Source organism: Cyprinus carpio, chromosome B11, assembly GCF_018340385.1.
Source record: "Cyprinus carpio isolate SPL01 chromosome B11, ASM1834038v1, whole genome shotgun sequence".
Taxonomy (NCBI): domain Eukaryota; kingdom Metazoa; phylum Chordata; class Actinopteri; order Cypriniformes; family Cyprinidae; genus Cyprinus; species Cyprinus carpio.
Window position 1 is genome coordinate 1,447,581 of NC_056607.1, and position 288,358 is coordinate 1,735,938.

General features: G+C 39.3%; 4 protein-coding genes and 1 long non-coding RNA gene across 6 annotated transcripts in view; 4 read left to right on the forward strand and 1 right to left on the reverse strand.

Annotated features, from left to right (window-relative positions):
• The window catches only part of iars1 (isoleucyl-tRNA synthetase 1), a 54,486-nt gene extending 54,020 nt beyond the window's left edge, over window positions 1-466 (forward strand). The window contains exon 34 of the mRNA XM_042733522.1: window positions 174-466. Within this exon, the coding sequence (XP_042589456.1) occupies window positions 174-253 (80 nt within the window). The 3' untranslated portion in view covers window positions 254-466. The remainder of the gene's footprint in view (window positions 1-173) is intronic.
• Window positions 467-12,511: 12,045 nt separating this feature from the next.
• On the forward strand, window positions 12,512-171,218 carry LOC109050208 (plasma membrane calcium-transporting ATPase 2-like). Of its 2 annotated transcripts, XM_042733524.1 has the most exons (24): window positions 12,512-12,683; window positions 97,531-98,087; window positions 114,955-115,143; window positions 122,343-122,600; window positions 125,291-125,416; window positions 126,738-126,863; window positions 130,525-130,557; window positions 131,182-131,274; window positions 132,677-132,718; window positions 134,566-134,730; window positions 134,813-135,027; window positions 137,775-138,017; window positions 143,614-143,855; window positions 144,096-144,330; window positions 148,023-148,202; window positions 150,768-150,855; window positions 151,855-151,961; window positions 152,740-152,931; window positions 153,767-153,980; window positions 154,148-154,359; window positions 154,675-154,782; window positions 155,563-155,745; window positions 157,425-157,511; window positions 167,120-171,218. In XM_042733524.1, exons 2-24 carry the CDS (start codon window positions 97,889-97,891, stop codon window positions 167,426-167,428), a joined length of 3,846 nt encoding a protein of 1,281 aa, XP_042589458.1. In that variant the 5' UTR covers window positions 12,512-12,683; window positions 97,531-97,888; the 3' UTR covers window positions 167,429-171,218. The 2 variants fall into 2 exon arrangements, with proteins under 2 accessions (XP_042589458.1, XP_042589459.1); XM_042733525.1 differs by lacking the exons at window positions 12,512-12,683; window positions 130,525-130,557; window positions 131,182-131,274; window positions 132,677-132,718; window positions 157,425-157,511 and having other exon boundaries at window positions 97,861-98,087.
• A 28,382-nt stretch (window positions 171,219-199,600) lies between these two features.
• Window positions 199,601-204,269, reverse strand: LOC122138848. The gene is made up of 2 exons (XR_006155826.1): window positions 203,503-204,269; window positions 199,601-201,285 (listed from the first exon to the last, which is right to left on the reverse strand). It is a non-coding gene; the product is annotated as an uncharacterized LOC122138848 (long non-coding RNA).
• A 163-nt stretch (window positions 204,270-204,432) lies between these two features.
• LOC109058788 (sodium- and chloride-dependent GABA transporter 3-like) lies at window positions 204,433-232,058 on the forward strand. Its single transcript, XM_042733526.1, has 15 exons — window positions 204,433-204,651; window positions 205,328-205,563; window positions 206,409-206,543; window positions 206,707-206,847; window positions 206,959-207,040; window positions 209,362-209,494; window positions 212,687-212,821; window positions 223,075-223,178; window positions 224,113-224,237; window positions 225,766-225,878; window positions 226,719-226,856; window positions 227,655-227,757; window positions 228,255-228,355; window positions 228,445-228,615; window positions 230,289-232,058. Exons 2-15 carry the CDS (start codon window positions 205,341-205,343, stop codon window positions 230,436-230,438), a joined length of 1,854 nt encoding a protein of 617 aa, XP_042589460.1. The 5' UTR covers window positions 204,433-204,651; window positions 205,328-205,340; the 3' UTR covers window positions 230,439-232,058.
• Window positions 232,059-265,799: 33,741 nt separating this feature from the next.
• Window positions 265,800-274,366, forward strand: slc6a1b (solute carrier family 6 member 1b). Its single transcript, XM_042733527.1, has 15 exons — window positions 265,800-266,154; window positions 267,018-267,376; window positions 267,636-267,767; window positions 267,925-268,025; window positions 268,146-268,255; window positions 268,543-268,675; window positions 268,941-269,075; window positions 269,169-269,272; window positions 269,492-269,616; window positions 270,016-270,128; window positions 270,335-270,466; window positions 271,322-271,424; window positions 271,959-272,059; window positions 272,144-272,311; window positions 272,897-274,366. Exons 2-15 carry the CDS (start codon window positions 267,142-267,144, stop codon window positions 273,002-273,004), a joined length of 1,800 nt encoding a protein of 599 aa, XP_042589461.1. The 5' UTR covers window positions 265,800-266,154; window positions 267,018-267,141; the 3' UTR covers window positions 273,005-274,366.
• The last annotated feature ends 13,992 nt before the right edge of the window (window positions 274,367-288,358 follow it).

Consider the following 288,358-nt stretch of genomic DNA (forward strand, 5'->3'; position numbering starts at 1 on the left):
TGCGCTCAGGTCCTCCTGCTCAGAGACGACACGAGTCCATCTAGCGTTTCATTCAGAGCAGAGACGCTGGACTCTTTTCATATGAGATGAGAAGAAGACACCAACTGCAGATGAGTAACTGGCTGTAATGTTGAGTTGTTGGCCGTGTGTGACTGATTATGGTTGTGTTTCAGAGCTGAAGGCGTCCTCTCTGGATACTCTGAACACCAAGACCCTCTACGTCAAAGTCCTTCCTACAACTGCAGAAGCCTAACCAGATCACACCTGCGTCTTACAAAGATCCTCAGCGTCCTCTTCCTCCTCACATCTGTTTGAGATAATGGGTTTGGTGTTTGTAATGGAAAACTCTTGGAAATTCATGTGTTGATTGATTAATTAAATTGGAGTAAGTGAAGATTATGACTGGAGCTGTACTCTGTGGGTTTCTGTGGGGAAGCTTTGAATAAACCTTGAGATGCAAATAAAACCTTTGAAGTATTCATTTATCGTTATCATCTTCAGAATAGGCAAAGCAGCATGTGTATCCAGTGCCGTGTGTGTTTGCTTACACAGAGAACAGATGAGATAGAAATGTTTCTTAAAAGAATACTTTCATAATCACGATCGGTGCTGCTGATAATCTTGTTCCAAACCCAAAAGACTCTCATTCATCTTCAAATGACAAATGAAGATATTTTAATGAAACCTGAAAGATTTCTGTCCCTCAGTTGAAAGAATGTAGAATCATAACATTGATGTTTAAAAATGTTTATTAAGACATGCTAAATGAATCCAGAACTTCATTGGTCAAGCAGGTGCATTTGAACCCTCGTTGACCATATTTGATGTACTGAAACGTATATTTTCACGAAGGAGAAGATCTTGCGATGCGTTTTAAAGCAAAGTTGGGTTTGATATCTACTTCACATTAAAACTTAAGTAGAATAGACTAATTAAATTTGTCTTTATATTTTAGTTTGGCCAATCAGAAGAGCTTTCTCAGAATGAACCTGCAAGCACAAGAAGAAAAAAAAAATTCAAACAAGTGTTTACAGAATTTGCCTCAACTGCCAGACTTTGTGCTGTGAGCACTTTGAGATTAATAAAAACACTATATACCTTTATATAGCATCCACAATTAATATAAAAAAATAATAAAAAAACCAATCAAAAAACAATAAAACCCCATTCCTTATAATGCATTCTTGCAAACAGTGGAGCCAAGTCAAGTCACCATTATTTATATAGCGCTTTTTACAATGCAGATTGTGTCAAAGATGCTATCCATGATTAAACAGGAAAATAGTGTGTCGTTCTCCTCTGGCCAGACGAAACCAGCAGTTCAATTCCAGGCTGCAGCAAAGTCAGATTCTGCAGAAGAATCATCTGTTTCCTGTGGTCTTGTCCCGGTGGTCGTCTGAGACAAGGTCTTTACAGGGGATCTGTATCCTGGGGCTCTAGTCCTGGTCTCCGCTGTCTCTCAGGGCTGTAGAGGTCCTTTCTAGGTGCTAATCCACCATCTGGGCTGGATATACGGATCTGGATACGGTTACCCTCTGGTGAGAAACAGTGACCCTCTGTAGATGCTTCTTCGATACAGACATCGGGTGTTATGGGAAGTGTTCCCGGTGGTTTACCTAATTAATGCAGCCTAAAAATCCTTTAACGGATTTGAATATTAGAAAAGTATTAGTGTGTTATGTGTAAGCCAGGTTAAAGAGATGGGTCTTTAATCTAGATTTAAACTGCAAGAGTGTGTCTGCCTCCCGAACAATGTTAGGTAGGTTATTCCAGAGTTTGGACACTAACCTCCCGCAGTTGACTTTGATATTCTAGGTATTATCAAATTGCCAGAGTTTTGAGAACGCAGTGGACATGGAGGACTATAATGTAACAAGAGCTCGTTCAAATACTGAGGTGCTAAACCATTCAGGGCTTTATAAGTAATAAGCAAGATTTTAAAATCTATACGATGTTTGATAGGGAGCCAGTGCAGTGTTGACAGGACCGGGCTAATATGATCATACTTCCTGGTTCTAGTAAGAACTCTAGCTGCTGCATTTTGGACTAACTGGAGTTTGTTTACTAAGCGTACAGAACAACCACCCAATAGAGCATTACAATAATCTAACCTTGAGGTCATAAATGCATGGATTAACATTTCTGCATTTGACATTGAGAGCTTATTGTTAAATTGCTGAAATAATGGGGTTGATTCCCAGGGAATCACAAGAAAAGGCTCCAACTGGAATGTATTGCAGATGACATGATCCAGACCACAAACTAGAAAATAAAAAACAAAAGAAGTACTTGAAAATACTGTTTAGGTAACTTAACTCAATAAAATGTGTACCTATGCAGCACATGTTGCTTTGGATTAAAGCAGGGGTTTTCAAAGTGTTAGACAGTGGGCCTCCCTTTTGACACAACTTACCCAATGCCCCCCCACCCCCCCCAACACACACACACACACACACACACACACACACAAAGATAAACACAGAGAACAATGTCAGACTGTTAACTCACTTTCATCATTATTTGTGTTGACATGAAAAGTGCAATTATTTTCAGAGTAACAACAAGCAGGTTAAAATAACGTTTTCAAAACTAATAATAATGAAACAAAAATATGGTTCGATATGAAAAAAAAACAAACAATTATTTTAGCAATTTAAAATTGTAAGAACTGTCCATCCCAGTCAAAACAGTCAGATGATCTGTAAAAGAGAGTGGGGAAAGAACTTTAAACAATGCCAAAATTGAAATATCTTTATTAATTTGCTTACATAATTGGTATGCATTTGTTTCCTCTGCATTTGTTTTCTCGTATGCAAGACTTGGTTAGTGACTCAGAAACTGCAAAGTTCACAAAAACAATTAAAAAAATACAGAAAGAAACCATCACAGCAGAAAATCCTGATTCGCACAAATACATTGAAACGAATGGTGAAAGTTTCCTCAGTGCTCTTTGTGTGAGTTCAGGAAATTCATTTTGAACAGACAGAAATGTCCAATGGGAGAGTGTGTAATCATTTGCTCCAGTTCATAATTACTAGTCAGATCAATCAAAGCCTCTTCGTCTTGTATGGACAGTGCACCACTTTTTGCTGGCTTGAACTTGAATGGATTGCGAATCCACTCATCCTGGATTGTCTTGTTGAAAAAATAGTGTGTGAATCGCTGACACAGACACCTTAGGTGTTCAGCGACCAAAGGCTGAATAGGAACCACTGTCGGCCCTGCCTCTTGCATGAAGACAGCCAGCGTAGGAGACATGTCCAAGCATCCTTTCTCCACACGACTGGCCCATAGATCCAGCTTTCGCTGGAACGAGGACACTTGCTCAAATGCCGAAAACACATTGCAGTCCCTGTCCTGCACTGACGTAAACATGTTGAGGCGTTCAGATATGTCCGACATATAAGCCAACCTTGTGACCCAGCTAGAATCACTCATGTGCTGCGCCAGTGGGGATGAACATTTGACAGAAAAAATAGTACTTCCTCACGCAAATCAAAAAGTCATGATAGAACTCTGTCCCAAGACAGCCAGCGGACTTCGGTGTGCAGATTCAGCTGTTTGCATCGCACAATGCATTGCGGAAAATGTGGAAAAGACGAGCATTTAGAGGTCGTGCTTTTATCAGGTTGACAATTTTACAGCTTTGTCGAGGACACTCCGAAGATCGTTTGGCATCTTCTTGGCAGCTAAGGCTTGTCTATGGATTGTGCAGTGGGTCCACATGGCTCTTGGAGCTACTTTTTTTAACCCTCGATATGAGACCACTGTGGCGGCCCGTCATTGATTTTGCCCCATCACTGCTTATGCCATAGCAGCGTTCCCAGTCTATATCATTCTTTCTCACAAATTCGTTCAATTTGTTGAAAATGTGTTTACCTGTTGTGTGGGTGGGCACATGTCTACTAAATAGAAACTCTTCTTGAATGTCCATGTTTTTCACGTACCGCACATATGTTAACAGCTGTTGACACATAAAGGTTGTGGTTCATCAGCTGGTCCTGTCCACATAAATCCTAAACTCAAATACTGATCATTATATCCTCGTCTTTTGGCTTTAAGCCCTGAAGTTGAAGGCTTTGAATTGGAGGGTCTCAGAAACTGCTTCATTGTGTTAACTGGCATACAGTAGTCAACATTTGAAGTGGATCAAAACATTTCATCAAAGCTGTCCTAAAACCTAAACCAAAATGCGTTCTTGTCTTAGGACAGCTTTGATGAACTTTTTTGATCCACTTCAAACGTTGACTACTGTATGCCTGTATTGGTGGGCTTGCCAAACAGCAGCGAATACACAGCTACGTCCTTCTGGGTGAAAATGTTTCTCATATTTTTGACTTGTTATTTTTTTGTATAATTTAAATAAAATTTAAATATAATAAATAATACATATAATAATTAAACTCATTAATTATATTTATGATTTATTATAATTTTTCCCCATGCGCCCCACGCTTTGAAAACCCATGGATCAAAGCATCTGCCAAATGCATGAATGTAAATATAAAATAAAATCAAATGTATTTTGGATTACCTAATTTCAATAAAATTGACAGCTGGCCATATTCTGCCCCTCATAGTCAGCATCCATGTTTTTGCTTGGAGAAATCTCCTGTAACAGACAGAGTCACTACAGCTTGTTACTTTATGGTCAGAAAAAAAAAAGTACCGTACAATAACAGAACTTAAAATAAAAAACATCCATTTGTTAGCTTCCTATATATTGCTAGTTTGTTCCTTCACAACCTGTTTTGTGGGTTAGTGGAGAGCAGGGGCCTCATTTATAACCGTTGCGTACGCACAAAACCTGCCCTGAATGAGGTGTACGCCACTTCCTACGCAAAAGGTGAGATTTATAAAAAACAAACTTGATGCGCACCTTCACGCAAACTCTGACCCATGCGTACAGACTTTTTACCCTGAATGGAGGAAAGTAATGAAGTAAACAATGATTTTAAACTTAAACTGTTTTCATGTCGACATACACATTAACATTAAATATTGCACTCTCATTAATGGAGATGAGCACTGAAGTTACATAAAGACTTTACACAGAAGTTAAACCAAAATTATTTTCATTTAGACTCTTTGTAATGGATGCACTTGATCACTTTTCCCGTGGTATGTTATGTTTTAATGACGGCGAGGAGTGCTATAGGTGCAAAATGATTTATCTTTAAAGTAAACTGCTGATCTCATGCTATGAGAAAATATTTTTAGATAGAACAGTGATGCGCACTTACTTTGATATTGTGGCGGACACTGATGGATTGGTGGAATGGTCTATTGTCCAGATTGAATAAGTCCAATGATAATATCTTACTGTACAGCCACAGCTGCACAGAGGTGTTGATGTCGTCTGAAGGCATGAAAAATACCACTGTATTTGAAGGATACAACTTAAAGAAAACAGTAAGATTAGCATGTTTCCTTTTTAAAATACAGTGACGCGCAGAATCAGATAATTGTATTTACATGGCAATAAATATAGGCCTATCTGTTTCCACTAAAATAGCTAAAACATGTTCACCCTATCAGCAAAAAAAACCAAATATATATAATAAAACTCATAAATTTAATTGCACCAGATGCTGGACCCTAGAGGGTTAATGGTAATCCATGTGAAAGTTGATTCCAGCTCTGTTCACACTGTCTTAAAACTAGGGGTGTGCAATATTGACAAAAATAATTTTAGGTATTATTATTGATTTTATCAATAACGATAATTAGACAATATTTTGCTATGTGTGTTATTGTGCTGATATCTTAAGGACTACCGTGGACAGCTGACTCCTAAAACTTTTGATATTCTTCATATTTTGTGTGGTGGTCAGTTCATACTGATAGAAATTAATCTTTTTCTATACATTTAAATTTATTTTTTACCTTTTATGGGCATTTTTACCTTTACAACGCCATTTTTTTTCTAAAAGTGCATGATCTTTTGAATCATATTCTTACATTTACACTGTTTAATGCAGAAGATGAATGCATTTAACCTGCAGTTACAAATGCATAAATAATGTTTTGATATATTAAACATAAAACATTGAATACTGATATTTGAAATTATCTCAATAAAAAAAATACATTGATCTGAATCTATGAATATGAAACTGAAACCGCCAGTAGGTGGCAGCAAGTCACTGTTAATTGAATCATTGCTATTGAACCGAATCATTTAAACGGTCAATTCATTCAGGAACAAAACACCGTCATGTTGCTCAAAGATGCAAAACGCTGTGAAAAGTCGCTGTGGCTTTGTTTGGAGTTATTTTTGTTGTCGAAATAGCGCAATTAAGTCGTTAAGCGTTAAGTCTCTTAATTAACTTTTTGTTTATTGAACTGTTGTAAAATCACATTGGTAATCATGGTAATGTTTGAAGAAAAAAACAATTAACTATATGAAGTGGTATAAATATTTACATTTTCTGCCCCCATGTCTTGAATTTGTGATCATTGTAAATGTATTTTTATAGATTGAATCATACAGTGAAAGAACACACTCTAAATGCGCACTAGTCTAGACTTCATGTAATGTGTGAACTATTGTAAAATAATCAATAATGTCAAATCGCACATCATTAAAACAACAATTACGATAGTCTCGCAGACGATATATATCGCACACCCCTACTTAAAACTGCAGCACTCATGGCGTAAGGTGCTTAAAAAGCCTTTCGATGGCATGAAATGGTCAGATCAGGTTTGTCTGACTGCAGGTGTGCAGCAGCGCTTCACCTGTGACACATCTGGAGCTGTAGAAGGATGCGTCTTTTAGCTTTCTCATTGATTCGCCGGACTAAAACACACAGGAATCCTTGGATTCTCTGCAGAAACATCATCTGTCCCATCTGCCATCACCCCGTCCGTCAGTCGAGCGGCTCATCCCTGAATCCCAGCGACTTGGTCTTTTGCTGCCACTGTGGCGGAGTGAATATTAAACAAACCTTCACCATCTGTCTGCTCACCACTCGCTCTCTCTGAAGTCACTGGAGGAGCACAGAGCGGCCAGTCCGCCATCTGCTACACACTCGCTCTACTCAGCCATCACTAATAATTAAACTATTGAGAGACTCCCACATGGACCCAAATCTGCCACTGTACCACGCTCCTCAGCCTTCATTTGCAGTGTTTCTGATCCAGCTCTTGAGCATCTTCAAGCGTCCTCTAAAACCTTTGCTTTCAATTGTGTTTACAGTGACGGACTTACTGTGGAAGTCTGGAGCTGGTACACTGAGACAAGGGTCAAAATACAGTTTTATGGAAGAATTAATATAAATATTTAACCAAAATATGAGCTGTACATTTCTGCTGTTAACTAACTTCTCTTGAAAGACTTCCACTGTAAGCGCAGTGCTGTTTTTAAATAATTAAATAATGGCACAAATATCAGCAAACTGATTCTCATTTAAATACTGCTCCCATAAATGTTGTGTCTGAAAAAGAAACTCCTACAATTGCATATGCAATAAGCTCAGCTGAAGAAATAACTGCCCATGCCTTTTTATCCCAAATGTGTCCCTGGGAGCAGTAGCCAAAAATACATTGTAGGGGTCAAAATTATCAATTTTTCTGTTATGCCAAAAATCATTAGGATGTTAAGTAAAGATCATGTTTCATGAAGATATTTTGTACATTTCCTACCGTAAATATATCAAAACTTAATTTTTGATTAGTAATATGCATTCCTAAGAACTTCGTTTGAACAACTTTAAAGATGATTTTCTCAATATTTAGATTTTTTTGCTCCCTCAGATTCCAGATTTTCAAATAGTTGTATCTCAGACAAATATTGTCCTCCTAACAAACCCCACATCACTGGAGAGATGATTTATTCAGCTTTCAGATGATACATAATCTCAGTTTCAGTATTTCCAGTAGTTTCTAACACCAAAAGAGTGAAAACTGTTAGTAAATTTAGCCAATAGTTGCCAAATCATGATTCTCTTGACTCAACATGACACAAATGGAAAATGATTTAATGGGAATGAAGCACATTTCTTAAAGCAGTTGCTCTAAAAATAAATAGGAATAATAACTTAATCAATCTGGAAATAAAAGCACATGTTTTAGTTTGGTGTATCAGTGAGATTGGTGGCAGCTACAGCAGCTCCAGAGCTTAATGTTTTTCAGCATCTTACACCGTGAGCACTACAGTTTTAAGCAGGGAGACCAAAACTTCGGCCGCTGAAAATTATTGGCTGTAAATGGCCAGCAGTTCAGCGTGCAGGGTTCACTTTCTGCTCTGCTCAATAATGTGTATAATGTGTATAACACGCCAACAGGAAGTTTGTATGAAGTATACTTGTTTTTGTTTGCATAGCGCTACTGTGCTGTAACATGGCAACACTGATAAAATAACCCTCTCGTTCACTGATCTGCTCTGAGTTGGATAATTAGTCAAAAAAGGTAATGTTTGATTCTGTTGCATAGAACTGAATTAACTAATGTAGTGATATTTAATATTAATATATTTTCTTTCCAGTTTTTACATTTACATTTAGTCATTTAACAGACACTTTTATCCAAAGCGATGTACAAGTGAGGACAATGGAAGCAATCAAAAACAACAAAAATTCATGTCTCAGTTAGCTTAACACAGTTCACATAGCAAGTGTTAAGCTAGTGTTAGAGGTCTTTTTTTGCTTTTGTTAATTGTATAATAAATAGAAAGAAAACAGATAGATTACAAAAAGAAAATGGCTAGTGTTAGAAAACAAGCAGTTAGTAAATGAATAGAGTGCAAGGGGCAAGTTTTTTAAGAATAGGATTAGAATAGAGAGTGCTAGAGTTAGAGGGTCAAACAAATAAAGAAAGAAAACAAATACGACGTTCACTTTCAGAACACAAGCTTCTAGAGGCACATAAGTCTGAAGTAATGAATTTATTGAATTAAATTGCTTTAATTGTATTTATATGCATACCACTTTCATTGTACCCACCAACAAAATTTCACATGCCAACTCCACACGAAATCCAATTAAAAATAAAGTAACAATCTAATGTATAATCAGACATAACTGACTAAATAAGTAATACTATAAAACAATGTCCCCCTAAACTTGAGTCACTATTACACCTCTAAAATAGTTTGTTAGCTTGATTCAGAGCATTAATGGCTCTGGAAATAAAACTGCAGTTCCTCAAACGTGAAGTACGGGCATAGAATGTCTTACAGTGAGGTTCAAACATGTGGTGGCATGGATGTGTAGATCCTTCGCTAAACAGAGTAACCTATAGATATCTTCTAATGCTGGTCAACTTTGATTATCCTCTGTGCTCGCAAGACAACCCTCTGGAGTGCTTTCTTATCATTTACTGTACAACTGGAAAACCATTCAGAAATGCAACCTGTTAGAATGCTCTCTATAGACTTGTTATATTTTCCCTCTTTTGTTCTTATTTTTCTCCTAGACTTATGTTTGTTATTTGGGGTAATTATTATATTTGGTTAATCAACAATAAAATAAATAGTTTTGATTGAACAATGGTGTTTGACCCATATTTTATGTAGCGGTTTGAAACGAGCTGACCGTAACAGATGGGGCTCACAGCGTTACTGGAATGAGAAACATAGATTAACACCTGCTTCACCTCCTGAAACAACTTTAATTCCTCCACACTCAGTTCAGTGAGCGCATTCCATGACGGATTGAGAGCCTTCTGATGCTCATTAACTCCTCCATTACATGCTGCATTCTACTGCTATTATTCTATTATTTTTCTTGTGCTGATTGTTTAGTATGCCTGATGTTTTGTCCACTTACATTTTAGGTTTTAGTGGGTCGTTAATCTCATTCAGTACTTTTTGAATGACACAAGGACATGAAAATGAACAGTATGTTGATAAAGAGCCAAAGTTAATTATTGTTTACTGGGAGATTCAGTCTCAAATCCATTTTCATATTTTATGATTTTTTTAAATGTTGATATTATCAAACTAATTTGTTGCATTTGATCAAACAGGATGCAGGTTTTGAAGTGAAACACACCAACTACACCAGCAAAACATCCCAGAGTTCTTCAGATCCATTGATAATACTGATCCCTGCTTAAAACAAACAAAAAACAATAGAAACCATCACAGAATTTCTGATAGTTTCCATTACAAATACCATTACAAACCATCAGCTATTATTAACCATTAAAACCATTAAAAAATGGTTTGCTGTAGTGTGTTTTGGGACATACTCCATTAGGATTTACTGGTTTTAACAACCACCAATAGAAGACGACAAAACTACCAGTAGAGACCAACAGGGTTCATTACAGTTTCCATTAAAACCAACACAATTCCCATTATAATCAGTAAAACCATTACAAATCCCATTGATGGTCTCTGTTTACATGGTTCTCTATCCCTCCAATACATGATGCCACTTCCTGGAGAATATCACTCATTTTGTTTGTTTGTTTTGTTTTGTTTGTTTGTAGTTAAAAGAATTTTGCAAAAGACTAAACAGGATGAAAAATGATATTCAGATGAAAATGATATAAGAAACAAGTGTCACGTGAATGATCAGTCATCAAATGCAACAAACAAAAAATATAAGAACATTCTGACACCTTTAAAGCAACTATGTGGATGTGTGTATGTTTGTGAATTTGGAGCCCCCTACAGTTAAGTGAGTGAAAATCACTGTATACCACTGTCGCAATTATTACAGCATTTGTTTCTGCCATAAAGCAATCTGCTCTTTTCACGGGATTTGTACCCACTCAGCAAACACACTCCCAGAACAGACATTTGTGAAAGAAACAGAAGACATTCATCTTATTAGAAGTGTGTCATCAGAATGTTTCTGGAACTGATAATAAATAAATAATTACTCTCACTTTAAGAGCCTCCACAAGTAATCAGTCACTGGTAAAACATAAATTATATACTTAATTAAATACTTCCAAAAGAAATAGCTGCCTTTGAATAGCCATCACTGGAGAGATGTTTTTGTCATTTTAATGGTGTAATTACAGCATCTACCAGCAGGGGCTAAGGGGCCTGTTCAGAGGAACGCGACTTTTGTAAGCTATAGAAACAATCTAAATTTAGCAGAAACTATACATGTTTATCTAATTCTATACATGGAAATTATTGTGTAACTTTAAGCCCATTTCCTCCACTGGATTAAAAAAAAGGTAAATGCAATTTTTATCTCAAAATTCAGAATTTTTTTCCTCGCAATTGACTTTTTTTTTTTCTCAGAATTGCGAGATATAAACCTGCAATTGTAGGAAAAGAGTCTTTTTCCCCATCAGAATCAGAGCTAACTCGCAATTCTGAGGAAAGAATTTAGAATTGCAAGAAAAAAAGTCAGAATTGTGAGATATAAAATTGTGAGAAAAAATCGTGAAATAAATTGTTATATAAAAAAGATGCGGTTGCACTTTATTTTACAGTATGTGTACTTACATGTACTTATAGTGTACTTACAGTGTATTTATCTAAGAAAGTTATGGTAATACAAGGTAACTACATGGGGGTAGGGTTAGGTTTAGGGGTAGGTTCAGGGTTAGTACCTAGTTATTACATAGTTATTGTAATTACTAAAATAAGTACATAGTATGTACATGAGGAACAGGACTGTAAAATAAAGTGCTACCAAAGATGCAGTTGTTTTTTTTTTTTTTGTGATGGAAAGGCCTGCATATGATATTGATATGTTAAAGGGTTAGTTCACCCAAAAATGAAAATTAGGCTGTGTTTTACTCACCCCCGAGGCATCCAAGGTGTACATGACTTTCTTCTTTCAGATGAATCCAATCTGAGTTATATAAAAAAAAATTGTCTTTGATCTTTTAAATTGTCTAAGATCTTTGATCTTATTATATAATATTAATATATATAATATATATATATATTATTATATTCATAATAATAATAATAATAAAGTGATTATTATGTTTTGAATATGGATATTTTTCTTACAAAAACACATTGATTCGCTACAGGAGGCCTTTATTCACCCCCCGGAGCCGTGTGAGACACTTCTTTTTATGGATGGGCGCTTTTTATTTCACTTCTTTTGGACTGAAGCACTACAACACCCGCTGACTGCAATGACAGAGCTTGAAAGATCAAAGACAATTTTTAATATAACTCCGACTGGATTCATCTGAAAGAAGAAAGTCATACACCTAGGACGCCTCGGGGGTGAGTAAAACACAGCCTAATTTTAATTTTTTGGGTGAACTAACCCTTTAATCTTCACGCTTTAAAGTGCTTTTTTTAATGTCCTTGTGCAAAGGTTTTTTTTTTTTTTTTTTTTTTCAGTGGCGGAAAGGCCTGCATATGTTTTTGATGTTAATCTTCACGCGTTTAGCGCGAGAAAAAAAGTTAAATGAAATTTTAAACAAAAAAGTTGGAATTGTTTTATTATTTATTTATTTAAATTAAGTAGAAACGCCCTGCATATATTACTGATATCTTCACGCATTTAGCGTGAACTTTTTAGGACAGCAGTAGTTGTTATCTTTAGGTGTTTCAGGAGGGAAGGGCATGTGTCTCAGTGAATGAATGTAAACTTCACCATGTGCAGTGAGAGCTGCTTGCTTTCCCCCTCGGGGTAACATATAAGAGACGTAATGGAAAAATCTCAGTCACTTCAATCTACTCTCAACCCCCGGATCTCCAGCAAACTCACTGCGCTGGAGCTCCAAACACACGCCGAACACCGAACGAGGTGAGTTTACACGGCTTTACCGCGACCGACGCCGCGATCACACGATCACTGACAGCATCACTGAAGATACACACACAAACCCTCACGAGCAAAAGAGAGAGAGAACGAACACAAACCCTCACGAGTACATCAGAAAATAACTGGTCGAGGCTAAATATAGATGATGTCTGAAATTAAATGAATAAAGTCAGCAATATCCGCCGACGAGCCGCATTATGACTTTACTTATGTTTTTATGCGTTTTCATTATTGCGCTATTAGTTGTGTTTTCATTGTGAGAACGAGAGCAGCGCTGCGGAATCACATATTTATCGCAAATCCTGCTGTCTCTAAGATGTGATATTTATTGATATGTTGGTGATCTGATGGAAGACTTTGACTCTTTCTCAGAGCTGTGTTTCTGACTGCAGTTAATTGCTGGTTTCATTTCATTGCTTACCTGTGTTAACTTTCCATCTGTTTGATATAATTGTTCCATATTTTGAGTCGAAATAAAGCATGCAGTCAAATGAAGGCATTACTGCTCTTTTACTGTACTAAGTGCTACAAGAGCGAGATATTCTAGTATCTAGAGGTGAAGTTTTATTTAAGCTGGGTGATATTACTGCACACGAGACTCTGGGCTGTTGAAGTTCTGTGGTAGCTGTTGTGTCAGATGCACACTGTATGGTGAGCTGTAGGGATTGTTGCAAAGTCCAGTAACACAAGTTCTTGTTTTCTCTCTGTGGTTTTGCATGTTCTTAAATCTTAAAATCAAGAGAGAGAGAGAGAGCTAGTTTCAGTTGTGGTGTTCTCTAGATAGATTGTAATTTGATGCAATTGATTACATTCACATTTTTTTTCTTTTTTTCTCATTTGGCAGACATTTTTGTTCAAATTTACTTGCATTGCATTTCATGGTATACATGTCATCAGTTCATACATTTCCTGGGAACTGAACCCAGGGGATCTTGGTGTTTGACAGCAACATTGATCTGCTGTTTAGGTTACAGGAACACCGCTGTAGTGTACAGATATAATGTTTCTGCTACTTAAAGAAACATCAAAACTTTGTTTTGCCATTAGAACAATATTGTTAACTTTTCCTCATTTTTGCTGTGTCATGAATTATTGCATTTTTGTTGAAAAGTCTGTAATAGTTTGTTGCCATTGACTGTATAGTGTGACAGCATGAACCTGTTGGATCGAGATGTGATTACAGAAATTATGCTGACCTGTGAGATATTCAGTGTGTAAGGTGCTCTGGTTTGCTCTGAACTATTACCTTTTGCATGCCATTAAAAAGTACTTTTACATGTCCGAACAACAGTGGCATTTCTAATATTTAGTGATTCTTTTCTATTAAATATTTAGGTCTGAATATATATATATAAAAAAAAAAAAACCTTGTTGCTTGTTGTGATAATGCAGAATGATTTCATAATGCACCATGTCTTAATCTGAAATGATGAGCACGTCCTTTAAATGCACTGCTCCATCTTTATTGGCAGAACAGTACGGTGTTCTGCTAGGTTATATTTAATATTACCAAGAGAGTCGTTCAGCTGTTCCTCTGTACCACGAAGCCAAATGTAATCAAAGCAGAAATCTTTTAAACGCCAAATGATTAGTATGCAGCACACTAAGCACACTTGTTTTAGTATGTAAATACCATTTGAGAGGTCATTCACACTTTACTGTATTTTGTTTATTTGTTGGCAGTGTTCTTTTAAGGTGTACTTTGATATATAAGCATTCCATTTATATTTAGCATGAAAGCCCTTTTAAAGATTAATGATAGTTGTTTAGGCATAACATTATAAAGCAAGAGTAAAAATCAGTTAATCTCATGGCAACATAATTCTAGCAAAAGCACACTGGACAATTTTGACTTAGAAGTAGAAGTGGAAAGAGTATTTTGTTGGGAATCACTCGAGGTCTGAAGTAGATAAGCACACTTGTATTTAAAGCTTTGGTCCCACTTTTTACAAACTAAAGAGGCTCACTGGCACAATTCTGCCAAAGTCCAAAAATGTACCAGTCCCTCTTCATATTAACTGGCCTTACTAGGCTGTGTTCTTACATTTAAATAAATTATTTGGTACAATTCAGTTATTGTGTACATACATGTTCTTACATTGTACTTACATTTTAAAAACACCTGCATGTAATTACATCTGTAATTAATTTCAGTAATTACATATATAATCACACCTTAACCCACCCTTAAACCTACCCATACCACCAAACCTGTCCCTAAACTTACCCGTATCCCACCTCAAAAACAGCAAAAGAGTTTTGAAATACAATATGAACACAATAAGTTAATTGTACTTATTTTTATATGTAAGTAGTAGTTAAGGCCACCTAATATAAAGTGGGTCAGTGTACCTATAGACCTACATGCAGTACAATACACTGCAGTTTCTATCTGAAAAGAACACAGTAAAACACTTTTATTAAAAAAAAAACAAAAAAAAAAAACTTTTATTCATTTTCACACAAATCATGTTTACAGATACATATTATCAATTAATAAAGACCTAATTTGATGTGGTTCCTTACACAATACTATATTATAAGCTCAAAACACTTTTCTCATAATGTATGATTTATAAACTAATACATTTTGACATCAGCATCATGTAATCAGCTCCATATGTGTGGCTTTTCTGTTGCAGTAAACTTGCTGGATGGCACACCCGGTGCAGCATTACACATCACTGTTATGAATCTCCTGAAACACAAGTCATGATAAAACAGCTCAAAGACTTGTAGAAGCAAGATAAACTGACACGGTTGCTTCAGTAAATTAGCTTTTATCCCACATTTGCTTTTTTATCCATCATTTATCCCACATTTTACAGTATATTCTGTGTACAGTGTACTTGCTTGATTCACATCTACTGCAGTTGAGGCTGAGATATGTGTTGGGCTACAGTCAACAATGTAATTTCATTCAATGAACTTTAAGTAGAATGTAAAATGTATGTACACAACACAAATATTGTATCAGTTTTTATACAAGTGACAAAGTGGTTCCAGGGAGATGTCTTGAGGATGGCGTGGGTGTACAAACAGAGCAGGAAAGAGCCATACTATGAAAAATAAGCAGAGATTTTCCAGAGCTCTTGAGTGGATGTATGAAATCCCAAAGACAAATAGCAATGATCAGCCTTTTCCCACAATGTTTGCTTGTGATCTCTATGACCCAGCATCCACACACAGCTGAGAGCTGGTCATACGCTGCACTCCTGCACTGCATGTCAGGAACACAATGCTTGTGCATCAGGCCTGGCTGGTTCATCATCAAAGAAAAAGTGTCAAATTAAGTGTTGTTGACAGCTTTTGTTAAAACCACTAAATCCTAATGAAACGTCCCAAAACACACTACAGGAAACCATTATTTAAAATGGTTTTAATGGTTAAAAGTTGATGGTTTGTAATGTTTGTAATGGTATTTGTAGTGGAAACTATTAGGCCTAGAATTTCCGTGATGTTTTTTTTTTCCAGCAGGGTCACCATGGATTTTGTGATGATATCTGCCATAAATGCGATACATTGATTGCTGTAATATTGTGAGATAGTGGCACCTGTTTGGAGTTGTGGAGGGCATATTTGGGAGAAAATCCAGGGATGTTTTTTTTTTTTACTCCCAATCCATCCCTGCTCAGAACAATACAGATATCTGTGTATGTCTTCAACCACAGACAGCTGCTGGAGCATATTATCTTGGAGCTTTATTATCATCACTTTATTATCATCATGAAAGATTATGAAACACACAGCTCTATTCTTGCATAACCTGTGTACTAATATTGTATTTAACCATATTTATGTACTTAATCTTGACCTGTGTGGTACCAAAAAAGCAACCTTATGTCTTCATATGGGCTTGAGAGTGTTTATGTGTGTGATCTCACATTGAATTACCAGATTCCAGACCAAACAACATGAGAGGTCTGAGCTCAGAATCATGAATCCTATGCCTCTGATTCTGTAAATGACTGTGAGAGCCTCCTCAGCCCTGATTACTCACTGAGCGATCACTTCCTGTCCACACATGATGACCTCACCATCCTCTTCCTGCCTGGCCACAGCTGCATTCACACCATCACTGCTTCTTGAGAACTGAACAAAAACTCCTTCACGTATGAAGGAAATATTCTGCTTGAATGTGTTCAACATTTTCAGAGCTCCTTTCTCTTTACCAACACCTTCATGTACAGTAGAAAAAATAATGTTTACAATATTATTCGTACTATTAAATGCTTGCACAAATGTGACGCTGGAGCACAAAAGCAGTCATAAGTAGCTCAGGTATATTTGTAGCAATAGCCAAAAAGTATTGGTCAAAATTATTGATTTTTCTTTTATGCCAAAAATAAATAGGATATTAAGTAAAGATAATGCTACATGAAGATTCTGTAAATTTCCTTAATTTTTGATTAGTAATATGCATTGCTAAGAACTTCGTTTGGACAACTTTAAAGGCGATTTTCTCAATATTTAGATTTTTTTCTGCACCCTCAGATTCCAGATTTTCAAATAGTTGTATCTCGGCCAAATATTGTCCGATCGTAACAACCCCTATGGGTAGCTTATTTTTTCAGCTTTCAGATGATGTATAAATCTCAATTTAAAAAAACTGACCCTTATGACTGCTTTTGGGGTCCAGGGTCACAAATGAAGTGTTTAACAGTAGTATAGTTAATAATAGACAATTCACTCTAAAGAATGAATGAACTGAGAGGCCAAGATGGTTTCAAACCAGATCAAAAGAGATTAAAATATCCAGTATTAATGTCAGATATTTATGATTACTTATACGTATAATTGTGGGAGGGACTTTAGCTTATTTTAGCTTTGGTTCTTCATTTAACAAAAAAAAAATTATTTCCAATAAATTCAAATTTGGTGGGACCTTGATGAAGATGAAGCAGGTTGCACTGCAGAAGGATCATCATATCTGAACATCTGGTTACGGTCTGCTGATAATAGACAAATCAAGAAATCACTCATATTTTAGCAGTTTTAATCATTCACACAAATCTTGACACTTTTTGTTGGTTCATTCTAACCACATGCGTACAGGTCTGTGGATGTCATCTGCTCTACAAAGATAAATGTGAAGCAGCAAGTCCCATTGTAAAATGTTTAGGAGATGTCAGTTAGTCATTGTACTGTAAGTCAGTGGTTTCCAATGGAAATGACCTCTTGAGCTCTGGAAAATGAGCACGTTTGGCACAGACATACAAAGATGCGACACAATGAGTCTGACGTGTCAGCCAACAGAGCAAGATAGCGGCTGATAGACAATAGCTGAAACTCTATCATGTGTAGTCACACTGATCCTGTTCTGTTGCTGGCTGCGTCTTCATTGTGAATTTTCTAATGCAGCGGTCCTCTTACCTCTCGGGCCAATATCACTGATCACATCCTAATTTGCTAATCAATTCAAAAGCTATTCAATTCAAACTCAAAAATACCAAATATTAAAACGTCTCCAGCATCTATCTGCCTAGTTGCTTTGGGGACTCTAACTTACTCTTGAAAAGTCTACATAGTTATTTAGCTTTTTTTAAATAACCAAGCTAATATGACAGAGTTCAATATGGCAGTAATCTCAGTGTTGTCAATGCTAATGGCTTTAAGCTTACTTTATTCTTGAAATGGCTTGGTTGTTTGGTGAGAAATATATGACCTCTAATTAAAAACTCCCAAACAGTATCAGCAAGGGAGATATTGCAATTATATGTATTGATTTGTTTCTCAGAATGATTTCCCTTCAGTCTGTTCACTGGCTCCATCAGGAGCTGAACGAGCGGCGCTTGCTTTCAAAAGGCCATCAGCTTCCTCGCATTGATTCAGGTATTCAGACCCAACTATTTCTGCATGCTTTGGTGGGAACTCATGGATTTTCTATAGGCAGAGCCTGACATGTTTGCACTGTGGCCTATTAGTATTCATGGAGATTATGGACATGGTAGAGATGTCAACAGTGATCTTTAGTGGAGGTTGAGATATTGTACACGGTCATGCACACACAACCAAAATGATTATCATTATTATAAACACATTGTTATTTATTGGTGTCTTTTATAGTATTGCTAAGCCACTTGAGCCTGTGCATTGCAGTGATTTTACCACAGTAAAGCTAATTGAGTTATTGTGTTATTTAATTCTTCCATTGTGCAACTAACAAAGACATTCAACAGAATGAAATTAAACGTCATCAATCAGCGTTTCTCTGAAAGCGCCTTTCTGTCTTTTAATTGAATTCACTTTGACTGTCACAGTATAAAACTCCTTTCAGAGCGTGCAAGATAACATATGCAGTTATCCAATTAAAGTCCTCTGCACACGTGACTGAAGTCATACTTACTTTCCTAAATGAAAGAGTCTGTTCTTAGCCTGTCAAAATACAGTGAATGACAATCCCCTCACACAGCTGCTTCTCAACAATGAGAACAAATAGAAAGGTTTCTTTCAGGCACAGCAGAGGAGTGAATTTATAGAGATTATGCCAGTCAGACAAAGGGCACATCGCTGTGCCTCACCTGTCTTTCTTTCTTCAGAATCACACATAGTTGCTGTAGAGATGGAGAATATTTCATCCAGCAGTTATTTTAGTCAAGAATGCTAAACTACAGTCACTCCCGTGCTGCTGTATTACACTGCAGGACTGCAAATTAGCACCAGACTCTAACAAGCATCCTACCTAGACAGCATTTTGGCTGTGTTCAACTAAACAATTTAGGGAGCTGCCTGGTGTGTCCAAACATTTGAATCTCAAAACATAGACTATACATTTACATGCACACGAATAATGTGATTATTTCCAATAATCAGAGTAAGGACTTAATCGCATTAGGATGTTTACATGTCAAGAGCAAAGCTCTTCACTTCCGTTTACATGCAATTTACATATTCGCTAAGAATTGTGGTTAATTTTTTACTGCCATTATTCACATACCCCACTGCACACCACAAATGATGGACGCAGAAAGAGCAGGTGTGTTACTGGCCACTGTTTTTATTTATTTACGTCTAATGCAAACATTTTGTATGGTTGTATTCCTTGCTTTTTTAGCGTCACAGAAATGTGATGGCAATTCGTTTGCCTACGCTGACGTCATGTTCAACTCGCAGTGTCTGGATGAGGGTAAGGAGCTGAGACTGGTGGCAGCGAGTTGTGTTTTCCCCAGAAATGTGATGCTTTCTTCCTTGCCATCTTTTCTAATCGGCGTATTATTACAGGTGCATGTCACGTCATTCATGTACATCACGAACACATGTACACTTTGGGCAGAATGGCAACGCTGCGATTAATACTAGGGCTGGTCCGAATACCATTTTTTGAGCTTTGACGCTTCGGTAATAATCAACACTGAATATTCGAAGCTTCCGAGGGAGGGGGCTGAACATATTCTTCTCTCAACACATTGTCTACACCGGATTCTGCGCTGCGACAAAATACAATAGAACCTATTATGCTGTCTCATAGACTGTAAAAGAGATGGATGACATACCTTCATTCACTTCCATTGAAGAAAAGTAGGGCGCGGCTATATTGCGCTGATTTGGGACCAGAGTCTGCGTAGGAGAGATCAAAGTAGAGCCACGTCCCGCCCACACTCCCGCAGAGTCAATCGCAAACACATGCCCCTGACCCAGTTTTTGTCTGCTGATTTTTTCGTATAAGAGGCTTGTGTTAAAATAAGGTAAATACAACTCCAATCTCTTCCTGAAGATCCCGAAAAAGTCCGTTGGCGCCTCAGTTCACTCAGAGAAGCTGTCAGTCTCAGCTGTCAATCATGACATCACACTCCCGTTTTTATAGCATCACATAACTAACTAAAATCAAACTTATTTAAAAAAAACGAACACCATAACTTACATCAGCGTGATAAAATCTACATCAATTGACATAAACCATGTTTGAAAACAAAATATTTAAAGTGAATTTAATTATTTAGTTTGTCCCACGTCCCTTTAGATTACATGGAGAGAGCAGGGTTTATGATCTATACTGGGACCAGCCTCCTGGGGCGATCTAAACGCGATGCCTTCACTTTTGAGGACTAGTGCGGTACACTTGTGCTGTCTACACTGGATGTGGCACAGCGTGGCAGGATAAATTCCTGACAGTAAACTGCTGCTAAACACAAATTTCAAATGATTTTCAACGGTCACATTGTCGCGTCCAGTGCAGACACGGTGTAATAAAGGAAGGAATCTCTGTGTGTCTGTCTGTCTTTTTGCATTTGTATTATGTCGAGAACTGTTCATCCAATCGACTTTGCGTGGTGGATGTGTTGCTGCAGACCCAAGGGAGTGCAGTGTCTCGTTTTGGTGCAATATGGACATGCGACATGTTCCGAATTAATACACTTTTAATAAACTACAGAATAGCGCGAGCCGAAAGTGACGCGCCTCACATGGGCAGAGCTTATATGCTCCCAGAACAGACCCCGCACTAGTGATACAATACACACAGGTCTGTTAAGAACAATACTTTTAATATAGACAAATTATTATTAGGCTGGGTTACTTTACATTTTTTATGACTGCTGTATTCGCAAGTATTTTCCAAGCAAATTAACTTCACGTTTGTTAATAATAAAACGTGTAAAATTACTGATTAACATGGTGGATAAAAGCAGCCAACACCAACACTATACTATAGGCATACTACTTACAGAAATTAGGTGATTTTTCAAACTTGATGTACTGCTGTGGTAGGCTAGTTTCAAATCACACTTTTGGCACACAATTTGGCACACTGCCTTTCTTGTCCTCACCTCAGCTCCAACACAGCTGAATTCTTCGGCGTGTTTGTCTTCTCTTCCAGATGAAATGAATCATGACGTTCATGACGTTCACTCATGGGCGATTCATATTCAAGCGAATGAGAACCGTTTCGAGGGGGATGCCAGGGGTTCGGAAAAAAATTAAAAAATAATAATAATCGAATCTCAAAATTGAAAATTGAATGCCAACCCACTGAACGAATGTTCGAATAATCAAATACTCTGGTCCAGCCCTAATTAATAAATGCATTATATTTCAATTAAAATCTGTGTATGCCACCTATGTTGACACGATTAGGATTGCTGCAATTATGAACTTAATCGCATAAGCTTTCTTAGTAGTCAGCACTTTAAGCCTCATGAGCGCGATTTGGACGTTCAAGTGTCAAAACCTACTGAGCTGCCAACTTAGTCAACATTTAATCGATCGAATGATGTGCTGTCATGAGGAGCATTTGATTGGTCATAGGCAGAGTCATCGGTATTTCTTTATATTTGTCAAAAAATGAATTGTGTCAGTGTTTAGCACCACACTGCAGTCCAGCAGACTTCGGTGAGGTGGCTCTTTCTGGCCGCCGGACACCGTCTCCTGTGATGTACAGAAGTGTTTTTGGAGCGCCGCGCCACAGTCAGGAGCCTCTCTCATGGCGAGCGTTTGATTCCGGCTAATTAAATGAGCATCTGAGGGCCAATATTGATGTAGCAGGTGGCTGGACTCTGTTATAATGACTCGTTCCTGAGACAGCTGCAGCGCTCCTGCACCTGATGAATAGTCAGAGTTAGACAGGAGTTTGTTTGAACAGAAATGTCCAGATGTCATCGAGCAGCAAACCAAAGCAGCTGCCAGTACTCTCTGTCCAGAGCATCCACGTCCTGAGCTATTGGAGAAGACTCTTCTGACCTCGTATGTTCTCATTTGTCTTGTTCTTCACCAAGCAGCCCAATGCTAATGCCTTCAGAGGCCTGCTGAGACTTAATATCAAGAGCCGACAGGAGTCCGTTAAAGGTGTAGCCCCGGAGTGTGGGCTTATGGGTCAGCTGCTGGGTCGAAGATCTGTCCTGAGAGGGTCACACTCAACAGGGAAAAAAAACAATACTAAACACTTAAATTAACCGTATCATAATTCAGATAAAGTGACTTAAAAGGGAAACAGATGCCAAAATGGGTCTCTGAGGATCCTCACATCTTAAATTTATATTTAAAAAAAAAAGAACTTGCAAATAATATTAATGAAGAAAAGGCCACTTAGGGGTACTTAAAGAGAGATACTTTCATGAATTTAAAACACTTAAGTACACTTTCGAAAAGTGCACTAATAATGTCAAAATTATGTTGAACTTTTTAAAGCGTTATGTTTTAATTCATGCTTTGATATGTTGACTGACATACTAAAGCACACGCGGAGTACTTGATTGTCATTTCAACTGCAGTTTGTTATTCAATGTTACATTTAAAGTTCATATATTTTAAATGTTCTAAATTGCAACTTAATCATTACAGATAATTAAAAATGATTAAAATACGTGACATACAATTTTCAATAGAAATTACATTAAAGTACGTTTTAGTTCATCATAAATGCTTATCGGTGCATTCAATGCTACACTTAAATTATAGTATATTTCAAAGACAATAGAAGGAGTTATGATATTACATATCATATAAAGATGTGATTAAGTCCTACTTCAGTGGCTCAAAAAGGACTATAACCTTCGGCTAATTGCTTTTAATTTAAATGCACACTACATTTATTCTAACTGCAAATAAGAAGTATTTTAAGTGTGGTGTTTTTTATGTGGTCAACGTGGGTATGACAGTGCCATATGCAAACACTGCTGCCGATTGCGATTCATTTGTATTCGTACGATTTGTATGATGAACAATTTTCGTGTTGGATTGTAACATTGAGTTGTAACATTCAAACATTCAAAAATATAACATAAAATGCTTTGGAATTACAATCACAGTGCCCCCATTTTCAGGGGCTCAAATGTAATTAGACAAATAAATATAATCATAAATAAAATGTTCATTTTTAATATTTTGTAAAGAAAACTTTGTAGGCAATGACTGCCTTAAGTCTGGACTCATGGACATACTCAAGCACAATTCACCTTCTTTTTGACTTTTTATCACTAATTGTTTGTCTGTGGCTCGTTCTGCCTTTAGTTTTGTCTTCAGCGAGTGAAATGCTGCTCAGTCAAGTTTGATTGACTTAGCCATTGCAAAATATTCCACTTTTTAACCTTCAAAAACTCCTCACAAAACATCACTAAACACCAGTAACCCAGTGCCACTGAAGCCATGCACGCTCATGCATCACACTGCTCCATGTTTCACAGATGATGTTGTGTTCTTTGGATCATGAGCTGTTCTCCATACTTTTTTCTTCCTGTCATTCTGGCACAGGTTGATCATAATTTCATCCGTTCAAAGAATGCTTTTCCAGAAGTGATCTGGCTTTTTTTTAGATGTTGTTTGCCAATGGTCCTATGGTCCCTTGGAGGTACATATTAAAGAGCTGTTATTCCTTAACCTTTCCTGCAATTTTGTTGAGAATACCCTCAATTTAAAGCTCTGAGTGTTTAAGCCCATGTTCATTATATAACTATAACTTAAATATGTTTTGGTAAACGGCTAAAATAACAAAAATTGTGCCTTTGTCCAAATATATATGGACATGTCTGTACATAACAGTATAGAGCCTATATAAATGCACCAAGTTGTCAACAACTGTAAACAGCATGGTTATAATGAGCTAGCAGTGTTAAATTACTTGGTGGAGGAATTCTTTATACTACGTATTATTTTATTATTGAGGTCTTTGTTGAGCATTAGTGTGCTGTGTGTAACGGGACACCTGTATCTGTGGGAAGCATCAGTTTATTACTAGATTTCTTTAGTCAGAAACATTGTAATAATGACTGTTAGTCTGTTCTTGTGACTCCGGGCTGACGGTATAATAATGCACATACTGTATGCTTTCACAATGAGTTCATTTAAGATTTGCATGAGTGATTATGCATGGTGATTTAATCAGCAAACACAATGGAACAGAGCTTTCTACAAAGCAGATTTGCCATCATCAGCTGCATCCCTGTTTGCATTTTGTCCATCCTAAATATGTGAGATTTAGGATTAGTGTGTCCTGATCATACTTAACTAAAATATACAATCTCCCATCACCAGAAAACTTCTCTTACTTCACAATCAAAAGTATATAATTTCCCATCACCAGAGGACTGCTTGTATGGGAACTGGGATGCAGCCATGCCCATAAAGACACTGACTGAAACACACTTAACTTCCAGTGTTTATGAAATGCGTGTGATTGTAGGAAACGGTGTGTGGCTTTGCTTTTACTATAAAAGTAGTCAGCGAGTGAGGAATTTGGGCTTATAAAGGCAGAAGTTTGGCCATGGGGAGGTTTCCTCTGGACAGCACATTTAGCTAACTAATAATATCTGTGGTGGGAGGGCATGCTATTTAAAGCTGGCCTGGCCTGTGGGAGATGTCCAGCTCCAGCCCAAAGGGCATGGGAAGCCCAGTCCTACAGCTGCCTTCACATGTCTCCTCCATCAAGACCTCAGGACCTCACCATAGGATGCTTTGTTTGATGCCTCCAGACCCAAGAAGAGCAGGTCGTGATGTTTAATAACTCACTTCAGGAAGCCTTATATGAAACGGTTCTTGAGGATCTTGTACTGGGGAATATCACAAAGAAATGTTTCACTAAAAACCAAATCCAAAAAAAAAAAAAAAACATTAAAATAAACTTTGCATAAAAAACAAAACCTGTTATTATTATTACTACTACTACTACTACTACTACTAAACCTAATGCTCATATCATGGCCCATCCAGTTTCCAGTGAGATTCACTCTGCCATGTTATTTTGCGAAGAAGGTTAAAATGTGACAGAAACAGAGCTCAGCCAGTCCTTCAGTGAGAGCGTGCAGTTACACAGAAAGAATGTGCCGTTTGTTATGCTGATAAACATTGAAACAGCTGAAAGTTTTTTTATGCCAGTTACCCCCTCGACTCAAGAAAGCTTCCGTGAATCCCTGGAATCCCTTCTAAACACTCTGGACCTTTCCATATGATAGAGGACAACCTTCAGCGAGCGGGAGAGCGGGATTAGTTCTGAATAACCTTTTGTTCAATAGTTATGGCTTAATGACTTTTGAGGCACAGATTATGCAGGATTTGTGGGGATAATGTGAGAGCTGTGTTTGCCAATGCGGACACAGACGCTGTGATACACACTCTCCTGAGAGAAAACACCATCACCTGCCCACAGACGGATGGATCTGCACACAGCCATTGCTCCTGCTTGACCTCACCTGATCTGAGCCCAGTTCACGGCCCGGCGTTTGCTTGGGGCTTCCCAATGTGCCGCTCTCATGATAAATCCATTGGGTGCATGGAAAAGTCCAAACTGGCCCGGCCGCTCTATTTTTAGTGCTGCAGCCACAGGATGTTCATGTAAATGGCACTATGGCTCTCAGATGCTCCAGAGTAAGTGCTTTTCTCACTTTCATTCTCTTTGAAAACGACTAGGCTTTTTCTTCTTTGCAAGTTTAGGTTGATGAGAAGTTCATCGTGATCTTTCCTTAGTATCAGTGAATGTGAGTGTTTGAGGATCAGTGTGTTAGGTAGTCAAAGATACATCAGCAAGCTCTGATCGCATCACTGTCTCGTTAGAAAGCTCAGCAATGAGATACTGTGAGTCTGAAATACTGTGTTTGATGCTGTTTTGTAGCTTCATGCTTAACACAGAGTTTTGTTAACCCTGAGAAAAGAAGCTGTGCTTTTAACCCTCAGTCATGTTTCTTTTTAACTTCGTCTCAAATGAAACACGTGTTGTTCATGTACAGTAAGACTATAGAGCTGTTAAATTAACAATCTCTGATCATTAGATCTTGGAAGAATTTGATGAGAATTTTGTTTTAGAGAAAACCATCTCGACAGAGTATTTTGGCAAACCTGAGCACAGCTGAGAAAATACTGAGATCTCTTTGAAAATTTGTCTCAGGACAAGCATCTGAGAAGCAGTGGCTCTATTCAATCACAGTTGCTGTCTTACATAATATTAAAAATATTAAAAAATGAATGGTCTTAAGCAGCAGATCATATATCTGCATTTACTGCTGTGCCTTTATTTACCTCCGTGCTCATTGATCCAAATATACAGGAGCAGCTGATTTAAGCAGCTCTATTTCTTGTTGGCTCATGAAGAATCTTTGTAGAAATGTTTAGGATTGCATAAGACAAGCAGATTCACCAGTTCAGTTTCATAATGCCATTAAAATGAAAGCTTTGTGAGGTATGTGCTGTTTGCAGCTTTGTGGTTTGTGTGCCTGTCTCTGTGAAACGACCCACTTTGTGACGATAGTTAGACGTGTAATCCACCACTAATACACTGTATGTGTGTGTCTGTAAATATTAGTCTGGACATCCTCTGGTGGAACTAGTGCACCTTCTGAACCTAAACCCTAAATCTGACATTATTTTATGTTGCTCTGGTGAATCAAGAGTAGTTTAATGCATTTTCTCTTTGCCAACGAAAAACTGAAAGGAAAGTATAACTCCTGAAAACATGAAGCTGAGAACATCTAACTGCTCCCAAACAATGAGGGTGCTGAGGGATCTCAATTATTTTTATAACCAAGAACCATTGAAAAGACTGCAAGTCTACCCTTCATAGCCTCATATTCATCTATGTATAATTTAATATGACATCTAGCCTGACCCAGATCTGCTATATAGTGTATAGATGGTGTATTTATTGTGATAAGGCCGGTAACCCATTGCTTTGAACAGCCATTTTCACACAGCACTGTAGTTACATTATTACACTATTCTACTGAATACAGTACATATTTTTGAGCATTTAAACCAGGAATAGGGATGAGCGAGATACTTGCTGTTTCTCATTTCCACATCTACTCCCTCCAAAGATCAAATTTTGTCAGTGATCATTATTATAAGCTAAGTAACCATTACAAAATTGGCTGTTTTTCCTTGTGAGGCATAAATTATTGTAATTTCTTTTTTACTTTGGAATGCAATGGTTACTTTTCTGAAATGAGGGAGCCTCAATGACTTATACAGCCAACAAATGAGACCTCCAAAGGGCGCAGTCTTCAAAATGAGATGCAGCAAGCAGTGGAAATTTGACAACTGGTAGAGATGTTATATTTTAGAGTTGTCACAGGCATTTATCATTTGCATGCGTTTTCCACTTTAAACATTCAAGCGATTTTCCTTGCTTGCTGTCTGAGGACACCAGAAACATTTCTGAGCACACACAGGCATACAGTAGCACACATACAGAAAGCCACCTGTCACACAGCATGTGAGTGGTGAGTCCGGTCACTACTCAGTACAAATACACACAAAGTTATGTCAAAATGCCCATCTTGGCAAGTATATTCATAAACACAGTCGGTTATTTTATCAGCAAATAGATGCACATGGATTGTACTGTCAGCAGTATAAAGTGTCAGTATAAATGATGGAGTGATTGGCTAGAGGTCTACCAGTTGATCGGTTAGTCAATTGATGGAACTATCGGTTTTCTGCAAAAATCCATAACGATAGTTTTTTCCGGGCTGCATCTTTTGCTGGAGTGGCTGAGAAGGTCATTATACAGTACGAGAGCGGCCTCTAGAGGCGGAATCACTGACGACTCATGCTGTTTGTTTTGACACGAGACTTCAGATTCTTCAGATGCCGATTTAAAACAGACAACAAAACTGTGTATACAGTATACTACAGTACATGTTTCCATATCATTCTAAAGTAATTAATCTGTTGACTAGATGCTGCATTAATAGAGAAAGAACAACATTATGTTTGCCGTTAAGGCTGAGAGGATTCTAACATTGGTTTTATGGCGTTAAAACTGTGAAAAAAATATGTTGGTCCCTTGCATTCATTAGCCAACAAAATTGCATATTTGAAGCTAGTGACGTGAGAAATCAAACTGGTATGTTTATGCATGTAATGCAGTAGTGGAATTGAACAACATGTTATGCAACATGCATTGTGGAATTGAAAAACGTGTTATGTTTTTTGACCTATTGAAGTTGGACCTAAATACGTCTTTATATCTTAATATCTTTTTAAGATCTTTTAATATCTTAATATCTTTTAATATCACATATCGTCTGCACTGATCACTTACGACAAAGGAACACTTTTGGACATTGGACACAGCTTCACTAACCTGTTTGAGGACACTTTATCCTCCAACCCCTCATGGCCATCTGAGATTCTCCAGAAGCAAGAGATGATTGTGGACTTTAGGAGAAACCCCCCTGCACTCCCCCCACTCACCATCATGAACAGCACTGTGGCTGCAGTGGAGTCATTGGCAGGATTATTGGTGCTCCCCTGCCCACCAAGTTACCCCCTTTTTGAACTTTTGCCATCAAAACAGCTCAGAAAATCACTCTGGATCCCTCTCATCCAAGTTACCCCCTTTTTGAACTTTTGCCATCTGGCCGGCGCTTCAGAGCTGCCATTACCAGGACAGTCAGGCACAAGAACAGTTTCTTCCCCAAGGCAATCTACCTCATGAACAGTTAATGTTCCCCACTTATGCAATAAAAATGTGCAATATTCTTGTATTTATTTGTTACCCCTCCATCCAAATACATCACTGTCACGACACGCACACAAACAGGTAGATCCAATTGCAGTATGTTTTATTAGGATAATCCAAATCTCATGGTCAGCCAGGCAAAGCTCACAATCCAGGTAAGCAGTCCAGAAACAAGAAACATACACAACCATCCGAGAACCACGACAAACCAGGGTGACATTCAACAAGGACTCTGTGACAATGACAGAACCACCGGGGTATTTATACACAAGGAAATGACAATGCTAACGGGGAATTGGCTGAGTGCAATGATTGATAACCACGGACAGCTGAGTGCAATGAGCAGTGATGAAACAGACAAGACTATGGGAAATGCAGTTCTAAAGTGGAGTGACGATAAGGGGAAGTGAGACCTCTAGTGGCCACCCAGGGAGACACAGAACAGACACCGTGACACTACCCCCCCTCTAAGGAGCAGCTTCCAGATGATCCTCAGAACCAAAATAACCAAAAAACAAAGAGACCAGGAGGGAGGTGGACTGGTGGAGGCAGAACAGGGGGAGGGATGGCGGGCCAGGCCCGTGTAGGGGAACTGGGACCGGCAGTGATGGCTCCCCTGGTAGCCCAGGTGGCTCGGTCAGATCAGGGGGCCATGGTGGACCCGAAAGTTCAGGGGACCACGAGGGACCAGGCAGTTCAGGTGGCCACGGTGGACCCGAAAGTTCAGGGGACCACGAGGGGCCAGGCAGTTCAGGTGGCCACGGTGGATCAGTCCATTCTCGTTGTGCAGACGGCCAGGGAGGAATTCGCCATTTGAGTGGCCCGAACGGAACCTGCCAATCGGGGAGCCAGTAAGGAGCAGGCTGTGGCGATGGCCAGGTCACGGCATTGGGAACGGCATCAGACAAGGGCACCGCCTCGGGAACGGCCTTGGACACGGGTATCGCCTCCGGAACCATCTCGGGCCCCGCATCGGCCTCCGGAACAGCATCGGGCACCGCCTCGGGAATGGCCTCGGGAACGACCTCGGCACCGGGCACCGCCTCGGGAATGGCCTCAGGAACGGCATCGGACAAGGACACCCCCCTCGGGAACGACCTCGGCATCGGGCACCGCCTCGGGAATGGTCTCAGGAACGGCCTCAGGAATGGCCTCAGGAACGGCATTGGACAAGGACCCCACCTCGGGAACGGCCTCGGCATCGGGCACCACCTCGGGAACGGTCTCAGGAACGGCCTCAGGAACGGCATTGGACAAGGACACCGCCTCGGGAACGGCCTCGGGCACGACCTCGGGCTCCGCCTCGGGAACAGCCTCGGGCTCGACATCGGACAAGGACACCGCCTCGGGAACGACCTCGGCATCGGGCACCGCCTCGGGAACGGTCTCAGGAACGGCCTCAGGAATGGCCTCAGGAACCGCGTTTGGACAAGGACCCCGCCTCGGGAACGACCTCGGCATCGGGCACCGCCTCGGGAATGGCATCGGACAAGGACACCGCCTCGGGAACGACCTCGGCACCGGGCACCGCCTCGGGAATGGCCTCGGGAACGGCATCGGACAAGGACACCGCCTCGGGAACGACCTCGGCATCGGGCACCGCCTCGGGAATGGCCTCGGGAACGGCATTGGACAAGGACCCCGCCTCGGGAACGACCTCGGCATCGGGCACCGCCTCGGCCTCCAGAACAGCATCGGGCACCGCTTCGGCATCGGGCACAGCCTCGGGCACCGCCTCGACCTGCGGAACAGCATCGGTCACCGCCTCGGCAACGGGCACCGCCTCGGCATCGGGCACAGCCTCGGTATCGGGCACAACATCGGGCACCGCCTCGGCATCGGGAACAACATCGGGCACCGCCTCGACCTCCGCCTCGGTCTCGGGCATTACATCGGGAACCGTCTCTGGCACCGTCTCTGGCACCGCATCGGGCACCGCCTCGGCATCGGGCACCGCCTCGGCATCGGACCTTGCATCGGGAACCGCCTCGGCCACCGCATCGGGCACCACCTCGGCATCGGGCACCGCCTCTGCATCGGACATAGCATCGGGGACCGCCTCGGGCACCGCCTCGGCATCGGGCACCGCCTCGGCATCGGGGACCGCCTCGGGCACCGCCTCGGCATCGGGCACCGCCTCGGGAACCGCCTCGGCATCGGGCACCGCATCGGGCACCGCCTCGGCATCGGGCACCGCCTCGGCATCGGACATTGCATCGAGAACCGCCTCGGCATCGGGGACCGCCTCGGCATCGGACATTGCATCGGGAACCGCCTCGGCATCGGGCACCGCCTCGGGCACCGCCTCGGCATCGGGCACCGCCTCGGCATCGGACATAGCATCGGGGACCGCCTCGGCATCGGGCACCGCCTCGGCATCGGGCACCGCATCGGGAACCGCCTCGGCATCGGGCACCGCCTCGGCCACCGCATCGGGCACCGCCTCGGCATCGGGCACCGCCCCGGCATCGGACACCGCATCGGGAACCGCCTCGGCATCGGGCACCGCCTCTGCCACCGCATCGGCATCGGGCACCGCCTCTGGCACCGCCTCGGCATCGGGCACCGCCTCGGCCACCGCATCGGGCACCGCCTCGGCATCGGGCACCGCATCGGGCACCGCCTCGGCATCGGGCACCGCCTCGGCATCGGGCACCGCCTCGGCATCGGACATTGCATCGGGAACCGCCTCGGGCACCGCCTCGGCATCGGGAACCGCCTCGGGCACCGCCTCGGCATCGGGGACCGCCTCGGGCACCGCCTCGGCATCGGGCACCGCCTCGGGCACCGCCTCGGCCTCTGCATCGGGGACCGCCTCGGCATCGGGCACCGCCTCGGCAACGGGCACCGCCTCGGCAACGGGCACCGCCTCGGCATCGGACATTGCATCGGGAACCGCCTCGGGCACCGCCTCGGCATCGGGCACCGCCTCGGCATTGGGCACCGCCTCGGTATCGGGAACAACATCGGGCACCGCCTCGGCATCGGGAACAACATCGGGCACCGCCTCGGCATCGGGCACAGCCTCGGGCACCGCCCTGGCATCGGGGACCGCCTCGGGCACCGCCCTGGCATCGGGCACCGCCTCGGCATCGGGCATAGCATCGGGAACCGCTTCTGTCTCGGCCACCTTCTCGGCCTCGGGCATTGCATCGGGAACCGCCTCGGGCTCGGCATCGGGCACCGCCTCGGGCTCGGCCTGCTCGGGACGGGCACCGCCACCTGGACGACCGCGGCCTGCTCGGGAACGTCCTCCTGGACGGCAGCGGCCTGCTCGGGAACGTCCTCCTGGACGGCAGCGGCCTGCTCGGGAACGTCCTCCTGGACGGCAGCGGCCTGCTCGGGAACGTCCTCCTGGACGGCAGCGGCCTGCTCGGGAACGTCCTCCGGGCTTTGAGGAACGGCTGACGCCTGTCTCCTCCTCCTGCGGCCTCTATGATGACGTGCCGGTGGCTCCTTGACGGAAGACTCAGGCGTTGAGTCAACCATATTGTCTGCCAACACTGGTGTAGATTCGACCCTCCTGTGCAGTGGTGCTGGGCTGGTGGTCATCTCGTGCTGTGGTGCTGGGCTGGCGGCCATCTTGTGCTGTGGCGCTGGGCTGGCGGCCATCTTGTGCTGTGGTGCTGAACTGGCGGCCATCTTGTGCTGTGGCGCCGGGCTGGCGGCCATCTTGTGCTGTGGCGCTGGGTTGGCGGCCATCTTGTGCTGTGGCGCTGGGCTGGCGGCCCTCTTCTCTGGAGACACAGGTGTGGTCGAAGTATCCCATTGAGCACGATGGCACAGGTAATGGGTAAACCCCCAAAAGTCTAGGATCTCCAGCCCCTTCATCTCCCATTGAGGTAAAGGGTCATCCAGACAGTTGTTAAAAAAGTCCTTCAGTGCTGCATCGTTATAACCCATCCCGACCGCCATGGTCCAAAACAATTGCGCCAGGCCACCCACCTCACTCCCCCTTTGACGAAGGGTGGTTAAGTTCCGGAATCTCCCCCTCCGTTCCTCCATGGTGGCTGGGGAACCGATTCGAAATCCCACACCGCTGGATCTAGGCATGACGGAGTCCTTCTGTCACGACACGCACACAAACAGGTAGATCCAATTGCAGTATGTTTTATTAGGATAATCCAAATCTCATGGTCAGCCAGGCAAAGGTCACAATCCAGGTAAGCAGTCCAGAAACAAGAAACATACACAACATCCGAGAACCACGACAAACCAGGGTGACATTCAACAAGGACTCCGTGACAATGACAGAACCACCGGGGTATTTATACACAAGGAAATGACAATGCTAACGGGGAATTGGCTGAGTGCAATGATTGATAACCACGGACAGCTGAGTGCAATGAGCAGTGATGAAACAGACAAGACTATGGGAAATGCAGTTCTAAAGTGGAGTGACGATAAGGGGAAGTGAGACCTCTAGTGGCCACCCAGGGAGACACAGAACAGACACCGTGACAATCACTGCATCTTACTCTATTCTATTCCATTATCATCTATAGCACAACTGTTCATACAATTTATTTATTTGCAATTTTTTTTTTGTGTGTGTGTGTGTTGTTGTCTCTGTGTACTGGAAGCTTATGTCACTAAACAAATTCCTTGTATGTGTAAGCATAGTTGGCAATAAAGTTCTTTTCTTTTTGAACAATGGCCACTTGAATAACCCAGATCAAGACGGATCAAGAAACACCGTAGGAAACGCGCTGGGATTCGCAACAGAAAAGAGCACACAGCCCTCCTCTGCCGAGCATTCTGCTTGCCAATGTCCAGTCTATGGTGAATAAGATGGACGATCTTAGAGCCAGGATAAGTTTCCAACGGGACATTAGGGACTGTAACATCCTTTCTTTGTCTGAAACATGGCTAACGACCTCGGGCTCGGACACTGCTGTAACGCCGTCTGATAACTTCTCTGTTTTACGGATGGACAGGACAGTAGAGGCCGGTAAATTCAAAGGTGGTGGAGTGTGTTTCATGATCAACAAGAAATGGTGTAACCCTGGAATATCTCCACTCTGTTGCGCTCCTGCTCGCCTCATCTGGAACATCTATCCATTATTTGCCGCCCATTCTATCTACCCCGGGAGTTTTCATCGATCATCGTTACTGCTGTCTACATTCTACCACAGGCAGACACAAGCTTGGCTTTGTCTAAGCTTCACGATGTGCTCAGTGGTTACATTAACAAACATCCTGATGCTGCTTCTGTCATCGCTGGGGACTTTAACAAAGCCAACCTCAGGCAGGTCATGCCAAACTTTTATCAACATGTATCTTGTCCAACTAGAGGACCGAATACACTGGATCATTGCTACTCTCAGTTTAAGAATGCCTACAAAGCTCGCTCACTACCAGCTTTTGGCAAATCGGACCATGCCGTCATTTTCCTCACACCGGAATATAAACAAAGGCTTGTTCAAGAACCCCCTGTGCAGAGAGTAGTGACGCGCTGGTCCTCCCACTCTGAAGTTATGCTACAGTCGGCTCTTGATGACGTAGACTGGGACGTGTTTTGGGCAAGTTCATCTGACGTCAGCTAGTTCACGGATGTAGCATTAAGCTTTGTAAACACGCTAACTGAACAAGCAATGGATACAATAACTATAAGGACCTTCTTAAATCAGAAACCGTGAGTGGATAGAACAATCCGTGCTGCAGTAAACAAACGCACTGCCGCATAAAATGAACATACAGGGAACATGAGAGAGTACTAAGACATTGTGCTATGATCTCCGACGGGCGGTAAGAGCCGCCAAACACCGACACAGGGAACACTGGGAACGAATAGAGTCCCATTTCCAGCTCAATGACTCCCGATGCATGTGGCAAGGACTAAGAACCATCTGTGCCTTTGGAAACAAATCCTCTGCAGCTGTGAGCGCAGACCCGTCGCTGCAGACAGAGCAGCTGATCATGTAATCACCATATCGGAGGACGAGGTTCGGAGGGCCCAAAAGCGAGGGAACGTCAGGAAAGCAGCAGGTCCTGATGGGATTTCTGGCCGTGTTCCAAGGTCCTGTGCTGATCAGCTCACTGGTTTGTTTACCTCGCTACCCTTGCTACCTCGGTGGTTCCCACCTCCCTGTGCCTAAGAACAATAACCCCTCTTGCCTGAATGACTATCGTCCAGTTGCCCTCACATCAACAGTCATGAAGGTTTTTGAGAAACTTATAAAGAACAACATTTGCTCCTCCATCCCTGATACTTTGAACTCTCTTCAGTTTGCCTATCGCCCCAACAGATCTACTGAAGATCCCATCTCTCACAACCTGCACTCTTCCCTCAAGCACATTGACAGCAGCAATGGGAACTATGTAAGGCTGCTATTCATTGACTATAGTTCAGCTTTCAATACTATAGTCCCCATCAAGCTAGCTTCTAAGTTCATGGACCTCGGCCTGAATTATTCATTCTGCAACTGGATTCTTGATTTCCTCACTGGTAGACCTCAAGTGGTGAAAGTAGGCCAGTTCACCTCCAACTCCATCACCCTGAATGTAGGAGCCCCACAGGGCTGTGTCCTGAGTCCCCTGCTCTACTCTCTCTACACACATGACTGCGTCTTCCCAATATGAAGTAAACATGAGTAAATATATCTATATATCTCCATGTATATGCATCTTTGGACTATAAGCCCTTATTAACCCTGTTCAGTGAATCTATGTGAACACAAATAAACCGCTGCTGACGTGACTGAATAAGAAATGCGTGGTGAATTTCTATTCTAAAATAGACACATACAGATTTATTATTTTGCACTCCTGACATAAATTACTAAATTACTGTCACTGCAACAGTTTTATCAAAACAGTGGTCAAATATCGAAGCTAGAATCTTTTTTTTTTTTACTGATGCACAAGTTTGTCCAGTGTGTGATGTTTAACATGCTGTGAAAGTGAAACAACAATAATCTAGGGCAGCTGATGATCTTTGACTGCAAAGGGGTTAATAAAGCCAGGCAAAGACTACGATCTGCAACAGCTGAGAAAATTCAGGGTTTCTCCAGCAATCCTGAAAACTTTCTATTCAGGGGCCATAGAAAGTGTATTGACTCAGTGTATCTCAGTGTGGTATGTGAACAGCTCCAGTCAAGACTGCAAAGCCCTGCAGAGAGTTGTGCGCTTAGCTGAGCGCATCTCAGGGTCTGCTCTCCCCTCTCTGCAGGACATCTACCTCAAACACTGCAAAAGCAGAGCTGTTAAAATCATTAAGGACTCTAACTAGGGCTGGGCGATAAATCAGTAACGATAATTATTGCGCAATATAAATTTCCTCGATAAACGATAACGAGCTCGATAAATGTTCCAAAGTGCGCTAGTCATTTGAAGCGTGGCACTCAGACCGTTTATCCGTTTCAAAGAGTGGTGCGTTGTGAGCTAGAGTAGACGCATGAAGCACTTTCACACAGGACGCGGAATGCGCTGTGCTATGAAACCCATTCATTTCAATGCCTTGTGCCACGTGAGGACGGTTTGTTGCTGCGTCGACCAAAGCACACATGCAGCGGAGCTGACGAGTCTTGCTCACACGACACAAAAAGGGCTGTGAGATACAAATTTTCTTGATTTAGAACACAGATAACTTGGTTTACAGCCAGATGATAAAGCGCTGACAAACAGGAGAAACACTGTGCGCAACGATACAGTCGGAAGACTTTTTAATCTACAATCGCCACTATTTACCATAGATTTACTGTATTAACACTAACTGCACCATCCCAGATAGCATGTAGTAATCGGCCCGAGCTCGGCTGCCCTGCGGTACCTCCGGCTCAGACTCGGCATCGACGAGTGTTATCTGGGCTGAGTGTGGCCCGCAGCTCACTCTCGTGCAAGTATTTGCCCGAGAGAAAAAAATAAAAAATAAATAAATAAATAAAATAAAGTGCTTTATAGCAGGGGTCTCGAACCCTGTTCCTGGAGAGCTACTGTCCTGCAGATTTCAGCTCCAACCCCAATCAAACACACCTGAACCAGCTAATCAAGGTGTTCAAGGCTACTTGATAATTACAGAAAGGTGTGTTGGAGCAGGGTTGGAACTGAAGTCTGCAGGAAGGTAGCTCTCCAGGAGCAGGGTTGGAGATTCCTGCTTTATAGGACAGAACATTCTCTAATATTTATAACAATAGCAAATCTATATTTATGTAACGCAACAGGTCATTCATATATACGCTTGCTTGTGTGTATTTTGAATGCGCTTCATTCCGCTCTCAGGTGATTCATTCACCTTCACTCGCGCAGCGTGAGCGGAGTCTCGTACCTGTGCTCGTGAGTGCTGTCCGCCATGTTTGTGCGGGTTGAATGCAAACAAAACAATGGGTTATTTACCAAGAGATATGGATGTATGGACTCATTTCGATAAAACACTTCTGGTAAGCATCGGTGAGCATTTCTTTATTTCAATATTTCATTAGCGCAGGCGCACAAAAGCACACAAACAAAATCTCAAAAATCAACTCACAAAAGATAACCCAACAAACGACACCTCAGCAAACTTTGTGCGAAACGTAAGTTAAAAATAAATATAACGTCTTGTAAATGATGTCACATAACGTCACATTTACCTCAGAAATTGACCATAAACATATTAGTCAGATAGAAAAATAAACTGTAGAGAGGGGCATTTTGCTAAATATATTCACCAAATAACATATTCATAATACATTTTACTGATCTTCAATGTTTAATTTATGTTTGATTTAATCTATCAAGTTTTAATGACAGACACCATTATGTTTATATTAAAAAAAATGAATTGAAGTAGAATATGAAGTAACTGTAACTTTATTATTTTTAAAGGGTCCTATTATGCTCTTTTACAAGGTCTTTATTTTGTTTTGGGAGTGTAGTAGAACAGGCTCTCATACTAGGTTGTTGAAAAACATATTTTTTTTATGTATTTTACATTATTACAACACCTCTCTCCCCAGTCTGGCATGAACGGCTGGAATAGTTCCTGCATCAAATGAAGGCCCGCCTTCTGAAATCCGAAATGCGCTGTGATTGGTTAGCTGTGACAGTCTGTGTTGTGATTGGTTAGCTGGGCCAATGTGTGTTGTGATTGACAGCACTCGGCGCCTGGTCAGGAAATGTCATGCCCTATATCATATCCGCCTGCTGTGAGCTCTAGTGTAAATATTGCATTAAAATCAAATCATTTTGAGCGCGATTTAAACCCGGATGATTGTAACCACTAAGTTTGTCTGCCTTTGGAAGGTTAGCGTGCCTCCAACATAGTGATAATAACACTTGTTGCCTTTCTCTAGTGCAGTTCAACCAGGTCTCGTCCCATTCGTCGATCTTTGTGATATCACAAATCACGGAAAATATGCATTGTAGTCCAAACAAGTCGTTCGTTGTAGTTTTTGAAAAGTGATTTCTGTTAAATAAAATATCTCCTTTTGAATTGGACTTTCAGCTTTGTAACTTTGCAGATATTTTTTATGCTCAAACAGCAACATTACAGACTAACTAGAGTTGAAAAAGTGAAAAAGCATAATAGCACCCCTTTAAAACTTCATTAAGTGTAATTTTAACAAATCATTCAATTTTAACCTTCAACATAATAGTAATGTAGTACCAGGGGCGGAGTGGGACCAAAAAAATCTACTGGGAAATTTCGTAGACCACCGGGCTTCGTGGTCAAAACAAAAACAAACAAAAAAAATGCTTCAAAAAAAAAAAAAAATACTACTAACGTCATAGAACCCTTGCAAAATTATTTAATATATATTATGAAAGCCACTGCTACTGGTCACATCTATGGTTAGATTGATTTGTTTAGATCCAGTGAAATTGCTACCTTTTAGGTTGTGTTCTATGCGTTGTTCTATTTACCACCGCTACTTTCAAATTTCACAAGCTTTTGGCTGGCTGGCTGGTAGCTGGTGCTAATTCCCATTTGTGCCTAGCTTTGAAGACATGTGCTTCAGTTTATTTCACCTGTAGTATCTTTGCTCGTTGATGCCCAGAACATGTCTGTTATTTTGGAGCATTTCACTGCCTCCTCCATATTTTTTTTCCTTTTGAGTCTGACCTTCTCAGCGCCACCTTTCAGTTTTCCTTTTCACACGGACATTAGACTTCCAGAACGTGATGAGGAAAAAGAGGTGTTCGGTGGCTTTTACATCAAAGGCCAAAAGACTATGCTATTTGGGGAGGGGCCGCTCACTGATCCCCCTATATTTTTGAAAATCCTAGACATGGTTGGACCTGCCGAATGGGTTGAGCACTTTTATATACTGTGTTGAGCAGAGAGGCTGCACAGTTTGACCAGCGGAAAGCGGCCGCACATCAGGCCACCAGATGGTGTTGCTAATATAACTCGCAATGTATAACTATTAGAAGACCGGCCCTCAAGGCCTCAAAACACTACTGACCCACAAGGAAAAGTCCTGACTCTCCCGATTGCCACTCCGCTACTGTGTAGTACCAACAGACTTTTTTTTCCTTGAGAAAATTTGGCATGTACTGTACCTTATATATATTCAAAAGAATCAATATTGAATCGAATCGCAAGCTTGTGAATGAGAATCGAATTGTGAAATTTGTGTCAAAAACCAGCCCTATTAAATTATTAAATTATAGTGGTATTTTGTCCTGGATTGGCCAGGCTCTAACGTCACTCTAAGCAGCCACACCTGCATTTTATCAGGAATCCCCCATTAAGACTGCTACTTAAGCTCACACCTCATTTCACCTCTTTGCCCGGTCTCATTTGTGCTAAGTGGACTACTTACCTTTTCTCCTGATCTCCAGCTACATGGCATTAGTAAAACCCAATGTCCAGTATGGTTACTTGCTCATGCCATATAGACTTGTCAGGGCCCCCTCTGTATTCCAGGATCTCATGCATGAAGTGCACTGGGAGTTCCTCCACTGGTTTGTACTAGTCTACACTGATGATATCATCATTTACTCAAAGAGCATGGCTAAACATCGCCAGTATGTCAGTAAGGTCCTGAAATGCATCCACAAGAGAATTCTATCTGTTCCTTAACCTGTAAACCTGCACCCCCCATTTTGGGACTCACAGCTGAAAATGACATACCTAACTTAAAATTGTAACTGTTCCTGACTTCAGTGTACTACACACAATTTTGGTGTCTTGGGAAAGAAGACCCTTTGGGCTTAACTATCCATCATCCAGAGTTGATAATGCTCAAAAAGATAAAAAGTTATAGACACTGAAGTGTCTTGAAAGAAATTGTACCACACTGATTATTATTTTATTTTTATTTTTTTCATATAAAGTCCTGGAGCAATCCAGAAAAGTAATGGTTTGAAAGTCACATGTCTCATGAGTTTATATTTCAAATCTGAAGAAGAGACCATGAAAAATTAGATTCCTGTAACCATTTTTGTAACCATATGTCTAGTCCCCCCCAGAGGAAAATATTTACCAAATGTATTGAAGGGTTCTACAAAGTATTTTAGTTATTAAACATATCACTGCATAGTTTTTCAATTAGAAAACAATACACAGAATCACAGAAAACAAACAAACAATCAATAATAACACTAGAACAATACAATAAAAATAATTTTTGAGTAACAAAAAGAAATTATAAAAAAAAAAATAACTACAGTATGTATGCCAAGTACATACTGTGATTGCTATACATACAGCATTCACACTGATAGCTGCTCATACAGTCAGTAATCACATGCTGATGGCCATTCATACAGATGGTAAGCATACAGATGACCGGCCATATAGTCAATAATCACACTCTAATAGCCATTCGTATAGACACATTCACACTGATAGCTATCATACAGTCAGTAATCACATGCTGATGGCCGGTCATACAGATGGCAGTCAAACAGATGGCCGGCCACATAGTCAATAATCACACTCAGTCATGGCCATTTATATTGACTGCATTCACACTGATAGCTGTCATACACACAGTAATCACACGCTGATGTGCGGTCATACAGATGGTAATCATGCAGATACAATCACATTTCCCACAAAACACACACTAGGGCTGTCACAATATTAGATTTTTCATATCACGGTTATTGTGGCCATAAGAATTCACGATGTCGATATATCGTGATATCTATAGAAACCTTGGGGGGAAAGATATCAGTCAAATTATTTTTTACTTTGTTTATTGAGTTTTCCTTTTTCACCCAACGAACATAAACAATACTGATAAACGCAGGGAACAATACTCTGGCTTTCTCCTTCTTCTTTGAAGCTCCTATGAAATAACAAGAGAGAAAATACTGTCAAGTTCAACAGTATGATGAATAAATATTAAAAGTAACACTTTACAATAAAATGTAATTTGTTAACATCAATATATTAACTAACATGAATGAACAATACATTTATTACTCAAGTTATTAATCTTTGTTAATGTTAATAAAAAAAATAGAGTCGTTCATTGTTCATGTTAGTTCATAGTGCATTAATTTTTACAAACACTACTTGTGATTTTAATAATGCATAAGTAAATGCTGAAATTAACATGAACTAAGATTAATAAATGCTGTGGAAATATTGTTCATTATTATTTATGTTATTTATATATGTTAACTAATGTAATTAATTAATGTTAACTAATGAACCTTATTGAAGAATGACCGCAGATGAGGCATTAAGTGCATGGCACTGCGACCATCTTAACATTTTACAGAGTTTAACGTAGCAATGTGGTCCCTCAGTTTTTCAAAATCAATTTTAATTGTGTAACTGTTAATAGATTTGAACAAAGAAATAAAGTGTTACTACGCACAGGCTGTATTGATTGCAAAAACAAAAATAAGATGATTAAAGAAAATCCAGTACTTATTAAAATAATCACCCTTTATTTAAATATATGAACACAGAAAACCACTGTTAACAGGTTAATATAACGTTTCCCATTCTATGACTAGTAAAATAATGACAACTTACTCTGCTGAACACGGCTCTCCTCAGAGTAGCTGCAGTGCTGCGTCTTCTTCTCGTGTGACAGGTGTCAGCATTGAGGCACAATACTGCAACCTGGGAGCTCAACCAGGTACTGGCGCTGGAGTATTTACATGTGGTGTTATCATAAGAGAACTGTTCATTTTAAATATTGCGGTATTCCGTCACACATTAAATTAACACAATATTGATAATTGTTACTTTGAATATCACGGTTATCGTCAATACCGGTATATCGCGACACCCCTAACACACAACATATATGAAAAAAAAGAAAGAATTATTTGTGCAAAAAGCCGATCACTAAGTTATGCCCCAAACAGATGACAGGTGCTTCACAGCGTGCATCATGAGCTGTCACGAGAGAGTGCCAGAATTCAAATAAACAATATTCTGTGTATCTTTGACTTTTTTTTAGTGGATGGTCTCATTCTGTTTGTGACACTGTATGCTACAAAACCATGTTGCTTTTTACTACCAAAATGCAGTTTTTTGAGTACAAGTTATTCCATAACGGATACAAACAATAACTGTCCCCTAAGAAATGAGACGTAAACAAAGGAATTACCATCCATGTTACAAAGTTATTGGCTTAGATCTTTAGAATGATATATAGTTTGTCAAGATCAATTATGTTCCTTTTCATTTAATCTATTCATAAACATTGACACGTGCAAACAAAGAGCGTTCAGTGCGCTGGCATCCAGGTGCGGGTTAACAGGTTAAAGCTGCAGTTCTTTGGTTATAACATCAGCAAACATAGTATCCAGATGGACGAGAGAAAGGTAGAAGTTGTTAAGAACTGGCCCACACCTACCAACATCAAGGAGTTACAATGCATGCAATCAATCTATCCATGTGCCATCTTCTCTAAGAAGCTCACCTAGACAGAGAAAAACTACGACATCAGCAACAGAGAACTCCTGGCCATCAAGCTCTCACTTGAGTAGTGGAAGCATTGGTTGGAGGGGCTCAACAACCATTTACTGTATTGAACACAAGAACCTAGAATATCTTTGAGAAGCCAAGAGATTACATTCTCGCCAGGCAAGATGGGGTTTATTTAACACCCGCTTAAATTTCTCTATTTCTTATCATCCATGTACCAAGTATGTCAAGGCTGAGGAGCCTGAGCCCATGGACCTGCCCCCATTCTTGTGGTCAGTGATTTATTTTCCAAGCCATGCCATTTGCTTCTTCTCAAAGGCATCCTTACCTTGATGAAAACAACAGAATACCTCTTCGATCATGTCTTCAGATTCCTTTCGATCACAACATTGTATCAGACATGGGCCTCAATTAATTTCCAAGGTCTGGAAAGCATTCTTTACCCGCTTGATTGTGAGCCTGTCTTTCGGTTACCATCCCCAGTCAACGGGGCAGACAGAGAGAAAGATCCAGCAGATTGGTTGTTTCTTACAAACCTTCTGCCACAGCCACCAGGATACACCTGCCCAGCTAGGAGCTCAGTCCCAGATTCATTGGCCCCTTCACCATCACCAGACAGATAAACCCAATCACCCAACAGTTGCAACTCCACTCATATTACAAGATTCATCCCTCTTTCCATGTTTCACTCCTTAAACCATATCACACTCCTGTTCCTGCTCTGCAGAGCCTGGCCCAGCAGAGGTCAAAGATATTGGCATAACTTGCATGGATCCCCAGAGATTGTACCCTAGATCAGGGTTATTCAAATCTTACCCTCAAGGGCCAGTGCACTGCAGAGTTTAGCTCCAACCCTGATCAAACACACCTGAGCATGCTAATCAGTGTCTTCAGGATAATTAGAAAATCACAGGTAGGTGAGTTTGATCAGGGTTGGAGCTAAACTCTGCAGTGCACTGGCCCTCGAGGGTAAGATTTGAATAACCCTGTCCTGGATCCTACTCTGCTCTCAATCTTCCATGACTCTAACCCTGATTGTCCTGCACCCCGTGGAAGAGATCGGCTACCTCGACATCAAGGTTTTCAGCCATCAGGGCAGGTCCATGGGGGGGGGGGGGGGTACTGTCATGGATTGGGCAGGCTTTGATGTCACCCAGTCACAACATTCACCCTCATCCGAATATTAAGCAGCCATAACTGCTCCTCATCAGGATCTTATCAGGGTCTTATCAGGATCCCTCATTAAGACTGCTACTTAAGTACACATCTAATCTCACCTCAATGTCCAGTCTTGTTTGTGCTAAGGGGTATTGCTGAGCAAATAATAGAATGCAATTTTCATGCGCATCTCGTCAGTAAAGCCGGTTTTGTGATTAGTAGTAAATCTCCAGCACGTGCTTTCAGATGGAGTGGCATTTACTACACAGAGCTGTAGTTCACTGAAAAAACTATGCAATATTGTGTTCAAAATCGGCAATGAATCGCATTTGATAAATTTCGCTCGATTTTGAAAGCGATATTGTGTAGCTTGTCAGTGAACTATAGCTCTGTGTGTAAATGGTGCTCCATCTGAAAGCAGGTATTACTACTTATTACTACTAATCATGGAACTGGCTTTACTGATGAGATACGCATTAAAATCGGATTCGATTATTTTTACAGCCCTACTTAGTGGACTCCTGATCTCCATTGAAGAACTCCAATGAATATCTCCAGTGTATAGCTCCAGTGTGTATCTCCTGTGATTACTTCTAGCGTGCCTTCCCCTTCTTCGTGTTTCCTGTATATGTGTGTAAGGATTACCTAGATACTTAGCCTGAAGATGAGGTGTGTGCTCACCATCCTGCTCCTCCATCAATGATCTCCTGCAACTGCAATAAAGGAAAGTCCTGTTCATGGAACTGCTTACTTACCTGCCATATCATTAGCAGATTCTCATTGCTCATTCCAACCATTAATAGAACTGCTTACTTACCTGCCATAAACCGTATTGCTTAAACTGTGAATAAAACTCCTGTTTGCTTCTTCAGTTTGGTTTGGTGTCCATATGCCATAACATATTTACTGTATATTCTAAACTCCTCCCACTAGGATTGCTCCAGTGAATCTCAGTCATTTCCAGTGCTGTTAATGCTGTGCACATTTGAAAAGTGTACCATTTATTGGCCTGAAGTTGTGAGATTTTGCTTAAATTGTTTGTATAGTGTATTAATAGAGTTATATTAATGATCACAATAACCATTTCTTCCACTGAGTAATGTGGCTCATTATTGTAACTGTAGTCTGTTGTCATGCAGTGTATCACTCACAGATCACCATATAAATAGCGAGTTTGGTGTTTAGACAAACAGTGATGTGCATTACAGGTGTGTGTACACTGAACCACATTACTCTCTTTAGCCACACACCTCGTGAGTGATCGTCAGCTGTAATATGAGCAATGGGCTGAGAAACCTCTTTCACCATGGCAGTGATCAAGCCAACATGAGAGGTTACCGGAGTTTCGGTCAATATTTCCTCCCTAGCGTGTGAAGGTGAACGGCTTTGTTATGAAACAACCTACCCTCCTGATAAGATCTGAGCACCTGTGTTCTCAGCAGTTACTCTTGTGTCAGAGGTCAACATGTGATCTTACTGATGACAACACTGATTTTACGGCAGTCTTGTGTACTGGCGCAGTTTGGCACATAAAACATATTTGTTCAAGTCCACATGAAAACCATTGTATTTGTGTAATGTTGAGTATCCCAGAGTGAAACAGGACATTTTTTTAATGTATCCCAAAGGTAAAGCTATAGGCATGTGATTATTTTATGAGACCAGAAGTGTTTAATAGATGGATGCACTAGGGATGATTCGTCCCTCTAGTGGTTGAGGCATAAAACTTACTGATGTGAGTTGTGCTTCTAATGTAAAGACAATGTAAAAAATAAATAAATAAATAAATAAAGGACAACTACACGTAAACATATTAGATAACTGATGTTGTTATGAATCCTCTTTCCTCTTTTCCTTTTTCCCTACGATGAATGAGGCTTTTTGAATTGTGTAGATCACAGTTGTGGCTTCAAACTGTCAGAACTAACACACTTCTCACTAACACACAACACGTCACACACTGTCACTTTCTTTTCTTTGTTAATGGACATGTTGTAACCATGCAAAGATGAATGCAAAAAAACATTTCTAATTAAATCCAACCCAACAGCTTAAATAATAGGCTAAATCATTATTATAAGATGACCGTTGTGAATGCTTTGACTATTATAAGACTTTTTGTACTCTTATGGGATTTAAAAGTCTTTTAGTTTTAAAGGATAGCAGAGGTGTCATTATTATGTATATGATGCCATTGTATTTCTAACTCTAATAGGCACAAGTTGTGTGTGATGACGTTTCAGGGTGTTCAGAATGTATTTTCTCAAATGCGGTGAAATTGTAACACATATCCTGTGCTGAGCAGTGAACACTGTGTAGGGACCCTGCCAGTTGGAACGCAGCTAGTGTCAGTGTAATGAAAGGACACACGGAGATCACGTGACCCGTGTGCTGGTTGGTGGCTCTGGGCTGTGTTAAAATGCCTCGAGCACACATTCACTTAATGCCAACACAACCATGGCAGCCGGAAGCTATCCACACTTCCCAAGGCTAAACAGCACCACAAAATATGTTTTGACAATATTGGTGCATTTCTTTATCTGAAAATAGTAATTTCAGGTATAATTGTGCTAAAATGCAATTTAAAACACTTTAACATCCACACTATATAGTTTGTCCTGCAGTTTGTATACTGTACATGCATTATAGTCTTTTTCTTCAAATGATGTTCATAGTTAGAATTTTATGAATCATAAATATACAAGTATGTTAGCATCATTGCACAGAATTGCCTTTTGACTTGAAATCATATACTCTCTGGGACATAGAAGTCCATGAAGCCATGTGTCATACAGTAAATGGTCATATTTCTGCCATTCATGTTTAACAGGTGACCAGTTTTGAAATGTGTTGAGCAAATCTGAGGAAGCCTAATCAGATTACCATGCATTTCATCCTAAAGATGATGGTATAGCATACATTCATCGAATCAGGACGGGCGCAAGGAGTTGGATGTATAGTCTACAGTGTAGAGAATAATGGAAAATCACAGCTAGAGCTTTCTGACATTCAGAGCAATGGAAAATGCAGGCCAGTGGAAAGAGGCTCTGAGAATAAATAACTTGATAACGTTAATGGCCGACTCCACAGAACCGCTCAGAAAGCCTCTAAAGTGCCACGCTAGATGCTATCGACACACAGCCAGCAGACAGGACATGGATACGGGACTAACCAACAGAGGAGAGCTACCTCCTAAAAATAGGACATAACTAGTGCTCTATCAGTGTTACTCGGTTCAATTAGGCTGTTTAATTAATTGCCTGTTATAATAATTAAATTAGTAGTGAAGTGGCACTCCTGGGAGACCGAGAGCGGTATCCTGCAATATCATTTTGTGGCCCCTTGGGGACGACTCTAATCATTGTGATGAATACTCACTTCATTTGACATGTTGGGTTGTGTTAAGGCTTTTATGTTCATTTTTGATGTGCAACACTAGCTGCATATGAACAGTTCTGTTATGGTGGAAAAATAATCTGGAGCCAATCTTTTTTTTTTTCATATGCTGTGATATATCACAGTAATAACTACAGTAGCAATGTTTAGCATGCTGTATATAGGTTCTATTTTTAGTACAACATTTGAAAGTAATTTGAAAATATATATACAATTTTAGACATAAACGGGAGATTTGAAATTGGTCTGTAATTTGCCAGTTCACTAGGATCTAATTGTGGTTTCTTAATAAGAGGCTTAATAACCACCAGCTTGAATAGTTTTGGGATGTGACCTGAAGATAACGACGAGTTAATAATATTGAGAAGCGGTTCCCTTTCAGTCGTTCACTCTCGATGTCACGTCGGATGACCGACGAATATCTATCCATATCTAGACAGACCAATCTACTTTGAGTGTACACTAAACGAACCAATGCACATTGGCATGTGATTAATGCATCCAGCTGCCACTGAACACAGCGTGAGTATAAGTAGGCAGCAGGTGCACCGCATATTCAGCTTTTTGCTTCGGAGCTGAACGGTTCTATTGTTCTGCTCCTGATCTCCTGCTTTGAGTCTGCAAGATGAGTCAAGCACGATCTTCGAGGGATCTTGTGTTGGTGCTACGGCGCTTCAGCGATGGTGGTTTTCCCGTGTCGAGTGGGTTACATCTCCTGTGTGTGTTGCAGGCAGCCATCTCCCCAGTGTGCTTCAGCACACTAAAAGAGCAGTCTCTCTAAAAGAGCATTCATGGGTGAAATGTCTTTTTAAAGATGCCTTTCCACCCGTGCGTTTCTGGATGCGTTTGTTACTTGGTGCCGGGTGATGGTCATGATTGCTGCCTCATGTGTCTGGGCATTAAGCACGCTGAGGTGGCTTTTGCGGATGAATCATGCTCCCATTACGGGAGGATGACTGTCTCGGAGTTGTGGACCACACTCTGTTTCCTACAAAGGGGCGGAGTGCCCGTGCCGATGTCTAGATCTGGGGTTCCCTCTGGTGGTAGCCGGGGGCACCCTATTTCTGTCACCAGCCGGACTGGTCTTATGATGACGGTGAGGAATTCCCCTTTTAGGGGAACCCCTCCATCCGCCAGCACTTCGAAACCAGTGGAGCTGTCGAGAGAGCAGAGTGGACCCACCGCGGGGGTACCACCTGTATCTTCCGCAGCTCCCCCTGATGATCGGATGTCGATCGCTGCATCGGAGGGTGAGCCAGACTTTTCTGGGGAGGAAGATCCATCAGCACTGCCACCCTCTGGGTGACCAGCGGTGCTGGATTCGGAAATGATGGCTATGCTTTCCCGGGCCGCAGAGAGTGTCAGGCTCGAGTGGAAAATTCCACCACGTCCCGAACCCTCGAGGTTGGATGAATGGTATCTTGGCATGGCTCGTGCTGGTTCTCAGGGCCCCATCCCAGTGTCTTTCTTCCTGGTGCATGATGTGCTCACTGGGTCGTGGATGGCACCTTTCACTGCCAGAAACCGCCGCAATGGCCCATCCTCCCTCACCACTCTTGATGGTGGTGCAGTGAGGGGGTACACAGGAGTCCCCCAGGTGGAGCGATCGGTTATGATGCAATTGTGTCCAAATTCCGCTACCACTCTGAGAGAACGGGGCATTCACATTCTCAACTACCTTGACGACTGGCTCATACTCGCTCAGTCTCAGGATCAGTTGTCCGAACACAGGGACTTGGTGCTCTCACACCTCAGCCTGTTGGGCCTTCGGGTTGTTGGGCACTGCGACCGTTGCTTAAATCAACCGACAAGGTGGTCTGCACTCCCATCGCATGTCACAACTAGCCTGCCACCTCCTCCTTTGGAGTCAGAAGCATCTGAGGTCGCTTCGTGCTGTTCACATTCCTGGGCTGCTCAACTGGAAACTTCATGTCTGGACCCTGGACGGGACGCAGAGGTTCTAGGTGATCTACCCCAAGAGGTGGTTGACACCATCACTTCAGCGAGAGCTGTTTGTCGAGTGGTGTTCTTCTCACCCAGAAGACCCCCGAAGATGCCCAATCAGAGTCGTGCTGTCCTTTTTGCAGCAAAGGTTGGAGCGAAGGCTGTCTCCCTCCACCCTTAAAGTTTATGTTACTGCTATCGCTGCTAACCACGACCCTGTGGAAGGGAAGTCGCTGGGGAAGCATGACCTGATCACCAGGTTCCTTAGGGGGGTGAGAAGGCTAAATCCTCCACGGCCCCCACTATACCCTCTTGGGACCTGACTCTACTGCTCACAGCACTACAGCAGGGCCCATTTGAGTCTTTGCAGACAGTCAAGCTGAAGTTTCTGTCAATAAAGACACTGGCCTGCGTGCACTGGAGGCCAGTGTTTGCACTGGCCTCCATCAAGAGGGTAGGGGACCTGCACGCATTTTCGGTTGACGATTCGTGCCTAGAGTTCGGGCTGGCTGATTTCCAGGTAACCCTGAGGCCCCGGGCCGGCTATGTGCCCAAGGTTCCCACTACTTCCTTCAGCATCTCCGGAGGAGGCAGACCCAGCCCTAGCTTTGCCTTGTCCCGTCCGAGCATTAAGATGTTACGTAGACCAGACACAAAGCTTCAGGACCTCAGACCAGCTCTTTGTCTGTCATGGAGGCCAGCAGAAGGGGAATGCCGTCTCCAAGCAGAGGATGGCCCACTGAATAGTGGATGACATCGTCCTGGCGTATCAGGCACAGGGTGTATCCTGCCCATTCAGGTTGCGAGCTCACTCAACTAGAAGTGTTGCATCCTCCTGGGGGCTGGCACGTGGCGCCTCGCTGACAGATATTTGTAGTGCTGAGCATCCCTTAACATGTTTGCTAGATTCTATAGCCTTCGTGTGGAGCCGATATCCTCCTGTGTTCTCAGCTCAAATGGGTAGAAGCACTAAGTGGCCCCGGCTTCGGGTCGGCTTGCTTTAACTGCTCCAAAAAGTACAGTAGACCCTGTTGAGCTCCTCTGTCCCCTCGGCAGCCAGACATGGCGGAGCGTCTGGCGCCAGGCCCTCACTTGATGAATCCGCGAAGGGCTGGGTTCCATATGTAGAGACCTTAGTGGATCCCATATGTGTAAAGTCACAGCTTCTGTACCACCGTTGAGCGGCTGGGTCACCGGCTCGGCTCCTCAGCGAAAACCTGAATATGCAGTGCACCTGTTGCCTACTTATACTCACACTGTGATCAGCGGCAGCTGAATGCAATAATCACATGACAATGTGCATTAGCTCGTTTCGTTTACACTCAAAGTAGATTGGTCTATCTAAGTGATATCCCGAATTTGTCGGTCATCCGACGTAACGTCTCCGTTACCTATTTCAGGGAACAAGGGTAACCATACGTAACCGAGACGTAATTATGCTACAGGTAACAACTCTTTCAGGAATTTAGCGGGTACAAGATCTAATAAACATGTTGTTGGTTTAGATGCAGTGATAAGTTTATTTAGCTCTTTCTGTCGTATAGTTGTAAAGCACTGCAGATTTTCTTTGGGTGCGATGAATGAAGCTGAAGTATTAGACGCTGTAGAATCTACATTTGTTATTGTATTTCTGATGTTATCTATTTTATCAGTGAAGAAATTCATAAAGTCATTAATATTAAACTGTGAGGGAATATTTAGAGTCTGGTTGCGTCTGGCGTCTGGTTATTTGTTAATCTAGCCACTGTGCTAAATAAAAACCTTGGGTTGTTTTGGTTTGTGGATATGCTCGGCCTTGGCAGTTTTTAGAGCCTGTCTATAGCTGGACATACTGCATTTCCATGCAATTCTAAAAACTTCCAAGTTAGTTTTTCTCCATTTGCGCTCAAGACTACGAGTTTCTTTCTTGAGAGAGTGGGTATTACTGTTGTACCATGGCACAGTACATTTTTCTCTAAACTTTTTCAATTTGATGGGGGCAACAGCTTCTAATGTATAAGAGAAGATAGTGCCCATGTTGCTAGTCATTTTGTCTAGTTTGTGTATTTATGGGTACACAGAGCAGTTGAGATAAATCAGGCAGGTTATTTATGAATCTATCTTTGGTGGTTGGAACAATAGTTTTTCCTGGACAATAATGCAAAGCCATATAGTTAATATCAGTAATACGCAGCATGCACGATACAAGGAAATGGTCAATAACATTATCACTTTGAAGTGCGATATCTATATCAGTAAGATCGATTTTATGTGATGTAATTAAATCTAGTGTATGATAAAGACGATGAGTTGGCCCAGTGACGTTTTGCTTGACTCCAAAAGAGTTTATTAGGTCAGTAAACACAAGTCCTAATGCATCATTTGTATTATCAATGTGAATGTTAAAATCTCTGACAATTAGCGCTTTATCAACAGTAACCAATAGGTCTGAGAGGAAATCTGCAAATTCTTTTAGGAAATCTGCATATGGCCCTGGTGGTCTATACACAGTAGCCAGAGCAAGAGATACAATAGATTTCTTTTGCATATCTGACAGTGTAACATTAAGAAGAAAGTAAGGTAAAACTTGTAAATGTTTTAAAAATAAGTGCAAAGAAATAGCAAGTTACTCGTTAAATTAAACATTACATTTTGAAGTAGAAAGACTGATATAGTATTTTCTTGTAAAACGTACTCCAGTAATCACCCAATAAACCTTTTTTTTTTTTTTTTTTTTTTACAACATACAACCATCTTATGAATGTTCAAATCTGATGCACTATTAAAGTATCTGTCTTAAAGGAATAGTCCACCCAAAAATGAAAATTAGCTAAAAATGTACTCACCCTCAGGCCATCCAAGATGTAAATAAGTTTGTTTCTTCGTCAGATTTGGAGAAATGTTGCATTGCATAATTGTCTCAGTGATGGATGCTCTGCAGTGAATGGGTGCCGTCAGAATGAGAGTCTAAACAGCTGATAAAAACATAACAATAATCCACAAGTAATTCACACCACTCCGGTCCATCAGTCAAGTCTTTGCCCGCCATTGACGAGCAACCTCACAAATTATAACACAAATATACCCAACCAAACAATAACACATACGACTACGTTATATACTCAGGGGCGCTATTACACATCTTCTGAACGAGTACAAAACCTCCCGAACAAAAACACATGTGAACAGGATGGAGAAACGAGCGATCTCTCATGTAAACAGATGCATATTAAAAATAATGCCATCATCAGCAATATACAGCATATGAATGAAAACTGCATAATGTTACGGAGTAAAATGTTGATCTAGGAAGTGGTATATGTCCGTTCAAGCTTTTAAGGTGTTGATGGAAGTTATTTACTTAATTTATGCTTTGATAATCATACTGAATATTATCCAGATGTAGTTTTTGATAAAAAATTATTTTCTCACCTTTTTGTTTAGAAATATACATTTTTATGAAACCTACCTATATTCAAGTGTTGATAAAAAAGAATGCTTTAAGATATAATAAAACATATTATTATTATTTTTATTTTTTTTAAGTAGAGGCTCTGATCTTTATTTTGTTGTGTTTCATATTGAAATATTCATACAGCAAAATATATTGGAGGCCATCAAATTTTAGTAAAAATCGTAAAAATCGCTGGCGGTGGCTGGCAACTTTTTTCAAAAATGCTGGCGGGGAAAGAGTTAACATCTGGAGAAGACAAAAGCTGAAACAAATCCATAATCAATTAAAGATGTTTTTAACTTAAAACCATTGCTTCACTGAGTCTACAATCCATAATAATGCTTCCTCCAGTATAAAAGTTAATCTCCTGTTGTCAACGGTGCTTGATCTGTGCAGATTTTTCTCCTGATTCAGACCAGAACACTTCTTCACTGGAGGAAGCGTTATGGTTTATGGAATCTTATTATAGTTAAAAATATCTTAATGTTGGATTTGTTTCATCTTTTGTCTTCTCCAGATGTTAACTGATGGACTGGAGTGCTGTGGATTATTGGGATGTTTTGTCAGCTGTTTGTACTCTGACGGCACCCATTCACTGCAGAGCATCCATTGCTGAGACACTGATGCAATGGTGTTCATTGTTATTTAATGTAGTTAAATAATGTTAACAAATGAAAACTTTTTGTGACGTTTTATCAAATAATTCATTACAATCATTACACATATTCACGTTATTAGTTAATTTGATATCATCAACCAAATAAAATTGAATGCTTCAGAAATACTCAGTACTCTGGGCAGCAGCTCCAGCTGTAAGTGATGTGATACTATCTGTCTTAAGTCATTTTCTCTTCACCTGTAAAGTTCACATGCTGTTGTCTTTTGAGAATTGCATGGATTGAGTGTGCACTGCATTGGAAACATACACCAGTCATTTATTTCAATTAAAAAGCATGCACTATAACGTCACAAATGTAGTGGGCATGAAACAAGCATAATTGCATTTATTTGGCTTCTGAACACCCAGAGGGAGCCATTAAGTCCAGAAGACTGGATGCTCCGATAGGCAGTAATAACTCTAAGAGGCGTTTGTGCTGAGAAGGGCCCTTAAATTTCCGATGACATTGCAGTTTTTAGAGTACGGGACGCCTTCCCCTGCGTCTTGTGTTGAACACACAGGCCCTCACATTGCAGACACTGTGCAGCTTCCTCAAGAGGCCCTCTGACCTGAAGGGGCCCTCAGGCGTTCATTGAGAAATTACATTTTCTAGTAAACTGTTTTTGTGTGCATGTCCTTATTTATGGCTGAAGACCTCTTAAGTACTAGAGACATGGAAACAATTTGCAGTGCACAACATAAAGCCTGCACACTGCAGCTCATGTTGACAAAGCATAGGCTGCTCGCTCTAATGTACATACTGTGCTGGAGGAAAGACAAGTGACCCTAGTGGAGCTGAGCTGAATCGTAATGTGAAATATTTTTTATTAGAATGCACAAACACTAACTAGAAAATCATCTTAAATAGTCTTCCGTAATGTGGATGGGTGTATCTGAGATCACGTGATTACAAAAAGACCAGACTTTGAATTAGACCACAACAGAGATCAACCCATATAGATTTTTTTTTATAACTGATATTAGTATGTTTATACGCGGAACCAATATTTATTTAATATTTTACTTCATTTTTATATCAAAACAATAAAAAACATAAAAAAAAAAAAACATGGATTTTTTCCCTAATGTTTTCAAATGGAAGATTTTACTCAAACAGTACCACAATCACTAATTTCTACAGAACTGTAAGTGATGATTATACTGAGATAAATAGGAAATCTTAATATTAGGGTTGTTAATGAGGGGATCTTGTTTGAAGCCACATGCGGTCATTATGTTGAACATCAACAGAGTGAATAGCAGCTTAATGAGACTAATCAGCATAGGTAATATTAATGTAACGTATCTCATTTGAGCATGAATGCCTGTTGAATAAAGCAAAGCAAGTTACTGTGCCTGTGAACACCCACCAAAAGGTGCCAGTTATATCAGTTATCTGATATTACTAAACTGATATCTGAAAATTTCAGAAAAATATTGTTAGAACCAACTATTGGTTGATCTTCACACCCCCACTCTGACAGAGTGATAGACACACACAAGGTATTTCTGATTGGCTGAAAAGGCACAAACACAGATTTGGTTTTTGAAATGTAATGTAAAGCGTGAGAACATTTCATGTACTGTAATACACAGCTGATTTGAGTAAGGCCAGTTTGATTAGGCATGATTGCTGCTAGGTCACATACATGACAGAAGTGCTAGATAGTTTGTCAGTGGCTCTTGCATTTCAAACGCCAGTGTGCTGAAATGCTCTCATTTGTATTATGTATTAAACAGAGTGTCATGTAACGTGTGTGTGTGTTTGTGGATTGAGAGCTTATGTGGAGGTGTTGTAAGTAGGTCAGGGAAATTGTGCATTTCAACTGCTCTCCAAACAAGAGCTCACTGTATGAACTCCTCATATTCACATATGGGGGAGGCTAATATGCTCATTATTATACTATCAGATTATTATAAACAATAAATCTATCAAGTAGAACAACAGCAAAATTAGTATAATTAGTGTAAGTCGTGCCAGTAGTTCGCCGTTTCCCATCACAGATCCACACACATATGCAGCATGAGCCAGACTTTTACATCTGCACACAGATTCCTGTAGATCTGCACTCACAACTGCATGTTAAAGACTCCAGGACGGATGATCATCAGGGATGTGCACACAAACACGGTCTTTCAGCAGCACTACCAACATTTCCCACTCGCTCTCATGACCGTTCTTCAGTATATGTATACTGTAAATTTATATGAATTCTTTCAGTCTCATTTGTACATTTCCATACAATCTGCTCATGCACCCTGAAAGATTAAGTTTAGCAGTGGACCTTCAACAAATCACACAGATTCATACTAAAATGCCAGCTTATTTACAAACACCAACAATATTTAGTGTATGAATTCTTCTTAGAATTGGGTTGAACATTGCCTACAATCGAAATGGTCCTTAATACACCAAGCTAACCCAACCAAATAAATAATGTGATTACTTAAATATCCTTAAAACAAAACAAAACAAAAAAACAACCTTTGTTTGGCGTGCAGTAGTTGCTGACTGCTTGCCTGCTTTTGATTGGTTGTTAGAATGTTGTAATGCGGTTTCTAGGGTGTTCCAGGTGGTTGCTAGGGTGTCAACATGTGATTTTGAGGAATTAATCAACTGGAGCACAAACGCCACATTACTAAATGCTAAAGTTTGAAGAAATTCCCAGGTAACAAAAATGTGTACTAAGAACGATCCGTTAATGTCCCCATTAATTAATGAAAATAGGATTTCTGAATGTATTAGTAGAAGAACGTTTGAGAGAACCTTGCCAAAGTTCTGAGAAAGTTCCCTGTTATTTACAGTGTTATTGTCATTGAACTGATAAACTTTTATTTGGTTAGTAACCAATAATTCAGGCCACTTTGTGAACTCATTCAATTCTTTAAAGATGCAGTTCAATAGAATCAGACATAATGTATCGTTTGACTGTGGAAGACTATTACACAGGATTTATGACTTTCAGAGCAGTGCTTTTATGCTGTTTTTGAAGCTTCAGTTCTTCGATTTTTGTAATTGTGTGGAAAAAAAGTGACCAGCATAATTTTTCAAATCACAATTTACAATCATAATTTTGGAATAAGACATTTCATTTTAGGACATTTCATTTCTTTATCACTTTTTCACCAAACTATGGGAAACAGTAATGGCAAACGCCATTAGCACACAGCTATCAACCAGCAAAATAAAACTATTATATATAACGTGTCAGGATTTTTTTTAAAGACAAATGACGCATACATTGAAACTCTGAAAACAATGGATCCCTAATTAGATGGTCTAATTAGAGCAGGGACGCAATGCCACATAAATAATCAAATTCACGCTAATTAAACTTGGACTTGCAGAGTGACGCATGGACCCGCGCTGAGCTGATATGACTGCAGCTTGCTTACACAGGCACTTCTGAATGTGTGTGTAATGTGAGCAAGGTGCGGCGGCCTTCAGTCATTATCCACCCACACTCTCAGGCTCTTTCTCATGCAGCGCAGCACCTTTGCTCAGTCTCTCTCTTTAATCACACGCTCCATTGTCATTTGGGCCACAGCGCTGCGCTTTTGGACCCAGCCAGACAGCATGAATGACGAATGCTTTAAAAGCTGTATGCCACGACTCTGTGAAGATGGAGACCTGCTCTTGCACCGTCTGCTCAGTGTGCCATTTTTAAGGGTACTTGGAAACATTTAGGCTTTTACACATAATGCAGAAGATATAAATATAGCAGGACTTTGCAGGTTTTCTTATCAGCTGTGACACATATGCAAAATGAAAAATGATCAGTGGTGTTTGAGAGCTGCGACTGTGAGGAGTAGTATAAGAGCTAATTTATTTATTTCTTCTCCCTTCCCTTATCCATATTTTATTTAATTAATCACTTTTTATTGGTTGTTATGGAGGCTCATTTTCATCACATAATTATAAAATATACAAGGTCATTAATTGTGAATTTTTATCTTTTTTTTTCTTACAGTTCTGACTTTTTTCTTTTTCAGAATTGTTAAGATTTATATCTCACAATTATCACTTTTTTTCAAAATCAGAAAAAGTCAGAATTGCGTGAAAAAGGGACACTTTAGTTTGGGTCTGTTCTCACTATTAAGCAACTATTAATTAACAATCACTTTTACTTCAATAAACTCTTAATTAATAGTTAGTAATGTAGAACTTAAATTGAGTCCACATTTTTTGTCTGAAATTTTTGCATGTAAAAAAATAAAAAAATCGATCAGGTACGATTTTCTGCGTTTTCGCATCTGTAGCAAGTATTTTAATAGGAAAGAATGACGAATACGAGAAAATTATAAAACGCATAAGAAAATTTCGGATTCAGTGTGCAAGGACCTTAAGGGATCTAAAAATGGTAATGCAGAATAAGGCACTAACATGTGCTTTATAAGTACTAATAAATAGCCAACGTGCTAGCAATATGCATGCTAATTAGGGGTGTAACTGTACACAGAAGTCACAGTTTGGTACATACCTGGGTTCAGGGGTCATGGTTCGATACGATTCCGGTACAACAGGAAAAAAAAACAAAAAACAAATCGACTATGCTCGGTTTCATTTTCATTTATTTTGAACAGAAAACAATACAAATTACAATTTTTTCCACCTAGATGTGAAAATTCTAAATATTATACTAAATTATAATGTTATATATATAAAATCTATCTGCAGTACATAATGTATATACATATAAGGAATAAATACTTGAAATATATTTGATTTAGTTAACAAATAAACAAGGTAAAAAACAGTGCAACACATAACGAAACCTATATACGCTGAGTTTCAGTTCATTTTTGTGATGCTTAATTTGTTCACTAAAAGGAAACTCAAATGGCAGAAAGCGACATCCTATTTTCCTTGTTTTCTTTATTTTACAAAAGCACGTTTTGTTTTCATTGTGAGTGTTCCCAAATAAAAGTAGACATTTTAAAGTGATACATTATTAATAAGACAATAAATGACGGAGTGTTTTAAGTTGATTCTGCTGGTATAAGGAAACAGTTGAAGTGATCACACACGCACACACAACACATATCAGTTCCAGCAACGCTAACATGACAGTGCAGGTGGTACTTTATCAAAATAAAGTACAGTGAACCAAACATCAGCGCACCCACCAACTGTGTCACCATTGGAAGGAAACTGAAGTACAAATCCTATATTTTACATAATAAATAATAGTTTAGCATTCAGATACATTGCAAATATGGAAATATTATGGAATATTTGGATTTATGCCGAATGAGAGAGGTAGGATACAGGAGACGTATACTCCTTTGTCAGTGAGAGACGCGTTCAGAATCAGCACATGGTCACTGTCTAGTGGGCTTTGTTTTCAAGTGCGCATGGCATTCCCTGTTCTTCTGCTGGCGGTTATCAAACAGCATTGCATTACTGTGGGGGCCCTCTTCTGGATTGAGGGTGAATTGCCTGTATTCGTTGAAAGGCCTTATGCACCTGACCAGGATGACCGTGATGGTTTGGTATGTATACATGTATCGTTACACCCCTAATGCTAATAAGCAAGTAGTTCAAAGTGAAAAATAGTCCCTAAACATTAGTGTTTGCAAAATTGTAAGATAAAAAGTAGCAATTGCCTTTTTGAACACTTGTGGAGAAAACCTGGTCTGGTAAACAACATTCAACCTTAAAATTTATTTTGGGCAAAATAAATAAATAAATAAATAAATACTTCAAGGGATTAGATTAGATTACATGTGTTTAAACAACTTCTATCCACTCCATTTGGATCATGCAGTTCTTCTTCTTCACTTGTTTTTGGATCCAGTGATGCTGTAATATTTCAGGAGATTTGTAACAGTGCCCCCTACTGTAGTGAAACCACAGATTGCTGGAATAATGTGTTGACATAAGCCCTATTCGGACGGTAATTGTTTATCATTTGAACATCAGTAAAAGTACATTTACAAGGCACCTCAGTGATAAAACTCATGGATTCAGATGGCAGTTTATTCACAGTGGAAAAGCGAGTTCTGTGATCCTCGGAACCCTGGCTCATGTGACTAGCCGCATGATTGTCTGCTGTAAATAAAATGTCATATGCTTGGAGTAATAATAATAAAATCATTTTTAATAATATTCTATTTATTATTTGATTAATTAAATATCCTGTTAAAAATAGGGAAATAAATGTGCTATAGTTGAAATGTTTTTTTGTCTTGCATCTATTGTAATCGCACAGAAAAAAAGTGACCAGCACAATATTTCGAATCAAAATTCGCAATCATATGATTTTGGAATAATACATTTAATTTTAGGACATTTATTTATCACTTTTTCACCAAACTATAACAGTAATAGCAAACGGCATTAGCACACAGCTATCAGCAGCAAAATAACACTATAATATATAATATATCAGTACATAAACACTAAGTTATTCGGACGGGGATTTTTACGTGGGTGGTGGGAGAAAAACACAGACAATCAGGATTCAGACAACAATAATATCCCAGACTAACTCCTGTGAAAGTTGAAAATCGTTTACAGTTACCACTTGAGAAACAATAACCATCTGATCTATGCATGACGGAAGCTAGTAGATCCAGTAGAGTGATGTAAACTGTTGTTAATAGTGACTCTGTGTGGTTGCTGTCGCTCTGTCAGCACTGGAACACTGGACTGACCAATCAGAGGACAGGCGCACACTTTACATGCCTCCTGATGGACACTCTCAGTTTACTCAGTCAAGCAAAGGAAACAGTGTTGCTGCATCAGCAGATGTCCTTCACATGGATTTCCCTCAAAGATGATCTGTTCTCACTGTTCTCAGGACTTAATGAGGAACTAGGCAGTTACACATGCTGATAAAATCAGGACAGATACAGATCTCAGACTAAAGTACTGACCAGGTGACAATGTCACATGTATAACTCTGTATATTTGAAAGTACTCACATTTATGTCAGTTAAGTTTAAAGGCCACTGCACACCGAGCCCAAAATTTTTACGTTTGAAAAATAAATACGACCTCACGTTGTGTCAGTCACGTTTACACACTGCCTCCGGAACTTTTAACATTTAAACTTTTTCAGATTTTCTGCATTTTTCACATCTGTAGCAAGCATTTTGAGAAGTGTTTTGACAATTCAGAGCCACTGTACAAGCGAATGCCAATTGTCAAGTTGAAAAAATTCAATCATCCAACATCACAAAGCACTCAAAAGACTCTAGCACACCTAGCAAACAGAAACTGGTGGTCTTCTTTTTAATATGTGGCTCTAGTATCGCTAGCAAAGCATCAAACTGAGCCACTGGCATCCTGAAGTAAACTTTGAATCGCCCTGAATAATCCTGCTGCTCCCTAATAAGGAGGGGTAACTCTCCTTCATCTCCATATCTCAGGTTTGTATGGACCCAATATTTCCTTTCTTTTTCTCTTTTTAAGAAGCGAGTGGACAACAAAATCATCCTCACTGCTTGAAGACTCCATTTTGTACAGTTTTGCGATTTTTTTTGCAACGGATTAATTCATATGCATCGGATTCAGTGTGCAAGGTTTCCGTGTGTGACAAATTTTTAGGATGACAAATATGAAAAAAACACATATGAAAATTTCGGACTCGGTGTGCGAGGACCTTAACTATGATGACAGATGCTATATTTAGAGTGTCACATTTAGTGATGCCAGGAGCTCTTTATATCTGTGAGACAATCTCTGCACCGCTGTTCTCCACTCAAACATGCCCCGATGCAGATGTACAGTATGCTTGTGCATGTGATTATTGGCTTTATGTTGTGCCGCTGTGAGAGTCCCGGCTGAAATCTTTTCTCGAGCTGTGCCATGAGCATCATTCACTGTGCCGGCCTGGGTGGTTGCTTAGCAACTGGATATAGTTTTTTCATGCTCTGAACCTTTTCACCAGTGGAATGTGTCAAACCCATGAATATAAGTTGGATGAAAAGCTCACTGAGGACATTAGCTGTACATCTGTTACATGCTACATCAGCGCACCAACCTTCACACTTTATCCATGCATGTACTTGTTGTTGCAAACTTTGCAGGTTGGGGTTTGGCTGACTTGTAGTGTTGAAGGAAACTCATCGTTTACCTTGACACATTTGACAGACACTTCCTTCCAAGTGGCTTCCTTCCTTCCGAGACCAAATAACTTGTTAAAGTAGTCCAAGCATTTTATACAACTGCCACAAAGTTCATGCTTTCCCTGGAAATGAATCCCCATGGCTTTGGCATTACTAGTGTCATGCTTTAATAATAATAATAATTAATTTTATTTATGGGCACCTTTCAAGACACTCAAGGACACTTTAAATTAATAAAATACATAATTAAAATAGAAGAAGAAGAAGAAGAAGAAAAAACAATACAACACAATAAACAATAATACAAAGAAAAAGCAATAACCAATAACATAACTAAATCACTCAGGATAGGCTAATCTTTAAAAAAAAAAAAATGAGTTTTGAGACGTGATTTAAAAATTGAGAGACTAAAATTATATTAGTATTCCATAGAGTATTCCAAATCGTTGGTGCGATACAACTAAAGGCTCTACTTCCCATGGTAGTCAAATGTGCGGATGGTACAACAAGAGTCACAGAAGCAGAAGAGAGATCAGGTAGGTGAATACACATGAAGAAGTTCACTCAGATATAAAGGTGCTAGATTGTGAAGAGCCTTATAAGTGAAAAGTAAAATCTCAAATTGAATTTAATATCTAATTGGAAGCTAATAAATGTGCCTTAAAACTGGAGTAATATACTCATTCAACAGTGTTCGTGTAATGATCTGGGCCACTGAATTCTGAACCATCTGAAGTTTATAAGTTTCTGTGAAACACCAATGAGAAGAGAATTACAGTAATCAATTTGAGACGTAACTAATGCATGCACAAGGACATCAGCACCATTAGCAGAAAGAGATGGTCGAAGACGATTGATATATCGCAGATAGTAATATGCTGACCATGTAATATTATTTACATGTGCCTCAAAAGATGGAGTGCTGTCAAGGATGATACCCAGACTCTTAACCTGAGAAGGAGAGATAACAGAATTGTCAGTAGTAAGTGTAAAACTTCCATGGTTATGCAGTTTTGATTTAGTACCTACTAATAAGATTTCAGTCTTCTCATCATTAACTTTGAGAAAATTGCATGTAAACCATGATTTAATTTCAGAAAGACAAAGCAAAAGGGAGGAAGACGGTAATACTGAATTAGGCTTCGAAGACATATAGAGCTGGGTGTCATCTGTGTAACAGTAAAAGTTTATATTAAATTTGTGGAAACTTTTCCTAGAGGCAATAAATAAATAATGAACAGAAGAGGACCCAAAACTGAGCCTTGAGGCACACCACTGGTTATCTGAGATATCCACGATTTAATTTTTTTTATCTGAACAAACTGAGTCTGACAAGATAAATATGATTTAAACCAATCAAGGGGGATACCAGCAATTCCAATAGAAATCAACCTCTCCAACAAAATACTATGTGAGATAGTGTCAAAAGCTGCAGTTAAATCCAGAAGAATGAGTATTGATAAAAGTCCAAAATCCGCAGACATTGACAAATCATTTGTGACTTTAATAAGTGCTGTCTCCATGATATGGATGATAGGCAGACTGAAATTGCTTAAACATGTTATTCTCCATTAAATGAGAATGTAACTGCTGAGCAACACTTTTTTCCCCGATAATTTAGAAAGAAAAGGTAAATTAGAAATGGGTCGAAAGTTTTATGGGTTATTATGATCCGCACCAGGTTTCTTAAGTATGTGAGTTACAGCTGCTACTAGATGAAGAAATACTACCAGTGATAAGAGAAGAATGTATGATTCGAGTTATCAGTGGTAACAAGGAAGGTAAACAAAACTTAACAAGATGTTTCTCTTTTTGTAATCATCTTTTTTGCTTTCTCTGGTTTATTAGAAATGGTCCTATGGAGTGGCAATTATATTTTTCAGAAGTTTCCCATGCAGTTATGATCGAGCTCGTAAATTCTAGACATGTCAGAAGAGTCAGCGTAATGCTGAGATGCTGTTTAAAATGGTTTTAGAATTAGAGTTTGGCATGTCACAATGCAGGCCATGTCAATCCATTCACATTCATATTTAAGTGATATGAAAACTGATACTGGAAATATACTGTTGTGATATTTCACTGGTATTTTTATGAATGTGTGTTTATTTGGGCAGAAGTTATTGTATTGCTGATGAGAACTGTAGTGAGTCAATAGAAGTTCTTGGTTATTAGCAGTGTGACAATGATATGAAATTAATTAGTGCTTCAGTCACATCTTCAGTGTTTGATTCAGTCATTTCAGAGGAGTTTGCTGAAATTATTTACCTGCTTAAAACTCATCTCATACTGTCACAAGACATGACAGATTTGCATGATCAGACTAATGAAAAAGTTCCTTTACTATACTACCCTCTGTAGAACTGATGCAGTTTAAAGCTGCCGAGTGTCATTTTCTGTGCCATTTAAAATGACATTCACACAGCACCGTCGAATGTGGGGTGTCTGCAGCTCACAGCTTTAAGTCCGTCAGGATTGTGATGAATTGTGGGTCACCTCTGCTTGAGATTGACCCTGTGACCCCTGACATGCCAGGACCTTCAGCAGTTGCTACCAACATTACCACTGAATGCACAAGTGTGAAGAATTGAGGCCCACATCACTGGATTTATCTGAATACCCGAGAGTGATCTGTAGGTTAAATGTTCATGCTTGAGAATCATTCATTAATGGGTGATTCTATAGCCACGGGTAAAAGTTTGGGTTTTCTTTGTGAATAGCTAAATAATGCACTGGGCTTTAGTGCAGTCTCTATTGATTGATTTAAATGTAATTTTATTCTTTGTGCCATGTCACTTCAGTGTTTTTTTTAATCCATTCTGGATATCATATGTGCCAATGTTGAAAGCCATTCAGTTCACATAATTTGACTAAGCCAACTAGAAACTGTCAATGCAATATCAGCATACAGTACAATTTTGACCTTCAAAATCTTAATGAATTGTAGGAAACATTTAATCTAGCATGTGAGCCTTTTCACTGTCATTAGCAATGTGTCATTTCACTTGATCAGTAGTTTTTCCATGTGACCTCAGTGTGGACCACACGTTCCCAACAGGAACAACAGCTGCTGGCTCCCAGAATTCCTGGAGTGTGTGGCACAGTGAAGGTTAAAACCAAACACACTGCACCAGGCTCGACGCAAGTGTTTTTGCTAGTTTCTGCCCAACACAGTTATAATTTTCATGTCCTGCGCCACGTTGTTTAAATAGCAAATGCATTTGCACCCATTTGTGAGCTCATGGGCATGCTGGCATTGCTGGCATGTTGCTATTTTGAGGAAACTGAAATGGACTACGCCAATGACCAATTAAAACCTGGTCTAAAGTCAAAGGTGCAGTAGTTTTTTGTTATTTAAAGAGCACATTAGTAGGTCCACAGCACGTGTACACTCTGCTTATTACACACACAGGGACACGCAGCAGCACACAAACATGCCAAATATTAAAAATTACAGGATTTCAATGTAAAAGATTATTATTGTGTAGGCTACATAAAGATAAAAATGCCTGCATGTCATAATGGATAGTCACTGCATGTATCAGAATTAGGCTACCTATTTGCTCGGACACGAGCAGCTCCGTTTCATCTCTCGAGACGCGTTCTATCTTTGCGCTTGTCTAAATAGTGAATTCGCAATGGCGTGAGCATAACTGGCTCTTAAAGGGAATAGGAGATGAGACTCTGATTGGTTTATTGCATGTTATGCCCAAAACACACCCATTACTCATTAAAAGAATAGGGACAACCATTTTAGATAGGGCTGGGTATTGATTCAGATGTCCCAATTTGATTCTTGGTTCGATTCTTGATTTGTTGCTTACATTCAGTGAATATAGTTTTAATACAAATGCTATTGATATTTCTAAAAAATTAACAGTTAACATTAGTTTGCAAATGGTGAATTAATAAAAAGAAATTGAGAGACACAGGCCTGTATTTTAAACCTATTCTTTTTTTGTATAGGGTCCTTTTTTAAACAATTATAGAGCCTAGTAAAACGTTCTTCTTTAATTTTTCTGGGATGAAGGCATAAAACATTAATTTAATTTATCCTAATCAAATGAAAATTCAACTCTTTTATTTTTTGGCAAACAAAGTGCTGCACAACAGAGGTTTACTGTAACTTAAAATTAAAATTAAAGCAAATGTGATTATTCCTTTAAAAATAAAGATTTATTAATATCCATTAGTAGTAGTAGCATTGTCGTTACATTGAGTCTTAAGACTGCTAAATAGTAATATTTCTGATAGTTTCTTCATGTTAAACTAAACTTTTATTTTGACGGGTTGTCCTGAGGAACTTGCAGCTGCTTTGTATGTGATATGACGTAGTTTTGTCAAATTAAACAGTAAAATGCTAATGAATTGATTCTCAGAGCAGCTTGAGATGATATTCGTATATTCATATCATCATAGTGAGGCGACAGAGACTGAAAACATTGCGAGCATCATCCGCGCTTTAGTAAGTGTGTAGTAAACAAAACAGTGCGTCGCACCATCCGCCATTCATTCCTTCAGAAATCATGGCACCTTTAGCGTGATGTCAAATGCTTCCACACATTTGTAGTATTACTATAGAATTTTACCTGAGCATTGCAAACTGAGCAAAAGCATTCCAGCCCTACTTTTACACCATGTGCTTTAGACCATTAAAATAGGGCCCAGCCTCTCACTGGAGCCGCTCACAGTGCCTGTCCACCTACACATCACCAGTCATTCATTTCATATATCGAAACACATTTTTGATTGCATATACAAGTGATATTAGATATTTCTGATCCTGTTGTATTGACAAATGCAGCTTTGTTTAGCAAGTGCCTGCTGATATAATCAAACATAAAACTTTCGAAATCTCATTTTGCCAAATAACCCAAACCTCACCGCAGCTCGGCATCAGCTCCCACTACATGCGTTCAGACGTGTTGTGTGCATGCCATGGCTGACAGATACTGTATGTTTGGTGTTCCTGACACATGGCCCTCAGTGAACAGCTCAAATCCAGCGTCTGGAGACAGTCCAGGCCAGTACGGGTGGGCTGACGGCAATGTTTCTATCAATCGTGGCATGCAGCAGTATTAAGCGGATTATTTATAGCATATTGTTTACCGTCTAGATCTAAATCTACCCTAAGTCTGCCTCGCAGCAGATAACTCCACATTTTGCGTAAAGCGTTTGTCAGTGTGTACGTAGGCGTGCAAACATTTTATAGTTTTACCATGTGATTAAGAAGTTCCTGTGTGTTCAGAGCGAGCGGGAGGGAGGCTGTTCTGGTCATTCCTCAGATACGGAATGTGACACAATTAGCCTCACAAATGCAGCAGAATGTAATGCCTGTACTTTGGCTGCCAAGATGTACCCAGCCGTCTGCATTTTGATCATTACAAATAATAGGCTCTCCTCAGGGTGAAATTAGCCCAACCGACAGGTTTGCAGAGATCTTGGGAAATGAGGCGTGCTAAAAGACTAATAGGTAGACGTCCGTGGAGCTAAAATTCGTTGTCTCTTAAGCTGTAGTTTTTCTGTTGGTTTTTGGCCTGGTCAAACTGTAATAAGCACAGACTGTTTCTAGCAGTAGCCAAAACTATACAGGACAGATTGTGTGGTAGAGCATGAATAATTTCCAGTCTCATGCACAGAATGGTGAGAACCGGCTCGCTTGATTATTAATGTAAGCTCCGAGTGAACGGATACACACTAGTCATAACAGCACCAATCAGCACAGACCCTTCGCTATCAGTAATCAGGCTCTTTTAATAATGACTTACTTCTTCTGCAGTTATTTCACTTGCACACGTTTTGCAAAGCACAAGCTGCCTCGTTCGGTCTTATGTGGAGCGTGAGTTGAGCACACTGGGTGGTCTCACGGTGTCGAGAAAAGACACGGGTCATTATTGCTTTGCAAGTGAACCGAATGTTAAGCAATAACTATTAGCCTGATGCTGGCCGTAAAGCAAATACACTGTTCAGGATGATGAGTGAACAACATGTTTCCCTGTCCCCCAGCATCCGTGACTGAGACAATAAGCATGTTTCAGAGAACTAGTTTGGCTTGCTAACTACACAACTCTCCATTTATAGTAAGAGTGAAACGGTGACGCAGTTCGCACGCTTCAGATACGACCAATCGACCTGCTCCATAGCAGATCCATATGGACACATCAAAGTTCACAGTTGCTTTTGGTATGAATGCTTTATGGTTTGCTGAGTCACAAGTCATCAGAATTACATCTGAAGTGGTGTTAGCAGCATGGTGAGATCATGATGAGACGCAGCGGGGGGAAGGTGTCCATGATTTGTCTGTGTCACACAGAGCATGCCGAGATTTAGAGTGCTGCACTGCCCTTAAGTATGTCTGGAGTCTCTCCAGAAATGTGACAAGTCAGCAAGGATAAGTGCAGGTTGTCCAATGATCTTGCACAATTCAGCATCCAAGGAAGAGACTATCAGAGATGGACGGCACACATGTAAATGACATGCTTCCAGTGTATTCTTGACATAGTTGTGATGATGTGAAGACCTCAACTAACAACTACTTTATTATCAGTTCATCTGTTGATTACTTCTGTCAGATAATTAGATATTTCACATCCTACCCAGCGCTCTCCTTCAAACTCTATATGCAATATATGCAAAAAAATGTGTAGGGGAAAAAATGCTAAATAAGGGTCACATAATATAAAGTTAAAGTCAATATGAAGTAGTGACAGATCATTTTTGAAGTGAAGCTGATTATCAAAAAATGTTCTTGGTTCAATCCATCATTGGTTGTTGACTGGATGTTGAGATGTGGGCGTGGCGGTTGTCATTGTTGGTAAGAAAAGGGCAGGGTTTAAGAGCACTAAATGTTTGAAGTCCTGCATATGTCACTCTGATGCTATGGAAGATCCAATTACTGCAAATAAATTAACAAGGTCAAAACATTTCTCAAACAATGAAACACTGGACTGATGAATTGTTAAAGGGTTAGTTCACCCAAAAATGAAAAAGGTGTATATGACTTTCTTCTTTCAGATGAATCCAATCAGAGTTATATTAAAAATTGTCCTGGCTCTTCCAAGTGTTATCATTGTAGTGGTAGAGTGTTTCTGTTCAACAGTCCAAAAGACGTGAAATAAAGCGCGTGCATCTATAATAAAACATGCCTCACATGACTCCGGGGTGTGAATAAAGGCCTCCTGTAGTGAATCCATGTGTTTTTGTAAAAAAAATCCATATTTCAAACATAATAAACACTTCTCTCTCACTTCCTCTAACTGTCATATGCAGAAGTCGTTCCGGTGGATTATGTAGGACGATTGCTCCTCTGAGATATGCTAGTCTCGCGAGTTTACAGGAGCAAAGGAAGCAAACTTTCATTACTTTCGCAAAGGAAAACCAGTCTCCTCTTGGATTATATCGAAATCCTCTGACATTTTTCTTTACAAACCCTCGGTTTGTCCTTCTAATTCATGACCGGCTTTTTGTTTTGTTCTCTCTCTGATGTCTTACATCACCTGCCGGAACGGCTTCCACTTATAACAGGTAGAGGAAGTGAGAGAAAAGTGTTTATTATGTTTATTATTATTTTTTTCAGTAATCCCATTAAAGTATTTTAAGAGACTGAATTAGTGATATGTTTCAGGATGGGTTTCATTATTTCAGTTTCACGCCATTGAATCATGAGATTTTATTAGTGAATGAATGAACTGTTGATGAGCGATAGCACTTCATAGCACGCTTAAATGCTCGTAAAGCAGCAAATAAATGCTCAAGTCTCTGTCTTCATTCTAAGCAAAAGTGGGTAACCCAACACAATTGAACATTAAACTCCATCAAGTCTCAAAAACAATTAAAGAACAAAATCAAACTTCATCTTTTCTCGTCTTGCTCAAAAATGCATGAAATGATACTTAATTTCAAGAGTTTTATTCATTTTCATTTTAACTGACTGCTATGCTAAGCATATTGGGAACTACAGTTTCAGTAATGACAACAGAGAAAAAAAATCATTTTTGAGTATTTGATTAGTGCACATTTGCCCAGCATAATTTAATCTAGTAGAAAAACAAGTTCAGCAAAGAAACACAATTTTGTTTTGTATATCAGACTACCAGTGTTTTTTAATTAAATGCAGTATCATAATTCATTTTGCATATTTTAAATACGTTTCAATAAAAACTTACATTGTAGGTTTAACAAATTTTATTTGTATCAAGTATTTTGGAAATGCATGCATTATAAAAATGTTTCAGTAAATAATTTTTTTTTTTCAATACTTTGAATTGACTACATTTTAGAGATATCAGTAATTCAGTGCCAGTTACTTTCATTATGGACTTGCTGTATCGTTGCAGTCTCAGATGCACATCTCGATCTAGTTCCTTAGTAAGATAGTCCACAGTCTTCTCAGACCAGACAGAAGAAGCTTCACACCATGCCGTTCTTTAACGAGGACCCGATGTCACTCAAAGATAAAAGTTAGTGACCCCGTCGCCATCTCATTGTTAGAAAGGATGATGGTTTGACTAGCGTGTGAAGTTAGCAGACGTGTGTGTGACTGCAGGCTGTCTCTATGATCTGTCGAGATGAGCTTTCTGTCATTCGCCTGTGAAGATTTCTTTATCATTTTGCTGACAGCTTCCCTTGAGGCGGTAGATAAAGTGGGCAATAGCGGCTGCACTCATTTCCTCTTGCCCTACAGTATCACCGTCTTCAGCTGCAAGGTCACAGGAAGTGCTGCAGAGAGAGAGAGAGAGAGAGAGAGAGAGAGAGAGATCGGGTCATTACACATTGATCACTGTGCTGTTTGGCATAAGCAATGCACCTGCACCAAAAGCCTCCTGTTATTTTTCACACATGGTTCTTAATAATGCAGTACAGCACAGACTGTTTATTTGCCACGAGCCCAGGGCCGAGGGAAATAGTTTCCACGACTTACAGTTTCCGTACACTGTACTGTAAACAACACGTCACCATAGCACAACACCATCTTGAGTTACTGGGACAGTCCCAGTGGTGTAATCTGAGGTTAAGTGTCTTACTCCAGGGCATGATGCTGATAGCTGTCATAACATCCCGATTTCAGTCGTCCATAACAATAGCTGAGAAATTTCATGGTTCTCAATCTATGAGCAGTTTAATAATTCAGTTTAATTAAAACAATGGAACGTTGTCTTCAAGTACTGGTCATTGTTTTTCATGTTATTGTAAGTAAACAGTCAGTATTAATGAATGAGAAGCAGAGAGTTGTTCTAGTCAAGTGCTAATATTAACGATCCATCAGGCTGCATTTGCACTGACCAAGAAGTGCATTATATTAGTGGTTCTCAAAAGCAGTCCTGGGGCTCCATGTCTTTCTTATCTGACACACATTTGGTTCAGTTCATGGAGACTCTCATGATGAGCAGTTGATATAAATCAGGTGTGTTAAATGAGGAAGACATAATAAATGTGCAGAGCAGTTGTTTCCAGTACAGGAGATCAGAACCATTGCATTAGATGCGTTAGGATGTGAGCGCTCACACAGTATGCATGCAAATATACATATAAGTGCTGAAAACCAGCCTCCTGTCAATCAAACAGCACTGAACTGACCTGATATTCAGCAGAATATGGACATAAAACAACAACAAATGTTTATGTATGATTTGATGAGTACCCAAGACTCCTGACTCTGTACCACTAGACTAGCAATTCATAAAAATTCCCAACCGCTTATTAAAGCAAAGTTACTATTTTGCAATGTGTTGATAGTATTTTGTACCTATATATATGTATATATATATATCTCTTACCTATATATCAACGTGATACCAGTGAGGCTTTTGTTAGCTCTAGTTGCCTCTTGCAGGGTTTGAACTTTCTGGTGTTTGCTTATCACCATAGAATATTGACAACTAGATTTTTTTTTTTTCCAAGACCAGTTAAGCACAGATACTCCTTGCAGCTGATTTAATGCTTAGTGGCAACCAGCACTGACATGACCAGTGAAATCTTTACAGTCAGTTGTAGGGAAGAGTTTGTGCTCAGGTCCACTGTTATTTATGTACTCTGGGTACAAGGCCAGGAGTCAGTATAGAGCTTTGTCAGGGTAGACGCTATATTGAATTGTCTGTGGATGAAAACAACGTAATAAAGGACAGATTTACAGACTTTACAATAGTTCTAGACTGCATAACACAACAAATTGAATGCACAGAACTTCTGTCCCTCACAGCCTTGTTTTCATTTCTTGTCAGAAAGTAAATATGGTGCTACCCTGACTAAGGCAGGGGTCTCCAATCCTGCTTCTGGAGGGCTACTCTACTTTCTATGCTTTCTTAATCAAACACACCAGATTCAGATCATCAGCTCTAGCAGAGACCACAAGACCTGAAATGGGTTTGTCAGACAAAGGAGACATGCAAAATGCATGTTGGGGGAATAGGAACAGGTTGTTTTTTTTTCTGTTCTAGGTGTATTCTGGGTACATTCTATTCCATATTTGATGCGATTCTAAAACCAGTGCTGTTGCTGCAGAAATAATTTTGTTTGATGACACTCTACTGCAAGCAGTTGTATCAGTTTTCGACAGCGATTCTTCAAGCAGTGCACTTTACTAAGGTTTGAGTGTGAAATTGAGTGACTGTGTCCTTTCCCAGAATAGAGGTGTCTGTGTTTGAACTGTTTCCAAACAAAACTCAAGTAGATGTTGAGAAAACACTGTCAAGATCAGTTTTTAACAAGTCCTCTATTTTCAGTAAGAGTCTGCTGTGTTTACCATTCACATTTACATACGAAAAAAAAAAACAATTTTAAAACATAGTCTTTAGGTTTCCATTAAAGAAGTGTGGATTTCCTCAGTGATCACCGGTGTTTATCAGTGATATCTGGATGTTCTGATTGTAAAGGAGGTTCTTGACCTAAATAACACTGAATGCAGCTGAATCGGTTGCCTCTGGAAGTTGCTGTGGTGTGTGTTTGTGTGTGTTTTCCTCTTGGGGTCTTTACTGTGCTAAAGGTGAAATTACACTCATAATCTCTCTGGAAGCCCGCTATGCTTTCCCAACACGCTGTATTACAGCCGGCCAACACAACGACATTCATCTATTCTAAGATTTCTAAAATTCTCATTGCTCATTGATCGAATTAAGTTTTGGAATTAATAGGAGACTCTTTAATGCTAGTTGTGTTATTGGGTTTTCATTGCTCAATCATTTGAAAGCCCAGTGAAACTGAAGTACAGCATGTCCACAAACTCTAATGCAACGCACTAATCCAGAGCCCAGGGGCACCAGAGATTAGCTCGGATTTACCGCTTTCATGAAGGCAAAAATGACATTATGAATAGAAATTCATTGGCTAGATCAGCGTGCCGGGGGAGGATGGTGCAGCCGCACTGTATTTATATATCCCTTGCTTTAACGTTTCGCACTTTGATAAACTTACAGACAGTCCTCTGGTTTTCTGGTTTGCCGATGTGACGTCGCTCAGAGTAAAGGTACACTCACTCCTGTAAGCTCTTTAAAAATGCTGGAATTATGAAAGTATTAGAGCCAACTCGACAAAACAATGCAATGACATCTGCGCTGCACTTCATTAGATGAAGACAATAACCACGCATTCATAACAGTGCCCAGCTGAATGACGTATTGCCCGAACCCAAGGCTCTACATAACTCCACTCCAGTGGTGCCAGTTCAGTCAAAGGTCATTTGTTCTGTAATTGCGGTGGCATTCATAACCTGTATGTCTGTAACAACTGCCCACAATTCAAGAGAACGCAGAACCATCTGAGTCCCAAAAGCATCGTTTAACAGAGGAAGCACCAAGAGCCTATAATGCTGTCACATGATGGCTATTACTTTAGACAAGCTGTTAAGCAAAAGTGTTCAGTAAATCGGCCTTATGCCTTTCCTGGAAGCCCCAAAGGAGCAGACGCACTGAAAGTAGCTTTTGTACCTGCTCGCAGTATGATTAGAGGCATTTTTTCAGAGGTCAGATGTAAAAATACTTCCGTTATGTCATTGATGGCTGGAGTCTGTGACTAACACACAAATACAGGAGCTCTTTAGCTCCTATTATATGAATAATCCTCTGAAGTTATGAGTTTGCACTTTCTAGCCATCGCACAATGACTTGATTAAAGCAGTACTTACAATGTACCATATTTACACATATAAAACACACCACAGGGATATTCTGTTGGTTGATTGCATAATTACATTAATAACATTTACTATTCATAGGAGCACCTTTATAAGTCATTATTGAAATGACATATAGAATTCAAATATTTATTATATTCCACTATTAAACAATTAAATAGTGCCCTTTATTTAACCATTTAAAAAACCATGAAAAAAAAAATCAGATTAAAAAAAACTTTCAAAAAAGTGGCCAAGATGCAGCACTACATTTCATAAGAAGAACACTAAAACAATGTGTTGACAACAATTAAAAACATTTACAAATTAATTATTTCTTTAACTGCTCATTAATCAAGAATTTAAAATTGTTCATTAACACTAAGGTCTGCAACTTCAAGTTGTGTTGTAAATACATAATGATGTTTTACATACTACAGAGATGATGCTTTTAAGAAACATACAATAGAAAGCTGCTTACTTACTTGAGCTTTGAGAAAGCTGCTGTCTGCAGAAAGGGTCAAGGCAGCTGTATGAAGTAACGCTGCATCTTAAACTGTCCTTGTGAGCGAAATGAAGTTATCCATCTTGTGCTCATGTCTCTGGAGCCCTTGAAAGCGGGATGGTGTTCCTCCAGTCTGAATTAGTCTGGCCAGAGGTCAAGTGCTACCAAAGTAAATGCTTGAGATAATTTTGTGTTTACAAACCTGACCCTCACTGATGCTATTTATCACAGAAATAAAACTGTCTTCACGGTGCTGGAGCGTGAATTTTAATTACTTTCTCAAATCAGAGAGGGATAGAAACTCAGCAGGTATGTTATAAATATTAAATAACCAGTGTCTTGTGATTGTGACACTTCCCATCGCAGTTGTGCTAAATTGTGCAGAATTTTCTGGATCACTAAATGGTTGACTTTATATTCCTGATGCCTCATTTTGTTATTAATAATTTGATCTGTAAAAGCATAATTCAAGGCCCATCTCAGTGGATTCTAGTGCTTAAATGTGGCGTATGTGGGCATGTGGTACAGGGTCAGGGAAAGGTAACCATCTTTAGGACCCTCTCCAATGATCTAAAACACACTGGTGCTGCATGTCATCACATAATGTACTCTAAAGATGCGGTTGAGTTTGCTGTGTGTAAAAGATTAATAGCTGCTGGTCATGACCCTGTGTAGCAGCACAAATGAACTACTTCAATAAAGATCCACTTCTACATTTAAACTTCACAAGAATGTCCCTATGTGTGTGTGTTATAAGTAATGCTGCTCAATGTTTAATGACATAGGCCTACTGTACGTTCTTAATAAAGGTGCTGGGCTACATTTGTAACATTTGTAAAATTTTACATGATTTAATTCAAGATTGCATGTTGGGACTTCTGTTAACATGTCTGAGTTTTGAACCAGTGAACTGAAGTATTTGTGCGTTCCATGCATTTTTGTGCTTGTATTATTATTATTATTATTATTAAACAGTTATTGGAGTCAAATGTGAGTGGTCTAGCAGAATTGTGTGTTTTTTTGGGATGCTATCCTTGGAAAACAGCTGTCTATGTAGGATTTTATTTGAGCTTTTTATCACATCAAATCAGTATTCAGTCACACAGCTCTCTTAGTGGACTAGGACTAGTTGTAGGACTAGTTGATAAGGTCTAGTCTAATTAGTCTGTGGGCAACAAGTGAACACAATAAAACACCTTTTTACATTTGTGCTTTTTCATGCATTGTTTTTGGTGTTTAAATTTAGCTGAAAGGCCTGTAATTATTATTATTCTATTATTATTATTATTTGTTATATTATAATTTAAAAGTGGGTTCCATTGTGACAACTAACCCGATAGAGGTATAATGTGACAACATGCCCCACTGTTGGTGCAGTCACAAAAGGTCAGTGTTTGGGCTGAAAACAGTTTGCCGCATACTGTATATAAACTCCTTGAGCATTTCCTGAAAATAAGCACTGAGTATTTTTTGAGCATCGGTCGGGTTCGTACTTGAGCACATCTGGCTTGTGAGTGACCTTGGATTGAGCGTTTCTTGTGTTCAGCACACAGCACACATCTCTGAAGCCTTCACATGTGGGTGTGTTACACAGGAAGATGTGAAGCTGAGCTTCCTAATTTAGCACAGCATTGTATGATTCAGCTGAAATGCGTGCGGAGCATCGAGGAGCAGCTGAAATCAGGCTCACGATAAGTAAAATACACCTCGCTTTCCAATAATAGCCTGTGACATGAGGAATATGTGTCATTGTTGGAGCCAGAGGCCATGGAACAAAGATAATTTGGATTAGAGGCTTTATAATTATTTTCCTATTGTGCTGTCAGAGAGCTAAATGATTTAATCTTAATGCCAGTCCATTAATAACCTGCATTTAACGTAACATAATTAGCTGAGTGATGTGTGCTCGCTGGTGAGGCGGCGGGCGGGTGAGGAGGTGAAACAGGTGATGACTCACAGCGGGAGGAGATGTGTGGGATTGTGGGACGGAGATTATGGGGTGGGTGAATGGACCCTTGGGCTTGATGACATCACTGGACTGACATACAGTATATGTGTGTGAGTGTGTGAGCATGTCATTCCAAACTCATACAGTATTGTTCTTTTGTACAAGCTGCTCTTTTTCATACAGTAAACGATGGCATGATTTTCACTACATTATACTTCCCACAGACGTGTAGGTGAATAAATAATGACTTCTCAATGCTGGGTACATTTGCTTAGTGGTAAACACATGTACAGACAGATGAGCCATGGTGCTGACACTAGAGACACAGGTTTGAATCTGCCCTGTTGTCTCTGTGCTGTGGGGTTTGCTGCACTGCAGCCCTGTGGTGCAGCATTGATATGCGGGGGCCGTCCCGATTTCACAGGCACATACTCCATCTGTCCTGCAGCAGAACTCACACACACACTCACGCTGATCCCGTATGTGGTGAAGGGTCATGAGGACATGATCAATTTGTCATGATGCTTAGAAACATACGTATATTGCCTGTGGAGCATTGCATTCTGGATCTTGACCTGATAAAGGCTCTCTGAATGATGCACTACAGTACTGTCTATTAAAAAAAATATTGAGATTGATTGCTAATGAATTTATCACATTTTTTTTTTTTTGTAATTTGTATCATGTAATATATATTAAAGATTTTAAAGATTTTTTTATAAAGAATTTCTAATGCTTTTGAAAGAAGTTGTTTCTGCTCACAAAGGCTGCATTTATTTGATCAGAATACAGTAAAAACAGTAATATTGTAAAATATTAAACAACACAATATTATACAATATAAAACTGATTTCTACTGTAATACTGTATATGCTGAAAAGCTGAATTTCCAGCATCATTACTCCATTCTTTAGTGTCACATGATGCTTCAGAAATCTTCTTCATCGTTACCTCCATTGTTTTCTGATCGCGGGAATGGCGATGTGATGTTGAATGACATTAGGGGTCTCACTTGAGAGCCCCAATCACCTCTGAGTAGTACAAACACAGCCAATGAGAACTGGTGAGTAGAGTTTGTTTGCCAAGCTAGTTGTGGCCTAATGGTTAGAGAGTCAAACTTGTAACCCAAAGTTCGGCAGGGATTGTAAGTGGGGCGAAAGAATGACCAGGGCTCTCTTCCACCTCCGACTGACGTGAGACCCTTGAGCAAGAACTGAACACCCAACTGCTCCCCGGGCGCTGCAGAAAAAATTGGCTTCCCACTGCTCTGGGTGTGTGTGTTTGTTCATTACTCACTGCTCTGTGTGTGCACTTGGATAGGTGAAATGCAGAGCACAAATTCTGAGTATGGGACACCATACTTGATCACATGTCCTTTCCTTTCCTTATTCAGTCAAGTCAAGTCACCTTTATTTATATAGCGCTTTTAACAATACAGATAGTGTCAAAGCAACTGAACAACATTAATTAGGAAAACAGTGTGTCAATAATGCAAAATGACAGTTAAAGGCAGTTCATCACTGAATTCAGTGATGTCATCATCCAGCTCAGTTCAGTTTAAATAGTATCTTTGCAATCATTTGCAATCAAGTCAACGATATTGCTGTAAATTAAGTGTTCCCAACTAAGCAAGCCAGAGGCGACAGCGGCAAGGAACCAAAGCTCCATCCGTGACAGAATGGAGAAAAAACCTTGGGAGAAACCAGGCTCAGTCGGGGGCCAATTCTCCTTTGGCTAGATGAAACCAGCAGTTCAATTCCAGGCTGCAGCAAAGTCACATTGTGCAGAGGACTCAACAGGTTCCTGTGATCTTGTTGCTGTAGTTGTCTGAGACAAGGTCTTTACAGGGGATATGTATCCGGGGCTCATCTAGTTGTCCTGGTCTCTGCTGTCTTTCAGGGCTGTAGAGGTCCTTTCTAGGTGCTGATCCACCATCTGGTCTGGATACGTACTGGATCCGGGTGACTGCAGTGACCATCTGATCTGGATAATACAAAGGAGCCGAGGTGAAATCCTGGCAATTCAGCTGTTACAAAGATTGACAATGCAGATGTTGTGACGCAACAGCGTGTCAGCGATAAATGCACTTGCAAGAATGTAACCTACCCAGCTCCCCATGTAAACCACATAGTCCTTTATACCATACCAGTATGCTACCATCACTGTGTTGTCCGTCTAGATCAGCATGTGCTTGACCTGACGCACTGGCAACTCCAGGCAATTGATATGCCATTGCTGCCTGGTGAACTGAGTCTGATTGTCTGAATGAGCCAGCAAGTGGCCTGGGAAGCACTAGCCAGGCTCCCAAGCTTTGTGTGGCACCAAAGAGACAACCAAACTGCCTGCTGAGTGGCAGTGAGGAGGACCACTGAGGCGCAACTCAGGAGGAGATGCATGCCCAAGTAAAAGCAGTGAGTAAAGAGTGACTCTTATCTTTTCCATGGATGCCACAAGAAAGCAAAGTGTCCTTGAAATGCAAGCTCTTGGCATGTGGCAATAGGAGTGGATGGGGAAGGAAGCAAGGAGGCACAGCATTGCTCACTGCCAGACTACACCCAGTATGACCCAAAGACTGAGGAAATTGCTCTTTCATTGAAAATTTGGGTACCACTGGCCATTGAGCCAGTGGAAGAATGGAAACAAATGGAAACAAAGGATTCTCCATTTGGACCTCCTCTGGAGGAAGAAGTGATACTATCCACAACCTCTTGATAAATATTAGCTTACCTCCATCTCTGTGTTGCCTGTCTCAGGGCGCCTTTGCTGTCCAATTGGCAGGTATGGCAGATGGGGCCATCTAGTGATGGGGTACTTGGGCTCACATTTGACATTTTGGACATAATTTTCCAGAGTACAGAAAATTCCATGTTATGTGTTATTCCACTCAATCTTAATTGGTTAAAAATGACTCAAATTGGACTCAACAAGGTGGAATCTGACCCAACACTCAATGGCACACAATGTGCTGGAGGAATGGGAGGTCGATGTGGACTGACCTGGCAAATGAGCGAGTCAGTGGTAAACAGACCTGTGTACCATTACCTCAGACACCTGTAACTGACTGTGCAGGATTGGCTCATGCAGAGCTTGTGTCCCGTGTGGATACATGCATGTGTGCTCCAAAACATCTATAAGTATGAATGAAGCTGTGTTTGTGTACCAGCTTAAACATATTTTAGGGACAAATTTGTATCCAGAAGTGACCTAAATATCTGACAAAACCTCCTTTTGGGGATGTAAAACAGTATAAAAATAAAGTATCCCCCCAGCCCCTTTCTGTTAGGTAAGGTTTAGGTTATACAGTAGTATTTATAACTAGCTGTATATTAAACCAATAGAAGTCTCTGGAATATCCCCATTTAGAGTGTTATATAGTGACAGATCAGAGGTGTGCTCTAGGTAGGTTTATCTGTTTAGTAAGGGTTAACTCAGTAGGTGAAGATGGTTTGAATGGAGTGTGGATTCTTGATGCTGTTGTCTCTCTGTCTCCAGAGAGAGAGAGAGAGAGAGAGAGAGAGAGAAAGAGAGAAAGAGAGGGAGGGGCTCAGAGCAGTAAGATCTATTCCTGTATTCCTCTTTTATTAACATGTAGTGTATCTACAGTATTTTGTTCTTATGTTTTTTTTTAATTACTGCAGATCGATTTTTCCATCCATCCATCTGTAAAAAATAAAATAATAGTAATAATAAAATAAAAATTAATAACATTTGGATAAAAAAAATCTACTTTTAAGTCTACTTCTAATAACAATATCAGAATGGTCGAAGGATTGTTAAACTGCTGGGTTAATGAATATTAATAACATTTTCTGCGTTCACTTGATTTGCTGAAACTAAAACAGGGACAGTAGTTGGTTAGTGCCAGCCAATGAGATTGGTGTTTGTTTATAAGTTCCACCATCTACTGAAGGAACCATTTTCCTTCTACTGATAATACCGATTTATGAATAATTCTAAATGCTGCTAACTGCTAAAATATATTTCTGCATAGTATTTTGACAGAGATATACGAATGAAAATATTATTTTCATTCAGTGCATCAGTTCTGCATGGTATGTTAGAGTTTGACTCTTTCGCTCCATCTGTCTAATGTGTGAGAGAAACACTGAACACTTTCAACCAAATCAACAGTGTGACGAGTGGGGTGGGGCCGAGAGCTGTGGGAACGGAGCGAGGTCGGTGGAGTTAATGATGATGAGTGACACCTGCGCTACTCAGCGGTATTGACCCCCTCAGAGGAGCTCCGGAAGGATAAAAGGAGGTGTGACGACAGTGTTGGACAAGAGAGGACTAGGCCTGGACTATTTATGTTGTTTTGGTTCTGTTTGTGTGCAGCAGTCTTCCGAGGGGGGCTGTCGCACTATTTTCAGGTTTGTCTTTATTTTATTATAAAATTGTGTTTAAATGTTCGACGGTTCCCACCTCCTTCTTCCCCGAACAACAAACTTTGTTACAAACAGCAAGACAGGCACCTTCACACTAGACTTTACACTGCGTCAAATATGCTGCGCACCTACTGATAAGAATTGAAAAAGTGTGCTTTAATTAGCGAGTGAAAATATATCTGTGTTAAACTTATACTTAACCTCTAACTCATAAACTGGTGAGTGAAATCTAACAATTTATTAGCCAGGGGGTAATGTTATACATTGTTTAGTCACCCGCCATTAAAGTTTAGTCACATGGTAGTCGCAAGTTATTTATTTGCATTGTAGAAGGTTGTAGATGCAAGTTTGCAGGACAGTGCAGAATAAACATGAGAGATACATTTACTACTAGAATATTATATACAGATGATGATTGGAGTATAACATGTTTAAAGTCATCAATGAGCTTTGTTAATGATAACTGGTTCCATGACTGCACTCAAATTCACTCCACAGGACCTATTCAGGCTGCTGAATTTAAGAACTGAGTAACAGGCTAGTAGGAAAAATCAAATTTTATACTAAAATAAATTTCCTTAAGTAACAATTAATTAATGTTCCTTTATAAGACTATGGAAACATACAAACCCGATTCCAAAAAAGTTGGAACACTGTACAAATTGTGAATACAAACAGAATGCAATGATGTGGAAGTTTCAAATATCAATATTTTATTCAGAAAACAACATAGATGACATATCAAATGTTTAAACTGAGAAAATGTATTATTTTAAGGGAACAATAAGTTGATTTTAAATTTCATCTCAAAAAAGTTTGGACAAGGCCATGTTTACCACTGTGTGGCATCCCCTCTTCTTTTTATAACAGTCTGCAAACGTCTGGGGAGTTTAGGAATAGGAATGTTGTCCCATTCTTGTCTAATACAGGCTTCTAGTTGCTCAACTGTCTTAGGTCTTCTTTGTCGCATCTTCCTCTTTATGATGCACCAAATGTTTTCTATGGGTGAAAGATCTGGACTGCAGGCTGGCCATTTCAGTACCCGGATCCTTCTTCTACGCAGCCATGATGTTGTAATTGATGCAGTATGTGGTCTGGCATTGTCATGTTGGAAAATGCAAGGTCTTCCCTGAAAGAGACGACGTCAGTATGGGAGCATATGTTGTTCTAGAACTTGGATATACCTTTCAGCATTGATGGTGCCTTTCCAGATGTGTAAGCTGCCCATGCCACATGCACTCATGCAACCCCATACTATCAGAGATGCAGGCTTCTGAACTGAGCGCTGATAACAACTTGGGTTGTCCTTGTCCTCTTTAGTCCGGATGACATGGCGTCCCAGTTTTTCCAAAAAGAACTTCAAATTTTGATTTGTCTGACCACAGAACAGTTTTCCACTTTGCCACAGTCCATTTTAAATGAGCCTTGGCCCAGAGAAAACGCCTGCGATTCTGGATCATGTTTGATATGGCTTCTTTTTTGACCTATAGAGTTTTAGCCGGCAACGGCGAATGGCACAGTGGATTGTGTTCACCGACAATGTTTTCTGAAAGTATTCCTGAGCCCATGTTGTGCTTTCCATTACAGTAGCATTCCTGTATGTGATGCAGTTCCGTCTAAAGGCCCGAAGATCACGGGCATCCAGTATGGTTTTCCTGGCCTTGACCCCTTACACACAGAGATTGTTCCATATTCTCTGAATCTTTGGATGATATTATGCGCTGTAGATGATGATAACTTCAAACTCCTTGCAATTTTTTCTCTGAGAAACTCCTTTCTGATATTGCTCCACTATTTTTCGCCACAGCATTGGGAGAATTGGTGATCCTCTGCCCATCTTGACTTCTGAGAGACACTGCCACTCTGAGAGGCTCTTTTATACCCAATCATGTTGCCAATTGACCTAATAAGTTGCAAACTGGTCCCTCCAGCTGTTCCTTATATGTACATTTAAATTTCTGGCCTCTTATTGCTACCTGTCCCAACTTTTTTGGAATGTGTAGCTCTCATGAAATCCAAAATGAGCCAATATTTGGCATGACATTTCAAAATGTCTCACTTTCAACATTTTATATGTTATCTATATTCTATTGTGAATAAAATATAAGTTTATGAGATCTTGTAAATTATTACATTCCTTTTATACTCACAATTTGTACAGTGTCCCAACTTTTTTGAAATCGGGTTTGTATTTTATCAGATTCAAAATACCTTGAACTTTTATTTTTTTCTAGAAGAAGTCCTGGCTGCTGTAGCAGTATTTAGTGATGAGTGACTTTTTATGAGGTCCACACTGGTTTCACGGGTGTATATAATCAAGCACCTCACCATGCAGTCTTCATTTACAAACATTTGTGAAAAAAGGGTCATGAATACTGTGATGCCACCTTTGCAATAAGTCAGTTCATGAAATGTAATCTTGGCCAGATACTCCAAAGTCATCTGTAAATAGTATTAATGGAAAGTAGAAGTGTTTAGGAACAGCAGCAACTCAACCATGAGACAGAGCAGATCATCGAGTTGCTGAGGTGCCTGGTGTGAAAAAGTCGCTAATGCTCTGCTGATTCTATAGCTGAAAATTTTCAAACTTCCACTGGCATTAATAATCCTCTCAAAAACTGTGCAATGTTTTTCTAACAATCACCAAGTACAATGGCTGGAGTGGTGTAAAGCTTGCTGATGATGGACTCTGGAGCAGTGGAAACCTGTTCTGTGGAGTCATGAATCATGCTTCTCTGTTAGGCAGTATGATGGGTCTAGTCTAGGTTTTCTGGATACCAGGAGAATGTAACCTGCCCGACTGCATCCTGACAACTGTTCTGTGAAGTTTGGAGCAGGAGGAGGGATAATGGTATGGGGCTAGTTTTCAGGGGGTTGGGCGAGCCCCTTCAAATCATAATGATTTAGCACACCAAGACATGGAAGTCCGTTTTCTATTTCACCCTGCGTTCCATTTGGAAGGGCTCATCCCTATGGCCTAATTCCTTCAAAGGGTTTACCCTCCGGAGTGAGAGCTTTGAAGGGTTGAAGGGTGTAGGGGACCAAACAAGTGTTTCTTGAAGTGCCCTTCATCATCCCACACCCATATGTAGGCACTATCACCATGGAAAGATTCAGCACAAAGAAACATGGGGGGCCGAAGTGACCATCAATTGTACCCTTTGAAGTCCTTCATTCCGAAGGGCCCTTTGAAGTGGCCAGTTTTGAGCACTTTGGTTTGGAACGACCCTTCAGTATGGCGGCCATGATTGTTTTCACTCCGAAGTGCATTTCAGAGGGCGTTATATCCTATTTGCACAAATTAATGTCCATAAAAATGAGTTCTATGTGGAATCAATCTATCTATCTATCTATCTATCTATCTATCTATCTATCTATCTATCTATCTATCTATCTATCTATCTATCTATCTATCTAATCTTGTTCCCATCTCTTCATGGCTCTCTCTCTCTGTGTTCTGCAGGGTTCACTCCCTCCCTCCTCCTCCTCCTCCTCTCTCTCTCTCTCTCTCTCTCTCTCTCTCTCTGTCATTGTGTTGTGTAGTATGGTTGAGGCTGTGTGTGTGTGCGTCTCTTGGTACAGATGCTGAAGTGTGATTTCTCTTCTTTGTGACTCACAGTGTTGTGGATTTGACATGATCGTCTGGTTCAGTAAGTAAAACTCACCAATGCTACTAGTGCCGCATCGTTTTACAGTTAATGCATGTCTGCGGCGGTGACCCTCAGTGCGGCGTGTAGGAACGTGGAGCAGCTGTGCTGAAATACATGTGTGTGTCTCTGTCCTTCAAATGCAGAAGGTTGGCATGCTGGCAGGTGGGGACACATTAGGTTTCTCCCCGTGTCTCAAACGAGCCCGTGGAGCTCCTGACCAGTGTCACAGCTGTTTTTTCTCCTCTGAAAGCTCCAGTTACAGTTGAATGGGATTATGTCAAAGCTCTCTTGCATGGGTGCCCTAAGATCAGCCTGAGTGCAGACAGATTTTGCTGCCGAGCGGTGACGGGGACGGTTCCTGACGCTGTTGAGTTAAACCGCTTCAGAGTAAGTCAGGCGGTGTAAAGTTTGTCATGCGGATGTAGATTTTTGACACAGACAGGGAAAGATGTTTTGCGGTGACTTCCAGAGTAGTAGCCTCACTGCGGCAAACAAGTTTTGTTTTTTTTAATGTGGTTGATAGGCTAGGTGAGAACACAAGGGGGATCTCATCTGTACCGACATCAGTGACATTGACAGTAGTGCTGTGGATCATTATGTACTAAAATCTTAGCTGAAATGTACTATTACAGCAAACTTGTTATGAAGATAACATTGCATGTTGAAAACATTATATTGAGTTTTTATATAGCATGTAATATCTGAACAGGTTAAGCTGATTTCATAAGTGGTAGACAACTGCATGCTCAGCATTTTAATCGTGCAGTAGGTGTCAAGTGCTTCAGCTGTAAATGTGTGTCTGCTGTAATTACTGCAGAAATTGACTTCTGCTGCTGTGGCCCGTCCTTCATCATGCCCGGCAGCGGGAGGCTCACTCATTACCCACGCGTGTGGGGGTGTATGATTTTATCTGTAGGGGATCAGGTTAGTGCATGTTGCATTCTGATGCGTCATCCCCGCGCACATGTGCCGGACGCTCACGAGCCCACAGCTGGGCTGTGACAGACAGAAGTGCAGCCCGCGGTGCCGGATCGTCTGTCACACGGAGTGTACGCGCCACCGATGAGGTCAAATGGTTTGCGTTATCCTGGAGGGATCTTTTTCTCTTTTATTCACAGCTTGTCTTTGTGTTTGTGCACAGAGTACAGTATTAATCATTAGCTCAAGCACTGCAGGGTTTTGAGTGGGTGGGGGGCAGCTTTGTGATCTACCACCATTCAGTACAAATAAACCTGGCTAAGGCATGCTTCATTATTACAGGCCCACAATGAATCGCTGTTCCATCAACTCTGTAAAAAAAAAAGAAATGGATGCATTTCATATCGTTAGGTACATTGAAGCTCTAAAAGACTGGAAATACAGTGCAATGCTGATCATTATACATTGATTGAATTGTAAATAGAAATAGCAGACATACAATAATCTAGCTTTTTCGCTATTAGGCTTCATAATGTTAAACTTCAGCATGTGTCGTCCTGAAGTAGGGACCCTAGAAACCAGAACATCTCAGAGACTTTCAAGATAGATAGATTGAAAACACTTAATCCTAAAGTATACTTTAACCATCTGATTTGCACGTACAACAGCGCATGCGCAAGGTGACTGGCAATATGCACAGTGTTGTACTGTACATTAGTTGAAGAAGAGTGCAATACAAAACAAAATAGAAGAAGAAAAACACATATCATATCTTTTGCTTCATTGTTGTTCTAACTTTGCATTAAATGGCAGATACTTTATTTTCTTTTTCTGTCTTTTAGAGCGATTGTCCTGTGAATGACATGACTCAGCGCTGCCCTCTGATGTCTGGGAGAGTATAAAAAGCCATTGTACTGTGCATGTGTTGCAGAACGCAGAAAATGAAGTATACCTGGACCTTTAGAAACCACCTTAACAACAGCTAGAGACTAAAAAACCCTCAGAGCACATAGCCACTGCATAACAACATTCTGGCACAGTGGCAGTGAGTTCTGCACACTGTATGTCCTGCATTTTAGTCACATAAGTGTTTCAGGATTTAACAGCAGTCGCTTTTGCAAGTGTTATTTTCATAGATCACCTTATCACAGCACAGCAGCAGATGTTTGGCAGCTTCTCCCCTCACACACATCCCAAGATGCTGTTCTTCACATATCATCAGCCTCAAAATCACGTGTTCAGCTGCAATCCTACATTCTTGCTGATGCGTTCAGCTCTGGTTTGACACATGAATGGCATGTAGTTGTTGGGATCTCATAGGCTCTGTCCCAAATGTTGCACTTGATCTTGTGTTGTTACAGTGAACATCATTTCCCAGCAGGATGCTCACGAGCGCCCCCTCAAGTGTCCTGTAGTCGAGCCCCACAGTGGTCCACTACATTTACATTTACATTTACATTTAATCATTTAGCAGACGCTTTTATCCAAAGCGACTTACAGATGAGAACAGTAGAAACAATCAGATCAACGAGAGAACAACAACGGTATACAAGTGCTATGACAAGTCTCAGTTAGTCTAATACAGAACACGTAGCCAGGGTTTTTTTTTTTTTTTTTTTTTTTTTGAATATGATAGACAAGAAAAAGAAAAGGTAAGTACTAGTATTAGTTGGTTAAGTGCAGGCAAAAAAGATGAGTCTTTAGATGTTTTTTAAAAAATGAGTAAAGACTCAGCTGTTCGAATTGAGATCGGGAGGTCATTCCACCAGCTGGGCGCAGTCCAGGAAAAAAAAAGGTCCGTGAGAGTGATTTTGAACCTCTTTTGGGATGGCACCCACAAGACGTCGTTCACTTGCAGAGCGCAAACTTCTGGAGGGCGCATAAGACTGAACTAGTGAGTTTAGGTATGTTGGCGCCGTGCCAGTGGTCGTCTTGTAGGCAAGCATCAGTACCTTGAATTTGATGCGAGCCGGCTACTGGTAGCCAGTGTAACCTGATGAGGAGAGGAGTCACATGAGCTGTTTTTGGCTCATTGAAGACAACCCTCGCTGCTGCATTCTGGATCAGTTGTAGAGGCTTGATAGTACATGCAGGAAGGCCCGCCAGGAGAGCATTACAATAGTCCAGTCTGGAGAGAACAAGAGCTTGGACAAGAAGTTGGGTGGCTTGCTCTGACAGGAAGGGTCTAATCTTCCTAATGTTGTATAAGGCAAATCTGCAGGACCGGGTCGTGTGTAGCAATATGGTCTGTGAAGCTTAACTGATGATCCATCACAACTCCTAGGTTTCTGGCTGTCCTGGAAGGAGTTATGGTTGACGAACCCAGCTGTATAGAGAAGTTGTGATGAAACGATGGGTTAGCTGGAACCACCAGCAGTTCAGTCTTAGTAAGGTTGAGCTGAAGGTGATGGTCATTCATCCAGCTAGAAATGTCACTCAGACAGGCTGAAATGCGAGCAACTACCGTCGGGTCATCTGGTTGGAATGAGAAGTAGAGTTGAGTGTCATCAGCATAGCAGTGATAGGAAAAGCCATGCTTCTGAATGACAGATCCTAATGACGTCATGTAGATGGAGAAGAGCAAGCGGTCCAAGTACTGAGCCTTGAGGAACCCCAGTAGTAAGTTGTTGTGACTTAGAAACTTCACCCCTCCAAGACACCATGAAGGATCTATCAGAAAGGTAGGAGTTAAGCCACTGGAGAGCGGTTCCAGAGATGCCCATCTTTCTGAGGGTGGACAGGAGAATCTGGTGATTAACAGTGTCAAAAGCAGCAGACAAGTCCAGCAAAATGAGAACTGAGGATTTTGAAGCTGCTCTTGCCAGTCGCAGGGCTTCAGTAACCGAGAGCAGGGCAGTCTCAGTTGAAGCAGGGCAGTCTCAGTTGACTCACTACCCCACAGCCTATGCGGCATTACGTCACCAAAGCGTGGACTTGGGGCCCGAGGGCTTAGAGCATTGCATTTTGTTCAATGGCAATGAAATAGGCAGACGAATTGGTTTGTCTTCTGTGAGTAAACCTATAGCAGAACTATTCACGCAAAATACTGTTTCATAGAGTACCTTGTAACTTAGTGAGATATGGGTTCAGAGCAGCTGCCCAAACACTGTCAGCTTCACGTGAGGATGAGAAACGCTTTCACATGTCCAGTATCAGTACAGTAGCTGTCATGTTAGTCTGTAAATGAACTGCATTGCTAATCTCTCTTAAACTGCCATAAATCATCATTTATCATTTATGGTACATGATTCACTGAATGAAATATGATTCATGCAGCTGTTGTATAATACTTTATTAATGGCATTTGAACAGCAGTCCTTACTGTGAAGTCATACTGCAGTGAGATGAAATGAAGTTATTCGAGCCATTAGAAGTTATGTGAAACCTTTACATTGCAAAAACTGTGCTTGTAAGTAAACATTAAGATTAACATTTATGCGAATGCCAGATGTTTTTATTGATAGTGATTAACAGTGCATCCAAGGTGTACATAACCAGTATGATCATTAGGATTCAGTTTGACACAAGCAAAGGTTGAATGCTTGCGGCTATTTTATAACGGCTGACCATCTTTACACTTAAAGGGTGCATAATATTACCACAAGAGTACATACAGTATTACTATCGTAAGGGTACAAATTACTACTCTAAGGTGCTAATATTCACCCTTCAGGCTAAAGAAGGTACAAAGGTGTTTCTTTTGAGGGAACTGCCCCAGTGACAAGCTGTTAACAGTCAATAGCAAATACAGAGGTAAATGTGACAAATCTCTAGTAGTGCAGCTTCTGAACTAAATGGATTCGTGGAGTTAAATAGCATGAGGAGATGAATTCTGTGGACCAGCTTGGACAACATATTTAATATTTCATGTGTTTTTCAGATCTGCGTGCGTGCTTTTACACATTACAGTACACGAGGTAGAGAGCACCGTTTGCATAGTCAGCCCTTCAGAAGCTGTTCTGCTGTAGAGACGCTGGATCAATACGTCAGTCCTCAGACGCCCCGTCATGCTTTCCCATCTCATGTATTCTCACCAATGGAAAACAGTTTTGCAGTTCTTCTAGAAGCATTGAGGTTACACACTTTATATTTAACCAAGGCTCAGTTGGGAGGAGAACGACTGACAGATGATTATTGACAAGTCCTGCCCACTTACTAAAACACTAGCTTCATTAACCAGAGAGACTCTCTGGAACATTTAACATATTTCATTGCATTACCTGTATCAGCCAGGAACACGTCCTTGATGCTTGTGTACTGTCCCAAATCAAAAGAGCCCACCTGAAGTCTCAGCAGAGCACACTGCACAGAATATCCCACAATGCAATTCAGGCCGACTTGATATATTTCCAGTGTGACAAATGAACCAGAAATCATGATGCATTCCATTTCAGAGCCCTGATTTAAAAGGGGCATTCCCCTATCTTCTATCTTATGGCAGAAACAAGCTTTCATAGCCTATTGATTCACTCACTACTTAAAAATAAATAAATAATACAAATAAACATTAGACAGTCTAGTGTATACTACATTGTATACTATATACCTGTACCCATAGTAATGCTTGCCTTAGCAAACAGCAGTGATGAATGTGCTATGGTTATGTCAGTCTATATGAGATGGTAAATATGATATTTTGATGAACTGTATTGGTAATTTTTGCCATGCAGCTAAAGTAATGTGTACAGTATGGACTACTGATACAATGCTCTTATGATGCTCTGTGTCCCTTTTGATGCATCTTAAGCGAATGGAAAAGAGCAGCAGGCATATTATACAAAAAACCTAGTTTGTGTTTCACACAAGAACGAAAGTCATGTGTGTTTGAGGGATTTTTGAGTGAACTGTCCCTTTAAGAAGTGGATGATTTCTGTGATCAGAGATGTTGCAGCATTGCAGTAGTTTATTCAGATGTTTCTCAAGACTTGCATTTATACATTTTGAATTACTTGAACTCAAATAGATCATCTGTTCTTCCCATTTACTTCACTGACAGAAATCAGTCCATGCCAGCTGTGTTTTAGATGCAGCTGTTCGCATGTCGAATTGAATTGATTTTTCTGGCAAACCCGAAAGACATTTCGCCCCCTCACAACACTGTGAGCGTCCTCCCATGCAGCCATATCTGCAAAGCAAAGGTGACATCCTCTGCGGTAGATCAATATGCACCGTCAGCAGATAATGGAGCCCTGGGGACTCGCAGCGGTGGACTGCACGCGGTGGACCTGCAGACGTGACATCTGAGAGGGCTTTCACTGAGCGTAGCTGCCGGAGGTCCCCTTCCAGAGAGACTGAGGGCAGCGGGGAGTCATGTGTGTGGCCAGGAAGTGACATGTCATCTGCTCTCTCTGAAACGGATCCCACCCATCGCATTAAAGGGCAGCGCGCCGCAGCTCCGCTCTTCAGCTCATTCGAGCGTGCATCTTTATGCATTTGCATTCATTCCGGGTCTAGATGCTTTTCTAAATAAAACTTAACAAGAATGTTTGTCACACGAGACAAAATATTTTAAATCCTGTGTCAGTGCTTGCAGGTTATTCTAATTAAAAACCACCACTGTTCTCACAACATTCATTCAGCATTAACGCTCTTTAAAAGTCATTTAATGATCCTCAAGGAGAGCAGCCCTGCTCATAAAAAAGACACTGAGATTAAATATGGTGAAGAAACCTATTTTTAGGACCGTTAAGATTTTTCACATTATCTTCATGACCACCCAGCTAGTCATGAACAAGCCTATTATTTAAAATGGAAAAACTTAATTATTACATATTTTTGTTTAGTCTTGATTAACGTTGTTTTTAAATTTTGTTGTTGTTCATTGTTAATTCATGTTAGGGAAAGCTTTAATATTAAAAATCAGTCGTATGTGTAGAAATGAACATTAATCATGATAAATAACTGCTGTATTTTTATTTATTATTATACACTACTGTTTAAAAGTTTGGGGTCTATAAGATTTAATTATTTATTGACAGGACACATTAATTTAATCAAAAGTGACACAGTGAAGGCGTTGATAATGTTACAAAAGGTTTCTATTTCTATATATGGCTTTATTTAAAAAAAAAAAAATAAATAAATCACTATTTCCACCAACATATTGTGCAGCACAACTGTTTTCAACATTGATAATAATCAGAAATGTTTATTGAGCAGCAAATCATGTGACACTGAAGACTGGAGTAATGATGCTGAAAATTCAGTTGCACATCACAGAAATACATTACACTTTAACAGATATTCACATACAAAACAGATATTTTAAATGGTAATAATATTTGATCAAATAAATTCTTGGTGAGCATAATTTCATGTTAACTAAAACATGTTAAACAAATATAGTGTTGGTTGCGGTAAAGTCAAACCTCACTGATCTGTTCAAATCTTTAGTCAGAGTAAAAATAAAGTTGTTGATCACATGCCAGCAATTTAGTATCTTTCAACTGAGATGATATTGAGTGATGGGGTCCGACTCGCTGTTCAGATTCATCCCAGAGCTGTTCAGCGGGGTTCAGGCCAGAGTGCTTCTGAACTACTGGAACAGAAAAAGCAGCTTCCACAAACTGCTGCAGTGAAGTTAGAAGCACCAAGTTCTCTAGAACGTCACTGTATGTGTACACCTTCACATGTTTGGGCAGCTCTTTCACCAGCGCTGGCATTGAGAGACAGGATGCATTAAGGTCTTGGCGGCAACAAAGGGCGATTGCTCAAGCCGTGGTTTGCGTGCAGTCATGTGAGAGACATGGCGTGTAATATCCAGCACTCTCCGTAAAGGCCTGACAACCCCGGAGCGATCCGCGGCGACATTCTTCAAAAGACCCTCTCTCACCATGGACAAAGAAGGACTCTTGGAAAGAAAAGGCAGCGCGGCTCGCAATCTCTTTACCCTTCACACCAAAATGACTTCCAGCGGCACCCTTTCATCCACAGCTATTTGTTTCAAAAATAGTCCCGTCTGTAGGGAGATCTTCACATTCACAAGATCGCAGCACAATTAGAACTTGCCACGCAGACAAAGAAAACCTTGAATTGTGTTTATGGAAATATCCAAAGTGTGTCTGAGATAATGTGGTAGTGAGCTCTTTGTATTTCTAAAGAAATCGTTTAGCCACAAATTACAATTGCGCCGTCAATTACTCGTCTTCGTTTCATAAAAGAAGAAATGGTAAAGATGCGCTTTTCTAATTTAATGTGATTACACAACCCAGGCTTGCCAAAAAAAAAGTGTCTATGTTGACATTTCATCAAAATGACATTATGTTGCAAAATGACATTTTTCGCCACACTTGTGCAATGAGTGGTGCTAAAAGCATTCAGTTTTATCTGAAACAGATTTACATGAATCTGGTAATATTTTATCATGTTGGTTGTTGTACGTATTGTGGCAGTTCTATAGCATTTGTAAATAACTTAGCATCTGCACATTTGCAACCATGCCAGTGTGTCTTGCTTCTATGAGTTTTGAGCTTTTATCGTGACTTGTGTTTCTTAAGTGTAATGCTGCACCGGGTGTGCTATCCAGCAAGTTTACCACATCAGAAAAGCTGATTATTTGATGCAAATGACAAAATGTATAAGTTTACAAATCATGCACTATGGTAAAAGAGTTTTGAGCTCTTATTCGATAATCCGCCCTGTTTTTGGAAAAAAAATAAAAAATAAAATGTTTCTGCAACTGTTGTTCATTTCTGCAGTGAGTTGCATGTAGAAGTAAGTTTCTGGAGTTTGCAGAAATGCAGGTAGAGGCATATTTTTCTAGTGAGCCTGTGTTATAGACAGTTACAATGCTGAAGTGTTTAAGCTTTAAAAATGTTCTTCTTATGACTCGCGCAGTATGTTTCAAGTCTGTATATTCCAAGCTGTCTTATGTCTATATTCTTTGTAACTGCATGACAAGCAGTGGTCAGTACGATTCTCCAAATGTTAATTCATTTTGGGGTGAAATATTCCCTCCATGTTCAGGGAGGAAGTGAACGGCGCAGAATGTTCTAGTTTCTGTATGTTGACACTGCAGTGTTGAAGAGATTGCTGTGCTCTGTCTGATTCCACACTCCCCTCTCCACTCGTCATTACCGCCATCATTATGTCTCTCCTCATTTCACATGGTGCAGGGTGCGTCCTCACCGCCTCACTCCTTCTGCAGATTAGCAGGGGATGATGATGCTTTCTTGAGCAGTATATACTGCACAGTTACAGGCTGCATGTATATCTATCTATCTATCTATCTATCTATCTATCTATCTATCTATCTATCTATCTATCATCTATTTATTATTATTTTTATTTTTTTTGGCCAAACATTTAGAACAGTATGATTACCATATTATATTTTGATGCATTGATTTATATTTAAACATAGTAATTATCAAAAACAATTTTAGGCAACTGTACTTGATATTGCCTCACTTTTTGATATTGCCTCACAAACTGAGCAGTAAAATGTGACAAAACTAGCAATTTGTAATGGTAAACCACTACTCGCTGGAAAACATTGCTTCCTTTTATTTAGAACTACAGTCACATTACTGAGAAATGCAGTTAAAATAGTGCCGTTGTCCAACACTGCAAAGTGCACAGACATTATAATGTGTCCCATACTGACTGATTTCACATGTAGAGTAGTGCTTAAACTAACAATTACTTTACATCTTCATGTTCATTTACAATTAAATGTGTCTCATTAAATAATTACAGGTCTACATTAATAATGAAAATGCCCGCACTTCCTCGGGTTGCTCTAGCATGTCAACTATTATATTACTGGTTTGAGGATGGCTTAGGAAAGAGCAGCTACCGAGAAGAGATACTGATCAAAGAGAGGAAGCAATAGACCTTAGTCGGGATAGCACCATATTTCATTTTTGAAAGGAAGCAAAACAAGGCTTTGAAGGATGGAAGTACAGTACAGTGTGTTCAGTGGATTGTATGGTTCATCTTCCCAAAAAGACGCTTTCAGAAATCGAACTTAAAACAGTTTTAAAGTTGTACGTTTTGAGATGTGATCAAGCGTCTATCTCTAATAGCCATATTTTCATCTGTGCACAGTTCAATGGTATCGATCCTGATGAAAGTCTGCAGTTGGAAGGATGCTACTAGAAAGGATGTTATTAGAAATGCTAGAACACAAACACGCACATTCCTGTTGGCTTTTGGACGATGCATGGGCTTCGGGGTTCGTCCCACACACAGAAATGTGTTTCAGCTCCTCTGACAGTAATCAGCGCATATGATTATAAAACTTTACTGTTTTAGATGCAGAAATCAGGTAATCAGTGTAAATAATCCTTGTTCTATTAATAATTACATATTAGTTAAAGGTGATATTTTATCTTCAACAGTACACGTCCAGATATTTGCCATCTCTCATTAAACTGTATTGCTTTTTCAAAAGAACTCATTTATAGTAGACCGATATTATATAATGGAAGCCACCAGTATCAAATAATAAATTAACTGTAATTAATAAGCATGCTGAGTTATGCTCAGACATTTGAACATGTCCTGAACTGTTTGAATAACTGCTAATCAAGGCAGCTTTTGAATGTTTTGAAGGCACTTTTATGTGTGAGCTCAGCTATATATATAGCCGTGTGATTAGACTGCTGTACAGGTTTATGTTCAGTCATAGAATGTCACATTAGAAGCTGTGGAAGCCTGGAAGAATCCTCCTGTACTGTATATTATTCCTAATAAAGGAAATTTCTTGCATAAGTTTAGAGGACTTCCTAAAGGTCTGAAGTTTCAACTTGTAACTTGTTTTGCGCCGTGTTTACGTTCTGAACACATCATTTGTCTTTGTCAGTCTTATTCTTTGCTTTCATAAATCAAAACATAATTAGACTCGGAGTGCAGGTGCTGTTTGGGATGGTTTGTCACCTCATTTACAGCGATAGCATCTTGTGCTGATAGCAGTATCTTCCTAAAAGCATTGTTGAAATATTGCGCATGGAGTTGTAGTGCTGTTGGGTAGTCTGTTCAGATTATGCACAGTGTTGTTTGACAGTGAATACGTGAGCGAGGATTTGTCACAGCTGCACCTGTATTATCACCTGTAGTACCTTCTGGAGGACTTCATTATGCCTCCCTGAGAGACATTACGTTGATCATCATCGGCACAGCTGGTGGAGCTGGTGTTGGGAACAGGGGTGGATATTGATTAGTGGTGAAGGCCCGTGGAAAGCAGGCCCATCCCACCGTAACTTCAGTAAGAAACATGCCCTGCTTGGCAAAATCATGCTAGAGAGCGTCACTAATACATGTTTGGACAGAAATGATGGTGCTTCATTCATAGAGGTGCTGTGTCATGACTGATGTGATGAGTCATTCCCTATAGTAATATATTTAAAATACATTTATTACATTCTAAAAGTGTAGTTCAAGTCTATTGACATATTTGCTGACATTTCGCTCAAGTCTTACTGATATAAAAATGAAAATTAAACTTTACTTGGAGTACTGCTTGTGCACAATGTACATGTCTTATTATCTAGCCTAAAATGTTTTTTTAATATCGCTATTGATGAGGATTGAATGATCTTTGAATGATATTGGTCATTAAATGCGAGATATTTAAAGTGTGCCTGAAGTATTAAAGTGCATTAAGCACAAAATTAGTTGTTCCAATTTAGCAGACTTGAAGTTTACCAGTTTAGTATACCAAAAGTACAACTGCGGGGTATTTTTATTAATTTTTATTTTTATTATTAATATACACTACCAGTCACCAAAGTTTTTGAACAGACAATATTTATAACGTTTTTTAAAGAAGTCTTTTCTGCTCATTTATTTGATGCAAAGTACAGCAAAAACAATAACATTTTGAAATATTTTTACTATTATAAATAACTGTTTTCTATTTTAACATATTTTAGAATGTAATTTATTCCTGTCATTTCAAAGCTGAATTTTTAGCATCATTACTCCAGCCACATGATCCATCAGGAATCATTCTAAAATTCTAATTTGCTGCTCAAATTCATCATTATTATTATTATGCTGAAAACAGCCTACTAAAAAAAAAAAAAAGTTTTTGTACATTTTTCGTAGCCTATATTTATCTTTCACTAGGGCTCACTCTTTAACACATCAAGCTGGAGTCTGGAAATACAGGCAGAGTGTTCTGACACACAGTTACATGTTAATTTGCTCCTGACAAAGACATTCTCTGAGAAAAATGCAAATGTTTCTCTTTAGAAATGGTACTGATTTTCTGTCCCAGCTGTTTAGTCTTCCAAATAGATTCAGTCAATAATCGTATGTCTTCTGATGAATTATGGATGGGTCAGGTTGGTTTAGGTTGTGTTGGTATATAGCTAGTGTGAGCTGTGCTGGGAAGCTACTTTAAAATGAACTGTATAAACTGTATATTTAGTAGATAGTCTAAAATTGTACATAAAGATTTTTTTTTTTTAAGTAGTACAAGATACTAACCAAAATAAGCAAATTACATGGAAGCTATTAAATAGCTGTTATACGCATTTATCTTCATATACCAGATGATACTTTTTAATTGGGCAGTTACAGCATTAATTAAAACATGTCAGTTGGGACAACTTCATTTTGACTCATGAAAAGAGGACAGAGGGGCTAAAATCTTTTATTTATGAGAGCACATATGATCATAAAGCCTCAGCTCGTTCTGTGGTAAAGCTGTCAACACATCAACATGATTCAAAAGGCAGCAATGTAGTGTTTTGTCATGCTATACCATTTTTAAGTTGGAAACAGTAGCTTGTTACTGGAAAAGTGACACTATTTTGAAAACCACTGAGCTACTGTTACACTGCTGAAAAATGTAGCAAGTAGCGTCATTGCCTTCAGATCACTACTTCCCAACCATGCTTAGAAAAGCTGCAGTTTCCAATGCATTTAACAACTATTTGTGGCTTTGTGTGATTTCAGAAATTGATAAATGTGAGATTTGCCCTACAGGATGTAGCAGCATTAGTTAGCTGGTGTTCAAATGCAGCACAAATGCATTAGTGTGGATGCATTATATAATTCTTTACCATCACTAGCTCCCCTCCAGCTAACCTTGCTGCAGTGTGGGATGCATTGCCCGCATTTCTTGATAGCGTTAAGTTCTTTGATGCACTCCGCAGTCTCGTTCAGATCACACGAGCAGTGTAAACGCTCACATGTCCCTCCAGTATTTACATGGCTCTGTATTTAGTCAGAGAGCGATCAAAGCGCAGCATGCCACAGCTATGCATGTGACGAGGAGAATCACAGGAATGGATGGACACCCCCCACCTCTGTGTGCGAGTGAAACGCAGATGCGTTGACGACACATTGCCGTGCTCTCCTAGCAGCTCTCTCACTTTTGTGCTGCTCGCACCTATGAGAAACACTCATGCTTATCTCTCCCTCCCTCCCTCTCTCTCTCTCTCACTCGCTCACCCTCCCTCCCCTTCTGTCCTCCTCTCTCTCTGTTTCTCTCTCTGTCTCTGAAGGAGTAATGGAGCGGATCACCATGTAGACAGCTGCCGTCGGGAAGCAGGTAGAATGGGAAACCACGTATGGAGAGCCGTCGGTCTGCAGCCGTGGTGAGCGCAGACGTCCTCAGGACCTCAGCTGGGATCTCGCGGATGGCTGTCGCGTAACGCAGAGGAGCCTCTCATCAACTGCGGACAGGATCTGTTTTCTTCTTCATCCTCCTCTCTCACCTCCTGTTCTCTCCTGCATTGCTCTCGTTTTTTTTAGACACCTGTTCTCCAGCCGCACCAGGGACTCCTTCTCTGCCCCGTGCAGCGTTTTCTCTATTTTTCCCATCTGCTTTGAAGAAAAGCTACCAAGCAATACTCAGCCACCATGGGGGACATGACAAACAGCGATTTTTACACCAAGAACCAAAGAAACGACAGCAACCATGCGGGGGGATTTGGATGCTCGCTCATGGAGCTGCGTTCCCTCATGGAGCTCAGAGGAACGGAGGCGGTGGTCAAAATTCAGGAGGACTACGGAGGTGTCGAGGGACTGTGCCAGAGGCTGAAAACCTCGCCGACAGAGGGTGAGTGTGCACTGTCTCATGCCACCGTTACAATCATCCCGCATGAACTCGCTCCGAATGGTGACACTCTTTCAAATGCTAATCATTTCCATTCCTGTATGCTGTGAGATCTCTTAGACAGGTTCTTCCCCCTCAGACCTGCTGCTGATGCTGGTTGGCTGTCTTGCGGAGTTATTAACTAGGATGTGTCTCCCAGGCAACAGCACAGGGGTCAAACTAAATTTGCTACTTTGTACAATGATAGTGTTGCTGGGTAGAAGAAGCTGTGCATGCTTGTAAATATGGTTTTAATTACAGATGCAATGACTACAGGATCCATTCTTGTGCATTGAAAATCAGCCGCATCACCTTTAGAGCAGACGTCAGCTCATGTCCGTTGGTAAAATGATTGGTGTCTTTATAGTGGCATGATTTGTTATGGCCTGACAGTGGTGCGTCTGTGCTATCCAACGCATGCACCATTTGATCTTCTCCTGTCGGAAGCGTCAACATTTAAAACATGTTGCTGTGTGTGATATATGTGTAGGAATAGATAGGATGCTATAAATGTAATGTTTTTCCCGTGTTCCGCCATATTGTGAATTCAAATGACTTCTAAACTGCCCTTCAGTAGATGTGTTCCCCACAACAACGCTAGAGCACTAGATTGATAGATCTGTCAGCCTGGAGGACAGCATAATCTTGCCTTCTCTGCAAACTATGTGTTTGGTCTGAGTGTTAGGAACATGTTTAGGAGCAGGCTGTTGCTCTGCTCTGCTGGAGTGACTTGTGCTGACACCCCAAGTGTGACATGATAATGAAGACAAATGGTCACATCTAGTCTTGTTAATAAGCTGAGCAGTTATGCCTTCTCTCTCAGGACGCAGTCACCACTACCCAACAATGACCATTAAGCACTATCATACACCACCACCTAAGAGTCTTTCTTCCATTTTTCACTAGTTCAGTCCATTTTGAGTCAACCTATGAAGCACTATCATATGAAAGATGCTTTAGAAAGAAATGCTTAGCAGCTTAAACCACTCACAGACATACTCCCATCCAGTTACCTTTAAAAGTAATGCATTACAATATCGCATTACTCCGTAAAAAAGCAACTAATTGCATTACTTTTTATGGAAAGTAATGCATTATATTATTTTTGTGTTACTTTTTGTCACCTGGGCCGGGCTTGCTTATTTATTTTTAATAACAGAAAACCCAAAACTCATATTTTTGGTGACTGTAAAGGTTGTTTCACAACAAGGGCCAGTTGCATAAACATAGACACTATGTTAAAACTTTGTCTTAAGAACTAGTAAGAACTTAAGAACTAGGTAATCAGTTTTACTTTTCTCACTCAAATGAAAGTGAAAGTGAAAGTCGTGACATTTGTCAAGTATGGTAACCCATACTCGGAATTGGTGCTCTGCATTTAACCCATCCAAGTGCACACACACAGCAGTGAGAAGTGAACACACCGTGAACACACACCAGGAGCAGTGGGCAGATATATCCAGCGCCCGGGGAGCAACTGGGGGTTCAGTGCCTTGCTCAAGGGCACTTCAGTCATGGGTATTGAGGGAGGAAGAGAGCGCTGTTCATTCACTCCCTCCCACCTACAACTCCTGCCAGCACCGAGACTCCAACCTGCGACCTTCTGGTTACAAGTCCAAATCTCTAACCATTAGGCCACAGCTGCCCCTAATTTTTTTTATATTGGGCCAATCTTAAAAAAATTCAAATTTAAAAAGTTAGGACCAGTTTGAATGAAAACAAATTAGATGACTAATTTTTAAGGCTAGTCTAAGTGGTTTATGCAGCTGTCCCCAAGAGAGAAATTAATAAGCCTCAGGCTGAAGAAAATGCCTCTGTCTCTGCACTTACTCCCAGTTTCTCTCACCACGGGACGGGAAAGTTTGCAGTGAATAAATATGAAAACGTGACTCTGATATTTTTTTGTTCATTTAAAAGTAATGTGTTACTTTAATAGTTACTTGAAAAAAGTAATCTAACTTACATTACTTGTAATGTGTCAACCCCAACACTGCTGGCCACGAATCTAAAAATGGCCTATCTACATGTTTACAGTGAGCCAGATGAAGCTTAAAGGCAAGAATTTTTATGATTTCCAACACTAAATGCACTTCTGCCAAACAAAAAGTACAAATGACCTATGCATAAACCTAAAAAAAAACTATTCAAACTGTTCAATGAACAAGAAAGAGAAACCAGTACATGCATGTTAACCAAGTCCCCACCAACTGATCTGCCATTCCCAACCAAGTGGACATCCACCCCTTTGGCTGGTCATTCTTCTGGACCAGCTTGAACCAAATTATGTCCAGATTTGACTAACTGGGATCCATGTAACAGCAGCCAGTTGCAACTGGATTTTTCCGCAGGGCGGGAGGCATCCAAACAGTGAACACGCTCTAGACACTAATGTGTAACTTTATCCCTCTTCGATTCCTTCAAGCGCTTCAGTCAATACTTGTGTCTTTAACCTATGCTTACCTTACTCATACTACAATCAATGATGAACCAGTGCCGATGGTCAGTTCATCTTTGCTCAGTAAAGAAATTGCTCTGTAAGGACAATACGAGTCTCCCTGGATCCCCCTGGATGCTACGGTACATTACGTGGGTAGTATCGAGCCACTAAAGCGCCTAATTTTCCTGAAGTTGTGGGTGTTGGCCACTCTCACAGAGAGAGTTCCTAGCAGATGGGAGCTGAGCGAGATATGGAGGAGCCTGGCGACCTCCCAAAATAAGAGAAAGCATCTTCTTTAAGTCCGCTCGCTTCAGATAATGCTGCCACTAGCAACCGCAGGCCAGACGGATGCCACACGCCATCAGGTCGAGGTACAGGTAACGAGGAATAATCAGAACCGAGGAAATCTTTGAAGGACGAGGAAAGGGTTGCTATTTTTACACAGTACAATGAGCAGGAACGAATGACTAAGTCCATGCGTTCACACAGCGGGAAAGACACTTCAGTCTTCGCTGCAACCACGGTAAACTATTTGCCGTAGAGGTGGTCTAGGGCATGACAATGCCAAGCAGCTATTGTATGCTAAAGGTCTCAGCTGCAAGCTTGCCAGAAGTGTCTGCTTGCTCACCGTGACTGTCCTCCTCCATGCCTTCCTCTGTTCTCATTTCTATTTCAGTCTGATGGCCCATCTCACTTTGACGCAGTGCACATACTTGCCCGAATTAGCCTGTTTAAAAGTAACCAACATTTAGACTGTCTCACTAATCTCTCTGGTAACGTTTCGCACATCCTGATGTGTCTCCTGACTAATTCATATGAAATGAGAGGTAAAATATCTCCCGAGCCTGGCCCAGTGCAGCAGAGGTGTAATAAAGGCACAGATATGAAACTTTTAACCTTGGCGCTTAATAGCACTCTGGCATTGAATGCGAATGCTTCTGCTGCTGAGGAGAAAATGCTAAATGCTGCTAATAGCCAGTTTTTGAAGCAATTAAAATGGAAAGAAACAGAAGGGCTGTGAATATTGGGAGTGAGACACTACATGTAATCTGATGCGGGTAAGAGGCACTGAAGGTCAAAGCGAGCTGGCAAAACATCCCAGAGCCAAGCTGCAAACACAACATGACCGCAGCTCACACAATGATCATCAGTGGGCCAGCTCCACTTATCGGAGCCACCGCTTCACCTGACCGATCCCTGGCGACGCTTTGACATTGCGCTGAAGGACCCGGTTCTGGAGCAGTGACAACGGCTGTTGGCTACTTAAACACTGTCCCACCTTAGCTAGACTGTGCCCTCTTCCCATGCCCTTGATCGGCATGCTAATCTAGTCCGCCGGGCCGCGTTCTCATTCCCCTCTGACAAACCTATTTAGTCTAGGGTCCCAGCAGGAATTGCTCAGAAGGAGTACAATCTCCTCTATTAAGGACAGTAGTGCTGCCCTGATTCCAGCAGCCATTCTTAAAAGGAGAAAGCACTTCCCTCAGAGGACAGATTATAAATAAGAGACCAGGCCACATTTCTCCTCTTCTGAGAGACAGATGCTCCTGAATGGATGACCTTGGAGGGTAGTTAGAGTCGGTGATGTTGGCACAGAAAAGTATGTGAGGCACGTAACATGATCAGGGGCTTAAGAGCGATCTGAAAAGCGCCGGGGACACATCGCAAACCTTATTAGCCTGTCTCATGAATGCAACTCATTTGCTGAAATACAGCGAGTGCCAGCCGTGTTAGGATTACTGTTCACGCGTTCAATCGTTTGATGCAGCTGGTTGGAGTTGACTTAAAGTTGGTCTTAAAGTGTGACATTGCCTATTTTATATGTAAACTGTATAATAATTTGGGTCACACTTTATTTTAAGGTCCAATTCTTGATATTAACAAACCATTAACTATGGCTTTTGCCCCAATATAGTCATAATTAACTGCTTATTGAAGGTAGTTGTTACGTTTAGGTGTTGGGTATGATTAAGGATGTAGAATATTGTAATGCAGGATATGTGCTAATACGTTAATAAAAGGCATGCTAATAAGCCACTAGTTGATAGTTAAAATTGATCCCATAATTTGTACTTTTTCTTCGTGTTACCTGCACTGAAATATCCCCAGTTATGTCAGTCCAATCTGTAGTCTATATACATATCTTATTGTGAAAATACAAATTGCATTTTTGTATTCCTTTTATTTTTTGTATTATAAAAAAATGCATAGACAGCCAAGTTTTCTCCATCTTGCCAGCAGTGAATTACCCCTTTAAAGCTGCTGCTTTCCGTGCCCAGCAATGCTTTTCTCTTTGCACTGCAGCCACACAAAAGCACTTAAATTATGATGATTAAAAATATCTAAATAAACATAAGAATTTCTAAAAAGTTATGACGTGGTCGAGGAATCCTTGAATAATACACACAAACCTCCGTGCTCAGTTGGTGTGTTCAGGGTCAAGCACACAGTTTTTTGTCATGTGTGTTTGAAGGGGTCGGCTGCTCTCGTGACTCTGGTGAAGGGCGGGTGTGCTTCCACTCGTGAAACGCAAGCGCTGACTCTCCAGATCGGTCAGTGAATCACACCCGGGGCCTCCCCATCTGTCACGTCTGATGTTTGCCTAACACCGTTAACCAGAGCCAGGTTGCTTGCTGATGTGTTGCTTTTTCATTTTGTCACTGTCTTGCTCGCCCTCTTGACCTCTACATCTATTCTGGCACCTGTGTGCGCCTCCTGTGGCATTGATGCTGTGTCATCCGTTCCCTTTCGCAACATTGAAACTGGCACATTTCAGCAAAGTGAGAGATGTAGATGAGCGCGTTCTGGATTGTTTTCAGGGTGAGCGCATTGACACATGCAAAAAAAAAATGAAATAAAACATTCTTAATTTATATTGTCATAACCCTTCTTAGACAGACATAATTCTTTCTTATTTTCCAGGAAAAAAGTATCTAAACCTCTTTCAAACAAAATACATTTCTTGACAAGCAAAAGACTAATATATAATCTGGTAACAGGTCCTAGTATTTTACACAATTAAATTTAGCTCAGACTTTGGGATATTTCAGTTGAAAACAGGACAAATACAGATGAAACTGGTGAAGAAAGTGATTCTTTCACAAACAGCATCATAGTGTTTAATATGCGCATCACTGACTGTGTCATGACAAACACAATGTTACAGTCTGAGTCACCTTGGTGTGATTGTGCTTGTCTTGTTACATCTTTTGCTCAGTGTAATAGTCAGATATCAGACTGGTGAGCTTTACTGTACAACATCAAGTGTGGTATAAATATCAATTCATTAAATTAGTAATCATTTTTCAACCCAAAAATTTAACTTTTAGGTTAATCTTTTTTTTATCAACATCAAATTTAATGCAATTTACTTTCTAATTGAAGAAATCATCCAGAACTGAGAATAAAGAGAAAAAAACAAGAAAAAAAATCATTTTGACTTTAGACATGACCTTATAAAACTGTATTTTATCTCCCATGACTGGAAATCATACTTTTATGACGTTGCTGCCCTGTTCATCACAATGTAATAGGCTCTGTCTCTCAGTAGTGTCTCACACAGAGTGCTAACCTACAGCAGTTACCTTAAAGAAATATTTTTACCTGATTTAAACCACACAAAAATGTGTTTTGTTGGTATAAATAATTGGAATTGCATTCAATGATGCTAAATAATATATTTTTTTATTTGAATAAAACCAGTTAATTTAGATTTTCAGCTTACCATTTGTTGTTCAATGCAGATGATGTCCAAACAAGCGCAAATATTCTAGACGCTATTATAGACACTTTGTTCCTTGGTTTTTCCCCCCCCAGTTTAATGTCCTTTTTTCACTTGAGGAAACATTATGAAACTAAAATGGGTCAGTGCTGTTTGGTGTTGACTTCTACACATTTTATATACAGTATGTCATGGAATCTCTTTCTCTCGCAGTATCCTCAGTGTCATAGAAAAACTACTCTAATTCAGATGCATGTGCAATATCCAGTTATGTAACGTCAGATATGTGGAACATAAATAGGAAAAGAGAAATCCATTATGTAATGCAGTGGCTTCACTATAGATATGGTTTTATAGATACGATCATGAGATGTTCTAACCATCAGTACAATTTCTACTGACATCAATACTGACATACTGAAAATCAAGCTATACACACACACACACACACACACACACACACACACACACACACACACACACACACACACACACACACACACACACACACACACACACACACACACACACACACACACACACACACACAAAGAGTTCCTTTGTTCATGAGTTAGGTTTACCCAACCAAATGCTTCAGCTGACAGCACTGACAACAATAATATGCTACCCCTAGTAAAAAAAAAAACTTGCACAATGCACAATATCTTAATATTAATCCTAAAATGTGTTTTAATGTCACTATTGATGAGGATTGTATGATCTCTGAATAATATCGGTATTTAAATGCAAGCTGTTTAAGGTGTACCTAAAGTATGCTTGCAATAGCTCCACTTTAGCACAATCAAAAATACTTCAGTATATCTTTAGTTGGACTTTAGCACTATTTCCACACAGTTAAAGTGCATTAAGCACAAAATTAGTTGTTCCAGTTTAGCAGACTTTAAGTTTAACAGTTTGGTAAACTAAAAGTACAATTGCAGGGTATTTTTATTAAGTGCATAAATATGTAAATGTGTTTGTAGCATGAAATACATTTATTTCAAATACATTTTAGTATGTTTATTTTTTCACTAGGGATTACAAAGCCCAGGGAAAGTTTTGGAAAGTGCTTTTCTATAGGCTGATTTCTCATATGTATTTCATGAGTTCGGGGCTCCTGTGCATGTTTATGGGAAGCTTTGTGTTGGAGATTCATCTGAGCCGGCATCAGAAACCTGACACTGACATCCCAGCCGAGAGACAGAGAGAGAGGATGGTCACCAAACACACACACACACACTCACTCACACACACACACACACACACACACACACACACACACACACACACACACACACACACACACACACACACACACACACACACACACACACTGTGCCGCTGCCGCGCTATCATTAAGCCGCACAGGAAGCATGTGAGCGTGGGTTTTTAAGATCCGTAAGCCTGTTCTTCAGGATATAAAGAACAGACATCTCCTTACATCCACAGGCCTCCAGTCTGAACAGGAAAAGCCCTTGTCAAAAACACGACTGCACAGCACAATGTCTAATTAAGCTGCCCTCAAACAGCAAGCGGCCATGTTAACCACAGCATCATGACAGATGTTGGAGATTCATAACGAAGTCCCACGCTGAAATCTCTCCGTCCACCTCCACAGGCAAGCTAAATTTATGTACTTTTGTAAATCAGCGTGTCAGCTCAAACCCTTCTCGCTTGTAAGTCACCTTGATACCATTAAAGCAACATCGAATAAGGACAGAGGCATAATGCTAGTGCATATGAAATATTACTGTGCATGAATCACATGATTCCCTATTCTATCACCTATATAAAATACTGTAAGAAAAAAAACAAACATTAATCAAAAACGGAAAGGTACTGGCAGTTTACTGGACATTATTCTTTCAGTTCACAGACAAATAATATCGAAAACTCCTAAATATTAACACTACATTGTGCCTATTTCTTAATGAGTGTTTATTTAGCTGTATAAGATGTGAAAGGCTGTGCTATATTCAGATTTTTTGTCAGAGCATGCAGCAGACTGTATTCAGTCTATTCACTGTACTACAGTACATAATAATGTTGAGACAAATATTGATAGAAAATATGACACACAAGTATTATATTATATTATATTATGCGATTTTAAACAGTTGCTGCAATGTAACACCATTCTGACCGTGTAGCCAAAAGGTTTCAAAGAAACCCTCAACAGACATGTTCGGTCAGTGATGAGCTTGTGTGATACAGTGTATATGAGTCCCAAATCAATTAAAACAGAAAAGACTGCTCGGCTGAGAAACAATGTTGGTCATGCTTGATAAAGCTCAGTCATCAGTTCATGCAAATTTAAAGAGTGTTGAGCCAGAAAATTCATTTAGCGTGCAACTATTACTTGTTTAGAAGGGGGATGCAGTGGGTGGTGCTTCAAGCCTGAAGGCCAGGATATATTTCTGTTTAGAGCATTTTAAGAAAGATCCTTGACCTGGTGGGAAAATAACCAATATACACCCACTAAAGTCCACACAGTTATATTGTGCTGCCAGATGAACAAATCCTGTACTGGACTGGTTGTTCTTTAAGTCTACTTGTCTAGTCACAGCGCTTTCTCTATTATTTTATTAGTAAGTTGTCACAGAATGTGACTCAGCAGTGAACTATAGGCTATTACAGTTCAGCAAAATGCCATAGAAACTAGTTCTGAACAAAACACTGCAAGCAAACAACTATTGCATCTCTAATGTCATGCAGAGACCAGGAAACCCCAGGACAGATCAAGTGTGTGATGCATTCTGCTGAAGTTTAAGTAGAAGTATTTATTTATCAGCACATGCGAGTGGGCATGTGGTGATAGACGGAGGAAAACACTCACTCGGTTGATAATGCAGTATGTCATCGCTATAAAATAATTACCAGCGATGGCCAATTCATTTCACTGACACAAGCCATCTTCCCAGTTTGTTGTCAGTAAGTTCACTTCTTGATTTGAGAGATACTGTATACAAGCACAGTTTGATGGGACACTTTATTTACATAACATGTACTTACTATTATAATAACAATTAATTATGCATAATTACATGCAAACCAAACCCTAACCATATAGTAAGTACATGCAGTTAATTAATATTACTCAGTACCTAAATGTATAATTACACACTAAAATAAAGCATAACCGACTACTAATCTTTGCATTTTGGCAGCTGAATTGATGTCAGTGTCAGTTAATTTGTCACTAACGATACGGCAATCCAGTGTGGGATGCAGCTCTGTCCATATGAGTCTGTTATTCTGTTATTCATTTAGGATACGTGTTTTGGTACAGAGGACCACCTGTCTATTGCTCCAAGCTTCCTTTTGATTCACATACAATTAAATACGGCATTTAGTCATTGGGAGACTGTACTGACTGAGCAGTGACACACAGATGTGCATCAATGCAGGTGTTCTCGTGTATTATCATCTGCATGTGCTGCAGTGCCCAGTCAATACCCACAGTGCTTTATGTGTAGGGTTTCCATGGTGATCTATTTTTATCCACCAGTGGAAAAGCTAGGCATTAAAATATGCAATAGTGTAGGTCCTCTCGCTCCCTCTCTCTTTTAAAAGGGTAATTTTTGAATATCATATCAAGTGCATAAGCATATGCAAATATCTCCGGTGAAAACGGATTCCAGCACGGTTTGAGCTGCGGCTGTATAAATAGCACAGAGAAGATCGAGCTAACGTTCACACAAAGTGCAGAAATCAATCATTTTAAAGCACACTTATTCCCTGCTCTCCGTCTATATTTGTCCCAAATATACGGCGCTGCACGACGAGTGTGAATGTGTCCTGGTTTTACACCCTAATTAAAATGATATTCAGTGGTGTCATGAGTCCCCGGAGCGCGTCGATTCACACTTGTTCAGTGAGTAATGAGGTCAGCTTCACTCCTTCATTCTTCACTCCCTCGTTCTCTCTTTATCTTAATGCTGATTCCATTGTTTCATAAACTCCTTTAATTATGCAGTGTGCTTTAAAATGCACCTTCTTTAGGTTTAGAGCTAATAAAATGGTCGTAGGTCATTGTGAAACTCTGCCAGCGTTCATTCATCTGTTGTTTCAGATATAAGCGTGCAGTAAATATACAGTGAGTAGTATGGACCTGTGCGCTACTTTCCCGTCTGAAGTCAGATGTGCTTTTGGTGAACATCTTCCCCTCCCTTGTGAAAAACAAGTACACTTTAGCATACTTCAAAATAGAATACTTATTACAGTATATTCGAGTGAACTGAACCTAATGTTTTCAGACACTTAATTGACAATGAAATGAAAATGTGTTATGTATGAGTTATTTAAAAGTAAATGGAGTTAGTTGACCCACTTTAGCAGGACTTAAATACAATGATATATGTGAATTTATAATTACTTCCTCTAAAAAAAATAAAAGTATCTGTCTTTAAGTACACTTGAGTGTCATTTTATTTATTTAATACTATATTTATTTGTGAGTACAGTTTTTTCATATACTTTCAAGATCTGAAGTCCATTATGAGTGCACACTCAGTACAGTTTAATGCACTCATTTTTAACGATTTTTCTGATGCAGCTTTAGATGCTCGGTGATATGCAGAATAAGCAATTGTTTAAATGAGATTTGCAAGTGTGCTCTTCAGTTGTACATGCACTGCTCTTGTGATATCAATATAATAATAATAATAATTATATATATATATATATACAGTACAGGTCAAAAGTTTGGAAACATTACTATTTTTAATGTTTTTGAAAGAAGTCTCTTCTGCTCATCAAGCCTGCATTTATTTGATCAAAATACAGAAAAAAACAGTAATATTGTGAAATATTATTACAACTTAAAATAATAGTTTTCTTTTTGAATATACTTTAAAAAAATAATTTATTCCTGTGATGCAAAGCTGAATTTTCAGCATCATTACTCCAGCCTTCAGTGTCACATGTAACATCCAGTCTATCACATGATCATTTAGAAATCATTCTAATATTCTGATTTATTATGAGTGTTGAATAAAAGGTTAAAAAGAACTGCATTTATTCAAAATAAAAAAAAAATTATAATAATATAATATATTCTAATAATATATTTTCTTTACTATCACTTTTTATCAATTTAACACATCCTTGCTGAATAAAAGTATTGATTTTATTTAAAAAAAATTTTTTGCTTTTTATTCATCAAAGTATCCTAAAAAAGTATCACATGTTCTGAAAAAATATTAAGCAGCAGAACTGTTTCCAACTTTGATAATGAATCATCATATTAGAATGATTTCTAAAGGATCATGTGATAATGATCCTAAAAATTCAGCTTTGCATCACAGAAATAAATGATCATTTAAAGTATAATAAATTTAAAAACTATTATTTTAAATTGTAATAATATTTCACAATATTACTGTTTTTTCTGTATTTTTGATCAAATAAATGCAGGCTTGATGAGCAGAAGAGACTTCTTTCAAAAACATTAAAAATAGTAATGTTTACAAACTTTTGACCTGTACTGTATATATATATATATGTATGTATGTATGTATAGTGTTTGTTTTTGTTTTCAAGGAAAGCTATAAATATGGTCATACACAATGACCACGACTAACAGACTCATGTGCTCTTTTACGTTCCCAGGCTTCCTCAGAGTCTAATAATAGCAGGTGCTGAAGTGCACCTTTATGAATCTGTATTTGTGTGGCACACGCAGTGATTTATTGTCTTTTGACTGTGGTTTTTATCCCTGCAGCATGTTTGAGCCGTTTGCTGACACCTGCTAATGACTGTGTTTATGACTCGCAGTCTAAACCGCACGAAACACTAACATATTTATGTCTCCCCATGCTGTCTTCCTGTCCCCTTTAATAAAGCTTTAATGGCCTGATCACGTGATGACAGGCGTGCTCTGACCCCGGCTTCGCTGAAGTACATGCATGCGGTCGGCGATCACAGGAGCTGGGCTAGTGTTCACGGCGGGTGGGACGGATGCTCCAGAGATCCCTCCACACACACACACAATCAATTAAGATGGAATGTGTAATGAGTTTATTTTTAGCACACTGTGCTATTTGCAACCTGTGCGTTGTTTGCCTCCTCGTGTCACACACTGCTTCCTTCTCTCGCTGTCTCTCGGTTGCTCTGGGCCGCTCTGCGTTCTTGTTCCCATGGAAGCAGCCACCATCTTATTTCTCGCTGCTTTAGCTCGGAGTTGACTTCGATGATAATTCTGCTGTCAGCTGAAGGATGTGTTTCCTCCGACCACAGGAGTGCCTGGCACCACCGCCTCAAAGTTATGCAGAAAATCCCAAGGTCAAATACACATGAAGAAATGGCAGTGTGTATTTTTGACATTATTTTGCGGGTGGGACACAGCTGGGTGGGATTCAGAGGTCTGAAGACGTGTTTATAGACAATCCTCTTCTTTTAGCGTAACACAGTCACTTAAAATCACATCACTGGTAGTGTTTGAGTTATTTGTTATTTGTATCTGTCTATTTATCTATCTATATATATATAATTATTTTGACTATATATTTTTTCTTCAATATGATGCTCTTTCCCAGTAAGCTGCTCTGCAAATGCTGGAGTCAGTAAGATTTTTTTAAGAAAAAATATATTTTTAATTCAGCAAGGATGCATTAAATTGATCAAAAGTAATGTTGATATAATGTTACAAAATATTCTATTTCAAATAAATGCTGTTCTTTTTAAACTTTATATGAGATCCTGGAGCACAAAAGCAGCCGTAGTATATTTGCACAGGTATATTTGTAGCAATAGACAACAATACATCATCATCAAAATTATAGATTTTCTTTTATGCCAAAAAATCATTAGGATATTAAGTAAAGATCATGTTCCATGAATATATTTTATAAAGGTCCTACCGTAAATACCGTAAATAATAATTTTGGATTAGTAATATGGACTGCTAAGAACTTCATTTGGACAACCTGAAAGATGATTTTCTCAATATTTAGATTTTTTCTTTTTTTTTTTTTTTTGCTCCCTCAGATTCCAGATTTTCAAATAGTTGTATTTTGGCCAAATATTGTCCTCCTAACAAACCATACATCGATGGAGAGATTATTTATTCAACTTTGATTTTTGAAAAAAAATAAAATAAAATAAATAATTGTCTTCCAGGGTCACATATTCATTAAAGATTCCTGGGAAAATATATCAGTTTACACAAAAATGCTGAAAACTTCTAATAATCAGAAATGTTTCTTGAGCAGCAAATCAGAAAATAAACAAACACAAATAATAATAATAATAATAATAATAATAATAATAATAATAATAATAATAATAATAATAATAATAATAATAATAATAAAGCGTTGAAGTACTTCCCTTTTGTTAATCTATTTGTTTAAATTATTATTATTATTATTATTATTGTTTTTTATTTACTTGATTGACTGATATTTTGCAGTGGCTGATGCTGATCTACACATGTATGATGAAATTCAATAAACTTTTTGCTCCCACTTTATATTGTGTCCCTAAAACCTGTGTACTTACATACAGTAGTAACTAGATGTGTACGCAGTATGTAACCACAGTGTAACACACTGATGCATAATATCTACAGCTGTAATGTTTGTGTAACTACACACATGTAACATCCCTCAGAATGGTATGTGTAAGTACAAATGTGTAACAGGACTAACAGCAGTTTTTGGTAAATAAAGTGTTAGACTTTATATTAGATTTATCATGTAATTACTCTGATGTTACACAGCAGCGGCCAGTAAGTTAGGCTTTACATATTAATTGTGTAAATCCCTAGTTTGGGGGGTGGTTAGATTTTCTTAATGTTTTTGAAAGACATCCAATCATCTTCCGATTATCAAGGCTGCATTTATTTAAATTATTATTATTATTTTTTTTTTACAATTTAAAATAACTGTTTCTGTGTGAATATACTGTAAAATGTAATTTATTTAAAATTGAACTTAATCTTCAGCCTCATTACATTACTGCAGTTCTAATTCTAAAATGCTAAATGGCTCCTTGAGAAACATCTCTTATTATTATCAGTGTTAACAACTATTGATAATAATCAGACAAAACAAATTATTACATGACCATGATTTAATAAAATGAAGGAACAAATTCTTAATCTGTGGGCACAAATTCACTAAAATTAGAAAAATAAACAATAAGCTTTAGGAACAAATTGTTAATTTGTGGCCACAATATATTATTATAATTATTTTTATTTTTATTTTATTTTTTTACAATGATAACAGTTGTGCTGCTTAATATTTTTGTGAAAACTGTAAAACAAAAATGTATTTTGGCTGGAATGCACTACATGCTTTCATCTTCAGAATCTGATTCCATCCAGTCAGAGGAGATCAAACTTGAGCCCATTTTAGAACACATTTGTCATGTGTCTTCTAGCAACAAGGCGCACATTTCTGCCTGAGTTTGTTATAATTGGAGTGATTTTAAAGTCTGGTAGTGTGTGATCCTCAGTCATTTAGTGTATTATTCCTAGTGTTTAAAAATCTGTTCAGATTGTAAATGTCGTGTAGTGCATTAAGAACTGCATATTGTCAGAGTTAGAAGAACTGGAAGCAGTCTAATTATACAGGACTTGCTTCAAATCAGTTGACTAGTTGTCGAGGTAGCTCCCTGACTAGTGTGCGTCTCTGAGTGTTAATGCAGAAGGGCTTTATGTAAGCGTGTAGATCAGCCTGCGCTGTGAGTCAGCTGGGTAATTGGAGACTGTGGGTGACATAAGGGCCCAATCTTACACAGAGAGATGGATTGCTCATTTTCCATTCGTGGGCACTGGATGTAAAGCCTTTTTCTGCCGCAGCGAAGAGAGACGTTACATCTCTGAACTGATGCTGGGGACTGAGACGCTCATGGAGCCAGAGAATAGAGCCATCCGTTAGCATCCACACACATCTCAATGGCAGCTGATCGGCTGGAGCCTCCTGAAATACACAGGCTTCACGCTGCTGGTCTTGGTCATCAGCACTCAGTTCCACATTAAATACCTAAACAACTCCCTAAAAAAAAAAAAAAAAAAAAAAAAAAAAAAAAAACACCTAAACTAACTAACTAAATAAATAAAAATAAATATATATAAAAACTGGTTACAGCCTAACGTCTACTCTTTCTTTTTCTAAACATTTATTTAATTTTTATTTAATATTAATATTAATATTAAACATATAAAAGACTATATACCATACAATACCAATATATTTTAGTTCAATATAATCATTTTTAGGCTTTTTTGTTAGTTAGTTAGTTAGTTAGTTAGTGTTTTATTTATCTTATTTTACTTTTCAAATGACCTTGATGTTTATTATGATGTCTTTTTAAAAATATGTGTGACATTTTATGTGCTATTAACAACAACATGATTATCATAAAATGCACTTTACGTTTATGACATTTCAATTTCTTGAGCCAATTGCATATTGTATAAACATACTATATTATATTATTATTATATATCATTATTTAGTAAGTATGTCTGCTGTTTTAGCAATATAGGTAGGGATGTAATGATTAACCGCGAGGCGGTTGGAAATCGCTTCAAATATGTGCCGATTCAAATCAGTTGAGATGCTAAACAAATCGCAATTCAATTAGGGGCAGGAGTTTATATGAATATGTATCTGAGGGAACTTACTGTCTTTAGTTTAGATGGTTTAGATGGTATTTTTTCTTTTTATCTTGCCTCTGTATAATGCATATTAAAGTTCATAAGCGCAGCGCTGCTTTCTTTACAGCGGTAACCAAGGAAACACTTTAAGCTCCACCTGCTGGCAGAGAGTGAATCTGCATCTCGTTCAGCTCGTCTGCTGCTTCTGTTTCATGCAGATATATTTTATTTAGAGTTTCACAAAACTGAAGTCTGTTTTTGCTTCAAATTTTGAAATTTTAACAATTTAGATGAAAAACTGCTCATGTTGCATGTATGCAGCATCTTTCATTGATTAAAATGCAGTGGTTAACTCTTATTTTAAATGGAAAGAGCACAGACAAAGCCTTATTTTCTTGTTACTTATTTATTTGATTTGGGGTTTGTTTGTCTAAAATTTCAATTTAGTTTTGTTATTTACATTTAGTTATTTAGCAGATGCATTTATCCAAAGCAACTTACAAATGAGGACATTAGAAGCAATCAAAACCGACAAAAGAGCAATGATATGCAAGACAAGTGCTATATTAGTATATTATTATAGTGTTATATTTCAATTTCACAAAGAAATGTGCAGCATTTATTCCAAGCAATAATAAAAGGACACATTTAGTTTATAATTTGTCTTAAACCCTATTTTGTAAAAAAAAAAAAAAAAAAAAAAAAAAAAATATTGTGAATCGAATCATGAAATCAAAATCATGAATTGAATCGAATCGAATTGTGAGTTGAGTGAATGGTTACATTCCTAAATATAGGTGTTTCTTGTGAGAATTTGATTGTGCCACACTCAAACGACCATCGCAAGAGAAAACTGCATTTTGCCATCAGAGGGTTGTAGTTACAGTGTTGACCAGCAGGGGCTCAAATACCCAGTTGCCATGGTTACAAGTGACCTTTTGACCTGATTCACACGGAGAGCCACGGGGGTATCAGACGGGCTGAAGATCTGTGACACGATCGCTTGTGTTGCTGGTGTTGTGTTTTCTGCTGACTTGTAACGTTTGTCTCTGCTGTTTCCCCACAGGTTTGGATGGAGTTGCCACAGATCTAGATAAAAGAAAAGAAGTCTTCGGGCAAAATCTTATACCTCCAAAGAAGCCAAAAACTTTTTTACAGTTAGTGTGGGAAGCATTACAAGATGTGACCCTCATTATCCTGGAGATTGCAGCGCTGATCTCTCTGGGACTGTCCTTTTATCAGCCGCCTGGAGAATGTCAACTATAACTAGCATAAATAAATACAACCCTTCAACACAAAAACAACCCTAAACCAAAGAACCCAAATTAAGTGTAAATTTTTCGAAACTGAGATTTATACATCATCTGAAAGCTGAATAAATAATCTTTCCATTGATGTATGGTTTATTAGGATCAGACAATATTTGGCCGACATACAACTACAACTGAAAATCTGGAATCTGAGGGTGTAAAAAAATCTAAATATTGAGAAAATCACCTTTACAGTTGTACAAATGAATTCTTAGCTAAGCATATTACTAATCAAAAATTAAGTTTTTATATATATATACACTAGGAAATTTACAAAATATCTTCATGGAACATGATCTTTACTTAATATCCTAATGATTTTTGCCATGAAAAAAATAACTATAATTTTGACCCATACAATGTTTTTTTGGCTATTGCTAAAATATACCCCAGTGAATTAAGACTGGTTTTGTGGTCCAGGGTCACACACACACACACACACACACACACACACACACACACACACCACATATATATATATATATATATATATATATATATATATATATATATACATACATACATACATACATACATACATATACATATGCACTTCTTATTAATTTATAAATGTATAAAAGGCTACACAGTGTTTGTTACGGCTTTATTTGTTCTGTTCAAAGTGAAAAACATCCCAGTGTTTTTTAACCATGCAGTGAGAATCAATGGGGTCCAAAAATGTAGAAAAATATCTTCTATTTTCCACAAAAAAAATCAAAGTCAAAATTTGTGGACAGATTATGTCACTTTAATGCTGAGGTTAGTTCACATAAACCAGTAGTTTAACAGCTGCTTTTGTACTGTAAGTACATGTATGCTCGTTTGCAGCCAGAGTTTGATGTAATACTAATGTTACAGTATATGTTCACAGTTGCCCCAAAATGTATGTTGACACTTCAGCCACATCGCTTGGGTTTGAACTCAAATACTGCACAGGCTTTACTCAGGTCTAACTTCACTGACTGAGCCATTTTTACAATGACTTCTAACCCACTGATGTCAAGGTGGTTTTTAATGGATGTCACTTTTTCCAAACATTCCCTCTGGGCACAAAATCTGGTGCTCATGGCATCTTATTCCAGAAAAGAGTCTGACTGACGTGTAAAGCTATCGACCACAGTTAGTTTAGTTTTGACAAGCTGCTGTTTAGGGACAGAGTGACCTGAAATACACACTACCACAATATCAGAGCAACTCTCAACCATAACCACAATCAATCACAGACATTTTTATCCTTTTCAACACTACACACTTCTTTTTTTGTTTGAGGTTTTGATGAAATGTGTGTTTGTGCATCTGTCGTCACTATTAATGGAGTGACTTTCAGACATTTTTAAATGTGGGTGAAGTGTCCAAATACACTACAAATGGTAATCTAAAAGTGGTAGTATCTGAATTAACTGAATCCATCATCTAAATACTTTGTTTTATACCAACAAAACTAATTTTATATATTTAATAAGGTAGAAACAGCTCTTTGAGGTAACAGTTGCAAGTTAGCACTTTTTACAGTAAAATATTTTAGGTCACTGTGTGTTTAAAATATGTAAGTTATATGTAATATCCAAACCTGTTTTCTTCACTGGACGTCTGACGGTTGAAGCGCACAATGTCCATCAGCAGTGGTCAGCAGCTCTTGTCAGCGAGCATGACTGTGCATTCAGAGTGAGGGAATCCAGTGAAAGAACGCTTTCCAGGCCTGTAGGGTTAATGAAGTGTGCGCTGGAAGAATTACCTTTAGGTGAAGACCATACATCAAGCCACCGGGCCATAAAATGTGCAATGAACACAAAAGCATTAAAGCAGCATAAAGAAACTCACAGAATGATGAACAAGTATTATCAATCATGATAATGCGCTAGGATTCAGTTACTCCAGGAATGGAAAATGATCTTTTATTCCAGTGCAGTCTAGATGTGAGCAAAGAATAGCTCATGAGATCTTGAAACTCCTGGAACACATACTCTTCATTTTCAGAGAGCAGATCATCTTCATGTTGAAAACAAAGCTGCAATGCGTTACTAACAAAGCCAAACTAACTACAAAGGGGGTGAACACTTTTTTAGCTGATGTTGTGATCAGATAATATGATTATGTGAATCTGGCATAATATCATCAAACCTATAAGAATAGTTCATTCAAAAATGCAAAGTTGCTGAAAATGTGCTCACCCTCAGGCCATGCAAGATGAGTTTGTTTCTTCTTCAGATTTGGAGAAATTTTCAATGCATCATTGTCTCTGCAGTGAATGGGTGCCGTCAGAATGAGAGTCCAAACAGCTGATAAAAACATCACAATAATCCACAGCACTCCAGTCCATCAGTTAACATCTGGAGAAGACAAAAGATGAAACACATCCAGCTTTAAGACGTTTTTAACTAAAATACATAGAGTCCATAATCCATAATAACCCCTCCATTCTGATGGCACCCATCTGTTGCAGAGCAAGTGATGGAATGACACATTTCTCCTAATCTGATGAAGAAACCTGAGGGTGAGCACATTTTCTGTTTTGGGTGAACTATTCCTTTAATATAATAATATGCATATGTGCACTGAACTAATGAAGCTAAACAACACTGAATCTAAACCACAGCCATAAGATGATAGGAAAGAAACACACCGAAAACAGCAAATAGCTAACTGAAGAATAGTTTTCTTTAATGTGACAATAGCTCAGCTGTTTTCAAAGTGAAGCAGCTTTTACAGTAAGGACCTAGTCTGTCCAACAAGTATCACAAGGAAGCGCTCATTTTTTGTGTTTCATGTCATATAAAATCTTGCATGAGTCTTCACAGTTGAACGAACTGTGAAGGAATAATCGAACATGCTCTGAAACAACCCTTCCTTTAATATATACCATAGTGCTGGAATAGACAATTCATTCTTGTCAATGGGGTTTGTTTGTAAGTGAAGTTTGCATTTTAGGTTTTCTTTATTTACTGAATAAGAACACTTAATGAAATGCTGTTGCTGTTTTGGACTAGTTCATGAACCAGGAAAGTTCTGCTTAAAAGACAAATTATATTAAAGCATTTTATATGTTTATAATGAAATTGTCCCCTCGAGAAACTTAATGTAGTTAACTAAATTCTGTGCTTAATTACTTTCTAAGACGCTTGTAGCTTCCCTCACATGGTTCATCATAAGCATTAATATGCAAATTGCATGCATGATACACTTGCAGTGGACTTTTAATGATCACTAGAAGTGCAGCAGTAGAGAAGAGCGTCCACACAAACATGGGCTCCCCCGGCGTCCACCCTGCCATTGACTCTGAGGTTTGTGACACTTCTTCTGCTTTTAATGGAGAATGGCGCTGTCTGTGTCTCTTAAGGAAGATGAATTGCACCGCTGCTCTGTGTGTCCAGACATCGCTGCCATTCAGATTGAATTATGCCCGTACAGATCTTCAGCCTGCAGCTCCCGCATGAAGATAAGCACAGGCACCGTACCGATCGATACAGGCAAAATCTCACTTTCCAGCCGAAGAGCTGGCAGCAGCACATTACACCTCAAGAAGAATCTGTAGCTTGAAATACATCATGTGAACGTCATTTATTCACATAACACTCAGGTTGGTCCAAACCTGTATGCTGCAGTTTTTCATGCAGTTCATAAATAGAGAAATAAATAAATAATAATTTTCTTTGGTGATCATCATTATGCTGAACCTACCAAATGAGAAAGAGGTCAGAAACATGCATTTGTCTAAATCTGACAGAATTCTGATCAAATAAGGCATAACTGCGCGCGTGGTTTGGTGAAGTCTCAGGAGCGTGTGCAGCTTGCAGAGTCACGAGCTGTTATCTAACAGCAGCTCAGCACCGCGGACAGCTCCACACTCCTGCACACAGTGAAGAGATCCACACAGCTCTGTCCCTGCACCGCCATCAGGAGATTCCTTACTGCACAGCCCAGAAACAGACATCTGAAACCCACGCACAGCAATATTCATCAGAAGGCGGGGACAGATTTAAAGCAATAGCTCACCTGATGAATTACACCCCATCTTGTAGTCCCAAAACCATTCAACCTTTGATTTTCTTCTTCCAGTTCAAGATATTTATGGATTTAAAGTGACATAATTTTATAAGAAATTCTGCAACTGATCACCTTTTGTTTTAAAGTTTTCACTTTTATCTTCTCTAGTTCATTTGATGTAAAGAAAAAACTACTAAATTAATTTTAAAAGAACAACTAAATTAATTTTAAAAGAACAAACATTCCACTCAATTAATATGAGCTCATAAAAAGAATAAATAAGAGTCATAAAAGAAAAACCTAGAAAGAGCTTCTTTTTTTTCAATTAAATTTGGCATGTCACAGGACGTCAATCTTCACTCGTCAGTCTTTTATTTTTCTATTACATTTATTTGTTTATTTATATCAACGATTGTATTGCTTTATTTATTTCAGTGTTTATTTATATTTAGTCATTCCTATAGCTTTTAAGTAGAACTAACAGAAATGACCTAATTTATAAAGAAGTTAGTTAGGAGAGGAATGTATCTTTAAAAATAAAGAAATAATAAAACTTAGAATGGATATGCTCATAATAATAATAATAAAAATTCAATGCAGAAACAACAACAGCAGAAATCCTAATCAGAAAGTATTTAAATAAATAAATAGTTTTACAAAATCCAAATTATCCACAAAACACACACCAAAAATCAAAAACTCACAAAAATGCTCATCTCTCTTCTACAGATTTTTTTTTTTTTTTTGGGCTTATTTAAATTAACTGATTCAAAATTAATTTACAGTTTGGATTTTAGATCTTCTTTATGTATTGCAGATGATTATGGGAAATGTTGCTTATGTTTTGGACTCGTTCATGCACCAGGAAAGGTCTAATTAAAGGGATACTCCATCCCAGAATGAAAATTTTGTCATTAATCACTTAATCACCCCCATGTCGTTCCAAACCGTAAAAATCGTAAAAGCTCCGTTCGTCTTCGGAACACAATTTAAGATATTTTGGATGAAAACAGGGAGGCTTTAGACTGTCCCATAGACTGCCAAATAAATAACAGTGTCAAGCTCCAGAAAAGTAAAGTCGGCATCATCAGAATACTCCATCTGTCATCAGTGATTCAACCGTAACGTTATGAAGCGACGACAATACTTTTTGTACAAGAAGAAAACAAAAATAAGGACTTTATTCAACAATTCCTCTCCTCTGTATCTCTCCAAATCAGTGTAGCGCCATTTTGACAAATCTGAGCAGTACGCTCTTCTGTATCAGCTGCGCCACAAGGATACGTTTTTTTTTTTTTTCGTGTATTTACGCTTTGGTTTGTAAGCAAACAGCGCATCGACGTTTTCATCCAAAATATCTTAAATTGTGTTCCAAAGAAGAATGAAGCTTTCAAGGGTTTGGAATGACATGGGGGCAAGTGAATAATGACAACATTTTCATTTTGCTGTGGAGTATCCCTTTAAATTATGTATTATATTACTGTGTTTTATGCTCATAATGACATTGTTCCCTTAAAGAAGCTTAATGTAGTTAATTAAGGGTAGCTTGATTACATTCTAAGTAGTTTGTAGCTTTCCTCACATGGTTTTGTCATAAACATTAGTATGCAAATTGCACATTAATATGCATTATACACCTGCATTGGACTTTTAATGATCACTAACAGTGCGGCGGTAGAGAGGATCACAGATGTGCTGAGACGAGTCTATGGACACTAAGATCATGAGCTCCACTGTTTTTACTATTTTACGGTATTCCTAAATCAGTCCAGTGTAGGGACGTTTCTAATGGCAGGAGGAGGTGCATGCTATCATTTAGAGCCAGCAGAAGAAAAATTCACAGAGTTCACAGCAGAGTTGCTGAAGAATCAGAGAGCCAGCCAAACAAAAGTGCAAGATGTCAGATGTTGGGAACAGTGTGTATGTTAGCAGTTTTCCACAAACAGATGGTATTTTGTGTGTCCTTTTGTATTAAGCAGTAGCTGTGTCACTCTGAAAGGGGACTAATGCTTTCCAGCAATCAGGGTGTTCCTGTGCTTGCAGTGAATGCGTCTGCTGTTTTATCGTGCACAGCTGGAGCAGGACTGGCCTCTGCTGTAGACAGACTCCCAGCGGAGTCACTGCAACCCTCACACTACATCACTCCAGCAGGAAATCACTGGAAAGAATTAGACATGACCTGAATGTGTGTACATCATAAAACAGATGGATTTCTAGATGCATTTCTTCATCAGTCTGTGGTTTATAGTTATTTAGCCATGAATACAGGTATGTTACCCAGTTCAGATATGGGATTTGTCAGAATCTTTGTCAGTGTTTATCTAACATCATTCTAGTGTTATATAATATGCACTTAATGCATATGCAGTAATCACAGTTATTATGAATCATTGCATTTGCGCAATAATCTGCATAAAGTGCCATATTTAATCACACTCATGTGATTCACTCCAAGTGAAAATACTTGGGTGAATATGAAAAAGTGGCCTTTACATTTCAGTTTAATGAAAATAAATATCATTAACCAGATTCATCATCTATCAGGAATATCATTAACAATTATATTTACTTCCTGTGCCCTCATAAACCAAATGGTTTAAGCAAAACTTTATTATTATTATTATTTGAAAAATAATTTATGTGTCTTTCTTAGTGTGTTTTTATGTGTCTGTCTCTGTTTGTGATTTTGTTGATCAGAAATGGCTCCTTTAGCTCTCCATCTTACATTACAATGCAAAGATATGCAGAGACATGACATGAGAAGTGATGCTTTCTATGAATAGTGTTCAAATTAGAGCCTGGAACTCTTTAAAACAAAAGTGTTATATGAGAAGAAAAATGATTATTATTATCATTATTAAAAAAACTATAACAGCATGGGTGAAAGGGTTGCAAGTCTTCAATTCACCTCCACCTCTTTTGGATAAAACTGAATGCATGTTTGGTACCACTTGCTGGATTTTTCACTTTAAAAGTGCTTCAAGGTGCACATTATAACAATACTTCTGGTCTGGAAATTATACACTTAAAATTGTAAATTTACTTTGCTGATGTTAATAGACTACCAGAATCGTATCACTTTCTTCTGACAGCTGTTTGTTATGGTTAATGGGATTTGTTTCCACCAGAATGTTTAAATCTGGCCTTCCTCTTCCTGCAGCCTGTGGGACGGCGAATGCGGGTGCGGAGGATGAAGGGGAAGCGGAGGCCGGTTGGATCGAGGGGGCAGCTATCTTACTCTCAGTGGTCTGTGTTGTTCTGGTCACGGCCTTCAACGACTGGAGCAAGGAGAAACAGTTCAGGGGTTTACAGAGCCGCATCGAACAGGAACAGAAATTCCAAGTGGTGCGAGGAGGGCAGGTCATCCAACTTCCTGTGGCAGATATTTTGGTTGGCGATATTGCACAAATCAAGTATGGTATGTGTCCTGATTTTTATTTATTTATTTATTTTACTCTGCAGCCAGTGAGATTGCTAGCTCTACATTTATGTACTTTAGTTTAGCATTGGATGTAAGGCCCTGTTTACAGTGGTATTAAGATGTGTTTTGGTTGATCAGATCACAAGCATATAAGGCAAACTCATTCCGTTTACATCTGCTCTTTCAATCCATCTCTTTTGTCCACATGCAAACACTTCCCTGATTTCTTTAAGGGAAGGGTCTATAAGTGGGTGTATGCAAATAAGCTCATGCAATTTACACACAAACGTGAAAAGAGCCAACAGAAAACAATACGGAGGGCAGCAACTTTTGGTGTTGTCCACTTGTGATCGGATCAACAAAAATGCATCTTAATACCAGGTGTAAAGTTGGGCCTGCAGCAAACCATCAGAGTTCCTCCAAAATCCTCCATCTCCCCCAGCTCCACCTTTTTGTTAGATTTGCTACATGGTTTATGTACACCTATTCATGCAGCAGCGGCATGAACTAGATTAACAACCAACTATATTAACATTGTCATATCTTATTAACATGTTAAAACTATCCCAAGTACTGTCATGACTTAAGTAGTTAATTCATATAGTATATAGTACAGTATACATGGGTGATTCTTCAATGTTTATGTCTTCTAGAATACAAAAAAAAAACCTTTTGTGTGGTGTGACATGCTAAACTCCATCTAAAACCATTTTAAATAGTATTGAGCTCAATCTTTTTAAATTGTCATTCATGCAGCTTTTATGAGCTCATATTAATTGAGAGATTACATAAAATATTTATACTACAATTCATGTCATACTACAAAACCATTTAAATAATTTATTGAAGACATAAAGGTGATGAAAAATTGTTAAAAACATTCTAAAAAATACTTTTCAGTTGCAGTATCTACAATATACACATTATTCTTAAATCTTAATAAAAAATAAAAAAAAGTCCATGGACATTTGTCTAAATCTATAATATGCATTAACATAGATGAAATGTAGTTTTAAGAAGTTCATTTTTCAGGATTCATAATTGAAGGTTCACCCATATGTAATTTGAATTCCACTAATTAAGTGGTGTGTTATCAAGAGAGCTTTTACACATGACTGGACATCATTGCTGTGCGATGAAGCAAGAGTGATCTGTGTCATTAATTACAGTTTGATTATGAGAGTTGGTCAAGCTGATCAACACTTTCTATTCCGGAGATTTTATCAAACTAAAGGGCTGTGCTGGTTCTGCAGTGTCGGGGAGGTTCCGGTTGTTATTTCGGATCTCCTGAACAAGTAGGAGGCAGATAATGTAGCTGTTGACAGTGACGGAAGCGATCCTGTGGGTGAGAGTGTTTGGCAGGCTGAAAGAGGGGATCCATCTCCTTCACTAGTACAGTGATGGTTTGCAGTCCCAGGCTTACCGTTATTTTTGAATATGTGTGGGAGTTGATATGTTGCTTTGCAAAGATGTAAAATGAAAGCAAAATTATCTCTGAACGAAATGACATTCTCTTGATATATAAAACAACAGAAGGGCCAAATACTAAACCCTGGGGAACACCTACAATATAGTGTTGCCTTATTGAGCACAACATACTGCAGGCCTTGTCATTTTCATATTGACTCAGTCAGGGCTGTAAAGTCAGAAATATTGGAGAGAGATTCTGTTGTGAAATGCTTGACAAGTGCCATCTTAGAGGATCAACTTTGGAATTCTTTGGAGACAGCAATATTGATCCAGACTTGTTGTTTGGAGAAACTGAAGGGATTATTGGAAGGAACACAATGGAACTACGAAGAGCTTTGGAGATTAGACTCTGAAATATGCTCCATTCCTGAGTGGCTAGCTGTGTTCAGAAACAGTTTTGTCCCTGTTTTGTCCTTGACCATTAGATTTAACAAGTTAAGCTAAAGAAAGTCTCAGGTATGCTTGCTTTAGGTCACTTTGAATATCATGCACAAGATCACATTTCCCCCCTTTTACTAGGGCATACTAACCCTTACACTAATAGAGAAAATACATTTACAGTTTTTTTAATAGAGAAATAATTCCTCAATATATAACTTTAAGACTCCTAGAGTTTTTTTTTTTTTATCCCGTTGTTCACTCATAAAGCTGTTAGCCTGTTAACAGCTGCTTATATGTCCCAGAGTTCATCACTTTGCCCATATAAATTGGAGATTTAAAGACATTAAAGAAAAATGAAGATCATTTAAAGACATTATTGTGACACCACTGACCATATACACAGTGGCTCTAAAAATAATTTATTGTTAGTTTTGTCATTGATATCATCATTAGTCTGTGACTGAGTTACTGTAGCAGTCAGTCAGTCCTTCTGCATACATTTTTTAATGTTTCATCTATGTTAGACATACATCTTGGCTGTTGTGTCCCATATTGCTGTTTTTTTTTCAGCACTTCACACCTTGAGTACTGTACTTTTAAGATGCTGTTGTGTTTGATTCTGTTGCGCTCGTCCATCCAGCTGTTTCATTAAGCAGTGCTGTTTGGATGTATCCTCATTCATTTTGCGCTGTTGCTCTTATTAAGTGTGGTTTGGTGAGGAGTGTATTTGTTATGGGTCAGAGTGCAAGGCTAAATGTTTTGCATTTAATTCTTCTAAATTGACAGCCCTAATCCTTTTGAATTTTCATGAACTAATGCTGAATTTCTGTGCTCAGGTGACCTGCTTCCAGCTGATGGGGTCTTGATACAAGGCAATGATCTGAAGATTGACGAGAGTTCTCTGACAGGGGAATCTGACCATGTGCGCAAAGCTGCAGATAAAGACCCCATGCTTCTCTCTGGTGAATGCCCTCTACTGCTGTATTTATTTGAATGCTGTGAACTTCTGCACATAATACATATTAAAGGGCTACATATACTGTAGTGAATTAAATATCAATTCAGTGGATTATTGCAGAATGAAGACGTTCTGATCGATTTTATTGGTTTAATAGTCAATATGGTCAAGACCTCTGAGGTAGGACCGAAAAAACCTGGGACATGCTGTCATTCATGTGTTTGAACTAGCAACTAGCTTCATGCTAGGATAATATTATTGAATAGTTTATTAAATGTATCTATTAAAAACATATAATGACACCAAAATATAGGGTCAGATTTACTAACATCTTGCACCAGCGCAAACTGTCTTTTGCCGTTAAAATTGTACTGTCAGGATTTACTAAAGAAGTGCAGTGAAGAATTATCGCTGAAAAGGCATGAACACAGTTATTTTTGTGCCTGACCTTATTGAATATGCATTTGTAGGAATTTCCCTTTCAGACGCAAAATTTATTGGAGGAGAGTATTCAAATTAATCACACAACGCGATTTACTAACATTTGCGCTCGTCAAATTACTTGCATTTGCACCATTATTTAATGCCCCAAAAAAGCACATCTTAAACTATTGTGGGTGATTTACTTATGTGCCTGCGTCATAAGTAGATCACCCGCACCTGATGAGCATCGGCTCTGCTTATTTGCAACTACGGTAATTTGCGCTGTGCTTGGTATATTGTGTTGGTCGATATGTAAAGCTGACCACACACCAGAGGATTTTAAGGCTGATTTGCAACCCCCAAGAAATCCTCTATTGTGTGGTGTCATTACGATTATTTAACTGCTAAGACGAAGCATCCCAAAACTCTTTTGATCTGGTTGCCTCCGACGTGATACCCGCTATAGCCAATGAGAGCGAGCAAGCCTAACTTACCAGATGTTGCATGCTTCTACAGCTGAAACTTGGCAGCCTCAAACATGCCACGAAATCAGAATACATCACACATATTCTTTGATTTGCATGTTGTCAGTAAATCACCCGCAGAAATTTCAATGCCAATAAGGCTCTCGTGCTAATTTGCCATGTTTAGTAAATCTGGCCCATAGGCTATTCATTGCCAACTGCATTTATTTTTATGCAGTGTTTTAAGTGTTTTTTTTTTTTTTTTTTTTTTTATGTACTTTGATTCTACAACAATTTTTTTTTTCACAAAGGACAAAAGTGAACTAGTCCTCTGTGTTTGCTTCTTGGACACACTGTGTCATTTGTGCTGAGGTCAGAGTGGCCTGCTATTATTTACAGTTTCTCCATGACTTACTGCTCGGTTAAATGAATCTCCAGGCACCCATGTGATGGAGGGCTCGGGTCGAATGCTGGTCATGGCTGTCGGAGTGAACTCTCAGACTGGGATCATCTTCACTTTGCTCGGTGCTGGAGGAGAGGAGGAAGAGAAAAAAGAGAAGAAAGGTGCGTAACTAAAGCTTAGCTTGGCAAAACCTCTGCCCAGGACATTTCTGTACATGTAATTCCTGTCAACTGATAAGCAGCTATTATTGTATAAAAAATATTTAGGCTTAAATTTTATTTACATCTATTTGGATTACTCAGTTTTCTGTACTCCCAAAAATCGTGCCATAGTTTATTATCAACTTTTTGCATCTATATGCTTTTATTTAAATCATAAAATCATATAAAAAAAATTCACTTATTCACTTAAAAAAATACACTTATTCAAATTTATTAGAATTGACATAAATGTGTTCATTGTAAAAACGAAATTTATTCAGTTAACAAGTAACATGGTTAAAATATGGCAAGCTGTGGAACAAGCAATATTTAATTAGTTAAAATGTATAAAACTGAAAATAATTGGATTTATTGTTTATAAATATGTCTGGTTATTGCGTAGTTATATCACAGATTCAGTATATTAGTAAGTTACTAAGTTAAACTGAGACAAATATGCATCATATGCATCGTCTCAGTTACGTATGTAACCCTTGTTCCCTGAAGGAGGGAACAGAGACATCGTCGTTGACCGCCAAATTGGGATCTCGCTTCGAGAGACCAATCTACTTCGAGTGTAAACTAAATGAACCAATGCACATTGGCATGTGATTATTGCATCCAGCTGCAGCTGATCACAGCATGAGCATAAAAAGGGAGCAGGTGCAACGCAGCCGAGTTGGTGACCTGGCCACTCAGTGGTGGTACAGCAGCCGTGGAAACGGGATGTGACTTCTCCGTTTCCTCCTTCAGGGAATGAGGGTTACATATGTAACCGAGACATTCCCTTTCAGTCGGTCACTCTCGACGTCACGATGGTGACCAACGAATTGGGATTCCCTACCAAAGCGCCATGGATGCTGCCCCTTCCAGTGCCCTGTGAGAGCCACCTGCACCTCTTTTTGGTATAGCCTGGGGCTCACAACAAGAAGACCATTCATCATTGTCGTAGCACTGCCCACTCAGTGAGACTGGATAACATTGAAAAAATTTACCCGTTCCACTTGGAACAGGGACGCTACAGAAGCCTCATCCTTTCTGAAGGAGGTTTCGGAAGCAAGTACACATATGAACATCCGTTTAAGTGCTTATGGAAAATTGGAGGTGATTGTAACCCTCTTGGAAATGACAGAAGTCTGCAAGGGAAACACGGGTTATGAGGCTATACCATGGACTTTACACTTATGGGATCCACTTAGGTCTCACATATGGAATTAAGTCTTCTACCGGTTCTCAAGGATTCATCTTCTGCCTGCCAGCCTCCGTAACAGAAAAAGAGCTGGTCTGAGGTCCTAAAGCTTTGTGTCCGGACAACGTAGCATCTCAATGCCTGGACGGGACAGAGCAAAGCTAGGGCTGGGTCTGCCTCCTCTGGGGGCAGCACTTGCAGGCTCACCACCTGATCCCTGAAGGGAGTAGTGGGAACCTTGGGCACATAGACGGGCTAGGGCCTCAGGATTACTGGGAGTCAGCCGGCCCAAACTCTAGGCACGAATCGTCGACCAAAAATGTGTGCAGGTACCCTACCCTCTTGATGGAGGCCAGTGCAAGCAGGAGCAGAGTTTTCAATGAAAGAAACTTTAGTTCGACTGACTGCAAAGGCTCGTAGACAGTGCTCTCGACAAAGTGATGGTGTCCACTACCTCTTACTGTAGGTCACCAAGAACCTCTGCATCCCGTCAAGGGACCAGACATGAAGTTTCCAGCGGTCTGGATGCGGGTGCCACAGGGTGCCCCATCTCTGAGTCAGTAGATCCTTCCTCAGAGGAGCATTAGTCCGGGGAACCAGGTCTGAGTGGGCTAATACGGCGCCACAAGTAGGACCTGCTCCTTGTCCTGACCTTGCGCAGCCTTTCTGCGAGAAGGCTCACTGGGGGAAACACATACTTGCGAAGGCCCCACGGCCAGCTGTGTGCCAGTGCGTCTGTGCCAAGTGTTCCCTTGGTCAGGGATTAGAACAACTGGCTGTGAGAGGTTTCTGGAGAGGCAAACAGGTGTACCTGAGCGAAAACGAAACATCTTCAAATAAGCTGGACCATCTGGGGATGGAGTACCAAGAATCTACAGGGAGCATAGCTCGAGACAGCTCATCGGCCTTGAGGGTTGATGTACGCAACAGTGGCTGTGTTGTCCATTCGGACCGGCACGTGCTTGCCTCATAATCGCCATTTCAGACGGTTCAAGACAAGGCTGGCTGCTAACAACTCTAGGCAACTGATATGCCAATGCAGATGGGGGCCCGTCCAAACCCCCGACACTGTGTATGTGGCCGCCCAGCCGGTGGTGGAGAGGCATCCGTGTAAACCAGGGCAAAGCTGGAGACCTGTTCTTGGGGCACTCCTGCCTAGAAACATAAGATCTTACCACGGGGTGAAGGTTTGGCAACAGGCTGGTGTAACTTGGACCCGGTGAGTGCCGCGCTGCCACGCCCACCTTGGGACTCGGCCATGAAGCCAGTGCTGAAGCGGTCTCATATGCAATATCCCTAGCGGTGTAAGTGCCGCTGCAGCTGCCATATGCCCCAGGAGCCTCTGAAATAGTTTCAGTGGGACCGCACTCCTGTCCTTGAAAAAATTCAAGCAGGTCAGCACCGACCGCGCACGTTCCTCTGTGAGGCGTGCTGTCTGTTTGACCGAATCCAACTCCATACCGAGAAAAGAGATCCTCTGCATCGGGGAGAGTTTGCTCTTTTCCCAGTTTACCCGAAGACCCAACAGGCTGAGGTGCCAGAGCACCAGGTCCCTGTGCTCGCACAACTGATCTCGAGACTGTGCTAGTATAAGCCAATAGTCGAGGTTGTGCAGCCTGACAACCCACTCGACACGGGAAACCACCACCGCTGAAGCGCCATACTGCCAACACGAAGAGCTCTCAAATAGCACCTCAACATGCTTGTTAAGTCTTCTTCTCTCAATAGAGTAGTCTGGAGCAGAAAGGTGTGATTGCTCGGCTTCGAAGTGAAAAGCTGGTATGCGTTGCACCTGCTGCCTTTTTATGCTTACGCTGTGATCAGCTGCAGCTGGATTCAATAATCGAATGCCGCTTGTTTAGTTTACACGAAGTAGATTGGTCTCTTAAAGCGAGATCCCAATTCGTCGGTCACCGACGTGACCGACTGAAAGGAATCTCAAGTTTATTAGTATGCTAATCTTAAAACAGTATGATTCTAAAAGAAGGAAATTTTATATACGTAATTGATGAAACTCTCCCTGTGTTGTCAGAACATTTCAAGTGAAAAGTAAATGTATTTACTGTTGCTTATCAATTTTTTTTTTTAAGAATTAAAATGGTGCATAGCTCATCCCACAGGTTTGATACCTCAAATTGAGGAGTGTGTGCCATTTCGATTGGACTAAAGAAAACCCTAGCAGCACCCTGCTAAACACCCAAGTGGCGATGAGTATTGTGCAGCAGAGACAAGTTTCATTGGAAAAAAAAAAACAGCAGCTCATTTTGTCCCAGTTATAGTCTTCTTTGGGGTAGCATGTATACTGTCATTTTCCCAGTGGCTGCTTCAGACTGACACTTGAAAATGTGCTGTTTCTGGTTGGGTAGCATGTGCTGCCCACACCGTTTGTCAGCATAAGGCCTTATGTGTGTGTTATTCTGCAAACCGCCACAGGTCAGGCTCTGGAGGATGGCCATCACCTGGCAGGTAGAGTATGAATCTCTGTACCCAGGGATATCTGCAATAATGCTCATTTATTACCCCACTAAACCCGCTCTGCCCTCCCGAGCCCCGCTTTAGTAACCGCGATCTTTCACTTAAAAAGACGCTCTTTTTAAGTATTTACAGAAATGCATTTCATCCATGATCCCGCACAGATGATGATTAGGAGGTTGTGATGTAACCCCACCTAAGACTGGATAGATTGATTGCGGTTTTGTAGCCTGGGGGTCTGATACCCTACAGCTTGTAGAGTGTTGTGATTGAAGCACTTGGATTTGATTTGGAAGCATGTGTTTATTTGGTTGTTTTATTTTTTGAATCACCTGTTGAATCATTTACTTACTTGGTAGCAAGTAACATAGCAATTGGAAATTTTCTCTCAAATGACGGGTATCTGCCAGCTATTTGTACCATTGATCATTGTGTCCTTTTGTGTCTCGACTTTGTTTTGTCTACCATATTATGTGTAACCTGTCTTATGTTTCAGTGTTTTTTCCATCGGTGTCATTCTTTTAACGTCGCCTTTCAGCTGACAGCAGTATATTGAGAGATACTAATCGTGGTATCGACGCTTTTAACCATGCTACTTTTGTTCATTATTATGGCTAGACTGCTCCCATCCCTCCTCACACCCCATCGCAACTATAGCTACCGATGGTGCGGCAAGCGCAAATGCCCCTGGTAATACCAGCCTAGTCAATGGTAGGTTGAGCAGCCCTCCGCTGTCCGTCCCTCACTGGCTCCGTCTCTCCTCCTCCTCCTCCAGTTGTCTTGATCTTCCTCTCCTGCTGACTGTGCGTTCCTCTCAGTGCATGTCACCTCTAATCTCTCACTCCTTTTCTGTTCTCCTCTCTCTTCTACCCTTTTCCCTTTTGTTATTTTATACATATGCCAACAGCAGATTGTTCCATTGGTTGAAATTGCTGTTTGACAATTACCAGAGTAGTCGAGAGACTTATGCATTTATTCAAAGAAGTACTGCACCTCAACTAATTTTAAATTTCAGTCATTTGAGTTTCAAATAGGAGATTTTGACTTATTGTGTAGTGTTTTTAATATGTTGGAAAACCATTTATAACACAAGTGTGTATTGTAATATGGTTTGATGTGAAATATAATTGAAATTTGCGATGTTACAACATGATTAGTTTTTCATTTGTTAAATTGTAGCATGCATATACTACTGTTCAAAAGTTTGGAGTCAGTATTTTTTTAACAAATACTTTAACTCTGCAAGGATTAATTAAATTGATCAAGTCTTGGCAACAAAGACTTTTGCATTGTTACAAAATATTTCAATTTCAAATTAACAAACCATCGAAAAATTAAAAAATAATGATAGATAGATAGATAGATAGATAGATAGATAGATAGATAGATAGATAGATAGATAGATAGATAGATTGATTGATTGATTGATTGATTGATTGATTGATTGATTGATTGGTTTTGCGTGTTTGGTTGCTCTTGTTCTTGTGGTGAGTTGGCTCTGTTCTCTGCTCCTGTGGTGTCGCATGGCTCTTTCTCCTGCATGTCCAGTAGACTTGTGCTGGTCCTCTAGTCCTCATTGTGTTGAGTGTTTCTCCTCCATTTCTCCTCCATGGAATATCTGAATGATTACTACATAGTTCTTCCACTATGACAAATCATAGTGACACACCTAGAAATGACTACCAAGTGTTTAAAATGTTGTGTGGATTCTACATATATTAGATATTCCATGGCATTTCTGTCAAAAAAACAACATGAGAACACACAGCTGAACTACTTTTGTTTGAACAAACACATACTGCATATACTTCAATATCAAATACATGTATTCAAGAAAGTAATGATTTGTAACATAACATTTACACCTTAACAGAGTAAATAAACTCAGCTGATATTTTATGTGACTGATCAATTTGATTGGACCAAAGCCATAACGCATCTCAGAAGTTTCATTATGAAACAACTCATGTATGTGACTCACAATGATGTTGATAAATTACTCATTCTCTGTCTTCCTTTTTCATTTGATTTCACTGTAATGTCCATGTGATGAATGTTTTATCGTCTGCTTTCTGTTATTTTTGTCCTGTGTCTGCGGATGCCTTCATCTTAGGTAAAATGCAGGATGGAAATATGGAGAACAACCAGACCAAAGGTAACCTGCTTTCACTTTACCGCTGGTTTGAGCGCTCACCATTATTTTATTCCTCCTTTCCTTTGGCGGGTTCAGATGTCAGCTTGTCTGTTTGTGCTGCTTCTCATGTGTGCGTCAGGGTCTCTCGATAACCTCACACTTTCTGTCTGTGTCGAAATCTCGGACCATTTGAATTCTTAAAGGATTTTTTAGTAATCTGTAGCTTAGCTGTTTTTGCTCTTTGGTTATTTAGAGGTGTCTGTATATATCAAATAATGGTGAAAATAAAATGACAAGAGCAATGTGTTTAATTGATGTATGCAGCCAGTAAATGATTCATTTTTTGCAACTGACTTTACTTTTATTATTAAATAATTTGCATTTTTCAGTAAATTTGCTCTTAAGTTCATTCTCATGATACAGTCTGGTTAAAGCTAGTTTCTGATCATTTTTAGGTCTCCAGAGTTGCATGTATGCAAAAGGTTTTACATTTTATAATTAGTCCATGTGTGGATATTCCCAACATGAAAAACAGTTTGAATAAACTTTATGTTTGAGTAACTTTGATTGTGAGCTCCATTTGCAGTATAAATGGATTAAGACAGTAGATATTAAACAGAACTTCTGTTTACCGTAACAAAGGTATAATTAAATGTGGAGCTATCACTGGTTCATATAACTGGGGGTGCACTGAACATCTTTTAAATGTGGCAAAAAATCCACAAGAAACGTCAAGCAGTTTGTATTTTGTAATAAAAGAATAGTTCATCCAAAAGTAAAAACAAGCTTCTCTTTTCCATTCAGTTACAGGGAATCATTCATCTAATTTGCAGCACCTACGTTCTATGATATAATTAATTAAGTCTTGGCCTACATTTTTTGGTTTTGTTTCCTGTTCAACAGCCATTTCACTAGCATGTACGTCAAAATTAGCAAGAAAAGTTGGTCCCAATTTCCATATCATGCCATTTTTAAGGCATTCTACACTAAAAATCTTGACATCCTTCCTAGATCTCCTCGGTGCATTTGAAGGAGTTAATGAAAGAAGTAGCTATAGCTATTTTTCTTTACAGTCAACTCAGTGACTCACTGAAAAGGACCAAATTTCATTCTGCTGTTCAGAAAACTTGGAATATACAGTAGCGTACAAGTCAAATGGACCACAGTTATGATACTTTTATGAAGCTTGTATACGTATGTTTTTTTTGTTTTTTTTTTTTTACATGAAATTCCCATTCATTGTAATTGTGTGGAAAAGAATAATCAGGAAATCTATTTAAGATTTCTACTTGAGGCAAAATGAGGGTGACTGATGGCAGAGCTTTATTTTTGGGTGACCTATCCCTTTAAATAAAGGGACTTCAGGATCCTTTGTCCCATATGAACTTGATACGAAGTGTCTGTCATCAGATCCCATGAAACGTTTTTTCAGTAGAGCAGACGTGTCTCAGTCATGTAATGATACCATGATTGACCTCTAATTGAGTTCCTGGATAAATGTGAAATTCATTCACCAGCTTGTGTTCCCTTCGAGACAGATCAATGTAGATATACAAAATAACATATTCATTTTGTAGCTTGGTGATAACGTATTGCCTGAAGATCTTATGAAATACTGAAAAAGTGGTGGCTAGTAGCTCAGAATGGTCATTCATACATCGCATTTAGTCACCAACATGTCTAAGTTAGTATTAATACACAAACAAACATAAAACAAGCCAACAGCAGAGTTTAAACCATGGTTCTTTTCTTCTGTGAATCTCTCACAATGACTACATGGCCAGTACAGTCAAGGTCCAGCTTTAGCTGTAGAAGTGAGCAAAGGTCAGACGCCCATAACCCACATGTGTTTCCCGCGATCATTACAGTGAAGAAGCAGGACGGTGCTGCAGCAATGGAGATGCAGCCCTTGAAGAGTGCAGAGGGTGGAGAGGCCGATGACAAAGAGAAGAAGAAAGCCAATGTCTCCAAGAAGGAGAAATCCGTTCTGCAGGGAAAACTGACCAAGCTGGCCGTGCAGATCGGCAAAGCAGGTGCAATGTGTTTTTAGGTTGTTTGGAGCATCATTGTTTTATTATTGCACTAATGCAGTGTTTGCTGTGATCTGGTCCTCAGGTTTGGTGATGTCTGCCATTACAGTCATCATCTTGGTGCTTTACTTTGCAATCGATAACTTTGTGCTCCTGAAGAGGCCGTGGCTGCCAGAGTGTACGCCGATCTACATTCAGTATTTTGTCAAATTCTTCATCATTGGCGTTACAGTGCTGGTGGTGGCTGTTCCTGAAGGCCTTCCGCTGGCTGTCACCATCTCTCTGGCCTACTCAGTGAAGGTACATTTGTTCCACACGAAGAACATTTTGACTGTACCATATTGAGATCTGGTTTAATAATTTGATATTACATGAACCCAATGAACCCACTCAAAAATCAGTAGTTTTATACAAAATAATTTTAGGAGCTTCTGTTAACACATTTGCAGAACAAACTGTATATTCTGCAGTATAGAACTGTAATTTACAAATATGGTAACACATAACATTTAAATAATGCAATAATCATTAAACAAGAGAAGACGTAACATAAAACACAAAGGTACATAACTGATATCAAAAACTATTAAGAAACATGATTATTTAAACAAAATAATTTAAATGTGGAGTGTCACGCAGGGAATTCTGTAAATGTCAGTTTACATTTTTTTGACTGTAAATGATGTTGATTTGTTCTTTTTTACTTCTAAAACCTGTACAATTAACAGCATTTTACAGTAAAATTACATAAATTGTCTGGTTGGATCTTTTGCAGTTTTTCATTGTATATACGTAGTATGGGAACTTACTGTTGACCTATTAACAGTTTGTAGATTTTTTTCTCTCCATTGTGTATTTACAATATTTTACAGTTAAAATGGCACTCATTTTTTACAGTGCAGACAGCAATTTTAGGCATCATATATATATATATATATATATACAGTACAGGTCAAAAGTTTGGAAACATTACTATTTTTAATGTTTTTGAAAGAAGTCTCTTCTGCTCATCAAGCCTGCATTTATTTGATCAAAAATACAGAAAAAACAGTAATATTGTGAAATATTATTACAACTTAAAATAATAGTTTTCTATTTGAATATACTTTAAAAAAATAATTTATTCCTGTGATGCAAAGCTGAATTTTCAGCATCATTACTCCAGCCTTCAGTGTCACATGTAACATCCAGTCTATCACATGATCATTTAGAAATCATTCTAATATTCTGATTTATTATGAGTGTTGGAAACAGTTCTGCTGTCTAATATATTTGATGAAGAAAAGGTTAAAAAGAACTGCATTTATTCAAAAAAAAAAATAATAATTCTAATAATATATATTCTAATAATATATTTTCTTTACTATCACTTTTTATCAATTTAAACACATCCTTGCTGAATAAAAGTATTTATTTTATTAAAAAAAAGAAAGAAAAAAAATTACTGACCCCAAATTACTGACCAGTAGTGTATATTATTACAAAATATTTATATTTTAAAAACATAGCTTCTTTTTTTATTCATCAAAGTATCCTAAAAAAGTATCACATGTTCTGAAAAAATATTAAGCAGCAGAACTGTTTCCAACTTTGATAATGAATCATCATATTAGAATGATTTCTAAAGGATCATGTGATAATGATCCTAAAAATTCAGCTTTGCATCGCAGAAAGTAAATGATAATTTAAAGTATAATAAATTTAAAAACAATTATTTTAAATTGTAATAATATATCACAATATTAAATTTTTTTCTGTATTTTTGATCAAATAAATGCAGGCTTGATGAGCAGAAGAAACTTCTTTAAAAAACATTAAAAATAGTAATGTTTCCAAACTTTTGACCTGTACTGTATATATATATATATATATATATATATATATATATATATATATATATATTTTTTTTTTTTTTTTTTTTTTTGGGAAACCTTTACTCCATTACAAAATTACATGAATGGGATTATTATTTTGAATGAACCCATTAAAACAGTTGATGATTAAATCATATTGGACAACTCATTTGCAATCATATCAGAGAGATTTTTATAAATATTAATCTCATTTCTGCTTGCCTCCAGCAGAAAGTGACTCCCACATCCTGTGCTTCTCACTTTAAAGTCAGCATAAAATGGAAATTGATTTGAGACCGATTTTATATGTGCATTTGTTTTATTTTATTTTAAATATTTGACTTTATTGTTTTGGTTACACTTTATTTTTAGGTGTCCTTGTCACAGTGTAATTATACATTTGAGTACGGAGTAATATTAATTAACTACATGTACTTACTATGTGGTTAGGGTTAAGGTTTGGTTTTGTGTTACTTGCATGTAATTATGCATAACTGTACTTGTAAAATGTACATGTAACGTGTAACAAGGACACCTTAAAATAAAGTGTTACCCTTGTTTTTAATAAAATTTCATAACTTGTCGCTTCCAATCAAAATGACAGACAGTGCAATGCCCACATTTCAAAATCCAATCAACAAGCAGTGTGTAGATCCAGCTGTGCGCAATATGCTGCTCGTGTTGAAATTGCCAGAATTTTGTGCTTTTTGACTTTACAGTCATGTCTGATTACTTCACAACATATAATTACAAATTGGAAATACTGAATTTCATCTCTGAAATGTCTCATTTGATGTTTGCGGTGTCGCATAAAAACAACCAAAATGGCAGGAACTTCAACAGGTAAAAGTCACTGGGTAGCTATTATGCATACACAGATGTATTTTATTACCAACAAAGCCACCATGGATCTATCTAGGTAGAATTCCAAAAATGGCAATAGAAATTATTTTAGAAATAAATGTTCTCTGTCTGTCTGTGTGAACAGTTTACAGTAGAGTAATTCCAATTTCTCAACTACAGTTGCAGCCTTTTTATGTCCCATTTCAGTTAGAAGGTTATTTATGTCGACTGGTACTCATGTTGGTAGAGGACAGAGCAGTTTTAGACTCTTTCAGAAGATGTTGTATTAGTTAGTTATGTGGTTACGTGAAATTTAAATATGACTATTTTTTCTTTTGTATGTGCTCATAGAAAATGATGAAGGATAATAATTTGGTACGCCATCTGGATGCTTGTGAGACCATGGGCAATGCCACAGCTATCTGCTCAGACAAGACTGGCACACTGACCACCAATCGAATGACAGCAGTGCAGTGTTATGTGGGCGATGTCCGTTACAAGGAGATACCAGACCCCAGCTCCATCCCACCCAAGACTCTGGATATACTGGTCAACGCTATATCCCTCAACAGCGCCTACACTACTAAAATACTGGTAAGACATAGAAACCTACAGCTGTTTGGCTAACACTGGTGTTATTTCAGCAACAACAGCTTTGCGACAATAGATTTTAATGTTAACATATAAGCACAAGCTAATACTTATATAGACTGCCTGGCCAAAAAGTTGCACACTAATATTTGTTGGACTTCCTTTATCTTTGATTGCACTGTGGCATTGTTTGGACAGCCTTATGCAACATATCATGTTCCCTGAACAACCCTGGATTATGGCCATGGGATATATCTACTTTAAGACATGAAACGCTACACATTGCATTAAAACAAACTGTTGCCAAGCATATGCCAGAAACATATGAATTCAAGTCAAGTTACCTTTTATTTCTATAGCACTTTATAAAATTGTAATATGTCAAAGCAGCTTCACGGTGATAAACCACAAAATAGCTGAATCTGTTATGGAAACTCAACTATGGAGACAATTCAGATTCTTCTGTAAAGCAGCTCTAAAAGACAATATCTCCAATAATGACCCAATCATAGACTCTTGAGTGTTTGCTTATGTAATCCAAACAGTGGCTTTTTTGACCAGTCAGTGCAATAAACTAGGGTCAGCAGAAACGCATGAAACATCATCCTCATGTCAGTCAAATCCTCCAAGACTATGGCTTTCTTTCTTCTGTGGAACTCAAAAGAAGATGTTTAGCAGAATGTGCATTCTGCTCATCCTCTAAAAAGAAAAGAAAAGCACCATAATAGCATCACAAAAGTGACCGCATTAGGTAGAGTGCTGCTTACACCTATTTGACAAACGATCATTGAAGTGAATGAAGGTGTTCAAGGTCAAGGTCAAGAGGCATTTATTTGTCATTTGCATAGTTAACACTGGGGAAGACTGGGCATTGAAATGCTTGTGACGAGGCTCAGACATACAGTGACAATAACAAGACCTAAAAGACATAGACGTACGTGGAGAGCACTGAGATTTTTGAGTGACTTCAGTGCCCATAGGCAGAAAAGACACGGACAGAGCATTATATACAAATAAGTGGCAGAATATGAGAGTTTGTACGGTCTGAGCAAAAGCATGTATAAGAAGTAACATGGATAACACAAAATAACACAAAAAACAACAAAGTTTGCACAGAGCGCTCGTCAGCGACGCCATCGTAGCGGCACGCCGGAAGTCAATTTTGTCTACACTGCTCTACACTGCATCAGTGTCTGTTTACTCTAGTAACTGAATCAATGATTTGGTGTTTCTGATGCCACGCTCACCAGTTGAGCTTCAGCAATATTAGCCAATATTTGCTTCTTCATTACTACCAACATCAATTTTCGAGATGGCTAAACTCATTGCTGTTTGAATTGCAGTACCTTGACAGTATGGTTGTTTCCGTTTTATTTAAACTGAACCATCACATTCAGCATCACAATAAGAAAGTAATATCTATGAATTCCAAAGGAGGAAAAACAATTCACAAACCTTCAGTGTTTGTTCAAAAGACAAACAGACTGCTCCGACTGAACAGAAATCACTGAAGGTGTCCTACATAGAGTCACCCAACAATGAAATCCTAGCTTACTGGAATCAGGCCTTCTCATGTATACGTTTCCATATGTGCTGTGTGTTCTTTGAGGAGCAAGAACGCTGCAGAATAATTGCTGTGTATTTTGGAGCACCGGTTTGGGTTGGTTTCCAAAAATGAGCAGTCTGTAAGGATACAGTTGAGACAATGAGACAATGAAAATTAGAACATCTGAGTTCCTCTAGGTTCTGGGAGCTGAAATCAGATCTGTTCCGTATCTCGGTTTAAGAAGCATAGGACCTGAGAGCAAACCCACTGAACCTAGCACAGCACACTAACACTACTTACAGAACCCGTCCCTGGAGACCAGTGCTGAGAGCTTTCATAACCATACAAAGTAAGACTTGGATAAGCGTATCATTCCAGACGTCTTGTTTTAACACAAACTGAAATGAGCAGAACTCTTTCTCCCTGGAGAGATCCCCCAAGCGACTGTGCTTTGCTGCTCCATTATGTAATTAATGCATGAACTTCTCCTCACCCAACACTTGAGAGCTCCTTCAGCAAACTTTCCAAATACTCTTTCCCATCTCAGTGCTTCTGCATTTACGTTATATCGGAATATCGTGCTTTTAGGTGCAACATCTTATTTGCACAGTTTTACCAACAAACTTTTAGCATTCAGAATTTAGAGTGGTTATGAAGCGTTTCTCAGTAGTACGAGCGGCCACGAAAGAGTTAGTGGAATCCTGAAATCGGAGTAGGACACACAGTACAGGTGATGCTGCTGGCATGTACACTGATACTTCAGCCGGTAGTCTGAGCTCTGCGGAGACTTCCTGTCGCACTGATCTCAGGTTGCTTCTACCACCTGTTCCATCAGACCTTCTGGCCCTCTGATTGGAGAGGTCGGGTCTGACACTGATGTCATGTTCCCGGGCTCCCATTAATTCTTGATTGGAGGTTACATGTCCGTATGCGGCGGTGTGTGTGTGTGTTTGAGGACTGTTCAGTAGGTCATCAGCTGTAAGCTCTGGATTCTTAGTTACATTATAGACAGATGCAGTTAGCCTTTCTTGCATCTTTTCAAAGGTTTGTTTGAGCACAGAGTATAGGTTAGCGATTTGTTACATGTGTTTTATTCATGCTTGATGTGTTTTTAATTGGCTTCTGATTGGGAATCTGGGAACAGGTCCATTCAGTGACTCCGTCCTGTCAAACTGGACCATAAGCCAGATCAAACCGGAATAGCTTTTAGTCAAGACCGACTTGGCAAAGTCGCAGTCTCTTCCATAATGTATATTAGGGATGAGAGATTTTACTGTCCTATGGTGTTTAGTTCCATTCCCGATCAAAGACACCTTTCTGTAATTTTGAAGCAAACTTTTGTTGGGTCCGAGTCCACCTTGTCGAGGTCAAGTCCTTATCCGATCGAGTTCACGTTTGAGACATTCATTAATGTCTTCATGTTGTTACTGATTTTTTATCTTTCATGTCCAAAATGTCTGAGTCTGTGTCTGTAATTATCCAAACACACCTGCCTGTAATTTTCAAGCAATCCTGAAGACTTAGGTTCTATTTCTCAGATGTATTTGATTAGGGTTATTGAGTTAAAGCGAGTTCTCAACCCCTAGTTTTACTGTCTGATACCATTATTAAACCATGGTTTTCTAAGAGTTATGCTTAGACAAAACGTCTGCCACTGGTCATATGTAAAGTTGGGGTACTCGATGCCAGACTCGGAACCAAGTCTGGACATGAGTGCAAATATGAATGAATTCGAATGACTCAAAACATATTCAGGTAAATTTAAACTTACTGAACTTACTGGACTTGGACCCGACACTAGTCTATATTCTGGAAAGAATACTGCCCTGTGAGACTTCTCTGCTATTTTGGGAGCAGATTTTCATTGTGCACCTGACAAGGTGAAATATCTTGCTGTCTCGTGTTTGATAAGTTGTGACTCATTTTGGGCAAAGTCGTTTGTCCGGCTGCAGCCGCTCCATGTGGCTCAGGGTCTCTGCCAAAGTCTCTCTGCGATGCCTCGGGCTGCCACTCATTCTTTTTAGCCAATCAGCTTTGGCAAAGTGCTCACCTCATGGCCTGAGACAGGGGCTGTCACTGTCAGTGCAGGTAACACTGTGAAATCAAAGAGGTGCTATGAAAATGACCTTCTAGGGGACACAAGAAGGTGTCCATCGCTCCTGTGGTGAGAAGGAGAATAGATCGAGGGCCCGTGTGGAGCGCAGGAGCCGAATAGGGCCGTAAAGAGGAAGTAGCGCTGCCAGTGCATGTTTTGCCATATGCCGTGGTTCGTAGGAGTGCGTGCTGACCAGGGAGAAGACAGCTGTTCAGGAGAGCTTTGCGTGCCAGCGCCTCTCCGAGGGGTGCTATGAAATCCGCATCAAATGCATGAGCAGTCTTGAATGACCCAGGTGAGCAAACACAGGATACTTTTTTAATGTAATTTCTCCCCCTGAGGTACACTTAGTGAAGTTAGTAAAGTTCTTGTGGCAAAAACGTAATTTAGCTTTAGTTATAATTCTGTTTTTCCCACCCCCTGTCCACCCTGGGAATTAAATGGTCCAGTTTCGATTACCCAGTAGGCCATTGACGTGTAAACAAGCCAGTCACAGTCTGATGCCAGAAAGTTGCAAGACATAAATCAAAATGTGTAATGTGCACTGGCTTTGTTTCTCAATTTCTCCACTACAGCTTACAGAAATTCCACTTTATGCACATTGTGAGTCATCTTGCATACGCCTCATTGCAATGCAACAGTGATGCATGTTGGATCCTGTCAAGCCTAGTTATGAGAAGTGCTGGAAAAGTACAGTACATCAGAAAGTTAACTCACAATCAAAGTCTCTATGGGCATTTCAGCATTTCTTCTCATCAATAAATAAACAGATAATTAAATCAAATTCCCTGGAGAAATTCTAGCTGGGTCGTGTTTGCTGGATTTTGTTCAAGCAAACTGCAGACAATGAGATTTGAATTGGTTTTGTGGTCTGAAAATAAAATGGATCTTTTGTTTCTTTTGGGCTTTTTCAGGCTTTCATACTGTACGTATATGCAGACACTTATTCTTTGAAAGACAATTTGGATCACATATAGATGTTTTAAGAGAAACATGCCCCTTTGTGGAGTGGGATTGCAGACAGTTTATTAAATACCAGTGATTGATAGAAGGAAAGACGCAGTGTTAAAGTTATGAAGTTATCTTGCTCAGAACGGATTCTGTTTTCTGTTGGACACAATGCATCTTGGGAGCATAAAGTGAGTTATAAATGAAGGCAAGAAGGTAGAGGCCGATTGCAATTCAACATGCTTTAAAGATAGAAGACCAAGCTGACCTTAGTTATTATATACTTTTCAAGTTCACTTTGAACTCCCAGTGACAATGAGAGATTGCCATGCTTCAGAGTTTAAAAGTGAACATTAAGAATCGACAGCAGAAGATTAATACTTTAATGTTTGAGATTTATAACAAACGCAAACCAGAATGACAAGAATTTTAACACTGCCCTGTTGAAAAAAAAAAAAGAGAAAAAACAGCATATGCTGGTTAGGTATGTTTTGAAGCATGGCTTCTGGTTTGTGCTGGTTTAAGCTGGTTATGTGCTAGTCCTAAGCAACTAGCTCCTACTCAGGACCAGCTTAAACCAGCACATGACCAGCTAAGAACCAGCTTAAACCAGCACAAACCAGCAGCCATGCTTCAAAACATACCTAACCAGCATAAGCTGTTTTTTTCAACAGGGTGGGCTGCTGCACAAAACACTATTAAAAAAAAAAAAAAACCTTAAAAAACTTTAAAAAATCACCTGTTCTCCTTCTGTTAGGCATCCAAGCTGTGATGAATTGCAAAGAAACTTTGTAAATGATCTCAGCAAACTTACTAAAGGATTTATTGCACTCGATGCAGCATAGCCCACCATGAGTGCAGGTTGCTAAGCAACGGTTGCTGTTACCTGTAGACAGGTGGTCAGTTATGCGACTCTTAATGATCATCAGCATTCACAGAACAGAGTTCATTCTTTAGCTCGTTACCATGCAGCAGGTATCTGAAACCTCTTTGGCTTTCTTCCATTCCAGCCTCCAGATAAGGAAGGAGGTCTTCCCAAACAAGTGGGCAACAAAACCGAGTGCGGCCTGCTGGGTCTGGTCCTGGATCTGAAACGAGACTACCAGACCGTCCGGAACCAGATCCCAGAGGAGAAACTCTACAAGGTGTACACCTTCAACTCCGTGCGGAAGTCCATGAGCACCGTCATCAAGCTCCCAGACGGCAGCTTCAGAATGTACAGCAAAGGAGCGTCCGAAATCGTCCTTAAAAAGTGAGCGCCTTTCATCTGCTCTCTGATGCTTCAGATCTAGTACCTGCAATTTGTCATAAAAGCCTTTTGGTGTCTCAATAGCAGATGGAGGGACATTATGTTGAATTACTGTAGGTTCATGTGCCTGGAATCATTTAGATGTGCTCTTTGCGGAATTACATAATGAAGAAATGTCCTCAGAAAGTCAGAAATTGCTGTAATGAAGGGCCTTGTATTTTAATGTGAGCATGTCGGCTTCAGGTGTACTCGCATTCTGAACGAGGCGGGCGAAGAACGCGTCTTCAGACCAAGGGACAGGGACGAGATGGTGAAGAAAGTAATCGAACCCATGGCCTGCGAGGGGCTCAGAACCATCTGCGTGGCCTACCGTGACTTTCCTGCAGACCCGGAGCCCAACTGGGAGGACGAAAACAACATTTTGTCTGAGCTGACCGCAATATGTGTTGTTGGAATTGAGGATCCCGTCAGACCTGAGGTGAGAAATTTCTTCACGTTTCATCATGTTGTATTTCACGATTTTAATTCGAATTTTTATATGATGTTTTGCATCAGGAGAGCATGCCAGTAATGTGACATCTGCCTCATTATTTGTGTCCCTGGACCACAAAACCAGTCATAAGGGTCAATTTTTCGAAATTGAGATTTATACATCATCTGAAAGCTGGATAAATAAGCTTTGCATTGATGTCTGGATAGGATAGGACACTATTTAGTGAGATACAACTATTTGAATATCTGAAAAAATCTAAATATTGAGAAAATCTTCTTTAAAGTTGTCCAAATTAAGTTCTTAGCAATGCATATTACCAATCAAAAAATAAGTTTTGCTATATTTATGGTAGGAAATGTACAAAAGATCTTCATAGAACATGATTCTTACATTAAAGAAAAATGTATAATTTTGACCCATACAATGTATTGTTGTCTATTGCTACAAATATACCTGTGCTACTGATGACTGCTTCTGTGCTGCAGGGACACATTTACTGATTTTGCTAAGGATGTGCAAAGCCATGTATTTTCAAAACTGACTGTTTGAACAACCAGTTTTAGCTTGTTCTGACCCTGATCGGACACGTTCCTCAGAGGGAGCCTTTAATTCAGATGCATGATTATGTTTAAAAATCAGATTAAATGCTGGGGTCTCCTTTTTTTTTTTTTTTTTTTATTTAACACACCATCTTAAACCTATAAAGTCTGGCATATGAAATAATAATCAGAAAAATAACATTTTATTGAACTTGTAAACAAGTTTAGCATGTGTAAATAACTTAGTAATTTGATACAGTAGGCTTTAAATGTTTAAAAGCACAAGCAGAATATTTTAAAAACGTGAGACACAGATGCTGTATTTGAGGACAAGACTTGTCCTGTGCAAACTGTTTAACAGCTAAAGCACAGCACACTAAGCAACACAGCTGAAGCACTAAAAACACTAGAAGCAAGAATCTAGATAAACTAGGTCTGTGGAAGATCCCTAAAAACAAACCGAGACTGCTAGTAACATTTGAAGGTTTTGCAATCCAGTTCAACTCTTGGTCCTGAGGACTCCACAGTTCACACTTCACCTCATATCATCGCTTTTATACATCTGTATCTAGTTGCTGTTAAAATACATTGCAAGGTGCTTTTGTGCAGAACTCACTGGCCCAGGTGCTCTGAGATTACAGGAAAACACATGGAATCGGAGGAGAAGTTGCATCAAATACACATGCGAGGTTGTGAAAGAGAGGCATGCTTTAAAAACACGTCCTCAAATGATCGTACATCTTCACACACAGGGACAGAAGAAGCGTCTATACGGCTGCATTATTTAATAATCCTCCTTTTATCCCACTAAATATATATACTGTATTTACTCAGGCGTTCGTTCGCGGACTCTGGAGCCACACTCAGTAATTGTCAGTTTGTTGAAGGCTTCTCACAGAAAGCAACATCTGCGGTAAAACAGAAAAACAGCATGAATGGAGGAACATTCGTGAAGTTCTGACTGCAGGATCAACCCGCTGTAGTCCTCCTCTGGAATTGCAGAAATGCCACTTTGAATTGGTTTGTTTTATAGCATTTTTAAATCTCCAGCATTCTGTTGATGACACAGATTTGGTGTGTTTGATCTCAGTGTTCTGTTATGGGACACGTGAGCCATTCCTTTCCCTAATAAACAGCCGAAACCTAAGAATCTGTAAACATATCCATTAGTCTTAAATGTCTAATGTTACCACGTCACCTTTCTCTGCCGTGGTGTTTTATTGATGAGGCTCTTCCTCTCCTCCTGATGAGTTAAGTGAAACTGGGCTCTTTGCGTTTCTCAGAAATACTTGGACGTCTAGTCAAGCAGATATCATCTCTCGCTTTAGTGTCTAGACCGGCCCCCATTTCCATAACGTCTGTGATTGCATCAGATTCACTCTCCTGCTAAGACCCTAGTGCAAAACAAGTGTGCGTCGTGATACATTATCAAATAGTCTTTCAGTTGCACATGAAAAACCTTGAGAAAAAGCTTGGAAATCCCTCTGACTGATTAACCTGCTTTGCTAAAGCGCCTTATTTTGTGCTCTACTAGGGTGAGTCGCACAAAAATGGTTTGCATTTCACAGAAGTCTCATTACTGTAATAAGGAGAAATATTGACTGAATTATTTTAGCAATGACAGAAAAATCTGAAGGTCATCCGTCACTTTGACAGATTACACTGAGGCTGATCTATTGTAACTTGTAACTGTAATTCCCAGACCTGTCCAGCTGGTGGCGAGTGCGTTTGATTACACACAGCAGTTTAAGATACAGCGGTATATCACGCCACATTAAAGAGCGCCAAAATGGTATTTATTGCTTGAATTTCCTAATTAAATGGACATGATTTGAAATCTTAGACTTTGTTTCAATTAAAATGATGGGTAATATTAGATTATGATGTAAAATCATATATATCTACACTAGAGGTTGCGTTAGACTTTAACATCATTTTGACGGACAGAGTCGTAAAAAATCCGTCATAATCTGTTATCACCCGTCATTTTAATTTCCATATTTGAATTATAATAACACATTTAATTGCTTTTATATTGTTCACGTTTTCATTTTTAATAATGAAGCTACAGGACTAGCATATAGGCTTATGCATTTATTTATGAAGAGAACAGATGAACAGAGACTTTTCTACATCACACACTATGAAAGCAGAGGCCACTAAAAACAACAAAATATGCCCGGGCTGGATACAAAAAAATAATAATTATAATAATAAAAAATAGATTTCTCGATTTGAATAGATTCTAATTTTTATGAACCAATATCGGTTCTTCAATCCCAATCAATTCTGTTTTCAGTTGATGAATGCACAGTACATATAGTGCGCCTCCCATCCTGTTAATCACAATAGGTTTCTCTTTGTGCTTTGTTACTTTTAATATGAAACAAAGTCTCAGATTTCAAATTCGGTCCATTTTATTAGGAAATTCAAGCAATAAATACCGTTTTGGTGCTCTTTAATTTGGAGTGATATACCGCTGTATCTTAAACTGTGTACTCGTCTGTGTGTAATCAAACACACTCGCCACCAGCTGGACAGGTGTGGGAATTACAGTTACAAGTTACAATAGATCAGCCTCAGTGTAATCTGTCAAAGTGACGGACGGCCTTCAGATTTTTCTGTCATTGCTTAAATAATTCAGTCAATGACAGAGAATTTTCAGTTAACGTGACCTCTGGTATGTATATGTGTATGTAAGTATGGGTGGATGAATTTTTATTTATGTATTTATTTTTTGGGGAAATGTACTTGCCACAATTTAAACCATTATTATATTTTTGGGAAAATTAGCTTAACTGACATGACATGATTTTTCAGCAGGAAAATGAAACCTTCATATGAATAATTTTGTCTTTTGTTGCATGAGAAATCATCTCCACTACTGTATAATTACCGCAGGAGCCCTTTGAATTCCTCCTAAAGAGCTCTTACTTGTTACACTGGAGCATCTGAAAGAGAGAAAGAGAGAGATTAGAGGAATCAGGAGAGCTGACCGAATCCTGTGTGTTTTGCGGCGGTGTTCTCATTTACTGCTGCAATGGGCTGCAGGCGTGGGCTTGTGGTTTGCAGAGGCCTCTGCGCTAACCCTTCCTCTGGAGCGGAGCGAGGTGAATTAATGCAGTCCTGTGTCCGCAGGTGCCCGATGCCATCCTGAAATGCCAGCGTGCTGGAATAACTGTGCGTATGGTGACAGGAGACAACATCAACACGGCACGAGCCATCGCTATCAAATGTGGCATCATCCACCCCGGAGAAGACTTCCTGTGCATCGACGGGAAAGAGTTCAACAGGAGGATCAGGAATGAGAAGGGAGAGGTACAGTACTGCATACTTAGTGCAGGACACTGTGTATACAGCAAATAGTAACAGTAATATCAAGAAAATAAGTTTGACTGGTCCAGTGCAATAAATGTTAACATCCTGTCAAATATACCATGTGACACAAACATTTAAAATAAAGACCCCATGAAATGGCTTACAAGCAAAGTTTACTCTTCCGTGTATAGTCTGTTCAAAAGTTTGGGTTTGGTAAGATTTTTATAATGTCTCTTCTGCACACCAAGACAATAAAAACTGTAATAATCTGAAATTACAATTTTAAATAACTGTTTTCTATGTGAATAAATACCCATTTCTGGCATGAAACTCTAGATGGATTAAACCATTGTTCACACGGCGCAGCTGATTGGTTCTCTTCTGTATCAGTGGCCAATGAGCTCGCTGCTCAACATTCAAATAATCAGCTTGTGTTTCCTGTAGCAGTTCAGTGTGCTTCAGAAACCCTCCACCTCCCCAGCTCCACCTGTATAGATCTGCTACGTGGTTATTTCACATATGTTACAGTATTTCCTACATGCTCACAGCAGCATGTCTGTGGATGTATTAGTCCCGGATCTACAGCTCAGATCTATTCCAACCACACCAAACATATTGACTTTGTCATGTACATTACCATATAAACTCTCAGAGAGTTGTCATGACAGAAATAGTAAAATGTAATTTATTTCTGTGATCAGAAGCTGAATTTTCAGCATCATTACTCCAGTCTTCAGCATCACATGATCCTTCAGAAATCATTCTAATATGCTGATTTGCTGCTCAAGAAACATTTCTGATTATTATCAATGTTAAAAACAGTTATGCTGCACAATATTTCTGGAAACTGATACATTTTATTTTCCAGGATTCTTTGATGAACAGACAGTTCAAAAGAACAGCATTTATTTGACAAGGATCATTTTGCTGTTGTTTGCAACTTTCTCTATTTAATGCATTCTATAAATATCTTTATAATAATAATAATGATAATCTTTCTGACCCCAAACTTTTGAACAGAGCTACATTTCCATATGAAACCAGTATGCTTTAATTATGCAGGTTATGAAGCATGAATTGATGCATCCACAGTATCTCGTGGCAGCTGGTATTTTTGGGAGATGAACAGAAATCTGTGCAGTGCAGGATGAGTCAGCAGTGTTTTTCCTGTTTTTCTAGAAGAGAAAGACAGTGTCACATCACACATGAGTTGTACGCATTTTACTTTAGATAAAGCGCCTTGCTACTGCATAACAAACTACAGTTTGAGAGAATCATTCCTCATAGTCACATAGGCTGTTTTAATAAGTTAGGGGCTATGGATGAATTCAACATCATTAGTCAATAGATGTCTCCTGACAGCTGCTCGTCACGCGTCACTGAGACCGTGATGCAGATCAAGAAAGGAGCTCTTGTGCTCTTCAAGTCCGTTTCACCAGCGATGAAATCTCACCGTTTGTTTCCATTTGTTGCTGTTGGCTTTCAGGAAAAAGAAGTCACTGCAAGATATTTTTTTGGTATTTCTTGGTATACAAGGGCCTAAGAATTTTACTCACTACAGTACAATGGTGATCTTGCACAAGTTACAACATTAAGGGAAAAGATCACACACACACACACACACACACACACACACACACTTGGTTGAGTAGGGTCACATTAAGAAATCTGTTTTTCAAAGTTTTACGTTGACCTCAAAATAAACACATTTTTAAGATTTTGAATTGAAGTTGAAATGAAATACTGTATAAAGAAAAAAAAAATGCACTAGATTGCACTATGGATCATCAGGTAACTGAAACTGTTGAATTGTTTGGTGGGAGGATATGAGAGATGTGCCACTATGATTATAACTAGGAAAAATGACAAAGTATCTGTCATCGTCTAGAGACTGGAAGTTATCTCTTCTGTATTGCTTAAAAACAGTTTTCTCTGCTGGTTTGAAATGTGTCTATCTTCTACATTATTTTGATAACATGTCTAATTTTATGACGTCTGTAACGATCTATAAATCAGTGCTTTCAAACATCACCCACAGACATACATCAGTGAGCTGCACATTACTGCTTTTTAAGCCTCTGGAATTTAGATTTTCTGCACACATGATTTTTGCATTATGAGATGACAATCTGAGATGATTGTCCAAAGCATTGCTTCATATAACTGTCTGTACTCTGATCATATATGGGTCTTTTTATGATGTTATGATTACACTAGTCACATGTGTACTCTCTGCTAGCAATGCACTGCTGTTATTGATGTAGACAATTATTGAACACATTTGAAAGCTGGCCATTCTAACAAACACCCCACATGTGAATGATGGACGCTCTGTGACTTAATACACAGCCAAATCATTTATTTATGGAAATGCGACGTCTTTTCTGATTAATGTTTACACTCATTACAACGAGAAAGATATCTTAGAGCTGGGTTTGATTTTTTCACGTTATATACTAATGGCTGTTTTATGGATTCCATCAGATGGGTGTAAAGCCACTCTTTGGCAGCTGTAATGAGCGTCTTTGTCATGATGGATGGATATCTGTCTCATGTCTCTGGCAGGTTGAGCAGGAGCGCATTGATAAAGTGTGGCCTAAACTGCGAGTGCTTGCCAGATCCTCACCGACGGACAAACACACGCTGGTCAAAGGTGAGGGAACCTGCATGAGACACTGAACACCAAACCAGTATCAGTCACAATCAGAACCCTACAGACATCACTTCACAAGCACTGCTTTGTTCACCGATTCACATAGAAGTTGTGAAGGGACATATCTAGAGGCCTGAAGATCTTACGAAATTGATTATTACTCTAACATACACTGAGTTTAGAGTATCTTTTACAAGAAAATACCATAAAATTGTTTCACCACCATTTATTTTTTCAGTGTATTATAAATATATAACCACATTTTAATGGAGATTGTGATCTGAAATTATTAGAAAAAAAATTCTAAATAGCTGATGAACAGGGGCCGACATTTTTAGATCTGCTAGACATATTTGAGTTCCTGTCCATTTACACACAGCAGCAGAGTGTGTTAGTGAAGCGCTCTGGAATCAGATCTGTGTTACATAAGACTGAACGTCATGGCTGAAGTTACAGGATAATTAACATGCTGTAAGTAAATGTTGCACTGTAATTACATCACTAGTGTATTTCATTAGTTATCGCTTGATTGTCCCTGATGTTTTGCTATCACATAGCTTTAAAGCTGGCAACATATGGCTGTTTATTATAAGTGTTAAATGAGTCATTCCTGTAAAGGAGAAGCATTTGTGTCCACAACATTTGATGAAGTGCACTAAACGCACAGTTCTGCTGTTAAGTAATTTGCAAGCTTGAGTATATACATTTAAACTTAATTTCTTGCTTATTCAATTATTATGTTTTATATATATATATATATATATATAAATAACTATTAAGTATATATATAGTATATAAATATAATTATTAAGTATTACTCATTGTAATTATATGGTATATAACGCTTCATATTGCACAATGCAATTTGAGAAAGACAGTTAAGCAGTTCGTTGTCTGATAAAATGTCTCAGATCTTGCAAAAATGTTCTTCTATGCACAGTAAGTGAAAAGGCAGCGTTGGCAGAATGTCTCAGTATGTGTGATCTTCTTGTCTCTCAGGTATCATTGACAGCACTCTGGTGGACCAGCGGCAGGTGGTTGCTGTAACTGGTGATGGAACCAACGACGGACCGGCCCTCAAGAAGGCAGACGTGGGTTTCGCCATGGTGAGAACTGATCGAACCGCATCGTGATTCCAGTCTCTGAGCTGCTCAAACACAGGCTGTCCTCATTTCAGCACAATCACGCCACTGCATGCGGCTCAAACACAGGTCCAGAGCGCCCCCTAGTGTGAGCCGTGCCTCTTAGTCCTGTTTTTTGACATCTGTCAGTTGACTTGCACGAGGTAAAAAAACAGCTTGTGTCAGCACCGCCCCAACATTTCTATTTTCATGAGTTCAGCCATGTCAGAGGAGAGCATATTCTTGTGTTCCTGCTCATCAAACTGACACGAGCTGCCTGCGGGCGGCTTCCTCTCTGTGGTATTTACCATGATTTCACTGTCAGACGTGTCTTAAGGGAGAACAGTCCCTCAGGCTAGTCTTTAAAAAACACAAACTCTTTACCCAGACACCAACAAGATTTTACCATTTATGATCACTCACTGTCCACATGACGGTGTGATCCCACTTCAGTCTGGTTCAAATCAAACGGAAAGTGAATGTGCTTATATCTCATTAAAATAATGTCAAAAATGCAAACAAAGTCCTTAATAGGTTTTCTTCATGCAAAATATTACTCCTTTCTTTCTTTTGTTTCTTTTGATGTTACTCTAACAATATGACCATGACAGATTTTGTGAAGTGTAATTTTTGTAATGCATAACATATATGGTTCTGCCTATAATGGTGATTTTAATGAATGAATAAATGGTTTTGATTTAATGGACATTTTTGGCACGTGATGCAATTTGAAGCAGAGGATTGATGTGAAATGTCTTGACAGGGAATCGCAGGGACAGATGTGGCCAAAGAGGCGTCTGACATCATCCTGACGGATGATAACTTCTCCAGCATCGTGAAGGCCGTGATGTGGGGACGCAACGTCTACGACAGCATCTCGAAGTTCCTCCAGTTCCAGCTGACCGTTAACGTGGTGGCTGTGATCGTTGCCTTTACCGGAGCCTGTATCACACAGGTTCGTGCCTCTGTGTCCACACACAGGTGCTCACACTAAATGAGCGTTCACAGGGACCTCAGCCATATCTACAGACCAGAAGATCACAGAGACTTGAGCGTGGGATCAGAACACCTTAGCAACCTCCTACTAACGCCTTGGCAACCATCCAGCACACCAGCATTGTAGCTTTGTTAGTTTTGTACAGGCTACTCAGATTTTCTTCATGAAATACCCTTACTAATTCACTTGACCCTCTAACACTTGCACTCTCTATTCAATTTCTATCCTACTTTATATATATATATATATATATATTAAAATGACCATCTAACACTACCATTTCCTATTCTTTTCATACCCTTGCGTATTGTGTTAGGCTAACCTAGACTTGTCACAGCACATATTATTGTTCTTTCGTTGGATTTGATTGCCTCATTTTAAGTCGCTTTGGATAAAATCATCTGCTTAATGACTAAATGTAAATATAGATGACCTACTATGAAATCTCAAATTAGACTACGCAGAGACATGTGACAATGGCAAAGAATCCATAATAAATTACTAGGCCAAGGCCAAAGACTTCATCCCTGTGATCTAAAATAGCATTGTTTAATTTCCTAGAGGATCTCTGACCTAATAAATGATGCAGCACTTCTGAGAGAAAGAGGCTAGACTGGCTGAAGTTACCGTCATGAGAAATGAACAACCAGAGAGCTTTAGATGAACGAGAGTTAATGACTTTCAGGGTCTCCTTACCAATATTTCGATACATGATGCTAGTATAACTTCTAGCTCAGTTCATTATGTTTTATTGGTCTCATGAGCTGTGATGAGGAACTGTATGTTCTTCCAGGATTCTCCTCTGAAAGCAGTGCAGATGTTGTGGGTGAACCTGATCATGGACACGTTTGCATCTCTTGCTCTGGCCACTGAACCGCCCACCGAGGCTCTGTTGATGAGGAAACCTTACGGCCGAAACAAACCCCTGATCTCCAGCACCATGACCAAGAACATCCTGGGCCATGGCGTGTACCAGCTCATCATCATCTTCACGCTGCTGTTTGTGGGTGAGTCACCTTCAACTGTAGATCCTAAATTGTTTTACACAAATAGTTGAAGAGACATCGGTAACACTTTACTTACATAAAAACTACTTTTATAATGCATTATACATAAAGTGTTACCGAGGCACGTAGGATGTTCAGTCCTGTCTTGCGCTGTGTTTGTGATCCAGGCGAGCAGATCTTTGACATCGACAGTGGCAGGCACGCGCCGCTGCATTCTCCTCCATCTGAGCACTACACCATCATCTTCAACACCTTCGTCATGATGCAGCTCTTCAACGAGATCAACGCACGCAAGATCCATGGAGAGAGGAACGTGTTTGATGGCATTTTCAGAAATCCCATCTTCTGCTCCATTGTTCTGGGCACTTTCGCCATTCAGGTACCAGAAAATAAAATGTTGAACAGGGGTATGTTTCCTAGCAGTGTGTTTTGGAGCTACAGCTCAGAAGCACAGTTTCTAGTAAGTATGTTAGTATGACTTGAGGGGAAATAACAAGCCAGCTCTGTTTTTTTGTCATTCCATATATAACTGTACAAATATACAAATGCAACTCTCTGATTTAATTTGCTGCTGATCCACTATAGTAAAGTAATATTATATCACATTACATTACGTTACATTACAAGTGTAGATATAAATATAGCGCAGCACATCTGTTGGTCCTTACGTTTCCATTTTGTTATTTCATTTCAGATCGTGATTGTTCAGTTTGGAGGGAAACCGTTCAGTTGTTCTCCTCTGGACCTGGATAAGTGGATGTGGTGTGTGTTCCTGGGGATGGGAGAGCTGGTCTGGGGACAGGTAATGCAACTATTTTTCTTTCTCCTTTCATACAAGGTCTTCATTAAAGGGATAGTTCACATTATCATTCTGTCATTACTCCCCCTCGTGTTATTCCAAACCTGTGCCTATATGACTCTCTTTCTTCCATTAAACACAAAAAATGTTGATTTGAAAAGCATCTCAAGGTCAGTGAGGTCTAGTGTTGTTTTGTACCCTCTTGATATTTGTTGTATGGAAAAAAAAACAGTTAAATATTTTAAATATTTAAATATATTCTTTATGTTCTACTGAAAAAATAAAAAGTTGAAGGAACAACATAAAGAGAGTGAATAATGACAGAATGTTCATTTTTGGGTGAATCCCTTTCATCACTGTAGAATTTAAAAATAAATGGAGTTTACCATTGGCTAGTATGCTCTTTTGTCAGTGTTAAGAGGCTGACAGCATAAATGGCATGCCAGGGTTACAGCCAAAATATGGCCTTCAAAGATTTTCATATTTTCCATGGATGAAAAATAGTAACACGGAAAACTCACTGTTTGGTCAGTGTCTATATGAAGGAATTGTGAGTAATTTAGCCTACTGTATGTATCTCATTGGTGGTTGCTTGACCGGGGCATGTAAGTGTCCTTTTTGCCCTCCCAGTTGTCAACAATATCTGCCAGCATAACTCAAAACAGTACAAACAGTACACAGGGCTTGTTCCTCACCTGGATCTGTGAGAATGGAGATGGATGGCTCTGTTTTGTGTGCTATAGTGTTCTAATATCCATACACGTGTGTCATGCTCTGGGTCAGGTTATCTCAACAATCCCAAACAGTAAGCTGAGGTTCCTCAGAGGGGCTGGTCAGCTGTCGCAGAAGGATGAAATGCCCGAGGAGGAGATGAACGAGGACCAGGAGGAGATCGATCACGCTGAGAGAGAGTTGCGGAGAGGGCAGATCCTCTGGTTCAGAGGCCTCAACAGAATCCAGACTCAGGTTAGAACCTCTGACAGCCTTTGGGAAGTTACACATGACATGAAATATTCAGCATGAATTCTGCGAATGGCATCTGTGGGAAGTAACTATACTTCTGCTGGTACATCAGTTGTGTTTGTAATTATGTACTTGAGATTCACCATCTGCATGTGTTCTACGGCCAGATTTAGAACAGTGCGGAGGTTGAACCGCAGCTCGGCTCTGCCAGATGCCATTACTGGCACAAACATCAGCGCTGATCGCAAGACTTCAGTACTGTTGCAATAATCATGGGCTGTCAGTGCACCTTTCATGAAAAACACTTTTATATTCCAACCGAACAGTCGTTTATTGAAAAGCGTTTTGAATAATTAGATCTAAATTACAATGACAACCTCAAGATAAAACTTAAGTATGATTCTGGGTGCTGTACATTTTTGGAACAACATAATTGCATTTCTAAAACCGTGCCTACGCTGGAAACGTTGAAGCTGTAGTCATGAAAAAGATCGAATACTTATATTTTCTAAAATGTGCAATGGGCAGAATGCTGTAAAGTGCTTGACCTGACACTCCAGTCCTAGGGTGGTTTCTAGTGTGAACTGGATGGAATGTAAAATATTGTTTCTTTGTTTCACAAATGGTAATAAAGCATTTATTTCAAATGCAATAACTATACGTGTATTTTTGAAATTCATTCTTACATAATGACTACTTGTATACTACTTTTAACAGATAGCAAGTAGTAGAATTACCAGTATAATTCCACAGCACTCTATTCCAAATATAGCCTTACTATGGTCAGTGTCTAACCAATTGTCTACACTTTAAAAAAAAAAAAAAAAAAAAAAAAGTAAAAACTAATTTTTCACTGAGCAAAGCCAATATGTTAACATTGCCCCCTCCTCCACTCAGATCATTCATACGCCATTCCTGCAATAATATTTCACTCCAGTCTAAAATCATGTCCTTAAGCAATATCACAATCACAAGCATGTTGTTGTTTTGAACAGCATCACGGCTGTGATTTGGGCATGGGGCCTGATATTCAGACCAATAGCACTGTTGTGAGTGATGCTTTTATACAACAGTTTAACAGTCTCAACCATCTTGTCATCAAGCAACACACAGACTGGATTAGTGTATATGAGTGGCGTGACAGAGATTGGCCCTACCTGCTTCAAAGACTTTTGTAACTTCACTTCCGTTCCACTGCTTCTCGTTCTAGGCAAAATCATACAGCTCCACTCACATACTTTGATCTGGAACACTACGAACACAGACAAGCAGCGAACAGGGAAAAACTTCCCATATTCTAAATATCTGCACTACCGGATAAGAGGAGCAGCGCTAACTGTTGTATAAAGTGCTGCATGCGACAGAGTTTTGGTAGTGGCATGCAGATCATTTATGGTGAATTGCTATGGCCTGTTGTTTGTCATGTGATATGATAACAGTACTTTTCTAGGCGTAATAATGCAGTCCTGCGGCAAGGCAAGGCTCTCGAGGGTCTCTGGGCATTCATCATGACTGCTGTCAAAGCTGCAACAGCGGGGAGGAGGACCTTTCTAAAGCCATCAAAGCCTCAGTGCTAATTTCAGATGAAGTGTTTAATGTGTGATGAGGGCCTGTCATAGTCTTCTAAACCATGTCCATGTGATGAAGCATTGCTCCATGTATTTCTCTTCCCCTTCCTGCAGATCGAGGTAGTGAACACATTCAAGAGCGGGACTTCCTTTCAGGGGGCTCTGAGACGCCAGTCCTCCACCACCAGTCAAAATCAGGATGTAACCAATGTTTCTAGTCCTAGTCACGTGTCCTTGTGCAATGCTCTTTCCTCTCCTACCAGCACTGCTGCTGCTCCCTCTGGGCGTGAGTGACACTCTTCTTTGGGTGTTGGTCAGGGATGCCCTTGGACTCCAAACCTGAAGTGTGCCAATCATAACAAAACAACAACAAAAAAGGCTGAATTCAAAGAGATTTGAACTCTTTTTAAAACAGTTATGACCCTGCTGGTTAGATATGTTTCGAAGCTGGCTGCTGGTTTGAGCTGGTATTTAGCTAGTCATGAGTTGGTTTAAGCTGGTCCTGAGCATGAGCTAGTTTCTTTGGACCAGCACATGACCAGCTTAAACCAACTCATAACCAGCTTATAACCAGCTCATGACCAAATAAGGACCACCTTAATCCAGTGTAAACCAGCTGCCATGCTTCAAAACATACCTAACCAGCATATGTTGGTTTTTTCAACAGGGGTATCACAAATCTGGAGCCAGAACATTGCAAAATATATGATACTTAAGAAATATATCCATGTAGGTCATGAAAGTTTAAAGTGCAAAATATTACATTTCAGACTGAACACTGAACAGTAAACATTATGAAAAAGGCATCACAGGGAAGCAGCTCTGCAGCAGAGATTCTAGAAAGAAGCTCTGTTCTGCAGTCTGTTGCAAATATAATGCCGCATTAATCTTATGTGAGGGTTACCATAATTACGAGACAACAGCTACTCAGAACTGTTCATATTCTCTGAGTCAGAAATTATTTGTTTCTATGGCAACAGCAAAATGGATCCATGTACGGCTTTGTTATTGACAACAAAATTCTTAAAGGGGTCATTGGATGCAAAATTCACTTTTATGTTGTATTTGCATACAAATATTTCTTAGCAGTGTGTGGACACAACCACCCTACAATGATAAAAATCCATTCATTTCTCTTTTTTAATGCCTAAAAACCTAAATAGTCTCAATTATCAAGCAGTTTTGATTTTCTGAGCAGTGTGACATCATACTGCTCAGGTCCTGCCCACGGCCAATGACAGACTGTCCTGTATTAGCATATTTCCGCCCAAAGCCTTGTCTCGTAGGCAATGCAGGTGTTTTGTAGTTGCATGTAAAAAAGTGAAAACAAGAGTCTTCATTTTCTCCCGACATATGAGCCACTGAGGATGGGTGAGGAGTAGTTCATTAACATTTGAAGAGACGTGCACCAAAACAGGTCGGCGTATACAGAACTATTTATGACAAGGTAAAAAGGTTATTTTTTTACACAACCATTAAGGAATTTTAATTAAAGTATTTTGGCAGACATTTCATAAATATCCTAAAGGATCATTACCAACTTGTGGAAAATGGCCTTTACGAAAATTATGCATGGTTTTACTACAAAAAAAAAAAAAAAAAAAAACTTAATTACTACTATTAAACCATGGTAACTTTAAATGAACCATGACAAATTATCCATGATTTTGCTATATTAACCATAGTTTAACCATAGTTTTTGTAGTAAAACTGTGCTTATACAAATGGTAATAAATATGCCAAAAAAAAAACCATGGTTACTACACTTTTGCTACAATAAAACTATGGTTAATTTTCATAAGGGGGGCATCCAATGTCCCCTTTAATCACATGAATTCACCTCGATACACTCTTACAAAGTAAATGAAAAACAAGGCACACACCACATTATGACTTGTAATAAAACACCATAGAATTCCCAGTTTCAAATGTACAAGCTTTTGATAAAGACATGAGTTTACATTCTGAGTTTACAGGTCCTTGGACAATTATGAAGTATGAAGACATTTAGCACCATTTAGTGTGCCATTTCATTGTTAATTGTGAGTTTTAAAGAACCACTGCACACTGGCCGGATTAACATTTACATTTAGTCATTTAGCAGATGCTTTTATCCAAAGCGACTTACAAATGAGGACAATGGAAGCAATCAAAATCAACAAAAAAGCAATGATACGCAAGTGCTATAACAAGTATCAGTCAGCTTAACTCAGTGCATGAAGCAAGTTATTATTATTATTATTATTATTATATAATAAAATATAATAGATTTTTTTTTTCTTGTGGATTTACACAAGGATTTGTGCTCAGGGTTCAGATAAGTGATGACAATGTCTCGGTTACGTATGTAACCCTCGTTCCCTGACTGACGAATTGGGATCTCGCCTGAGAGCCCAATCACCTTCCAGTGTTAACAAAACAAGCCAATGAATGTTGGCATGCGAGCTTTGCATTGTGCACCCTGCCCTGCAGCATGGATATATAGGGAGAGCGTGTACAGTCGCACATTCAGTTTTTCGCTGAGGAGCCAAGACGGTGTGCCTCAGCTGTACAGCAGTGATACAGCAACTGTGGCGACGGGACGTAATGTCTCCATTCCCTCCTTCAGGGAACGAGGGTTACATACGTAACCAAGACGTTCCCTTTCAATCAGTCACATTCGACGTTACATCAGTGACTGATGAATTGGGATCCCAATGGAAAACGCCACTATTGCTGACCCCCTCCAGTGCCCTGAGAAAGCCGGCAAGTCCCCCCAGGTCAGTTGGGGCGGAAGATAAGACAGGGCTTAGGCAGAGGAATCCGCCACTGGCATTCCACACAGTGGGATACTGGATAACACTTGGAAAGCGTACTCAAGTATGGGAATGCTACGGAAGCCACATCCTGCGCATAGGAGGTATCATGTGGAAGTTTCACATACTCTGCCATCATTGAATCTGTCCTCTGCACTTCTATAGCTGTCTGGTTCAGCTCAGCTACCAAATAGTCCAGATAGTCCAAACTGCTAAGCGAATCACTGGTACAACCCTCCCTACTCTCCAAGAACTGTACTCATCAGGAGTGAGCAAAAGGGCTAGTAAAATCACTCTGTACCCCTCACATCCAGCATACTCCCTCATTGAACTGCTGCCGTCTGGTTGACGCTACAGAGCTCTGAGCACCAGAATGGTCAGACACAGGAACAGTTTCTGCCCTCAGGCAATCCATCTCATGAACACTTGACAATAACTGTGGAACACACAACACTATTTATATACTCATACACTTATTTATCTAACACACATACTTAGTCTACATTTCAAATTTGCACATAATATAATTGTCCATACAAAACTGTCTACTGTAAAATACCTGCACATACAATTGTCAATTTGTATATTGTTATTCCTTATTTACTTAGTTCTATTTTTTATTCTTCTATTATCTGTTTTTGTCTTGTCGCTGTCATTCTGTTGCACTGTGGGATCTTCTGTCATGAAAACAAATTCCTCGTATGTGTAAACATACCTGGCAATAAAGCTCATTCAGATATGGACTGGCCATAGGGCAGTGCTACATATGGAAAGTCCTTGCCTGGGATGAGATCACTACGCAGCAGAGATGGCAGAGAATTCTCTGCTAGAGAAAGTCACGTGCTTACCGTGAGGGAAGCCGTACCTTGGAAGAATATACATGTGGGATCACCCGAAGGGGTAATCACTACACACGGGAACCTAGCCCAGCACACGCCTGACCACCGAGGGTGTGGAAAGAACTTTAACAGGGTTCACCAAAAGGGAAACTGAACTGAGAAGCACTTAAGTGCACGTATCTGGTCCGTAGAGGGGAATGGCGCAGTAAGCACGATTGACACAGAGCTGGTCCGGTGTTACTGACCGTCTGAAGTAAGTACACCAGAGGACACGGGCTCTACACTGAGATTATAGAATCTCGCAAACGTGTTAGGTGTCGCCCAGCCGGCAGCTCTACAGATTTCTGCTATCGAGGCACCCCTTGATGCCAATCCTCACGTAGAGTGTGCTCTCACTTCCAGGGGGCATTGTAAACACTGAGCCTGGTATGCCAAGACTATAGCTATCCAGTGGGCAAGTCTTTGTTTGGAGACAGTCTTTCCCTTCTGCTGTCCTCCAAAGCAGACAAAGAGCTGGTCTGAGGTCCTGAAGCTCTGTGTACGGTCCACATAAATGTGCAAAGCGCGAACGGGACAGAGCAGAGCAAGGGCTGGGTTTGCCTCCTCCCAGGGCAGTGCTTGCAAGTTCACCACCTGATCCCAGAAAGGTGTGGTGGGAACTTTGGGCACATATCTGGGCTGGGGTCAAGACAACATGAGAGTCGGCTGGTCTGAATTCCAGGCACGTGTTATTGACCAAAAATGCCTGCAGGTCCCCCTCGCATCCCTAAGGAACCTGATCAAGTCGTGCTTCCCAATGGACTTGCCATCTACTGCATCGTGATATGCGGCAATAGCGGTAACATACACTTTAAGGGTGGAGGGAAACAGCCTTCACTCCAATCCTTCTTGCAGAAAGGAGAGCATGACCGCGATCGGTTATCTACAGGAGTCTTCCCGCTGGGAAGAACACCAATCAATGAACAGGTTCCACTTCAGCAAGTAGACGTGCCTCGTAGAGGGCGCTCTAGCTGAAGTGATGGTGTTTTCTACCGCTGGAGGTACGGCGTGCAGGACTGTTTGATAAGCCTGCAGCATGCATAATGCAGAGAAAAGCTCTTTCAGTAGCGACCACCGCTGACGTGCCGTCACATCAATGCTCTCTAGAGAGCTTTCACCTGGTTCGTTGCTTACACACTCGAACGATGATTGCAGAGCAGAATCGTGAGAAACGCTCGGCTCCAAAGGGAAAAGCTGAATGTGTGGCTGCACCCGCTCTTCTTATAAACCCACGCTGCAGGTCGGGGTGCGTGATGCAAAGATCACACACCAACATCATTGGCTTGTTTTGTTAACACTCAAAGGTGATTGGGCTTTCAGGCGAGATCCCAATTCTTCAGTCACTTACGTAACGTTGAACGTGACTGACTGAAAGAGAACTGGCCCCAAAAACCTCCATTTCAACCAAGGGTGATAATACTATAAAGTTTGTTAAGTATAATATGTTATTTTTGGAGGCTCTTAAAAATGTGAAATTGAATTAATTTGTAGTCCTACAATCTATATCAGTCGCATTGCACTTACAGCTCAGATGACTGTGGTTCCATAAGAAATGTCAGATTTCAAATTGTGCACTACTCGCACAGATTACAAATTGCAGGAACTTCACCATGGATAGCTTTTTTTTTAAGTTATATTTTTTAGGTGTTTTTTTTTTTTTAACTTTCAATAGGACAGTGTGTCCATATGTCAGAGCACTGGCCACAGGGTTATGGCTCCGACAGCTAGAGTGGGAAGATCTGAAAGACATTTCTAATCAGGCATTACCCATTAGGTCCAACGAAGATTTGGCATTACACGGGAGCTCTCAAACTATTTCTTTTTCTTTAGACATAGACAATTAGTGTAAAGTATTGTCAAAGGGCATCCCTGAAAATCTGCTTTGCTTCTGATTTCCTCTTACTCTTCATGTCACTGTTTATCAGATCATCTTTAACCCACTTCACAGAAGAACATGTGTTTCAATGTACCATGTGTTTGTTTTCCCCAGAGTGCTAAGAGCCCTGGACTAAGGGTGCAGCCTACGAAGTGAATTTCAGGTTGTGAGTCCCTCCATTGTCCGTCGCAAAATTGATGTGAACTAATATTCCACCAACAAACTCACCAGGCTGGGTAAACATTCAAGTATAGCCAATGGTACCATTCCCCACTCAGCTGTAGCCTGACATGTTCTTCGAAATGCTCTAGGCTGCATTGTTGAAGTTACTCTATTGATCACGGGAGGCTATTTCTTCCTTTTTTTTCTTTTTTTTTCTCTCCACACAGCTAAGGAGACGTGTGAAGAGTGTGGCGCTTCCTCCCCATAGTCTTGTCTTATTTGTCGTCTATGTGATGTAGATCAGAGGCCCACAGCGACCCATTATGTCTCGTGGCTTTACTCTGTTGGTCATGTAGTCTGCTGTGTGATGCTGACAGCTTCAGAATTTCACTAAACCTTAGGCCAGTCTTCATCTATGTGATTCCTTCTGACATTTGTTTTCATCTGTCATTCAGACCTGTTTGTGTTGGCTTTGTAAGTTTGCTGTTAGCTAAGTTGAAAGCATGCTATTTGCTACCAAGACAGAAGGTAAGAAACGAGTTTGATGGTCATTAGAGGTAGTTCGCTGATTTCGATAATTTTATGTTCAGCAGTTCAGTAGTTGGTGGTATGATAGAGACTCTGTTACAAACCCTATCGAGCTCCTAACCTTTGCTCTGGCATCTTCCTCCAAGAGAGTGGTTTACACGGGCATTGGCAAAGGCTGCAAGTTACTCTTTTTCAGTTAGGGCAGTTCATAGATGTGGGTATACAGTTTGAGTAGGAGCGTCTGCTAGTAACCAACAGTATAGACACAGGGTCAGTTTTACTGTAAGCTTGCACCAGTGCAAACCATCTTTTGCCATTATAATAGTACTGTCAGGTTTTACTTTTTAGACAGGCAGTGACAAATTAGCGCTGAAAAGGTGTGGTGTGTATTGAATATGCAATTGTTGGAGTTTCCATTTCAGATGCAAAATTAATTGGAGGAGAATGTTCAAATGAATGACGCAACGCGATTTACTAATGTTTGTGTTCGTCAAATTACTGGCGTTTGCGCCATTATTTAATGCCCAAAAAAGCAAGCCGTAAACCGTTTTGCACTTGAAATGGCTGCAATTATTGTTGCTAGGAGGAGGCACAGAGAACAGAGAGAAGGGTAAAAGGGAGAGGATTTTTTTCCACACGTATTAATTTATTTGGAATGCCAGAAGAACACATTATCCGAACATATTGTTTGGCAAGCCATGATATTTTTTAATTAAATTAAATTAAATTAAATTAAATTAATGCATTTAGCAGACGCTTTTATCCAAAGCGACTTAAAGTGCATTCAGGCTATCAATTTTTACCTATCATGTGTTCCCGGGGAATCAAACCCCCAACCTTGCACTTCGTAACGCAATGCTCTACCACTTGAGCTACAGGAGCACTTTTTAATTTGCTTTAGAAAATAAAAGACGACTTGGAACCCTCAACTAGGAGTCCCTCAATACCAGGTCTATCAAAACTTCTTGCAACCCTATATTTTTTGGCCTTCAGTTCTTTTCAACTTACTGTGGCTTATTTATTTCTTTATTCTTTATTTGCGACTATGCTGACTTTTGGAATATTGCGTTGTTTGATATGTAAATGAGATGTTGCATTTATGTTCTTTAATTTGCATGATTTTAGTAAATCTCCAGCAGAAATTTCCATGCCCATCGGCACTGTTTTGGAATTGCATTCGCGCTAATTTGCCCCGTTTAGTAAAACTGACCCTTAGAAACTTATGATTTTTTTCCCCTTAAGGCAGGGCTGTCCAATCCAATGTCCTGGAGAGTTTATGCCAAGTTCACATTGCACAATTTTAGCCCAATTTTTTACTCGCCGACAGGTTTTGCAAAATCACAGACAAATGCCCGAAATTAGAGGCAAATCGGTGCTTGTTCACGCGAATGACAATTCACAATCAAGCTGTGTGCAATGATTTCTGACTGAAATCTACATCGGTGATGACCTAGAGCCAATGAGAGACCAAGATAGAGGGCAGAGGAAAGTTCGGGGAGGAGTTATAGGCCAGAATATCAGTATTTTAATAGATATATGAACAATTATTGTAAATCATACAGAAACGAGCACAAAAATTTGATCGATCAGCCACAACATCAGCCTAAAAGTTACTGCAAAATTATTTGCCTCCAACTCTCTTTGCAGAACACCCAACCCCTGTTCCCTGCATCTCCCTCCTGCATAATGTTTTTCTTTTTCTCCTTGTAGCTGGAAATCAGCTCTCAGACAATTTGCGGGCTATATATAGATTATTTAATAATTCCAGTCTCGCTCTAGAACTCCGGTCTGACGCACGCAGGTTCTCGCATTATTTCCTTATCACTTCTCGTGTGTGTTTGTTAGTAACATAGTTTGTGGACCAGACAGAGCTGTCAGCGATTCTTCCTATTGTGAAGTCATGCAATGTGAAACCCCGTCACCGATCCATCATGTAATGTGAACACAGCAGCAACTGAATGCTACCCCACGCAGTGTGAAAACAACGGCGATCCAACGAGTTTGAAAATTGTGTAGTGTGAACTCGGCATTAGCTTCAACTTGTCCCCAACACACTTGCCTGGAAGTCTCTGGTCATCCAGAAGACCTTGATTAATTGGAACTGGAGCTAAACTCTGCAGGACAGTGGCCCTTCAGGCGCAGTACTGGACACCCCTACCTTAAGGTAGCATCCTAAGCCAAACAGTATCTCATAAGTAATGGATATAATATTCTACAGTGAATTCTGATTCCTCACTTGAAGAAGAGTTGATCACAATGCTAGTCTGACATTAGTGTGTCGCTAAGCTAACAACTTACCACATTCCAAAACTTTTCCTGAAGGGCCACTGTCCTGTACAGTTTAGCTCCAACCCAGATTAATCAGCTAAACTCAGCAAGGCTCCAGGGACAGGTTTGGATACACTTGCTCTTATAAGTAGGCAAGACAGATATTAGATATTAACTTTTTTTCAATGCTTTGAAGAACTGAATGACATACAAAAAATTTGCAACCACCATCTTGGATGAAAATGAACACCCAGCTTTTTGCAATGCATTCTGGGATTGCCTTATCAGTGTGAAGGACCTTAGAATTCGCCAGAAGAATCTGACATCTTGGTGTCTAGGTAGGCAGCTCATGAGGTTGTGGAACAGGACTATAGACTGTATGCATCGTTAGTTTAGTGTGAGAATTATGCCTAGATTTTTGTAATTGCTTGTTCGTAATTGTAACCTTTGAAGCAGAATATTTGCTACTCCCAACTAGCACAGTAAAATACACACAGTAACAACTCATTGTGATTCTCCTATTTTTTAGTGTAGTTCTGTGAATCTGAACAAAACTCTTCGACCTATACTTGAGTGTTTACACAGAGACGCATGGAGTTGTTGAAAGAACAGACTTGTGTTTGTTCTCGTCTCTTTTCTTATTCCACAGTCTGTGTGCCTGTGTTCATCTCCACATGGTGTTGTCCCGAGCTGCATGTTGTGTGTAGTCGTTGAGTTGGCTTGTCAAGCTTTTTGGTTCGCTTCCATCATCGTGTTGTGACTCTATGCTCTCGAAGCATAGGCTCTCGTGTCCCTGTCATCCTCTATCTAAATCTTTGTAGACGACTTCTCTTTTGTTTGCCTTTGACTTTGCATTTACCTTGAAACTCATCCTGGATCTCAATATTTAATCTACTCCTCTTACCAACTTTCCAAGAGATGTGTTCAACTTGCATGATGTTATGGATTTCCTTTGTTGTTGTTTTTTCTTCTTTTGTTCAATTTTTGTTGAATTAACAATGCTTGTCTCTAGGTATACAACACTTTGGACCATACACTGTATACTGTATTATGTACTGTACGGGACATAAGAGCATTGCCTATGTTTTCCTTTCCAGTCTCTTTATTTTACCATGAGTTTGAGTTATGTTCTTTTCGATGCAATCCTTAAATTGTGCACGGTAGAATAAGTTAATTAGGGATGCATTCCAAAAGTTTTTGATGGGTACACAGCCTTTCCCTCCTCCTGTTGTCACTGTGCCACTGGGGGGTCTTCCGAGCTCACTTTCCATGCCTTTGACAGCGATCTCTTTCCTCACGCAGATACGTGTTGTGAACGCATTTCGTAGCTCCCTCTACGAAGGCTTGGAAAAACCCGAATCCAGAACCTCCATCCACAATTTCATGACTCATCCAGAGTTTAGAATAGAGGACTCCACACCTCACATTCCTCTCATAGACGACACCGACATTGACGACGAGGCAGCCAGAAAGAACTCCAGTCAGCCCTCATCTCCCAACAAGAACAACAACGCCATCGACAGTGGCATAAACCTGACGACCGACACAAGTAAATCTGCTGCTTCCTCCAGTCCCGGGAGCCCGCTTCATAGTCTGGAAACATCGCTTTAGCCACCTCATGTGAGAGACCTCTCAAGAATCATCTTATACTCTACATTTAAAAGCGCTCCGGAGTACACACGAACATGGATCGTGTACTGTTGACTGTATGTGTGGTTGCACCACATTCTTTTATCGAACGCATGAATGACGACTGACTCGGACGATCGCGGAGCGACTCGAGAAACAATACAAGAGCGCAAGCGCAACGCTCCCACTTCCTGAGGAAACGACAGAATATTATGAGTAATTTAAATCGAATTCAGCTATTACCGTTGCTCCTGCATGAATGTACATTACCCAGGTTTTTATTTGGAAACCTTCATTTTTATTTAAACGGTTTTGATTTGATGGGATGTGCAGTGGACTGCTATTTTAAGACAGCTTCTCTGATTCACTGATCTGTGAGTATTGTGTGTGGCATGTATCTAATTGTATAGATTTATTTGGTTATTGATTAAGGTGTATCCAGGTTGCAGGACTCCGAACTTGCACAGTAGATTTGCACCTGTCGGAAAAAGAGAAACCCATGGAAATTAGAATTTATTAAGCGTACATATATATTTATAGACATATTATAAATATATATTTACAGAGTTTATCTTTATTTGTTGGCATGTTGCCTTGTTCTGCTTCAATAACTACTTTAACTTATTTATGTCCTAAAGAGAATGTAATTTGTTTACAAACTTGTAGATACGTCCTGGTTTCTTTGTAGGGTTTAAAACTTCTTTGTAGGGTTCAAAACCACACAGCAGACGTAGTTGGAACAGCTCATGTTGTTCAGTACTCCTGTAATATCACACTTTAGATGTTTTATTTCCAATTGTGCGCTGGACTTGCCTGCTATTTTGTCAAATAATGTAGATATTTTTAGAAGATAACAAAAGAAACCAAAATATAGTGGGATATATCATTCACGTGGCATCGAAGTATTAAATAAGTGTCGGGATCGACGGCTCCGAACACCCCGAAAACATCCAATCGGTTTGGCTAGCTTCGAAGGTTTCGGCGATGAACTTGTGGTCGGCCTCAAATGTGAGCAGATATATCAGGTTGGATTTAAATATCTTCTTTAGAAGTACATACTATTTAACATAAAATAGTTTCAGTTCCGTGTGTCCATCGGAAGCTGCGATGGGTTTTATGTTGGAAACATGTAAACTAAGTTATATCTGGCATCTCTGTATGGAAATCAAAATTGTGTTCAAATAATGTGATTTATTGTGTTTATTCTTCTTTTTGGCATTTAATTTGTATATTTCTTTTGCTTAAAGGAAATGAACCCAGCTGCTGAGCTGATGACAATTTGAACAACTGAATTATGTCATGTAACGAAACGAAAAGAAGGAATTTTGCTTTTGACTCTTTTCTTAAAAAAAAGAAAAAAAAAAGAAAAACCCAAACCAACAACAACAAAAAAATATATATCTATATACCTATATATAAATTTATAATCCTTTTCTGCACTATCGGGATATGAATGAATTTCTGTGGTGTAAATTTAGATGTGCTTCTGTGTTCAAATCAAGCTTGTCTTCCTGCAGTCAGTAAATATACTCTAGCATCTCAACAGTATTCACTAGTCGTTAACTATTTATTGTACTCTAGAAGCAAAAGGACAAACGGGGGTCTGTCGGAAGGCACACTTATGAAGTCACCCATGTATTTATTGATATTCTTTGGAATTGGTAAGGCATGATGTCATACACTTAATATGCAACTCATTTTTCTCCATCCTTCTTAAATTTGAACTTTTTTGACAATTTTACTCATCGAGATAAGGTGCACAAGCTTTAACTGTTAGCTCAGGCATACTCAACGAGAGAAATATATACAGAAAACTGAGACAGATTTATTTATTTTTTCCCCAGAAATTGTTTGCCTTTAATAATGTTAAAGGTATAGTTTACTCACCCTCACGCCGTTGTAAAAGCACCATGAAAGCTTCACAGAAGTGAGCCGCATGACTTCTATACTTTTAAAGGTGACATATCAGGACAATCAGACTTTTCCAGGTTTTAAGTGCTATAATCAGGTCCCCGGTGCATCTAACAACCAAGGAAACATGACAAAGATTAACCCAGTAACTTTTTTTGTAAGCCTTTTTCTGCAAGCATCTGAAAAAACGAGCGTGTCAGGTTTTGCTCCTCTAGTGACGTGCAAAGGGATCTCATTAATATCACCGCCCCTTAATCTGTCATTTTCCATCCACGGCGCCGTCATTTTGATTTTGCAAGTGACAACAGCGTACCAGTTCTAATGCCATGGTGAAAGTTTGAGCAAAACATGCTAACTGTTCTGTCTTTGGCTGCACAGATGAGCACAGAACACTATTTAGAGGCCCAGCCTCAGAGGAGACAACAGAGCAGTGGATTTATTGATTTATTTACCGTATATTGCTGCTGCCACACAGATCTAAAATAAACATATGATTTATTTCCCAGCTGTTGACCTTCACGGACATAACTGACTGTTTTTGTAACTCATGTGTTTTTAATGTTAACTTGTGTGTGAATGAGAACTTAGTTTAGTACTCACAAGCTGTGGCAGCCGCTTTCTGTACGTGTGCGCCCAGAAAACCTTATATCAGAAGTTTAAACTAATATGGTTAAAAATGCATAATTTTAGCGAGATAAACATGATAATCAGAACCCAAACAGATGTTTTTATCAGGTAGGAGCTGTAATGGCGCAGCTCTATTCTGGAAAAGGGGGTGGGGTGCAGCAGCCCATTTGCATTTAAAGAGACAGGCACGAAAAACAGCATGTTTCTGCTTCCACTCAAAAATAGGCATTTTCAAAATTATATAATAAATTATCTGTGGGGTATTTTGAGCTGAAACTTCACAGACACATTCTTGGTACACCTGAGACTTATATTACATATTATAAAGAGGGGCATGATATGTCTCCCGTTAAGACATGAAACAACAGAAGCAGATTAGAATAAAGGAATTATCTACAGAAAGTCATGACCTCTCCTTGGCATGTTCGCGAGAGAGCTAATGATGAACAAACTGATCTTTTCAATTGAACGGCTGATGGGTGAACTATCCCTTTAACACATGTCAAAGCCTCATTCACAATCATTCTGTACACTGACCAAAAGAATCACCTCTGACACGTTGAAAGGCACCGCAGGGGAGTTTGTCTGAAATATGCATGGACTGCAATGACTTCAGAAGAGATCTTTTACGGTATGACTGGCCACTTCAGTTGAATTCAGTTTAGTTTTGCACCCTGTGTTGACGGACCTAATAACGGATGCAGTTTAAAATGCTTAACTAATAAATCGGAAGGATGACACCATTCTAATAATCACGAATAATAATATTTCTTGCAATACATGAGCTTTTATGTACTGTACTTAGCAGCATGCGTTTTGTGGAACAAAGAGCATACGACGCCACAGGTACTTTTGGTGCACTAGCAATTTATGGGTAAATGAAAAGTGTTCATCCATCTTGTTTTTATGAATTTTATAATCTATACAATAATTGTAAATAAAAAAAACTCAATGTCTTTGTTCATTTAATACTATGCAAAAAGTCAAGCTTTCTGATTGTTTCTCATCTACCCTAGAGTGTGTTGCTGGAATGTTTGTGGTCTCCAAGTCAGTAAAACAACAACAACAAAAAAATTGTGATGTAAATGATTTTCTAGCCTGAGAACATGAACTGACTCTTGTTGCTTCACTGTCCATACCACCATTCCAGACAGGAGCGCAAGCGATACAAATGAAATGAAAGAAAAAATGACAAAAAAAACAAGCACTTAATAAATTCCCAGAGGAGCATGAACCTGTGTCCCGTGAGCAGTGTGCACGCGTGTGTGTGTGTGTGATCTTTCATCTCAAACATGTGCTTCTATGTGCTGGGTTTGGTGCAGACATTTCAGAGCTGCAACACCATTAAAGTACAAGAAAGATAAAGTTAAGTATGTTCTTTAGTCTGTCTGCTTTAATTCATTGAGATTTCTCCATGATATCATGTGACACCACAAGCTGTATAGCCGTAAACGAGGCCGCTGTGGTTTCTACTGCGAATAGTTGTACAGTAGTCAGTTTGAGTAGATAGTTTTGGTTTTATTTGGTCTCTATTGTAATCATATTTGTTATCATATTCAGTTGAGCCACTCTTAAAAGTACATCTTATTCAATTTCATAAAGTCACTATTTAACCTAATATTAAACCAACACATACAGCACGCATTGCAGTTTTGAGATGCTAAAACTACAGATTTGGAACTACAGTCCTGTGGTTCCTCTGTTACAGCACACATGTGTGAGCTTCATCTTTAAAACATAAATAAATAAATAAATAAATAAAATGCAAAAATAAGGAAGAGTTAAGTTAGTAAAGAGCATTTGCCATACAGACACTTGATCTGATCAATCAAATTAATGCCATTATTACAACAACATCAAGAAAATACTAACAACTTTTTATTATTATAATATCCTCTTCCATCATCATCATATTTAAATAAATAGTAATTAATTTTGTTGTGGGCTTTTGCCATTTAATTGGTTCTTAATAATTATTTTTAATATTACTCATATTTTAAATTTGTCTATAGTTTATATTGATGTCAGTTTTAGTCTGAGTTATTTTAGCACATAAACTAAAGAATTTTTTTTTTTTAACTACGTATTAAACTACATCTAATAACTCTGATTCAGATGTGGGACCGCTACTAACCTTAAGCCTAAACACAATGTTATTTCAACCCCACCTCAATAAGTTTGCAATGCGAATGTAGTGTAGCTACAGGGGTTAAATTACACTTTGAATACCAAAACCTTAGGTACATGTATTAATGCTGACTGTGCTACCACTTTAAAGTGAGGGGAACTGAATACTTGGTAAAAATCAGACACACAGGTTAATAACCATGGAGGGCAGAGACATGGGTATCAGTATACAAAATGTTTATTAAGTTCACAATAATCAGATAAAAACCAAAGACCAAGATGTAGCTCTAATGAGCTAAACAACCACGGCTCAGTACACCACACAAAGACAAATAACTAGAACAGCTAAGGCTTACCCGTAGCAGGTTAGGCTAGCTGTAGAGTGATTATTCTTAAACCACGCACACACACACATACACAGTGAGGTGAGTGATCACAAACAGCAATCCACAATCCGTGCTCCAAACACCACCACCAGGGTACTAGAACAACTAGCCTCCCGGCTCAGGAGCCTAAAACACAAAAGAAAACAATTAATCAAATACACTTAATCAAAAAACAAAGTTATACTAGAGCCTGACTGGAGAAGACAGAATTCCCAAATTATTAACAATACACAATACTCAACAATTGACAATTGACTTGTTCGGTGTCGTGTCATAGCTGTGTGGGCGGAGTCGGCGTGGGGGAAAACAGTCCTTTCCCCCTCATTGGAAAAGCATGGCGTTGACTCAAAATGGCTTACATATCTGCCGCTCGACAAAGCAACATACGAATAAAAACTGAGTCATTTCCCGACATTTTCTGTTACCTAATGGAGCAAGAGACTGCTTTCTACAAGCCTATACGAGAACGAGACGGCTTGTGAAAAGTAAACATTTGTCGTTTTGTTTTTCTTAATTTTAATAAAGAGATAAAGACTTGAGTAAAAGCCTGTCGTGCTTTATTATTGATATATTAAAAATATTTTTAACATTGACAAAACAGGTAACATTAAGGTCCACTGAAGCGCCTTGAAATGCGCAGCGTTATTCTATGTGGTGTGTGCTGCGGCTGCATAATCATTTTCACAAATACATGCCGTAAAATAAAAATATAACATCATAATTTGTATATGAAATACTAAAAAAACATGGTTATTGGTTACTAGTTAAACCATGGTAAAAAAAAAACAAAAAAACGTTTTGCTACACTAACCATTGTTTAACCATGCTATTTGTAGTAAAACTGTGGTTATAGGCTATAATTGGTAATAAAAATGCCAAAAAAATAAAAAAATAAAAAAAACATGGTTAGCCTATACTTTTACAATAGTAATACCATTGCTAATTTTCATAATGGATTGTGTACAATAATATGAAATAAATATTTTAATAGATTATGACATCACAAAATATCAGGGAGTGATATTTATTTGATTGTGATGTGAAGGAGCGTTACTGTAAGCCGTGCAGGGGGACAGGACTAATGATAGATCATTGCAGAGTAAGTAGTGTAGCCTATCTGTGGTACCCGCTCAGTGCTACCTCCGGTAGTCCGTCTGTTTATCAGTCATATACATCTTAAGATCAGGTTTTTTAACTTATTAGAGGTACAGAACGCCACACAGCAACTTTTCGGCACTGCACCAAGCAAAAATCAAATGAAATCTTCACAAAAAGTAAAGATCAAACACCTAACAAGGTCTCCGCACATTAATTCGAATGGTTTGTTTTCCCCATGGCATAAACGGTTATGACGTTTTTGTGGGCGTTCCCACCTATGCCGAACAAGTCAACAGACAATTGTCACTTAATAGAAAGAAAAATAAATACAAAGCAAAATTTTAATGAAAAAAAAAATTAGAAAACAAGAAGCAAGAAACAAAATCAATAATAAAGAAAAGCATAAAGGAAAAAATCTCTCAAATGGACCATTGACACTATCTACAGTCTCAATTAGGAGTATCAATGGTCCACTTGAGAGATAGGTGGCAGTAATGCACTTATAAGTCTACGATCTGCCGTAAAGCATGAAGAAGAAATAGACGCCTTGCATGCAGGCTGAAAAAGAAGACACAAACACGCTCAGGACAGTTCAGACATTGTGGTGAAAATCAGAGGTAAAAAACGATGTAAATACTGTGTAGTTTCTTGCACAGACCAATTGTTTCATGTCTTTACACATCAGTGTATCGAGCTGTAGGGTTTAATTTGGTTTTGTTTGTGTATGTGTCACACGTACTGGTGTGTAAGTAATCGCACGACGAAGGAGATATCAAAAATAGTTCTTTTAATGATCCATAGGAGAGAAAGGGCACATCCAAACACAAATCCAAATCGTGGTTGCAAACATTAATAGCGGACAAACAGAACTGAACAGACAGGGTTTTTAAACACATGGAAAGTAATGAGAGGAATGGAAACAGGTGGGGAGTAATCAATTAACTAAACTAGGAATGGAACATGACCAAATAGGGATAACACAAAGGAACAGAAGTCCATGACTGACAGTTCGCCCCCTCCCGGAATGGTGCGTCCTCACACTAAAAGAGATAGTCCAGCGGAGGGAGGGTGGGGGTTCAGGAGGCGGGCGTGGGGCAGGCAATGGAGGACCCCGGAGCAGGAGGAGCCACACGGTCATCCAGAAGCCAGCCAGGATAGCGGCCCATGGTGGAGTCAACGGCGGGAGGAGCCATGGTGGAGGAGGAGCTGAAAACACCGGGGGGCGGACTGACGGAGACTGCAACAATGGATGAGGAGCCCAGGTTGGAGCCAAGCAGACAGAGAGCCAGGGTGACACAGAGGGTCCGGAGGTCCAAGGCGGCGCTGAAGGCACCGGCGACCGAGGCGAAGGCGGGGCTCCGGAAGCCCGCTGCAGAGTCGGAGTGACTGGAGGTGGAGCCGGAGGGAAGGAGGAGCCTGACAGAACCGGAGGGATGGAGTGATGAGGCGAATCCATAGGAGTGGAGTCCCGAGGTGGCGGATGGTCGACGACTGGCCAAGGTGGAGCCGGAGGGACGAGGGAGCCTGGTGGAGCTGGTGGGATGACAGGCCACGGTGGAGACGAGGGAGCTAGGTGCCAAGGTGGAGGCGATGGATCGAAGGACCGAGGTGGAGTCCAGGGCTCGGAGGCTGGAAGTGGAGAAAGGGAATCCTTATGCCAAGGCGGAGCTGGAGACTGGAAGTCCCATGGCGAATCATCATGCCCAGATGGCGCTGACTGAGGGTGAGCTGCGGGACTGACCGGCACCAGCAGAGATGGGGTTGAGGAACTGGCTGGTTTGAGAGGCGGTGGAGGGAGGCTGGGAGGGAACACAGATGGACTTGGGCTGGGAGGAACCATCGGAGACACAAGAGATTCAGGGCTGGGCTGAACCAGCTGAGACATAGGAGGACTGGGAGTTACCTCCCCAAACCAGTCTATTAAATCCATTTCAAAAATGTCCATAAGTTCCTCATAGTAAACTCCAAAGACTAGTTGCAGCTCACCCTCAGGGGCGGGAGGGTGGTTGGGGCTTCCCTCCAAGCCCTCGATCTCCACAAAACTCCCTCAGGAACAGACGATGTTGCCGGCTCACGCACTTGGTCAGACGCTGATTGAGGCTCAGGCTCCATGGTGACAATCGGCTCAGTCGTGGTGGGCTCAGGCTCTCCATCTGCGGTGGGCTCAGGCAGTATCTCCGTGCCGCGGGATGACGGCTGGCAGGGCCTCTTCAGCAGGGCAGACGGTTAATTGAGATCCATTTTTCTCCAGCACCCACTCCACGAAAGCGGAAAAATCCTCTCTGGGACCATTCACTGGTAGGCGTGCCTTACACCGCTCGCTCAGGCCGTGATAATAAAAAGCACAGAGCGAGCGGTCTGGGAAGTGGGTAAGGCACACCAGATCGAAAAAGTCCCTAGTATGGTCCTCCAGCGACCGGTCCGACTGCTCCAGGCATAGAAGCTGGACTGCCGGGATATCCATTCCGGGAGAGGGAGAAAACAAAAATGAGAACGAAAGAAAAACGCCGCTAACTTACTTACTTTTCGGTCCGCTATTCTGTTACACGTGTAGGTGTGCTAAGTAAACGCTTGACAAAGGAAGTTACAAATAAGGCTTTTTAATAATACACGGGAGGGAAAGGCACATCCAAACACAAATCCAAATCGTGGTTGCAAACATTAATAGCGGACAAACAGAACTGAACAAACAGGGTTTTTAAACACAAGGAAAGTAATGAGAGAAATGGAAACAGATGGGGAGTAATCAATTAACTAAACTAGGAACAGAACATGACCAAATAGGGATAACACAAAGGAACAGAAGTCCATGACTGTGACAGTATGTTTTTTTGACTCTCAAAGCCGTGAGCCCCAATCCACTTCCATTATATGATTGACAGACTGCAACAGTTTGAGTTTAAAATCTTGGTTTGTGTTCTACTGAAGAAACAAAGTCACCTACATCTTGGATGCCCTGGGGGTAAGCAGATAAACATCAAATTTTCATTTTTTAGGGTGAACTATCCCTTTAACTTAAGTGAATTATATGGTTATAATCAGCAATATGCTTTCACACAAATAACTTTGTTTTTTGAATGTTTCAATATGTGTTGACACAAATAACTTATTTGAATTTTTCATTGATACAACACTGCACTGAGTTGTTAGAAAAGAAATGCGTAGAGACATTATTGCTTGATGATGACGTCAGGAACCAATGAATCTGCTTTTTGAACTGACTCAGTGTCAAGTCAAGCCAAGTCACCTTTATTTATCTAGCCCTTTTAACAATACAGAATGTGTTAAAGCAACTGTACAGCATTAATTAGGAAAATAGTGTGTCAATAATGCAAAATGACAATAGTAAACACTATTTTTTCAGTTAAAGGCAGTCCATCATTGAATTCAGTGATGTCATCTTCCAGCTCAGTTCAGTTTAAATAGTATCTGTGCAATCAAGTCAATGATATCACTGGAAATAAAGTGTCCCCAACTAAACAAGCCAGAGGCGACAGCAGCAAGGAACCAAAACTCCATCAGTGACAGAATGGAGAAAAAACCTTTGGAGAAACCAGGCTCAGTTGGGGGGCCAGTTCTCCTCTGACCAGACGAAACCAGCAGTTCAATTTCAGGTTGCAGCAATGTCACATTGTGCAGAGGATTCAACCGGTTCCTGTGGTCTTGTCCTGGTGGTCGTCTGAAACAAGGTCTTTGCAGGGAATCTGGGGTTCATCTAGTTGTCCTGGTCTCCACTTTCTTTCAGGGCTGTAGAGGTCCTTTCTAGGTGCTGATCCACCATCTGGGTGGTACGTACTGGATCCGGGTGACAGCAGTGACCCTCTGATCTGGATACAGCCTGGATCTGGTGGCAACGGTGACCTCGGAATAAGAGAGAAACAGACTAATATTAGCGTAGATGCCATTCTTCTAACGATGTAGCAAGTACATCAGGTGTTATGGGAAGTGTTTTTCGGTTCTGGTTGACCTAATTAATGCAGCCTAAAAATCTTTTAACAGATTTGAATATTAGAAATGTGTTAGTGTGTTATGTGTTAGCCAGTGTTCTAGGTTATCACACGCAGAGTTTTTAGGTCCTATAAGTAACACCTCTGTTTTTTCACAATTTAGCAGTAAGAAATTACTCACTGTCCAATTTTTTATATCAGCTAAGCATTCTGCTAGTTTTTCAAATTGGTATGTTTTGCAGGGCCGCAAAAAAAATATAGAGCTGAGTATGCTGATGCTTTATTTTTTGTTAATTTAGCCACTGTATTGAATAAATACCTGGGGTTATGTTTGTTTTCTTCTAAAAGAGACAAAAAGTAATCAGATCTAGCAGTTTTTAATGCTTTTCTGCCCACCAGGCAATGTGAAATACCTCTAGTTTTGTTTTCCTCCAGCTGCGCTCCATTTTCCGGGCTTTGTGATACTGTAGGTTTACCATTTTAAATCGCATAATTTTGTTTTGCACTTACTTGACATAGTTACAGTAGTATTAGTCAAGTCAAGTCACCTTCATTTATTTAGTGCTTTATACAATACAGATTGTGTCAAAGCAGCTTTACAATGTTAAACAGGAAAATAGTGCTGATAATGTAGGAGGACATTAGTAAACAGTAAATTTTTCAGTTAAAGTCAGTTCATTGTTGATTTAGCACATCTAACGTTTTAAGGGTGTTGTAATTACATCACGTTTGTCTGAAATTTGGTTTCACTTTCTTGAACATTGCTGCTCTTGTTTGAAATTGAATTTACATGGATGCATTATTGACAATGAGTTGTGGAAAAAAACATTTTTATTGAGACTGATCATTTTATCCTGGTCATTAACAACAGCAATAGTAATAGTAACAATACCAACAATACTAATTAAAAATGTAACTCATGCTCATATGCCACTAGACATTGGCTCAATAATACACCCAGGGTGACCTTTAAGATGTTTGAATTTTACACAGATAATCTTTAAAAAAAAAGGGTGACACCTAATCACCCTAATTGCCCACATGTCAAAACCTGTTACTCTGAAACGTAACAGGGCTGACAGTATAGTCAAGCTCACAAAAGCACATGTTGTACACGTTGAAAGCATTTTACTTGTAGATATCGATAATATTAAATGTAATAAATAATTGTTTAAATTAACATTTTAAAAATGGTAACAGTATTGACACTGCATGATGTCCCTCCCTCGACCAAGCCTCATAAATCTTCAGAAATAGAACATTATAGAGGAGTGAGAGAAACATGCTTGTGTTTTAAGTATAGGAATCCTGGTTGAGAGATGATGTAACCTCCTAGAAGTGATCACTTGAATGTACATGATTTTACAAGGGTTTTTTGATGAGGGTAAAAGGGCTGACATGAAATCAGGGGACACCAATAAAAAAAAGAATACTTGCCAAAAAAAAAAAAAAAAAAAAAAAACATTGCTTGACAATGTATTTAGAAAAACATGCAAATGTGATTTTTGTACTATTTTGCCTTCATTTTGCAAATTAAAAGTCCCACTGAAAAAGAAAAATCATATTGAGGGACAGGCCGAAAACCTTACCTTATCAGCATAAATGCTATTTAAATAATAGAAAACAATATTTAATAGACTTTTATTGGATCTAATATTGATGAAAGAATATGTACTGTTGTTATGTTTTTAATTTTTTTATTATTATTATTAATTCTATGTTTGATTATTTAAAAGGCACCGATTTCGTGTAATGACCCTTATATATTATATAGTTTACATTATTTTACATTACTGGATTACTGCAATGCTCTTCTAACTGAACTTCTTCTTCTAACTGAATCTTCCTAACCCTGCCTGGACAGCGGGATACAATTTTAAACAGTCTAGTGTATTTGCATGCTTAAGATGAATTGCTTTGTTGTATTCCTCATTTGCAAGTTACTTTATTTAAAAGCATAAAAATAAATGAAAGTAGATGTGAAAATGAAAGTAAACTGTAGCATTTATTTTGTTGTCAGTAGTCAGTAGTCACTTATCAGTGGCTGTTTGTGATGAATTTTAGCCTCTGACAAAAAGTGTAATGTGTGACTGTTGTGACAACAGACATCTCGTGAAGAACCAATCTGAAAACTGCAACTGATGATGTTGGCGTGTGTGCATGTGTAAGAGAGAGAAGACTTTCAGTTTAAAAGGTTTATACTGTCTCTGTGTTACGATCTGTTTCTTCATGTTATAATTAAGCTATGAAATAATCTCATGTATGTTCTCCAGAAAGCCTCCAGTGATATCCAGCATCAGTGCAATGACACGTACAGTTCAGTTCATGGATCTCTCTCCTAATGAGCTGATGATCTGAATCAGGTGTGTTAAATAAGGGACACATTAAGAATCACTGAATCACATATATATACTGTAATTTCACTGATGTCATGTGACACTGTCTGCTGTTATTCATATTAAAAGCAATAGAGGGCAGAGTTGAGTACAAAATAGCACTAACAGTGACTCTTCCCAGCAAAGATTAAGATGCAGGCATGATGCAGTCTTTAACTGATGGGTGAATATATAAAAAATATGCATGTGAAGTCAGGTGACCAGGGGCCTCATTTATAACCATTACGTTTGCACAAAAACAGCCCTGAAACAGGCGTACGTCACTTCCTGCGCAAAAGGTGGGATTTATAAAAGCAGACTTAATGGGAAAATTTGCACACCTGCACCTTCCTGAAGTGAGAAAATTAATGAAGTAAAAACAATGATTTTAAGCTCTGTTTTCATGTCGATATGTACATTTACATTAAATATTCCACTCATATGGAGATAAGGACTGAAATTACATGAAGTCATTACTCAGAACTTAAACCAAAATTATATGAATTTAGACATATTTGTAGTAAATGTGCTTTTATTGACAGCGAGGAGTGCTATAGGTGCACAATAATTCATCTTTAAACTGAAATGCAACGCTATAAAAAAATATTTAATATTTTTTTGCGAGAACAATGATCAATGATGCACACTTACTTCAATATTATGGCGGACACTGCTGGATTCAGCGGTCAAATGGTCCATTATCCAGTTTAAATCAGTTACTGTAACCTGGTTAAATAAAGAAATGAATGAATGATAATATCTTACTGTACAAGTGCAGCTGCACAGAGGTGTTGATGTCGTGTGAAGTCCTCTCTACAACATATGAAAAGTACCACTGTACTTGAAGACTACAACTTGAAGAAACCGAGTCAGACAATTTTACACTGCAATAAATATAGGCCTGTTTCCACTCAAAAGAGCAAAAAGATATTCACCTTACCAGCAAAACTGCATAAATTTAGTTTGATTTGAACTGTTTAAAACAATTTAAATAGGCTACTATTTGGCCAGTGTTAAAGAATGAGGTCAACTCTATTCTAAAATATTTATCTGATAACTATTTTAAACAGTTTTTGTTTTTATCTTGATGTATTTATTCTAAACCATAACAAGGATATTGGATAATTTTTAGAAATAAAAATTAACGAATGGCACAAATGGCATTTATAGTCCGTATTTCATATTTCCTTAATGTCTTTTATCTTTGACAGTTAAACAGGGTGTCACGTGGATGGAATATGCATGAAAATGATATGCAGATGAGGTTATGTTTGTCAGCACCGTTATGTTAACATTCATTAAAATGTAACAAAATCAGGGAATATCAGGGGCACCTGTCGCTCTAAAGGACCCCCTTGCCACATTGCACATCAGGCAGGCTCTGGTCAGTTTTATGGTTTTAGAATATTTTCAATCCTAATGTTAATATTTCCTGTTTCACAACCATGATATGTCAACACAATCTTCCAGTCTCTGAGGAAATTATTTGATATGTTTAGATCATTTTATTCTCCTGAAGCAGGTTCTATCAGCATCTATCCTCAAAAGAAAAAAAAAAAAAAAAAGCTACTATGAACTCCATTTGTTTTGAGGAAGAAATGCCAAATTTGTCAACACTGTCAAATGTCAACACCATAAGATTTTCTGACAGTGGTGACGGGCCAGTGACACCAGATGCACAGCAGACATGTAATTTGTGTTCCAATGATATATCAAAATACCTAAATGTGAATCTTGAATAAAAGCTTTGCAAACAATAATGCACTCACTGTTTGTTGTGTTTGTTTTAATACAGTAACTGATTAGTTCAATGTATTAGTTTAAATGACTACAAATTCAGGTTTTCTTCACCACAGTCAGATGTGACACCGCTGTCAGATAAATATTTTGATAATATTTCATTATGATATTTTATATTAATGGTGGAACTGTTGGTCACATACGAAAGTGTAATCTGTATGCTAATGTGAGAATGGGTTTTAAAATGTAAAAAAAAAATAAAGTTAATATTATATTACCATCCAAGGTAAAAAGCACATTTTGATAAAAAAGCGAAAAGTCGGGAGGTTGCGTCAAAGCATAGCTCAGTAGCTTATTACATATAAGATACATAAATGCAGTTTATTTTTCAGAGTACAATGGGTTTTTTTTGTTTTGTTTTTTGTTTTGTTTTTATAGTTTTGCACCGTTTTGTCCTTCTCAAGAATCAGTGAGATGTTGTGCTAAAGTACACAAGCTTACATAAGTTTAGCATCAGAAGACAATTGGCCTTCCTATCATGTCGTGCAGCTGATCTCTTATTTAAATAGCTTTCATCGTGGACTTTGAGGTGACCCTCAAACTGGGTCTAGTTTTTGTATAATTGATGTTGGTGGTAGTAAAATTCTCAGAATGGCAGAGCACAGTTTAGAGCAGTGAAAACTAGAGGAAGTACTTGAGGAAGAGAGATAAAACTGAAGTATCTCCACATCAGGAATGCCTTATTTGCATGCAGTGATGTGCCTGGCACTGCTGATGAATATTTAGTGAGCTCCCACAGGCGGCCGCAGATTAATGGAGAATGAATTCAAGTCCATGCGCAGGCTGATTTCCCGAAAGAATGGCCCTTTATCTGGGCCTGGTTGAATCATGCTGCTTTCCTTTTGCAGAATGGAGAGAGAAGTAATTGACAGTCCTTTAGAAAGTGCCAACACTGGTGCTTTTTGGAAGGGGTTGATTTTGAAATTACATTGCCCTGGGGTCTTTAAAGGCTGGCCTGGAAAATGCAGGCCTTTAGTAATTGTTCTAATGAGATCAGCATACCTATGGTTCCTGTTAGGGAAGCCCGTTTGTAGGAATGACATGGGAAACTACAAGAACGCCCCAACAACTCCTTCCCATCCCCTCTCACTCTCCATCATACCCTACACCAACCCAAACTGAGAGGGTGAAAAACAAAGCCACAGTTACAAGACTCCTGTTGTTACTTTGCATCCAGTTCTCATTGTAGTTTCTCTTTTTTTAGTGGCTGTAAATTTTAAAACATAAGCTATAAAGTCACACTACTGCGCTAGTGGATGACGTTAGTAACTGAGTGAGGAGAAATTTCTAGCAAATTGGTCAGTTTTAGAGAGGTGTTTTAGCTTTTCTCTGGGAAATTTTTTGGACTTTTGATTTTACAAGCTATAGCTCATGAAACTGGAATTGAGGGTTACAAAAGGATTTACTTGAATATCCAATATATATGTTTTTGTTTTTTGTTTTTTGTTTTTTTTAAGAGGAGACACACCACACAAAAAAACTTTTTTTTTTCATGCAAATCACAAGTCAAATATTTTGGGCCTTTTCTTTTCATAACATAAAGTTTTAGTTTTTCAGACTTGTGGAAAGAAAACATCCAAAAGACACTGTCAAGTGTTTCTTTTATAGCACTTCAATCAGGACCACTTCCGTCAAGTATATTTATGACAATTATATTGCATACAGTTAGTGTTGGCGGTATGGTTATGTTCTGGGCAAGACTCCACATACCTGTCCATGCAGCCATGCTTGGACAGAGTGGGGAGAGCAGCAAGACAAACCCCCCTGGGGTACAGAAAAGAACCATTATATGCATACATGATTACAATTCACAATTACATGAGTTGTAAACAAATGTGATAGAGACTGCTTCCAATGAAGAGACTAAAGAAAGAACAAAGTTAGATTGGATTACAGGTTCAGTTGGTGGAGTTGGGGTTGGAGGAGGGAGTTAATTTCAAACAGCGATGCGACAAGAGACGCTGAAGAATGGGAATTTAAATAGACCACATGTAATAGGTGTCAAGACTGGATTGGTACACGTCAGGAACAGCTGACTGTCGGCTGATGCAAGCGTGACTAACGTGGCCTGAATGAACTAACGCAATGCTGAATTTTTATCGATTTGTGTCAATAAATTGTAGTTACAATACATTTTTAAAGGCCATTTTCTCAGAATGAGTTTTTTCTCCTACGCTGAGCCATAAATCTCCACTTCAGTAGCGCTTATACACACCAAACTTTACATTTTTATTCCTGTCTATATCCTGAAGTTTTTTACAAGCGGATTGGTTCATATATAATTTGCTTTATTATATACAACATTTTAATCCCTCCAAAATTTTCTGTCCATTCTAAGCATTTTCTGAATTATACAGTGACAAAAATTATATATATATTAAACAATAATTTTGAAACTGATATCATCCAGTGTTTAGATTTTTGTACTAGAAATTTATGCAAAATTAGTGCATATTTCATTAAATAATGACTCATTTGCATATCTAAACCTAACATTTTAGAAAACTTGTAATACAATTTTTTTTTTTTTTTTTAATTATCAGTGTAATTAATCAGCTGGGTCTGATCCAGATTGCAATGGCCAAGAACTGCCCAGCAGAACTGGAGGTGGCTGATTTACTGACATGTGAAGTGACCAACCACAGCTTGTTTCATTTTATGTGTAGTTTAGGGGAGATCTCATCTAAAATAGTTGATACAACAGTAATAGACTGACATGAGGTAATTGATCTTATGACAGTGGTTAGTTAACCACACCCACCACTTTTTAATCTATGTCCATCAAACAAAATGATGGCATGAGTCGTCTCACTCGCTGAAACACCTGCTGGTTTTGGAATAAATTACAGTTTTTCAAATATCAGTAAGCACAAACTTTTGTATTAAGTTATGTACGATAAAATTCCAAATATAATGACAGAATTTTGACAGATGACAGAAATGACAGAAAGAAGAAAACTTTGAAATACAAGGGAAAATCTACTCAAGTGTCAAGAAATCAGACGTTGACACAAACACAGAGAACACTTGTAGATGCAAACAGGAGTAAGTAATGTGTTTTTGTTTGTACTGTACTTTCTTTTTTCTTTTAAATAAAGACAACACCACAGAAATGTAAAATTAACCATGATCAGTGTCATAAAGAACTGCAAAACTGATCCAATACTTGCAGATTACTGGCTAATTTAAAAAAAAAAAAAAAAAAAAAAAAAAATTCAAATAGTCACTTTGGATGCCTAGTATTGGAACTGTGCCATACATGTGCCATAAAAAACCCTTTTTACAACAGTTAAGGGAATTTGGCAAAAAAATAAAAAAAATAAAAATAAAAATCTGTCCTATTTATCACAGACCAGACAGTATCTTATCCTCCACTGATAATCACTGATGCTCAACACCTCAATCTTGGGGATGTTCACATCCAAGGACTGCACTGATCTCTAGAGAACCTGACTCAGTTTCCTTTGTAAATTATCCATGATCCCCTTATTGTTATCTCTCTGTGTTTATCTGCTGTTTATTCTTTGCTCGTATACTGTCCTGAAAACACAAACCTGATTATCTGTGAGCAAAGTTACCTCCTTTTGTCACACAAGGACAGACAGGAGACAGGAGATGATGGGCACGAAGTGGGGTTAAACAAAAACACAGTCTTTAATAATAAATCCAAGGGAACAAACTGAAAACCCAGGGAACAGGGTAAACAGGCAATCCAGTGAGGAGAACGTGTGAACACTATAGCAATAACCAGCAACTGAGGGAACAAAACAGGAAAAATATACACAAGCAAATGAAGGACTGATGATTAAATTAACTCTAGACACAGGTGAACTAAGGCAATCAAGGGGAGACAGAAACTAGGTCAATTAACTGAAACAAGGTGGGAGAACAAGGAAACACAAAAAAACAAAGAAACAAGGTCCATACTGTGACAGTGCACCCGCACAAGGTCTAACAGAGGAAGGAGGAGGCTCAGGAGATGAGCAAGACAAACTTAAGACAAAACAGAGTCCAAATGAAGCCAAGGGGCAGTAGACGGAGGGAGGAGCCATGGAGGGAATGGACCGAGGGAGGAACCAGGGAGGAGCCCGGAGCAGCAGGAGATGGGAGACGCTCCAGAGCCCAGCCAGGAAGACAGCCCATGGTGGAGCCAATAAAGGGAGGAGCCATGGTGGAAGAAGGGCTGACGACCTCAGTGGACCAACCGTCGGAGGCGGAGCAGGTGGGAGAGGACCCGTGGGTGGAGTCAGAGAGGATCTGAAGGACCCAAGTGGAGCAGATGGCTAAGGCGATTGCGGTGCAGGCGGGGATCTGGAAGACCGTGGTGGAGTCGGAGCGACAGAGAACCAAGGTAGAGCTGGAGGGAGGGAGGAGCCCAATGGAGCCAGAGGGGCGGAGGGATGAGGCACAGCTGGAGGACAGGAGCTGGAGACTGACAGGCCCTGCAGCGACTCCAATCCACCGATGGAAGCCTGAGGATGAGCTGAGGACCTGGTAGGATACAGTGGGACAGAGAATGATGGAGGACACAGGAGAGGAGGTGGGAGAGGGAGGCTGGGTGGGAACTTGTGACAGACTCCTCCAGGAAGATGTTTGCCACACACCAAATTGCGATTCCTTACACTGGGAGCACGGCGGATAGGGCACCAACCCTGTGGTCTTGACAGGGGTGACAGACAGTTCAGGGCAGACAGCCAGTACAATACCGACCTCCATGGTTTGATGGGACAAACAGGTAGCCCGAGATGGGCAGACAGTTCCGGAAAGACAGACAGCTCGGGGAAACTCTGTGGTTCTGACGGGACAGACAGACAGTTCAGAGGTGTTGGAGGAGCAGTGGTGGTGTGCTTGGCCCAGACACACAATGTGGTGACTCCCATTAAAGGAAGCGCTTCTGTCAGGGGTACGACCTCCATTATCGTCTTAGGACTTCCAAGGAGTAACCAGAAAGGGAGAGAGTTCAGAAGATGAACAGGCTTGTTCAAATATAAATCCTTATCCTCTGAGTCCAAGCTCAGCTCACCCTCAGTGGTGGAACAGTTCCTCCATGCCCTCACTCTCCACATCCTCCGTGGCATGCTTTGTTGCTGGCTCATGCACCTGGTCAGACATCGAATGAAACTCTTGGCGATGACTCTCCATCTGCTGTGGGCTCTGGCTAATGCTCCGTGCAGCAGGGTGATGTTTGGCTGGGCTCTGGGTCGGGGGTGGGGCTGGTGTCATCCGCAACAGCACAAAAGACGGTCAGAGGAGATCCACAGGATACCAGCACCCACTCCACATAGTCCATGAAGCTTCCTCGATGGCCCTCCCTGGACAACTGCTCTCGTGTGGTGGTGTCCAGGCCAGTGCGCAGGAACGTGTATAAGCAATCGTCTGGGAAGGTGGTCTGATGTGCAAGACCCAGGAACTCCTCCAAATGCTCCTCGGGGGAGCGGTTCTCATGCAGGGTCATCGCAGCAAGGTGGTCCATCAGAAAACAAAAATGGACAAACGGAAAAAAATAAATGGGGTGGATCACAACAGGACTTTTTCTTTGTTACGCCAATTATTCTGTCACACAATGACAGATGGGAGACAGAAGATGGCAGACACAATGCGGGGTTAAACAAAAACAGTCTTTAAAGGGGTCATATGGTGCAATTAAGTTTTATTTTCACTTTGGAGTATTACAAGCTCTCAGTGTATAAAGAAGATCTGTAAAGTTTCAGAGACTGAAGTGTCAAACCTAAAGAGATGTTCTTTATAAAAGTTAAGTCTCGTCCACACCCTCCTAAAATGCCTCGTTTAAACATGCCCCCACATATCTACATCACCATGTGGGAAGATTTGCATAACACCGCCCAAATGTTCACGCAAAGAAAGAAGGTGTAACTTTGATTCTCACCTGTTGCCGCTGGCACCATGTTATGGAGATGCTGTTTTGTTGTGAAAGCGAAGCTACTTTGTTTGGCCTTCCAAAAGAAGACACAACTAAAAATCAGTGGTTAAGTTGTATTTACAACACTGTTCCAGAACAGTTCAACCCAAATATTCAGATGTGTGCAGTGCATTTTATGGAGGATGGTTTTCTGATCCTGGGAGAGAAGACCACAGTGCCGGCTGTTCTGACTCACAGTCTGTAAGTATGTTTACATATGTAAAGGATTTGCCACTGATGATTCAAACACAAGTTTTGAGTAGAATAGAGCAGCGGTTCTCAATTCTAGTCCTTGCGCCCCCCTGCTGTGCACATTTTGTATGTTTCTCTTATGGCTTCAGATGTTTGATCTATTGGAACATAAGTGCCCTGCAAAGATCAAAGGATATTCCGCCATGATTCCAGTTCGAAGCGAACATGTATGTTCCATTCAAAGTGCATTGAAGTGTGTGAGATGTGTATTTAAATTGTATTTATTTACAGAGGTATATGATGCCCCACTTGTCCGTATGTGAAGATGTTGCACAGTGCAAATTCGTGTATGAATGTTCCGAAGTTAGGTAAACTTCAACAGAATTCCCCTGCTCAGGGAGAAGGAAGCAATGAACAATGTGTAGGGACCATGTCAATGGACAAAGTTCATGCAGGGAGCTCACTTCTAACGAGCTGATCATCTGAATTAGGTGTGTTAACAAAGAGAGACATGCAAAATATGCAGAGCTGGGGGTCACGAGGACTGGAATTGAGAACCGCTGGTGTAGAGTAGAGCTTCTTGTTTGTCGTTTCTCCAATCACAAATGCAGACATGGTTTTATGTTTACGTTGCGTGAAACACAGAAAACAAAGAAACCATACTTTGACACCTTTATCAGTGTTCATCTGCTAATTGCAAAAAAAAAATTAAAATAATAATAAAAAAAAAACTTCAAATGTAAAATTAAGACTTAAGTATATTCAAACTAGCTGAAGTCATTGCAACTTAAATTGTATTAAACAGACATATAAATAAATAACTGGGAAAAAATACAGTTGAAATTGATAATTAATTTGATTCACTGTCATCTTGTCTCTGAATTTTCTGAAAAAGAAAAACAGGTTCAAAAGCTGTCACTGGGGCAGAAACCTATCAAAAAGTACTAATATTATTACCAAAATGGTAGATATGTACACTTGAGGTACTAATACCTCCTGCAACTCTGCAGCTATTAAAAGTGTACCACCCTAGTAACAGCTTTTGTACAGCTATTACATTTTTTTTTTCTGAAAGTTTTTTCTGAAACTGACAGTCTGTCTAATAGTGTGATAAAAAAATCATTTTTTTTTTTTTTTTTTTTTTATTATAGAGATATCACAATACAGTGTTGAAGAAGAGCTTTAAAGCAAAAGAGTAGCTGTTCAGAATGCATATCCTATATGTGTATGTTATTGAGCGTACCTCTGCTGCCATCAGAAAGCAGTAATTACTAAAGTCCCTAGTGGGGTAATTAAGTGACAATATCTGCAGGGGAACGTCAATCTCATGAGGGAAGAGAAACACAGCAGCTGATGCCCAGACCACCTGCTGAACTCAAGCTGCCATTACTGACACATACAGAACCTCACGACAGTACTGCTATGTACAGTATGGCCAAAGCTACGCTATCTATCTAGACAGTGTTATAAAATATATTTACAGGACTAAATCCTTACTGAACTAATTGGCATATAGTGAGTGCTCCGCATTAAAGAATTTGACCCCAAAACCAAAGACAAATAAATAAAGATTTCTGTAAATATCCAGTGAAAACTGCAATCAATGGTCAACACTGGGATGAGAGCTAAGAATGTATGGATAACTTTTGTGCTTACCAACTGTGTTCCAGAAGAAATCTAGATTTTCATAAAGAGGTCACTATGGAAGATTCTAGTGTTAATGCAGTAAAGAAGGGACATTTCTGGTTGCAGCTGGTAACCCTATCTCAAATCATTGTATAGTGTCTGAACATTTAAAATGCGGACCTGGCCTGCTTTTTAATATATTAATTTATTTATTAATAAATATGCCTCTGCGTTGTCATTACAATGTGACTGAATTATGTTTGAGACTTTGTGTGTTGCAACTGTACAGAATTCAGAGCCAAAAGCATACATGGAAATCATAAGAGTTTGAAAAAAAAAAGAAAAAAAAATTCTAAATGTGTAACTAGGGGAATTCTCCAAAATGAGTTAAGAATATAACGTCTCGGTTACGTATTGTAACCCTGAAGGAGGGAACGGAGACATCACGTTGGATGACCGACGAATTTGGATCTTGCTTAGAGAGACCAGTGTACTTTGAGTGTAAACTTAATGAGCCAATGCACATTGGCATGCGATTATTATATCCAGCTGCCGTAACTTGACAGGGTCTACGATATGGACTCTCTGGAGTGGTTTTAGCAAGCCAACCCAAAGCCGGGGCCTCTCAGTGCTTCTACCCGTTGAGGTGAGAACACAGGAGGATACCGGCTCCACAGAAAGGCTTTAGAATCGTGTTGGGGGTCGCCCAGCCCGCAGCTCTACAAATATCTGTCAGTGAGGCACCACGAGCCAGCACCCAGGAGGATGCAACACTTCTAGTAGAGTTAGCTCACAAACCTGAATGGGCAGGGCACACCCTGTTCCTGATAAGCCAGGCTGATGGCATCCACTATCCAGTGGGCCATCCTCTGCTCGGAGATGGCATTCCCCTTCTGCCAGCTTCCGTGACAGACAAAGAGTCCTGAAGCTTTGTGTCCTGTCTAAGAAGCATCTCAATGCCCGGACAGGACAAAGTAAAGCTAGGGCTGGGTCTGCCTCCTCCGGGGGCAGCACTTGCAGGCTCACTATCTGATCCCTGAAGGGAGTAGTGGGAACCTTGGGCACATAGCCATGCCGGGGCCTCAGGATTACCTGGGAGCTCGAACTCTAGGCACAAATTGTTGACCGAAAATATGTTCAGGGAACCGCAGCCAACAGGGGCATCGCTAGGCCCTTTTTTAGGGGGGCTTCAGTGATCGCTTCAGTCCCCTTTAATAACTCATTTGAAACGGCCGCAAGCTGCTTCAAGTTTCGGCACCTCCCCTGATCTGAGTCTGCATGGATTCAGCGCGTATTTCAATCCGCAGGGGCGCCGAGCAGAGCGGACATCAGAGAGTACAAGGTGTGTATGTGCATTTATTGATAGATTGCTATGATATGACATCTGCATCGGTGCAGTTCTTGTAATTGCAGTTTACATACTGGACCAATACACGGTTTGGTTTATCATCCAATACCAATACGTCTTCCCTGCGTTCACCTTCAGCACTAAATGGCACAGAGAAAGAAACATCATGTGGAGTTATTTTGTTTTGTATTATTAAATATAATTTTGTATTAAGTAACAATGAATCATTAGTGTATCATGATACATAGAGTAAGAGACGAGTAAAGGGATTTGTGTTTTTTTTTAAGTAATTGATTTATAGAAGTGGCAAATTGATAATTCATGTTGTTATTTTTAATAAATAGAAATAAATATAGAACAGATTAAACATATTGCCAATAGACAATTACATTAATACATGTTTTGTCTATATTTTTAATGAATATTAGCTGGTTAGTTAAATGATTTGAAATTAAATACATTTTCAGGGGGTGACTTGATGTATAACCAACCGTATTGTTGATTATAAAGGCTAAAAAGCTAAAAAAAAAAAAAATTATATTTCATTGTAGATAAATATACAACATTTTTTCTTGTGGTGCGGGAGTAGGTCTGCAAATGAGCAAGTCAGGTGAGAATAGAACGTAGACAGCCTCTCACACACAATACCACTTATATACATGTTGTATATGGCTCAGTCAGTACTCCTACTCCCATATATGAAATACAGGGAATACAATGGAATAGTGGATTACAATAAGGTTAATAGTATACAACCCTACCCTAATATTCAAATAATATTTTTTTTAATCATACCCTTATTGGGGGCTGACCCCCCTAAAATGAAAATCTTAGAAACGCCCCTGGCAGCCAAGCAGACTTTAAGGGTGGAGGGAGAGAGCCTTCGCTCCAACCCATGCTGCAGAAAGGACAGCACGACTCTGATCTGACTTTTCCAGGGGTCTTCTCGTTGAGAAGAACACCACTCGAAGAACAGGTTCCATTTCAAGGCTTAAGCGTGTCTCGTAGACGGTGCTCTCGCCGAAGTGATGGTGTCAACTACCTCTTGGGTAGGTCACCTAGAAACTCTGCATCCCGTCCAGGGATCAGACATGAAGTTCCAGAGGTCTGGACGCTAGTGCCACAAGGTGCCCCATCTCTGAGTCAGTAGATCCTTCCTCAGAGCAATCTGCCAAGGAGGGGCTGTCACGAGGAGCATCAATTCTGGGAACCAAGTCCGAGTGGGCCAGTAAAGTGCCACGAGCAGGACCTGCTCCTCGTCCTCCATGATCTTGCACAGTGTCTGTTCAAGATGGCTCACTGGGGGAAATGTGTACTTGTGCAGGTCCCGTGGCCAGCTGATTGCCAGTGCGTCCGTGCCAAGTGTTCCCTCGGTCAGGGAGTAGAACAACGTACAGTGAGAGGCTTCTGGAGAGGCAAACAGGTCTACCTGAGTGGAGTGCAGCTTACTACAAATCATCTGCACCATCTAGGCATCAACTCCACACCCTCCTGGGAGCACAGTTCATGACAACTCATCAGCTGCCCGGTTGTGCAGACCAGGAATGTGAATGGCACAAAGTGACCTCAGATGCTTCTGACTCCAGAGGAGGTGGTGGCCGAGTTGCGACGGGAGCATAGACCACCTTGTCGGTTGATGTGCACAACAGCTGCAGTGTTGTCCATGTGGACTAGTACATGCTTGCCTCATAAGCGCCTTTCGAGATGGGTCAAGGCAAGGCACACTGCCAGCAACTCTAGGCAATTGATGTGCCAGGGCAGTTGGGGGCCCGTCCAAACCCCTGACACTGCAAGTCCGTCGAACTTGGCCCCCCAGCCGGAGGTAGAGGCATCCATGTGAACCACAGCATGCCTAGAGACCCTTTTCTTCCAGGTCTGATCATGGGGTAAAGGTTTGGTGGCAGGCCGGTGTGACTTGGACCAGGTGAGTGCTGCGCTGCCATGCCCACCTCGGGACTTGGCCATGGAGCCAGTGTTGAAGTGGTCTCATATGAAGCAGCCCCAGCAGCGTGACTGCTGCTGCAGCTGCCACATGCCCCAGGAGCCTCTGAAACTGTTTCAGTGGGACCCCCGTCCTGCTCTTGAATGTATTCAAGCAGTTCAACACTGACTGAGCACATTCCTGCGCGAGGCGTGCTGTCTCTTGAAGATACGGGGCAACAGGGACAGCCCGGAGGGCAGTAGCTCATACTGATATGCTCGTCCTTTGGACGCAAACCGCAGCAATGGTCTGTGGTGCAGAAAGATCGGCACATGAAAGTACACATCCTTTGGGTCGAACGCTGCCAATCAATGTCAGGGATGGATGTACCCGAACATGTACTCCTGCAACAACATCTTGACCGGTAACGGTAGACTCATCCACAAATGCCACATCGGCGTGCTAAATGCCCAGGCACGCAAGGCAGCAATCATGACCATCACCCAGCGCCAGGTAATGATCACATCCAGAAATGCCCGGATGAAACGTTGTCTATAGCAAGACCCACATCATCTTTACAAAGATGTAACATCAAGTTTGGCACGCAATGTCGTCTTTAAAAATGTGATGCTCTTTTAGGAAAAAGCTCTTTTAGCATGCTGAAGCGCACAGGGGAGATGGCCACCTGCAACACAAACAGGGGGTAGTGCAGCCTGATGTGTGCAACCCTCTCGACACAGGAAACCACCACCGCTGAAGTGCCGTACTGCCAATATGAAGAGCTCTCAAAGAGCGTGCTGAACTCATTCAATCTTCTTCTCTCAGTAGAGTAGTCAGGAGCAGAACAATGTGATCTCTTGGCTCCGAAGTGAAAGGCTGAATATGAGCTGCACCTGCTGGCTACTTATACTCACGCTGTGATCAGCGGCAGCTGGATGCAATGATCGCATGCCAATGTGCATTGGCTCATTTAGTTTACACTCGAAGTGGATTGGTCTCTCTAAGCGAGATCCAGAATGGTGAATTAGATTTTTCATCTTTTTTTTTTGAAGTGACACTGATGTATTTTATGATATTATTGTTAAAAGTTTTTTTTTGGTAATTTAAATAATAATAATTAGACTTTATTAAGTATAACTATATTTATAAAAATATTCCCTTTGTGCTGCTTTTACACTTAACCAGGTGACTGTGTCATGTGACAAACTGATTGTTTAAAAGCACACTCTGAGTGTGCTTGTAGTTTGACACCCTGATAAAGGCTCGTTCACCAACGAACCAGGTGAAAGCTCTCCAGAGAGCGTTGGTGTGACGGCACGTCAGCGGTGGTCACTACTGAAAGAGCTTTTTTTCTACATTTTGCACAATGCAGGCTTATCCAACAGCCCTGCACGCCATACAGCGACCGTTCCCCTGGGTGCTTTAGCACTAAAAGAGCTTTATCCTTAAGAGCTAACGGGCGGTGAGCGTCTTTTTGAAGACGCCTCTCTGTCTGTCCATTCTGGATGCGGTCGTTCCTGGCCTCATCTGATGGCCACGATCGCTGTCTCGCATGCCTGGGCTTAATCATGCTGAGACTGCATTCGTGGGTGGTTTTATGTTCGCGTTGAACATGACCACGTCGACATGTCAGTCACGACTCTCCTTTTCTGTAAAGGCTGAGTCCCCTGTCCTGTTGCCCAGCTGCTGCTGTGTGTAAAAGCACAGCTGTGGGTCTGCTTGACACCTTGGGAGACCGAGGATCACAGCGAGAGAAATTCCAGTGGACCTCTCGCTCCTCAGCATGTCGTGTGCCGTCAAGCCGCCAGCTGACAGCACTGGTTGTCACGGCAACCCATCGCGTCGCTAGCCTCTCTAAATGGGGTTCAGATGTCGATCACTGCATTGGAGAGGGCTTTTATGCTCTGGATGTGAAGATGATGTGGAGTTTCCTGCTTATGTGGTGTTTGCTTCTGCTGAATCAGATCCAGATTTGGTAGCTATGCTTGCCCGGGCTGCTGCGCGCTCGGACTCGTTCTGAGTGATAGCGGCTGGTAGATTGGTTGGGGGCGCAGTGCAAAGCGGCAATCGCCTTACCCCGCCCCCACCTTTCCGGAGGTGAATGAAAAGCTTTTGCAGTATGGAGGCAAATTAATGCCAGTATGGAAGGCCAAACATGCCAAAATCTGCCTAAAGTTTTCCTCTCTCACTACCCTAGATGGTGAGACAAGCAGGGGTTTGTGGGGATTCCCCAGGTGGAGTGTGCAGTTGTGGTGTATGCCTGCAAAGTGCTGCCTGCTGGTGGTTTTCGGGTCCCGTCCAGCACCTGTAAGAAAACAGCAGTTCTGGTTGCTAAGGCTTTCAGTGTCGCTGGACAGGCTGTGTCTGCCCTGCATGCGATGGCCACCCTGCTATTTACCCCTCCAAAGCACTCAAAATGCACAAGTCTAGTTCTGAGCTGGGGTTGATGCAGAACTGTGCACGATGACTGATCGTGATGAAAGTCACAGCGCAGGCCTTCAGCTAGACAATGTCCACTTGGTCCAGAAGCCCCCTTGGCTAAACCTTGCCTAGGTGCGAGTTGTCACCAAAGTGTGCTTACTTGATTCTCCCATATCACACAAGGTGGCCTTTTCAGTGACTCTGTTGAGGACTGTGCCCAGCAGTTCTTTGCAGTTCAGAAGAAGGCTAAGGCTATCAAGAGCATGCCCCAATGTGCCACCAGCATTAGGGACTACCCCTCAGCCTGCTTGTCACCAATAAAATAAAAACTGCTCTCGCACGGCCAGCTCAACCGTGATGCCTTCTCACAGGCCCCCTGCCCAGCCGTGGAGCCTGGTAAGTGTTGCACGGCACACTCAGACCCCACTCCGGGACGCTGTGCCTTCTGGGTCGGGTCCCTGTGCTCCACCACACTGCCTCACTGCGGGTACGTCTATGGTCCCTTTGACCCTGCTTGCAGTCTCTGGAGGCCTGACTAGTGCCTCTCGTGCCACCTTGCTGGCTCAGAATTTCCATGTGTGGTCTCTAGACAGGACGTGGAGGTTCTATGCGGTTTACCTCAAGCAGTAGTAAACACCATCACTTCAGCTAGAGCGCCCTCTATGAGGCACCCCTACGCCCTGAAGTGGAAGCTGTTCGTCGATTGGTGTTCTTTCCACCGGGAAGACCCCTGTAGATGCCCAATCATGGTCGTGCTCTCCTTTCTGCAAGATGGGCTGGAGCGAAGGCTGTCTCCCTCCACCCTCAAAGTGTATGTTGCCGCTATTGCCGCACATCACAATGCAGTAGACAGCAAGTCTGTCAGGAAGCTTGACCTGATCATCAGGTTCATTAGGGGGTCAAGGAGGCTGAATCCTCTGTGCCCTCACCTGGTACCCTCTTGGGATCTTCCCTTGGTCCTAACAACCTTGAAGCAGGAGCCCTTCGAGCCTCTGCAGTCAGTAGAGCCTAAGTTCTGTCACTAAAGACAGTGCTCCTCACTGCATTGGCTTCAGTCAAGAGGGTCGTGGACCTGCAGGCATTTTACGGTCGAAGATATGTGCCTTGAATTCGGGCCAGCCGACTCTCATGATGTCCTGAGACCCCGACCTCGATATGTGCCCAAAGTTCCCACCACGCCTTTCAGGGATCAGGTAGTGAACTTGCAAGTGCTGCCCCGGGAGGAGGCAGACCCAGCCTTCACTCTGCTCTGTCCCAATCACACTTTGCATTTACGTGGAATGCACACAGAGCTTCAGGACCTCAGACCAGCTCTTTGTCTGCTTTGGAGGACAGCAGAAGAGAAAGGCTGTCTCCAAACAAAAACTTGCCCACTGGATAGTGGAGGCTATAGTCTTAGCATATCAGGCCCAATGTTTACTGTGCCCCCTCGGAGTTAGAGCACACTCTGCAAGAGGTGTGGCTTCTTCCTGGGCGTTGGCACGGGGCGCCTCGATAGCAGACATCTGTAGAGCTGCCGGCTGGGCGACACCTAACAAGTTTTGTGAGATTCTATATCTCCGTGTAGAGCCTGTGTCCTCTCTTGTACTCGCCTCAGATGGCCGGTAATGCTGGACCCGCTTGGTGTCGATCACTCTTGCTGCGCCATTCCCCTCTATGGACCGGATACGTGCGCTTAAGTGCTTCTCAGTTCAGTTTCCCTTTTGGTGAACCCTGTTGAAGTTCCTCCCACACCCTCAGCAGTCAGGCGTGGCGGAATGCCAGACACCAGGTCCAGCACTCGTGTGTATGCCCAAGGTCAGTCCTTGTGCTGGGCTAGGTGCCCTTTGTAGTGATTCCCCCTTCAGGTGATCCCACATGTGTATTCTTCCATGGTACGGCTTCCCTCACGGTAAGCCTGTGTCTTTCCCTGGCAGAGATTTCTCTGCCGTCTCTACTGCGTAGTGATCTCACCCCAGGCGGGCTGAGTCTACCGCAGAGACTTCCATATGTAGCACTGCCCTATGGCCAGTCCATATGTGTAATTTCCACATGTTACCTCCTATAAGCAGGGTGTAGCTACCCTAGCGTTCCCCTACTTGGGTACGCTTTCCCAGTGTTATCCAATTTCCCACTGTACAGAACAGCAGTGGCGGGTTCCTCTGCCTAAGCCCTGTCCTATCTTCCACCCCAACTGGTGTGGGCGGACTTGCCGGCTTTCGCAGGGCATTGGAGGGGATCAGCAATAGTGACGTTTTCCATATGGATCCCAATACATCAGTCACTGAAGTAACGTCAAACATGACTGACTGAAAGGGAATGTCTCGGTTACGTATGTAACCCTCATTCCCTGAAGGAGGGAACGGAGACATTACGTCCCATCGCCACAGTTGCTGTACCACCGCTGTATGGCCGAGGCACACCGTCTCGGCTCCTCAGTGAAAAACTGAATGTGTGACTGCACACGCTCTACTTATATACCTGCGCTGCAGGGTGGGGTGTGCGATGCAAAGCTTGCATGCCAACATTCATTGGCTTGTTTTCTTAACACTCGAAGGTGATTGGGCTCTCAGGCGAGATCCTAATTCGTCAGTCACTGACGTAACATCTCTGTTCCCTCCTTAAAGGAATGAGGGTTACATACGTAACCGAGACGTTATCCGCCACACGTCAGTGTATTTGAGGGGCTCGCGTCTGGCGGAAGAACATTGTAGCCGGAGCTACTTCTCTCCAATATAAACAAAATCCACCGCTCCCGGCTCTTCTGGTCCAATCAGCGCAGGGCTGAGCCCCAAAAGTTTCCGACTGCAGCTTTAATGTAAAGCCAAGTGAGAATAAAGTCTTTTTATTTTTCACTTTACTTTCAAGTGCCTTGGAGGTAAAAGTTTTTTGATGAAGAAAAAATTAGTAAATTAAGAATTAAGAAATCCAAAAAGCACAGATTTATGGACTGTATACCCCAGTAACATTTTTGTATATTTTTGATTTGAGAATTAAAGTACATTTTGTCTTTGGTCCAGTTGTTGCAGGGGGACATCATTATTTCTAAGTTTTTCAGCTGCACACACACACACACACACACACACACACACACACACACACACACACATTTCCCTGAGGTTTTACTTCCTAGAGCTTCCTTTTCTGCTCACCCCACCACACATGAACAGCCTGAGAGAATGAGAGAACACAAGGGCCAGTTATTCTCCTCCCTGGAACCAACATTGCCATAGAGACTCGCGCTGTTTGTATTGCTCAACCTTGTTTTCAACTTTGCGTCTTTCCAAAGCCTTCAATGGGGCTATTTTAAATGCTTAGCAAGGGGCCACCTTTTATGCATCATGTCGCCGTGATATATGTGTGTTTTCCATCCATCCTTTTCACAGGCTCGGTTACACAATGAACGGATGATAAGTCCAAATTGTAATTGTCCCTAATTACATCTGATTGGGGGACAGAACTTTTCGGCTGAGGATGTCCATTTCTCTGACTCTTTATTCCAAAGTAGCCCAGCAGTGGTCAGGCAGGGGCCCAGACTCTTTTAGAAGAGATCACAGGGTCAGTTACAACTGATTATTATCCAAGTCACATAACCCTAAACCTAAATCTGTCAGAGTAAGGAAATAACCATTCAGACCTCAAATGTGACCCTGGACCACAAAACCAGTCTTAAGTGTCAATTTTTAAAAATGTAGATTTATACATCATCTGAAAGGTGAATAAATAAGCTTTCAACTGAGGTATGGTTAGTTTGGATAGGACAATATTTTCCCGAGATACAACTATTTAAATATCTGGAATCTGAGGGTACAAAAAATATAAATATTGAAAAAAAAAAGAAAAGAAAAAAAAAAGCCTTTAAAGTTGTCCAAATGAAGTTCTTAGCAATGCATATTACCAATTAAAAATTAAGTTTTGATATATTTACATTAGGAAATTTACAAAATATCTTCATGGAACATGATCTGTACTTAATATCCTACTGATTTTGGCCATAAAAGAAAAATCTATAATTTTGACCCATACAATGTATTTTTGGCTACTGCTACAAGTATACCCCAATAACTTAAGACTGGTTTTGTGGTCACAAATGAAAAAAGCCACAACACAACAAGTTTCTCATAATAATATCTACACTATATCTTTTGTATACAAACAAATAAATAAGAAAAAAACAAAAACAATACAGCTATAATGAATGCGCAATTACCTGTACTATCAACATGGATGCTCTGCAGATTTCCACAGAATTAGAACTGATCATAACAAACTTTTACACATCCACTGCCCTGATGTGTATGTGTTACATAAGTATATTGGCTAATTTGATTTTCTCAGTGCCATTGAACACATTACAATGTTTTGATCCATATGGCAGATTTCTCTCACAGAGCACTGAAACAACAACAACAACAAAAAACTATTCCTTGTGAGTAATACATGTGTGTCAGGACAGAGACGAGAGCCAAAGGTAAGTGAATCCAAGCACAGTACTTTATTTACAAGCTTGTAAGTGCAAGGTAAGTAGACAATGTTTTCAGGTGCAGGTTTGGTGCAAATTACTCAGTGCGAGGTGTAAGCAGGTGAGTAAGTCTTTTGCAGATATGTCAATGCCACTCAGTCACAGATCGCTAATACTTGTCTCTTCCACAGATCACTCTCAGAAATGGAGGCTATCAAGCAAGCTCGGAGACAACACAGGAGATTCGGGGAATCGCTGGATTTCAGGCCACGGGGTAGTGCTCAGGAATCCTGGAGACAGTAGAATAATGACACAGAGGTTAGTGTTTCAAAGGTAAGTATACTTTACATCATAGAATCTGCGGTGCATCGGTTGATCATGAGACAGCATTCAATGGTCCGTTCCTGTTGGAGGCTTGACGCTGAACTGGGGCTGTGGTGAGTGTTTTATACTGTTCCTGTGATGAGGTTGCTGATGGTGAACAGGTGGATGGATGGATGGGACCGGGCTTGACTGGTCTCTGACAATGTGGACTATAAAGATTTAATTATTTTGGATTATGCCTTTTTTTTAATTAATTAATTATTATTGGTTATTTTTTTTTATTTATTTATTTTTTTATCTGATTCTGATAGTGCTGTTTCCACTACCAGACAGCCAGGATATGAATAAGACACTGTTATCATCTCTGCTGGGAAGCACAACTGCTTGGACGGTACAAGTACAGAGCGCCTCCTGGAGGACGACGAGATGTGACACTTCTTCTCCAGGGTCTGACAAATCCATTTCATTTGAGTTGTTTATCCGTGAATTATAACTGGACCACACATACTGTAAGTCAAGTCAGTTCAGCTGTATTTATACAATATTGTGCTTTTGCAAATCATTGTTGCAAATCAGTTACAGTAGCAGTGTCTTTAACTTTAATGGGCCCTCATTACGCAATTCAATTAAAAGAAAATGATTTCCTTAAATATTTTTCATTTTACACCCACTAGGTCAAGGGTGACTGTGGCCAGGAGCAAAAATACTTCATTAAATGTTAATGTGGCAGAGAGAGAAACTGAGAAACCAGTCCCAGCTGGCAAGGCTAACAACACTGTTAACACTGTGTATGTGCTAGTAAGCTAGTAAAACCAACTCTATGTAAATTTCTAAATCATTCTGCTGCTACATGTGCTTATAATCAGGCGTATGGCTGCTGTTTCTCTCACAAACTCTGTTCTGGGAGTGTGTGAGTTTGGTGAGTGGGTACAAAATCCTGCGAAAAGCTGTTTTACAGCAGCAACAAATGCACATGTACAGCTACTGTATTACTGTTTTACGACAGCGGATTCCACTCACTTAACTGTAGGGGACTCCAAAGTCACAAAAATACACAAACCTACACACAGTTGCTGTAATTACAGTTGCTTTAACCAAAGCAGGTAGTTTCTTCACCACATGTATATGTATGTATGCATGTATGTCAAATCAATAGCTCATTATTGTACTGCATATGTGAACAAGGGAATGTGAAAAAATAAAAACAAATAAAACAAAACAAAACAGGCTACAATTTGCAATGTAAGTGTTAAAGGATTAGCTACAAATAAAAAAAATAAAAATAAAAAAAATCATTTACTCACCTTAGAGTGTTTCCAAATGAGAGTTTCTTTCTTCAGTTGAACACAAAAGCTCACTCCATTAATTTCAACAGCTTAATTATAACAGTAAAGGCAAACAAATAAAACATTACAATTTCTATATAAAGTAAATAAAGAATAATTCATTAAATAAATTATTAAATTAAATAGTTCTTATAGAACTCTTATTATTATTTATGTTTTCAAGTGTCATTAATGAAAATACTAAATCATCTATTCAGTTTAAAATTGTGTTTGGATAGAATAATTGAATAACCAATGACAGACAAAGCAGAATCCCTTCTTTTCTGAAATGTACAGCTAATATCATGGAAATATTAAATAATTACCCCAGAAATTAAGGTAGGTATTACATGTAAAAACAACACTAGTAACAACATGCCACTTGGGCCCTTTCTCGTGCCAGTTCTTGTGGTCTAATTTTATCTTTTCACTTTCACTGTAAGAATATATGCATTTGTCAACTGGTCTGAGTAAGAAACAGAGTACCCAGGTATATATGGTATATATAGACCAGGCCAATACCTGGGTACCATATACAGGTCCTTCTCAAAAAATTAGCATATTGTGATAAAAGTTCATTATTTTCCATAATGTAATGATAAAAATTAAACTTTCATATATTTTAGATTCATTGCACACCAACTGAAATATTTCAGGTCTTTTATTGTTTTAAAAAACTGATGATTTTGGCATACAGCTCATGAAAAACCCAAAATTCCTATCTCAAAAAATTAGCATATCATGAAAAGGTTCTCTAAACGAGCTATTAACCTAATCATCTGAATCAACTAATTAACTCTAAACACCTGCAAAAGATTCCTGAGGCTTTTAAAAACTCCCAGCCTGGTTCATTACTCAAAACCGCAATCATGGGTAAGACTGCCGAGCTGACTGCTGTCCAGAAGGCCATCACTGACACCCTCAAGCGAGAGGGTAAGACACAGAAAGAAATTTCTGAACGAATAGGCTGTTCCCAGAGTGCTGTATCAAGGCACCTCAGTGGGAAGTCTGTGAGAAGGAAAAAGTGTGGCAAAAAACGCTGCACAACGAGAAGAGGTGACCGGACCCTGAGGAAGATTGTGGAGAAGGACCGATTCCAGACCTTGGGGGACCTGCGGAAGCAGTGGACTGAGTCTGGAGTAGAAACATCCAGAGCCACCGTGCACAGGCGTGTGCTTTTTGAACCAGAAACACACGGCAGAAGCGCCTGACCTGGGCTACAGAGAAGCAGCACTGGACTGTTGCTCGGTGGTCCAAAGTACTTTTTTCGGATGAAAGCAAATTTTTGCATGTCATTCGGAAATCAAGGTGCCAGAGTCTGGAGGAAGACTGGGGGAGAAGGAAATGCCAAAATGCCTGAAGTCCAGTGTCAAGTACCCACAGTCAGTGATGGTCTGGGGTGCCATGTCAGCTGCTGGTGTTGGTCCACTGTGTTTTATCAAGGGCAGGGTCAATGAAGCTAGCTATCAGGAGATTTTGGGAGCACTTCATGCTTCCATCTGCTGAAAAGCTTTATGGAGATGAAGACTTCGTTTTTCAGCACGACCTGGCACCTGCTCACAGTGCCAAAACCACTGGTAAATGGTTTACTGACCATGGTATTACTGTGCTCAATTGGCCTGCCAACTCTCCTGACCTGAACCCCATAGAGAATCTGTGGGATATTGTGAAGAGAAAGTTGAGAGACGCAAGACCCAACACTCTGGATGAGCTTAAGGCCGCTATCGAAGCATCCTGGGCCTCCATAACACCTCAGCAGTGCCACAGGCTGATTGCCTCCATGCCACGCCGCATTGAAGCAGTCATTTCTGAAAAGGGATTCCCGACCAAGTATTGAGTGCATAACTGAACATAATTATTTGAAGGTTGACTATTTTTGTATTAAAAACACTTTTCTTTTATTGGTCGGATGAAATATGCTAATTTTTTGAGATAGGAATTTTGGGTTTTCATGAGCTGTAATGCCAAAATCATCAGTATTAAAACAATAAAAGACCTGAAATATTTCAGTTGGTGTGCAATGAATCTAAAATATATGAAAGTTTAATTTTTATCATTACATTATGGAAAATAATGAACTTTTATCACAATATGCTAATTTTTTGAGAAGGACCTGTATATACTTTTTTTTTTTAATGTAGGTTTCCTATTATGTTACAAAAATGCAAATATCAGCTAATTGTGTCTCAAACGAGTCTTTGCCAGCGTCTTTGGTGGCCTCTCTCTATGCAGTGTCTTGCTTCATTCAAGTTAAAATGACAACTGACCCTTAATTGAGGGGTGTATAGTCAGTAGGTCACTCTTTTCCATGCTACTCAGAACACTAGGGGAGCTGAGAGCTCCCGCCATCCAAGCAATTCTTCCTGTTGAGAGACCAAGCAAGTGAGTGTGGAAAAAATAAAATAAAAATGAATGAATAAAGTGAAAACATTCCATGAGACTCATTAGGCTGCATGGAGAAAGCCTTTGTAGCAGTTTGCTTGAGGCTAGTTGCTCTTGAGAACTACCAGACTATGTCACGGCATTAATAGTGAATGAGAAACAGAGGCTTTGTCACACAAAACACAAAATTCAGTACAAAAACTCTAGCAATTTAAAACAAAGTTCAATGTCTGAGTGCAATTCTAACCCCAACACAAGAAAACTGCTACAATACAGTATTTGTATGAAAACGCTAATGCTGAGAGTTAATATTCAAAATGACAGCAGTACAGCTAATATGCCAAAGACCCCTTACTGATTCTTTCATGGGTGATTACATCAGTGCTGATAATCTACAAGTCGCATGAATCGAAACCTTCATTTAGATGTCAAGTTAAGCAGTGGGTTATAGAATAATGCTGTAGAGGCGGAACTGAGAATAATGAGTCAAAGATCTCACATCCTGAGACAAATAAAAAGATTAAAACAAACTAAAATAACATGAAATAATCATACTTATGCAACCAATAAATCATATTACTGTAACTTATGAACTCAAGATTCAGTGCAACACTGACAGAAAATAGCAATAAAGTATTAAACAACCAGTACCAGTACTCCTATATAAATATTACAACCAACTGCCCAGCAAAAATAGCAGTAAATAAATAAATAAATAAATGTTAGTTGTTTACAAACACACAGTTGGTATAAACAGTAAGCAGTGTGATGTTTTGAGGAGGTGTGAGCTCTAGAGCAACTGCTGGTGGACACATGGCTCTTGTCCAGTGAGAGGCGGTGGAGATCAGATCTGAGCTCTGATCACAGCAGTAGTGAGCTGCTCACTGCCACAGTCACAACACTGTGACATCCATCAGGGATTTGCACCTTTCTTCTTTTTGTCCTTTTTTCTATCAAACGGGTTCAGTCTGAAGCATCCCCTAAAGCAGGTAGTTACTGGGTGATCTGAGGAGGTTCACTGCACCCCTATACCGGTAAGTGAGGGTCGGCTCAGTCACTAAGAGCGGGGTGGGTGCTCATGAGTGAGGGATGAAACGATGCAAGTCGACACACTTTGTTTACCTGAATTGGCACAATTACTTTTGTTGATACTGTTCTGCTGCTGAATAGCTCTGTTCTTATTCAAACCAGTTACGCTCCGCGTTCAATAGCCAAAACACACAGAACGTGACGCAAGACACTGAAACGCTAATCGAGACGTGACGCGACAAACCGGAACGCTTTAATTACAATTGCATTTAAATTAGAATACATTTAACGAGTCATTTAGAATAAGTTAAAGAGCTGTTGACACAGAACGCGATGTTGCACCCATAAAGAGATGTAGCGCAGCAGAATGGATCAGGACGCGTGGGTCTCCAGACGAGCTTTCAAACTTTAACTTATTTTAATTTGACACGGCGTCTTGAACCGAGTAAATCCGTCGCGATGACAGACGAGAACACTGCCTTTAACGATGATACGACATGCGTGGCATCGCGTTTTGTGCCTGTGTTCTGTTCCATATGGCGCTCCATCTAGTCGTATTCCAAATCAAGAACGTGCGAACGGGCCCTAACGCATCTACGTATGCCCGATATTTGCAATAAAATAGCTCCACTTCCAGTGCTGACACGTGCTTCAGCTAAAGGTGTTATCCGTATGTTTCAGGCTGTAGGACGTCATGACAGCCGAAAAGACGATTCCCATAATAAATGGAAAAGCGGACGATTCGATGGACCCCGAGGCGGCGAGCCCGAGCGCAGTGCGCAGCAATGATAAGAAGGTGGTGAACGAGAGAGGACAGTGGAATAATAAGATTGAGTTTGTGCTGTCAGTGGCTGGAGAGATTATCGGCCTTGGCAACGTTTGGAGGTTCCCATATCTGTGTTACAAGAACGGCGGAGGTGAGAGATTATTCATTCATTCTCATTCCCTGACACACTTCACCTTCTCCTGTCAAAGGCCCATGGAGTTGTTTTCCCCCCTTCCTGACAGATGTGAACAGGCATCCTATTTATGCCCCAGATATTTTGTTTTTCCACCCATCAGATTTGCTTCTAGGTTTTGCTAGACAACACTTTGGGTCAACTTCTGTGGTGTTAAATGAACTATAAGTACACGTGACAAAAATATGGTGATAGTATGGTACTTTTTGGTTGTTGAAGGAATTGTTTTTTTGAATGGGCAGCTATGATTACAAAAACATACAGAGGGAGCACACCCATAAAAAAATTAAAATAAATAATAATAATAATAATAATTATATATAATTAATAATAATAATAATTATATAGAATATATATATATGATATATATTTATATTATATATATATATATATATATATATATATATATATATATATATATATATATATATCCTGGGTCACATGAATTTTACTTGTGGCCTTGAGATATATTATTAAAGTCAGAAAAGGCAACTTCCAACAGTGCAAGAGCAGTACAAGATAATTTGTAGAGAGACATTAGCACTAATAAAACCACACTATCTGGGAAACATCCAACTGATGGAACTTCTCAAATATTTATTGTCATATTTTTATTTGACACTTTTGACAAAAAAATAAATAAAAAAAAAAAAATTAAAAAAAAAAAAAAACTTTTATGAGTACTGGTCACACATCTACTTATTTCTTTTGGTTAACTGGGTTAGGCTAGTTGGCTGTTAATCAGCTATGCATGAATTCAGTAAACTTGCTTGAGAGGTATAACTTTAATATATGTCTTGTAGGTGCTTTCTTTGTGCCTTATGTCATCTTCTTCATCTGCTGTGGAATCCCAGTCTTCTTCCTGGAAACAGCGCTAGGTCAGTTCACTAGTGAAGGAGGCATCACATGTTGGCGAAAAGTCTGCCCGCTCTTTGAAGGTAAGGATTAGGTCACTCTGGTTCATTTTAAAACCTTTTTTTTTTCTCATGATTAAATTCCTGCTTGTTGAACAGAACATACATCAGCAGTGAATGAGAATAAAAGGGATGCAAAACTGCATGGTTTCATGTCTTTAAGTACTGGTTATGTGTTCTCTTATAGGCATCGGCTATGCGACCCAAGTCATCGAAGCCCACCTGAATGTTTATTATGTGGTTATATTAGCTTGGGCCATTTTCTACTTGTTCAACTGCTTTACAACAGAGCTGCCCTGGGCATCGTGTGGTCACTACTGGAACACGGGTTGGTTTATTTGAGGATTAAAGAAAACATTACCTAGAACTAAGTGAAACAGTTAATGCATGCATGAAAAACGGACAAAATTGGTTTAACTGAACTGTTTTAACTTTCCAGAGAACTGTGTGGATTTTAACAATGAAAGCATTGCCAACTTCACCAACCCATATGCCACATCACCAGTCATGGAGTTTTGGGAGTGAGTGTGATACTGACTGTTTATTAGCATTACATATTGCACATATTCCTAGGAACATCAGTATTTGGCAGCTGTTTAGGGCAAAGTCCTAAAGAGATCAGTCTATGAATTCACCCAGAAACTCTGGGATCACCAGCAATTCAACACAACAAAAATTTATATGCACAGTAACACACTAGCTTTCCAGGCAACTTTTGGCACAGTTCATGTGCAGAGCAATTGACCACTGTTTATTATCCATGGAAATCCATAACCTTTTTCATCGATAATTTGTCATTCTTTTTGCATTGCTGTTGTCAACAAGCATCAAAAGGGCACTTGCACAGCTAGGAATGGTATGGACACAAATTTGGCCACAGTTGGCTTGTTTTTCCACACAGTTTCATATTCAAGGCCAAATACTACGGAAGTTCTAAGCGGCCATGCATTATAATTTTTTTTCTTTTTGTTTTCTCGTTATAACGACTTAATTTTCTCGTTATCTCGACATAACAAAGGTCGTTTTCTCGTTATAACGACTTAATTTTCTCGTTATCCTCTCGACATAACGAAGTTCGTTTTCTCGTTATAACGACTTAATTTTCTCGTTATCTCGACATAACGAAGTTCGTTTTCCCCCCTCGTTATAACGACTTAATTTTCTCTAAGAATTTACAAAACTGCGCCAGCAGGTGGCACTATAGACCTGAATATAACTGATGGGGTGTTGTATACTATCCACTTTACTGTACGCGGACCTTCCTCGTGATCGCTATAATTTGTGCAGTCTTGTTTATTACTGACATTTAATTAATTCATAAATGTTAAATGCTTGAATCAATATGAATATTTTGTGTATTAAGTTCCTGCTAGATGCATGAGTTTCACCAACGCATTCTGTTTCATCAATAACTGCTTATCAAAACCAAGGACATCACTGTATTCTGTTTGCACCAATATATATTATATTTGTGCTTCTTTTAGGCTCATGATTCATTTAAATTTAATTTTAATTTAATGATTAGGTAGTTAATAAGCGGAGATGCTCTGTTTATCTACAGTAGGACGGGATTTAACGATGTAGGCTGATGTGCTTCTTTTCCTTATTACTAATCTTTATTGTTAAACCATATTGATGAGAAATGTGATGTATATGTAAAATCCATAGGCTAATTTGATTCAGTTTTGTTCTGTAATGTTGTAATGGTTTTTTTCTACACACACACACACTGCACGTACACATGAACGCTCTTTTCAAACAGAAGCTTGTAACACACATGATATCTGCCACATAATGACTACTACAAATTACAAATTATATATAATTTTATTTCATATAAAGGGAAAATTAAAAGTGAGTTTAATCCAAGCAGCTCTAATGGCGCGGTGTTGCCATTTTAAACATGTTAATTACAAAAACAAAACGTTCGTTGTACTGTCTCTGGAAAAAAATCAACAGTGATTGATCAGCCTTTATTTATACAGTATTGTAGACGTTATTATTACCTAGGCGAAGCAAAATTTGCTGAAATATAGGCTACAGTAAGAGCGCCTGCATGGCTGTCCATCAGATGCCTGTCAAAGTAGAGTTCGTTACTATAGCAACAGTAAAACTTTCATGTCGTTATAACGAGAAAACAAACTTTCGTTATGTCGAGATAACGAGAAAAATTAAGTCGTTATAACGAGGGGAAAACGAACTTCGTTATGTCGAGATAACGAGAAAATTAAGTCGTTATAACGAGAAAACAAAAAGGAAAAAAATTATAATGGATGGCCGCTTAGAACTTCCGTAAAATACAGAGGAAGCAAGTCAAGTCCTAGCAGTCAGAGAGTTCTCGCATGTTGCTGGCCTCAGCCTGAGCATGCAGGCCTCTAGTACTGAGAGGAACAGAAGTTGGCAGTTCTTAGGTTGAATGGTGAAGGTTTGTTCAAAGGGGGAATGGCTTAGGCAGTGGAAGTCACCCAAGAACATGTCAAAGATGATAAATGGCATTGCGAGAAAGAGAATTGTGGCTTTCCCTTACAATCTCACAATTTATTGCATCACAAACAATGTAAAACAAAACTTAAGACCACCTTAAAGTTAGGATGAATAGTTGGCCATGTGGAGCTGACTCTCCTGGTAGTCAGAAGCGCTTGGAATTTTGATGGAAATCAATGTAACCGTATCATTGTTTCACAGCCATTGTACACTGTGTGCATCAGAAAGTGTCATGGGGTTCACATAATATACTCAAATTTAGAGTTAACTTGCAGAATGTAACTGCTCACTTGACTTGTGTTCATGTGGTACACGACTGCTGGGAAGGTTATTCATTTCAGACTGTGTTCCCTTCTAGACGCCGTGTTCTCAAGATATCCTCTGGAATTGAAGAAGTTGGCAGCCTTCGCTGGGAACTTGCTCTCTGTCTTGCTATAGCCTGGGTCATATGTTATTTCTGCATTTGGAAAGGTCCCAAATCAACTGGAAAGGTAAAAAACAAAAGGTCCAGTGACCAGAAATGGTGGTGAATGTGTGTATATGTTAACCAAAGAGTGAGAAGCCGAGTTGGAGATGTCTCAATGAGAGACTTGCATGAATGGGGGAACTTAGTGCCCTAATGTTCAGCACGAAATCAATTGAGTGAGTGAGACGTGCATTCCATCTTTGCAAATGATGTCATCAGCGCATTCACGACATGTGGAGCGCTCATACAGTATGTTGCATTGTGCAGTTACAATGTGGATCCAACGATTTGAATGGGCTCAAATGCAAACACTGTCTGCATAAACTTTTGAGTCTTTGAGGGGACAATGGCACTTTGAGACTTTAGACATAAGTTGAGTGAATGTCAGCTGTCAAAGCTATCGACTCGCATATCAGACAGACAGATCAGAAAGTCCATTAAACAGAATTTGGCAGCTTTCCAGAAAGCGAACGGCAACGTAGGTGCATCCGTACAATAACCAAATGGTTTATTGGTAAACTCAAACCAACCTACTGTGACAAAGTGCCTTTGGAAAACAAACAGTTTGCATTATTCCTGTGTCTGGAGTGTAAAATGTAGCTCTGGCCTTCCTCTACCTTTGCCTAGTACCCACAATCCATTGCATTATGAGGGCCTGTGTCCCTCTGCCAATCTCTGCAGCTCAGTCACTAGCCTTCCTCTGGATTCTATTCTTCCAGCAGCCTTTAAGAAAGTCTAACGGACTCAATGAGCCAGAAAGAAAGTGCAAAGAAAGGAAGAGGGATGTGTGGGGAAAAATAAATGGGTTCACATTGTACAGGTCCAGGAGAAAAGCTCGGCAGCAATGCCTATATCTCCTGAAGTGTCTTTTGTTTGGCCGTAAAGCAAGGGGAAAGAATGCTCCTTCATGGCGAGGCTTTAGCAGCCTGTCCAAGATTGATTTCTGTATTCACAAGGGGAAAGTGGAGCGTTCATGAGGAGCATGCAGAGTTCCTCCTCTCGCCTCTTCCCTTCTGTGAGGAATTATGTCTGGCGGATAGCAAACTGCTTTCTTCCTTTCCTTTGACCGCTATACAGATTGCAGCATTCAGACATTTGCTAAGCTGTTCACCACAGGTCTTTTGGGGCTGTTTTCGATTCTCCCATAAGCCAGCGGTAGATTTATGGCATGGGGTTGACCTGTGAATGTGGAGCTTAAATGTTTGACCAGGGAGAGTTGGGAGAAAGTCAGCATGTGTCAAAGTCTCACGGCGAGTTTAAACATTGCCCCTTTCATTGAGAAAAACCACACGCATGCCTTTGAAAGCCTAGCGGGGGATTCGCTTATTGCAGTGGCCATGGTTTTTTGGATATGGATATGTAATCATTTTATGAGACAAATTGAAAAGGCTGTGAATTAGCGAGCTGGACGAGCTTTGCCTTGCTCATACTGCGAGGTGCGTTTGGATTAAAGGATCTTCTTTGTCAAAGCACTCACTCTTTCAGATCTCCACTTAACATGGTTGGTTTGTTTCACTCCACTGGATTACGTGGTTAAGCAACATTAACAAAGATGTGCAGTGATCTTGCATCGCAGTTCAGGCACAAACGAGAGAAAGAATGATTGATTTGCTAAGGAAGCATTTTTAAAAGAAGAAAACTTCCCATCACTCTCAAGTGGTGATGCATATATTAACCTACACGAAGAAGTGTTTGTTGTCATTTAGTACAGTAAATTACCCAGGTCAGGTTGAAACCGTCGGCAATTGTACGTTTCTGTGCCACACATTTTCCCACACTGCCAACACAACCCAGATGGGCTCCTTCTAGAGGGAAACAGGATAGAAGCTTTTGTGTCCGAACCCTATCTTGTCCTCGCATGGACTTGACTAGGTGCCAGAGGAACAAGAACCTAGTGCTGCCCCCAAGGGTGGTTTTGTTCACGGGACTGAAAGAGCTTCAAAATGTTGAACTCATTTCTGTGGACCATGAATGGCTTTTGCAAAAGCATCTTAGGACCTGGAACTTGAATGTATAGTGGAGAAGAATCATGCCGTGATGTTTTAACGCTGTCGGCGTGATTGCGCTGAGGATTCAAGCCTCTATGTGTCTTGGGAGACAAAACTCTTACACTGGTTTGGTTGAGAATTGGTAATAATTCAAGACTGTAAACATCATGTTGACAATTCACAACATGATGGTAGCCTGGCTATTCTATTTTTGTCTTTTTGATGTGCTTGCACGCTTGAGTGTTTTCTCCATCAAAAACTCTGGCTCGGACCTGCATCCCTTCCTCCCCTTGAGAGTAACTCTTTCAGTTGGCCCCCCAATTAATGCTTTGGGAGAGTACCTGCCCCCTCTGGCAGACCCTCAGAGCACTCCGTAACCCCTTCACGTTAAGTGCCCTGCTTCATTCGCTCACTCATTCATTTGCTCCAGCCCTTTCTCTGAAAGGTATACTAGTTGCACAGCTAGACAGCTGATTTGCACATCACAGCCCATCACAATGGAGGGTAAAAAAATAATTTTCTTCATTTTCAAAGTCTTCATTTTAAAGCAATAGTTCAAAACTTAAGATTCAGGGGATGCACAATCCACATAGTTTCAAAGCAGCTTTACAGAAAGTCATACTGTTACTCTTATGTCCGTAGTGCCTTAGTGCTTTACCACAGAGAAAGTTTTAGAGGTGGTGATATATAACAATGATACAAATTATCCTCCAAATTTAGGTCTAGCTATATTGTTTTTATTTTGTGTAGCAATTGCATGCCACATTGTGAGCATTTGAATGTAATATTAATATAAAGTTGTGATGACATGGAAGTAGTTTCTGTTGCTTTAACCAGATCTTGATTAAACATTACGAGGTCCTCTGTATTTGTATCTAATTTGCTAATTTGTACCACATACAGTAAGCTACCATACTCAGGGAAAAAAGCAAATGAGTCATAAAGACTACTATAACCATTCCTAATAATGTCTTTGTCTTTTTTTTTTCTTGACAGATGCATTCATATAAGATAGATGCATTCATATAAGATTTTTAGTTTAACCGTTCCTTTTACTTTCATTTTTCTTGGTGTAAATGTACAGCGATTTCTTGCACCAATTGGTTTGGATAGATCCAGATTTGATCGAAATCTTTACAGTATATGCAGTAGAATGTGAACATGTCGCTGCAACTACTTTAACCTTTATTCATGCCCATGGAAACTAAGCCTTGTTTTTCCCACTGCAGGTGGTGTATGTCACTGCAACCTTTCCTTATTTCATGCTGTTGATCCTTCTTCTTCGAGGAATCACACTGCCAGGAGCTGCTAATGGAATTAAGTTCTACCTGTATCCCGACATCTCTCGTCTGTCAGACCCTCAGGTATGAACAATTTTATCCAGTGTCACTGTACTTCTTAAGGATTTAACACCCAGCTGTTCTATTATATCTACAGTAAATCAACTGTATGTACAGTATTTTTTGTGACTTTGGAGCCCCCTACAGTTAAGTGAGTGGAATTTGCTGTCGTAAATATACTACTGTTGTATTAAAGTAGCTGTACACATGCATTTGTTTCTGACATAAAGTAATATACACTTTTCACAGAATTTTGTACTCGCTCATTAAACTTACACACTCCCAGAACTACGACGGCATTTTAGTGCCATGTTAAAAAAAAAAAAAATCTAAACTTACAAGATTAAAGTCATAATATTTTAAGAATAAAGTCAAAATATTACAAGAATAAAGTCGGAATACTATGAGAATAAAGTCGAAATATTACCAGAATCTCTCTCTCTCTTCCTTTGGCTTACCCCCTTTTTTATTAGGGGTCGCCACAGTGTAGTGATCCGCACAACCGATTTGGCACATGTTTTACACCAGATGCCCATCCTGCCACAACCCAGCCCTGAGAGTGCACTACCTCATGCAACCCCAGTGCTGGGAAACACTAACTCACTCATTCATACACACACTCACTCACTATGGCCAATTAACTTTTGTCCAAAATATTACGAGTATAAAGTCGAAATATTACGAGAATAATGTCAAAATGTTTCGAGAATAAAATCGAAATGTTTCAAGAATAAAATCGAAATGTTTCAAGAATAAAGTCGAATTTAAATCGTAGAAATTAAAGTTATAATATTTTGAGAGTATAGCCTATATTGCGCATGCAATAATATTTCTCGTAATATTTTGACTTTATTCTCGTAATTTCGTCTTTATTCTCGAAATATTTCGCCTTTATTCTTGAAATATTTCGCCTTTATTCTCATAGTATTTTGACTTTATTCTTGGAATTTTGACTTTATTCTTGAAATGTTACAACTTTAATCTCATAATTTTAGATTAGTTTTTTAACGTTGCACTAATACGCCATCATACAGAACAGACGTCTGTGAAAAAAATAAAAGTCATTCATCTGATTAGAAGTCTGTGTACAGTTGCTTTAAATAACATTTTTAAGGCATTTTCGACATTTCGACAAGGCATGCACAACTAGAACCAGAAACTAAACTTAAGTGAATGCCTAAGCCACCAGTTTTTAAATCAAATAACTGAAAATTTTGTTTCTTCACAGACATAACCAACTGGTTTTTTTTAACTGATGTGTGTTTTTAACGTAAACTTGTGTGTGAATAAGAACTTAGTTTAGTACTCACATGCTGTGGCAGCTGCTTTCTGTATGTGTGCACTCAGAAAACCCTATATCAGAAGCTTAAGCTAATATGGTTTAAAATGCATGATTCCAGCGCGATAAACGTGATAATCAGAACCAAAACAGATGTTTTTAGCAGGTTTTAGACACATCCCGGCTAGGATTTTAATATTGCCCAAAATATCCAGGTTTTGGTTGTTTGCACTGTGCAGGTTGATCGTTGTGTGACATTCATGAGAAATATAGAGAGCAGAGCAGATGGATCCTTATGCTTTCAAATCACTCTCGTACCTACTTTGGTGTCTTTTTTGATCGGTGCGCAGCGATGCTTCAAGTCGAACGAACAAACAAACATCCCTAGCTTTGATCGTTTCCTGTAGATCTCACCTTCTCACTCGCAGCTCCACGATTGGGTGATTATGTACAATACCTCCATGTTATTGGTCAAACTGCTTTGGATGTTTTATATTAAAATCCTGGCCAGGACATGTCCTGTATGAACGGTGCATTTGGCCACCCTACAACTGATAAACTTTAAAAACATTGACAGCCAACAAAAATCATTCCTATTTAAAAGTGTGAACCCTGCACTGTGATTATATTAACCAAACATAACTAGGACATTCACACAGAAGAATCATTAAGAATGACAAGAAAGATTCTTGTGATTCTTATTATGCAATGAACACGTGAACAATTTCATAAACTCTGGATTTTCTTTAAGCCCTGACTTTCAGAGCAAATTAATCAAAAACATTAATCATTGTCCCTGATCATTTATCATGGTTTATAAGGTGACAGGCGTGTGTAACCAAACTTCATTTCTCAAACTGCTTTGCATTTTGCTGCATTTTGTTTGCAAATCAAAAGAAATAAATCAAAGATAACCACAACATCTGCAACTTAAACCTTATTAAGGCCACAAATTTTTATCATGGAAAATGTAAAAATAAATAATTACTCAGAACTAAACAAGTGTTGTCCATCTAAAAGGGATTTAGAATGACATAAAAAAAGTTTGTTTTCCAAATCTAAATGAATTGATGCTAGCTACAAGGAAGCAGTGCCAAGTCGTCCAGGAAGCAGGGAGCAGGGATTACAGGATGTCCACACATGGCTAAACCTCAGACGTGGAGATCAGTGTGTCATGCTCCACAGTTCCATCATCCCAGTGAACAGAAAGCAGAACTGAAGGAATGTATGTGAAGTAGCATCGATAGCCTGTGAGAGTGAGCGACATAAAGGAAACGCGAGAAAGGGTGATAAAGGGTGCTGTTTGGCGATGATGGCGCCTCCGACACCAGTGTTTAATTAGCTTTCATGCCACACAATAAGAGGTCTGTTCACTTTCTCTATGCTCCGCTGTTTTCTTCACCGTCTTCCTTTAAAATCTCACCACGCAATTCAGTTTTCTGTGCCAGAGAGTTTCCATTGCTCCTTAAAACTGCATATTTGTAGAACGGAAAACTATAAAAGTATGTCCGATTTGGACAAAATCAACTTTTAGTGTTTGGTGTTTTCTGTGGTAATGTAGAGGACTTCATGAAATGTAGTTGTCAGAAACATATAGCATTATTTTTTTTTATTTTTTTTTTTTGCTGTTAGCTATATTAAATGATTGTTTTCTAACATTCAACAATTACAATTATGTATTATGTAATAAAGTTTCAAATCTTATGTTTTATGTTTGACATGAAGTTACAATTGAGCACTGTATCAAAAGTGTTTGAAACAACCACTGAAACTTCAAAAAGTCAAACACTGAAGTTTACTAATATTGCCATGAACTTCCTAGACCCAACAATATGTAAGATTGCACTCAGCATGTACATTTTGGCATTTGAGCGATTTGGCTTGATTCTAAGTGAGAGATGAATTTGCTCCAAAATGCCATAGTGTTGGACGCACAGCCTTTGACATCAAAAAAAAAAAAAAAAAAAAAAAACAATTTTTTCTCCTTTTTTTATAGTCATTAACTAAAAACTATGATTAAGTGGTTAGATGCATTCTATGCATTGCATTTTGCATTGAATTTCCCCTCACTGACAACAGTGTAGTGTTAGAATTGCATTGAACAACATGTTTTTTGGATGATTTTGAAATCATAAACACACATTTTAACTGACGACCAGAGACGAGTTTGTAGTCAAAATGTTTCTTTAGAATGCACTTCCTGGCTAAAACAAGACAAAACAAACATCCAAATTAGCCACAACATCAATAAGCAGCTTTTAAAGAATGTAACGCCATGTCCGAGTAAAGCCAAACCAGAGCATTTGCACCGGCCGAATGTTAAACAGATTGAAACATAAATGACCGTCCCCATAGAATGGATGTTCTTGGAGGGAAGTTGCTCTGTGTTTGTGAGGTCAGAGGGGTTACCCTGGTTACCCGCTGGAGGAAGCAAATACTGCGAGTTGTCAATTGTTTTCCCAGTAAAGGAGATTAGTAGCTCAATGGTTATGTGAGAGCATTTTAAAGAGGTGCTGGCTTCTTTTCCACCGACTCACATGGATCCCCTATGGCCACATTTTTACACATAGCCTCTATGGAGCAGAATGACTCTATTCAGAGCGTTCAAACTCCTTGAGATCAGTTTAGCCAGTTGCAGGTGAGAGAATCTTTCATCAGAATCAGTTTTCCAAGAAAGTGGTTGTTCTTAAAAGTTAATAGCTGGGTTTCCATCAAAAGTGAATTTAACTTGTGCGCAAAATTAGAATGTCGCATAACACATTTGCGAATAAGCACCATTTCCATTCGATGAACGAGAACAATATCATCACTTCCTGATGAACTTCTTGATGAGTTGTGTAACAGTTACGGATGGCAGTTATACAGAAATAATTTGACAACAGATTTTGCTCTGGCATTTCAGAATGACCATAATCACATTTCAGATGCTGTGCAACAAGATTGGTTCACTGGTTAGTAGGGCTGTGCGATTTTGAAAAAAAAAAAAGCAATACACAATACCTTGTTAAAAAAATGCGATATTCGATATGCGATACAATATTGCTTGAAGTGTGAAAAATCTATTTAAATTATATTTTCAAGTATTTAAAAATGAAAATTGTATAACCAGTTTGTTTCACATTCTTTCTTGGAAAAGAAAGAATCACTACAACTTCTGAAAGTGGCCAGCAGTGTATTAGCAGTACATAAAAAGAAATGTAATGTGTAAATGTTAAAATACAAACAAATGAATGACACTAATTTTATATAATTGTGACTTTGCTTTCCATACACTTTAAGTACTTCTTCATATACCACATCAAAAACTATAGTCTGAGAAAGTTCAAACATGATTAAAGGCAAGTGAACAGTCAGTAAAAAAATAAAGAAAAATTTCAAGTACAGAAATTTAATAATTAAGTGTAAAATAACACTGCATTATGTTCACTTTATTAATTAAATTTAGATTAATCTTTGTTATAGCTGTTTTGTTGTTTGATTAACATTAGTGACATATTCAGCAGCACGTATTTATAGGCTGTTGTCCCTTTAAATCCGACCGCACGGATCCAGTATAATGATACACATCCGATTTCTTTCTCAGCTGTTTACATTCATTTAAAACATAAATGACTGTGTTTTATGAGAATGATCGTCGAGATGGGTACTACTGACATAATTCTGTATGTATGTGTCTGTTCAAACATAAGGAGTAGATGCGAAAGACATTTGAGGGCCATCTGAAATGCGTCTCTGTGTGTGTGTGTGTGTGTGTGTGTGTGTGTGTGTGTGTGTGTGTGTGTGTGTGTGTGTGTGTGTGTGCGTGCGCGCTTTGCACGTGTGCGGCAGAACTGAAGATACGCTGTGTGAGATGAGGCTTGTGTGCGCGCTTTAGGTGTGACTCAGACAGCAAGACGAGATGGCAAAGAGTTGTTTTCTGCAACTTATTGCACTTAATAACTCTTTTTAATGTCAAGCAATTCTCTGATATATGCGTCAAACTAAAACTTTGACCTTTTCCAACGTTTGCGATATTTCGATAATTTCGATATATCATGCAGCCCTACTGGTTATGCGATCCCCTTGCGCAAAGTCACATGACTTTTATGATGGATATGGAGGAATTTATTCGGCAAATGCATTTTCATCTCCTATTATTTGCATGAACCCTTTTTATGTGCAAGACAAAATTATTTTGCGAATTAATGGATTTTTTTTTTCTGCATTTCCATCACTCATTTCTGATGCAATACTTCAAAATGTGCATTACAACAGAGCTGAACTCAAAGATCTAAGACTTTTTCTATGTACACAAAAGGCCTATTTCTCTCAAATATTATTCACAAATCTGTCTAAATCTGTGTTAGTGAGCACTTCTCCTTTGCCGAGATAATCCTTCCACCTCACAGGTGTGGCATATCAAGATGCTGATTAGACAGCATGATTATTGCACAGGTGTGCCTTAGGCTGGCCACAATAAAAGGCCACTCTTAAATGTGCTGTTTTACTGTATTGGGGGGTCTGGGGGTGTCCGAAATCCAGTCAGTATCTGCTGTGATTTGCCTCACACAGTGCAACACATCTCCTTCACATAGAGTTAATCAGGTTATTGATTGTGGCCTGTGGAGTGTTGATCCACTCCTCTTCAATGGCTGTATGAAGTTGCTGGATATTGGCAGGAACTGGAACATGCTGTCGTATACACCGATCCAGAGCATCCCAAACATGCTCAATGGGTGACATGTCCGGTAAATATGCTGGCCATGCAAGAACTGGGATGTTTTCAGCTTCCAGGAATTATGTACAGATCCTTGCAACATGAGGCCGTGCATTATCATGCTGCAACATGAGGTGGTGGTCGTGGATGAATGGTACAACAATGGACCTCAGGATCTCATCACGGTATCTCTGTGCATTCAAAATGCCATCAATAAAATGCACCTGTGTTCGTTGTCCATAACATACGCCTGCCCCTACCATAACCCCACCGCCACCATGGGCCACTCGATCCACAACTTTGACATCAGCAAACCGCTCACCCACATGACACTATACACACTGTCTGCCATCTGCCCTATGCAGTGAAAAGAACACCTCTCCAAAGTGCCAGATGCCATCGACTGTGAGCATTTGCCCACTCAAGTCAGTTACACCGACAAACTGCAGTCAGGTCGAGACCCCAATAAGGATGACGAGCATGCAGATGAGCTTTCCTGAGACGGTTTCTGACAGTTTGTGCAGAAATTCTTTGGTAATGCAAACCGATTGGCTGTCCTGGTGGCTGGTCTCAGACAATCTTGGAGGTGAAGATGCTGGATGTGGAGGTCCTGGGCTGGTGTGGTTACACGGGGTCTGCGGTTGTGAGGCCAGTTGGATGTACTGCCAAATTCTCTGAAACGCCTTTGGAGATGGCTTATGGTAGAGAAATGAACATTCAATTCACGGGCAAAAGCTCTGGTGGACATTCTTGCAGTCAGCATGCCAACTTGATGCTCCCACAAAATTTTGCGACATCTGTGGCATTGTGCTGTGTGATAAAACTGCATATTTTAGAGTGGCCTTTTATTGTGGCCAGCCTAAGGCACACCTGTGCAATAATCGTGCTGTCTAATCAGCATCTTGATATGCCACACCCGTGAGGTGGATGCGGATTATCTCGGCAAAGGAGAAGTGCTCACTAACACAGATTTAGACAGATTTTTGAACAATATTTGAGAGAAATATGCCTTTTGTGTACATAGTTCAACTCATGAAAAATGGGGGCAAAAACAAAAGTGTTGCGTTTATAATTTTGTTCAGTGTATATAACATTTTGTTTACACCTGTATACACTGATGAGCTGAAACACAGAGACCAGTCACATATGGAGCGACTATCGTTAATCATCTCTTAATAAGGTCACATATTAAGATCTGGATAGATAAGATGGTTCTCAGTTCTTGTAGTCAATGTGCTGGATGCAGGAGAAAATAGGCAGGAATAAAGTTCTGAGTGATTTTAAAAAGGGCCAAATTATGTCACTTGTATCATCAGTGTTGCAAATTGACCACCAGTGGTCCGAGGACGGACAAAACCACTTCTGTGGCATAAGTCATACAAAATGTTATTGTTGACCATGATAGAAAAGTGTCGCAACACACAGTGCATCATCACACTCTGTTGCGTATGGGTTTGCGTAGCTGCAGACAAATCAGCGTGCCTGTGATGACTTCTGTCCACTGTCGAAAGCAGTAAGAATAAGGCTGCCTGGTCCAATGATGAGTCCATCAGGATGCATTTTTAGGATGATGACAAACTGATGGAGGGAGTCTGGGCAATGCTCGGTCATTCATGTGGACATTACATTTACATTTACATTTACATTTAATCATTTAGCAGACGCTTTTATCCAAAGCGACTTACAAATGAGAACAGTAGAAACAATCAGATCAACGAGAGAAAAACAACGGTATAAAAGTGCTATGACAAGTCTCAGTTAGTCTAGTACAGAACACGTATCCAGGTTTTTTTTTTTTGGAATATGATAGACAAGAAAAAGAAAAGGTAAGTACTAGTATTAGTTGGTTAAGTGCAGGCGAAAAAGATGAGTCTTTAGATGTTTTTTTGAAAATGAGTGAAGACTCAGCTGTTCGAATTGAGATCGGGAGGTCATTCCACCAGCTGGGCGCAGTCCAGGAAAAAGTCAGTGAGAGTGATTTTGAACCTCTTTGGGATGGCACCACAAGGCGTCGTTCACTTGCAGAGAGCAAACTTCTGGAGGGCGCATAAGATTGAACTAATGAGCTTAGGTATGTTGGCGCCAGTGGTCGTCTTGTAGGCAAACATCAGTACCTTGAATTTGATGCGAGCGGCTACTGGTAGCCAGTGTAACCTGATGAGGAGAGGAGTAACATGAGCTGTTTTTGACTCATTGAAGACAACCCTCACTGCTGCATTCTGGATCAGTTGTAGAGGCTTGATAGAACATGCAGGAAGGCCCGCCAGGAGAGCATTGCAATAGTCCAGTCTGGAGAGAACAAGAGCTTGGACAAGAAGTTGGGTGGCTTGCTCTGACAGGTAGGGTCTAATCTTCCTAATGTTGTATAAGGCAAATCTGCAGGACCGGGTCGTTGTAGCAATATGGTCTGTGAAGCTTAACTGATGATCCATCACAACTCCTAGGTTTCTGGCTGTCCTGGAAGGAGTAATGGTTGACGAACCCAGCTGTATAGAGAAGTTGTGATGAAACGATGGGTTAGCTGGAACCACCAGCAGTTCAGTCTCAGAAGGTGATGGTCATTCATCCAGCTAGAAATGTCACTCAGACAGGCTGAAATGCGAGCAACTACCGTCGGGTCATCTGGTTGGAATGAGAAGTAGAGTTGAGTGTCATCAGCGTAGCAGTGATAGGAAAAGCCATGCTTCTGAATGACAGATCCTAATGACGTCATGTAATTGGAGAAGAGAAGTGGTCCAAGTACTGAGCCTTGAGGAACCCCAGTAGCAAGTTGTTGTGACTTAGAAACTTCACCCAAGTGCTAACGTGACTAACTGATGAAACAATACAGTTTGTAAACCAAAACATGTCTACTGTAATGTTTGAAGAACGACAGACAAAAGACGCTCTGTTTAATCAGAAAGTAGAATAGCTGTATCACAGGCGCAGCAGCCTAACACTCGCGCGTGCCTCCCGCATTAAACCTATAACTGCCGTGCAGCAAAATAAACAGCAATTTCACTATGATTATGAAGTCTGTGTGCTACAATACACTACATTATTAAACGAAGTAAATTAAACAACGTCAGTCTATAATCAAAACATTCTTAGGAAATAGTGGGTTCACAGCGAATTAACAGAACTACTTCAGTAAGACAGTAATATTGTGCTTTACCTGGAAACCTAAAGCTGCACTTTAAAGAAGTGCAAATTAAGAATAACCAAATTAAGAAGATTAGAAGCCAACAAAGAGAAAAGCCAAGATTAGAGAAGCAGTCCTTGATAAAATGACATGCATACAACAAAAGGTTTGAATTGTATTTCTGTGGTATCCTTGAACACAGCGTCTTCGCAACATTATGTAAACAGACTAATATCAGAAGTGTTTGTGGGCAGGTCAGATTCTGTTCATATTTCGCCGGCAGGCGGGGATTATGCAAATGTGTACCCAGTGACGTTTATACACCGGTAACAGGCAAAAGATTTGAAAATATAACGACTCATTAAGGCGACTCTGAGTCGACTCTCTCTTTTGAGAGACAGTATCTTTATTTATCATGCACTTTTTTGATTAACAACTTTGCATTTTGTTTTTATTTAAGGATAGCTATGTTATAAACTGCAAAAGAGATATTTTTCAAAAACCCTTATGACATGCTCTGTAAGACATACACACAATGTACAATTTAGGCAACGTTTTGGCCATCTGAGACATATTTTGCAAATCCTGAAAGATTTCTTCTATTCTCCATAAGCTCCTGGCCACTGCTCATGGAATTCCTATATGTAGCCTTTGCTATTATAAACACTGGCTGCACACCTGCTTTTATGTGGGCCTGTGCACCGTTTACATCTAGAAACTTTTCATGATAGCCAACATTTCAGCCCACGCATTTTTTAACATGTCTTGATTGTCCTACCGTCTGATATTAATGTAATGACTCCTGATTCTGTCGTGATTCACTGCCATTATATGGACAAATATAAGTAAGATTATTATTATTTTTTTTTGAAGAGTCATTTTTTCTTTTGTCTTTCAATAAAGAAAGAAGATCATGGAACTTTAGAATGACATGTACTGTACTTACCTGTCTTTTCCAGTTGAAAGGGTTAAAATGAAAAATATAAAAAGTAAAATTATGGGTGGTAAGTGTCAAAAAGAACTGAGAATTGATGATTAATGAACTGACAATTAATATTTTACCACCATCTTCTCACTCAGAATAAATGACAACTAGAGCATGTGTCTTACAATCGCATGACAGCACCAGTATAATGAATGACAGCTGTTAAGGTTGGGTTATTAATAAGTGATTGTTGCAGGTGTGGGTGGATGCAGGCACTCAGATCTTCTTCTCATATGCTATATGTCTGGGCTGTCTTACGGCTCTCGGCAGCTACAACAGCTACAACAACAACTGCTACAGGTGAGAGTCCAGTCAAGTGATGACAAGTTTACAGTGGCTATACAACCTCCTTGTTTACAACTTTTACTGTGTTTATTTTGTACAACATATAATTATTTTAAAGTGTTCTTTCATGTCGAAGTGAAATAAATGTATACAGCTACTACTGTAAGCATTCCTCCTTTTCAAGTGTGTATTTAGCAGAAGCACCACTGGCAGCATGGTTTGAACCTTTGCATCTCTCAGCTTTGATTCTCCACTCTCTGCAAATTGCTCAAACCAAGTCAGGTCATATGGACAAACGTTTACTTGTCATTTGGACAGAGATCAGGACTTCATTGATATTGCTTTCATCAGACTACTGAAACCTTCCCGCATGTCCTCTGGCATGTTGTTGCTGAGATATAAAGTTGGCTTCATTTTACCATTTTCCCATGAAACTGGCAACTGTCTCTCCAGTCTCTGCCACCAGCTTCTTCACTGGTTTTCTGGTGGTTTCCTTTGCCAGTGTCTTTCAATGATTCTTTTTTTTCTTCTTCTTGGAAATCTTCTTGTCTCCATCCACTGTCATTTTTTGTGGTCTGGGGTTTTTATTTTTTATTGTATTTTATTTTTTTCATGGTGCAAGTGACAGACCAGATGGTGGACATTCTATTTTCAAGAGATGTGTTTATACAACAATTATTAAAAAAAAAAAAAATGTAATATACAGATTTATTTATTTATTTATTTATTTTTTTGTATATTACAAAAACTATTAACAAGGATAAATTCTTAAGAAGTAAAATATTTAGATTTTTTTCTTTTACTTTTATTATTATTTTAGATCACTTTGACATAAAAAGGTTTTTTCTGTTAATCAATGGCACAGTGTTTTAGTGCTGAAAGTCAAAAGAGAGGTGAATACATATGTATTGGTGCAGTGGATGTGAAGTGCTGTGCGTTGTCTTTACAGGGACTGCATCATGCTGTGCTGCCTGAACAGTGGCACGAGTTTTGTGGCAGGATTTGCCATCTTCTCTGTCTTGGGCTTCATGGCATATGAACAGAATGTGCCAATAGAGGCAGTGGCAGAGTCAGGTGAGTGTGAATTTTGCTATATTTGTTGAAACCTTTCTTCGGGAACAGTTTATGAACTTGCAAATTGGGTCAATATATAGTAATTTTTTATTACTTTAGCTTATTTCTATAGAAAAGTAATGTGTGTGTGAGAGTGAGAGTTTTTTTTTATTTGAGATACAGTAGCCTACAGTGAGATGTCTGAGTTTGGTGTGTTTGGACTCATGCAATTTAAAGCACTTCTCAGAAAAGCTTTTTACTGTATGACTTATTCAACAATTCATCATTACTTATTTACTGCAGTAGAGCAAGGATGACTGTAAAAGTGACTGAAATACACTTTGAAGGGTTCTAGAAATTATCTGACTTTATTATTAAGATAAAGATGTCTGAGAAGTCAGTTGCGTAGAGCATTGGTTCTCAAACCTGTTCCTGTACAATGTAGAAAAACAATACAGGAAAGAAAAAGTTCAGTCACTACGCTTTCAATAAGTGATCCATAAACATTATTTAAAGAGCTTTAACTAAAGCTCAACTCTTGGCATTTTCCTGCAGCCAATATTATCTGATGAACACTAGTTCTAAGCTGATATTCTAGTCTATTGCTCTAGTGTTATGGCAGAGTGATCTCTGCTCTTGGCTTGCTGCTTTTGGACAGGTGTCTCTGTACAGTATAACCAGAGCCAACCCACATGGCGTGGTTAGACAATTTCACCAGGACTGTCACTGAGACTGCTGAATTTGCCAATCTAATGCATGCTCTCTCAGAACCCAACCAGGGGTGTGTTTCCCAAAAGCAACTATAGTTGCATGTTCTGTCATTACAAACAGAGTTGACACTTTGACACTTGCGGCCATAGTTAGTTAATGATGCTTTTAGGAAACGCACTCCAGAACACAAGGCCATAACCATTGCGGGGGACCAGTAAACATACATGCATTCATATATAATATATATTTGTATGCCTTAACCAGGTCAAAAACATAAAAAAAAAATTGTCCTGTCACATTCAGTTAGTTGAATCACTTTTGAATCACAGTTAGTTTGCATCGCTGGATAGTGTTGGTCGTTCTATAGTAAAACAGTAGTCTTGCATGAACTGTTGCACTAGTTCCGTCTTACTTCAATCTCGTTCAGTGCTTTGGGCTGGAATTCGCACACTGCTTCTGTGAACAGTAAGCCCCACCTACTATTATTTGATTGGCCATTATTTTGACATTGATGAGCGCTGTTAGACCCCTGAGGCAAACCAGGCTTAAAATGTCACTTTTAAACCTTATTCCATCATAACAACAAACAGAGCACTGCGTTATGAAGTGTTGCAGATCAGTGCAATAATTTCAAATATTGGGGGGGGGGTCTAATTTGGCCATTTCTAATTACTGGGGGGGACTAGTCCCTGTCAATGACTATGGTAGTTACGGCCCTGGCAGAACGTGAAGTTTATGCTGTTTTTACCGCTCGATAGGATTAACTTCTGTCTTCTGTCTTTCTAAAAAAAATCTAAAGCACAAAGTGTTAGTTATTGTATTGTGAAATGTATTTCAGGTCCTGGTCTAGCATTCATAGCTTATCCTAAAGCTGTGACCATGATGCCGTGGTCTCCACTGTGGGCCTGTCTGTTCTTCATGATGCTCATCTTCCTTGGGCTTGACAGTCAGGTGACAAAAGCACACATTTTGTAAACAATTTTTTTCAAATTAATAATTCAACCAAGAATATGCCATTATCTACTCAGCCTGTTGTGTCACACATACACACTAATTTTTCTGTCAAATACAAACACATACACACAAAATATTTTGGGGTTATGTTTTCATTTAATATTTACAGCATTTCATATCTTATTTCAAACATGAATTAGTGTTTTTCTATAATGTTGCAATAGAACTGCTGTGGTGGTTGTTTATAGAGGCCTCAATTTGGACACTGTTGTCCCACTTAATGAATGTCAATTTATTATATATCAAAGTCTTTTTTTAAATAAGTAAACATGAAAAGTGAAGTGAGAAAAATATTCTGTGGCACTCAAGACACTTGACCTAATCTGAATCAAATGATTCGCAATACACGATCTGATTGGAGCGCTTCGAAACTGTGAATCATTTTGTGACGCACTGGTTTAATTAATTCAGAGTTTCAAAAAGCTCGGCTGATACGGTGTTCTTTGCTTGAATAACCATGGAAATTAAATTATAACAATTAATAGTTCTGACTTAGAATGTTTTCTTGAATTTTGATCATGTCAAATACAGTTTCCGTCATATCAAAAAATTTCATGACATGAGACCCATTATCTGGTACTGACGGGTTTATGATGTGCGCTGTTAACATTACTTAGGCTATAGCCTTACCTTGGATTTGGGTCAACCTCAAAAGCACCCCCCGATATATATGCAGTACATGCATACATTTTTTTTTGTTTTTCCATTTCAAATAATTTTCATTGTTTTAGTTGTTTGTAACGATAATAACCCTGTATCACGTTCCTCTTTTTGTAGTTTGTGTGTGTGGAGAGTCTTGTGACTGCAATCGTGGACATGTATCCCAAAACCTTCCGTGTGGGTTATCGGCGAGAGCTTCTCATCCTGGGAATGTCTGTGGCTTCGTTCTTCGTGGGTCTAATAATGTTGACAGAGGTAAAGTCGTACTGTTGTGTACAAACGTGTTCCTTCCAGTGGCATTAATATCACCCTTGGTTTATGTGTCTCAGTGCTTATGTTTAGTACAGCACAGTTTTCCATCCCAGTCTTCTCCAGGTGGATCTGCTGTAAGCATGTGTCGACACAATAATTAATCTCATAAAAAAAGCATAATACATGACAATGAAAAATCCAGGTGTCTTATTTATCAAGGACAAGCATATTTGCTGTTTATATGATCAAGTTAGTTTGTCCTTACAGACATGCTTGGATAAATTTAGTTAATTGTTAACCTGAAACACATGCCTCTTGATGCTGGTAAACAGTTTTTGACATGTAAAAAAGCATGATTTTTCCCTGTAACGATGGTGTCTTGGCATATTGCTGTCAGCACCTGGCACGTTACTGTGGTTTCCTGTCTTGCATTTATGGCTGGAGTGAGGGTAAAAATAGGCCTGCATTCAGGCTGAGACAGGAGGAAGCTCTCCGCCAGTAATGTGCAGTCAGGTGAACACTTTCACTCTGCGTTTCATGAATAAAGCCATCCGACTGTGGAACGAAGCCTCTCCGGTGTGGAATGTCAGACATTCTCTGTTACTAGAATGAAAGGGAGATGAGGATGCTCTTAAAGCTTTGCCATTTTCTGTATGCCAGTAGCGCTCTCCTACATCCATAAAATGCATTGAGCGTGTGTGAGCATCCTCATATTGTTTGTCTCATGCCATGGCTACATACTCTGTTGTCTTGTGTGTTTGTCCTGTATTTCTCTGACTGTGCGTGACTCTGCTCTGTTAGGGTGGCATGTACGTGTTCCAGCTCTTTGACTCGTATGCAGCCAGTGGCATGTGTCTGTTGTTTGTGGCCATCTTTGAGTCCATCTGCATTGGCTGGATCTATGGTAAGAGATCACTTTGTTTTGGTGTGTAACAGTGTTCGTCACTTAACTTCTTTATTACTAAGCATCTATAGTCTCGACATCCTCAGCTGAGCACTCTCACTCTAATGCAGTTTTTCCTCCTTTAACAGCCAAAAAACATTTAAATACAATGAGGGCGTATCTTTATATTTAATCACCTGAAGAAGTGATAGTCTGAGATAATAAGCCAGTGAAATTACTATCGAATGAGGTCTTGTTGTGCCATGCCAGTAGATGCTTTTCTCTCTGAATAATTTGTATCAATGTGAGGCTGTTCACAGTCTCATCACATTTCTGTAACCATAATGCCACCTGCTGGCAAGAGCCAGACAGTGCATATAATGAATCATTGAAATATGTTTGCAGCAGAGATACAGTGAATTTCAGTGTCCTTTAAATACAAGTGTTATTTTCGTAGTATATACTGTAAATACATAAAATGTGACATTTTAAGTGAAAAGTGTAATCTTGATCCTCAGGTAGCGACAGGTTTTATTCGAACATTGAGGACATGATTGGATACAAGCCCATCTTCTTCATCAAATGGTGCTGGAAGTACTTCACACCAGGCATCTGTGCTGTGAGTTGAATTGGATGTACAGAGAGTCAAGATATTTACAGGCTGTGAGTGATAAATGTTAATTATTGGCCGTATGATTGTCTTTTCAGGGCATCTTTCTGTTCTTCTTGATCAAGTACAAACCGCTGAAGTATAATAATGTGTACACATATCCAGACTGGGGTTATGGAATTGGCTGGATGATGGCCATGTCCTCTATGGTCTGCATCCCTCTGGGAATCTTATTTCAGATCTGGAAGACGGAAGGAACTTTCCGTGAGGTAAAGACCTTTTTTTTGTTATTATTGTGAGCATGGACATTGTGTGTGTGCTATATAATATGGGTTGTCTATTCTGCGCAGCATAGTCAAAGTCTGAGACCACTAGTGTAAAGTAGGTAACACGTTAGATTAGGGAGCACATATTTACAATTAACTAAAGAGTTAATATTGAATAGTGTTCCCTAATCTTAAGTGTTTCTGAAAATTATTCATGTATTTATTTTGCTATTCTTTTCATTGCAAATTATAGTATCAACATAACAACTTAAGTGAAACTGAAAAACAAACATGAATTGGAGAATGTCTCAGTATTTGGTTTGCTTTTGCTTTAATGACTCTAGAGTGAGATGATCGTGATTGCTCTAAAGAGCATCTTGAGTTTCAATAGAAACATGAATGTCTGACTGTCTGGACAAAAATCATATGATAAATTACACGGTTACATTTAATTAGCCACCTAGAAGTAGAGCACAATATGAATATAAACGTGTGTTTTCTTCATCTTACATAATGTTTTTTTTAATCCCCCCCCCCCCTCCAAAAATACACACACACACACACACACACACACACACACACATATATATATATATATATATATAAATTAGCTTCCAATCAAGCTATACTGTCAGTATTTTAGCATACATTCAGATTTCTGCATTGCTCTTTGTACAAGATAAACATCACTGAAGGCATGAGTCATCATTTCCTACCTCCTTCATCACTGTCCTTGATTCAGCCGACTGAACCTCTCATGCTGCTGCCAACGATTTAAGATAGAAGCTAAAAAGTGAAACATTTTTCAGCATGTACTTGAGAGAAAAAAACATCATATTTCTTGAGGTGCCATGACATGGCAAAGATGAAAGTTGTTGTGGCGCAGCGGGAGTGACGTGGCCCTGACCCCATTGTGCCATGTCTTATTGATTGTGTCTGCTTCAGAAAGCATGTGATGAGGTTAGTGTACTACACTGCATCTCAATCACTAATTTTGCATTGATTTCCACCAACAATCTAAACATTTTTAAAACAAGCTAGAAGATAAGACTTGTTTGCAGAGCAAAAGTTTATTTTTCTTACTCCATTGGAAAGTGTTTGTCATATTCTTAAAACAAAGAGGAACAAGTGATTCATCCAAAAAATAAACAATTGTATATGTATTCTCTAGAAACTACTCTTTTTTTTCAGTGTAAAAAAGGACAGAATAATAATCAAGTTGGTCTGATACCTGGATAAGCATTGCAGTTCTTTTCAATGGCGGCTGCTCAGCTGGCACATGAGTCCAGCAAATTTGCATGTGGGACCACAGATTGTCTTGAGCCCATCACCTGAGGCATAAATGTCATGTGATTGTTCAACCTAGAGTAGCACAAAAAAATGGTATGACAAAATGAAATGGCAGAAGGCAGCACAAGCTCTCAAACCCTTCTCTACTGACTCTCCCAAACTGGGATGGCAAAGACCTAAAAATACACTAGTTCTCAAAAAAGCATCAGATCATGGGCTAGTGGGAACATATGGAACTTGAACCCTTGCTTATATAGTAAATTATTCTTCTAGCATCTCACAAATGTAAGTTACTGTACTGTAAGAACAGGACTGTAGGTCTGTGTGCTTTGTAACGTTCCTCAAACGCACTCACACTGTTTATTATCATACGAATGTAATTGCAGAGGATCAAAAAGCTGACCACACCCAGCTCTGACCTGATAATGAGGGGACGCCTCAGCTCCAGGGGTCACTGCGCTATCAATGACGCTGATGCCAAAATGAGGGCGGATGGCAAGATCTCCACCATCACAGAGAAGGAGACACATTTCTAAACCCAAGACACGGACATCACCGGCACAACAGACAGAAAAGTGAAATAAAACAAATATGTTTGCCATTATTTTTAAAGAGAGCTCTATTATCACATTTGTAGTGTTGCTTTTTTGCACAAGCAGGTAACACATCACAATTTAACATATCATGATTAAAAACTGAGTTTATCTAAATCTAGATAAAAATGTTGTTGTATTGCCTCACTCTTTGTCACATTAGTCATTTCTGTACTTGTAGAATGAAGTCAAGGTAAGCCAGTGTGCTGTGAAATGTTTTTACACATCGGCTCTTGGCTCTGTGCAGATTACTGTAGAGTACTATTCTAATGGATAGAAGATGTTTATGACCACTCCAAACGTTGGCTGCATGTTTGTAGATGAGGCTCAGTGTTGTCAGATTTGCTGTCCTTCAGCTAGCATTGACTCGCGGGGCGAGCATGACGTAGCAAGCCCATTCGCCACGGCGTCTTGCGTGGCTCGAATTCTTGGCCATTTCACACCAATTAGACCGAGTTTAATTGAAGGTGACAGACCAAACACAGTTTATCATTTTTTTTTTTATTATTATTTCAGGCTGGTGGTTCAGAGAGTCATCCTAACACACTTATCATGAACCTCTCATTAACATTCATAAAGATTCTTAAAGATTCATAAAGTCTTAATAGTGTGATTTTTGTGTAACAATGTTAAAGGGCAGTCTGATGGTGAAAGACATGTAGATGAAGCTTTTGGTTTGTATGTGAGGACAACATTAAAGCGATGCTGTGGAACACAAAAGTGCACATTTTAAACAATTCTTTTCATAGCAGAACCATTAAATGAATTCGATTCAGCAAATTGTGATAAGTCTGCGTTCACATTCAGATTACAAAAATGGCATGTCAGAGTCATTAATCATGTACTGATGCACCGTTATTTAACACGTATACAAACAAAGACTAGATCTGAGGGTTTAGTGTGTGATGACCACTACAATGTAGAGGACATTTGGTCAACTGTTGTACTGATGTAGAAAGATTGATACCATGCAAAATATAAAAGGCCACTAATCAGATGCAAGCTCATTATCTAAGAGAAAGTGCAAGCGACAAAGAAGTAGTTCTTCTTTCATGTCTATTTTAAGTGATTGTAGCCCAGATATTGATATCCATTAAGTCATTAGGAAGCAGTACAAATGTGTTCTAATGACCTTCGCAATATAACAGCCATAAGTACTTTCATCAAACAGTGCTGCATCTGTAATGTTCTTTCACAGTTAAGAGCACTTTTTGTTCGTAGTATACTCAGGATGCACTGTGAGCCCTGTGCACATGCATGCAATCTTTGGTCTGGTCTGTTCCATCGTGACATCATCTGTTTGTGCCAGTAAACTTGTTTGTTAGCTTGTTAACTTTTCAGATATATGTATATTTTTAAATTTCTTTAGTTGTTTTGTGTACTATTTCTTGATGAAAAAAAAAACCTTTCTCTGAGGACTTTTGATATGCCATTCAACAATCAAGTTCTAGGTATACAGTATCATGGAATTGTTATATGTGCTGTTTCCACAAATTTTGGTATTCACAGGACATATGAATTGTGTGCTTACTCATTTTTAAAAATAAAAATTAAAAACAAACATATCTGTTTGGTTGTCAGTCATTTTAGCTACTTTTAAAAGTAAACACTGTGACATCTGTAGAAATGTAAGTGTACAGATTTAAGGAAAGTGTATTAGATCTGGGTTTTTTTTGTTTTTTTTTTTAAACATGCCAACCCTAGTATGAGTAGAACAGAGTTGAGAAAAAGGTCTTCAGTGTTAAGGAAACAACCTTGTTTATGCATAGCTTGTAGCTTGGCAAACTACAGTTTTAAATTCAACTACAGTAAATCTACCCACAACTTTAACTACCCTAAACTAATGCGGAAATAACTTTGAAATATGTAAAATGTCTATGTATTTCTGTATTTAAATGTACACCTTCCCACACATGTGCAACACTTGACGCAAAATTAAAATTTAAATTAAGTTATATAATTTACAATAGCCATTTTTCTAAAGTAATTTTAATATGTAAATTAAACATATTTTAATGCTTTATAAGTTGCAAAATAAAAATTTAAATGTATTACCCAAAACTGTAGCAAAATTATCATTTAAATGCTATTCCTAAATGGATTTAAACTAACAGGTAGGACACTTGGGACCACATTTCCATCATAACACCATATGATAACTGTAGCAGAATGCAGTGTGAATTTCAAAATGGTAAAGCAAAAGTATAGCAAAACAGTGATTTAAATGGTTTTTATTTTTCATTAACAGAGAATGCATTGACACTTACACTTAAAACGTTTAAATTTGCATTTTCATTCAATATCCTGTTATGATTATTAAAAATAATTTGAATGGGTTCGTATAACCCCACTACTTAAGAAACACACTCTTAACTCATCTCGTTTTGAGCTTTCCCTTCTTCCTTTCATTGCAAAAACACTTGAATGAGTCTCTGCCTTTCTCACATAGAAAAATCTCCCGGACAGCAACCAGTCTGGCTTCGGAAGTGGACATTCAACCGAGACTACCTTGCTCTCAGTTGTTGAAGCCCAAAGACTGGCAAGAGCAGCTTCCAAATCTTCAGTACTTATCTTGCTGGATCTGTCTGCTGCTTTTGACACGGTTAACCACCAGATCCTCCACTCAACCCTATTGGCAAAGGGCATCTCAGAAACCGCACTACAGTGGTCTGAGTCTTACCTCTTAGATAGGTCCTTCAAGGTCTCTTGGAGAGGTGAGGTGTCCAAGTCACAACACATAACCACTGGGGTGCCTCAGGGCTCAGTTCTTGGACCACTTCTCTTCTCTGTCTACATAGCATCACTAGTTTCTGTTATTCAGAAACATGGCTTTTCATATCACTGTTATGCTGATGACACTCAATTATAGCTTTCATTCCATCTTGATGATCCGACGATAGCTGCTCGCATCTCAGCATGTCTAAAAGACAATTCTTGCTGGATGAAGGACCATCACCTTCAACTCAACCTTGCCAGGACAGAACTGCTTTTGATTTCAACAAACTCATCACTTCATCAAAATTTCATCAAGTTGGGTGCATCAATCATAACTCCAAAACTGTTCAAAAACAGTCAGAAACCTTGGAGTTATGATTGATGATCAGCTTAATTTCTGCTAATTTGCTAAAACTGCCACTCCTGCAGATTTGCTTTATACAACATCAGGAAGACCAGGCCCTTTCTTTCAGAACATGCTTCAGAAAACTCCTTAATCAAGCTCTTGTTTAGTCGAGGCTTGAATATTGCAATGCTCTCTTGGCAGGTCTTCCAGCTAGTTCTATCTAACGTCTACAATTAATCTAGAATCCAGCTGCAAGAGTCTTTAACGAGCCAAAAAGATTGCATGTCATACCTCTGTTCATCAATTTGCACTGGCTACCAAATAGCTGCTCGCATAAAATTCAAGGCATCGATGTTTCCTTAAAAAAAACCCACTGGCTCTGGACCCCTTTGTCTAAATTCACTATTTCAGAATTATGTTCCCTCTAGAAGCTTGCATTGTGCAAGTGAACAGTGCACCCTGCTCACCTAAGACAGGCACAGTGAGTGCATCGCTTGCCTGGGCAGCACCCACGCTGAGACTGCACTCACTGGGACAGACTGCTCTCACTGCGAGAGCATGAGTCTTAACTGGTCCTCCCCCGTCTGCTCTCCCATTTCTCCCCTTTCTGGGAGCCCCGGAGGAAGATACAGTGGGGCAACAGAATTTATTTATCAGGCTTGAGTGAACTCACACCGGCACAGGTCCTGCTTACCTCATTCTCCCATGCAGCGCCTTGATTCGCCAGTGCATTTCACACGTGAAGGTCACCACCTCTCATCTGCAGATGTGAGCCTGGTTTATGCCTAAATGCTCACTGACAAATCAGTGGCTAGTGGCATTATTCAGATAGGCACTTCTCATCCCCTCAGGGTTTTCCAGAGGATGCTCAGCCTCATGTAAGTGATCCTCTGTGATTCCAATGGGATTGTTTCACATTCAGCCCCTCCAATTTTGGCTCAAAGCCCATTACTGTCCCACGCTTGGCACCAGGGACTTCTTTGCCTCAAGGTGACACACTGCTACATCAGAGCTGTGGTCCCCTGGAATGCACCTTGCCTATTTCAGACAGATGTCCCACTGGGACTGACCCCCAGAAGGTAGGTGGTCATGACAGATGCCTCCAACTCAGGTAGGGGAGCACTGTACGAGGACAGATTGGTGATGATACTGATTTTTCTAGCCCTAAAACCTTCCTGCCAGCCTTAAAAGGGCACAGCGCCCTGGTCGATTCAGAAAACATGACGGTGGTAGCCTTTATAAATCACCAAGGTGGTGTCACAGGATGGCGAGATGCCTTGTCCTATGGGCACAGTGCAACCTACTCTCACTGAGGGCTATTCACGTGCCAGGCAGACTGGACCAAGGTGCGGACATGCTATATTGAAGCAATGTAGCTCCAGGAGAATGGTGACTACACCCTCAAGTGGTTCATATGATTTGGTTTAACTTTGGGAGGGCAGTGGTGGAAAACAACTTTCACTGCCCAACATGTTTCTCGAAAAAGTGAGATGCTCTGGCCCACAAATCTCCCAGTGCTCGCCTGTATACCTTCTCTGATTCCCCTGCTCCCCCAGGTCATCAGATGGGTCAGGGAAGTCATGTGCTTGGTCCTCCTGGTAGGCCCTCTCTAGAGGAATCAGACGTGGTTTCCGGATTTAATCCAGCTGCTATCAGCAGATCCTTTGCAAATTCCATGGTGGAAGGACCTTCTCTCTTAAGTGAGAAGCATGATCTGGCATTTTCAGCCCAAGCTGTGGAGCCTTCATGTTTAACCCCTAAACAGGAGTCTCCGCAACTCTCCGTGAGGGTGACTATCACCATTTTGGAGGATAAAGCCTTGTCTACAAGACATCTCTACACCCTTAAGTGTTCAATCTTTTCTGACTGGTGTGCAGCACGGAACAAGGACCTGTCCTCTTGTGACGTGTCAGTCATGCTAACATTTCTGCAAGTGTTGCTGGTTAAGGGGGGTGTACCCCTTCCATACTCAAAGTATATGTGGCAACCATCATGGCAAATTAAACTCTCATGGCTGACCAGTCAATTGGCAAAGTCAAGCTAGTCATTAAGTTCATGAGTGGAGCTCGGAGACTGAATTTGCTATGTCCTCATTCCTTTCGGACACTGGACTTATCCATAGTCCTTAGGGCCTTACGAGGCCCTCCCTTTGAGCTACTCCAGTTGGCCAAATTATTGGTCCTATTGGAGTGAGGGCCCACTCCACCAAAGGAATGGCCTCCTACTAGGCTTGATCCAGAGGAGTTTCTATTGGTGATATCTGTACGGCTGCTGGCTGGTCTTCACCATTTACCTTCGCCAGGTTTTATAACTTGGACATCCTTGCCCTTCAGGCACAGATTTTGTCTACCTAATTTACCTAATCACTTTGTATAAGTGGACAAGGTATTGCTATGTAGACTCCAGCCTGGTGGCTTGGTTCTGATGCTTGATGCTTTTTAGGAATCTACATTACAAGCGCTCTGGGACTGGGCTTGCAGAGTGGCTTGGTTCTGGACTTTCTTATAGCAGGCGCTATTGGATGCATTTGCGTCTCAGCCAATCTATTGGAACGTAAACAGTGAGTGATCATGGGGCAGGCGCAATGCTTAGGTGCTGTGTGCTTCATTATGGATTAGAAGAGAGGAATAAAATATTTGGTTGTCAGATTCTGTCCTGTGTTTTGTGTGTGTTTTGCTCCTCATGTGCCTTCCATGCCCATATATGGTCCTTCCTGTTCCCATTGTGTTAATTGTATTCCAGGTGTTTCCTATGTTTCATTGATCCCAGGTGTGTCTCGTCTTCCCTTTGTCATGTCCAGTGTATAAATAGTGTTCCCTGTTTTCAGTTCTTCGTCAGCTGTTGTACATGTCATTTGTGTCTCTGAGAATGCCACGTCTATGAATTAAATTTCCCTGTTGAAGAAATCTCCAGCGTCTCCTGTGTCTCCTTGCTCCTTGCTCCTGTGTATAAAGTGACAGAAAAGCCGTCCTAAAAATTAAGCAGCGCCCCTTCTTCTCGGTTTTCTTTTCCGTTTTTTGAAAGTTTTTTTTTTGTTCCCTGATTTTTCCCCCCATAGCATGGAAATCACTGCCCATGTCCTCGTCCTAGCCCAAAGAGATCTCCCCTTCTATGAGTATGCTGGGGAGTTCTGCAAGCTCCCCGCCGCTATGGCGTGTTCTGGCTCTGGGCCAACTAGCATCGCCCCGTGGACCTCCCAGACACCACAGGACTTAGTTGGAGGGAAGGTGTCTACCGGTGTCTGGGGAGTGTCCGGTCCCGAGCCCGCTGCCATCTGCAGCACACCCAAGCCCGCCACCTGTTCATGTGGCAAGCCAAAGGACATTAATATGGCAAGCCCAAAGGATGTTAATGTGGCAAGCCTGCCAGTCCCAAAGCTCACTCCAGTGCCCGCTTCTCGAAAGCGCCTTCCAGAGCGCCCTCCAATACCCGCTCCTCGAATGTGCCTTTCAGAATTCGCTCCTGTGTTGGCCCAGGCCCCAGAGTTTGCTCCAGTGTTGGTCAAGACCATGCCTTTTCCCCCGATCCAGAAGAGGAAACTAGGGGTGAGGGGTGGGGGTGAGGAGAAAAGAGTAAAGCCCAGGAAGGGCTCTCGATCCCCAGTCAAGATGGGGGCTGTAGAAATTTACACATAGAAATATTCTTCCTTCAAATCCAGCCTCAAAAAGATACAGCACTGAGATTACAAGAAATAAATCAAGTTGGGCTTGCAGAGTAATGAGACCCTAGAACAGCTGTTCCCAAACCTCATACTGGAGTTCCTCAAACAGTACACAACTGAATGTCTCTCTCATCTTACCCAGCCATTTTAGGTTTCAAACTCTATATTACAAATAATATGTAGAACTGGTGAAATAGTTTAAAGCATTTCCAAATGGTCTAGTAAGTTTGAAAGGCTCTCTTGGATGTCACATGCATTATGGAATCAAGTGATCCATGATAGAGAGATTTAAGGGCATTATCTATGGAATGATAGTACTGCTAGAACCCTGAAGGAACCCGGATTAGAATTAAGTCCACCTCAGTTGCCAACGTTTGGAATTTCTGAAATAATAAACAAGTCAGGGAGATAGCTGTTTCATTCTTGGACCCTGGAATTTGTTTGGCTGCAATAAAGAATTGGCCTTTGAAAACTTTGACATTTGCCACACCGGTAACAAAATAACAAAGGAGTATGAGAACAGGAAGTTGAGAACTGAATCAGGGAATTGGGAGAAGACATTTGACTCTAGCTGTTTTTCACATGATTCTGACTTGGGTGTGCTTTCTTCAGGTGCTGCTGTGGTCGTGGGGAAGCAGTGGATTTTACTGTAGACATCTCTCCATAGGATGTTTACACTGCCATTTTAGCAACAGACGACTCTAATTAGGGTCAGTTCATTTGTCAGGACAGGCCCAGTCCTCAGACAATACTCTGGCTGTGCTTCAGATAACAATGGCTTGTCTGGGGCTTGACAAGTCACCTGCTAAATCTGCCTAGCTCATTATTTTCTTCAGTCAGCCCTCTTCGCCACATTGTTTTTTTTTTTGTGGCAGGAGTGCCTTATTAGGTTTTGGTCTACCCAATCAGCAATCAAAGATTGTTTGTACAGTAGTTTGTTTGTACATGGCTGAAGAGGTTTGATTCCATTGGGTTGAGTTGTGCCCTGAAAATAGAGCCCATTGCAGATTTGCTGGTGTCCCCTGGCAAACCTCTGTGGTGTAATGAATGATGCCCTAGTGTGCAATGCAGTTGCTTGGATTTTCTGCTGAAACAGGTATACTTTTCTGTCATATACATGATCTTTCAAATACTTCTTGGTATCACCAATATGTTGAACCCATTAATCCCTTCATTCGCAGTTCCTCCACAGGGCTACTCTGGCAATAGGCTATGTGACCCATGAGTTAGGTAACCTAACCACTAAGTTTCTGGTAGCATGCAACCAAGTATGGTTTGCCCAAACATGACTGCTGGAGGACTGTAAGAAAACCTTGGGCACCTATTTGGGCCTAATGCTCCGAAACTGTTGAAAAAGAGAAAAGTTGCCCAAGGCCACTTAACACTGGTACAGCATACATTTTCTTAAAGGATGGCAGTAGTTCAGGCTCGGCATTGCTATATGACATAGGAGCTACATTTCTGGCAGCATACCACACCACAGTCACAGTCGTCTCATAGACCTTGTGTTGTTAAAGATGTTCAAGGCTTTTTTCCAACCTCATCAGCATTCACCAGGAGGTCCACATCAAGGGGACCAAACAGTTAGGGTACTGAAGGAACAACTTAGCAGACGTCTGGATTTTGACAACTCTGAACATGGGGTGTACCCTATAATTATCATCAAGCATGTAGCATCAGCTCTGGCAGGCCACATCAGTCAAGCTCATATCAGCTGATGCTCAGATGATCCATGTCTACCTATAGGGATATGACATCTTTCACAGAATTCCTTTATAAGTTATCTTTTTAGTTATCCTTCAGTTGCTTTCATTATGTTGATAAGAAACTAATTTCCCTTCCTCAATCCCCAGCTCCTCCTCTTGTCCAGTCATAATTTGGCCTCTTAAATTGCTTCCATAAATGTGACCCTGGACCACAAAAGCAGTCATAAGTGGCACAGGTATATTTGTAGCAATAGCCAAAAATACATTTCATGGGTCAAAATTATTATTATATCTTTTATGCCAAAAATCATTAGGATATTAAGTAAAGATCATGTTCCATGAAGATATTTTGTCAATTTCTTACCGTAAATTTATCAAAACGTAATTTTTGATCAGTAATATGCATTGCTAAGGACTTAATTTAGACAACTTTAAAGGCAATTTACTCAATATATATATATATATATATATATATATATATATATATATATATATATATATATATATATATATATATATATATATATATATATAAAAAATCCTTTTTTTTTTTTACCTTCAGATTCCAGATTTTCAAATAGCTGTATACCCTTATGACTGGTTTTGTGGTCCAGGGTCACATATGTATTACAGATATAATAACCCCTTCTTTTGCATGGATTGGTGAGGAGTTCTTACCCAGAACAGAACCATACCGACCAAACCAAACTGTATTCTAATTATCCTGGACAGAAATGGTCCTTACAGAACTAAAGTTGTCAGGGAGGCAGTTTGTTCAAACCCGAGAGTCTCTCTCATGAAATTCTTTTACTGTTAGAAAAAGGTTCATTATTCAGAGGTATGGCTTTTATTTAGCTTTTTCAGTTCTGGATTTAATGTATCTGAATCGTTTTTCCTGAAGGTCCTGTTGTGCACAGTCAACATTCAGTAACACTTTATTTATTATCACATCGGGGTCAAGCAATCTTTTGTGGGCAGGTCATGGCCTAGTGGTTAGAGAGTTTAATTCCTAATCCTAAGGTCATGGGTTCGAGTCTTGGGCCAGCAATACCACGACTGAGGTGTCCTTGAGCAAGGCACCGAACCCCCAACTGCTCCACGGGCGCCGCAGCATAAATGGCTGCCCACTGCTCCGGGTGTGTGTTCACAGTGTGTGTGTGTTCACTGCTGTGTGTGTGCACTTTGGATGGGTTAAATGCAGAGCACGAATTCTGAGTATGGGTCCCCATACTTTCTTTACACCATTTCACTTTCACTTTTTTTTACATATATTTACAAATATTACATGTACTTGCTATTATAATAACAATTAATTATGCATAATAAAATGCAAGTAACCCTAAGCCAAAACCTAATCCTAACCATATAGTAAGTACATGAAGTTAATTTATATTACTCAGTACGTAAATTTATAGTTACTCTGTAACAAGGACACCTTAAAAAAAGTGTAACCAATTATCTGATTTATGCCTGGTACACACTGGCTCATCTAAAAAAAAAATAACTTTCTGTGATGAAAGTATGCATCTTTCAGTTCTACACACAAACCAATTCACCTCTTGCCACAGAGTGAAGAATGTTGGGTTACACTTTATTTTAAGGTGTCCTTGTTGCAGTGTAATTATACATTTAAGTACTGAGTCAATTTAATTAACTATATGTACTTACTGTACTACTGTAAATGGTTAAGATTAGGGTTTGGTTTAGGGATTGCAATTTTGCATAATCTATTGTTATTGTAATAGTAAGTACATGTAACGTGTAACAAGGACACATTAAAATAAAGTGTTGCCAGATCATTTATTGTCATGCTGTTTCACCAATTGATTGGTGCTGTGAAAAGACAACTCATAACTTCTTACCAAAATTATGTGGTAACTGGCATCCTATTAACTGTTTAAATTTAAGTCTGTTTTTCACATGATGCTGATCATATCTTCAGAAGACATAGGATATAGCACATGAGTCATTTACAATTTACAATATAATTTATGTAATTTATTATATTGTGCCTATGCATCCTTTGAAAATTAAATGTTCCAGTCCATATTTACTGTATGGAAAAAAAAAAAAACACAATTTCTTCTTTTGTGTTTTACAGAAGAAATAAATTCATACAGGTTTGGAAAGACAAAAGGGTCAGTTATGACGGTAACAGAATTAAGATTATTGCGTGAACCATTCCTTTAAAATTTATGCAACATAAATGGTTTAAATGTGTCGTCTATGTGCAGGAAGAACGCTCTGTCTATGTTTTAGTGGAAAGCATCAAAATCCACACATCCAGGCTCTAATCATACATAATCGCTAATCAGAGCATTTCCTCCCTTTTTTCCTCCGGAAACATGTGCTTGATTTGGCACTGCGTATTTGGAGCGGCTGGCGTATGCAGAGGCGTATGAAATGATTCTGCTGCATAATGCAAGTGATGAGGCTTTGGCTGCAGAAAGAGCCAGAGAAAGGGAGAATGAGTGAGCTCTAATGGAATGCAAATGACATCCAGCAGAGATGATAAGCCGGCAGAGGGTCAGCAGGACGAGTCTGTCCCAGTGCCTCTTACATCGCTTTAGAGTATGACTGCCTTTGAGCTCAGCAAAGAACAGGGCAATCAGAGAATAGACAGAAACATGCAGAAAAGGGAAAATGTGATGGAGTAAATGATTTCCAGAATTAAGAGCAATAAAAAAATAAAAATAAAATAGACTAAAACCGATGTTCAAATTCATCAAGTTGATTATGTGAGATTGTATGTTTAACCAGATAAATGACATATATCAATATTTGCAGAGAAATGTCCTCAAAATAAGATAATTCAAAGACATTATTCAATAAGATGTGTAAAACATTAAATAGACAAACACTACCTGGTATTAAAGATGCATTTTGATGGGTCGTTCACACAGAATGTGTTCTTGTATTTTAACTGTAATAATGTTGGTCTATGCACACATGCAGACAGATGTATTTGGCCACTGTCTTGCCTCTCACTGTTTTTCAGCATCTCAAGTCATGAATGTTGTATTTTAAAGATATTGTGTCAAGAAATTAATCTTTGAAAAATGTGAAACCTGCTTTCTGTTCCATCCCACTGCACTGTGTTCCAGCTGTTTTTGTTATTGTGAGAAAAGATTCTGTGCTGCCTGCTCTCAGCAAGACTTGCAAAAACATGATGGTGACATGAAGAGTCACACTGCTTCAGTCACAAAACAGAAACACATCTGCCTTTGCCTTTTTATTTCCTATACATGCTGATGTTAGTCAATGATCACCTGATTTAGCATTCAGCAATCAGGTTGTTCCACCTCAGACCCATAACAAAAAATGAAATACATTTTAAATTCTCTTTGGGTTATGTCATTCTATTTGGTCAATCGTTGCATTGTTGTTGTTGTTGTTTTTTTTTTTTTTGGAAAAGTAACACTAAACTATAAATGTCATTTCTGTCCAGGGCAACATGACTCTCACCCTGCTCTGACCTCTTTTTTCATATTGATTTTATATTCCATATTCCATATTTCTATCATTTGTATATTCCATATCTCAAAGTCATCCAAATGTCTTTTTTTTTAATTCCTAAACCCGACCTAAATTCTCAGGAGGGTGAAATGATTTGTAGTTTGTAAGGATGCTGAAGCTGAATTAATTACACAAGTTAACAGTGTTTGATTCATTCATACGCTAATGTCTGCTGGCAAACCAAAGCCTCTGTGCAGGTTTGACAGTAACGTCTCTGCTCACCTCAGAAATGGGGCCAACTCGTCCAGAGAGAAAGAAAAAGAGAGAGAGAAAGACAGAGAGGATGGAGGACTTACGTCAGCAAACTGAGAAAATAAGATTCTTTTTTTTGGGGCAGCAATATCTTACAGAAAGATGACTTGCTATTATTCCTGTGATTATCATCCAACCATTATTATTATCTTTCAGAAACTATGATAATGAAGATTTTGATTGTTACATTTGCTGACAGTCACGTTGATAATCACAATGGCCACTGATAAACATTCCAAGATTGTTCAGATTTAATTTTCCACTCGGGAACCCAAACTAGCGTGATATTTTAATGACGAAAAGACCTCTGCAAAACTAGCCATTCGATATTTTAGTGTTTTTTTTTTGTTTGTTTTTTTGTTTTGTTTTTTACTATAAACAAAGCAGAATAAAAGATGAAGATTTACCCAAATGTTCAAGAAGACTGAGGGGACCAAGCACATATCGACTGAGCATTAGTCTGAATACTAAGGTTTGTGTGTGTCCTCATCAGGGTTAAACTACTGGATTTGTGTTCTGAGTGCAATGATTCTGTTTCACTGCGACTCCATTCTCCAAACAGCAGGCTGTAGAGAATCAGCCAGCAGAGGGCAGCAAACACAAGAAATATTGTCATTAAAAAGCAATTTTTTGGTGCGACAGTCTGTTAAAGCCTGCAGTGGCAACATCAAAGGCATAAACGCATTACTATTTTCTCCAGTGACATCCTAAGTATTTTATTTCACATTAAAGCCTCCGTTAACACCTCTACATGTCTGAAAGTCTGAAATTATTCCTGGATTTCAAAGCCATGCAATTGAAGGACATTACTGTCTGTGCAGTGTTGCTATAGTAACTCCAGGGCATGGAGTGTGTCAGGTAATGAATTGCTGATGAACAGGAAAGCAAACTCGAATTTGGAGAGGGGCCTTACCAAATTTAGGCTCCTGAGCTATTTATAATCTTTCTGTGCTGCTCCAACTTACGGCCATAAAGGTGAAGAAAAAAGAAAGAATGAAAAGGTATCTTTGTCTTTAGACAAAAAATCTGTGTCCTTTTTTGGTAAAATGAGAAAATGTGCAATATGCGCAGCATTTATTTGGCATAAACAACCATTTTGAGACACTTGAGGTTGGTTGATTGTCCTCACACGGGTGTCTGTCAGCCCTCAGTTTGCAGTGAATTCACCGCCTCTGGTTTCTATAGTAACTGAACAATGTGTGGGGGAAAACGGGGAAAAAGACAATTTACCACATAATGGAAAAACCACTGAAACGTCGAGATTTAAAATGTGGTCCTGAAGGCACATGTTCATAAGGATTGGCTGGCAGAAGAATGACCGATTTTAGCAGTGAGAATGATGAGCATTCAAATGCTGCTCAAAACGTATAGTTATTTCTTTATTGTGTCATACTGAGCGGTCCAGCGCAGTCCATTGACAGCCGATCCGCAGAAGTTATTACCCGATCAGGTGAACTATGGATCCGTGGGTCAGAAGAGTAACAGGATGGAGACGTATTGCAGCAACAAGGTCATCTGGCGTCTTGTTGCCCGCAGTGCTTCTGAAGAGGCAGGTGAAATGTCTACAGGCCCCTAACCTCCCTCCGCCTCCTGAGAGAAGGGCCACTTCATGGGTCAAAGGCAGAGCAGCCCGAGGGACACTGCAGTTTTCCTTAGAAATCTCCGGTTTGAGGCGGCTAGCCATTCCTATTGAAGGTCTATTTTTAAGTGAATGAAAGCAAAAGACTTCAAAGGACTGCACAAAGAGATGGCTTTTGATAGTCATAATTAAAAACCAGAAGCATTCTGAAGTACAGTGAGGAGCATCAGGAAAAATGACATGTTAGAGTGGCTGTGTCAGTTCAGCTCTGTCATGGAGGGTCAGTCAGTTACTTCAAGTCAGATGTATTTCAAAGAACTGAAATGTTTTTAAATCAAGTCATTCTTACATTTGTGAACTACATAAATCACATGCCATTTTGATGTTTCAAGTACATCATGAGTGCTTTTTCAGCTTTGAGATTTTGGTAACACTTTACAATAAGGTTTTATTAGTTAACACGAACTAACAATGAGCAATATTTCTACAGCATTTATTAATCTTAGTTAATATTAATATAAACATTTACTAAGACATTTTTGAAATCTAAAGTTGGATCTGTTAACATTAATGCACTGTGAATTAACATGAACATGAGTGACACTTTAGTTTAGGGATCAATTCTCACTATTATCTAGTTCCTTTTTTTAGCAATTACTGGCATATTGGTTATTTATTAGTGTTTCTAAAGCACATATTAATGCATTATTCTACATGACCATATTCTAGATCCCTTAATCCTTCCTTAACTACTACCTTACTATTAATAAGCAACAAATTAGGAGTTTACCCGATCACACCATCATTATGCTGAAGAAACACTGAGGTCAGACAGCTAATAAACAGGTCAGCTTGTGATATTTTCACATAATACCTTTTGTGATATAATGTCAGCCACTGATGGAATTGATCTTGAACATGGACTGGCACTATCATTATCATCAATACAAAAATAAATAAATAAAATTAAAAAATGGTCACCACCTCCATCACCATCATCTTTTTCAGGCTTGTTCATGCTCCTAAACAATCCATAACCTGATATGGATATTACCCTCATTTAGGACTTGATCCATTAATAGCCCTTTAAAAGATTTTTCTTAGATTGTATGGGGGAGCATATTGATTTTTCTTCTGTTAAAATTTCAAACAGAAGAAATTTTCTGTTAAAAGATTCACCTTGAGGTAATAAACAGTTTATCAGTGGTTGAGGATGGAAGGATACTTGAAAACAAAGAACAAAGGAATCCAATTTAGATTGGTTTGGCTGTGGGGAATGAAGGCTTATTGTGCTGATTTAAAGCAATTCCTTTCTGTTTCTGCTCTCAGGATCTTATCATGCTAATAATAACACAGCACAGGTCACACACTCTGACATCAGCACCTTTAAATTCCAACGAGAGACATTCAGATAGTTGTATCTGTTGACGAAGGCTGAAAAACACACACATATGCACACGCAAAAATCATAAATGTCAGTCCTTATCTCCTTTTTAGTTTACGGTATGTGTTGGCGCGCTGAATTTCGAGTAGATTTACCTCTGCTATGCTGAAGTAATGGGCTTTGGCAGCTGTGTAATTCTTTTTGATTTACTGCTGACCTATGATGAGTTCTGCTGCACATCCAGTCTGGAAAAAAATGAATGTGGACCTCTGTCTGCAGTGTCACATTTTCTGTCCGATAGACACATCAGCGGCTGCCCCTATGATAATGCCGTCCTCTCTGTGTCTCTGTAGGCCACGCTGTCATAAGTGATAAGGGCTGAGGGGAGATACGCACACTAGACACGTGCCTTCAGACACAAAGCAGGGAATTATGCACTAATGATTAGCAGGATTTGCTACATAAGCCCGAATAGCTCCAATAAAATGGAATAAAAAAGATGGAATGAGGAAGTTCATCCTCTGATGTGGACAGTGATTTTCTGTGAATGCTATTAAAGTCGTGTTCATCCTCCTCTGATGCTCACACTCATTTGTGTTTCGCTATATGACTTATGCTCAGAAAACACAAATGTGCACGTCTTTGTGATCTAATACAGATGTAATTAACAGGACATATTGTGTAAAAAACAAAAAACAAAAATGTTTTTCTTTACTTTTTTAATTTAAATGTTTTTTGCTTTTTGTGCAAAACTATCTTTTTTATTTGTTTTCGTTCTCACATCTGTCTCAACTTTGTTAAATTTACGCTTTTAAAAATAATGGTTTTATCTTTCTGACAGCATAGTCAGTATCTCTTACAATCTTTATTCATTATGCCTCATCAACCTCAATAATTCAAATCTTATGGGGAAGTTTTTTATTTATTTATTTATTTATTTATTTTAGGTTAGTTGAATAAAAATGATTGTTAGCAAATGAAAATATTGACTGATGTGCAATGATATTTGAGACTAAATGTCTAAAAAAGAGAAATGTCATGGATTGTTAATTTTTGTATTTTCACTCATGAAGATAATAATGTGCAATTTATTTATTATTAAGGCACACCAAAATTGATCGATGCTATCAGAGTTCATCAGGCTTTTTGTAAATTCCAAACGCACTGTGACAGGATTGAGTAATGTAGTTTTTAATCTTTGTGCAAAATGATTCATTTCTATAGGTGCTGTGCAAACCACATTTACATCTGAGGATAAAAGCCCATTTTTCAGAATTTCTTAAGAATGAGTATAAGATGTAGAATGAAAAACATTTGATTACTCTGAACTGGATGGTGTTGACAGTGCCACATGCACACATTAATGCTCTAAATGATGTCCTGTAGCATGTCCAGCTGCCTTGCTATTCCAAGGATGAGACGTGACTTGTGTATATTACCACATTCTGAGAAATGCCTCTCATACGAACTCAATTGCTTTCCATTCCATTCACAAATGCGGATGCAAAAGCCATCATACAGTCGTCATTGTTTTGACATGTGACCCACATCAAGGGCTGTTCATGCCCAAATGCATCCAGCTTCTTTTATGATGAAACAATACAGGGGTGAGCCATGTTAAAGCCTTTATGTTTAAGCACCCTTCTGTGTCTTATCCATAAAGGTGTCATGAAAACGGTGGCACCTTTGTTGTGGAAATGCAATAGCTGGCTGCCTCAAGAAATGGATTTCTGGTCTCTTGTCTTTTATCTCACACCGTTTCACAGCAAAATCCATCAAATGGTGATGAACACACAACACTGAGCACAGGAAGAGTGCTCTGGTGACAGCTATTCTTTCAGAGGCACTGAGGGGTATAGAGATTTATACCGAGACGTTTGCAGTCCTGTATGCTTTTATTGAGACTACAGCAGCTGTCAGGTGGAAACATCTAAAACAAATACAAGACAGAGCTTTATCAGGCTACATGTCTTATCCACCACTTAATGTAGCACGACAGTCCTGCTTTTGAAACCATAACATGAAAAATAATTTTTTAGTGCCATGCTACATGATTGTTAAGATGTTCTGCTTGTTGTAGCATGTTACTATGTTCTTGTCATTCAGTCATGTACTGTATATACAGTACTGCAAACAGTGCAGCAGGAGTTAAAGGGGTCCTATTAAGCTCTTTTATAAAGTCTTGATTTTGTTTTGGGGGTGTACTAGAACAGGCTCTCATACTAGGTTGTTCGAAAAACACATTATTTTTTACATATTTTACATTATTACAACAGCTCTCTCCCCAGTCTGGCATGAACGGCTGGAATAGTTCCTGTAACAGATGTGCTGTGATTGGTTAGCTGGGCCAGTGTGTGTTGTGATTGGCAGCACTCGGCGCCTGGTCTGGAAATGTCAGTTTAAATATTGCATCAAAATCAAATCAATTTGATTGTGATTTAAACCCGGATGATTGTAACCACTCTAAGCTCGTCTGTCTTGGGAAAGCTTGTGTGTCTCCAACATGATGTGTGATAACACTTGTTGTCTTCTCTAGTGCAGTTCAACCAGGTCTCGTCCCATTCGTCGATCTTTGTGATATCACAAATCCTGGAAAATATGCATTGCAGTCCAAACGAGTCGTTCGTTGTAGTTTTTGAAAAGTGATTTCTGTTAAAAAATATCTCCTTTTGAATTGGACTTTGAGCTTTATAACTTTGCAGATCTTTTTTATGCTCAAACAGCAACATTACAGACTAACTAAAGTTGAAAAAATGAAAACGCATAATAGCACCCCTTTAAACACCGAAGGAAAAGCGTGAATAATTGTATATGAGGATGCTTTTCAACAAAGATTAGTTAACCTTCCAACTTCTGATGTTAAAAGTATCTCCTACTCATAAAATACTGTCTGACTCTCTGAAAATCTGACAAATCAAGAAAGCGCTGTAACACCAGCAGTGACAGAATATCAGTAAAATGTATTTATTTTATAAAGGTGGCATCAATATAAGAAACTTTAGTAAAAATCTTTCACATGCATTTTAAACAATGTTATGCCAATGATCACATCTGGTTTGCACTTTAAAGCAGTCCTTCTTAAAATAAAATGATAAACAATTCAAATTTTATTTAAATAAAATGATGTACAATTTACATTGGGACTGTCATTGTTGCCATATTTGGAGAGTGACCCATATGATGATGCTCTGTCATATACTGTAAAAACTCCAGCATGCAATCTGGCTCTCATTAGACAAAAACTTGTCAAATGTATCGATTCTTTATATGCAGTGTTTGTTATATTGTGAACTCTTGCTAATTTCTACTGGCCCCCTCTATTCATCCCTTAAGGCAAGTCTATCTAATATTAAACTGGCCTGTATTTGTTTATCCAAATCCTCATGGTATATGTTGTGTGTATATTCTAATCTCCAAGTGCCTCTTTCCTTGGCTGACACCGTCTCCTACTCAAGTGTGAAATGTTATTAATCTCTTGCAGATTCCATCCCACTAGACTAAGAGGATAATGTAACAAACGCAACCCCACCGCAGTTAAAAGCTCACTGAAAGCGTCTCAGAAAAGCCTGTGGCATGTTATTAAGTTTGGCAAGAGGGCTGTTTGATTGACTTTGGATTATTTGAAGGTGTGAGCTGTCTCTTGTATTAACAAACCCCAATTTGACATTCACTGCACTGCAAGTCACATATTTAGACTCCAAACATGTGCTTTAACAGAGAGTCCATAAAACAACCATGTCCATCATATCCCAACCAGGTCAATGTATATATTTTTTGTTCCTCGATATGTCCTCTGGCACAGACTGCAAATTCAGTCTCTTGACAATACTTTTATCTTAGAGATTTTACACTTTAGATAAATTATATTTGTGCATAAACACATGCCTGTTCTCCATCTGCAATTGCAACTCTTCGAAAGAATAAAAGCCAAACAATGTGAACATTGCAGGCCAGCTGAATGCACTTGAAGCGAAGACAATGGTTTTGTTCAAATGCATTTTGGCAGATGATTTAATCAAAAAAGCCTGCCTCTCGTGAATCATCTTGGTCGGTCAGCCTTGTGTAACAAGCAGGACTGGGGGAGGGCAGATGATATGGGAGACAGACTGTGGCTGGAAGCACGGGGAGTGTGGTGAGGCGAGGTACACTCGACAGGACAGTCCAAAGACTAAGCCTTCAGGAATTGAAGTTTACCATAGCGCTCGTCACAACGCATATTATTTGAAAGAAGCTTTACAGTGGATGACTGTAAAGACTACAGCCCTAGTCTAGCTTACTTGCTTTCTGCTGACTACTGTACATACAGTATTCCCTTCTAAGGCAGCATCATAACCCAAATGGAACCTCATAAGTGACTGATTTTAATTATTCTAAACAGACAACATCTCTGTGTCAAAAAAGCATGAAGCACACGAGAGACTCAGCTTAGCATGTCGCTGACTCTGTGATTGCATAAGTTTAAAATACAAAGTACACAATATTTGCACAAATATGTCTAGGCTGAACTATTTTTATATACTGTAGGTATTGAATGGAAATGTAATTTCTAATTTGTCTTGACATAATCATAATCATTTTTTTTTTCTTTATCAAGGTCTTTGTGATGCATTCTGGGATTGCCTCATCCATAAAAGAAAACATGCAATGCAGCCCTAGATTTTGGGCAAAGCAGGAAATGTTAGAAAGCATCATAAGGTTGCTGACTATTTTTTGGACATGATGTCTTCAAATTTATTTATTTATTTATTTATTTATTTATTTTTAATCATTACTTTGGAAAATGCTTAAAGGATTATTTCATCCAAAAGTGGAAATTGACTCCTAGAGAGAAGTTTTGGAGAAATTTTGCATTACATTAAACAAATCCATGATCAAAACATCATAGAGACATTTAATGAGACTACATTATATATGAAAACATGCATGGCACACTTTTGCATTACTTAGTAACTTATTAATGGCTTAATTGCAGGGAAAATTTCAGTCTATCAATTTTCTCTTTCAGTCTAACAGTAAGAGGGAGTGATTTCCTTTGGATGTTAAGTGTCCCTTTTGACACGTGTGTATTGCTGTAACCTGTTTCATCAAATCCTGACTATCACTGAAGATTCAAGATGGACTTAACTGTAAAAAGCACTGTATTTGAAAAACATTCAATTTACGTGTATACTGTATATATATGTGCAAATGGTGCTATGAATACATTGTTTTGGCACCAATTCCTGTTCAGAAAGTTATGTTGAGGACACAAGAAAAACCTACACATGACCAAACTGTTTATTAAAGAAAAGAAAAGAAAAAAAAAATCAAATCAGATCAAACCCGAAGAAATCAAATCAAGAATGAAGAAACATTTGGAATATTTCTTAATAAACCAATTTTTCCATTTTTTTTTTTTAATTACTGGTAAAGCACCTGAGGACATTTCAATTTAACATTTTACCTAATACATCAAGACACGAGGTGTGAATGAAAACGTCCTGCTTAATAGGAATGACCCATTTACCAACATAAATGAACAAGAGAAATAAAACCGAAGAAACTTCTATACCAGAATGCTCCATTTCTGTAATAGAATGCTTCTGTAATAGACTGCTCCACTAAAGTCAAATGTAAGCCATGTTCAATCAAACATGCAACTGAAAAGAACATGAGTCAGATGCCCTAAAACAAGCATGCCAACGCATACATCCTCTGGTCATGGAGCCCAGGCTGATGACAGCTTCAGTAATGAAATGACCCCGGTGAGGATCTTCCATGCATCCGGGGCAGTTCAAGAGGACAGCCTCCAAGGGCTTTTCATGGGGATCAGTGAAGTCAACTCTCCATGCAACCCACAAAGAGCCACCCAAGATCTCTGCTGCACAAGACAGCACTGGACGAGGAACAGATTAAGATGGGTTTGAAAATGCCTACATGGGTAAATTAGTCCGTTGAGCTGAACAGAGCGAGAGAGAGCATGACTTCTCAATAATGTTGCGTGGTTGTCGAGGTGGGGGGCACTGCATTGATTATTGAGACAGATCTGATTTGACATCGCTGTCAGGTTTCTGCTCTCACTGTAATTCAGGATGTCATCTGCAGATAAATGAGAGAGCTGGCTGAGACGTAACAGAGGCAGAGCAGCTGCCACAGACGCCGTAGATCCATTCCACCATGCCTGAGGACGTCAGGCCGCTGAGGTCCTAGACAATAATGCCTTTCTGAAGGACATTTATTTTGTCTCCAGATCACAGAATTCTCCTGAGAGCTGCACACTCAACAGAACAAGATAACAATTTTGTACCAAGACCACCAAAAGAATGATATAATGAAAATAACACAATATTTTATATAATTATTAATAATCATTCATTTGTTTATGAATAATTATACATTCCAATGCAGCAATAGTTCTTTTGTAGGCTGTAAGGAACAGGGTTGTGCATCATTATGCTGATGATTCTCAACAAGACCAAATGAAACTTCTTAATTATCTAAGCTAAAAGAGTGTGTTAAAAATGTAAAAGATTGGATGACCAATAATTTTCTCCTATTAAATTCAGATAAGACAGAGATATTACTTACTGGACCAAAAACATTACACAGAACCTTGTAGATTACAATTTGCAATTAGACAGATGTACTGTTACTTCCTCTACTGTCAAAAATCTGGGTGTTATATTAGACAGTTACTTGTCTTTTGAAAATCATATTTCCCATGTTACAAAAACAGCATTCTTCTATCTTAGAAACATTGCCAAGCTACGAAACATGTTAACTGTTCCTGATGCAGAAAAGCTAGTTCATGCATTCATGACCTCTAGACTGGACTATTGTAATGCACTGCTAGGTGGTTGTCCTGCATCCTCAATAAACAAGCTACAGGTAGTCCAAAATGCAGCGGCTAGAGTCCTTACCAGGTCAAGAAAATATGATCATATTACCCCAATACTACAGTCTCTGCACTGGCTACCTATTAAGTTCCGTATCAGTTACAAAATATTATTACTTACTTATAAGGCCCTCAATGGCTTAGCTCCTGCGTACCTAACTAGTCTTCTACCACGCTACAATCCATCACGCTCCCTAAGGTCACAAAACGCTGGACTTTTGATAGTACCTAGGATAGCAAAGTCCACTAAAGGAGTTAGAGCTTTTTCGCATTTGGCTCCCAAACTCTGGAATAGCCTTCCTGATAATGTTCGGGGTTCAGACACACTTCCTCTGTTTAAATCTAGATTAAAAACACACCTCTTTGGCCAAGCATTCAAATAATGCATCTCATAAGCTTGGACTGCAGTTATATCTGATCAAATGTGCATTATTATTTTTAGCTTGGGTTAAACTAATTAATTTTACTTGGCTGGAACAGCAGCTACGCTAATTATGTCTCTATTTGTTTCTCTGTTTCTGCTGGGATTTACATCCCGTGGTAACTAGGATTTACACAAGCTCCAGTCTGGATCCAGAACACCTGAGAAGAGATGATGCCAACCCCTCAGAGGACCTCAGATGATGCTAACCTAGAGACAACATACCACATTTTGCTATAAGTTTGATTGCATAATTGCTGTTAATAGTGTTAATCGTCTGTTTGTTTATGTCTTTTATTGATTTTTCCGAACATTTCTGCCGTATGCACATAAACTGACAATCATCACTGATAAGCTACTACTAAATATTGTAGAAACGTAATTTTCTGTAAAGTTGCTTTGCAATGATTTGTATCGTAAAAAGAGCTATACAAATAAACTTGAATCTGAGGGCCATGTTGGAAAATCATATCCTTTCTATGGAATTGCCACATTTGTACGCAAATTCTGTTTTCGTTGTTTTGTGAACTGTTTTTGTCAATATTTGAGTTAAAAAAACAAAACAAAAAAAAAGGCTTTTCTCAAATCTATCTGTCAAACAATCCAAAGCATAATGTCATACTTTTTACTGCACTACATTTCATAAATAAAAGTGTTTTTTTTTTTTTTTTTACCTTTAATCCTTTTGAACATTAAAAATATAGTACTTTCTTGTACTCCAGTAAAACGCTGAATTACTTTTACTTGCGTAAAAGAAAGTACTAGATTTCTTATGTAATTAAGTATTAAATTATATTTAATATTAAACGTGGTGCAGTAAAAATTACAATATTATGCTTTGGAATGTTGTGAAGTAAAAGTTTTCTAAAGAAAAACTCTGATAAAGTACAGACACTTGAAAAATGTAGTTTTAAAACAGAGTAAAAATACTTCACTACTGTCTGCCTCTAATAGATAATATTTAAATAATAATAAAATCTGTAACAGATTTATTCATGAGCAGTTCTGATATGCACTTTGGATCATTTCTAGTATTTCTAGCCTAAATGGCATCATTAAACACATGCTGTCGCTGAATATTTAGCCTGTATTGCAAAATTACACATAGTATTTTTAAGCCAAGTAAAACAAGAATGCTTTCGGTTGATCTATTGCATATGTTGTCACCGATATCAAAATATGACTTTATGGATTTGATTTGCTTTGGAGGCACAGCCGTGATTAATTTTGTATGGTTTGCAAAAGTGCCATTTCCATGATTTTCACTCCAAACTCCCTAAACAGAGGCATTTTCCACTCTAGTTATCAGACGGATGATTGATGACAATAATTAATCCTTTCAGTGGCAAAGACTCATTTGCGGCAGTGTACCGCACAGCAGCGTGATGCATTTACTGACCTGACTTCATCATTCCCCCATAATTCACTCCTTCCCCAATGCTCACATCGCTATTTCTCTTTGTTAACATCTAAATATCAGGACAACCATTTGATAAAGCTATTTAAGCAATGCCACTTTGCCAAAAGGGAAAGAAGGAGGAGGCAGAGGAATGGAGAAGGGGAGGACACAGAGAGCTGGAAGTGCTGGCGGCCGCAGTCATCACATGTCTCCATCAGGGAAAGGTTAACATGATGGGTTGTGACAGTCTCTCCTGGCAGGCTTGCAAATAGCCCCCTTACAACCAGGAAACTAAATAGGACAAAAAGATTGATTCAGAGTGTTGGGATTTTAACAGAGGAATCCACCTGGGCCTTTTTATGATGATGATGATGATGATGATGATGGTGATGATAATGAAAATTAGGGTCATTTTAGATAAATGTTTTAGTGTGCTTTGTACACAAAAACACTAAGTGTGCACAGAATCTGCAGAGTGAACGACAGGTTTATTGTCATCAGTGGTGCTTTCTAAGGGACGCATCTGTTACCATTTTCACCTGATGGACCGTAAAACAGGTGCAAAACAAACACCCACAACACCATTGCACTACGACTTTCCTAACAAACATGGTGGAGCGGTGGAGAACAATGAAATGGAAAACCATAACAGTATGTTTTATTAATTCCAGTTTGGCATTTCAGCAATATATTCTTGAATACAAAGCCCCATCACAGACATTTGTAATATGTGTACAAAATTGTCTGTCACAGAAACAAACAGAATCTATAATTAAATCTAAACTATTCCCAAATGCCATTTAATAGGAATTTAAAGTGAACAGAATAATAATAATAAAATGTTGCTATAAGAAATGAAAAATATTTTTCTAGCTTGTGGGCTGAATGCAGTGATAGATTAAGAGAAAACAGTAAGAATGTGAGAATGCATAAGGATGTAGTGGGGGAGAGTCCTGTGTTAGCAATGAATGTGATGAATTCTCTCATGTTTTCTGGAATTTCATTCAATAAATTATTATTATTATTATTATGGTGATTATATTCTCACCATTTTATAAATGATCAAGTTATAATCAACAGTGTCTGAGCTTGACCAAAGCATTTCTGAAAGTCGTATGCTTTTACAGACATATATCCTTAAACCACACTACAAGCTTGTTAATTTATTAAGATGTAGGTTTAAAGTGTACAGCAAAACACTGGGGCTATATTATTGTGTTTGATATAACACAGCATGTTATATTTATGGTGATGTTACATGTATTATATGTGGAATTTGCAGATTTCTGGCATCACCTTGTTTGAGAAAAAGTAGTCCTTTTGTTGTTGCTCTGAGGCTCTTTTCACATTGTTTTTGCTGACCATACAAGACTACCCACAGCTTGGGAAAACTGTCATGGTCTTAGTACTTGTTAACTGTTTGAGAACCATAAGACAACAACCATTTAAAATAAAACGATTTGTTTCCTCACTGTTGAGCTTCTAAATGTTCTCTTTATTTTACTTTAATCCTTTACACACAGAATGACCTTTTCTGCTTCCTCTGGGTTAAGTGTAAATGCATTTCAAATGCATTAGATATCACCCCTTAGAGAGTTTCTTTCCCATGGCTACTAGAAAAAGTGGTATAAAGCAAATATATTCTATCGATCTTGAGTTAGTGTCACCGGTGGCAGCAACTATAAAATGCACTTTGCTATACTGTGCATTGTGACAGCTGAAGGATGGTGATGATAGCGTTTTTCTGTGTTCTACAACCATACTAATTACTGCAGCTGCTGGCGCTAGTCCCTGCAAGGCTAGATTATTACACTGGGATCTTCAATTGCCTCTGCCACGGCTTATCAATCAATGACAAAGACCTGTAATTGACCTGGCGGAAATCGCAGCAGTCAATTGTTATAATTTTAAGTGTTCTGTAAATTTGAAGCGTTGGGTTTTAAAATTTGGACAATAAAACTTGGACAATATTTAAGATTGACAGAATTTTGCGCACAAGCATTTTCTGGTTAGGTCTATAAAATGCACAATCTGTTTTTCCCCGGTTAACTTGCTACTCGCATAAAAGCTGAATGTATCAAGTCATGATTCTTGCACTGTCATTTGTGGCGTCATACCAATCACTGAGCAATGGAGCAATCCATCCAGTCCGTTTCCATAGTGATGAATAGGCTGGAAGCAGGATGAGTGGAAGAGAGTAAAGAGCAGATTGCCGACACCTGTGCTTGAAAAAGGGACTTAATTGCAGTGCAGCATATGTCACTGTGGCATGAGACTAATCAAAAATAATCTTAAAATCTAGAAAAAAAATACAATGTGTTCCAAAAGTCTTTGGATTCCATTTAAGCATTTTAGCAACTGTACAATTGTACATTTTTAAGCAATTGTAGCATTTTTCCAATTTATAAGTAAATTATTATTTTGTTAATATAACACATTTACTATCAATTATATAAGCATATCAACATTTCTTATGATTTGTGATTTCCAGGTTTAGATTTGGTTTATAATGTGTTCTTACACCGCTTTATTCCCATGACAATGCCATTTCAAATATAGCATATTTAAGTATAAGTATTTAATACATGCATCATGCACAGTATGTCAAAACTCTAGTGCATGCTATTACAGATGAACTGAACTCTGGTGGTTGGCCTGACTTCAGCCACTGCACTCTCCTCATGCATGTCTCTGGTTCATTGGGATCACTCTTTATGGAAGCAGGGTTAGACTGAATCATTACATGGCCAAATAACCAGACCAGAAATGGATATAACTGAAAACATCCACCACCTGCCCATGACACTTCACATAACAAAATGATGTGGAAATGAACAGAATATTAGAGGCAGCAAAAATAATTTGACAAAGGGCAGACAAATGTTGAGTATTTACAAAGTGAAATAACTTGTGGTGAATTATACTTGTGGTATAATGGCATTGTTCATGCAACACATTGTCCTTTTAATTGGACTCTAAAAGAGCTTTGAAGGAGTGGAAAGGGTCAGATGAGGACAGACCCTTCAACAAGAGGACACAAGGGGCATATTAAGCAGAGGACACTCTTTTGTGTGAGAATTTATGACGGTAAGAACCCGTGATATTTTTCTCACCCTAAATGCATGTCCTACAAGCTATTACTCAAGGCCTATGTAAGGAGTATAGCTGGCTGACACAGAATGAAAAAGCCTTAGACTAATGTCTAGTACTGGCCTTAAAGGAAGGATGTCATCGGTTAAATATCTCAGTTACATACAAGTGAGATTTACAAACTGTAGAATCTGAGTAATTGTAATTGAGTAATTGTAGATTTGAGCTGCAATCCTCGGTCCCACTTTATATTAGGCGGATTTAACTACAATGTACTTAAAAAAAAAAAAAAAAATATGTATATATATATATATATATATATATATATGTACAGTGTACTTATTGTGTGAATACTGTATTGCAGAACACATTTGCCGCTATTGAGGTGGGATACGGGTAAATTTAAGGACAGGTTTGGTGGTATGAGTACGTTTAAGGGTGGGTTAAGGTGTATAGCTCAACAGTGTTATTGTGTATGTAATTAGAGAAATTAATTGCATGTGTAATTATATGCAGGTATTTTAAAAATATATATATACGTACAATGTAAAAACATGTATGTACACAATAATTGCATTGTAAGTACATAGTAGTTAAGGCCATCTAATATAAAGTGGGACCAAATCCTCTAATTCATCTCTGGTATCATAGAGTAAAAAATAATAATGGGACATTCCTGCTATCAGAACAAACTTTAGAAGTTGAACTTGCATTGAACATGTAGAGTAAATTTAGGGACATTTTATCCCTAATTATTATTAGCTACAGATTGAGAATAAAAGGGGTCCCAGCACTGAACCTTGGGGAATGCAAACTTGCTTAATTTGCCACAAACCCTTATTAAACTATTCAAAAGTGGAATTACCAAAATCAGTCAGTCAAACTACATTGAGCATGTTATTACAAATGTAATAAAATATAACCTCTTCTTGTTGCACTCAGACACGTTTAATAAAGAATATGTTCACTTGATAATTTGTCACTGACAGTCTTCTTTTACTCGGTTATTCAAGGGAACCAAGTAGACCTCACAGGTTCTGTATAGGTTAAAGAGTGCCTAAAGACTGTGCTGTTCTCTGGAGTACTGCCAGAGAGACGCCTCTGGCTGCTAGTCAGATGATAATGTTGATGGTCAATGGGTGGTGTAACTGCAAAAAAAAAAAAAAAAAAGAAGAAGCTTCCTCACAGAGGCAGTGACCTAAAATGATTGCACAAGGATTATGTGGACACCTCTAGCCGAGGGAGCAGAGCTCTCACTGCTGAACCAGCTAAAGGCCCTACTTTTGCAGTATACTGTAAAATATGAAAATTTGAAGTTAGCTATTTCAATATTTAAACATCTACAGATCTCTTATGGTCATTTCCAGGGTATTACATAAGAAAATGAATGCATAACTTCAGGACTATTAATTGCAAATAGAAGAAAGACAAAAAAAACAAATATGCACTGTTAAAGAAAGAGTGAGTATTTCAAAGGCTTATATTAATGTGTATTAACCTCTGAGCTCTAATCTAGGCATTTTGTGGGATTCAATAAAATCTATTGAACCTATTTAAGCAGCTGCAGTTGAGGCCATCCACAGGAGGCCACATATATTGCATACTCTGAAGATGAGTGGTTTGTTACCTAGCAACCCATTCACAAATATTTCAAATGTAGTGTCTACTTTTCTGTGGCTGTTTGTTAGCTAGTGTATACTCTCTGTCATTATTAAATAAATACACATAAAGTTTAATCATTATAAGACAATGATTTGAATGTTTTTGGATTTATATATATATATATATATATATATATATATATATATATATATATATATATATATATATATATACTAGTCTGTGTGGCATAAAATAAAATAAAATAACATAAAATAAAAACTATCAAGAAAGAGCAGCATTTTTCCTGCCTGTTGTGCTTGTTTCCCTTCATCAAGCTGTGACGGCAGGTGGATGTGGGGCGGATCTGGAAAAGTCATTAACTCCTGATATTCGCCTTGACTGGTGAATTTATTTCTGCCCACCTTCATTACCCCAAACAGAGCAAGCAGACAAGACCCAAGGGAAGCTCTGTGTCAACCAATCAAACGTGCAGCTGCATTCTGAGAAAAAAAAAAAAAAAAAAAATCTTATTATTACAGCAAGGCAGACTGATGTTTTACAAAACATGAGATTTAAATGTATTTATTTGACAGTAAATACAGCTGGAGGCAATGAGATCCATGGGTTCAGTAGGCTAATAAAGTATACTTTTACTAAAATCACCTTATAAATAAAGAATATATCAAGATTTCTTCCTGAAGGAAGCAGTAAGATGAGAAATGCTCACTTCTCAAATTGCTCAGAATAGTACAGGTTAGACAAGAGGGGATAGTTAGAAAACAGATAAAGAATGGATTAATATTATTTAAAAAATATTCAGTATATTTACAAATGTCAAATGTTCATGGAAGAAAGGATGTTCAGCAGTGGTACGATTTCCAGTAGCACGAAACAGTACAATGAAAGTTAAGGAAAATGCTTGTCTTTTTATGATTATACAGAGCCCATAAAGGGACATGGTGGTGGAAAAAAATTGTGGTGGGAGGAAAAAATATTTTTAAACATTTTTTGCGTTCCCTCAAGAAATGTGTGTTCCCCTGCTAAACTTTTGTGTTGTCTCGCAAAACCAGATGAGTTGGACAAACACTTCCTGTTTACTTTACAGCATGCAGTGGTTCATCCAGCTCCATGCATTCACAGTGTAGCGTTTCATAGAGTTTTATTTTGAACTTGGACTCGAGCATTAAGAAATACAGTCAGAGCTTAGTTCAAGGCACGGTTTTGGGACATTCTAAAAAGCTTAACGTAAAACACTAAATACAGTACACACCTTATTAATAAAGCATACAGACAAGCCCAGAATATGAACATAACCCGCTAAATTGCATGTTAAGTGTTCTATCCCACATAGAAAGAAAACACTTAATTAATGAACTAAGAAAGTGGTATTAAAAGGCCAAATTTGGTATACAGTTTATTAATAAATTATACGTACAGGAAAGCAGATATGCCCAGAATATAAACTGAAAGCGCTAAATTGCACATTAAGAATTTTCCTCCCATAAAGAAAACGTGGCTTAATGAAGACAGTGATATATATATATATATATATATATATATATATATATATATATATATATATATATATATATAAAATGATTGAAAATATATTCTGTGTAAATGCAAGCAGTTGAGCCCAGAATATGAACTGAATTGCATGACAAGCATTTTCTTCCCGAGATAATATAAGAAAACAGTGATATAAATAGCCCAAATTTTATATTTTATTAAAAATATATACTATGCACACGCAGGTAATCCATTAAGCCACGTTATGATATTATAATGTTTTTCTACAGGGGAGAAAACATGTAAAACTTGCATGTTCCATTCATACTCTGGGCTTGTCTGCTTTCCTGTGCATAATACTGTATATTATATTAATAAACTGTGTACCAGATTAGTTTTTTTTTTTTTTTTTTTTTTTTTTTATTAAAATCTTCATCTATTAGCCTACCTTAAGTGTTGTCTATAATGGCTTTCTATGGGGGAGAAAAAGCTTAATATGCATTAGCATGTTGCATTCATGGTTATTCTGCTTTATTAATAGTAATATTGTTATTAGTATTAAAAGTATTTTTAATACCGAATTTGGGCCTCCAATGTCACAGTTTTAGTACATTAAGCCACATTGTTTTAGAATGTCCCAAAACCATGCTTTGAACGAAGCACTGAATGTATTTCTTAATATTTGAGTCCAGGTTCACAACAAAACTATACAAAATGCTACATTGTGAACGCATGGAGCTGCATGAACTGCTTCAAGCTGTAAAGTAAACAGGAAGAGTTTGTACTGAATTCAATGGGTTTTGCAAGGGAACACAAACTTTCTCAAGGAAACACAAAGGTTTTTCAGAGGTCAAAAATGTAAAAAATATTTTTTCCTCCCAACCTATTTATTTATTTATTTTTCACCAACATGTCCCTTTAGGGGCTCCGTATGATTGTACCAGCAGGCACTTGTTCCTGGCTAGATATATAGGTTGTATTGTACTGGTGGAACGGCTGAGAAGAAGAGAAGCAATCTTTGGTAGACTGAGCTGAAGATAGTGTTCTTTCATTTGGATCTGTGCAGCTACTGTGAGAAAACATCATTGGTGTAGCAGTGCTTGAAAAGTCTGTGTGCAGTAATTTGGCCTGTATGAAGGCCAGACCTAATAAAAACTTTTTCAGGAATCTGGAACAATCAGCATATTCTGTTTAGCAGATTACGGATCATACAATGGCTGAATTACAGTTAGTAATGTTTATAGGTTAACTATTATCCCAATAAATCTTTGCAAAACTTAAACTAACCTTGAAGTCACAGATTCCAAATGAAGTAAACACCCTGCATGCCACTTTTGCTGTGGTGATAATGTCCCAAAGTCAAAAGAAACCTCTTTAAAACAAGTTTACCATCGCACTCATATTCCCATTACTGCATTGTGGGAAGAGGTATCTGTTTGTTTTGTGCCCATTCCCAGATTTTTTTTTTCTTCTCTCTATTGAACAGGCCCCTGACCACCTTGTTGATCACCCAGCAACAGACACGCCAGTCTGTCCCTAGTCTTTCAGCCAGAGCGGAAACCCAGCGCTGAGCCTCTTCTGCAGGACTCCATGCAGCCTACCTGACTGCCCTACCAATGAAGAGAGCCCACATTCTGGGGCCTGGGGTGTCACGCATAAAGAGATGTGACATTTCAAGCCTTGTTTTCTCTGCCTGAATAGGTGAAAGAAGTAATGTTGTCTGGATCTAGTCCACTTGCAAACTCCCCAAATTGTGTATGACCAGATGGAAAGAGAAAAAACTGGCAAATTTAAAGTTTTGTTGTTCCCTCAATGGTTCATTTTCTGATTCCTTTTATCAGTTGGCCTAAACCAGCTTGCCAGACTTCTTTCTGTGGATTACAGACTTGTCTTGCAGGCAAATTAATAAAATCCATTTGTAGAAACACTTCCATTATTGTGATGTTATGCATCTCGTATCTGTTTTATAAGAACATGAGAACACTCTGAATGAATCTGTCTTTTCTTACTGAGAATCTCAGATCATGCACAGCACACACAAATAAATGTTTTATTATAATCAAAACAATAAAGAATATAAACATAGCTTGTAGCACGAGTATTTTACATCATTTCCCAGTCACTATGTTTAGGGTTTTGGAGTTTTTTTTCTGGACCTTCATGTCTCATCAAATCTTCTTTCTAATTTCTTCAACACTAACACTAGGTTACTGAACCACTAAACCCATAAACAGATCAAGCGTTAGATAACAGATAACATAATTACAGGGGGCTAATTGCTGAACCTGACTGTATACAGTAGAAAGCATGAAGCATTCACTGATGTAGAATGAATTGGTCCACAATGTAGAGGGATAGATATCCTGGTCCAGAAGGTGGAAATTACTGCCACCCTTTGCTGTTATGAGATTCATTGCACAGTTGAGTAACCATGTGTGCCACCAACAATTGCCAGACTCTCTGATTCTCACTACAGGTCCACAAATGTGTGGCTATGTCTGAGCTCTCCATCCCCAGAGGGTGAACAAAGCAGATGGGTTCTAAATGCAAAATTTCATTTTGTATCATTAGTAGGTTAGTTCACCCCTCATTGGCTCACCATCTGCCATCAGCTCAGGCTTTTCAACCCTCCACAAGGCTGCAGTTGAGTATGAAATGCAGAAGTTAGATCTTTGATTCCTCTCGAAGACACCAGGTTTCTGCAACAGCACTGCTGCATGCTTATTGCACTGATATGGCGTTCTACTAGAAATAACTGGTGAACAGTTTACATGTTAAATGTTATTCATGAATTACATTTACAATAGTTACATCTTTTTTTTCTCATCTCATTTGGATTGGCCCTGTGTGGTATGTAGGAAATTGAATTCATGAATTAGCATAATTCTGATCATTTATTCAGTACCAATAGTAATAGTTGTGTGACCTGAATAGACTGGAGTGATTTGTTCCAACCTTTCTGATTAGTATAGCTTGACTTTATTTTTATTTTTAAATAATTTGTATAAATGTATTTGCCAAGCACCAGGTGCATAAAACAATGTCTATGTCTATTTTATCTCATTCTTGTCCAGGGCTGTGTTTCCTAACCAATGGCACAAATGATCTCAACCACCTTCGTAGGCTTACAATGCACCCTAGGTCGGTGTCAAGTTTCATTATCTGACTCTAATCTTTGGTTTATTGAACTATGAAACTGCTGTGACTCTCTTGCTGAGGACCGGAATCAAACCCAGAGATATAAACGCCTCTACATGACATGAAGTTACATGGAATGAGGATCTGTTTTGGCTAATTATTAATTCATTAATCTGATTTCTGTGTTGCATTACCAAACAGAACTACAAAAATAATGATTGTTTTCAAATATGCTTCCTGAACATGAAGGCTGGTTTTCATTATTTTTTTTTATGTATATACACATTTGGCAGATGCTTTCACCTAAAATGACTTGAATTGAATCGAACCCATGACCTTGGTACTGGTAAATTATTCTGATCATTCAAGATCACTCTGAAAGTGACAATGTTCTTTTGTGTCATTATCGTTACAGCTGTAATGTGGACTTTTCTGCAGAATCAGTCTGTAGTCTTAAAGTCTCAAGTCTTATAGTTCTCAAGGATCAAACATGTTGGTGAAAAATAGACAGCTGGAATAAATGACGCATGTCAGTACAATGTTACTTGATAATGTAATTTATTTTAAGCAAGCTATAAAGTCAGAAGCTCTAGACAGATGTTTCTTACTACCACCATTCTGATTTGATTTCATACACTGAGAAGCATTAAAGATGGATGACGTGAACATCAGCAGTGCTGGAGATGACAGCTCCTGTTGCAGATGGACCTGCTTCTGAATATTTTTATTGTCATTCTTAAACAATGATAATCATCTTGTCTGAAGTCTTCTTGATCTGTGAGTGCTTTAACATCTAATTACAGACTACTAAATTATCGTCGTATAGGAGCTAACTTCTGTGCAGAGCGTTCCTTTAGGTTTCCCCGCAAGGGTATTTTATTTTGGGAGACAGTCAGCTAAGAAGATTATAAGACCAGTTTTCAATTTATCTCCCACCCCCAGACTCTTCTTATTGACTGACTTCCTTATCACTGTTTACCAGAATCCAGAGAATGACTGGAATCGTCATCCCAATCTGACACTTTGGAAACCACTGTTTTTTCGGAGAGTAAATTAGTTCAGGCCTTTTTCTACCCAAAACACATTTGCTGTTGTGCATTGTTTTAGCTCTATCCAGTTTTGAAATATAAAAATGTATGAAGAGAAGTAATTCCAGGTCAGAGATGTTGTGTGGGCAAGATTACTCTGAGATATTCACATGCTTATAAATACTTATTACTGGTGTGCATAATTAAATCACACAAATAAGCATACGCACACACACACACACACACAGACACACACACACACACACACACACACACACACACACACACACACACACACACACACACACACAAAACACACATTTTTGCACAATTAAATAGGTAAATGATTTGCAAAAAGTAATACAAGTGTCAGTCATCTGATAAAACACATGATCTCTCACACACATGCAAAATAAAAAAAAAATAAAGAATAAACAATAACAGAAAATGGATGAGTGTTATATAAATGCTACTGATGTCATTTTGTTGTATTTATTTATTTATTTATTTATTCTGTCACCCTGATATCCAGATAGCAGAGTGTCCAGTGACTGATAGAACGTCAGTATCTCATAATTAAATGAAAGCAAATGTGCTGAGATTTCTGCCAACTTTGCTAAAAATAATTGTACACCATAGTAACTCTTTTAAAAACACAACTCAAAAACAAACAATTATAAAACAAAAATCCTGTCTATGCATTGGTCAATGCTGATGATTTAAAAATTAATCAGCCTGGCCAATATATCAACCTGATATGACTAGCAAAAGTTATTTTTATCCAGCAAATCCATTTAATAACAAGAGACATGCTTTAAAATCGTAATATCCTGCAACATACCGCAAGGTACACCTATTTGTATTTTGGTGTACTTTGGTCTGCAATTCCACATTTACAGACTTATTAAAATAAAATAGATTACAAATAAAATAGATGAATGAATAAATGATTTGCAAAAAGTAATTACAGCGAGTGAGCAGTGTCAGTCATCTGATAAACACATGACCTGTGTCACGCAAAGACCAATTGAAAAAAAAAAAAAAAAAACCTATACAAAGCATATAAAAAGCGTTGAGAGGAGAAGGTGCCCAGTGTCTTGGATCTCAGTGGTGGAGATGTTGTGTTTGGGGAGGGTCGACTTTGAGCTGACATTGAGAGTGACGGTCTGTGCTTCATGTAACATCTCTGGACGCTCATGGTAGACGGAGCTGCTCGTGTCTCTGCCTCTTTCCCCCTGTCCTTCAGCACCACAGAATTGGACAGCACCAGGCAACCAGACCCTCTTTCACCTTACCCCTCAGGATAGCTGTTTGCGTCACTTGACTTCATGGAAACATTTTGCACGGGTTTGGAAGAGTAAAATTCCAAGTGTCTGATTTGGAGAGGAACCAACGGATACGCGCCGCCACAACCAAACTGGCAGGAAAACTGTTCCAGTGTAAGTAGATCACATTTGACTGATATAAAACAATAATGCGTTCGTGTTCGTAGTTTTAATATGCATGAAAAAAAACCTCCTGCAAAGCTGTTTGAAAGTTAAACATCTAAAACAAACTGTTTTAACGCTGGACTTCAGTGAAACGCGATGTTTGCGCGCGCTTATCAGACTCAACACTCTACAACAGTATTGTGCAAGTTAGTAGCATTTATTTAATTTATTTTGCGTTTTTATCGATAAGTTAGTCTCGCACTCGTCAAGCATTCATTAATCCTGCTAAAAAGCTTCCGTCATAATCTGTAAATTGACAGTTTTGCGCGACTTTTTGATCCCGCATTTCTCACTGACGGCGCGCGCAAAGGCTTCGAGCGCTCGGATCTTTGCTGATTTTACCTGGATGTAAACAATAAGTAATCACCTGACGAGATTATTCGAACTGTTCGACATAACCAAAATGAGATCTATTATTTGGATTTGAGAGAAAATTATCTAAACTTCGGCCCTTAAATAATTAAAATAGAGTAAGAAATGCAAATGCTTTGCCATTCAGCAAACTATTCTGCAATAAACCACAGGCACCGTTAAAGTTTTAGATAACAGAAATGTACAAAATCGGTTCTTTCAGTTATTTAAAATAAAGAAATGTGGACAGACGCGTTTTGTCTGAGCTTTTTATGCCGCGCGCCCATCAAAAGTGCGCCATTTGTATTTTATTTTGTTGGATATTTGTATCTTGTTTTATTTCATCTTTTTTTTATTACGTTATTGTGTTGATGAATCGACATCGAATGCATTTGACGAACATCAAGCACGGGTGAAATAATGTGTATATCTAAACTCGCTTTGTCTTGTATGGTTTCCAGGTCAGTGTCAGGCTTCTTTGGCGTTTTTTGACTCTAGTCGTGGGTTAACCGAACCGCGAAGCTGCTGTCTACGTGGACCGGTGCTGAACTCTTCCGTCCGACTGCCAGGACCAAACCCAGAGACATGGCCACGAACGGCACGAAAGCATCTGACGGACATGTTTTAACCGAGCTGAACGAAGCGCCCACCGCCAACGACAAACCAAAAACTCTGGTGGTGAAAGTTCAGAAGAAAAAGGATCTTCCCGACAGAGAAACATGGCAGGGAAAATTTGACTTTCTTCTGTCTTGTGTTGGCTATGCCATCGGACTTGGCAATGTCTGGAGATTTCCCTATCTATGTGGAAAAAACGGAGGAGGTAAAGAAAAACCCTGGTTGTTTTTACCATGCATTTCCCCCTCTTAACAAAAGGATTAAATAATAATAATAAATAAATAAATAAATAAATCCGATTTCGTAATGAACGAAAATCACTCTGCAGATTGAATAAACTACAAAATAGGTTACGCTTTTTGTCCAGGATGCGCGCAATCATTGGAAGCGCAGTGGAAGCGTGGATTTTTAAATCGGATACATATTTGAATATGTCTCATTATGTTACTCTTCTGTCTGTATAGGGGCATTCTTGATTCCTTACTTTTTGACCCTCATATTTGCTGGGGTCCCGTTGTTTCTTCTGGAAACTTCCCTCGGTCAGTACACGTCCATTGGTGGTCTTGGAGTGTGGAAACTGGCCCCTATGTTCAAAGGTAATCAAGAACCACAAATAACCCTCTGATTAATTACTCCATGCTCTTTTTAGCAGCATGTAAATGATGGTGTCCCTGCATTATAGCGCAGTCGTTCTGTGTCCTTGCCAAAAATGATCTGAAATATGGAGTTATTTTAGCGCACATGTCTCCGTAGGTGTTGGCCTGGCAGCAGCAGTCCTGTCGTTCTGGCTTAACATTTACTACATAGTCATAATCGCTTGGGCAATTTACTACCTGTATAACTCATTCACCACAGTAAGTACACATTTTCCATTTTAGGTATCAAATGTGAAATTGCTAAAATGCCAGAGACGGTTGCCTAGATTCTTGAAGCGCTGTCTCAGGGATTTTCCTGTTTGAAATGTCCTGTTTCAGGAGCTCCCCTGGAAATCTTGTGACAACCCTTGGAATACAGACAAATGCTTCTCCAACTACAGCATGGCAAACACCGCCAATATGACGAGCGCCGTCGTGGAGTTCTGGGAGTAAGGGCAGATTGTTTTCTTTTTCTTTTTTTTTCTCAAACACCCTGGAATTTCGTATTCTAGCAACACACAAACACTTTCCTTTTGTCCTCGGCTGTGCAAACGAACCACTGTTGTTTCACAAAAATGCGGCTATTGTGCTATTTTTGGCAAACAGCCCTAGCTGAATGTTTTGCATCGGCAATTAGACAGGCTCTATTTCAAACTGTTTGTGAGTTAAATGGGCTGACAGATATAAATTCTACATCTACGTTCTCTAATAATGTGTGTTCCCCTTTCTCGCTCAGACGTAACATGCATCAACTGACTGATGGTTTGGAAAAGCCGGGAGAGATAAGACTGCCACTAGCAATAACACTGGCCATTGCCTGGGTTCTGGTCTATTTTTGTATCTGGAAGGGCGTAGGCTGGACTGGAAAGGTAAGAATGCCCTTGCACGTCACAATGTGACATTCGGCCATGCTATTTGTTTTTAACATGTTCAGAAATTCAATAAAGCTCTGAATATTCAAAATCAAGGCTTTGGGATCAGAATCTCCTAAATAATGAAAGTCTGTCATGCTTTCAAAGAGCTTCCCAATTGTTGTTTTTCTTCAGATAGAATCACGGCGCAGTGTCGCATAATATCAAAGCAGACATGTTTTTTTGTTTTGTTTTTTCTTAAGGCTGTTGATATGTCTTTCAGGTGGTATATTTCTCAGCAACATACCCATACTTCATGCTGTTTATCCTGTTCATCCGTGGAGTGACGCTGCCTGGAGCGAAAGAGGGCATTTTGTTCTATATCACGCCTGAGTTCAGCAAGCTGAAAGAATCAGAGGTAGAGCGCTTTGTAATTATCATACGGTAACAGACGTGTGTTCACAGGCGTATAATTTGGTGAATTTCTACCATGTCTGGTCTTTTCTCTTAGGTGTGGCTTGATGCAGCCACTCAGATCTTCTTCTCTTACGGTCTGGGCCTGGGCTCTCTGATCGCCCTTGGGAGCTACAACCCTTTCAACAATAATGTTTACAAGTATGCAGCAACTGTAAGATTTATTAAAGGGTGTTCAAATGTTATCCTTAATATGCATCTTTAATCAGTCAAATGCGTGAAAATTTTGCATTTCAAAACAGCCAAGCGTTTTTGCCTACAAAAAAAAAGGCTTCCTCGTCACTCTCAATACAACACACAGATAATAGGATAAATAATGATGGATTACTAAACAATGACATGCTCTCGTCTGCTTCTCAGAGATTCTATCATCGTCTGCTGCATCAATTCCTTCACCAGTATGTTCGCTGGATTCGTCATTTTCTCTATCGTAGGTTTCATGGCCCACATCACAAAGCGGCCCATAGCAGACGTGGCTGCATCAGGTAATTATGATGGAATTCAGTTTGATCACTGGATGAAGACCTACTACTATACTTTATGCAATCTCTTAAATTTGTGACACAGACATCAAACATTAAAGGTGCTACCACAGTAATTATTTTTAAAAATCATACATATTATTTATGTACATATGCAACTTGCTTATTTTAGGGTTTTTGGTAACAGGGTTGCTAATATTACAAATCTCAGATAACATAAGTTGTAAATAAAATGACTATCATAATATTTGATTTGAGGTTTACAATCTGTGCTATGCATAAAAGTGACCAACACTGAAATTAGACATTGGAGCTGTATTGTTCAAATAGCATATTACATGTATTTGTGTCTATGCCATAATACAGATATTCTAAAGCTAAGTAAACCTGTTTTGATCTCAGGGCCAGGACTGGCGTTCTTAGCCTACCCCGAGGCGGTCACACAGCTGCCCATCTCACCGCTCTGGGCAATCCTGTTTTTCTCCATGTTGCTTATGCTTGGCATTGACAGTCAGGTAAAGAGCATGTTTCAAAGTATGTCGATAGTACTGTATGTCGATTTGAAGGCTGAATTCAGAATAGCTTATACAGTGGCATAATATTCCAAATTCAGCCAGTATTTATGACTTGAATACAGCCAGTTCATTTAGATATCCTTTTAGTGTTTGTCTTTTAATTATCATATAAATCTTTCGGAATAAATGCTTTTTATGCTGTGTAGTTCTGTACGGTGGAGGGATTCATCACTGCTCTCGTTGACGAGTTCCCCCACTTGCTACGAGGAAGACGAGAGATCTTTATCGCTGTCGTCTGCCTTGTGTCTTATTTGATTGGCCTGTCAAACATCACACAGGTAAATGCACACATACTCGTTCTCATCTTTCTATGGATTTCACATCACCCTATGAAAAGAGATGGAGGCTTATCACGATTTTATTCTAAACCTTTGTATGTAATGGAATATATGGTAAAAATACATACAAAGAGTGGAAAAAGAGCTCTTGAAGTTGCATTAAGTAGAATCACATCAGAGGACAGAAACATTTGAGTGTTTTTACTGGGATATGTAATGACTATGGAGTGTTCAACCACTATATAACCTCACACTGTTATATAAAAGCTAGAGAAGACTGCAGGAGAGAAAAAAAAATGAATTCCAACTATTACTTAACAGATAATACACTAAATACATAAAAATAAAAGTAAATAGACTAGAATACGCACAGGAAAATGATGGAATGAGATGTTTCGGGTGTATCTTGGGTGAGACCATGTATATGGTATGATTGTATACCATTCATCAGTGCATCTTACAGTCACTTGACACTTTTCATGATCCAATTCATTTGTATTCGATTTGTTTTCCTTTCTGCGCAAGCAGTTTAACTTAGAAATATTTCACATTACAGAAGTAAAACATCATTTTATCTTGACCTTAATAAAGAGCCCAAGTACTTATGGTAATACAGCAAATCGCTCAGATGCTCACAACAATTTGAACCATTGGATGTGCAATTATGTATTATCCTAACCCAAATACTACATACTTTTCAGGCCAATCTTGATACTCACAGCAGGGAAGAAAAAGCTAGTTTCGCTAATGCTCATTGCTGCTACCATGCAGCTAACGAAATGAAAGAGCTGGTTTTACAAACCAATGTAAATGAACCACATCTCTCGCTAATCAGGGCAATTCTTTTCTCGACAGGGTGGTCTCTACGTGTTCAAACTGTTTGACTACTATTCTGCCAGTGGAATGTGTCTGCTGTTCCTGGTGTTCTTTGAATGCATCTCCATATCCTGGTTCTATGGTAAATATGCAACTTTGTCTAATAATTCAGTAAATTTCCTTTTCCAAGCAGATATTAAGTTGCTGAGATGTTGCCTGCAGTGTCCTGTGGCGTGACATTTAGCATGCATTTCAAACAAAATATTTAAAAAAGAAATTGCATGCCGTATTTATGACCTCATATTTATTAAATGAATACATGGAATCTTTTTATTTTGTTTTGTATTAATTCATTCGCTTTTTATTCTTCACATCCAGACATGACGCATAATGCATGCTAATTATTATCAAAGATCTTTATAATTCATGCTAATCTCACTGCCAGACTCATTTTCACACTCAGTTGATCTGAATGAATATGTACCTGTGGAATTTTAATTGTTGTGCACGGCAGGCTTGATTATGCAAACTACAGCATGATTCTCTATTTGCATTTATGAAGGGGGCACACATACAGCAGGCCTCCACCCAGCAATAATCCTCAGCGAACTGCTCGTGCATTGTTTTGCAGTAGCGTGTGACCCTCCCCGTGATTTTTATTCTGTGCCTACCGCAGGTGTCAATAAATTCTACGGCAACATTGAGGAGATGATTGGATACAAGCCCTGCATTTGGTGGAAGCTGTGCTGGGTCGCATTCACCCCTCTAATTGTGGCCGTAAGCAGTTTTATGGTGTCTTTATGTACAGGAAACATTCCTAAGGTGGAAACACAGGCTGACTGTTTGTTCCTTCTGTCGTAGGGTGTGTTCCTCTTCAGCGCCGTTCAGATGGTCCCGCTTACACTGAACAATTACGTGTTCCCAAAGTGGGGGCAAGGTGTAGGCTGGTGCATGGCCCTGTCGTCCATGGTTCTTATCCCAGGATACATGGGCTACATGTTCCTCACCCTGAAGGGCTCATATAAAGAGGTAACGCTTGCATTTTCCTCGCAGCCACAGGTGCATCTGTCAGGCAACATGAAAGCATCTCCACTGACGACAGAGTAATTGATTTAGATTGCGTGCATTATTAATGCAGATGTTTCAGCATGGGGTGAAACATGCACTGTTCCTATTTCGTGGCCATTGGATTCATTCTAATTGCATCAATTAGTCTTTAGTTCTTGCCATTTGAGCATGCAATCAGTGACTAGGACTGATTGAACGAATTAGACAGGAGTTTTTTTTTTTACAGGAGTATTTTTCGCCACATGAAGCGTACCTCTCTATCTCTGAATCATGTTTCTGAGACTTGTAATTAGGAACAAAGAGTCCCAGTCCCAAGACAGCGTGAATATCATGGATGAAGCTTGTAATAATCCCTGACACACTCGAATCACAGGTTCCCACCAGGGACGCAAATGTTTGGATTTGGCTTCGACTGCACCTTGATTTCCTAATTGTACCAATCAAGGGCCATGATTTGAGCTTTTATGCTTTTATACTTTCTTTGCTCAGCAGGAATAGTTTGTCCGACCTGGAATGGCAGCTGATGATTTTCCTTCCCTTTTGCAGCGCCTTCGGATCATGACTCAGCCCACGACGGTGGTTCGGACTCAAGAGAACGGGCCAGAACAGCAACCTGAAAACCCCACTCCAGCCAATGACGAGGCCTACATCTAACCCCCCTGCCCCTGCTTCACCCCGAATGATCAAAGGTCAACGTTCAGAGAGAGAATAAAAGAGTAATCACGGTTGATCACAACCAAGGACTTCCATGTCTAGAGTATATTCACCTACCTCCGAGGGAAAACCAACCTGATTACAGTTTGTATTGTTTTGGTACATATATACATAGGGTCCAAAAAATCTGTCCAGCTATGTTCTAGGATTAATCTATATTTCATATGCAAGATATTAGTCTTTCTAAAAGAGAAAAAGAAAAAGAAGAAAGGGTCACAGTGTAACCAGAGGATATCATTTAAGTGATAATTCAAGATTTGGCATCCCAATGTAATTACAACACCACCATGTTAATTTGATATTACATGTAATTAATGTATTAAAAATACAGTTGTAGGTTAGAATTGAATTGTATCTGATTGTATCTGAAAAAAAAAAAGAATATATATATATATATATATATACACACGTTTATATATCTATATAAAAGCAGGGAGCGAGAATATGGGCGCGTGCAACGGGGCATGATGAACCTTGGATGTCAAGGTTACGTAGCCAGACTACACTTTTCAAGACTCTACCGTTTCAAATAGCCCTTCTCCCATTTAGCCCCCGAGCAAACCCTGAAAAGCACAAGACCAGTATGGATTTGGTTTACAAATGTACCAGGCAGCGATGAATTACCAGCCGCGGGGGCCAATTGACGTCAAAAAAGACTGTTACTATTTTTTTTCCTTTTTTATTTTCTAAGACAAAATAACTTTGTATGTGTTTTTTAGGATCATTTTAGTACATGTTTTCTATGTAAGAGTAAGACGGACCAAATTCATGTTTATGCTACTGACAGATCTGAAAAACTGCACCGTATCACTGCACAGGGTCCGAAAAGTCATTTTTGGGGGCAGACGTACCCCGTGAAACCACTGTTAATCCTGCTCACCACATTTGCATGCCACTCCTCAGGAAAAATGGCGAAAGTGACCAAAATTTGCTTTCCTGGATCAAAAACGATTATAGCTGTGAGCAGCCTTCAGCAAATAATCACTTCTGAGCAAAAGCTATAGTCTGTTGCCATGGTTTCTAGGGTCATTTTGTCAGACATCATTGACAAACCAGCACTCTGTGTCAAAAAACTGACAGAGCCGTTGTTCGAATGAAAATATGTCAAGGAGAAATGATGCTGTTTTCTTTTTAAATCTACAGACTAGATGGGCAATAAATAATTTGCATGAAATCATATAAAGGGATATGTGTGTGTGTGTGTGTGTGTGTGTGACTGTGTGTGTGTGTGTGTGTGTGTGAGAGAGAGAGAGAGAGAGAGAGAGAGAGAGAGAGAGAGAGAGAGAGAGAGAGAGAGAGAGAGAGAGACAGAGAAATGACTGTTTTATTTCCACTGTTTTATTTTTTAAATGCCACTGGTGAAAAGCACAGAGCTTTAAGTTCACAAGCCACAAAGGTATCCGAAAAAGAGCACTGTTAGTTTGCTTCTATGGCAGCTACATGTGACAGAGATCTGGATTAATTAGTTGATTTATTCTCTGCAAGGCGTCTGATGAAAAAGAAAAAAAAAAGTGCAATCAATAAGAGTTTTTCGTGAAATTGTATAAATTTACCATTCATCAGATTTCTCTCTGAAACAATGTTGTAAAACTGTACCGTGTAAAAGTACCTGTGAATGTCCGTTTTGAGGTTTTTGTCTTGTTGATGAACCTTATATCATTTGCTGTTTACTGCAATAATGCATTGATCTCAGAAACTATATAAAGCACATATCTTTCTGAAATGTAAAAAAGAATAGTAATAATAACAAATGAATAACAATTATGGAAGATTATAAGAGAATAGATTATATGTCTAGTCAAAGAAAATATTGTTTTGTATATTTCTAACTGTTTGGGCCTAATGTAAAATATTGATATGTAAAAAAAAAATTATATATATATATATATATATATATATATATATCTATATATATATATATATATATATATATATATATATATATATATATATATATATAATAAATGTCTTTAGATGGTGTTATATAAAAGCATGATTGCCATGTGTTATCTGATTAAAAAAAAATAAAATAAAGTACTATAGATTATAATGTGTGCCGTCTCATCAAGTTAAGTCACCTTTATTTATCTAGCGCTTTTAACGATACAGATTGTGTCAGTATTAATTAGGAAAATAGTGTGTCAATAATGCAAAATGACAATAGTAAACACAAATTTTTCAGTTAAAGGCAGTTCATCACTGAATTCAGTGATGTCATCATCCAGCTCAGTTCAGTTTAAATAGTATCTGTGCAATCACGTTGATGATATCGCTGGAAATGAAGTGCCCCCGACTAAGCAAGCCAGAGCAACCAAACTCCATCTGTGACGGAATGGAGAAAAAACCTTGAGAGAAACCAGGCTCAGTCGGGGGGTCATTTCTTCTCTGACCAGACGAAACCAGCGGTTCAATTCCAGGCCGCAGCAAAATCAGATTGTGCAGAGGATTCAACCGGTTCCTGTGGTCTTGTCCCGGTGGTGGTCTGAGACAAGGTCTTTGCAGGGGATCTGGGGCTCATCTAGTTGTCCTGGTCTCGGCTGACAATGGTCTTGTGTCAATAATTATTTGGTGCTTGTCCAAATGTGATATTAAAATTGGGCATAATAAAGGTGCGCTTAAACCTAAGACTGTGCGTTTAAATACAGACATATTTTTCGATTAAAATAAATAAATAAATAAAAAACTCTCATAGACATTTAAGTGGAGAAAGTATTATTAAAAATCAGCTGTTTATTGTTATTTTTATTATTATTTAATGTGGTATAACATTGCTCACATTTCACAGTCTGGGAGATCATGCACAGGAGACAGGAAGCTTTCCTAATGGCTTCCTTTGACCTATTCTTGGATTAATAGATGCCCTGATGGATTCTGTCCAAAGAGGATAATTAACCTCCTTCAGCATTATAGTCCCAATGGAGCTCCATCATTAAACTAGTTCTGATTGTCAAATCAAACAAATAAACAAATTATTTATTTACCACCAATGATTATTAAACTTATTAAAAACACGCTTACAGAAAAAAAAAACAAAAAGAAAAAAAAAAACAAAGAAAACAAAAAAAGCTGTTCCTCAATTATTTGAAACCTAACTGATATCCATATGATCAAGCCCAGAGGTTACATTGTAGAATTCCATATTCTGACATTCCCTGTGGCCCGCATATACTACCGCTGTGAGATAATAGCTTGTGCTTGTGGATCCAATTGGCATGTTGAAACTAGTCTGGGTAGGGGGTTGATCAGGGACGAGACATTTGGAGGAGGATTCATGTCAGGGTCTCTCCCTGGAGTCTTCAGTCCTGAACCAATGACAGATGTGATGGAAGGAATTTACTTCAGGCAGTGCGCAAACTATAATTGTAAATCTGTTTTTCACAAAGAGTCAAGCCTAGAAGCCTAATAAAAAAGACTCAAAATTCAACATTGACACTTTTTAAAAATTATTATTATTATTATTATTATTATTATTATAGCAGCTCTTTATCACAAAATGTTATAATATAGTTATGTAGGTCAAATCTGAATCACATTTTAAGCAGCAATACTGTTAGCCATTGCCGTCATCAGGCCTAAATGTTGTGGAGATAATGAATTGGGTCTGTCCAAACACACACACACACACACACACACGGATGTATGCTCTTATCAGTGTTTTGCACATGGTAGGCCAGGATATTCACTGTTAGCTAAGGCATTTATTCAAATTATTTCAAATGTATCTTGATGTTACACACATGCCTCATAAAATACATTTATTTGAAAATTATAAAACTGACAGCTGCTGAATATCTAATCTTTTTTCTGTTAGTTGCATTGATGTACAGACTGCTTCATGATGGCACTACAGAGGACACTTGAGGGAAAAAAAGAATGATAATTTAGTATCAGTACTGCCAGAGAGTTTTTTTTTTTTTTTTTTGCCATGTCACATTTCTGCAAGTACCTTTTTCATTTATTAGTGTTTTAAATGGGTCTATCATTTTTTCTGATAGTATATTTGTTTCAGACATTATGGGTTCCCTGTCATTACAGGTTTTTAATTTCCTTTTATTTGACAAATCAATTTCCCTGCTTTTCACAATCAGTGCTGTAAAAGCTAGGATGAAGTAATCTCCTTATTCTCTACTGCCTTTGTTGGATGTTGAATGGACCAATACTGTTTCTATTAATACGTTAGTTACAGCTTTGCTCTGTTAAATATTTGTTGTTGTTGTTGTTTTTTCATGTATCCATTAATAATTTTTTATGAAGTCATTTTGAAAGAGTATGTACAGTACACTGTATAAATACAGATTGGTTGACTTAGTTCTTTGCAAGGTTTTCATTTATTTTATTGTTTTCAAGGAGTTACTCATTTTGATACATACTGGGGGAGAAGATAGCACTTTCAAAAACTGATATTCCAGGGAGCAATCAAGCACATTTTGAGAGGCACAGATTTCTGGTTAGTTGATCATGTGTTGTTCTGTTTTGACAGACAATTACCTCACATTATGACAGTGGCTCAGACAATGACGGCCAACCAGAACCATTCCAACCTTTTGTTTATCATTCAAGTCAAATGAACAAAGCACTTGAGGATATATCCAAAAACCATTTGCCGTGTGATCACTTAACAGAACATAGTCAACGTAGAACAGCATTAACTTTTCAGAAATGTGTTGCACCATGGCATGTTACATGACAAAAATATGGCTAATTTTTAAACTAGTAATTTAAAGTACATGTTGGCCAGATTTTAACTGAGCAATTAACTTGCGTGCAGTGCTTGTGTGGTCATTTGGCACCCCAGGCGAGACCAGCCCCCTCCAGTGATGTTATTCCATACTGTCGGTCGCTAGCATCAGAAGCACACAATAGCAGTAACATGGCTTAAAAAGAGAAATTAGTTACACTGGCCTAGTTAACAGATTTGGCTGTTCTTAAATTGCAAATTGATTACAATGTAACTCAGAGAAGGGTCAGGGAAACTGAATTAGCTTTTGCAGGCTGGTTCTCTGCATGAGAATCTGGTGTTTTGGTTGGCCTGATTGTGGTGTGGTGGTAAAAACCAACACTAGACCTCTGTAACATCATATAGAAAGTGCAACCAGTGTACCAGTGCGGTGTAACCACTAATTATTTAGTGTTGTTTAGTGTCCACTGAACATTAATTAAACACAAATTCTGCCTCAAGAAGCTGTGGTCAAAAACCTGATTTAAATTCACAGAGAAAAAAAAACTGTTCTAAATTCACTGTAAACAATAGCTTCACTGGACTTATTGCATTCTTTCTTTCTTTCTTTCTTTCTTTCTTTCTTTCTTTCTTTCTTTTTCCTTCCTTCCTTCCTTCTTTCTTTCTTTCTTTCTTTCTTTTATTTTTTTAAACAGTTCTGTAGATGAAATAGAATTTTCCTAGATGTAATAGATTAAAACAGAGACTGGAACCCATACATCTGCTCAGCAGAGCAGACCCCACCCAGACCCATTCGAAGTGCCATTAAACAGTGCAGTTCATTGAACACTGTACCTGAAACAGAAAACTCTTGAATAATATCCCCTCCACATTTCAGAAGCTGTGGGTTTCCACACACACACAAGCTTATATCAATGTTTTTCCCACATGAGAAGAGTTTCTTTGACGGAGGAAGGGTGTGGTCAGTTCATTCCAGAATACAAATTTCCTGATAATTTACTCACCCCAATGTCATGCAAGATGTCTTTCTTTCTTCAGTCGCAAATAAATTAAGACATTTGAGAAAAACATTTCAGGTTTTTTCTCCATATAGAGGACTTCAATGGCAGCCAGTGTGTTGAAGGTCCAAACAGGTTGATGCAGCTTCAAAGGGCTCTACACAATCCCAGTTGAGGAATAAGGGTCTTATCTAGTGAAACAATTGGTCATTTTCTAAATAAAATAAAATAAATATATATATATATATATATATATATATATATATATATATATATATATATATATATATATATATATATATATAATTTTTATCCACAAATGCTCACCACTAGCTCTGCAATGCATTATGTAATTACGCTGGAAATGTCACGTGCGGTTAGTTCTTCGTCTGTGTACCAGTGGCAAGCAGTGACTTTTTTAACTGGGTTTGCTAAGTGATAAGGTTAAAACTACCACCCAGGTGACACTACTTTAATAACAGACCATGCAAAATACCCCAAATAATAATATCTTTAACCCTTGTTGAAAAAAAGTCCAAAAACTGTCATAACAATTTGAAGTTCGGGAGTACAGACTTTAATTTGGTCTCATTTTAAAGAAGACCCCTGACAGATTATTGTTGAAGCTACAAAAGTGGTAAAAAGTTATAGAGGTTTAAGTTAATGAAAATGATTTATGAGCAATTTTATTACATAAAATATATATTTTATAAAACACATTGAATCCAAAAATTGCTAGAAAATCAAAACCATAAATGCAAACAAGTTGTGTTCCAAATTTGAGGTTGATATCGCAAAAAAAAAAAAAAAAAAAAAAAAAGAGCTTTTTGTAAGATTTTGCTTGGGTGCAGTACCAAAATTTTCCCATTAGATTCCAGCAAAGCTCCACTGGCAAACACAGTGGTGGGATTTGTGATTTCCAGTACAGTATAATTTCTCTCTATCAAACATTGCACATACAAACACACAAGGTTTGTTTTTTGTTTTTGTTTTTTTTAGGACACATACAAACCACACTCTGACATTCATACCAAAACACCCGCACAATTATAGCTGCACAATTTATCCAACTGGCTCTATAATGCAGCAAAAGCAGAAAACAGGAAAAATGTGAGTATTTGCTTTATAGACCAAACCTGAGAAAATGAAGCCTTGCCAACAGAATGAAATCCTATTAATAAAGACCGCATCATTTTATATTTAAATTGCCCTGGGATTAATGTGTTTCAATGAGGACATTTTTGTCCTTAAAGTCCTGAGAGGAACTATTTTTGTACCTAGTGTAAAATAGATTTATAAAAGCAAATGAGGGTGAAATTGTTACAATTCCAATAAAACAAAAAATACACACTTGTTCCAAAATATATGCAGTTGGCATTAGGACAGGCAAAATGATTAAAAACAAAACAAAATTAAAAAAAAAAAAAAAATATCCATAAGGTCACACAAGGGTTAAAATATTGCCAAATAACGTTGCAATATTTCAAACAACAATAAAATCAGAGAATGACTTTAACTGTAAGTGACACAAGCATACGGAAAACAAAGGTAAAAATAAAATCTTCAGAATGAGCAAAATGTTCTGAGGAATTTATTGTTGAATTATTTTCCTGATGTTTGTTTTTATAAAATAAATAAATAAATAAATATATTATTATTTACCATGTAGGCATGTTGACAATAACATATATCTTCAACACGTTGTCTATGACTAAAAATGTTAGAAAATATGTTTTCAGTGGACTTTTAAAATTTGCTTTTCTTGAGAAAACAAATATATACAGTTACAGTTTTTTTTTTTTGTTGCTGATGATGATTTAGTCGAATTCATTTTGCTTCTGTATCTGCCATTTGGCAAATAAATCATTTTATGTACTTATTCCTAAATCTTTAAGCTTTAAGTTACATCTCAAATGACAAGGGAGCAACGTATAATCCTATTTATATTAATTAGCCCGTGAACTTATTCTCACAAATGGTCTGGGTATGTGGAGCATTTGCAGCTCATACGGACTGCTGTGTACCTGGTTCAGAAAGGTAGGGTAGGGCGAAAAACTCTCATTTTCTCCTCCAACTTTGAAATTGTCCGACAGTGTTGTTTTACTTTTTTGGGAAAAGGCATTTGACTTTCTTTGCACATTCGCTGTGTAAACACTGGGTGAAGATGGGCATTTGTGGTTAAAAAGTGTATAATTTTTATTGTTTTAAGAAAATGGCTGATCGTTTCACAAGACAAGACACTTATTCCTCTGCTGGGATTGTGTAGAGCCCTTTGAAGCCGTGTTGAAACTTAACCCTTCAATCCGTTGGCTCCCATTGAAGTCCATTATATGGAGAAAAATCCTGGAATGTTTTCCATAAAAAAACCTTAATTTCTTTCAGACTGAAGAAAGAAAGGCATGAACATCTTGGATGGCATGAGGGTGAGTAAATTATCAGGAATTTTTATTCTGGAAGTGAGCTAATCCTTTAAAAGTAAAGCAGACAAAACGTCAGGAGGGATCAGTCATCATACTCCATTAAATAAAAAATAAACAGTTAATTTTGCTGAAATACAGAATACATGAGACTGCAACACAGATGCAGTGGCACAGTAATACTTTTGTACTGAGTTAAGTGTATGTTTGTAGAGTAATTTACAACGGCTTTCATTTTGGCTCAACCAATGGAACTATCAGTATTTTAGCTAATATCTGGTTGAATGTTCATTACTGATCTATATAATCTGTATTATAGATCAGTGATATTTATATAGAATCAGTGTGGGCAGGGCTTATAAGAAACATGCCAAAACTAGTTCTGATATCTGATTATGTAACAGACACCTGGCAGTTACTTAGCCCGCAATTAAACTCCTCACCACTAGGGGTATTAATGAGACAACTGTGTTTAGATAAAGAGACAGGTGAGCAGTAGAATAAAATATCATGACTGACCTCCTTGGTCAAACAAAGCCCTCTTGGGAAACAGTCTGTTTCATGCTCAACTGTAAGTAAAATGTTCATGTTAATGCTTAAGTTTTATTTACTGGTAAAATATTATCTTTGTGCTTATTGAGTATAGGGGATTTGATGCAGATAAATAACAGGAGGCATTTTGTGTTTTATAGAAGGATTTTCTGTATCTGCTAAATGAATTTGTACCATTTGTACCAATTTGTCCAGCAGAGTTTAACTCTAACAAGCTCCAACACACTTGTTTTTTCCGTGACTAGTGAGTTTGAAAACCTTGATTATCTGGTTCAGGTGTGTTTAATTAGAGTTGAAGCTCCAGAAGCAGGTTTGGACACCCCTGCTAGACCTTCAGGGTAGCACCTTATTTAATTATTTATTGTTTGTTTGAGAGAGTCATTGAATCATTTAATCAAAGTAAGTCATCCCAGCTCTTCATCCAATGAAAGAGTATTTGAGCAGTTTTTCCTCTGATTTCACTTACGATTTTTTTATATGACTATTTGTTCTAAAATACTGACTCCTTAAATGGGTCATATAATGTTGCTAAAAAGAACATTATTTTGTGTATTTGGTGTAATGAAATTTGTTTATGCAGTTTAAGGTTCAAAAAACACTATTTTCCACATACTGTACATTATTGTTTCTCGTCTATGCCCTGCTTTTGTAATTGGCCGAATGCCTCAAGTGTGTGACATACGCCCTTTACCATACTGTTATGTGTGTCCCAGTCAGAACACAGGCGAGACAAGACAAAACCAATAAAACCCATTACAAACAAGCCATTTGTTGCATCCAGTGGGGACATAATTACGTATCATAATGACTTATACTGTGTTTTTACAAGTTGCATTGCATCACGCCGCAAAAACATAAAACGATGTCTGCATTTGTGATCAGAGAAATGACAAACAACAACCGTTGCTCTACACTACTCAAAACTCGTGTTTGAATCATCAGTGGCAAATCCTTTACTTATGTAAACCATACTTACAGACTGTGAGTCAGAACAGCCGGCATTGTAGTCTTTTCTCCCAGGATCAGGAAACAGTCCTCCATAAAATGTGCTGCACACAATATTTGGGTTGAACTGTTCTGGAACAGTGTTGTAAATACAACTTAACCACTGATTTCTAGTTGTGTCCTCTTTTGAAAGGCCAAAAATGTATTTTTACTTTCACAACGAAACAGCATCTCCACAACATGGCTCCGGCAGCAGCAGCAACAATCAAAGTTGGGCGGTGTTATGCAAATCTTCCCACACAGTGACGTAGACATGTGGGGGTGTGTTTAAACAAGGCGTTTTAGGAGGGTGTGAACGAGTCTAAACTTTTAATAAGAATATCTCTTTTGATTTGAGACTTTAGTCTTTGCAACTTTAGGGATCTTATCTATTCACTAACAGCTTGTAACACTCCAAAGAGAAAGAAAAACTTTCAATCGCATCATATGACCCCTTTAACAAATGAAATTCATCCACATCATTAACCACTCCTGTGTGCTTCATGCTTTATTTACAGAAACATATCATTTCTTTCTTAGAAGCTTTAAAACATTAACAGACATTTCAAAAGGTGACAAACATGATATAGCACTGATTCTTGAGAAATGGGACAAAACATGTCAAGCAATCTTAACTGCTATTAGGTTTTAAAACACAATTATCATCTTTAGTTGAATTTTATCATTATTATATCAAATCTATGACACTTGTCTTCTCACTACATCTAAGACAGTGTGTCCACAGAGTAGGGTTAAATCATTCACAAGCTTTAAAATGGATAAAAAAAATTTAATGATGAAAAGGAGCTTGTTTTATCAAAAGCAACACTTAATATCTCATATCAAAGCAAGATTGTTTTTCAGTGACGTGTGTTTCATAAGATTTCAAAGTTGTGTCCCCACTTTTTGTCAGCACCTTCAGACATTCATTAAAATGAATTACAATGAATGTTGCATCAAAGCATAGCTCATAGCTTAGTACATATAAGATACATAAATTTATTTTAATTGTCTGAGTACAAGGTTTTATTTTATTTTATTTTTTCTTCAATTTTGCACCCTGTTTTGTCCCACTTCTCAAGAATCAGTGATAGCCTAGTTATATTCTTAATTTTAGCTACTCTTGACAGGTTTGGAAGCTCACCTTGCTTGCATTGAAGACCAGACAGGGGTCAAAAGCGCACTAGAATATGTGCCAAACAAAAGGTGAACACCTAGGTCAGCTGTCGGCAGTCCACTCACATTGGCTACTCCTACTGCATTTTACTCAAAATAGTTACTGTATATTAGCTGAGAATCTTTCACTTTAAATAATACATGAAAAGGGAAAAACACGATTCACATAACACTGCTCTGAACTAGGCTGTTAGAAAAGTTAAATATAAAGATTAAATAACAAAAAACTACAATTTCTCAAGGGTATGGAGTCACCCATATCATAAATAGCACATCTTGCAAGAAGCCTTGTACTCTAAATTACATTCATAAAGTTTAAAAACTACAATTAGGATCTCCTTGATATTACTGAGATAAAGCACACTTTGTAATGTGTGCTTTATCTCAGTAAACTCCCATGGTCCATGTCACAGGGGCATCATACTTAGGAGAATTTTTTTTTTTTTAATAATGTTTTGCATAGATCAAACGTATAGCCATAAGGGTAAGCACCTACTCTGCTTACTCTAGTTAAGTTTGATTTTTTGGTACTCAAAATAATTAAAATACGTTAGATAGCAATTTTTTCAAAGTTGATCCAAACTCAATTTTGACAGTTTCTACTGATCACATATTCTGTCTTTTGTGCCTAGGAATACACAAATGACATACAACCATATCTCAGTGACATACAATCAGGCTTCCTAAAATAACTCATTTGATTTTTAAATCTACAGTAATAAAATTCCACATGACGTTAAACTTTTTTTATATTTATTTTATACATTATTTTATTTTATATTATTTATTTATGTACTTACTGTGGGCATATCATTATGAATTTATAACACTAGGTGTTCATAATGAATCAGTCATTTACTCTTACACTTCTGATAGGTCAAAAACAATACAACATTCCCTGTAAGGGCGAGGGAAAACAGCTGGGAGCAAAGCACAGTCTTTGCCTGTCTAATCACTTGTGAGATTGAGTGATGGCAACTCCATTTGCCTCCTACTATTTAGTTCTAGTGTTGCACACACACACTGAGAGCCTTCGACATACTACATTAGTCACCTAATATATAAGGAGCTCAAAGAAAATGCAGTTTTCACAATCATCATATATTCTTATCTTGAAGCAGAATGAAAGCACAAAAATACAAATGAAAAACAAAAAAAAAAATTTAATTATTTATATATATATATTAAAAAGAAAATATTATTGTATGAATTTATCAAATAAACCCTTAATGTCAACATTGTGTGTGTGATTTTTTTGTTTTTTTTTTTTTTTTTTTTTTTTTTATTTATTTTTATTTTTTCTCTTTTCATACAAGTATGGCCTTATGCCACTAAAAGCATCTGCCTGAACCATTCTGCCTTAACTGTTATTTACTGTATATTATTAGTCTTAAGAATCAAATTATCATGTCTCCAGCTAAAAAGACAACGATAGCTGTGGTTTTATGCTGTTGCATTGAAAAAAAAGAGTTTCCTCTTTTTTGCTATATTCCCCTTTCAATTGCAATTATAGAGTCTCTTAAAATTATTTAAGCTAACAATGAAATTAATGGCAAAGAAGCTGTAACTTTTTTACTGCTGATGTGGACACTGAACTGAAATGTGTAAGCATGAAATACTGTCACAGTGAAGCTTTCTGCTATCATCAACTAAACCAGCAGGGAATGCTGACTGATGGACACCACTAGCTTACCGAAAGGGGATAAATGAAAGTGTGAAAAGAAAGATAACTGAAGTCGTTTTTAAAGAGCTGTAAGAAACTAACGGTGCAAGGTACATTACAAAGTAAGTTTGCATTTCATTGTATCTTTTCTAAGTGATTTAATTTAAACTTTATTGCAAAACGTGAAGACAGTTATGTTTAGAAAGAACAGAAAGAGAAGAGCATGTGTTGCAACTGAAATCACCGGTGGAAACGTGGTTGGAAACATGTTTTTTTTATTATTATTATTATTATTATTATTATTATTATTATTCTGTATATTTTAAAAACATAATGATTTAGTGGAATCCAGTTGTACCCTTTACATGTAGCATTCCATAACAACAGAATTTGAATGTTTCCCATAAAACAACAGTGAACTTGCTTTGCCCTGTCACTCAGGACTTGTAGTTGTGCAAAGTCAAAATTATTTTCTGTAGTAATCCACATTGTCACAAATGCTGTTAATAGAACTTAAACCCAGAACATTATTAGACAAATGATCAGTAAAGGCAGTAAATCATCAAAACACACAGCTATTTTCTATGTAATATAGATATATTATAGATTTCATATTTGTGTCATTACCTGACATGCATAATTTCTATGATAATAGAAAAATATTTTTTTTATTAACAAAATAAAAGTCCTACATGACTTTGGCTTTTGCAATCCTTGCCAAAAAGTAATCAACTCAAAGGTGTGGCCACAGTCCCTATTACAACTATAGACTGCTCTCTAAATAGTGACCAGATCAATGTTTAAACACATCAGTCAGACTGAAAGCCAGGCTCAGAAAGGGAAAGACATGTCAGGTCAGAGCACAGGCTTTGGTGCGAACATGAAGAGCTGGCGGCTCACTGTAATTAATGCTGCCAATCAGTGAGCTGTTGTGCAGAGACAGTGCACTGATCGCAGGTGAAAGCTCAGCTGATGGAGCAGACTGCTGTATCCACAGCATGGGACAATTGAGGCGGGAACCACGGAACGCAGTCAGTGATGTCATGCCTGTCAGAGCCTGTCTGTCAGGAGCCGTCTCTCATCAATAGACTGACAGACGGTGCACTGAGTTTATTCTAATTACAGTCTGACAGCAGCATTAATGAACTAGCAGCTAGCCACTTTATTTCCAAAATATCAAGAAAATAAATGAGCAAACTGGTACATTTGGGAAAAGGGGAAGCTGAAAAGCAGGTTCATTAGTATGGTTTCTAGTTCTCTTTCATAATAGTCCCTTAAAAACTGCATCACTGAGTGATGCTATGGGAACACTGGTCAGGTGGGATGATACTCAAAGCTCATATAGAGTCATGCCAATTCATCAATGCATTAGGCACAGACTCTCTAGAAACAGCATCACATTGACTTATAAGCTTGTGCTCCCATCATCTCCCAACATTTCTTCTCTCAAGGGCAAGAAGAGCAATATTCTTAATCAGAAGTTTTTTAACTGTTTCCAAAATCCTCCCCAGCTCTATACATTTATTGGACACTCAGACTGTGGAGTACAAAATCTGTGAATGTGCTGCACTGTGTTGCTGATACTTTGAGGGCACTGAGTCTATTCCATGTGGAGGCCATTTTGGCGCTGTCAAAATATTTGCATTATGCAAGATGATGAAGGTATCGAGGTCCAAGTTGGACTTTTTTTTTCTTCCTCAAACGCTTATCTGAGCCCATTGGTATCTGAGGAGCTGCATAAGTAAGTGCTATGTAGAGCTAAAGAGATGTTCCACTATACACAGTCTAGTTTGTCAATATAAAAAGTCAGAGCCAGTCTGCAGATTTGGGTTGACAGATTTCATAGAAAATCACATAGTGTATGATGTTCAACGTGTATGATGAGCCATTTCAGAACAAATATTGTTTTCATTTGTCATGCATCTCCTAGCAACCAGGCAGACGTTTCTGCATGAATTTGTTGTGATCAGAACAACTTTAAAGTCTGGTAGTGTATGGTCCTCAGTTCCTCAAAAGAAATCGGGGCCATATACAGGTTTCCTAAAAGAATTAGCAGATTTCCTCTCAGATCTATTGGTTACGGTTGATAAAGTGCTAATTGTCAGAGATATCAACATCACGTTGATAATACAAATGATTCATTAGGACTTGAGTTTGCTGACCTAATAAACTCTTTTGGAGTCAAGCAAAACGTCACCGGGCCCACTCATCACTTTAATCCTAAACTAGATTTAATTATATTGCATGGAATCGATCTTACTGATATAGATATTGTACTTCAAAGTGATGATGTTACTGACCATTTCCTTGTATCATGCATGCTGTGTATTAGTGATATTAAATATATGGCTCCGCATCATTGCCCAGGAAGAACAATACATCTTATAGACATCATACGTCAGAATAGACTTCATAGACTTCAGTTCAGCATTCAACACAATCACCCCTTAACAGCTCATTCACAAACTGGTTCAGTTGGGCTCAACACTTCCCTGTGCAACTGGCTGTTGGACTTTCTGACTTTTCCTCTCTGGTTTTTCACAAGTTCCTCAAACAACTGTGGTAAGAATCTTTCATCAAGCACGGTGAGTAATGGCTTGTTATTTGCACTGCTTGCCACATGTATAGTTTATCTATCTCTGTCGGTGACGAGGGATTCACATGTGATAAATGCAGGGAAATAGTTAGGCTGATAGAGAAGATTTCAGAATTAGAGACACGCATCCAAACTTTAATTGAGGACAGTAAGAATGTGACGGCTCTAGATACAGCTTTGGATGCATCTAGTTCAGGGAGTCCTGTACATTGTTCGGTTCCGGTAACAGG

What these genes read in the sequence shown, in the direction of transcription:
- LOC109058788 (XM_042733526.1), top strand. Translation starts at nt 205,341, where the DNA reads ATGACAGCCGAAAAGACGATTCCCATAATAAATGGAAAAGCGGACGAT. An exon ending in GTCCCAAATCAACTGGAAAG is followed by an intron (nt 209,495 to 212,686) that starts GTAAAAAACAAA and finishes TTCCCACTGCAG; the next exon opens with GTGGTGTATGTCACTGCAAC. An exon ending in AGAGGCAGTGGCAGAGTCAG is followed by an intron (nt 224,238 to 225,765) that starts GTGAGTGTGAAT and finishes AATGTATTTCAG; the next exon opens with GTCCTGGTCTAGCATTCATA.
- slc6a1b (XM_042733527.1), top strand. Translation starts at nt 267,142, where the DNA reads ATGGCCACGAACGGCACGAAAGCATCTGACGGACATGTTTTAACCGAG. An exon ending in GCCTGTCAAACATCACACAG is followed by an intron (nt 270,467 to 271,321) that starts GTAAATGCACAC and finishes TTTTCTCGACAG; the next exon opens with GGTGGTCTCTACGTGTTCAA. An exon ending in TGAAGGGCTCATATAAAGAG is followed by an intron (nt 272,312 to 272,896) that starts GTAACGCTTGCA and finishes TCCCTTTTGCAG; the next exon opens with CGCCTTCGGATCATGACTCA.
- LOC109050208 (XM_042733524.1), top strand. Translation starts at nt 97,889, where the DNA reads ATGGGGGACATGACAAACAGCGATTTTTACACCAAGAACCAAAGAAAC. An exon ending in AGAGAAAAAAGAGAAGAAAG is followed by an intron (nt 126,864 to 130,524) that starts GTGCGTAACTAA and finishes AAACCGCCACAG; the next exon opens with GTCAGGCTCTGGAGGATGGC. An exon ending in AGGATCCCGTCAGACCTGAG is followed by an intron (nt 144,331 to 148,022) that starts GTGAGAAATTTC and finishes CTGTGTCCGCAG; the next exon opens with GTGCCCGATGCCATCCTGAA.